At 47.0% G+C, this 205,767-nt stretch overlaps 1 protein-coding gene across 1 annotated transcript; it reads left to right on the top strand.

Moving 5' to 3' along the window:
* Window positions 1-36,856: 36,856 nt before the first annotated feature.
* On the top strand, window positions 36,857-161,203 carry MAMLD1 (mastermind like domain containing 1). Its single transcript, XM_039249893.1, has 6 exons — window positions 36,857-37,083; window positions 99,131-99,289; window positions 119,688-121,388; window positions 151,854-152,097; window positions 158,441-158,525; window positions 159,791-161,203. Exons 2-5 carry the CDS (start codon window positions 99,194-99,196, stop codon window positions 158,479-158,481), a joined length of 2,082 nt encoding a protein of 693 aa, XP_039105824.1. The 5' UTR covers window positions 36,857-37,083; window positions 99,131-99,193; the 3' UTR covers window positions 158,482-158,525; window positions 159,791-161,203.
* The last annotated feature ends 44,564 nt before the right edge of the window (window positions 161,204-205,767 follow it).

Here is a 205,767-nt window from a genome sequence, read left to right as displayed (position 1 = left end):
GGGCATGGAGGAGGACACTTGTGGGGATGAGCACTGGGTGTTATGTGGAAACTAATTTGACAATAAACTATTTGTAAAAAAAAGAAAGAAAGAAAGAAAGAAACCACCCATTGCATCCAGCTCTGTCTATTCCATCTCCCTGGTAAGAATGTCAGCCCCTGAAGGCAGAGACACAGCTGGCCATGTCCATTGCCGAACATGACCCTGAACATGTTTCCTGCCCAAGTGCAGAGACTGCACGAAGTTGGCCCTTGGTGACATTGTGCCAGTTGCATGTTATGGAGTGAACTTGTAGACAATACCATACCTGTCTCTTGATTCTCAAAATTAGCTTTCCCTCCTCTAGCAAGGGCAGCAACTATTTTACCTATTTATTTCTTTTTAACAAGTTCTTAGGATGGGGAAACTGAGGCCCAGAAAGGGACTGGACTCACCCAAAGCCACACAGGGATGGAGCTGGCATTCAACCTGGTTGTGTGGTATTCCAGATACACTTGGGCTTCTGGCAACTCTGACCCACTCCCTACGCCACCCTGACCCCCAGCCCCTCTCATGGCCATAGGACATTATTACTCTCTCTGGCCTACTCACACCCATCCTGCCGTGCCCACACTGGCATGGACACAAGTGGCAGGTGGCAGTGGCTTGGCATTTCTAAGGGGACCAAGCAAGGGCTGCTGCCTGCAGTTCACACACTCACACACATACACACTGGCATACACTCACATGCACATGCACATGCACACACATAAACACTGGTATACATTCATATGCACACGCACACACATACACACAGAGGCCAGATGCCTCTCCCGTGGGCCAGGCTCAAGGCTGCCTGCCCTCCCCTCACCTCAGAATTGCAGCCACTGCCTTCTCTGCCCCCACCATGTGCCCCTTTACCAGCCCTCCAGGAATGGTGGCAGTGGGGGTGGGGAAGCATAAACAGAGATAAAAGAATGGATTTTGATCCATCCCCTTTTGGAACGGCTGTCCCATCTAGGAGTCGTGGGACAGGATTTTCCATGCCTTTCTGAAAGGGCCACTCAGAGTCTAAGCCTGTGGAATGAATGGGACACTGAGGGTCTGTTCCAGATTTGGCTTCCGTTCATAGAGCGGAGCCTTTTGACTGGATGCCCAAGAGCAGAGAAGGCTGGGGTACTGTGGAAAGGGAGGTTAATGTGCATATGCTGTGTGCATGAATGTGTGGGCACGTGCATGTGTGTGGGGGCATGCCCTTGAGCATGCTTCTGGATGTGAACACACACCTGTGCGTAGACAAGTGAATGCTCCCCTGGGTGTGCATGTTCACATGCATGCATGCCCATCTTAGGTTGTGTGCACATGTGTATGTGTGTGCACCTGTGTGTGTACCTGTGTAAGCGTGTGTGTCTATGTGGGTGCCTCTGGTACTCAGCTCAGGCCACTCTAACAAAATATCATAGATTGGGTGGGCTTAACCAACAGACAGTTCTTTCTCACAGTTCTAGAGGCTGAAAGTAGAAGATCAAGGTGCTGTCTGATTTTGTTCCGGGTCTTCAGCTCTCTCCCTGCCTTGTACACAGATGCCTTCTCACTGTGTCCTTATATGGTGGAGAAAGGACACTCTGTTCCCTTTTCTTATTATAAGGGCACTAATCCTATAATGGAAGCTCCATCTTCATGACCTCATCTAAACCCGAGCACCTCCTAAAGGTCTCACCTCCTAACGCCATCATCCTTGGAGGTAGGGTTTCAACATAAGGATTTGGAGGGACACAAGCATTTTATCCATAACAGTGCCGTGCATGCAGTCCTGACTATGTGTGCATATGTGTGCATGCATGCATGTGTCTCTATGTGTGCACACATGTGTGCATGTGTGTGTGTGCCAGGAAGCTGCCACCCTTGTCCCCTCCAGATTTCCTGAGTACAACTGCCTTCTGCCTTCTCCACATAGGCATCTGGGACTCCACACTTGTCCAGCCCCAAGCATAGCCTTGTCATCACCCTTCTCATGTGGCTGTGAGGGTGGTAAAGGTCGACAAGGCCAAAGGCAGCCCAGAGCCCACTGGGAGTTTCCATGAGCTTTCAGCCTCCCCCGCCCATTATTCCCTTTGCTTCTTCCCCTGGTAAATCCTTTAAAGCCAGGTCCCATGCCCCCTCCCTGAGAAACCTTGCTTGTCTGGCAGCCTTCACCCCAGAAGGCTTAGTCACTCCCTTGCCTGAGTTCCCACAGTGCTTTGCACGCAGCCCTCTTACAGCACTTGCCAAGTGGTACTTTAGATATTTCTGTCTCCACAGCTACCGAGGCAGCACCTGGTGCCAGTTCACTTTGTCATCCTCAGCACCTATTTGTCGGGTGACTAAGAGAGTGCCTACCACTGTGCCATGGAGACCCTGGGGCCATGCCCAGGGAGACACAGTTCTCTGACCAGGCCCTCTCACTAGTACAAACCCCTGGTGAGACTGGACCATGGGAGGCAGGGCTGGTGAGGAAACACTGCTGTGGTGTCTCTCTCCATCAAAGCCAGCCTGCCCCACTAGCAGCACAGAGCATGCAGGTGATCCGTGTTGGGGTTGAGGGTGGGCACCCTCCATGTCTTCCCAAACAGCCTTTCTTCACCCTGGCCAGGAGGCCTGCAGCTCTGTAAGCATGAGAGTGACTATAGGTCCAGAGACCACGCTGCTCGTCCCAGGACTGAGGGGGACACCAAGGCCCATGGAGTCTCAGCAGGGCAGCGGCAGCGCTGGGCCTCAAATTCATGGTTAACCCACGCCTTGTGTGGCATAAGAAATGCCAGGGAGCTTAGGCTGCAGGCACTTCCTTTCCTGTCACACACGTGGGCAGCAAAAGGACAGGATGGCCAATTCTGAGGTTCCAGAAGGACTGTGACAGCTCCCAGCACTGCACCCCTCCAAGGAGAGGAGCTTGAGGAGCTGTGTTGGCCAGAACCCCTGACTTCCCTTAATGGAACCCTAGAGAAAGAGCTGAGTGCTACATTGCCTACCCATTACCAGCTGTGACCCCTGTGACCTTGCTGAGTCTGCAAATTGCCCATTTAAGCACACATAGGGACTTCCAAATCTCCACTGCTGGACAGGGAAAGAAGCCCAAATGGTGCCACCTGAACTTGTGGCACAGGGAGCCCAGCCCAGACAGAGCTTGACCAGAAACGGCTGGGTGGGGGAGGTGAGGGCGGGGGAAGGGGTCTTTGGAGGTTTTATTCCTTTTGCTTTGTGATGACTGGCTTTGAGCCCACACATTTCTTGAATACATAATAGGGAGTTGGGCGAGACCACAGGAATAAATGTTATTACCACACAATCACTGCAGTCCCAGACAGGGCCTTCTTTCACCAGGTCGGGTCAATTAGCAGAATAATGCCAGGCAGCTTTTCGTTTTAAAGGGTTTAATTAAAGTTTGGGTACAATGAACATGCAAGCCACCAATCTGTCTTTCAAGGCAAGTATTATCTGGAAACTGATTGTAACTTATGCTCATTTCTAGAAGTGTAATTCCTTGGAAGACATTGAAGGCATTCCCCCTCAGCCACCCCCATCATCTTCTCACCCACCCTGCCCTGCCCCTCCCACCATAATTAATCAGGGGTACTCAGTCTTGCTCAGGCTTCAGTGGGTTCGGGGTTCCTCTGGGGAAGGAGTGCCACCCTTGGAATATAATGTGCACTTGGGCTCATGCTGGGAGCCCACCCTGGCTTGTTCCTTCACTTGCAGAGCTGGAGGTCATTGAGCCAGGTTTCCTCACCCTGTGACACAGAGGTTACTAAGTGCTCCTTGAACCAGCCCCCATGGCTTGGGACAACAGGCTCAGCACTGTGTGTCAGGATAGCAAGGGACAGTCTCTTTATAGAAACAGCTTTCCCTTGCTGCAGGCCCCATAAGTCAAGACAGGCCCGGACAGGGTACAGCTCCCTGTTTAGCTGGCTGGGTGGCTTCTCTAGTCAGGTGATTGTTCAAGAAATGCCACCTAGATGTCTGGTACGGTGCTGGGCATTGGACGGAGTGAAGTCCAGACAGGGTCTCAGCTCCCAAGAAACAGCAGTTCAGTTTAGAGGCTCTGGGATCATTCAAGCCTGGGGTGGAATTCCAGCTCCTGGAGCCATCCCTGCTGGGCACCGTGTGGCTTTGGGTCACCATTTCCTCATCTGTATGATGGAGACAGCAAGAAACTGCTTCCCAGCGTTGTTGTACAGACTCTAGAGAATGATGGCTGGGATGAACCTGAGCTCATGCCTGAGAGCGCCCTACCAGCTTTTGTCTCTGTTGCCCCTTTCACAGCTGTAGCTCCAGGACCAGCAATGTCCACAGTGGGGAGGACGACTCTGCAGAATGGAGGGAGCACCCTGGCCCTGGATAGTACCAGAACTGGAGGGGTAGAGACAGACGGGCCCGAGGCTGGCATGGCCTCCCATCCGTGTGCATCAATCAGGCAGACAGGGCTGACCCAGGGTGGCACAGGGGGTGCCTCCCATGCCTGGAACCTGGAGCCCTGAGCCTGCCAGTCTCTGAGAGCCTGTGGGAGGGAAAGGCAGGGTCCGTCAGGTCAGCCAGGTCCTCAGCCCAAGCTGCCGACAGGTGGAGAGACCAGGCCCACAGGGGGCAGGCAAGTAGCCAAGGTGACAGGCAGGTCAGGGCCAGCCCGGGGTCTCTGTGTCCTTGGCCAGAGCTCTCTGCAGGCTCTCTCTGGGCTCCCACGGTCTACAGAGGCAGGACCTGGAAGTCCCATCCAAGATCACCAGGAGCAATGGGTCCGAGGCTGGGGCCACTGGGAGATTTCTTCCTTGGGGACTCGGCTGACCTGTTGTGGTGACCCCTCTCACTTGCTGAAGGTGGCGTCTGTCCAGCACACAGCCCCCGAGAACACGCAGTACGTCTCAGAAGCAGCCACCCTGGTCCCAAGTTGGCCCTGGTGCTGACTGATGGGGCTTTTCCAATGGGTGTCCAGGAAAACCATGGGTGCCCTCCTTCCTCCCCTCTTTCCGTGGCCCCTCCTTTGCTCCCTCACCTCACCACTCGTCCCCAGGTGGTCAGAGGGACGCAGGCACAGAGCCTCAGTTCCGGGTTCCCTTCACCTCTTACCTGAATGTCTGTCTGTCTCCCATAGCCCTTGAATAGTGGGCTGCTCCTCACAAGCGGGAAGGCACTGCCATTTGCTGGCCGGTGGCTTCCCCATCAAAGGACCGCCGGCCACTCCTTTGAGCCGCAGGCAGGTCCTGGCCTGGTGGAGGTGCACACAGGGCTGCTGGGGTAACCAGTGGCTCTAGAGGAAGAACCCTGCCCGCCAGCACAGAGATGTTCCATGTGCCCGGTGTGGCAGGAATGCACGGAGGAGACAGATGCAGGTTGCACTCTGGGGTCCCCCTCCCCACCGAGCCCTGACCTGGTCTTCTTCAGAGAGCCAACAGGGGCGGGTGCCACGGAGCAGAGGACTGGCTCTGGAGAGTGGGACCTCCATGGGGGCGGGGGGGGGTGAGCTGGGGATGGAGGCACGCAGGCAGGAAGAGGCTGGCCTGGCAAGCATCTGGGGCAGCATTGGGGCAGGCATCTGGGCCCCAGAGGACCCCACCCCCGGGGCAGTGCAGGGGCCTGAAGCCCCAGACTCGGGGCTCCAGGGCTGCAGAGGGGTTTGGCTGAACCAGAAACAACATGGAGGACTTAGTGGCCAAGGTGACAAAGGAGGTTGAGGGTGTGTGAGTGATCATCATCCTTGGGGCTCCCAGCCCGGGCTCCCGGGCCCTCTCCTCCCTTCAGCACCAGAGTTGAGGCTAAGGATATAGTTTTATAATTACTGCTCCTTCTTTCCTCCACTCCAAAAGAGAAAGGTGGCATCTGAGATCCTAAAGAATTCCTGAGATTCCTCCTCTTCCACATTTAGCCCTGGAATGGCCTGGACACCTCCCAATGGAGCTGCTTAGATTTTCTGTGTAATGACAATGGGCCCAGACCATCAGGTTTATTGCGGGAAGGTAGGCCTGTGCTGTGGAGAGTCTGGGAACTGCCTGTCAGCCCCACCCTGAGGAGGGAAGAAAGCTGATGGGTGTAGTCACAGGGACGTAGGCAGGGCTTCTGGCTCCTGGTGGACAGTGGACAGCAGTGCGAACTGCTGTGAAAATGGTATCTGTGCTGCTGCAAAGGGAACTGGTGTTTTAGTGTGAGGCGGCCGTCACAGAATTCCAGATTCTTCTGTGAAATTTCAGGAACATGGCTCAGCTAGTGCGAGCCGAGACCCCACTCTGCTGAAAGGCACAGCCAAGGACACTTTAATGAGGTCAGAGAGGCACAAGAACGCACTGGGGAGCCAGGTGGCCTTGGGCCTGTATCTTCTACTCTGTGCCTCTGGGTTTTCTCTTGTCAAGTGGGACTGCTGATTGGACTTCCCACACAGGGTGGGCATCAGGATGACCTGAGACGACTGGGCAAGTGTTGAGCATAGAGTTGGACAGTGGTATGATGCCAGCTCTTAGAAAGCCTTGACTGCCATTCCAAAATCCAAGGCAAACTTGCAGGAAGGGTGAAGCAAGAGAAGAGGTCATAGGCACCCAACCCTGGAGGATCCTGCAAGCAGTCCTCCAGAACAGAGCTGTCTACGTCTGGGCTGGAAGACCACACGCCACTCAGCCAGTCCTCTCTCCTGCCCCTTTCTGACAGTCTGATGTCCTCTGGATTCTCTTATGTTGATGACAGTCAGTACAGGTCTTCTTCCCTTTAAAACCCCCCAAAGCAGTATGGCATGGTAATGGAGTCCTATGATGTGGGGTCTGACCCCAGCCTGTCACTTACTAGCCAAGTGACATTGGACAAGTTACACTCCTATTCATTCTAAAGCTTCAGCCTCCATACCTGTCAAGTGCAGGCTTCTTGCACAGAAGAGGGGCCAAAGTTGGTTGGTTCCCTTTACATGCTAAACACAGCCACATCCACAGCATCCCTCACCAAAGCAGGTCACTCTCTCCCCAGCCCTACTCTGAAAGGGCCCCTTCAGGTCCCTGTAAATCTGTCCCACTCCCAGCTGTCAGGACCCCCAGGGCTGAGCCTGGTTCTGCTGGTGAGGACAGGATATCAAGGAAGGTTGATAAGGTGTCCTGGTTGCCTACGTCGTGGTCTTCCCTCCACCTTGCCAAGGGCCTTGGTTTTGGAAGCCAAGTGCAGGACAAGAGGAAGCCAGTGCAGGACCTTGTCATTGGCTATAAGGTCATTGGATGACAGTGAATGACAATCCAATGGGCAGGTGCTGGAGGTGGGTGGTGAAGAGAGGTAGAGAAAACCCTGGACTGTGAGGTAGGACATGTGCAATCAAATGCCCTCACCCTGCCTAGTTCTGAGCACCCATTCTTGGCCATGGTGCTCCTCGCCCCATTTCAGAGCTCCAGGGGACTCCCTATAGCCTTTGAAACAATTCTTTGTTCCTTGTCTATCTTCACTGCATGATGGCAAGCAATGGAGGGCAATGATGAGGTGGCCCTCAGTCACCACTCTGCCTCCAGGGCTGCCTTACAGCCAGCACCTGGTACATATGTAGTGGGCATAAACATCAACAGATAGGTTGATGCATGGAATGGACAGGAACATGTTTGGGTATCTGTAAAGAAGCCAAAGGAGGAACAAGGACTTAGGCTTCTAGGCTCTTCTTCCTGAGACAGCTCAGCAGAGGGTGCCTCTATGGAGTGCCTTGGCTGGGCCAGTTCTTTCTTCTAAACTCGTCAGGTTTGCCTTCCCTACAATCAACACTGAGACCCAAGGGTCAGCCACACAGAGGCCCAGAAGGAAAGAGGAGTCAGAGCCTGTAGCACACACATCTGTGGTTGCCTTCTGTAAGGATCTGAGGATCTAAGGCCAGCACACATTTGTACTGCTTCCTGGAATCTTGGCATTTTTCTTTCAGAGTAATGGGGGAATGTGTGTTAAATGTGAAGGGAGGTAGGGAAAGAATGCTGCTGGTCACCCCCTCCCCTGATGATCCGAGGGTGTAGTCCTGCTGTCCTTGTTCAGCTGTTGGAGCTGACCTGTGCTGGAGTCAGATGACAAACAGTGAGGGAGGGAGGAAGGGAGGGAGAGAGAAAAGTAGAGGGGAGGAAGGAAGGAAGGAGGGAGAGAAGAAGGAAGGGAGGCAGTAATCTCCTAAAGTTCCTGATTCCTCCCAAATTGTATGGGTCTCAACTGCTGTCCTTTGCCCCTAGAATGGCATCCTTTATTAGAGGTTTGTTGGGTTTTGTTTGCGTATTTGTTTTATGCATGTGTACAAACAAGTGCCTCATAACCATCAGCTGTCTATAGCCAGCTCCTGAAACCCAGCTCCAGAAAACAAGTCCTCAATAGAGTCATCTAGAAAGTGGCTTCAAACTCTGCTGTCCAAGACCAGTTTTAAGACAGAGAACACAATAAGGATCATTTTGGTCTTCCCCTCTCATCATACGGATGGAATTGCCAAGAACAGAGAGGGGGCAGGTCTCTCCCAAAGTCACCGTGTCAGGCCCAATCCAAGGGATGGTCCCCTCATCAGCCCCCAGCTCCATACTCATCTGAGACGTGAGGCCTGCAGTATAACCCTGTGGCCAGTATGGGAGGTGCCTCTGGACATCTCATGGAAGCATATCCATTTGTGAGAATGGCAGCCCATGGTGCTGGCTTGGGATACCAGGTGGGCATGCACTGGGACATGGGCTTACAGTGTCAGACTTTGGGACAGCTCCTGAGCAATGCACAGAGATATTGAGCTCCACAGCCTGACCAGACAGCAAGTCCACACTCCCCACCCCCGCAGGCCTGAGCACACATGCCCAGGAAACACAACCCAGAGACACTTCCAAACAAACACGCAGTCAAATAAAGCCCTGCAGGCCTGGCCCAGACAGGTGCCAAGTTCCTGCTGCCTTTGTGGGAACATCTCCTGTCAATGGAAAATCTTGGGGAGGGGGTACATCACAGCCCCCTCAGCCCAAGACTGTGGTTGGCCTTGAGCTCCAGTCCCCAAAGCCTGACCTGGAGCCAGGGGACCACTGGCCTGAGAAACTGACTTTTGGTGGGCAGGCTGCTCTGAGACATGGCCTGCTGTAGTGGGAAGAGCGCTGTCTGAAATTAGGCTACCTGTGTTCAGATCCTGCCTTTGTTGCTGGCCAGCTGCCTGCCCTAATCAGTCAAAGGGCCTTAAGAACAACAGTGTGGTTTACCAAGGAGGAAGAAATTCAGCCTCAAGACTGCAACATCAGCTCCTGCCTGTTTCCAGCCTGCTGGCCTGTCCTGCAAATTTTGGACTTGCCAGCCCCCACAACTGCATGAGCCAACCCCTTAATATATTCCTTATATATTTATATCCTACTGGCCCAGTTTCCCTGGTGAACCTTGCTCGATACAGTGAGTAACTGTAAAGTTCTTGGGATGGCATCTGGGACATAAGTAAGTGCTACACCAGGGATTGTAGGATAGACACGTGGCAGCTGGGGCTGAGGGCGGGGGTGGGTAGCAACAGTGCACACAGTGCCTGAGCACTCACATTTGTCCTGACCATCAGTCCACTCATCCCCAAGGAAGCTCATGTGCCCAGCAGACTTCTCCAGCTAGGTAGGGGGTGAACAGAACCCCCTGAAACTCATGAAATGATTTCCCACTCAAACCAGGTCAACAGAACTGTTATTCTGCCAGAGCTTCTATGAAGGGACTGCATCGTACTTTAAATCCAGCTGGAAAATACTCTATCTCTCTCCTGAAAATTCAAAGCCTCCATTACCTAATGAAGACTCTCATTAGTCCAACCACAAAGAGCACCATTTAATGTTGTTTAACCCGGGATCCCCCAAACTCTTTTGATCTCAGAATTCTTTTTTTCTTGGAACACCTTCTGTTCAAATCTGGTGAAATTCATGATCCACCTCCAATAGGTTACGATTTTCTAGATTTCCACAAGACCCATAAACCTGGTTGGTTCTCTATTAAGTATCATCCATGCATTGGTATGTTGGGGATGTTATGACTCACAGACTGCATTCTGGCTATATTCAAATATCTGTGGCCACAATACCAGGCATTTGACTGTCTGGATTGGAGGCTCTGCAGATGAGTTGTGCAGTAGGGTGTAAACCCACTGCAGGGTGTGTCCTACAAGAAAGGTCCATAGCCATGATCCTGGGCTATGAGAGGGTTGTAGATCTTTTTGAAGGACTGAGAAAAGTTATGGAACTTCTCTCCAGAAAAACACACAGAATCTCATACACATGAACACATAATATTCTGCGTCCAAATCCAAGGGTCTCATTGACGACCTGAAGCCCTCCCTGGTCTACCTGCAGGTGCCTAGACTTGGCTTGAGAACCCCTGGAATGGTCTTGGGGCTCCTGTACGGGGCTCAGCTCTGACAGTCTTTGACCCCCCCAAGGAAGTCTGGACTTCTTATTTGTCTATGTGCAAGATGGGGTGGAGGCAGGCAGGACACTCAGCCCCTGCCCTTCAGATCTGGCATTCTAACATGGGTCCTGTGATAGGTGCTTGTCATCTCCTGGCCCTGACTAAATTCAGAAAGCAACAAGAATTATAGGAGTGCATGGGACAAGAGGGCCAGTCTGGGGCTTCTGCTGAGGGGTTCGAGAATGGTTGGTATTAATCACAAAGATAGCTTCTTAGAGGTGGGGCTTTGAGCTGCGATTTGAAGAATGTGGGTTGTGGCTTGGGGGGATCTAAGACCAGTTGTTGCCTGCATGAGGGACAACTCAGGCAAAGGCTCGGGGATGAGAAGGGGGGTGCGTTGGAGAGAGTGGGGGTGGCAGTAAGAAGGAGAACAAAGCATGGATCAAGTGGAGGGTAAGCGTGAACTCAGAGCAATTTAGGCCAAAAATGGCAAACCCACCCTACATTCAGCGAACATCCCAAGGCCCTCCTCTGTGCGAAGTCCCATCTGCCTGGCTGGCAGGTAGGGCAGGAGGCGCTCCCTCTGTCAACTCAATCCCTCTGGAATTCCCCACAGCAGCTGTCCAGAGCCTCTCCACCAGCCTCCTCCAGCTCTGGCCCCACCCTGACTCTGCTAGCAGCAGGCTCAGCTCGGGCTTTGCAGAGAAGACCAAAGTCATCCTACTGGAAGCTTCCCACTGTCCTCTCCACCTCAAAATCACAACACATCTCCCTTCCTTCTCTTCCTTCTTTCTATTCAGTCTCGAAGGAAAAGAGTTGCTCTTTCCCCTGTGTATGGTTGACCCATTCTCCTGGTTCCTGGACCCAATCTTGTCCCATCTCCTCTGGGGCCTTACTTCTGGAAAGAGTGTTTGGCTCTGGCTCACCCAACGTCCTCTGCATCCCCGTAATCACCCCTGCTTCTAAGGCTGAAACAGCCAGCAATCTAATGCATCCTATCCTCCCCTCATTCTTACAAAAACACTTCTGCTCCAAAGTACTGGCTCACATACCTTTTCCCTGATGAACCTTCTACTCATGTTTCATATATCAGCTAAACCATCACAATTTAGGGATGCCCTCCTAAGCACCTCTCCCCAAATTACTTAGGGCTCCTATGATCTCCCACACTCCTGCTGGGCACAGCCCCTGTGTGAGACACATTATGCCAGATATGTAAATGTCCTGTAACCGGTCTGGAAACTCAGTGAGGACAGGCATATCCCTTCTCTCTTAGCCTGCACTCTCCAGAAAGTCAAACCTAAGATAAAGGCTTATGTGTGAATATTTTTCATGGGAAAGTGACCCCAGGGAGCAGAAGTGAGGGGCAGGGGGAACAGTGCAGGGAAGGAAAGAAAGAAAGTCAACACAATAATGTGTTTATCAAGTTGGCCACTGTGGAAGGCAACTGGCTGATTGAATTTATGGGACCATCTAAGAACCATATGAAATGCATCTTGAGATCATCCATGACAGAAGAAAAGGAAAGTAGTTACCTCATGGAGTGTTAATACCCCTGAATGCCAGAGTGCATATGTGTGGGTGCTGAGTGTGTTTCCAGAATCCCATCCCTGGGCATCAGAAAACCCTGAGGTAAGAGAGGAGAAACATCAATCATAGACACTGCAAGGAATTGGCAGGTTGCAGTGGCATGAAAGTGGCCAGAATCTCCACAGAACTTGTCACCACAACAGTGGCTGGATTAAATAATGGGCAAGGCTAGGAGAATCTGAAATGTCTTGTACAGTCCAATCCCTGTACCACTCAGATTTGTGCCCCCGATTATGCCCAACTACCCTATTACAATAGGTGGCCTCCATTCATGAGAAAATAAAATGCTCTCACTTCTTGAGACACATGAAGTCTGAGACCAATCCATCCCAAAGGTCCCTTCAAGGTGATGGTTGGCTGCAATATTTGCAAAGACTTGAGACAAGAGGATTAGTGAAAAAATGACAGTCTCTGGTGTCCCAGCTGATCTCTAGGCCATAATTGAATTCATCATCTCCCTCCTCCACCCTCTCTTCTAGAAATATTACTCCCTGGGTTAGCACTTTGGCTGGTCTGTGTTGCTTGTCTGGTGAGGTGACTCAGGTCTCTATCCCCAAAGACTCTAAGCTTTTAGCTATCTTGCTCTTATTGGGCCATGATTCCTGCAAATGCCTATTCAACTCTATTACTGGACATTGAAGCATCATGAAAATGGCCCCATTGAGTTCTCCAAGCTCTAAATATATTCCTCCCTACCACCATTGTATGGCAGCAAACCTAACCCCTCCATTCTTTTCCTGCTGGTTTGCTGGCATGAGAAACCCAAACCAACCAGATGGTCATTGCAGCTTCAAGTTCAATGGAATCCTTTCTGTGACCCTTGGTGGAAACATTCTGTCCCATTAAACCAGAACTTCTAATATGGCAGAGATTAAAGCTTCAGGGACAGGAAGCACAAATTCAACAAATGGGCCTCTGGGAATGATGGTGATAAGGACCACTCCTATATCTACCCCTTGGCTTCCAGATCTGTGGGTTCTAAACTACTAGGAACATATATCAGCCATTGGATCCATGTATACACTGCATCCTGAAGGATAGCGTGTCAACTCCATAGTGTGTTGTCCCCAAGCTGGCATCTTAGATAAGCCTTTAATAGGCTATTCTATTACACCTGCTACTACTGAGTGATTGGGTGCATGGTGATCCCATTGTTGTGCCTCTTTTGCAATGAACATGGCTTTCTAAGCATGTTCTTTCCAGATCCCTAGCCAATTAGTGTATTAATTTTGCTAGGGCTGCCATAACGAAGTGCCACAAATTGGGTGGTCTAAAGGACATAAATGTATTGCCTCTCAGTTCTGGAGGCTACAAATCCAAAATCAAGGAGTAAGCAGGGTTGGTTCTTTCTGAGGGCAGGGGGAGAGGCCTCTCCTTGGTTTGTAGACAGCCACCTATCCCTGTGTCTCCTCACATGTTCATCCGTGTGTGTGTGTGTGTGTGTGTGTGTGTTCTAATCTCTTCTTCTTATAAGGACATCAGTCATTTTAGATTAGAAGTCCATCCTACTTCAGTATAACCTTATTTTAACTAATTCCATCTACAATGACCCTATTTCCAAAGAAAGGACACAATCTGGGATGCCAAGGTTAGGACTGCAACATATGAATTTGAAAGGCAGACAAAATTCAACCCATCAACTAGCTAAGCCACCTGCCACTAACCACTGGTCCATCCTTTTATAGGCCAATTCTCCCACCACACCAAGCTGATGACCAGCTCTACCATTGCAACTCCACCCACTAGGAATGTTTTCCATTGACACTGTTCTTTATGCCATTTCTGAGGGGGGTGGGAAAGTAGCAACAGTCCACTTATTTTTCAGCTTTCACCAATACATTGTGCCAACCCATCTGAGAACCAGGCCTAAATTACTTTATCCTCTATCATTTGGTCATAGGGAAACTCCATAAAGCACAGGCATGGGCTGAGGGAAAGGTATGATCAGTGCAACTGATGTAGATGACATAAGAGCCTGGACCATCTATTTGTATAATTTAGTGGAAGCTATGAACCTTCTTGGATCCAAAGTCAAATTACTATTTTCATCATACAAAGGATGTAATTGCTTGACCTTATAAGATACTGGGTCTAATAATACCTAGCTCATGGTGGACAACTGCAGTCTTACACGGGGTTCCATGGGCAAGCGCTAAATCTCTACCAAATTCCAGTGGCATTCCAAGAGCTGTTTCATAAAAGGAGAACAAAAAAAAAGGGGGTGCTTTGGTGGCTCAGTGGGTTAACAACTTTGGCTCAGGTCATGATCTTAGGGCTCGTGGGTTCAAGCCCCACATCGGGCTCTGTGCTGCCAATTCAGAGCCTAATGTCTGCTTTAGATGCTGTGTAGTTCTCTCTGCCCCTCCCCTGCTCATGCTCTGTCTTTCTCTATCTCTCAAAAATGAATAAACAATAAAATTTTTAATAAAAATTTTAATAAAAAGAGAACAATTCTCTAATTCTCTGCCATAGAAAGCATGACCTTGCTCTAAAACCTTAGAAGTTCACACTGTGACTCTGCTCTTTAAGCTTGCCAAAGCCTACACACAGCATTCTCTTCTACCTCAGACATATCTTGCACCATTGGACCTGATGAGTCATTGGGCTCAAGAGGCAAAGTAGCATGCACTTCAGCCTGGGCACATTGCAAAGCCCTCTCTTGTTCTATAATCCACTCAAAACTGACAATGTCTGAATAACCCAATAAATATCTTGGAGGAAAATTCCCAGCTACATTCTAAGCTGCATCCAAAATCCAAAAATATTCACTAAGTTCTGTGTCCTTTTCTTAGTAGTAGTCAATTCAAGGGAAAACAATTTAATCTTTTTCTTTTCTTTTCTTTTCTTTTATCTTTTCCTTTCTTTTTTGTCTTTCTTTCTTCTTCTTTTTTTTTTTTTTTTTTTTGAGAGAGAGGACACACTCTTACATGTGCATGAGTGGAGGAGGAGCAGAAAGAGAGGTGCAGCAAAGGCAGTCATAAGAGGGAAGCATGTAACAATCCAGGCCTTCCTAAAGAAGGAAGAAAGGTCTCAAATACACAACCTAACCTTACACCTAAAAGAGCTGGGAAAGGAAACACAAATAAAGCCCAAAACCAGCAGAAGGGAAATAATGAAAATGAAAGCAGAAATCAATGATATATATTTTAAAAAACAACGGTAGAACAGATCAATGAAACCAGGAGTTGGTTCTTTGAAAGAATTAACAAAATTGATAAACTCCAAGCCAGACTGATCAAAAAGACAAAGGAAAGGACCCAAATAAATAAAATCACAAATGAAAGCAGAGAGATCACAACCAACACCACAGAAATACAAACAATAATAACAGAATATTGTGAGCAATTATATGCCAACAAATTGGGCAATCTGGAAGAAATGGACAAATTCCTAGAAACATATAAACTACCAAAACTGAAACAGGAAGAAATAGAAAATTTGAACAAACCCATAACCAGTAAAGAAATGGAATCAGTAATCAAAAATCTCCCTACAGGGGCACCTGGGTGGCTCAGTGGGTTAAGCATCCAACTTCGGCTTGGGTCATGATCTTATGATTCGCAGGTTCGAGCCCCACATCAGGTTCTATGCTGACAGCTCAGAGCCTGGAGCCAGCTTCAGATTCTGTGTCTCCCTCTCTCTCTGCCCCTCCCCTGCTTGCACTCTGTCTCTGTTTCTCAACAATATATACATGTTAAAAATTTTTTTTAAATCTCCCAACAAACAGGAGTCTAGGGCTAGATGGCTTTCCTGGGGAATTCTACCAAACATTTAAGGAAGAGTTAACACCTATTCTTTTGAAGCTGTTCCAAAAAAAAAAAAGAAAAAAAAAAAAAGAAACAGAAGGAAAACTTCCAAACTCATTCTATGAGGCCAGCATTACCTTGGTTCCAAAACCAGACAAAGACCCCACTAAAAAGGAGAACTATAGACCAATTTCCCTGATGAACACGGATGCAAAAGTTCTCAGGATACTAGCCAACTGGATCCAACAATACATTAAAAGAATTATTCACCACGATCAAGTGGGATTTATTCCTGGGATGCAGGGCTGGTTCAATATCTGCAAATCAATCAATGTGATATAGCACATTAATAAAAGAAAGGAAAAGAACCATGTGATGTTCTCAGTAGATTCAGAGAAAGCATTTGACAAAATACAGCATCTTTTCTTGATAAAAGCCCTCAAAAAAGTAGGAATAAAAGCATCATACACCAAGATCATAAATGCCATATATGAAAGATCCATCACTAATGTCATCCTCAATGGGGAAAAATCGAGAGCTTTGTCCCTAAGGTAAGGAACACTACAAGGATGTCCACTCTCACCACTGTTGTTCAACATGGTAGTGGAAGTCCTAGCCTCAGCAATCAGACAACAAAAGGAAATAAAAAGCATCCAAATTGGCGAGGAGGAAGTCAAACTTTCACTCTTCTCAGATGACATGATACTCTATGTGGAAAATACGAAAGTCTCCATAAAAAAACTGCTAGAACTGATACACGAAATCAGCAAAGTTACAGGATATAAAACCAACATACAGAAATCAGTTGCATTTCAATACACCAATAATGAAGCAGCAGAAAGAAAAATTAAGGAAGTGATCTCATTCACAATTGCACCAAAAACCATAAAATACCTGGGAATAGAACAGGGGCAAGATGGCGGAGAAGTAGGAAGCTCCGTACTTGCACTCGCGCCCATACATCACACGGAAAAGATCTGAAGCCATTGGAAACCTTACGAAACCTGAGAGATTGTGAGGAAAAGGACGCAGAATCCACTGAGAAAGCCTTCTAATGGCTACCTCAAGAAACAAGCCAGAGTTCACAAGGCGGAGAGTCCCAAATATCACTACGAAAATAAATATCACTTGGAAAATAAAATAACCAAGGTCCCAACAAGAGAGACCAAGAGATACCATTCAAAAAACACTCTCTGAAAGGGTAGGTCCTGGACAGTCAAAGAGTCTTCTGGCACAAAAACAGACACATAGACCAATGGAACAGAATTGAGAACTCAGAAGTGGACCCAAAAGTATACAGCCAACTAATCTTGACAAAGCAGGAAAGAATATCCAATGGAAAAAAGACAGCCTTTTTAACAGATGGTGTTGGGAGAACTGGACAGCAACATGCAGAAGAATGAAACTAGATCATTTTCTCACACCATGCACAAAATTAAACTCAAAATGGATAAAGGACCTGAACGTGAGACAGGAAACTATCAACACCCTAGAGCAGAAAGCAGGAAACAACCTCCTTGACCTCCACCGCAGCAACTTCTTACTTGACACATCCCCAAAAGCAAGGGAATCAAGAGCAAAAATAAACGATTGGGACCTCATCAAGATTAAAAGCTTCTGCACAGCAAAGGAAACAACTCACAAAACTAATAGGCAACCAACGGAATGGGAAAAGATAGTTGCAAATGACATATCAGATAAAGGGTTAATATCCAGAATGTATAAGGAACTCACCGAACTCCACACCTGAAAAACAAACAACCCAGTGAAGAAATGGGCAGAAGATATGAACAGACACTTCTCCAAAGGGGACATCCAGATGGCCAAAAGACACATGAAACGATGCTCTGCATCCCTCCTCCTCAGGGAAATACAAATCAAAACCACACTGAGATACCACCTCACGCCAGTCAGAGTGGCTCAAATGAGCAAATCAGAGAACTCTAGATGCTGGTGAGGATGTGGAGACACGGGCACCCTCCTACACTGTTGGTGGGAATGGAAACTGGTGCGGCCCCTCTGGAAAACAGTGTGGAGGTTCCTCAGGAAACTAACAGTAGAACTCTCCTAGGACCCAGCAATAGCACTGCTAGGAATTTACCCAAGGGATACAGAAATGCTGATGCATAGGAGCACATGGACCCCAATGTTCCTAGCAGCACTCTCCGCAATAGCTAAAACATGGAAAGAGCCTAAGTGTCCATCAACAGACGAATGGATCAAGAAGATGTGGTTTATCTATACCGTGGAATACTACATGGCAATGAGAAACAGTGAAATCTGGCCATGTGTAGCAACATGGATGGACCTTGAGGGTGTTATGCTGAGTGAAATAAGTCAGGCAGAGAAGATCAAATATCAAATGTTTGCACGTATAGGAGGATTAGGAGGAACTTAACTGAGGAACAAGGGGGAGAAGAAGGGGGGAAATGGTGGGGGAAAGGGAGAGAGGCAAACCATGAGAGACTCTTGAATGCTGAGAAACAAACTGAGGACTGATGGATGTGGGGGGAGGGGGGAGATGGGCATGGAGGAGGGCACTTGTGAGGATGAGCACTGGGTGTTATATGGAAACCAATTTGACAATAAACTATTTGTAAAAAATAAATTAATTAATTAATTAAATAAATAAAAAAGAAATAAATAAAACATTAAGAAAATTAAAAAAAATAAACAAACATTAAAAAAAATACCTGGGGGGGCGCCTGGGTGGCTTAGTCGGTTAAGCGTCTGACTTTCGCTTAGGTCATGATCTCGTGATTTGTGGGTTCGAGCCCCGCGTCGGGCTCTGTGCTGACTGCCAGCTCAGAGCCTGGAGCCTGTTTCAGTCTGTGACTCCCTCTCTCTCTGACCCTCCCCTGCTCACGCTGTCTCTCTCTCTCTCTCCTAGAAATAAATAAAAACATTAAAAAAAATATTTAAAAAAAAATAAAAAAAATAAAAAAAATACCTGGGAATAAGCCTAACCAAAGAAGTGAAAAACCTATGCACTGAAAACTATAGAAAGTTATGAAAGAAATTGAGGAAGACAAAAAAAAAATGGAAAAATATTCCATGCTCACAGATAGGAAGAACAAATATTGCTAAAATATCAATACTACCCAACACAATCTACATGTTCAATGCAATTCCTGTCAAAATAACACCAGCACTTTTTCACAGAGCTAGAATAAATAATCCTAAAATGTGTATGGCAACAGAAAAGACCACGAATAGCCAAAGTAATCCTGAAAGAGAAAACCGAAGCTGGAGCCAGACTTCAAGCTGCATTACAAACCTGTAATCATCAAGGCAGTATGGTACTGGCATAAAAACAGACACATAGATCAACGGAGGGAGAGAGAATCTTAAGCAGGCTCCATGCTGAGTGTGACACCCAATGCGGGGCTGGATCTCACCATTGCGAGATCGCGACCTGAGCCAAAATCAAGAGTCAGACACTTAACCAACTGAGCCACCTAGGCACCTTGGTTTATTCTTTTTATTAAAGGAGATGTTGTGGCATGTTTAGATCATTAAACCTCTAACAATTTCACTGTCATGGTAGCCTATGCATCTTTTTGGGGCCTATCTCCCACCCTCTTAACTGTATGTATCCTACAAAGACATCTGACACACTTGCCACTTGATGCTCACCAGCTCCAATTTGCCTGATGTTAGCAGTTTCATCAATATGACAGACCGCGTGGTATTCTATGAAATGCCAAGAAGTCCAAGGTCCCCACAGACCACATCAGGAGAGAGCTGAGAGAAGAGAATTCACCTAACCCTGGGGTGACATGCTGAATATGTACTGCTGGCCTGCTTGTATAAAGGCAAATTGCTTTTAATCCCACTTATTGATGAGGATTAAGATAATGCATTCTCCAGGCTGAGAGCCACACACTGAGTGCCAAAGGATGTTCTGGTCTGCTTCAGTAGAGATAGCACAAGCCGTGCTGCAACCACCTGGTTAAGTTTGCAGTAAGTGGTTGCCATCACCTGCCACAGTCCGTCAGGTTTTTGTTGAAAACTTACAGGTGAATCAAATAAAGATATGATGGGAAACATTACCCTTGTACCCTCTAAGCCTTTGAAAGTAGAACTGATTTTTGCAATTCCTCCTGGTGTTGCTTCTGATATACCATCTTGGCTGAGGGAACAGTTTCAGTGCTTTTTACTTGCTTCCTCCTATCAAAATAATTTTTAGTCCACAAATCAGGGTACCAATATGAGGGTTCTTCTAGCTGCTAAAAATATCTATCCCAATTATATACTTTTGATTCAGGCAAATGACCACAGGATGGGTCCACAGATCCATTAAACCATTGGGCCAGAATTCCATTTATCAGCTGACTTCATAAGTTCCCACTCTAACGAGAAAACCACTGTGGCATTTTGGGTTTCCCAATACTAGTGTAAGTTCAGGCCCTGTCTCCAACAGCTCTTGAAAAGTAGAAGTAGCTCCCGTTCCCTAGCATAATTACCTTCACAAATGTCCTTAGGTCTCTTTCGGGAGGATTGGAAGAATATTTGTCATATGATATTGCAGTGACACTATAGGGTTCTTCTACAAAGAAACCAATCTCCCGTTCAATCTGGGCTCTGGGTTTGGGAAGTGATGTAGATCTGGACACTGGGTAAGGAATTGAAGTTTTCATTGTGGTGGATAACATGTACTCTCTGTTCTTAAGGTTTAGATATTTTTTATTTTACTAATCAAGGGACACCCCAGCTATCTCTCCATCTACCAGTCCTAGGAACACAATGGTTTGTTGGTTATCACACAGACCCTGCAGGTATGGCACCCTGGTTGCTACTCTGACCTTGCTTCCCACTACAATAATGGCAAAGTGTGGCCACCTGTCTTTTTAGAATCTCATCATGTCTACTGATATCAGGGAACCCAGCTTCTTGGTGGCATCTCATCCTGTGAAACTCAGCCTAGAGAGGACAGCTACCTACCTAGCTTCTCAAATGTGCTAGTGCCCCTCTCCTCTGTTGCCTTAGTAAAGGAAATGTTCTTTGTTCCATGCAAGGAACACAGTCAAATGGTAGGTTTTCTGGTGTCACATAATAAATCTGTTCTAACACCTTTCTGAACATTATGCTTCCATCCTCAATACTATACTATATTCTCAAGACTATACCAAGTTATAGCAGCTCCATCTCATTTATTATAAGCTATTGTCATGTTCAAGTTTCAAGGAGCCATCCCAACAGAGTATTAGGATCCATTCCAAACGTTTTTGAACAGTGAATGCCTAGACACACGTGAGTGCCATTTTTTTAAATCAATTCTCCCCCATTTACTCCCTGGGTCCAACCTTAATACCGACAATAGTGACAACCATCGCTAGCACATATTAGCCAGTCTCTGCAGTTCTTTTGGCACGCAAGCTACTTTCTTTCAAAACAAGAACTGCACTTCCAAGCTTAGGCTATAATGATATCTGACCCTGACTTTCAGCCTCGAGGCAATAAAAGATAGTGGAGGTGAGTCTTGAAAAGGAAAAGCATCATTTTCAAAGCACCTGCATCAGGTGTGGTCATTGCAGGGTCTCCACACAGGGGTAGGCTACTCTCTCCTGGCAAAAGAAAAGAGACTGCCAGCATTAAGGGTTCTGGAGAATATGGGGTTCAGGTTTCTCAGGCTTATCCACCCAAATGTCTCTATCCCAGCTCTCAAGGCCCCACTATTTTCCCATCAAGACCTTGATATAGAAGCTACCAAGTCTATCTTTGATCTTCATGGCACTCTGTCCTTTCACTTCGATGTTGGGCCTGCTTTTCATCATGGTCTGCCCTGGTGCTAAAGGAGATGAGGACGCCTTTAAATGCTTCCATGGGGGCCCTCTAGCTTTCACAGGGTTTGTGCATTGATGATTGACTGACCCAAGCCTGTCATTTTCTTTATTGCAAGTTTCTCAAAAGTAACAAAAGCCAGACGCCCCCAAATCCTTATGATTCCTGCCATTCCCATGTGGTTTGAGTGCTACAACTACCATGCAACTACATGCTTCACAGCTGAGAATCTGAATAACTGTAATGCTGCTACATTTCAGGGGCTGTCACCACTTTTTCCACCAGAAGTGGGGTTGTTATTGCAATACTAGTACCAATTACCTGGTTTTCCAGAAATTAGAGCATAAGAGAAAGGCTTATATGCAAATATCTTCATTGAGAAATGTGATCCCAGAGAGCAGGAGTGAGAGCTGGAGGGTGCAGGGATGAAATATGGAAGAGGGAAGGAAGAGCCCAAACAAGGGTATGATACCCAATTATGCATTATAATGTGTAACTGGTTGCTTGAGTCGTGTAGCCCTCTGAGAAGCCAAATGAAATATGTCTCGGAACTAGGGACGGGGAGTAGAAGTTATCCTTCATCTCTTTTCCCCACTGGCCAAAGTTTACCTCCATGGGAACTTAAACCCCTTGCATGTGTGCATGCCACACAGGTTCCCTGGTATTCCATGCCCAGGATAGAGACATACAGTGTAAGCCTGAGGCAAAGTGCTGTCAATCTGTACCCACATGAAGTGTGTTGGATCGCATGCAGGAAGAACTAATTGCCTCAGAGGTAGGCGGAATAAGACACAGGTGAAGCTAGGCAGATTGGGTATGGTAGATAAGATGTGTTGGTAACCCTCCTTTTTTTCTTTTTCTAACAGATCTTGCTCCCATGACCAGTGTAGTGCTGGGGCAAAATGCTCAAGAGACACTTGGGAGAGAATTTTGAGTGCCTGCTCCTTCTTAGGCTGGAGACTGAAGCTGGGAGCCAACAGACAGGGTCAGAGAAGAAGCTGGGCCACCACCTGGCTTAGGATTCTTTCTAGTCCCAAGAACCTGGTGGTGGGAAGGACCATAATCACAGGCAACAGAGACTGTTGGTCCGGAGGCATCTACTTCTTTTCTGCCGGGGATGGAAGGCCACCATTTTCCAAACTGAGGGGCAATGGATCATTCCAAAGAAGTAGGAATGGAGGGGGGCAGAGTTGGGCTCTGGGAGGGGGGAGCAAGATCCAGTCAGGACCATGAAAAAAATCATAACAGCATCCACTTAAAGTCCTGTCTGCTCCCCTCTGTAGCTGGGGTTTTACAGGAAGTGACATGGAGGGTTCTTCAGAACATAGTGAGTGGAAGCTGAACAGCAGGAACCAGCTCCGGCCTCTCTGGGAGCCTTTGGTGGGGGATGAGCTCCTTGCATTTCTGGGTGCTCTTGGCGATGGATAAACTGCTTGCATCTGAGCCCATGGCCTCAAGCAAATGGATGAACATCCACAGGCCGGATGCCTTCGATTTGCACCATTCCACAGTCCCAGGAAACCACAACTGAAAATCAATAATCACTAATAAATCGCTAAGTAATGTTACACTGGTGAAATGGCCATTTCATTAGCAAGAACAAACCCTGAGTGGAGAGCAAGAGAAGCTGGCATGGAGTTTGGCAGGGGGCAGCTAGTTCTGGCCTCCATCAGAGGCAGAGAATGTTCTCTGCTTGCTGCTCATCCACCTAGAGAAACGTGGCCCTTCGTGGCTACAGCTTTTTAGGGCTATAGAAGTTTCTCAAGGCTTCTGCTCTGGTTCCCCCAGCCACACTGAGCCCATAGAGAGGCATGGTGGGGTGGTGCACTGCCACATTTGCTCTTCAGGAACAAGGAACCAGCGTGTGGCTGTGGCTTCACAGCCAGGGCCAGGACTCTGGAACAGACAATGACTCATCCTGGGAAGGAGGGTTACTGTGGGGGTAAGGCAGGATGGAGAGGAAGCTGACTTCTATATGGCCAACTGTAGGAAGCTTCTAGATAGCTGTTTGCAAGGGTCAGTGTGGCACTATGCCTAGCTTGCTTAGACTAAAGCTCTAAAGTGGGGCACCATGGCCCTCCTAGCCAGTCAGGCATCTGCCACCAGGTCCAGGGGATTTGATTACTAAAGCTGGTTGTTTTGCCGCTGATGCAACATGACACCAGCCTGCACGATCTGGCTCTGGGCATCACGTTGCCGGCACACAGCAATGAGATGGAAATTTGGCTGCTGCAAAAGGCACCGATTTTGCCTTATTCGCTGAATCTCCTTTCTCTGAACAGCAGGGACATTTCAGTCCCATGTAAAGCACACACTCTTCCTCCTGGCAAATTCCCAGTACCGTAATTCCCTATATAGTGCCACCTTGGAAGTGCCTTGGGAAACATCTCAGGGGCAAGAAGACTTCTACATCGTAGGTCCTGAGACTTTGAGGGAGTAATGAGGTACCCAGGGAGAATGTACTTGGGTAGCAAAGTGTCTTCCTAGCCTCGTTTGCCTCTGTGCTCAGGAGAAAGGGCTGGGGAGACAAACTGCCCAGTTCACAGGAAAGAGTGGCAAGCCGCTTCCTTGCCCTTTGGTTTCATGACTCAAATTGCACCAGATGCCATCCATACTCATTCCTCAAGGCAGCCCGGTTTCCCTGCTGGCAGACGTGATGTGCAGCCAGAAGGCAGGATGGTGGCAGTGTAGTGCAGCTCCAGCATGACCAGTGGCCACCTGCAGCCGGGACTGGTCTCTCGGTCACCAGGGCAGGTGAGATGAGGGGGGCTCCCTTGAAAATGCTGCGCATGTGAGGTCCAAGCCCATGTCTGAGTCACAAAGTAAAGCCCAGAAATGGGTCTCATGCTGGGCAGTTGCAAGGCTGAGCGAAGTCCCCAGGATCTTGCCTTCCAGGCCAGGTGTCTTATCATTTGAAGGAGCCACCCCCACAAGACACCCAGCATCACTCTTTAGGGGACTGCTCCTCCCACATTGATTTGTCCGTGTTGCCTGCTGGTGCACTAAAGTAATTTCCTATGAGGGAATTGTGGGGCTCGGCCCAGCTCTATTCACTAGCTATACAGAATAACAGCTAACATCTGAAAGATATTAACTCACTAAATCCTTCTCCTACCATGTGAGGTAGGTACCCCAATTAGCCCCATTTTACAGACGAAGAAACCAAGGCACAGAGAGCATAAGCAAGCTGCCCAAAGTCACACCGCTGGTAAGTGGCAGAGCCTGGATTGAAATCAGGCCAACCCCTGGTTGCTTGCTTTTATACTATGCTATGTAATCTCTCCCAGGGTTGGTGTGAGGATCCGATGAGTTTGTATGGGTCAGGTATTGGCACCTGCAGCTAAAGCCCTTTCATCTCCCACGTGGGGTACATCTGTTGTCTCTAATGAATGTGAGATGGGTTGTCCTTCCCCATCCTGAGTGTATAGCCAAAGTCCAGCGTTCTGCACAGAGTAGGTGTTCAGAAAAGGCTCTTTTGTACAGTCAATCATCCAGACACACAGGCATTTGTATTTGTACATTGCATACCAGCTCCGTGCCTGCCCCTGTGCTGGGAAGATATGATGAGCCGGAGCTGGTGCCTGAAATCAAGCAGTACCTAGTCTACTGGGGAGACAGGTGGATCCCCAGTTTACAGGCCAGGGCCGTGAAGATGGCACTAGAGTCAGCTCAGCCACCAGAGGTGCTTTTTGCAAAGGGACAGTTCCTTCTCCTGAGCCTCAGGGAGGAGGTTGGCCAACGAAGCTGCACACAAGAGCACTAAGGCTTCGGCTGAGGCCTGTGGTTACAGAGAAGTGCCCTGAGTGGGCTGAGGAAGGGGGGCTCTCTGCCACCTGCAGGGACAGCACGTGCACAGCATAGAGGTGTGAAAGAACAATGTGTTTTGGAACAACCCGTTGTTCACTGTGTCCATCACATGCGTTGTCTTCAAGGAGGCTGGGGGGCAAACTCAGAGGGCAGAGCATTGAGCCAGAGGATTATTCTCAAGCGTTCAAATCAAATGGAATTTTACTTTTGCTTGTTTCAGACTTTCTTGGGACCCATGATCCCTTTCTTCCTTATGATTTCTCCCTTTTGGAATGGGAATGTCTATCCTATGCCTGTCCCACTGTATAACTCAGGGTTCTCCAAAGAAACAGAGAAACAGTATATCAATATTAATATATTGATCAATAAACAGATATATTTATGTAGGGATTGACTCACAATAACAGAGGCCATGAAGTCCCATGGTCTGCTGTCTGCAAGGTAACCCAGAATAGGCAGTGGTGTAATTCAGTCTGAGTCCAAAGGCCTGAGACCCAGGGGGCTGCCGGTGTACCTTTGGGAGTCTGAAGTTCCAAGAATAAGGAGCTCCAGAGCCCAAGGGCAGGAAAAGATGGATAGCCCAGCTCAAGAGGAGACAAGGAACTCACCCTTCTTTCACCTTTTGGTTCCATCTGGGCCCCCAATAGATTGGATGGTCTTTGCCCACATTGGAGAGGGTGGTTCTCTTTACTCAATCTACTGACTCTTGCATGAACATGCTCACAGATACCCCCAGAAATGACTTTTTGCCAGCTATCTGGGCATTTCTTAACCCAGTCAAGTTGACAAATAAAACTGGCCATTACCCCCATTGTTACATTTTGTTTTTTTAATGCAATCTATTGTCAAATTGGCTTACATACCAGTGCTCATCCCAACATGTGCCCTCCTCAATGCACATCACCCATTTCCCCTTCCTCCCCATCCCCCATCCACCCTCAGTTTGTTCTCTGTATTGAAAAGTCTCTGGTGGTTTGCCTCCTTCCCTCTCTCTTTGTAACTATTTTTCCCCTTTCCTTCCCCCATTGTCTTCTGTTAAGTTTCTCAAGAACCACATATGAGTGAATACATGTGATATCAGTCCTTCTCTGACTGATTTATTTCACTCAGCAAAATACCTTCCAGTTCCATCCACATTGCTGTAAATGGCATGATTTCGTTCTTTCTCATTGCCAAGTAGTATTCCATTGTATATACAAACCACATCTTCTTGATCCATTCATCAGTTGATAGACATTTAGGCTCTTTCCATAATTTGGCTATTGTTGAAAGTGCCGCTATAAACATTGGGGTACATGTGCCCCTATGCATTAGCACTCCTGTATCCTTTGGGTAAATTCCTAATAATGCTATTGCTGGGTCATAGGGTAGTTCTATTGTCAATTTTTTGAGGAACCTCCACACTGTTTTCCAGAGTGGCTGCACCAGTTTGCATTTCCACCAACAATGCAAGAGGGTGCCCATTTCTCCACATCCTCACCCGCATCTGTAGTTTCCTGATTTGTTCATTTTAGCCACTCCAATTGGTGTGAGGTGGTATCTCAGCGTGGCTTTGATTTGTAGTTCCCTGGTGATGAGTGATGTTGAGCATCTTTTCATGTGTCTGTTGGCCATCGTTACATTTTAGAAAAAGACAACTTTTTACCTGGCTTTACAGCCTCACAAACAATTAGGAATTTTGGCTCTGGATGAATTCTATCCCAAGTCTCATCCATATCTGGCGTCGATGACATTAGGATGAGATTTTGGACTGAGAGCTGGTGCTGGAATGAGTCAAGACTTGGGGTGGCGTTGGAATGGGGTGTTGAATGTAGTTTACGTATGAGAAAGACACATGAACTTTAGGGGCCGGAGGGCAGACTATGATAGGTTAAATTGTCTGCTCCTCCCCACATTTGTATGTTGAAGTTCTAACCACCAACACCTCAGAATGGGACCTTATTTGGAACCAGGGTCATTGCAGATGTCATCAATTAACTTAAGGTGTGATGACCCTAGTGTTAGGTGGGACTCTAATCCAATTCCACTGGTGTCCTTATAAAACTTGGGGGTGGGGGAGGATTCGGACACAAAGATATGTCGTGAAAAAGGACAACGTGAGGAGACACCAGGAGAAGGTGGCCACTTACAAGGCAAGGATAGAGGTGTGGAAGAGACCTTTCCCTTACAGCTCAGAAGGAACCAATCTTACCAGTCCCTTGATCTCAGACTCTGGCCTCCAGAACTGGGAGACAGTACATTTCTGTTATTGAAGCCCTCCAGTCTATGGTCCTTTGTTATGGTAGCCTGAGCAGGCTAAGGGATTTTAGTATTTTGGAGCAAGGATTTTCTCTGAGGGTAATAGGGAGGCATGGAAATATTTTAAGCAGGGGAGGAATGAAATAAGCTCTGTATTCCAGACATTGACCCTAGCAGCCGTGAGGAGGATGCATTGGATAGGGCAAGACAGGAGGCAAGAAGACTAGTTAGGACACATTGTTGTACTCTATAGATGAAAGTGGATAGCTGTCAAGTATAATACTAGTAATGATAATAGTAATAATAATAATAATAATAATAATAATAATTACTAGCAGGTGCAGTAAGCATTTTTACAATTAACACTGGTTGATCACTTGTACTGTGCTAGGTGCTTTACATGGATTATTATATTCAATACTCACCATAACCCTCATCATAACGATGAGGTGGGCACTATTGTCATCCACATTTTGCAGACTAGAAAACTTGCCTTAGTGGTGGGGCCGGGATTTGAAACAGGTTGTCCAGCTGCAGCACCTGCATGCAATGGCATGTTGGTAAATGTTTAACAACCAGTCCTGATTTGTAGCATTTGCCCATTTCTGTGGTGTAGGTACTCCTGCCATGGCCAAGTCCAAGCTACCAATGAGTCATCAACAGGTTCACAACGTTTCTGAAAATGTACAATCCTTTCTCATGAGCTGCGCAATCGAGCCAACTAGCCAAATGCCAGGCACAGCACTTGTAAGCTCCGGAAGCACAGGTTGTTTCCCTCCTCCCCAGTGAGCTTTATCTTTTTTAAAAAAAAATGTTTTTAATGTTTTTTATTTATTTTTGGGAGACAGAGAGACAGCATGAATAGGGGAGGGTGAGAGAGAGAGGGAGACACAGAATCTGTCTCCAGGCTCTGAGCTGTCAGCACAGAATCCAACGCTGGGCTTGAACCCACGAACTATGAGATCATGACCTGTGCAGAAGTCAGACGCTTAACCAACTGAGCCCTGGGGCTTTATCTTAACAGGATTCTATGGAGGCTGTTGAGACCCAGACTGCCGAGGACACTCAAATCTTGGTTCTACCACTGAGTAACTGTGTGATCTCAGACAAGGTGCTGAGCCTCTCTGAGCCTGTTTGCTCAGCTCTGAAATTATTTTTTACAAGGCTTCATTGAGCCCATGATGTGAAGCATAGGGCCTGGGGCATAGTAGGTGTGTCCCAAGCTTTAGCTGCTTTTATTTTTAATATGATTGCGTTTTCCAAACCCAGAACAGCAGGGGCACATTGTCTGGTTTTTCTGCAAATGTCTGCCTAGATAGTATGCCTGCCCAAAGCTGGGCCCTGGCCAGTTCCCTGGCATTAGGGCATATTAACCTTCTGAATGGCTGTAGTGATGGTGCGGCAGCAGCATAACTGGTTGCTAGGACAGCCACAGGCCAGGGTTTTGTTGTACGTGTGCGTTTTTTTTTTTTTAATCACAAAATTGTAAATGGTCTGAAGGGTCCTAGAACAGTGGATGGAGCCTCTTCCCATGTGGGGCCCGAGTCGTGCCTGTGCTGTTGGAAAAAAATGTCATTGCATAAAGAGTAATAATTAGCAAGCCATCTGCATACTTTTTTCTATATAAAAGCTTTGACAATGTCTTTCAACTGTATGTATGGTGCAAGAGGAAAACTGGCAGCCATCTGGATTTACATTAATTCCCTAAATTATTTATCCATTTCTGTGTAAATAACCATTGCCCATCCTTATCTATGCTTTGATGGTATTGCCTATGGCATTCTGGAAGTGGCATTAGTGGTAAGCAGGGAGCTGGGGCAGGGGAATTGACTTGTAGCCACAGTTTTCTGGTTTCACGGTAAAATCGATGCAAGCCATTCTACAGCCTCTTAATTAACTGCTCGCTTGCTAATGAGGACCTTTTTTCTTAAAGGATCCTTATTTTTTTAAATCAGTGAAGTTGCTAGGAAATTACAATCAATATTTTACCAATTTCCCATTTGTTTCCATTGTGATTTTTTAAAATGTTCACCCCATTTTAAAAAATGTCCCCCCTAAATTAAAATTGTTTAAGAATACGGTGAAGAGAAAGAATTCGACCCATTTCCCAGTGGCTTTCCTCTACCCCACCAGGGCAAACTGCCTCATGTCCTCTGCAAGTGCCCCAATCTGGGCTCCTACATAGCATAGACTAACCTTTTTGCCAGGCATATCAACATGCTACCAGTTTGCCCAATATCATGTACTGTCTGGACCTGTGTTTGGGACCTGAGCTTTCATTCTATGTCTGTCATGTTTTTATTTTTTAATTTTTTAATGTTTTGTTTATTTATTTTTTTTGAGAGAGAGAGAGAGAGAGAGAGAGAGACAGCGTGAGCAGGGGAGGCTTAGAGAGAGAGGGAGATACAGAATCTGAAGCAGGCTCCAGGCTCTGAGCTAGCTGTCAGCACAGAGCCCGACCCAGGGCTCGAACCCACGAACTGTGAGATCATGACCTGAGCTGAAGTCGGATACTTAACCAACTGTGCCACCCAGGTGCCCCTACATCTGTCATCTTATGTTCAACACCTGTTTCCTGTCCTTGGGGGTTTGGGGACAATAATCATAATGGTAGCTTCTTCTCTGAGGACTAATGACCTAGGCATCCTGCCAGGGGTGGTCTCATGCTTAGAAGCTGCAATCCTGACTGGAACGCAGTGAAGCAGGTACTACTGTGACCCCCACTTTACTAAGGAGACAGCTGGAACTTGAGAGGTTATACAGCCAGGAGGCAGTGGAACCTGCATCTACATCTGAGCCTCCAGCCTCCTGGATCGGCTTGCACTTCCTCTGCATGGGGCAATTCCTACCATGGGCCGCCCCACGGGCATTTGTCTCTCCTGGTTCCTGTCAGTCGTAGTCTCCAGTCTGCTGTGGTCATCTGGGGTGACGAGTGTCAGCAGAGGAGTCAAAAAGCCCCAAGTGAATACTTCAGGAGCCTAGACCTCAGAGCCTTGACTGTGGGGTATGGCCTCTGCCCAGGTGGAGTGTGGCTACAGGGGGCTGGGAGCCAGGGGAGAGGCAGGGGGAGCAGGAGGAAGGGATGACTTCCAGGTGGGCCCTGCCAACAACCTCTATACATGCACAGCAGTGGTGGGGGACTTGCGGGGGGACATGCCAAATTCCACTGCTGAGCCCTGCCACACCCGTTATCCATCTTCTTCCCCCTAGATCTGGATTCTGTCATCCAGAGAAGGCACCCTGAATCCCCCTCAACCATGAGTTTATCAGATAGGCTTGGAGAGAACCCCAAAAGTCTCTGGGAAAACAGTGAAATGGGAGGAACCGAGAGCAAGCGTCCACAGAATCAGAGAGAGACAGGGCTGTCGACAGTCAAGGGATGGAGGGCACCCTTGCTGGACTGCGATGGGTCTCAAGCCAGGCTTCATGGAAGAGGAGACTTTTGAGATGAGCCCTGAAGGTCAGGTGGGATTTTGACAGAAGAGCTGGAATTCTAGGCATGGGAGATGCACTAGCAAAGGTGCAGAGGTGGGAAGAACCGGGAATTGTCTGGCATACAGTTAATAGTCCAGCCAGGCAGGAGGCCCAGGGACATGTGTGAAAGCACCAGGTGATGAATCTGGAAATGGAGGCTGGACCCCGCCAAATGGAGGGTATTGAATGCCAGGCTGAGGAGCTGGTATTTAGTGCCACCAGCAGTAGGGAGCCACACTATGCTTTGGAGCAGAGGAGTGATGAAGAACAGAGCAACCGGATATGTGTTTCTTATCTGCAGTCAGCATGCCTGTTTCCATATTCTCCAGGCTGCCCAGTTAAGCCCCCAGAATTTGTCACAAGAACTTGGGAAAACTCACATGATCACAGGAATAGGACAATGAATGACAGATGACCACTGATTGTTTTCATATCCCTTGAGCTCCAGGTTTGAGTCAGACCAAAGGCAGGGCTCACATCAGCCTTGGCATGATGTCTGTGGACTCCTACAGCCCAAGCTCAAGCCTTTGCTTGGTAGCCCTCTCAGCATCCAGGCCAGGAGAGTCCCCCAGGAGAAGAGGAGCCTCTTGAGAGCCCTGTGGCATTCCCTTCCTCTCATGGATTCACTGGCCAGGACTACACACGCTAAACGTAAGTGGCCACTTTGCAAGAAGCAGCCTAAGCTTTGAAGCCCAATTGTTTACTTCTCTGCAGCTCTCAAGCTGTGAGACCCTGGACATGTCCCTTCACCTCTCTGAGCCTCTCATTTTCTCATCTACAACGTAGAGATGATGATGGCTTACACCTCATTGTGTACGTGGGCTCATGCAGACAAGTCACATAGTAAGCCTAGGTAGATGTAGGGAGCTGTTAGCTCCAGGCCTGGTCTGCCTTTTGGGTGACAAAAGGGTGTCAGAGTCTATTCAGTGAGGAGAAAGCTCTCATCCAGCCTCTTCTCCCATTTCTCCACCAATCTGGGGATACCCAAGTTGACAACCATAAGGGAACCTCTGTTTCCAACAGTAACTGAAAAATTCACAACATATCTGGGCCACAGTGCCCCTTGGTCACATACATGACCTGAGTCTGGTTTCATGGCACCAACACAAAGCTCTTTGCTGACCTCCATCCTTTTTAACCTTTGCTTAGGGCATAAAACTCCTTAAAATGTATGACAGCTCTGGACCCCTTTCTTTTTTTTTTTTTCCAGTTTTATTTTACTTATTTATTTATTTTTAACAAATAGTTTATTGTCAAATTAGTTTCCACATAACACCCAGTGCTCATCCCCACAAGTGTCCTCCTCCATGCCCCTCCTCCCTCCCCCCCACATCCATCAGTCCTCAGTTTTTGTCCGCATTCAAGAGTCTCTCATGGTTTGCCTCTCTCCCTTTCCCCCACCATTTCCGCCCTTCTTCTCCCCCTTGTTCCTCCGTCAAGTTCCTCCTAATCCTCCTATACGTGCAAACATATGATATTTGTCCTTCTCTGCCTGACTTATTTCGCTCAGCATAACACCCTCAAGGTCCATCCATGTTGCTACACATGGCCAGATTTCATTGTTTCTCATTGCCATGTAGTATTCCATGGTATAGATAAACCACATCTTCTTGATCCATTCATCTGTTGATGGACACTTAGGCTCTTTCCATGTTTTAGCTATTGTGGAGAGTGCTGCTATGAACATTGGGGTACATGTGCTCCTATGCCTCAGCATTTCTGTATCCCTTGGGTAAATTCCTAGCAGTGCTATTGCTGGGTCATAAGGGAGTTCTATTGTTAGTTTCCTGAGGAACCTCCACACTGTTTTCCAGAGGGGCTGTACCAGTTTACATTCCCACCAACAGTGCAGGAGGGTGCCCGTTTCTCCACATCCTCGCCAGCATCTAGAGTTCTCTGATTTGCTCATTTTAGCCACTCTGACTGGCGTGAGGTGGTATCTCAGTGTGGTTTTGATTTGTATTTCCCTGATGAGGAGGGATGCTGAGCATCGTTTCATGTGTCTGTTGGCCATCTGGATGTCCTCTTTGGAGAAGTGTCTGTTCATATCTTCTGCCCATTTCTTCACTGGGTTGTTTGTTTTTCGGGTGTGGAGTTTGGTGAGTTCCTTATACATTCTGGATATCAACCCTTTATCTGATATGTCATTTGCCACTATCTTTTCCCATTCCGTTGGTTGCCTATTAGTTTTGTGGGTTGTTTCCTTTGCTGTGCAGAAGCTTTTAATCTTGATGAGGTCCCAATTGTTTATTTTTGCTCTTGATTCCCTTGCTTTTGGGGATGTGTCAAGTAAGAAGTTGCTGCGGTGGAGGTCAAGGAGGTTATTTCCTACTTTCTCCTCTAGGGTGTTGATAGTTTCCTGTCTCACGTTCAGGTCCTTTATCCATTTTGAGTTTATTTTTGTGCATGGTGTGAGAAAATGATCTAGTTTCATTCTTCTGCATGTTGCTGTCTGGACCCCTTTCCCAGTGTGTGTATACAGTTCCATGTCCCCCAGAGTTTCCTGAAAGGCTCCAAAAAAATAGAATCCTACAAACATTCATTCAGCAGGTACTCCCTGCCTGGCACTGGATCTGGGAAGACAGCATAGAGCAAAGCAGGCCCTGGCAGTAGCCAGCCCTCCTGGGTTCTAACCTATAGAGGTCAGCTGGTGGTAAGCGCTAGAGAGAAAACAAAGCAGGGAAGGCGAGAGGAAGTGCCACAGATGGGTGTGGGGCTTTGAAATGTTACATTGGAAGGCCAGGTGACATTTGTGTAGATATTAAAGGAAATGAGGGAGCCAGCCCCATAGATTTCTGGGAAAATGCATTCCAGTAGAGGGAACAGAGGGTGCAAAGGCCCTAAAGAGGGATGAGTCTGGTGTGTTGGGAAAGAGTTGGGAAGCCTGGAGCTCAGTAGCAGAGTGAGGGAGGGCAAGAAGGAAGATGATATCACCCAGACTGGGGGGGGGGGTATGTTGTACAGGCCCTTCTAGGCCACCAGGAGCACTTTGCTTTTACTGAGTGAATAGGGAGTCACTGCAGGTGCACAGAGATGAGGGACTGGATTGGGATTTGGGGAGAAGGCGATTGGGGGGAGGTAGGAAACAGAGCCACCTGTTAGGTGACTACTGGAGTAACCCAGGTAGGAGATGCTGGTGGCTGGGCCCAGATGGTGCTAGTGGAGAAGGAGAAAAGGCTGGGGTTGTGCATGCACTATGAAAATGGAAACGGAATTATTTGCTTCCCTGGAAGAGAGGTGTGAGCATAGGAGAAAAGTCAGGCAGGACCCGAGGGAATCAAGCTAGGGCAACTTGAATGATGGAGCTGTCATGAACTGAACTGACAGACCTCAGGAAGAGTGTTTTGAGGATGACCAGGAGCTCAGCTGGGTGCATGTGCAGTTTGAGCTATCTAGTGGCCATCCAGGTGGTGGTGCCAAGCCGGCAGTCGGCTGTCTGACACAGGTGCAGCTGTGATCTCACAGGCTCCGAGGACACTTGGGGGAGTGGGCATCACCCACCCCACTGAGGAACAAGTGACATGAAGGTGGAGTGGAGGTATCTTGGAGCAGAACCCCATCTTCCCCCTCCTTGATCAGTGCACTTTGAGGAGAGGGATCAAATTTTAAAAGCTTTCTGCAATTCTCTGTGATAGACTCAGTTATCACCTGATCTGCTGCGTTTAACCAGATTCTTTCAAGACACTCATGAGCTCTCTATCGCTCTAGGGGACATGGTAGCTCTAGGTTGACTCCTCCTTGCAGGAAGGGACAGGCCAGGGGCCAGGACTCCACGGCAGCCTTGTCTGGGGTGAAGGTAGGGATTGCCATCAGTTCGATCGCCAGAGAGCGATAACTTCTCCAGAGCAGCCCGGACTGGACCGAGCCAAGGTGGATTCCTATCCAACAGCCTGGCTGCGGGGCACCCTCGAGGTGCCTCGTGGGGCTACAGAGGAGTCTGACACCTGTGCCTAGAGGTAGGCAGGACTCCGCTCCTCAGCCTGGGAACTTTGTGAAATGCTCAGAGGCAAGCGTCCAGCTCCCCAGCTCCGTTGCGCCTACGTAGCCCACGAAGGGACTTTGGTTGGTTCTCACAGGGGGCCCAGCGCTTTCCGAGGCCCGAGGGCGTGGGCGCAGAGAGAAGGAGGGGCTGAGTGGGCGGCGGGCCCACCCCTTTATTCCTGGCCCGCAGCTCCGGCCGAGTGAGACCAGATGTGGTGGTGACAGGTCGCTACTCAGAGGTGCAGGCAGGATCTGTGATTGGGCTCTCGGGCTTCGCGGGAGCTGCTGCCGTGGGACCAGACGCGGCGTCCGTGGGCTGAGCTCAGCCTCCGCCGCCGCTACCACCCAGGAAGTCCAGGTTAGGAAACGCACCCCGGCCGGGGGCCTTGGAAAAGGGGCGCAAGCCAGTCCCCTGGGCATGGGGGGAGGGGAGCCGCTGGCTTCAGCGCCAGGGCAGAGGGCGGACAGAGCGCTCTGGCCCGCCGGGAGGTTCACGAGGAACCCATGTTCCTGCAGAAGCCGCAGGTGTCTGCCCTGGGATAACCCCGGGCGGAGAGGGGGCAGGTCCAGCTCAGCTCGGGAAGGGGCTTTGCCGGCCGGGACCAGTGGGGAGGGAGACGGGCTGGCGCTCCTGGGCTCCCGGTGGCCCAGGGTCTGCGAGGAGGCGGGGCGGTGGGGGTGGTGGGTGGCAGTGGAGGAGGGGAGGGGGAGAAGGCGGGGGACAGGAGAGGGGGAAGGCGGACGCTAGGCAAGGGGGTGTGTAGTTTAGTAGCCGCCACCTGAGAGCACTGGCCCCCACTGCCGTCACAGCAGGTCGGCTTGGCTGTCCTGGCGGGAGCCAGCTAGCAGACGCGTCGCCAGTGGGACAGGCGCTACCCACCCAAGCAGCCACCACTGAAGGTGAGCGCCCTCCCAGGGCGAGGGGGAAGGGGGGCTTGGCTGCCAGCTCTTGGGTCAGTCTGTGCTCTGCTCAAAATGGGGAAGGGGTGTGTGGGGTGGGGGTTGAACGGCCTACTTTATGGTGAGACTCCCGCTCCTGTGACTCTCCGGCGTCCGCCGGGGATCGGCTCTCCCCCCCCCCCCCCAGTGTCTCTCTAGACGTCGTTTTCTCTCGGTCAGCCCCTGCCTCTCTCGGTTTCCGTCTCTGTCTTGGTCCCTCTCGGTCTCTGTCAGCGTCGCGCGCTGTCTCGCCCTGCCGCGGGTGAGTGCCGGCTCTCCCGCTCTCCCTGCTCGCTCTCCGTCTGTCAGGGGCGCGCGCGGCTCACCGGCTCGCTTGGCCCAGACGCGGGAAGGCTACCTGCCGCTTGCCGGTTTCCCAAGTGCGCCGGGCTCTGCCTGCGGCCCTCCAGCGAGTTCCATCCGCTCGTGCCCAGGGGCCCGCGGCCACCCCGCTGTCGCTCTTCCCCATCAGCGCACTGTCTAGACGGGCCACCTGCCGCCGAGGGCACAGACCGCCTCCCGCTGAGAGCGGAGCCACAGAGGTACTTGCGACCGTGGCCCTTCCTTCCCTCCCGCACTCCCCAGCTGCCCTGGCTACAGTGGGCTGGAGAAACCAGGCGACCACAGCGAAGCTAGCCTTCAGCCGTTTTCCCTTTCAAAGAGTGGCAGGAGGGCCTGATAGGCCCCTTGGGCGGCCGCTCGCTTCCGCTGTCCATGGCCCCATCCTGCCTGGAAACTCTGCGTTTCGGGGCTCAGGGCTGGCGGGGTCGCGGGCGGGGCAGCGTGGCTTCCCCTTTAAGGCCGGAGCCGCTCGTCGCCGTGAGTGTGAGGGTGTGTGAGTGTGCGGCGTGCGTGTCTCCTCCTCCCCGAGTGACACAGCAGTGAGAAATGCCTATCAGTAACTTAAACCCCCGAAACTCCACCTTCCGGGCGCGCGGCGCGGAGCCGGGCGGTGGGAATGGAGCGAGCAGATTGAGGCCGCCACTGCAGCGCCGCCGGCATGAACTTGGCCGCAAGCTGAAGCAACCGGCGGCGGGCGGGCGCGGGGGCACCGGCCGCTAGCCTGGGGGTGATCTGCAACCCACCCGGGCCACTCAGCGGGAGCCCGAGGCCAGGCTGCCTGCGCCGGCGGCCGCCCGCCCCTGGGGCACTGCCCCCGCCGCCGCCGAGGGAGCTCCGCAGCACGGTAAGGCTGAGGACGGGAGCGGGAGGTCCGGCTGCTCTGGGGGCTCCAGGGTGCACTTGTGGCCCGCGCTTGTGGTTCCCGTCACGGAGATGCTGGAGGACCCCAAAGTTTGCTCCAAGCACACGGCCCACCTGGCGCTATGCGCGGCCGGCCCCCCTCTCGGACCCGCCGGGCCGGCCTGAGCGCAGCTCCCATCGCCCGGGACTTCGGCCTCTGCTTGCTCCCCAGCGCCCAACGGGGGTCTGGAACCGGGCGGGGGCCGGTAAGTACCGGGGAGGGAAAGCAGAGCAGCGCGAGCCATAGGGTCTTTCCTGGTCGTGCGGGGCTAAGTGGAGGCTCCCACTCCGTTCCGGCGCCCCTCGGGCCGCTGGCGGCCCGGAGGCCACCGGCGACGCTGCCATCGCATGCCAGTTCCCTGAGCCTTGGCCAGTCGACAGTGGGCGCTGGGCATAGGATTCCACCCCCGCCCCCCAACCCGGTTTGCCGCCACCGAGCGGGAGTGTGGAGTGTGCGTGCGCCGAGCCCGCTGCCTTGCGCTCCCTCCCCTGCCAAATCCTCCTCTGGAGAGCAGCCCCGAGCAGAGCTGGCGGCTCGAGTCAGCCCCGACTGGGCTCCTGCCCGGAGCTCCCGGCGCCCCCGCGCTCGGAGCTCTCAGGCCTCGGAGCGGCGGCGGAGCCCGGCGCCCGGCGCCGGCAAGGGCGGGCGGGAAGCCCCCCGGAGCGCCGCCAAATACTTTTCTGGGCCAGTTGGCTCGGCTCGGCTCCGTCCCGATGCAGTGTGTCCGAAGCCACTTGGAAAGCTGGCCGTACCGTCTGATTTTGATCCGTGATTAAATGCGGACTGAGCAGACACTAATAGGATTAGCCTGCCAGAAAACTGCCCTGAAGTCGTCGGAACCTAAGCAAACTGACGCACCTCGGGCGGGGGGTTTAGCTCCACCGCGCTCCTGCAGCTGGGCGGCTAAGCGGGGCACCCAGAGTGTGGGTGGGAGTGTGTGCGCGGGAGTGAGCACAGGATGGCTGGGGGACGCGGGGAGAAGGGACTCCGCTTGCTGGGGTGGCTTGTCGTCGTTGTTTAGCAGCAGAAGAAATCCCCCCCCCACCCCCGGGGTGCCGTCCCCACAGCGAATATGTTTGCGGGTAGCCGAACGAGGCCGGCTCCGGGACATTGTCTGTGAGGGCTAGTGAGCCTAGCGTACCAGAGGCAGCCGCGCTGGAACAAAGACGCAAAGTCTCCCCGAGCCCAAGCAATTTCGAAAGAGTTGGCTGGGAAGAGGGCCCAGGTCTCCCAGGGGAGACCCCCGCAGAAACCGTGCGGTCCCTAGCACCCGGGCCCCATGGCCCGAGTGATCTGTTCCTGGGCTGCGGCGAGCCGGCGGGCAGCATCGCAGCGGCGCAGCCCAACCCTTGGCAGGCGCGGGCCGCCGCCCGAGTGTGCCCACGGGCCGGGCGGGGTGGGCCGCGCACCCGTGGGGGCTTCCCGGCCGCCCGGCCGCATGGGGCTCCTGGAGGCAGTGCAGTTTCTCCCCCCACCCCATCTCTTCTTGTCTTTATAGATCCCCCCTCCCTCCTACCCCCGCCGCTGCAGCCGCCAACAATCCGCTTTATAAAAAGCCCCTTTGTTTCCCAGGAGGCTGGAGAGAGGGAAGGGGAAAAGGGACGCAGAGGCAGGGGGCGGGGGCGGCTGCCTCCCAGTGGCCTCCAGCCGCTCGGGACAGGAGAGCAAGTGTAGGCGGTGGGGGAGGGGTTTGTGTTTCGAAGACCCTCCCCAGGAACCCCAGAAGGCGTGGGGAGCCCCTGGCTCCTGGCACCCACCGCGCGCCCCGCCAGCTGGCTACGGACACCCGGGGCGAAGGCGGCACGAACCGCGGGGCTGGAGGCGCAGCGAGCAGCAGGACGCGGAGGCCAGAGGCCAAGCACGCTCTGCGGGAAGGGCAGATGCGGCTCGCCGCTGCGCTCGCGGGGCGCGGACATAGGGGGCGCCCTTTCCTCGGTTTCGCTTTGCAGCCCGCGCCCCTCACCTCCCGGCTGAGGGCGGCTGTCTTGCCCGCCCGTGGTGGAGACGACGGCTGTGACTGAGGCTTTCGCCACCCTGTGGCTACACTCTTCACTCCTTCCTGCGCCCTCCTGCCGGCCACGTCCCCCCCACTCACACCGGGGCTCAAATGCTCTGCGGACCCCCTTTGTTTGGAGGCAGGGAGGGAGTCGGAACCGCAGCCTCTGAGGTTCTTGACGCCTGGGTGGACAGTGGGGACGGGGTTGCACCTCCAGACCATGCGTCGGTCTGTCGCCTCTTCATGGAGCCAGCGCCGGACAGTTGGGGGTGTCCAGGACGCATGGGCGGCCGGCATTAGTTGGACTGAGAATTTAGCGGGCCCCTATCCCCTACACCTGCCCTTCCCCCCAAATTTGTGGGAACCCGGACTTTCATTGAGGAATGTTAAACATATTAGAAGTAACCTATCGCCAACCTGTCGGCTTGCCTCGCCTCCGGCCCCCTCTCCAAATCTGTCGGCTTCTCTCGTAAAGTTTGTTCTGTTCCGAAAAGGAATACTGACAATAAGAAAAAATTGACAAATAAGGAGAAGTGGGCGGGGTCCAAAGAGCGAAGTCAGATTCCTCCTGATCTCTTGCCGCCTCTGTCCCGCTTCCCATTTAATCTTGTTGCGGGCATATTATTTGTACCTTTTGCATATCTTTCCTCTAATCCACTCCATTCCCATCTCTGGAGGTTATTCGAAAGTGTTGGTCAAACATTTGTTCTCTGAGTTTTGGAATTGAAGGTGAAGCGTTAACTTCCTCCACCCCCTCCTCACACACACACACACACACACACACACACACACACACACACACACATCCCAACTGCATCTAAAACCACAAGAAAGTACTCAAAGGGTAAACCACGGGCTCTACCTTCTCCTCCCCCCTTTGTGCTTCCCTTCTGGAGCAAGATCATTGGAAAATAAAGCTGCTGATGTGCGAGATGGAACATATGGTGCCTCCATAAGAGAGTAGCTGAAATGGCCTTGAACCTGCCGGACAGACCAGCTGTTTGCTGCCAGCCAGAGCAACTAATCAGCTTCTTTGCCTTAAAGTAACATCCCTCTTTTCTCTTGATGACCAGTTTGCATATTAAATAGGATATTCTCCAGAGGAGATAGGAGATGGGTTTCTATATTGCTTTGTGCTTTGGTGGTTCTCCACACGCCTTACCCGCTACTCTGCGTGCTGCCTTGGCTTCTCTCCGCATGCGTGCCTACAGTGTGTTTCCTTTAACACTGATAAAAGAATGTTGCTCCAAGTGGAACTTGGGAAGAAGGAGGCAGGAGACTGGAGACCGGCTGAGATAGTCCCAAATGCCTGGGAGGAAATCTCTCCGTTTTGTTCGTATTGGCTTCAAAAAAATTACCAGTTCTCCCCCCACCCCACACACACATACACACATTAAAAATATCACAAAGATCTGCAGCTCTTCTTCATAAGATCTCCTTAGAAATCATCCCTTCCGGCTGCGACCATTTTCAGTTTTCCTTCAGTACAAAGTGTTTGAGAGAGGGAAGAACAGTTTGGCTTTAGAAGAAGAAAGGCTAGAGGAGATACAAGGAAATTCCATGTTAGGAAATCATTAGCAAAGGGTGACTTCGTCAGTTTTCCTGCCACTGACGCTGACAGTGACACAGATGTGTGGGTTGAAACAGGAACGTCATTGAATTTTTAAACTTAACCAGGAAATAGCCTGTTGCTGGGTTGGGGGTGGGGGCTATCCATTCACTGCATCTTAAGGTAGGAGATTTACTGTTGTCGATGTGTTGATCCTTTTCAATAAGGAAAGGATTTTTTTTTCCAAGCCTGGCCAGCATGTTTAATATCGGTTTTCCCCATTTTAAGCAGATCACCTAAAGGCTAAAAATGCACCTGTTAATAGATCATCCCTAGGAAACTCAACGGCTCTCCAGGCTTATAAAATGGGGAAAAACTGATATTAGATCAGTCGTTCTTCTGACAATAGTTGGACTACTCTCCTTCTTTAAAGAGGCTTCTTCTAAGCAGTAAACCTTTTATTTTTTTAACAGTCTGATTTCCTTCCTTCCCTCCTTCCTTCCCTCCTTCCTTCTTTCTTCTTTCTTTCTTTCTTTCTTTCTTTCTTTCTTTCTTTCTTTCTTTCTTTCTTTCTCTGCAGTGGTGCATTAGAGAGATAATTAACCTAGAATCTGGGAAACTTGTGTTCTAGAACACTCTCCCCACTAATTAAATGAGCTGAGTGATCTTGGACAAGTCCGTCCCCCTCCTTTCTCCTCCCTCCCCCTCCCCCCAACCTTCATGACCTAGGAGTCAGTCCCTTCCAGCTCAAACACACTGTGATTTGTAAATAAAATAGTCATTTTCTGGAAAAGCGAAACACCTTTGGGGAAAATGGCTACATGTAGAAAGAAATGAGATTGATATTTTGAGGGGCAGCAAGAAGAGGCAGAAGTAAAGAAAATGGCAGAAGGCCAATCAAAACAATATAAAATTGTGAAGTGCTCCCTCTCTCTGTGTCTTATGCCGGTGTGAACCTCTAACCCAGAAGGCTTCTTGTCCAGTAACCCTAATCTGGTGATCTCAGGGCCTATTGACAGCAGGCCTCCTAATCATTGGGTTGGTTTACAGATAACAGGATCCAAACTCTTTGAAATTAGACTGGCATGTTTCCAAAGGACTCATCTAATAGAGAGCAGATTTGCTGCTTTGCAGTTATTTAGCAAAGATTTCAAGGACAAAAAGGCCTTCCCTCCATACACATGTGCCCCGCTGGAGTTTGGGCTCTGAACTCACTGTTGAATCTTTTCTTTTCTTCCTAGTCCAGCTGGGCGTTTTTTAAAAATCACATTTCCAACTTTGAGGGACACAGCAGCCATGCAAGAATCTGCCACTGTCCTCCTTGATTTTAATATTGATTTTCTTTGAACGTGGGGGGTGGTGTGCGAACGTTATGAGGAAGGACCTTTTATCCTCTGAGCTCTTTGGCAATTATCTTGCTGCCATAAATGTTGATACACATATAATGGATGTAACTAGAAAATCTCCTTATCCAAGCAGAAAAGGCTGAGTGTTTGTTGGAGCAGACAGATGTGGCCGGGGAGGGAGATAGATGGCAGGGAGCAGCAGCCGGTTACTATGCACCAGCACAATAAACCGATTCCCATCACACCCCTCCCAGCTCCACCACCCAGGGTAACCTAGGCAGCATCAGTCAGCTGTGCGGCAGGAAAGAAGCCTCTCGAAACTCAGTTGGAAGCAGTCTGATTTTGCAGGCATTGAGTCCTGAAACATCTCCAGGTTGAGAGCAAGGAAGCTTCCTAAATCCGCATGACCCTGATGGGGTTGTATGGCAAGCCTTATTACTTATTGTCGTCGTCGCTGTTGTCGCCCTTGGGTTGCAACTGTAGCAAAGGAAGGACAGGCCCCATGGAGCCATTGGTCAGGATGTGAGGACCAGTAGCTTGTGTGAGACAGTATTTACCTTCAGAGATTGTGGACGCACAGCCCCAGTGGTGTCCTGCTCCCGAATGACCAGCCCCGGGTTTCTGAAGCCCCAGGAGCATTTTGTGCAAGAGGAGGGGGTGGAAGCAAAAGAGTTGGGTTTCCTCCCTACCCCGCAGCTGCTTTCTTTTTTCTCCCTGTTCACAGAGCCCCCCAGATTTCCTTTGGGCCTACCCAATATCTAGGGGTGAGTCCACCCCTAATATCTGACCTCTTTAGATTTTCCAAAGCAATCAGATTTGTCACAGCCCAGAAAGACCCCCCAGGGTGAGGCAAGTAGAGGGGTTTGGCTGACTATGGACTCCCCTGCAGTAAAAGCTCCTAAGGGGCACCGGAAAGAAAAAGCCCTTTGCAAAGTCTGTGAGAACTTTCCTCACCTAGAAGAATTCCTTGAGGCCTCCCAAAAGCGTCAGATTCAGACTCCCCTTTCCAGAAGGCAGGCTCTTCCCAACAGTCCAGACCTTGGAAAAGGAGGCCACCCATAGCAACTGAGTCCTGCCCTGGCTGCCTTCTGACCCTGGGGAGAGCCAGTGTCCCTTTCCACGCAGCCTGGGTCCCAGCCTGGAAGTCCCTTCATTTTCTCAGGGTGGGGGGCCCAGCTGCCTTCCCCTTCCAGTGTGCCCAGTAAATAACCATTAAGTGGGGCTCGGGTAGTGCTCTTTTCCGAATGCTGAGAGCTGTTCCACAAAGCCCAGAAGAGGATGGGGCTGAACACGGGATTCCATCATCATGCTAGGAGGGGGCCCAGCCAGCTGGCCATTGTGTTTCCCCCTTCCCTCCACCTGTGTGAGGACCTGGACACTGGGACATAGGGATGCATTTCTGCTGATTCTAGAAAAGGCCACTGGATGCCACAAGGCATGAGCTAGTCAATGGCATCTGCTTTCCTATTTTGCCCAGTATTTGATCCTGACCCCCACACCCCTAGCTTCTTTTGTGGCTCAGTGACACAGAGGGGAGGGGGACAAGATCCAGCTCTGCCTTCCTTTGTGTGGCCCCATGACTATAGTTCCTGTACATGGTTGGCATAGATGCTCCAAGTCACCTACAAACTCCCATGCTAAAATATAGAGAATTTTCTAGCTGCAAGAGAAAGCCTGTGACTTTACAGAAGAGGAAGGCGAAGCCCAGAGAGGGGCCCAACTTTCCTGAGGGGACACTTACTCTCGGTCAACCATATTTGAGTTGGGAAACCCCACTTTGCACCCATGCTGTGGGCACACAGTCTTCTCTTTTTGACAAAGAGCAAATGTGTTAAGATCGTGGTGTCTGTGGCTTCTTAGCATTGTCAGCAAGTCAGAGGGCACCTTGCAAGATCAGAGCTCCAAATCTAAACTAGCGAAGATGGGGGCGCTTGGGTGGCTCAGTCGGTTAAGCGTCTGACATCGGCTCAGGTCATGATCTCAGGGTTCGTGGGTTTGAGCCCTGCATCGGGCTCTGTTCTGACAGCTAGCTCAGAGCCTGGAGACTGCTTCAGATTCTGTATCTCCCTCTCTCTGACCCTCCCCTGCTCTCTCTGTCTCTCTTTCTCTCTCTCTCTCTCAAAAACAAAAACAAAAAAAATCAAAAAAAAACAAAACAAAAAACAAAAAAAAAAAACCCAGAAAAACAAAAACTAATGAAGATGGCACCTTGTAAGTTGAGGAGCAATCTGGGGCCCAGGCCTGGGGGCCTCAGAAAGGAGTGTGTCTCCACTTGTCTTGTGTTCAAGTCCTGATGCAGAGTCATGCAGAACCAGCCCCTTGGAGGGCTTGGCTGGTGGGCTCTGTTGGCAGTTTTGGGGAAGGTTTGAGTTTGGTTCTTAATGAAATCTCAGCGTTAGTATCTTTCTCTGGAAGTTCCAGCGCCGACCTCAGAATTTTGAGTGGGACAGTAGTTGTGGTGTGTTTGCCGGAGTCACATGAAAGACTGGCATGTGTTACACTAGGTCTGGGGAGGAGGGCACAGTGTTTCTAAGACGCTTGTCTGTCAAGGATTAATTTAACCTCTAATTACTACATTTTCTTCGCAGTTTGCAGTGCGAACGAATTCTAACAAAAGCTCAAAGAAGTATACCATTTCATTTCACCTCCACTCTTAAGTTAATTTAGGGGGTATGGAGTCAAATTCGACACACTTGGTGTTAGAATAATTTTGCTGCCATTTGAATCAAAGTGAACAATCTGTGGTACATGCACAATGCCTTGTGCAGTAGCACCGCCCGAGCCCTGTCTCCTGCTTCTCCAAGGCTTGGTGGTGAGTGCGCAGCCCACGGCACAGGTAAGGTCAAACTGGAGAGCACCCAAGGGTCTACTCTGGAGGGGGCAGCAATGAAATAGAAACCGCAGGGCTCCCCTGACAGGGAGTCTCCAAACGGGCTTCTCTCCCTCCTCCTCCCTGCATCCCTCCAGAGTGACAGCCCCTTGGTGGCCCTACAGACCTTTTCTGTCCCCTCTAGCCAAATAGAGCCAAATAGCAGCAGTGAGTGTGGGAGCCAGAGGCCACTCCCCTCTCTGGGGTGGCTGGGAAGTGTGGCTTCTCAGACCCTGGGGTGGAGCACGTTTTCTCCTATTTCCGAGTCCACGGCACTAGGCTGTGGGGCGGAACGCACACAGGTCAGCAGGCTGTACTGGAGAGCCAGACTTGTACTCTCACAGGTGCCCCTGTGCTTAAGGGCAGAGAAGCGTGGCCACTCTTCATTTCCTCTCAGGAAGGAGAGGCACCTTGCCTTCTAGAGTGCATGTCACCCCAGAAATTGGGAACTAGAAGCTGACATGGTCTCTCTCATCCTTACCACATCCTTTCTGGAAGGTGGTACCCAGATAGAAAGGACTAGGTCTGAAGCCCTTGTTCCCCACATGGCTGGAGACAGGCTCCCTCACCTTTTTAGTCATGCCTTTGGGTTGGCCCTTTGCAAAATCCTGAGCAAACCAAGTTGAGGTCCAGTCTCCCTACCATCTCCTTCCTGGGTCCTAGACCTGCCCCTCACAACTCCTCCCCTTTACCTGGAAAGACGCCACCCTTAGCCCTCTATGCCCTGGTGTCATTCCCTTCCTCTGGGGAATCTGGAACCTCCAGCTTGAATTATGGGATGCAAAGGTTGCCACGCTGTCTCTTTAGCATGGAGGTAGGACATTTTCGGGGTTTAGGGAGGCCCTTTTGGACACCCCCCCAAAGTGACACGATGCCCTGCATACAGCTGGTTCTATTCATAAGACTGGAGAATGGCCAGGACCACTCTCTGCTCAGGTTCTCCTGAGCTTGCCCCGGGGAGGCTGACTCCAGCTGGCCCCCTTAGCCCCCAGTCTTAACAAAAATAATACCCGTCTCTCTGGAGCAGGGATAGTTCCTTGCTTTTTGTGGATTACAGACTTCTTTGGGAATCTGATGAAAGTTGAGGGTCTTCTCCTTAGACCACCACACAAGAATATGCAATGTTGCATCTAATTTCAAGGGCTCATAGACCTTTCTGGAAGCCCATTCATGGTCCCCTCAGGGATTCTTTAAGACAGGTTAAGAACACCTCAATGTGGTGCCTTGGGTTGTGCAGATTGTATGGTCATTCCTGCTCACCTCATGGATGTAGAAACACTGTGATGTGGCAGGAAGAACAATGAGCTTTGCCTTGGGCACAGGTCATTGACCAACTACGGGGTTTTAAGCAAGTCCTTGAACCTACCTGAGCTGCAGTGTCCTCAGTTGACAGATGGGAATATGAGTATGCCAGTCCTACCCAGCATAATGGCCTCATGGGAGATTCAAAAGACCTGGTGTTCATGACATGGTCTTGTAGACATCAGGCTCAGGATACACTCTTGGGTTGTTGCTGGTCACTCTTCATTTTGACTTCTCATTTGGCCTGACAAATGCAACAAAAGAAAAGCAGGTCTCTTTTGACATGAAAAATACTTTTGTCTCTTCCTTTGATAATTGTGTAAGTTACACCCAGGCAAACTAGCATGAAAGCATCTCTGGCTTGGGAGGGACCTCCAAGGCCATGCAGTGTTTCTGGGATCTAGACAGTTCTAGAGGCCTTGCCTAGTTAGAGATCCTGCTCACCCAGTCCTCAGCAGCTCCAGAGAAGGGCCAAGGCATGTGTGTCTGGCCCAATGCCCTGGGGGAGGTTCCCCATCCGTCTGCCATGGAAGTCAGCAAATGGAATCTGAGAAGGCCAATGATTTGGTTTGCTTTTCTACATTTCCACTGTCATACCTGGCATTAGGAGGTCAAAGTGGGTCTTTGACTCCCCCCAAGCCAATGAAAATGTCTGGCCAGCTTGCTGTGAAAATGGGGTGGTGGACCTGCTCGAGTATCTGGCTAGGGCCCTGTCTTAAGGGATGGGAGCGTCATGTTCTCCGTGTTCTCTTTTGGGAGGAGAGAAGCCTCAGGAGGGGTCTGCAGGCACTGTGGTCGGAGAGGGCTCTGGTCCACTGGGCACAATTTAGAGGACATCCTCCATTGTCCACGTCCAACCCTGCAAATGTGGAAAGACTTCTCGTGGCAAGGCCAGGAAGGCTCATAAATCACAAGTAGGGAAACTGAGGCTCTGAGAGAGGCTGTGCAAGAGCACAGGTGAGCATGAAGGTGAGTTCTTGACCACTGTTGGGCCTGTGCTCTTCCAGGCCCTCTGGCTCTTTAGAGCAGGGACTTTTTACCTCTCTTAGAGACAAGCCTGTCATGGGATTAATCTGGCCTTAATGAATGCTCAGGTCCTGAGAGTCAGTTGAGACAGTAAAGAACGGGTTTGTGAAGCCATCTGAACCCTCAGAGGATGATCCGGGACTTGCCTAACCCATTGCTTTGCCTTGCCACACACTTGCAGATCTGGCTGTGCCCATTCCCCCCCCTCAAGGTAGAACAGTTTGGAAGGCAGTATGTTGCTAGGAGCTTGGGTTTTTTCTCTCCTTCATAAAGAGATGTGTGCTGTTTTGCTTTGAACTGGTTTGCACACAGATTGAGGTGTACCCCCATCCTTTGTTTCTTTTGTTAAAGAAAGCAAGATTTGCCAGGGAGCTCGTTAAGTAGGGATCATCTTTTTTTTTAATTCTTTTTATTTTTTATTATTTTTATTATTTTTATTTTTACAAATAGTTTATTGTCAAATTAGTTTCCACATAACACTCAGTGCTCATCCCCACAAGTGTCCTCCTCCATGCCCATCCCTCCTCCCCCCCACATCCATCAGTCCTCAGTTTTTGTCAGCATTCAAGAGTCTCTCATGGTTTGCCTCTCTAAGTAGGGATCATTTTGAAGATGAGTGTTCGGTACTGGGTCCTTATGCGAAGTGGCACCAACTCTGTCCTTTGCTGGAGTGTCTTAGCCTCAGCTTCAGTATTCATCTGGGGAGGGTGGAGTTGTGCCAGTCACCTGAAAGCAGATGCCCTCTAGGAATTGTAGGCACATGGAGTAATCAACTGAAAATTGGAAGTCATGGCAGTTGGCACTTGCCTTTTGGAAAGTTCACTATTTAGGACCAGCTTTGAGTCTGGAAAGGGCCCCTAATGCTATAGCAGGAAGAACATGTCAACCAACATGTGCTCCAGGTCCAATTCTGAGCCTCAGTTTCTCCATCTGTACAATGAAGGAACTGACTAGGGGAATCTGAAGGGCTCTTCTAGTCGCGATATTCCATGATTCTCTGAGTTGCAAATTAAACTCTAAGTTACCTAAAATATTTGAAAAGGATAAGTCCAATTCTTGAAAGTTTTTATTTTTATTTATGTTGAGAAAGAGAGAGAGCATGCACATGAGTGGGGGAGGGGCAGAAGGGGCGAGGGAGAGAGAATCTTAAGCGGGACTTGAACTCACTAACCAAACCATGAGATTATGACCTGTGCTGAAATCAGGAGTCGATGCTTAACTAACTGAGCCAGGTGCCCTGATACCAAAATTTATTCTTTTTTGACCAGAGACTTGACAATGTGAGGGCTTTGTGCTAGTTTGGTAGGTGAGGGCTGTGACTGTTATAAAGGCAAGAATAGTTCTGAAAGTCTGGGTAAAGACAAAAGGAATTGATATGTATTTATGCAAAACCAATGAATGGAAAAAGTGGAAGTTCCCTTAGAGACCCCTGGTTTTACACATGAGGATGCTGGGGCTGAGCTAGTCCAGGGCTCAGGCATTCCCACTCTCGGCCCACTGTGGAGCTGTTTGCTCCACCCCATTGTACAGAGACCCTTACAGAAGCACCATCCAAGCCTCCAGCTTGTGGGCAGCAGAAGGAAGATAGAGCTGATTTTGATTTCTAGCTGTCAAATAATAGCTTATCAAAAAGGAATTTTTGCCCCCCATCTTTGTCCCCAATAACTAAGAATTGTTCTCAAGTAAATATTTAATATTGTTGGTACCAATGCCTAATTTGAGATAAAACAGATTTTTTAAAAAAATAATGGGATGGGGGTAGGGATGTGGTCCTTGGGCACTTGTTATTTGGACTTACTTTAATTTAAACATATGGGCTGTTTAGGTTTAACTTCATCTTTGCTAGTTTTCATTATGAAAAAAACTTTCAAGCCACCCCACCCTTATTTTTGTAATGAGTAGCAGTTTTTTCTTGTCTAGAAGAAGCTTTAAGTTTCTTAACTGTTTGCACCCACAGTACTTGGCATATTTGCTTGTTGTTTGTTTTAAAAATTATTTTGGGTTCCAGGTGTATAGTGACCCATGATTTCCAAACTGGAGAGGAAAGCAACCCAATGTGCCCTACCTCCTGCGAGGGTCCACCGAACAAAGGGTCTGTGTTGACCATCTACAGCTCATGGGGCACTTGCTAAACCTACCCAGCCCATCCCCATACAGCCACCAATTCTGGGACTATTTTTTGTGGTTGTGGCCCACGCAACCAGCTCTTATCTGTGCCCTGTCACCCCTTACTCTGGCCTAAAACAGGACTGGTGTCTGGGAGGGAGACAGCCTAGGTGATAGGCTCAGCTCTGCTGCCTCACTGTGTGACCTTTGGCAAGTCCCCTCCCCTCTCTGGCCCCCATGGCCTCCATCACTCCAATGAAGGGGCTGGCCGAGAAGAGCAGACAGCTCTCTGAGATATTCCTCTTCTTGGGTTGGCTTATATTTAGAAGCTGTGATTTGACCCGTGGAATATATGACCTTTAAATCCTTTCTACAGGTAAAATTCAGTGATTGCCTGAATCACTCAAAGAGGTAGATAGACATGGAATCCAAGAAAACTGAAATGGACTAGCACTCTCCAATATATGTGCTTCTCTGCCCACATAGTTCCTGATAGCTGTCTGCCTTTTGGAAAAATGTATCTATCTCCTTCCCCTCACTCAGATTTGTTAGGAGCTTTGGCCCTGAAACCGAGGCAGGAAGGGAGGTGGGAAGGAGGGCAGTGCCCAAGACCCTTCTTTCTACTGTGGACCCTTAGAGGTAGTAGGTACCCTACTGGGCTGCTTCTCTCCAATTTGAACAGGTTAGAGGTCAGTATGAAACTGGAGCCCAAAGTAATTCAATACTGGAACTTGGGTGCTCATCAATTCGAGAACAGGTCAAAAGTCATTCTGAAAAATTGATTCAATGAAGATATTTTGTGTATCAACCATGTGCCAGGTATGGTGGATGGATGGATGGATGGGAGGAAGGAAGGAAGGAAGGAAGGAAGGAAGCAAGCAAGCAAGCAAGCAAGCAAGCAAGGAAGGAAGGATAGGGAGATACATGAGAGATAAGATGTAAAAGACTACTAAGTACCCAAGGTGAAAGAACATATGCAAATTAATGATTTGTCAGGGCAATGATGCAGGAGTGAACAAAGCAGACAAAAAAAAAAAAGCTCTCATGGAAGGTAGTCCAGTGGGGGAGACTGAAGGGAGACAAAATTAATAAGTAAAAAAATAATATGTCTGAGGTGATAGCTGACTTGCAGCAAAATAAATCAAGGAAGGGAGTTGGAGAGTGGCAGGGAAGGCTGCACTTTTAAATAGGGAGGGCAGCAAGGACCTTGCCAAGAAGGTGAAATTTGAACAGAAACTTGCAAAACCATGTATCAATTAGGCCAGTACTGTCCATTAGAAATGTGAAGCTAATAGCCACATTTAAAAAGTAAAAAAGCAGGTGAAAATAATTTGAATCACATATTTTATTTAAACCAATTTTTCTAAATTATTATTATTTTTTTTACAAATAGTTTATTAAGTTGGTTTCCATATAACACCCAGCGCTCATCCTCACAAGTGCCCTCCTTCATGCCATGCCCATCTAAATTATTATTTCAACATGTGATCAACTTAACAATTATTGAGATATTGTACTTTTTTTTTTTATCATGGGAACTCTTTACATTCTAGTGTGTAGTTTATACTCACAGCACAATCTCAGTGCACACTAGCCACATAAGTGCTCATCAGCCATATCTTAACTCTGTCTGTCCATCCATCCACCCACCCATTCATCCATTTGTCCATTCGTCCATCCATCCATCCTCCAAAATGACTCTACCTGAAAGGAGTTTTGATTCTCAGTTTTTCTTCCTCGTGGGGATTCCCTTTTCTGCATTAAGGAATTCAGGGAAGCAGCTGGTGTCTGCCACTCTGAGCAGAGCTTTGCGAACATTGGCAACAGGTCTTTTGTCCAAGAAAGGCTCCAGTTTTGACCTGAAATTTATCAAAACGACAGTAACCGTTCCCTGAATTCCTGCGTATACCTAGAGACTCCTGTCCTGTTACTTCTGAGAAACTCTGCCATCAACTGTGAGCATTTTCTAACGGTTGGTCCTTAGGCCTCTACTCTTTGCTCTCTACACCTTCATCTTCGGGGGTTAACTGGTGGCTTCTAAGCTTTTTAAAATTTAATACTTTACCTTGACATGAATTCAGATTCAAGAAAATTTGCACGAATAGTACAAATAATTTCTGAATACCTTTCACTCGATTCCCTAAATGTTGAAATTTTACATTTTGTTTTATCCACTCCCCTCTACACACACACGCACACACACACACACACACACACACACATGCATGCACGCACACACACTGTTTCTTTTTCTTAATTGTGTAAGAATAAATTGCAGACGTGATGCTCCCATTCCTAAGTAGTTGAATGTATATTTGCTAAAAACAGAGGCGTTCTCTTGTACAAGCACAGGATGTTGATCAAAATCAGGAAGCCAACATTGTTTCCAATCTAATCTAAAGACCTTATTCAGATTTTGCTGATTGTCCCAATAATATCTTTTATAACAAAAAAAAGGTTCAGGGTGATATGGTGTGTTTGGTCATTATGTCCCTTTAGTCTCCTTTATTCTAGAACAATTCTTCAATCTGTCTTTGTGTTTTGTAGCGTTGATATTTATGAAAATTATAGGCCAGTTATTTTGCAGAATGATCTTCCTTTTGGTTTGTCTGATGTTTCCTTGTGATTAAATTCAGGTTCTGCACTTTTAGCAGGGGTTGCCACAGGAGTGATACTGTGCTGTTCTCAGTGCATCATATCACGAGGTCTGTGATATCTAGATGTCTCGTTACTGGTGATGTTAACCTCGATCACTTGGTTAATGCACTGTCTGCCAGGTTTCTCCACTGCCGAGGTACTATTTTTCCTGTTGAAATGATCTTATGGGGATATATTGGAAGAAATGTTAATATCCTGTTAGTCTGAAAACTTTCACTCACCAGTTCAGCAACCACTGATGGTCCCCTTGCCTGAGGCAAGTTTATTATGCTGGTTGCCAAAGAATGAGTTTCTAATTTCATCATCCCTTCTATCTGTGTTGTTTGGCTTTATACTATGATAGAGAGTTTTCCTCTCCCCCACCCCCTGATTTCATTACTTATATATTTATATCAGATAAACTCATGGGTTATTTTTTTATTCATTAAATTATAATCCCTTATTATCATTATTTTGATGCTCAAACTGCCCCATTATTTGGCCAGTGGGAGCCCCTTTGTGCTAGCTCTTAAGTGTTTTTGACATGTCTCTAATTATCCTCTGAGCATGGCCTTAGTTTCTGACATAACAAGATGCTCCAGGCTCATCTTGTACATTTTCTGCCTCAGTCCTAAAAATCAGCCATTTTTCCAAGGAGCCCTGGTTCCTTTTAGTGGAGAATGATATTTAGAAACCAAGATCTGAGTACTAGATATATGCATATTTCTACAAGAGCATCATTCTTATTAGACTCTCTCAGCCTACAAAGGTAGGAAAAAAACTAATTAACCTACATCTATATTTCATTCTACCTTATTATTTTATTAATTTTTATTATTATGGTAATTTCTCTATATACCCACCTACCTATCTGTCTTCCATCTATCTACTCTCTCCCTCTCTCTCTTTCTCTATCATCTATGAGTTCACACTGATACATTTAAATTCTAATCTAACAGCAAAACCAATTCTCTTTCCCTGTCCATATTTGTAACTCCCTTTTATGACTGTGAGAAATCTCTCTGCTATTATCCATAAAGTATTTACTCATTTACTGAATCCTAAAATACACAGAAGGTAGTCTCAGAATTGCTAACCCATAACCCTGTGCGAATAAGCCCATTAACTAGAGTAAGATATTTGTTTAGAATTCTTTTTGTCTTTGGCTTGAGGTTATATCATCCAAAGACTGTGTTAAAAAATTACCTGGGCTAGTTTTCCATGCTCTTACCTCCAGTGTGGTCATTTGAGTATGGTTCAGTTGACTTGTTTCTGTTTAGATTCCTTTTGGGGTTTTTGTTTCTACGTATTTGTTAATTTTAATTCCTTTTTTTTTTTTTGAGCACGTGAAAAATAACAGAATTCTAAAAGTTAGAACTGTACAGAAAGTGACACCTCCCATTACGTCTATCCTTCTCACCTCGTTCCTTCGTTTTTGCACAAATGAGCATATACGTGTGTATTTTCCCACAGTCCTTTCTTTCCTAGATGAAGAACAGTGTCTTACAGATCCTTTGGGGGCGGGGCTTTGCTTTCTTACATGACAGTACATCCTAGCAATCACTTCTTATCATTTCACAGAGCTCTTTCTCATTCTTTTATTACAGCTCATAATACAGCATTGTGTGAATGTACCATACATTGATTATTCAACTGCCTTCCTATATATGAGCTTTGGTTTGTTTCCAGTATTTTCCAATTAAAACAACGCTGCAGTGAACAACCTGGTGCTTATGTATTTTCATTTTGCTGAAGATATATGTTCAAGGCAGATTCCTAGAAGTGACATTGGCATAGTAAACAGTAAACACCTATTTAGTTTTGTTAGGAATTGCCAAATTCCCCTCCTGAACGGTTTGCATTCCTATCAGTAATGAGTGAGAGTGGATGTTTTCCTAAAACCTTGCCAATAAAGTGTTTGCTATACTTTTTAATTTTTGTAGATCTGATAGGTGAGAAATGGTATCTCAGTAATTTTAATTAGCATTTTCCTAATTATGAGCAACTTGGAGCATCTTTTCATATGCTCTAGAGCCTTTTTGGGGTGTGTGTGTGTATGTGTGTGTGTGTGTGTGTGTGTGTGTGTATTATCTGTTTATGTCTTTCTCACTTTCTCTACTGAATTTTTGGGCTTTTATCCTCATTTTTAAGAGTTTTTGGGGCGCCTGGGTGGCTCAGTCAGTTGAGCATCCGACTTTGGCTTCAGGTCATGATCACACGGTTCATGGGTTCGGGCCCCACGTCGGGCTCTGTGCTGACAGCCAGCTCACAGCCTGGAGCCTGCTTCAGATTCTGTATCTCCCTCTCTCTCTGACCCTCCCCTGTTCATGCTCGCTCTCTCTCTCTCTCTCTCTCTCAGAAATAAATAAAACACTAAAATTTTTTTTTTAAAAAAGAGTTTTTATATTAAAGCTATTCATTTCCTAACCTGTGATATATGTTGTAATTTATCCCATTTTGTTTTCTGATGTTGTTTATTTTTCTTTACCATGAAATCCAACATGGGATTCACACTCACAACCCTGAGATCAAGAGTTGCATGCTTCACCGACTGAGCCAGCCAGGCACCCCACAAAAGTGGTTTTATGTTATCAAATATCAACCTTTTCTTTCATTGCATCTGGATTTGTGTCACACATAGAAAGCTTTTCCTCATACCCAGGTTAAAGAGGAATTTGCCTGATTTTCTTCCACTGTTTGTATGAGTTCAAGCTTTGCATTTAGATTCCTAATCCATTTGGACTTTTTTATTACAGATGCTATATGGTTTGTATCTCTGCCTATTTTCAAACGGCTATTTAGTTATCACAACCCCATTTTTACAAACATCTATCTTTGCCCCAGTCACTTGAAATGTTACCTTTATCACATATTCAGTATCCACATATACTTGAGTTTATTTCTAAATGTATGCTCTATTCTGCTCATCAATTTGTCTGTTTCTCTAATACCACACTCTTTTAATTATAGAAGACTTACGGTATGTTTTTTAAAAACTTTTTATTTTGAGATAATTGTAGATTCACATGCAGTTTTAGGAAATAATTCAACAGAGAGGTTTAATTCTTAAACCCTTCCCCAAGTTTCTCCCAGTGGTAACATCTTGCATAATTGTAGTTCAATATCACAACCAGGACATAGGCATTGATATAATCCATCCACCTTATTCAGACTTGACCAATTTTATTTGCACTTTTGTATGTGTGTGTGTATTTAATTGAAAGCAGTCTTATCAAATATGCAGATTAATGTGATCACTACTATAGTCAAGAGTAAGAGCAGTTCCATCACCTCCATGTTGCCCTTTTGCAACCAAACTCACTTCCTCCTCATCTGGCCCCACCCCAAGTCCCAAACTTGTGGCAACCACTTAATTTGTTCTCTACTGCTATAGCTTTTTCACTTCAAGAATGTAATATAAGTGGGGCTCCTGAGTGGCTCAGTTGGTTAACCAACTGATCCTTGATCTCAGCTCAGATCATGAGCTCATGGTTCGTGAGTTTGAACCCCGCATCCAGCTCTGTGCTGATGGCATGGAGCCTGTTTGGGAATCTTTCTCTCCTTCTCTCTGCCCCTTATCTGCTTGTGCTCTCTGTCTCTACCTCAAAATAAATAAACTTAAAAAAATGTAATATAAGTGTAATTAAACAATATATATCCTCTGAGTTGGGCTTTTTTCAGTCAGCATAATTTTGGTACTGGTGTAGTGCAGTGTATGAGAGGTCCTTTCTGATCGGTGTGTAGTGCTATCTCATTGTCAGAGTTTGTTTGTTTTTTATTGTTTGTTTTCTTCAGGAGTAGAGCAATGCCCTCAGGTCATTGTCATTTTAATTTGCATTTCCCTAATGTCTAATAATATTGAACATCTTTTCTTGAGCTTATTTGCCATCCGTATATTCTCCTCCCTGAAATGTCTCTTTATGATGTGGGCCTATCTTCTAATTGGATCATTTGTGGGATTTTTGTCTGGTTTGGTTTGGTTTTTACCATTGAGTTTCAAGGGTTCTTTATATATTTTACATACTTGCCCATTATCCAATATGTAATTTGAAAATATTTTCTCCCGGTCTATAGCTTGTCTTCTCATCCTCTTTTTTTTATTTTTATTTTTATTTTTTTACGAATAGTTTATTGTCAAATTGGTTTCCATATATCACCCAGTGCTCATCCCCACAAGTGCCCTCCTCCATGCCCATCTCCTCCCTCCCCCCCACATCCATCAGTCCTCAGTTTGTTTCTCAGCATTCAAGAGTCTCTCATGGTTTGCCTCTCTCCCTTTCCCCCACCATTTCCCCCCTTCTTCTCCCCCTTGTTCCTCCGTTAAGTTCCTCCTAATCCTCCTATACGTGCAAACATATGATATTTGTCCTTCTCTGCCTGACTTATTTCGCTCAGCATAACACCCTCATGGTCCATCCATGTTGCTACACATGGCCAGTTTTCTTTTTTTCTCATTGTCATGTCGTATTCCATGGTATAGATAAACCACATCTTCTTGATCCATTCGTCTGTTGATGGACACTTAGGCTCTTTCCATGTTTTAGCTATTGTTGAGAGTGCTGCTATGTCTTCTCATACTCTTAACATATTCTTTCACAGAAAGATTATTTTATGAACCATGCTTTTGTTACTGAGTTGAAGAAATCTTCATTAAGCCCTGAGTCCCAAAGATTTTCTCATGCATATTTTGAATTTTCTGGTTATGTACCTTACATTTATGACTGTGATCTACTTGAGTTAATTTTTATATAAGGTATGAGGTTTAGATAGAGGTTTATTTATTTATTTATTTTGCCCATAGATGTCCACTTGCTCAAACACATTTGTTGAAAAGGCTTTCTGTCCTCCATTGAATTACTTTTACACCTTTGTCAAGCATTAGCGAGGCATATTTGTGTCTGTCTATTACTGCTCCATTGATCTATGTGGTCATCCCTCAGCCAGTGCCACACAGTCCTGATTAATGTTGCTATATAATAAACTTTAATCTCAGGTATAGTGACCCTTCCCGTTGTATTCTGTTTTTTCCAAAATTGTTTTATCCTAAGACCTGAAGCTTCCATATAAATTTTAAAATAAGCTTATCTATGTCTGTAAAAAGCCTTGCTGGGATTTTGATAGAAATCGCATTAAGACCATAGATCAGTTTGAATTGAAATATTTACTATGTTGAGTCTTTTAATCAATAGACACAGTATGTCTCTTCATTTATTGAGATCTTTATTTCTTTCATAAGTATTTTGTAATTTTCTAGATGCAGACCCTATGCATATTTTCCTAGATTTTTATATCTGAATATGGAATTTCCTTTGGAGCAATTGTGCATGGTATTGTGTTTTAAAAACAGGGTTTTTTTGGGGGGTATAATTCATGTACCATAAAATTCACTTAAAGTGTTCAATTCAGGGGAGCCTCGGTGGCTCGGTTGGTTAAATGTCCGACTTTTGGTTTTGTCTCAGGTCATGATCTCGCAGTTTGTGAGTTTGGGCCCTGCGTCGGCTCTGTGCTGGCAGTGTGGAGCCTGCTTGAGATTCTCTCTCCATCTCTCTCTGCCCTTCTGCCACTCATGTGCGCTCTCTCTCTCTCTCTCTCAAAATAAATAAACTTAAAAAAATGAAGTGTTCAATTCAGTGGTTTTTTAGTATATTCACAGAGTTGTGCAACCATCACCCATATCTAATTTCAGAACATTTTAGTTATCCCAGAATGAAACCACGTAACATTATCATCCATTCCCCATCCCACTTTACCCTCAGCCTCTTGCAACTATTAATCTGCTTTCAGTCTCCATGGATTTGTCTATTTGGGACATTCCTATAAATGGAGGCATACAATAGGTAGCCTTTTGTGACTGACTTCTTTCCTTAGCCTAATATTTTCAAGTTTCATCCTTGTTTAAGCATGTGCTAGTACTTCATTCCTTTTTATTGGCAAATAACATTCAACTGTATGGACATACCACATTCTGTTGATTCATTCACCAGTTGGTACCACTTTCTTACTATTATGAATAATGCTGCTATGAACATTCACGTGCAAGTTTTTGTGTAGATGTAGCTTTCATTTCTCTTGGGTCTATACCTACGAGTGGAATTTCTGGGTCATATGGTAATTATGTGTTTAAGATTTTGAGGAACTGACAAAATGTTTTGCAAACTAATTTCACCATTTTACTATCTCACCATCAACATATAAGAGTTTCAATTTTTCCACATCCTCACCAACGTTTGTAATTTTGTCTTTTTTATTATAGCCACGGATGTTGAGCATCTTTTTGTGTGTTTACTGGTCATTTGTATATCTTCTTTGGTGAAATATTTCTTTGGATCCTTTACCTATTTTTAAGTTGGGTTATTTGTCTTCCTGTTTTTGAGTTGTATGTGTTCTTTACATATTCTGGATACTGAACTCTAACCAGATATATGAATTATAAATATTTTATTTGATTCTCTGGGTCATTTTTCCACTTTCCTGGTGGTATTATTTGTAGCACACAAGTTTCAATTTTGATGAAATCTAATCTATGTAGTTTCTTTTCAATCATATGCTTTGATGCCATATCCAAGAAACTCTTGTCTAATTCAAGGACACAAAGATTTACTGCCATGTTTTTCAGTGTTTATTTGTTTTTAAGACAGAGAGAGAACACGAGCATGATCAGGAGACTGTAGAGACAGAGGGAGACACAAAATCTGAAGTAGGCTCTGAGCTGTCAGCACAGAGCTCGATGTGGGGCTTGAACCTACAAACTGTGAGATCATGACCTAAGCCTAAGTAGGACGCCCACCTGACTGAGCCACCCAGGTGCCCCGATTTACTGCTATGTTTGATAAAAGTTTAGTGGTTTTAGTTCTTAAATTTAGATCTATCTTCCATTTTAAGTTAATTTTTGTGTATGCTACAAAAGGAGTTCAACATCATTCTTTTGGCTGTGAATATCCAGTGGCCACAGCATCATTTGTTGAAAAGACTATTGTTTTGTCTTGGTGCTCTTATCAAAAAGCAATGGAACATAAATGTAAGATTTATTTCTTGACCCTCACTTCTATGTCATTAACCTATACTTCTATCCTTTTGCCAATCTGTTATTGTGTTTTTAATTTTAGTTTCTACATGTTGTTAGTATATGAAAATGTGATTGATTTTGCGTGTTCATTCTGTATCCTGTGACATTGCTGAACTCACTTATTTGTGCTAGGAGCTATTTTGTAAAGTGTTTGGGATTTTCCATGTAGATGATCACGTCATCTGCAGATAGGGACAGATGTTGTTCCTCCTTTCTGATCTGTATGACTTTTATTTTATTTTCTTGCCTTATTACACCAGCTATAAGTGTTTTGTTGAATAGCAGTGGTGACAGCAGACATCCTTGCCTTGTTTCTAATCTTAGAGGAAAAACATTTAATCTTTAACCATTAAACATAAGGTTTATGTTTTATAGATGCCTTTGTCACATTGAAGAAATTATCTATTTCCTATGTTGTGAAGCTGTTTGCTTTTTAATGTTTATTTTTTATTTTGAGAGGGAGAGATAGATAGTCAGCGGGGGAGGGGCAGAGAGAGAGAGAGAGAGAGAATCCCAAGCAGGCTCTGTAGCTACCAGTGCAGAGCCTGACACGGGGGTTGAATTCATTAACCGTGAGATCATGACCTGAACCGAAACCAAGAATTGTATGCTTAGCCGACTTAGCCACCTAGGTGCTCCAAATGTGTGTTTTTTTTTTTATTTAATAAATGGGTATTGAATCTGTGAAATGCTTTTTCTGCATCAGTTGATATGATTATGTGGTTTCTCTTTTTTAGCCTGTCAATATTGTGGATAACATGGATTAATTTCTAAAAGGTGAACCAACCTTGCAATCCCAAAATAAACCCGACTTGATCATTAGATAGTATTCCTTTTATGTATTAATGGATTTTATTTGCTAATATCTGATTTTTTTTTTTGAATTTAAGTTCATGAAAGATATTGGTTTCTAGCTTTCATTTTTTTGTACTGTGTTTGTCTGGCTTTGGTATCAGAGTTGTCAAATGAATTGGGAAGTTTGACTGCATTTTTTGTTTTCTGAAAGAGATTGTGTAAAAGTGGTACTAAGTCTTCTTTAAACATCTGATAAAATTCCCCCGTGGAACCACCTAAGTCTGGAGATTTCTCTTTGGAGAGGTTTTAACTACAAACCCATCTCTTTAACAGTTATAGTTCTTCATATTGTAGAAATTGTGGTAGTTTGCTAACAATTTCTTAAGGAGTTTTGCATCTTTATTTATGATGGATTCTGGTTTCTAGTTTTTTTCTTCTACTGTTTTTGTCTGATTTTAATATCAGGGCTATACTAACTTTATAAAACAAGTTGGAAAGTGTTCTCTCCTTTTTATTTTCTGTAAGAGAATGTGTGAATTGATATTAAGTCTTATTTAATGTTTGGTAGAATTCTCCAATGAAACCATCTGGGTCTATTGTTTTTGGAGGGAAAGTTTTAAAATTATTAATTCGGTTTCCTTAGTAGCGATAGGGCTTTTCAAATAATCTATTTTGGTAGCTTGTGCTTTGCAAGGAAATGTTCCATTTCATTTGTCAAATTTGTGCATGTAAAGTTTTCATAATATTCCCTTATTAGCCTTTTGTTGTCTGCCAGGTCTGTAAGCTAGCACTCCCTGCTTCATTTCTGATATTCGTAATTTGTGTCTTCTCTATTTCTTTTCAGTCTTCTTAGAGGTCAATTTTACTGATCTTTTCAAAGAATTAGCTTTTGTCTCATTGATTTTTCTCTATTATTCTGTTTTCAATTTCATTGATTCTTTGTCTTTATTATTTCTTACTTTCTGCTGCCTTAGGTTTATTTTAAACTTCTTCTCCTAGGTTTTTGAGGTATAAACTTAGATTATTGATTTGTCTTAGATACTAATTTGATACCTTTCCATTTTTCTATGGAAAAGTATTGTATGTTTCCCTCTTGGCACGCTTTAACTGTGCCCCACACATTTTTAGAAGTTGTGTCCTCATTTTCATTCAGTTAAATGTATTTTTATTTCCTTTGAGACTTCCTCTTTGACCCATGGATTGTCTAAAAGTGTGTTGCTTAATTTTCAAGTATTCAGAAATTTTCCTGATTTGTTTCTGTTGACTTCTTGTCTGATTAAAGAACATACTCTGTGTGGTTTCAATGCTTTTAAATTTGTTGAGATGTGTTTTTGGACCCAGAATATGGTCTATCTTGGTATATGTTCTCTGGGCCCTTGAAATGAATGTGTAATCTATTGTTGTTGGGTGGAGTGTTCCATAAATGTCATTTAGATCCTGTTAGTCAACAAAGTACTGTTGAGTTCTTCATTTTTGTTGATTGTGACTCTTAATTACATGCGGTGTTGAAGTCCCCAAATATCATGTGGATTTGTCTATGTCTACTTACCTTTAGTTCTCTCAGTTTTTGCTTCATGTGTTTTGAGACTGTTGTTTAGTGTGTACACATTTAGGATCATTATGTCTTACTAGTGGATTGATTCTTTTATCACTGTGTAATGTCTGTCTCCCATAATTTGCTTTGCTCTCAAGTCTTTTTCTGATACAGCCACTACTGGTTTTTTTTGAAAAAATAACATTTGTATGATACGTCTTTTCATTCTTTTACTTTCAACCTACCTATGCTATTATATTTCGAATATCTTGTAGATAGAATATAGTTATGCTATTTTTTATAATCTACTCTGCCAATCCATTTCAATTGGTGTGTTTATACCATATAAATGTAAGGTAATTGTTGCTATGTTCTAACTTAAGTATACTATTTTACTGTTTTCTGCTTGCTTCCTCTGATTTTTGTTTCTCTTTCTCATTCCTTGCATTCATGTGGGTTACTTAGACATATTTTAGAATTACATCTTGATTTATACTCAGTGTTTTTGAGTATCGCATTGTATAATTTTTCTTAGTCATTAGTCTAGTAACCACCTAATGTTATTCTCATAACAATATACATAAGTAATTTATCACAGGCTACAGTCTACACTTTATCACTTTGAGTGAAGTGTGGAAATCCTATTTCCATTTAGATCCCTTTTCCATCCCCACTTTTTAAATATAATTGTCTTAACCATTTCTTCTGTATATATTGAGAATTAGGTGATATGGTGTTACAGTTTTTGCTTCATCCATCAAATATAAGATTTAAGAAACTCATGAGGAGAAGTGTTTATTATACTTAACACTGTTGTTGCCCATTCTGAATTTTTTCTTTCCTTTATAAAATTTCTTTTTCTGTATCGTTTCTTTTCTGCTTGGAAAACTTCCTTTAGCCATTCTTTAATGGTGGGGTTATTGGCAACAACATATCTTAGGTTTCCTTCATCCAAGAATGTCTCAATTTCCCCTTCACTCCTGAAGAATATTTTTTTTTGCCAGACATCTAATTTGAAGTTGACAGTTCTTTTCTTTCAGTACTTGTAAAATGTTATGCCACTTCCTTCTGCACCCCATGGTTCCTGAAAAGAAATCCCCTTTGTTTTGAATTGATATTTCCCTATGATTTTTTCTTTGTCTTTTAGTTTTTAGAAGTTTCATTATGAAGTGTCTTGGTGTGAATTTCTTTGGATTTTTCTTGTTTAAGATTATCTCAGATTCTTGAGTAGGTTTATGATTTTGCCAAATTTTGAAGATTTTTAGCTATTATTTCTTTGGCTAATGTTTCAATCTCACTCTCTCCTCTTCTTCTGGGTCCCTGAAAGTCTCCTTCTCCTTTTTCAGTTTATTTTCTCTCTGTTGTTCAGACTGGCCGAATTGCATTGATATGTCCCCAAGTTCACTAAATCTATCTTCTTTCATCTCCATCCTACTGATTAGCCCATTCAGTGAGTCATTTTATTTTTGTTACTATACTTTTCAGTTTTACAACTTCCATTTGTTCTTTTTATAACTTCTATTTCTTTGTTGAGATTTTCTATGTCATTAATTTGTTTCAGGAGTACTTGTAATGGCTTGTTGAGTTGACACTACCCCTGTGGGAAAATGGGGACATGCTTGAACCCCTGACACCTCTGGGCTGAGAAATCAGAGCATGGGCATCTGCTTACACAGGGCTGGGAGTGAGGTGAGGTGGAATATCAACTTCCTACTTTGCATGGCTGAAACCACAGGGCAAGGATGGCTTTTCTGTTGGTGTTGGCTGATTCAGGGTAGGGAATTTTAACAAAGTTTTCTGTGATTGAAGCTACCTTTCCTAAGTATTTTGACTAGTGAGAAAAGACATTATTATTATTATTATTATTATTATTACCTGTACTGTTGGCAGCTCATGTTGTAGGTTTCTGCAGTATCCTGTCCAGGATCTATGGGAGTCAATAAGGAAACCCATCAAACTCCCTGATGTGCTGTTCTTCAAGTCTCTAAGTCCCTAGGTTGACCACCTTCTCTTTCTTCTAGAGTTTTCCTATGCTTGTTATATTATGTCCAGGTTTTGTTTGTTTCTGCAGTTTGCTTTTTAAAAATGTCCTAATTATGGTAAAATACATATACTGTGAAATTTATCCTCATAATCATTTGTAAGTGTACATTCAGTATTGTTAAATATATTCATATTGTTGGGCAATATACAGGTTTTTTCGTTGTGAGGGAGGACCTGGGAGAAATGGGACTATTCCATCTTGGTTGAAAGCAAATGTCCTAAAATACGTTTTCCTGGCTATTATTGTATATTTATTTTTCCATATGAAATTTAGTGTCAACTTGTGTAGTAGCATTAAGAAGCTTGTTGGTACTTTTTATTAGGATTGCATCTCACATTTGTAAACTAAGTTAGAGAGAACTGATGTTTTTATGAGTTGAGTCATCCTATTCAAGAGCAAAGAGTATCTTTCCATTTGTTTCTTCCTAAGAATGTTATTTTCTTTGTTGTTTCTATAAATGGGATTTTCTTTCCTAATGTGTGAATCCCCTCCCCGGTTGTTTGGGTACATGAAGTAAACCAGTGACCTTCAAATCTGTCACATGAACTCCAGACCCAGTGAGACTGCTCACTGGCTGGCCCTTTCACACCTTCAGGTCAGTGTGTGCAAGGATCATTTGCTCCTCTTTCCCCCTCACTCCAAGGCGTTATTTCCAACTCATTCTTCTACAACCCCCTTGCCAGCTAATTTGTCATTCAGTCCTGATTCTCTGGCAGTTTAGAAGCCATTCATTTCCATGTTAGATGGAATCATAAAGTCATCTAGCATAACCACACTTCTGATCCCTAAATTCTCTATTCATTTTCTTCGTTATGTTGTTTTCCTGCTTGAACATACATTTTCAGGGGCAGGAAAGTTACTACCTTAATGGGCAGTCCATTTTATTCCTAGCCATTTCTCTCTCTCTCTCTCTCTCTCTTTCTCTCTCTCTCCTTTCATTCTATATATATATCAGAGCATTTTCTGAGCTGATCCTCACCTTCCTCTTCCACATGGCCTCCAACTATTCTGGCGGGAGATAGGGGCGGAGGCAGGAGAAAAGACAGAAGAGAAGGAGGAAAAGGAGTAGGAGGAACAAGAAATGAGATCACACTAGGTTTCCAAAGGCTCATATCAATATTAGTTGTAGATATTCCTTCTTCCCTACTCTATAAGTGCAGGTAAAGAGAACTGGCAGCATTAGTATGTTTTGTAGGAAGGCTGTCAGTGATCATTACACCAGGGCATTTTCAATGTGAATTCAGTAATGGATGTTCAGCAGCCATTCCCTACTCCCTTGAAGTAGTTGGGATGTAGTGACACACATGTTGCCATCAGGAAACTTCTGGGCTAGTGGAAGAGATAGGCCAACAAAGAAATATAACACCAGTGACCATAAATAGAAAGTAAACTATAGAATGCTGCCTCCTCCATTAATCTCCAAAGGACATTTCTGTTTTCTGAAAGTATTGGTTGCCTCCAGCCTTGCAGTATAATTATTTCTAGACAGTGCCTGTAGGGCAAGAACTGTCCTTGGTCCACCTCAGTATCTTCCACTCTGTCTTGTTTCCCTATCAGTCTCCTTAGTCAGAATTCATTCCACAGACATTTCTCAATCACTTGTTCTGTGCCAGCTACTGTACTAAGCACTGAGTATGAAATGCTGGTGTGTTGTGCTTTCTGCCTTGTAAGAACTTACAATCTGGTCAGGCTTTATCGCTCTCAAAACCTTCTGTTTTGGTGTTGAGCACCTTCTTATATGTGTCATAGGTCAACTTCTCCCACTGAGGCCCAAGCTTAATATGCAGCCCAGAATAAATGCTCAGAGGGGCAGATGAATGGATGACAGAAGGGTCCAAACCAAATTTTATTCAAGTTCAGGGAAAGGAGGGAGACGGATGGCTCAGAGGTCACATGCAGTGAAGTAGAGGTCGTGCGGGGCAGAAGCCACCACTCAAGCAGCTAGGCCTTTGTTTAGGCCCTGGGGTGGTCAGGTTGGGAACAGCAGGGGCTCCAGGGGGCTGAAGGCAGGACAGAAAGGGGAAGGCAAATGTGGGGGACTCCAAAGGCCATGCTTTGGAACTTTCCCTAGAAGGACTATGACACCACCCATATTTTTGAGCAGAGAAGATAGTCAGATCAGTGTGTTGGAAAGGTGGCTCTGAATGCAGTGTAGAGGACAAATTGGAAAGAAGAAGAGACCAGAGGCAGAGGAGGTCCCCTGAGAGGAGGCTGTGGCAGGAGTCCAGGGGAAAAATGATGAGGATAAGCCAGGGCAGTGGAAGGAGACAGGCCTGACAGACGGCTGAGAGGCAGAATCAACAGATGGCTATTACTCCAAAGACAGGTTGACTGATGCTTCACCCACACAGCGATGTAGGCTAGAATATGTGATAAAAATAAGTTATTAACGAGTATCGAAGGTGTTCAAGTTGGAGACTTGAATGGTGTGGTGGGTGGAGTCGTGTCCCCTAAAAAGATACGGTGAAGCCCTAGTCCCCACCATCTATGAATGCGACTGTTCTGGGAAATGGGGTCCTTGCAGAGGTATTCAAGTTCAGATGTGGTCATTGCAGTGGGCCCAATTCAATCTGGACACAGAGACACAAGAGAGGTCCCATGAAGAGAGACAGAGATGGAGCGATGGAGCCACAGACCAAGGAACACCAAGGCTTGCTGGCAACAGCAGGAGCTAGGGGAGCACCAGGAAACAGATTCTCCCTAGGAGCTTCCAGAAGGAACTGACCCTGCCCACACATAGATTTCAGACTTCTGGCTTCCAGAACCAGGAGAGAATACATTTCCATTGTGTTAATTTGTCATAGCCACTGTACAAAACTAACACAAGTGGTATGAAAGATAACTGAATGGGCTTTTGGGGACTATTAAAGGGGTTATGAGGGGAACATTCATGTCATAAAAGTCTGGCAGTGGCTGTTATGGCTTGAGAAGAGATTGTCTTATATTTTGGACCCAGCTTGCCTCACTGCTCTTTAAAGGGAGGCTCATTAGAAAAACAAATTCTGGGCGTTGCTCAGAAATTGTCACATGCTATTGTCAGAGAAATAAGATGGCGACCTACAAATTCATGCAGTAGAATATTGTTCGGCCATGAAAAGGAATGAAGTGCTGATCTATGTTACTACATAGATAATGGTTTATGGGTAAATCAACAGCATCCTGTGGTGGGAAAGGGTGAAACCCAAGTGGAAGGAAGCAAGGCCTGCTGCACTCACTCCATTGCTGCTAAAAGATCCCACAAATGGCTATGAGTTTAAAGAGTGATTTATTTCACTGGCAGCTTCTCCCTAGGCTGAGGTCTCCTGGAATCCTCCAGAAAATTCAAGTGAAAATATACTGGAGACTGTCATCTAAGAGCTAAGGAAGCACAGGCACCAGAACAAGGAGAAAGCATGTTTTTTTTTTTCTTTTTCTTTTTTTTTTTTTTTACAAATAGTTTATTGTCAAATTAGTTTCCACATAACACCCAGTGCTCATCCCCACAAGTGCCCTCCTCCATGCCCATCACCCCCCTTCCCCCCACATCCATCAGTCCTCAGTTTTTGTCAACATTCAAGAGTCTCTCATGGTTTGCCTCTCTCCCTTTCCCCCACCATTTCCGCCCTTCTTTTCCCCCTTGTTCCTCAGTTAAGTTCCTCCTAATCCTCCTATACGTGCAAACATATGGTATTTGTCCTAGGAGAAAGCATGTTGATGAATGGCCAAAAGTCGCCCATACTCTCTTATTCCAAAGCTCAGGGATGGCACACAAAGGTGGCAACTGAGCCGCCAATCGGACTGGTTCATTGTGTTGTCAAGGTGTAACTGACATGCAACAAACTGAATGTATGTAATCAGTTTGGACACATGTGTACAGTATCATACAGACCAGATAATGATATAGTCACCAACGTAGGTCCCTCCCTCTTGACCCTCTTCGTCATCTGTGGACAACTGCTCGTCTGCTTGCTATCAGTGTGGAGCAGTTTGCATTTTCTAGAGTTTTGCATAAATGGAATCACAGAATAGGGACTGTTTTTTTGTTCTGGCTTCTTTCATTCAGCATAATGACTAAGACACAATCATGTTGTGTGTATCCATTGTCCACGCCCTTTTATTGCTGACTAATAGTCTGTCGTATAGATTATGCCACATTGGTTCATCCATCCACCTGTTGGTAGACATTTGGGTTGTTTACAATTTTTGGTGACTAGTTAAATAAAACTGCTGTCAACAGAAGTTACAAGTATTTGTGTGGGCATAATCTTTCATCCTCCTAGGTAAATGTCCAGCAGTGGAATGCTTGGGTTATAAGATATATATTTAACTTTTGAAGAAACTCCCAAACAGTTTTTTCAAAGTAGTTGTACATTCCACACTAGTGTGATTTTTTTTAACTTTTATTTTAAAGTTTATTTATTTATTTTGACAGAGAGAGAAAGAGAGACAGAGTGTACAAGCACAAGCAAGTGGGGGGGGCACAGACTGAGAGGCAGAGACAGAGAATCCAAGTAGGCTCCATGGTGTCAGTGCAGAGCCCGATGCAGGGTTTGAACCCAGGAACTGCGAGATCATGACCTGAACCAAAATTAAGAGTGGTACGCTTAGCCAACTGAGCCACCCAGGTGTCCCTACGCTGCTGTGATTTTTAAAATTCGTGCCTTTCTGTGGGGTTGGCAGAGGTTTGTAGAGTTTTGACGTGTTCTGTAGCAAATCAGACATTGGGCTGTGTCCAGAAATAACCTTTGGTCTAGTTCTGGAGGCTCTATTATGAAACTAGATCAGAAGGAGAGGTACGTTGTGAAGGACAAACTGGATCTGGGGGACAGAGACACATTGGGGATAGAGGAAGTCAGCAAGAGTCAAACTGGCCGCTTTGAAGGAAGTCTCATAATGGCCAATGGCCAAAGGATGGGAGTGACAAAAACTAAACATGTGTTCGGAGCCTTTCTCCTGGCTGCCTACCAGAGAATTGGGCCCTCTCTGAGGAATGAATGAGCAGTTTTCCTGGGCACCCACTTCCAGGCTCTGGATCCCACCTATGCAGACACATTATTGCCTGCATCTCAGAGCCCATTGCAGTGGGCAGCGCACATTTGGCTTATAACTTGGGACAAGTCAGAAGGAGAGGACAGTTGTGATGTTACCTGTTTCCCACCTGTTGCTTACTTCCTGTTTTGTATAGTCTTTCTTTCTCCTGTTATCTTTTTAAAGGCCAACTGGCTAAAGGCAAGGTGGGGAGGGGGCTCGTGGTGAAGTCCTTGCTCCCTGTCATATAGCCAGAGAAGATGAAATTCAAGCATGCAGGTCAGGAAGGAAAGGCACGCTGCCCTCGGACCTCTACCACCTCACAGAGCCTGGGTAGAAATGAGCAAAAACAAGTGCTGTCCAAACAGAACTACTCCAAATCTCAAACTGCAGCTTTGCTTCCTTCGTCTGTTAGAATATGGGTGCCTCTGGGATCCTTTGGGTACCTTTGGGATCCCTTGATGCCCAAGTGTAGAGGCGATGGGTGTCATACCCCCTGGAAGACCCATCCTGTAAGTATTTTTCCATCAAGGTAGTAATACACTTATTCCAGAATTTCTCTGTGGTGGACATTGACTGGGTCTGGGGCCCCAGCAAGGGAGATGCAGGCAGAGTAGCTGAACCACACCAGAGTGATTCAACCCCGGGGGGGGGGGCGGGCCAGTGCCCCTTTCCTCTGAGCAGGGCTTCTAAGATAGCCTAGACGAGTGGCTGGGGTCTGACTCAGCCTCTTCCCCACCCATCCCTCAGTTGCTCCCTCCACTTCATTCTCATCTCTTAAAGCTGCTTCTCAGCCATTTCCCAGGAAGGACTGACTCATGATCCTAAGGTGTCTCACTAGGGAAAAATGTTGGAGTGCCTGTCGACGATTAGAAGCCACGGGCATTGCCTCTGTCCGAGTGGGCCCAGCCATCCTAAACAAACAAGCATGGCTGTTTCTGGAAACCAGACACAGAGCTCTCAGGAGAACCTCTCTAACTAGCAATCAAAAAGCTCATTATACCTGGAGATGGGGGTGAGGGAGGCTGTAGATTCTAGGATTCTTATGGCAGTTGTGAGGGGTGGTTTCTGAGCATTCTGGGACCAAGCTGGTCCTCAAACCTTCTGGAAGGGAAGAGGATCAGTACTGGGTGCTAGTGAAAGTACTGTCAAAAGGTGAGATTCTTAACCCTTTTTGTGCTATGGATGTCCTTGGCTTTCTGGTGAAACTTATGGACCTTTAAAAAAAAAATTCTTTTTTTTTTTTAATAGTTTATTGTCAAATTAGTTTCTACATTTTTTTAATAGTTTATAAAAAAAATTCTTAAATGCACAAACAAAACAATGGTATCACAATGGCTACCAGTTAGACAAATCGTTATCAAGATAACTATCATATATGCATATATCACAAATTTGTTTTGTTAATAAGATCTGGCAGCAGGTCTCATAATTACTGTAATTTCAAGGTAGTGCTATTTGGAGATTCCTGCTATGACCATAATGTGAAATAAAAATATCTGCGATTTCTCTTGGTGACAAAGTCACAGGTTCTGTAAATATTACTGTGGTGTGTTGTCAACATTCATAAGTGAAAAGAATGCTGCATTTCAGTTAGAGGTTAGTGAAAATAGAAATGTAATTTTTCCCCCACATTGAACATTACAGACTCTCTGAATTCTATCCATGAACCCCAGGTTAAGAGCCTCCTGCTAGGGCAATGCTGAAATCTAGTTTATTGATTGAGTGAAATTTTTTTCCCTTATTCTTCAGCTAAGTCAAACTGTTGACCTTACAACTTATTCTGATTCAGTACTTTGGCCAAAGCACAACCAGAGAACTTAGGTCCTGGTCATCACTCCCTTACTTGTGAGCTGTGTGATGTTGGGTGACTTGCTAAATCTCTCTGAATTTAGTTTTCTCTTCTGTGAAATGGGAATAACAAGTGTACCCACCTCCTTGTGTTGACATGAGGATTAAATGAGGTAATGCTTGTAAAGCATCCTGGCCTGGTGTCAGCCCTTAATAAAGACTAGCTCTAATAACTATCATTAGGGAGAGTTCCTAAACCAGAAGGCCACATATACGTGACCATTAAAGTAATCTGCATTCTTCTCTAGTGATTTATCTCTTTGCCATCTCTATGATCCCGGAATAGAAGACCTAGGATATGCGCAGATGGGGAGTTTGGGGGGGTGGGGACGGCAGTGTGCTAGAGCTGGTGCACACCTGCTCCCGAAAGCCCATTGTTACATTTGCAGGAATTTTGCTGGTGGCCAGAAATTGGCAGAAATTGGCCCCTGAGAGAGCTTTTTCCCCTGGAGAGCTGCATGTTAATTATTTACCAGCACAGCACTGTGAGAGGTGGGTGAGGGACGCCTCTCACCACACTGATGGTGGGACAACCTCTGGTGTATCTGGGGAAGGTGTGAAAGTCAGATGGATTTTGGAGGAGAAAACTAACTGTTCCTTGCAGTGTAAGTTAATTCCATTTTCAGTCTATTGATCCTTCTATCTACACAGTTTGGGATCAAGGAAAGAACTGGTTTCTCTTGATTAATGTTCTCAGTTCTTCATAATTACCTCCATTTCAGCAATTCTGCAAAAGGATCTGTTTTCAGATAAGGAAAAAAAAAGTCTCTGCTTTCTTTATCTACAGAGGATGATATTTTTTACTTAAAATCCAATATTTTTATGTACTGGTAACTTACTTCCATGTCAGCTTTTATCTGTAAGATTCCGGTGCCTCTTTCCCAGAGAGTGTTGCAAAGGCACACAGCCGAAAAGAGAGTTTACTGATTATGCAGCCCTGTTAGCATTACTTGAGTCCAAATGTTGGCTTAGATGGTGTTTTCAGAACCCGTAAATGGATGTTTATGTCTGCAAATGGAAGCGCTGAGTAGCTAGACTTGCAGGGCCAATGCGGGGGAGGCAGGCCTGGGGTGGTGGTTTGCTCAAACATTGGCATTTGGTTGCATGAGCTGTTTTCCAGTGCTTCTCTGCTAGCTTGCCACAGTCTATAAGCCAGTTGTATTTGCTGCTCTCCACCTGGTGTGTCTACTAACACATGATGGAGAATGCAAACATGGCGGAGGTGGCCTGCAAGAGAACCTAGAACCGTGGAGAAGTGGGGTGTGGCACGGAAGGATGGCCACAGCCTATTGTGTGGGGGTGCAGTGGGGTGCTCCGCCAGGGGAATTGTGTAGCTACACTCCCTATGGCCTTGTGGTGCTCTGCAGAGACTGTGTGGCCTGCTGACCATTGGTCTGATGCTCTCCCCACCCAGATGCAGTTTCTCTGTGATCGTAGTGGTTCTCATGAAATGTGGGTACAGTCAGTCAGTTGGGTGCCTCAGTGTGTTCCACTCCTTCCTTTGCCTGTAGTCAGCATTACTATGATGCACACAATAGTCGTCCATGTCTCTAGCTCCCCTCCCCTTAAAACCTCACTTAGTTGGATAATGCGTCTGGCTGGCTGCTTGGCAGTAGGTAGATGAGCCAGCCTCATCATGCAGACTGGATATTAATATTGTCATTACCCAAAGATGACAAGGAATTAGGGATGGGGACCATCGCTGCCAACATGGGCTCTGGCTTCTGGAAGCAAAAGTCATAAACTGACAACCTAAAACAATGCCAGCCACTTGGCTAGTCTGGGCTCATCCTTTTCTCTGGTATGCCATGGTTCACGCACTTCAGAGAAAGGAGCCGGCTGAGGAGCCTCTGCACGAACAATGTGGCTCTCAGAAGCAAACCAGACAGCACCTGCTATTCACGTGTGTTTACACCTGTGGCAATTTCAAATCGTTCCTGTCAAAATGTACCTGCTTCCCAAAATGTGTTTTTTAAATACAAGTTTCACATTTAGGCATGGGGGAGGGGAAATGAACATATTATAAAATAAGCCAGAGAAATTGGCTCCTATAATTGACATAGAAATGGTGTATGGATATTGCTGTCAGGAATTGAGCCTAAAGAGAAATAAAAGCAAAAATGAACTGTTGGGACCTCATCAAGATAAAAAGCTTTTGCACAGTGAAGGAAACAATCATCAAAACTGAAAGGCAACTGACAGAACGCGAGAAGATATTTGCAAATGACAGTCAGATAAAGGGCAAGAATCCAAAATCTATAAAGAACTTATCAAATTCAACACTCAAAAAACAAATAACCCAGTTAAGAAATGGGCAGAAGACATGAATAGACACTTTTCCAAAGGAGACATCCAGATAACTAACAGACACATGAAAAGATGCTCAACATCATTCATAATCAGGGAAATACAAATCAAAACCACAATGAGATACCATCTCACACCTGTCAGAATGGCTAAAATTGACAACTCAGGAAAAAAGAGGTGAGGATGGGGAGAAAGGGGATACTTCTGCTGGTGGGAATCCAAACTGGTGCAGCCACTCTGGAGTACAGTATGGAGGTTCCTCAAAAAGTTAAAAATAGAACTATTCTGTGACCCAGCAATTGCACTACTAGGTATTTATCCAAAGGATACAGGAGTGCTGATTTAAAGGGGCACATGCACCTCAATGGTTATAGCAGCATTATCAACAATAGCCAAATTATGGAAAGAACCGAAATGTCCATCAAGTGATGAATGGATAAAGAAGATGTGGTATATATATGCACAATGGAATTCTACTCAGCGATCAAAAAGTATGAAATCTTGCCATTTGCAACAATGTGGATGGAACTAGAGTATAGTGTGCTAAGCAAAATAAGTCAGACAGAGAAAGACAAATATCATAGATTTCATATGCGGAATTTAAGAAACACAACAGATGAACATAGGTAAAGGAAGGAAAAATGTTAAAAACAGGGAGGCAAACCATAAGAGACTCTTAAATACAGAGAACAAACTGAGGGTTGCTGGGGGGTGGCATTGGGGGAGATGGGCTAAATGGGTGATAGACATTGAGGAGGGCATTTGTTGGGATGAGCACTGGGTGTCGTACTAAGGGATGAATCACTGGGTTCTACTCCTGAAACCAATACTACATTGTATGTTAACTAACCTGAATTGAAAGAAAGAAGAAAGAAAGAAAGAAAGAAAGAAAGAAAGAAAGAAAGAAAGAGAAAAAGCAAAAAAGAGAGAGAAGGAAAGAAAGAAAGAGAGAGAGAAAAAGAGAAAAAGAGAGGGAAAGGAAGAAAGAGATTGAGCCTGACCTTGAACTAGATAGCAGTGAGCCCAAGCCTTAGAACTGGGTGTGTCCTTTCCCCTCTTGTTTTGCTAGTCCCGTGTGTGTGTGTGTGTGTGCGCGTGCATGCTTGCGTGCGTGCGTGCGTGCGTGTGTGTGTGTGTGTGTGTTTGTTTTCGGGCCCTGATGGAAAGGAACTTCCTGGAGGGCACAGACCGTAGTCCCACCTCACATTGTTTGTCATCCAGAGAGGACACTGAGGCCCAGAAAGGGGCAGGGACTGCCCGAAGCCCCACAGCAAGGGAGTAGCAAAGGCTCTAAAAACCCAGCCTCCAGACTCCTTGGCCAGCTCGTAGCTCTGTAGTGTCTGAAGCCTGTTTAGGTCTCTTGTTGTCTGTTGCCCAACTGTGTTTGCACCCAAGTTAGGAATTTTCAAATGTTGGGACCCTTTCCAGGGGGGATTCCTGCACCTGCTCTTTTACCATGTGCCAGGCTGTCTTCCAGGAACTGGGTATTTAGCATGTGGCTCATATTCTAGTGGGGGGAGACTGGACAGAAAAACAGTTGACGTTGCTTTGTGCACCACGACAACATTTCATTCCACCCAGCAGTTACTGCCACGGTGGCCAGGTTCCCCTCTGCCAGGACCTGGATGGGGGCCTAGAGGAAGACAGTACCACTAGATAGCATTTGACGGGGCTTACTACCTGTCAGCAACTGTTCTAAGTGCATTACAGGTATCATGCCTTTGATTCTTATCACAACCCAATGGGCAGAGGCAATTATTATCTCTTTTGTAGATAAGGAAACATGCACAGAGAGGTTGAGTGACTTCCCCAAGGTCACATAACTAACCAGAGGCAAAGCTAGGATGCAAACCCAAGCCATTGGGTCCCAGAGTCCGTGTTTTAACTGCTCAGCTACTATACTGCCCCTCAGAATGTGAAGTCCAGACGCCACCAAGTTCCAGGAAGGTCCAGCTTCGATCACTCCAGCTCCCTCCCCACAAAACATTTAGCAGCACTGCCCATCCCCCACCCCCATCTGGGTCCAAGCTAGGTTGGACAAAACAGCAGGTTTTTGCAGAGAACCATAGATTGTTGTCTTGCCGGGCCACCTGAGCACCAGCACTGCCTGTGATTTGGAGCAGTCTTGCCAGCTGCAAGGCCATTTCAGCCTTTATTGTGCGCAGTGCCCCTTGGATTTGGCCTCCAAACCAGCTGGAGAAGCTGTAGCTGAGGCCACTGTGATGAGCGGAGGAGACATGTACAAGTCGGACCACTGGCTGCCTAGAGGCTGTCTGTCAATGTGCTTGGGATGCTGTCACCACAACCCACACTGCCCTGTCCCAGGATTGCCCTACAAACCTGCCTAATGGGACCCTTTGCTGCCAGGGTGCCTTTCTCTGGCCCATTTCCTTCTTTCCTGGGTCCCAGAAAGCCAGCTGTTCGAGCTGTCAGAGCCCTGAGAGCAGAAACGGCACTTACTGGCCGGAGAAGCAGGCAGGCCGCCAGTGAACCGAATCCACTTTATTTAACTGGCCTCTGTGCTTTGCAAATCACATTGTTTGGGGTCACATTTAGGGAATCAAAATTTAGTGATTAAAACCATGTGGTCGACAACCATGTTACAAGCAAAGGATTTTAAAGTGCCCCACAAAATGCTCTAGAGCTAAAGTGGTGTTAGTGTGGCCATACAGATTTTCATTCAAGGGAACATATTCACTCGTTAGGAAGAAAAGAGTCCATGTGTCAGCAAATCAACAACACTGGGATTCTATTTGGTACTCTCAGCCACAGACAGTAACGTGGGGGTCCTGAGGCCCACGACCCAATGTCAGAACACATGAAAATAATCGTGAGGGTGAGAGGGAAAGATTTCCCTTCTCTCTGCAATTCCATTATCAAGTGGGGAACAACATGTGAAGCTGTCCCGAGTTCTTCTTGCATTGTATCCTCACCCAGCACCCCTCTGCTTCCAGAGTTCTGCCGCAGATGGAGGACCCACACACTGCTCTCGAGAGCCCACCTCTCCAGCACCATCCTCAGGTGCTTCCCTCAAGTGGACTCCCCTTCTCAGCAAGATCCTTGCCAGTCTGCAAATTTTTCTGTTCCTCTGGCCATTCCTTCCCTTGTCCAGGCATACATCTTGGCAACTCAAGCCCAACCCAGTGGACTCCACATGGACCGATGGACTTTGCCTCAAGCCCATATGGCATTGTGGCAACTTCCCTCACTAATTTGAGTTCACAGCCACTTTTCATCTCCCTTATCTCTCTCTCTCATAAATAGCCATGTGAGTTTGTTTTTAAATTAAACTGAACACTATCAGTTTTATTCCAGCCACAATACTCCTTTAGCTATCTGAGTTGTCACAAACTCAACTTTGGAATTTTCGATGTGTTTGCTGCTGGTCCCTGTATTTCCAGTTACTGTGGGTGATCAGATCACCTCTCCTACCTATTCAGGGATCTTGAGAAATCATCTTAGATGTCTTTTTATTCAGTGACCATGCAGTGGCCCCCACTTGGCTTCTCTTGCAGTGTTTCTCAGATCCCTTCCTTCTGCACAAGCATTGTGTGTTTCTTGTTTTGGAAATGCAGAGACTGACACTCAGTCATCACTGTGAGCCTGGGGGCCCAGGGCAATTCCTAACAAGCTTAGCCTGCATGTTTATGAGTTTGTTATGGAAGTGCACATCTCCCCTTCCCACGTTTCCCAGGAACGCTGCTTTCCAACAGAAGATGGAGTCAGGAACTTGGAGAAAGGCATGATACAGGGAAGACCAGCAGAAACCTTTTTCCACTAGCAAGAAACAATAGTTTAGAGCTAATCACACCAAGAGGAAGAGTCAAGAGCTCTTGGAGAGGCAGCAGCATCTGTTGGCAGCGGCCGAGATGCAGTGAAGTCCGAGGTGGAGAGCCAGAGGGGTGTGACCCAAAAGAGAGAAGGTGGCAAAGAAGCACTACAGCCTGGAGTCCCTGGATAGTGAAGAGACTTGTCATGCAGAGATCCACGGGCTGCTGGTGCTGCGCAGCTAGACCTGGAGACCGTCACAGATGAAGGGATTGTGAGAGGGGGCTGATGGGCCAGGCACCGAGGGGAGAGCACTTGCTAACAAGACCATGAACCTTCATCACAGAGCATTAAGGAATCACACACAACTGCAAAAAGGAACCGTAAACCACCAGATGGGCACATACTTCCAAACCGCCAGAAGAGAAGTTTCCCATGCTGGATATCTTATGTAGCTGTAGTCAGGGTGGTGTGGCTTCCTAGAGAAACTGGAGAACATGCTATTAGAGAACGTGAGTTGAATGCATGCTTAGAAAAGGAAACCGGTAAGGTTGGCTGCGTGGGTCAGTCAGTTAAGCGTTCAACTTCGGCTCAGGTCATGATCTCACAGATCTGTGGCTTCAAGCCGCATGTTGGGTTCTGTGCTGACAGCTCAGAGCCTGGAGCCTGCTTCGGGTTCTGTGTCTCCCTCTCTCTCTGCCCCTTCCCACTCATGCTCTGTCTCTCTCTCTCTTTCTCTCTCAAAAATAAATAAACATTTTAAAAAAAGAAACTAGTAAAAAGTGAGTCTAAAACAAAAGCAGGAGTAGGGGCCTGTCAGAGCCACCATGGGCTCATTAGGAGCAGTTTGTTGTGTTAGAATGGCGCCTGGGTGGCTCAGTTGGTTAAGCATCTGACTCTTGATTTCGGCTCAGGTCGTGATCTCACGGTTCATGAGAAGGGAGCCCCACGTAGGGCTCCTGGCTAGGTGTGCAGCCTGCGTGAGATTCTCTCTCTCTCCCTCTCTCTCCTTCTCTCTCTGCCCCTCTCTTCTGCTCGCTTGCTTGCTCGCTGTCTCTCAAAAAAATGTTTTAGAATAGCTACCTTTTTTGTTGGAGTTGCTCACTGGGTAGGTAGGTCAGAGAAAAGCAAGCAAGGGTTTTTAAACCTCAGCAAAGCATTTGGCAGTGTCAGTTGTGAAATCCTTGTTTACAGCCCAGTTATGTGATTGTGTAACCAATTAAAGGACTGAATCCCAAGGCCACGGGTAATGGATTAATGTCCTCCCTTAGGGAAGGAAATCTAGAGGCAAGTCCCAGGGCTCCCTCCTGGCCTGTTTCACTTGTTCCTCAATGGAACCCAAATTTGGTGTTTGCCCCTGACATAGTGCCAGAGGATGGTAAATTCTCTGTAGCATGAACTTGGGATCCAAAGAGATCTTGACAGGCTTGAGATTGTCATAGGAAATTTAACAGGGACAAATGGCAGGTCCTCCATTTGGGTTATGAACCTATCTGCCCAAGTGTAGGATGTGGGAACTGTTGCTTGAGAAAAAACTAGGAATGTTTTATTGACTGTGACCTCAGGGTAATTCAGCAGTCAGCTGGGGCTGCCAGCTGTGTCACCATGATCTTAGGCTGCAGTGCCCGCAATGGCTGGTGGGTGTGACGTCAAAGGTGCTGCTGTGTCTGCCCCTGGAACTTGGTACTTGGTTCACATCAAGTGGTATAGACAAGCACAGGTAGTCAGCAGGATGGTGAGAGACGGGGTGGTGAGCCTCTTTAGCTCAGAATTATGTGCATGCAAGCAGCAACTTCCTGTGCTGGGACTTGAACCCAGGGCTCCTAATTCCAACTTCAGGGCTTTTTCATAAACACCTATGCAAGATGCTGCACTGAATACCAAGCCTTGGCTTCATTTCATTCTGATTCTTCTGAGCATATTGACAAATGCTTTGAGAGTTGGAAAACATTTTAATGGAAGGCAAAGACCGTATCAGCCTTTGTAGATGTGCATGCTACTCCCTCTAACTTCTGATACCCAAGAGAAAGCAGAGATACTCTCTCATGAAAAGCAATTTCTTAAATGAATATGAAATGAATTCCAGAAACCTTCTTAACCATTCTAGAAGGGAAATATTATTTAAAAAAATACCTTTTGAATGCACCAAAGTTATATAGGTAGCAAAACTTTACTGTACCTTAAATTCACTGCAGTAAACAATGAAAGGTTTGTCTCATACCTTCTGTATTTCTCCCATCCTTTTTATTTATTTATTTATTTTGTATAAGTAAAAAGAAGAAGGATGAACCAGTATGACATAGGCAGCTTGATTAGATAAATATATGGATGACTGATTGGGTGAATGAACTGCAAAGTCCTGGCACAGAAGTGTGTGTTTGGAATGTTTCTGAATTCCTAACCAACCTTGTGCACAGTTGATGGGTGGTAATAGATGACACTCTATTGAAGAGCCTAAAGCTCTGTGGCTCTGTAATGTGCCATAGTAATATACCGTTCAAGCTCTGGCTGTTTGAACCCTTAAACCCCAGAAATATACATTTACATTTGATTCAAAAATGGAGTTAAATATTTCTCCTTGAAGGAATTAGAGCAAGATGGACTAGTGAAGCTGTGGGGATGGTACTGATTTGGATTGCGAAGAGATCAGTCCAGAAGAAATAAATGGAGTGGATGGAGTCAGGCTCAGGAGGACTAGACTTGCATCCTTCCTAGCTGGCTCAGGATGCCTCCTCAGCCTATCTGAGTCAGCTGGGGCCCCTGAGCAGGATAGAATCAGCCTGAAGTAGGACTTTGGTCATTTTCCTGAAACTTCCTCCTCATGGTGAGCTAGCACACTGCACATGTGGCCTCCACAGTTTTAAGCCCCAGCGAATGGTATGGGTTGGTTGGTTGGTTTTCTGTCTCAGACAAGACAGTTTTGATCAAGAAAAGATGTCTTATTCACTCCATATTAGCAGAGTGAGTTTATGGGATGTGTCAAGTGATTTGCATCTAAGACCCACTTGGGACACAGCAGTTTCTCCTTAGCTCATGACAGATCACAACAGTGCAGTTTCATGTTTGATAAGTAGGCAAACTCGGCATAGGACTGGCAATAGAAATCGACTCGTATAATTTAAGCTGCGTAAATTCACTCTTGCCATCAGGCAGAGTAGCCTCCAAAAGTATTCGTGACAGTTTTCCCTTGCAGCCAGTTACTGCCTGCTGATCACGTTTGTTTGTATTTTGTTGATTGTGTCCTCAAAGGGAAGTGTCTGAGAACCATTTCCGAAATGCACAGCAATTTTCCCACTTTCTTTGGAAACCAGAGCCATTGTTGCCAACTCATGATAAATATCTTGAAAATTAGATTGTTTCCTCCAAAGCTGGTGGTAGCAGCCTTGACTGTTTTCTTTCATTTGTGAAATAATATCTAAAATATTTGCAAAGAAGCATTTCCAAGAATGGGGAGAATTTATTTCATCACAATAAGTCCTGAAAGCATATTTTCCTCCCATCAAATGAAATTTCACATGAAGTCTGTAAGTGCAACACTAGGGTTTTTCCCTATTATTCTAAATCCATCTGCAGAGTGGAATGTGTTAAGGAAAACAACTGAAACATGAACTCTTCACAAATCTTTTCTTTCCTAATAACAGTAATCTTTATTTTGGAAGAAATGGCTGTTCTGTTTCTTCTTTTAACTCACTGCTCCTAAAGACCATTTGTTAAGTATGCTTCCCTCCCTGCTACTACTCACCTTTTTGGGTAGTTTTCTGAGGAGGAGGTGTAGTTGAAGACAGAAGGCTAGGCTAGGAGTGCAGGCCTACAGGGACACCTCTTGCCAGGCCCAATGACAACTGGCCACATTCTTCTCTTAGCTCTGGCCTCGTTTCCTCCCACTTTGTTTTTTGAGCATTTTGGGCTATGAGGCTGATGAAGAACTCTTGAGCATTGTGCTAATTAGTGACCCAGGGCTCTGATCCCCAGATTGCCTGTTTACAACCCAGGGGGCAGGGAGTGGGGTATTCCACGGGTCTTTGGTTTAATGCAGAAAGAGAGGGTCCCAAACTCCACCCAGCCCCACTGGGAATCTGGAGCCCATCTAGAGTGTCTCTAGTAGCTCTGGCTAGGAAGTCAGAATAGGTAGATGGCTGTAGAGGAACGCTGATGTAGAGATGGTGCCATCTGGCAAGCCTCATAGGGTCCTCCAGGCCAAAGTTGCTAAGATGTTGAGAGCAGGTGAAATGCAGAGAGGTGAAGAGGCTCACCCATCAGCCTTGGCATGGACAGGGTGAAACCTCAGTGTGGCCAGCAAGGTCACACTTTGAAGAGAGGTAGGGTCATGGACAGCTTGGGAGGCTGCCTCAGGGTTTTATTAGGCTTCCTCTGCCTGGTACCTTTCAGAATGTGAACCCGAGGGAACATTAGCTCATGTGCCTGTCCTCAGTCCAGCTGTGTTGCCATGGTGCCCTGATTTGGGATTCACTGTCACCTCTCCCTGCCTGTCCTTCCTATGATCCTGAACAAGTCTCTGCCTTGGTTTCCATATCTGTACCTGTAATCTCTAGTTTTCCCTCCCAATATTAACATTCTAGGATCCTAACCAAGCTTTACTATAAAGGAGGAAGGCACAAAAAGGGACTATTTCTTCAGCACAGTGGCTTGCTCCATTTCCTACATGGTAGAAAGGGGCTACCCACCCCCCAAAGCCCTCAACCCTCTGTCCCATGGACTTTGCAGTTAAGGTTCTCCTCTGACTTTCACATACATGTGAGGGGGAGAAGAGCCAAGGAGATCAGTCCCATTTTGCAGATGAGGAGCCTGAGACTCACAGAGGTCAAGTGATTTGTGAAAGATGAAAGTGGAGCCCAGATCCCCTGACTCCCATGTTCTGCCCACGATTTCTCCTCGGCCACCAGCTAACAGCATGTTGCACACCTTTATGTGCCTGGTTTGGCTATAGTTACAGTTGGCCACTGACACCTGAGCCCAAGTGGCAGATGTTTACAAGCTGTTTCTACATTCTGAGGCTATTGCCTGCTGAAGTTACTGCAAAGCCAAACCACGTCCAACGCTTTCCCCCTCCCTAGCCCAGTATCGCCAGTTTTGCTTGTATGAGAAGTCCAGAGACAGTACTGCTTTTCGTCAGTTCAAGGGGGAATGGACTTTGCTTGAGTGTATGCCTTCCCCTAGCTAAGTGGCAGGAAGGGCTGGAAAGGAGGAGGGTAGCTTCAATGCTCTTTCCTCTGCTCAACACCACTGGGAACAGCCAGAAGGTAGATGAGCCAGGTGCCCACCAGTATTGATAGGATGTTCCCAGCTTAGAGAGGGAGTGCTTTCTCCAGGGCCCCTAGTGCTGTGATATATTCAGGGGGAGAGTTGGGGGGAAATCTGTGTGTCTGTGTCTTTGTATCTATGTATGTGTGTGCATGTGTGTATCTATGTGCATGTCTGCATTGTCTATGTCTGTGTGTGTCTGTGCATGTGTGTGTCTGCCTCTGTGTGCGTGTCTATGTGTATCTCTGTTGCCGTATGCATGTGTGTGACTGTGTGCATTTGTGTCTATATATGTGTTTCTGAATGCACATGTGACTGCATCTGGGTATGTGTGCATGTGTGGCTACATTTGTGTGTGTCTATGTGTTTCTGTGTGCATGTATGACTATGTGCATCTGTGTTTCTGTGTGTGTGTGTTCATGTAACAACATGTGAGCAGGATGGTCTGGCTATGCAGAGGACACCACAGCAGTTTCCTGACACCTTCTAACACAACCTCAAATTTAGTGATCAGCTGTGGAGAAGCTTATGGAAACTCAGCCTATAGGCATGCAACACATGGAAAAGACAACATGTAGTGGGCCCAGCCTTCATTTGGACTATCGTGTTAAATCTCAGGGCTCTTTCAGTTCTCAAAGTATATGATGTCTGTAACAGAAAAAAGATGATGCTGAACAAGTCCAATAAAAAAATGACGTCTTGACAAAACTTGGCCTCACATCACCTCGCAGGCCAGTCTTGCTGCAGTCATTCATGACAAGATTAGCATTGTCATCACCGCTGTAAGACTGTCTCAGTCTGCCCTAATTTCTTGGTGTCCCTATGTTCCAGAAAACTCTGTTCTCTGTTTGCCATAAGGGGTGACCATCATGCACTGCTCAGTTTTAAAGTCAAATCCACTTCAGTGCAGGGCCAACTGGACAGACAGTACTCTCAGCTGACTTAGTGGTCTGTTACAAGTATTGGCTCCTCGAAGCAAGACTCTGCCATCCAAGCCCATGGTGTGGTACTACAGGACATTGATACTTGCCAGGAAGCCCCGGCCCCAAGCAGATCTGTCACTGAGTGGCACATGACACCCAGATGGAGTCACTTGGGGGAGGGAGGACATTTTTGACATCAGTGGCATGATAACTCAAAGGCAAAAGGAGGCAGAGTGGGGAGTTCCTGGAGAGCAGCAGTGGCAGTGTCAAAGTATAATTAGCCAGAGCTTGAGATATCATTTCCATATCAACTTGGTAAGTTTTCTACTAATTATGTGGATCACTAGGGAAAGGTCATCAGCAACAGGTAAAAAGGCCCATTGACATCCCATTTCACAATGAGCCAGTTTTACTAAGAGTAGAGGGTAGGTGAATGGATACAGAAGAGTTTTGTTTATATATACAATGGAATATTACTCAGCCATAAAAAATGAAATCTTGCCATTTGCAATGACATGGATGGAGCTAGAATATATTATGCTAAGCAAAATAAGTCAACAACAAATACCATATGATTTCATTCATGTGGAATTTAAGAAACAAAACAAATGAGCAAAGGAAAAGAGAGGAGAGAGAGAGAGAAAGAAACCAAGAAATAGACTCTCAACTATAGAGAACACACTGATGGTTACCAGAGGAGAGAGGGTGGGGGAATGGGTGAAATAGGTGATGGGGATTAAGGAGTGCACTTGTGTTGATGAGCACAGGGTGATGCATGTGTTGAATTGCTATATCATACACCTGAAACTAATATAACACCGTATGTTAACTAACTGGAATTAAAATAAAAACTTAAAAAAAGAGTAGAAGATATGAACTTTCTTTTTTCCAAAAACTTACAAGATGTTCATTCATCCTTTCTCTAAAAGGAGCATCTCTCTAAAATCTCAAGTTAGATTAAGGAGTGACAACAATTTGGGCTTTTTGAAACAGCTCAATGAGTATACAATTCACATATCATTCAATTCACTCTTTGAAAATACAGAATGAATGAGTTTTAGGGTATCTACAGACATGTGCAAACTATCATTACAATTCATTCTAGAACATTTTTATGGCCTCAAAAGAAACCCTGTCTCTATCATGCCACATTCTCCCCTCTCCCCACAGCCCTAGCCAGCTACAGATCTAGTTTCTTTCTCTACATGTCTATTCTGGACATTTCACATAAACGGAATCAGACAATCTATAGTCTCTTGTACCTGGCATCTTTCACTTAGCATCTTGATTTCAAGGTATCTCCATGTTGTAGTACGTATACCACTTCATTTTTTTTTTTTAAGTTTATTTTTGAGAGACAGCATGTGAGTGGGGGAGGGGCAGAGGGAGAAGACACAGAATCGGAAGCAGGCTCCAGGCTCTGAGCTGTCAGGCCAGAGCCTGATGCAGGGCTCAAACTCACAAATTGTGACATCATAACCCTAGACGAAGTTGGATGCTTAACCAACTGAGCCATCCAGGTGCCCCGCGCTTCATTCCTTTTTATGGTTGAATAACATCCCGTTGTATCGATAGGTCACATTTTGCTTCTCCATTCATCAGTTGATAGACATTTGTGTGATTTAAACCTCTTGGCTGTTATGAATAGTGCTACTATGAACATTCATGTGCAAGTTTTGTAATAGACATGTTTTCAGGTCTCTTGGGTATACACTCGAGCAGAATTGCTGAATCATGTAGCTACTCTATGTGTAACGTGCTCAGGAACTGCCACACTGTTTTCCAGAGTGGCTGTGCCATTTTACATTCCCGCCAGCAATATTAGAGGGTTCCAAATTTTCAACATCACTTTGGACTTTTTAAAGCCAACTTTTAAAAAGTAAGAGTGGTATTGGTGTTTTGGAATATTGATATATTTATTAGCACAAAGCTATATAATTCTACACCTTACAGTTCTACACACTGTCAAAGCAGCCCTTTCAAAAGCACAAAAATTTTGAGGAATATTTCATGTGTTCCTACAGACACATGGGCTCCAACACACCAAATCATCAGCGCTCTAGGCTGAGGGACTGCTTTAGAACGTTCTAGTCCAGCCTTCCACCCAAGCCTGAATCTACAGATCCACCCAACAGGTAGTTCCTGACCTCCTACTGTGTGCTGTCAACTGTGTGAAGCTGCAGCCACGTGGAAGCCATGCTTCCTTCCCTCAGAGAGCTTACGAACCAGAGGGGAGACAAATGTTAGACAACTACTTTCTGCCATGGCTGATGGAGACACAAAGGGAGCTCTTCCTATGTGCCTTGTAGGAATGTTGGAGAGAGCCAGTGAAACGTTCTGTGTGAATTGCCAAGTAGACTCCTGGCTCGTGGTGGGCACCCAGTGGTAGCTGTTATAGTTCTGTATAGAACTTTGCATTTTACACACGAGGAAACTGAGTCCTTAAGGTTAAGCAGCTTTCCCAGAGCCCCATAACTCATGACTGACAAGCTGGCCTTCCTGCTTCAGGGCCTGTCCTTGGGCTCCAAAGCCCTGCCTATACTGACATCTAGAAGCCTGGCCTCTTTAACACTTGAGCTGCCTGTCTCCAGCCTGTGTTCTACCTGCTCCTCCAAGGTCTGAATCCTGCTGGACCAGGGAATCCTACTTGACTCATGTCCAGCTTAACACTAAGATTGTTAGTGGCAGATAGTAATTATGAACAGTTAGCCAGTACCTTTAGTGATTTCACTTCTGTGATTAGCACCCACAGTGGCCATGATTGATGGGAGTGAGCTGCTGGGTCTATTCCTCATGCAATGTTCTCTATCAGCCCCATACTTCTTCCCACCATCCAGCCTGGAAGTCTGCATGCAGCCAGCCATCAAGCCAAGGGAATTTTCATTGGAGGACCCTCTTTCCCTTTGTTTCCTTGTGTCTTCTCCATTCCCACATGGCCCCTGCACCACATTTTGTCTAGAAAATTTTGTAAACTGTTTCCCATGAGCAAAGCCCTGCATCAGGTGCTCTGGTTCCGAGCTGCCTGGGATAGGTAGGATGACCCCTGGCTTCAGGTTAATGGGGTGAACAGATAAATAATATTCCAGAACTGGGTGTTCTCTAAGTGCCCAGAGCTGAAGACTGCCCTGGGCTCTTAACGCTCCAGCTCTTAGTCATCCTAATGAGAGATTATATTTCACCACAAAAGAATAAGTAAGCCCAGAAGCTCAGAGCAACCAGTGAGTGTACTCTGCTGTGGACACAGGCCACTCCTCGCTGGTATCCACCTTCCCATAGAAACAGTTTTGTCGCTGGTGGATGAATTTGATGGGGCTGCCATAACAAAATTCCACAGACCTGGAGGCTTAGACAACAGTCATCTATTTTCTCACAGTTCTGGAAGGTAGAAGTTTGAGATCAAGGTGTCAGTAGGGCCATACATACTCCCTCTGAAGGGGCCACAGAAGGATCTGGTACTTCTTGGCTTGTGGCAGCATCACCCCCGTCATCACATGGCCTTTTTCCTGTGTATGTGCCTCTGTATCCAAATGTCCCCTTTTCATAAGGATACCAGCCATACCAAATTAGGGTCCCACCCTTCTCCAGTATGACTTCATCTTAACTACTTATATCTGCGATGACCCTATTTGCAAATAAAGTCATATTCTGAAGTACTGGGGATAAGGATGATGGCAACATATGATGGGGAAGGAGACACAATTCCAACTAATGTATAGCAGTACTTCACATGTTCAAAAACAGATTTGAATTATTTAGCCATCCATATTGCAGATGTGTTCATCTGCAAGCCCATTTGAAACCTGGAGGTCTTTGGGCTTTTTTCTTTGCTTTAGGGGCTAAATTTCACCTTTTTTTAAAAAAAATATTTTATTTATTTCTAGGAGAGAGAGAGAGAGACAGCGTGAGCAGGGGAGGGTCAGAGAGAGAGGGAGTCACAGACTGAAACAGGCTCCAGGCTCTGAGCTGGCAGTCAGCACAGAGCCCGACGCGGGGCTCGAACCCACGAACCGCGAGATCATGACCTAAGCGAAAGTCGGACGCTTAACCGACTAAGCCACCCAGGCGCCCCCTAAATTTCACCTTTGAAAGATGAGGGCTCTCCTATTGAATGTCTTCTGTCCTGAAGAAAAATCTGCCCAATGACCTGGAGCCTTGAGGTAGGACATCATGGCCTCAGAGGTTGCCTGGGGAATGGCTGAGCAGTGCCTGTCTCCTCACCCTCACCCCATCCAGGGGGCACAGAGGAAGAAATGTTTGAGATGAGGGATACATTCAGGTCTGTCTGTGTGGCTGAGAAGTAGGCCTCATGGTGCAGCATGCCGTTTGGCTCTTCTTGTCTGGAGCCAAAGGCTGTTCCTGACCAAGCTCGTAGGGGCTAGGGAGCAAGGGCGTGAGGACTGCTTTATGCTTTTTTAAAACTTTTTAAATGGTTATTTATTTTGGAGAGAGAGAGACAGAGACAGAGACAGAGACAGCAAGTGGGGGAGGGGCGGAGAGAGGGAGACACAGAATCTGAAACAGGCTCCAGGCTCTGAGCTGTCAGCAGAGAGGCTGACACAGGGCTCAAACTCATGAACCATGAGATCATGACCTGAGCCAAAGTCAGAAGCTTAATAACTGACCCCCAAGCTCCCCAGAACAGCTTTGTGTTTTTAAAGAAGATTCCGGGGCGCCTGGGTGGCTTAGTTGGTTAAGCGTCCGACTTTCACTTAGGTCATGATCTCGCGGTCCGTGGGTTCGAGCCCCGCATCAGGCTCTGTGCTGACTGCCAGCTCAGAGCCTGGAGCCTGTTTCAGTCTGTGACTCCCTCTCTCTCTGACCCTCCCCTGCTCACGCTGTCTCTCTCTCTCCTAAAAAATAAATAAAAATATTAAAAAAAAAATAAAAAATAAAGAAGATTCCAGGCTTTCAGGGTTGCTCCAACAATATTCTCATGCTCCCCTTCCTTACATGCCAAGTGCCTTTATTTTGGCTCCTCATTTCCTTCCTCTGTCACGCCTGGAATCAGGTGACAGAAAGGTAGAGCTGGCCCCAGCTGGCACTTGGAGGGGACACCAGGGATTTGGCAGAGTCCGAAGACCTGGGAAGCAAGAGCTCGGGCACTAGAGGCATGGCTAATGCAGGGTGGGGTGAGCCAATGATAGCCCCAGAGGCACTAGTGTGCCTTCAGAGCTCAGAGTGATGTCTTCTGGATGCGGGTGGCCAGGAGTTCCGAGGTATGCACTTGGAGCCTGGGAGGGGGGGGAAGAGAGACTGCCCACAGGCCTTTGTTCTGAAGCTGAGGTCTGAGATCACCCCTTGCCCCACCCTAACCCCACGTGCACAGGCCACAAAGTCACAAAGCAACACATATCCCTGGAGCAGCCATTTCTTTGAGGATGGAGAGCATTTTCTTTCTGTATGAAATGGCAAGTTGAGTGTGCATGGATTTGTGAGACTGAAATCCAAGCTGTGCGTGGCAGATGGCTTTGGGGTTAGTGTACAGCCCCGGGTTGTGCTTGGCTGAGAAAAATTGCTGGGGGTTGTTTTCTTTTAATGTGAGGGGCATAGGCTTCCCAGACAGGTGCTCATGGGGATTGCCAGGAGAGGAGGAACCCAGGCAGGTCTCAGGGGTGAGAAGGGGGCAGACCCCTGCTGTGGACAGAAAGGCCTGCCCAAGGGCTGTTTCCGAGGTCCAGGTTCATCTAGAGGGAAAGAGGAAATGAGACCATGACCCGAGGCTGGTGTGCTGGGGGTGGGAGACTCCTTATGACTTGGACCAAACAAAGTCAATTTCCAGGTGGGACATCCTGCCTGTGCTCCCTCTATTGGCCATGATCCCCAGCCCTGGGTCCAGCCAGTACCCAAGTGCGCTGGGCCAGTAGGCTGCTACTGCAGACCAGAGAATCAGGCCTTTGTTCAGGAAGCTCTGGCCATTACCCCCACTTGTCCCCTTTACATTGGCTGCTGGGAACCACAAAGGGGCAGGACAAGAAATCAGTGGAGTGAAGTCTTTAAAAGCAAAAGCGGCATTTTTTTTTTTTTTTTTTTTTGCTTTTTTTCTTTCAAGCTGAATGGGTAGCTTGTTTGATGTCGATATGTTTTGTGTTGCCAGCCCTGAAATAAGATCTGGGCCTCCGTCCCCCACACAGGCTCCAGATGCCGGACCAGAGAGTTAGTGATGGCCTCTGTAGTAAATGGGGTCTCTTTTTTCCAGTTTTCTTTGGGTGCATTGTACATTATATGCCATTTTGTCCCCAGATCCTAGTATTTGAGTGAGGTCACGGCCAAGGTCTTGGGCTTGGCCCCTGAAGCACTCAAGAAAGATTTGGGTGGGAATTGTTTTTTAAAGAATAAAAAGGTCTATACAAACTTCTGCACATTGTCCCAGCAATAAGAAGAATCAGCATCCCCCTGGATCTGAACACTGAAATCTGTTTGGAATAGCAGTTCGCTTATTTTGAAGTAATTACAGATGCAGGGGAATTTGCAAACATGGTAGAGAGCCCTTCAGGGTTGTATAATATGAAAACCAGAAAATCATATTACTGCAGGTTTTTTCTTTTTTATTAGAGTTTTATTTATTTTGCGAGAGAGAGAGAGATGGAGAGAGAGAGAGACAGAGCATGCATGAGTGGGGGAGGGGTAGACAGAATCCCAAGCAGGCTCCACACTGTCAGCACAGAGCCCAACACAGGGCTTGATCTCATAAACTGTGAGATCATGACCTGTGAGATTAAGAGTCAGATGCTTAACCAAGTGAGCCACCCAGGTGCCCCACTACAGTTTTTTTTTTTTTTCTAATGAGTCTTGCTACAGCTCTCTCATGTGGACGGAATTTTTTATTTCTTTGGGATAAGTGCCCTGGTTTGCAATTGCTGGGTCCTATGATACTTGCATGTTTAGTTTTAGAAGAAACTACCAAACTGTCTTGCAGAGTGTCTATGCCATTTCACATTCCCACCAGATTGCATGGGCAAACCCATTTCTCCATATCTTCACCCACCTGGTTTTGCTGTCATGACTGGTTTTGATTTTAGCAATCCTTTAATGGTTAATGATATTTAGCATCTTTGGATGTCCTTATCTGCCACCTATAGAAACTCGACAATAGAATGTCTTTTCAATGTTTTTTTACCATTTTCCACTTGGATAGTAGTTTGTCTTCCTACTATTGAGTTTTGAGTTTCCTTACATATTCTAGATACTAGTCCTTTATCAGATATGAGGTTGCACATATTTTCTCCCAGCCTGTAATTTTTTTTTCATCATATTCACAGATTCTTTCATAGAGAAAAAGATTTTATTTTTGATAAGGTCTGATTTGTTGATATTTCTTTTTATGGGGCATGCTTTTGGGATCACATCTGAGAAAGAACATCTTGCCTGGCTCTTCGTCCTGAAGCTGTTCTACTTTTTGTCGTGAAACTTGTATAGTTTGACATCTTACACTTAATTCCATGGTCCATTTTGAGTTAATTTTTGTGTAAGGGGTAAGGTTGAGGTTGACGTTCATTTTTTGCCTACAGATGTTCCTTTGCTCCAGAACCGTGTGTTAAAAATGCTATTATTCCTGCACTGGATTGCTATTGCACTTCTGCCAAAAATCAGTTGGGCATATTAGTGAAGGCCTTTTTTTAGGTTCTCTGTTCTGTTTCACTTATCTGTGTGTCTGTCCCTCTGCCAATACCACACAATCTTGATTAATACAGCCATATAATAAGTCTAACAACCAGGTGAATTGTTTCTTGACTCTTGACACTTGACTCTTCTTCTTCAAAATCGTTTCAGCTCTTCTACTTTCCTTGCCTTTCCAATTAATTTTGGAAAATTGTTCCCATTTGTTTTAGAATAATCTTGACTATACCTACAAAGAAATCTTGCTGGGATTTTGATAGGAATTGGTTAAAGCTATATATGAATTTGAGAAAAACTGACATCTTTACTAGGCTGAGTCTTCCAGTCTATGAACACAGAATATCCCTCCATTCATTTAGCTCTTCTCTGATTCCTTTCATCAGTGTTGTGCAGTTTTTAGCATACAAGTCCTGTACATTGTTTGGTTTTCACTTAGGGAGTTTTTGGGCAATAGTAAATGGTATTGTATTTTTAATCCAGTGTCCATTTATGCATTGATGGTACATATAAGTGTAACTGATTTTTATTTGTTGATCTTGTATCCTGAGACCTTCTTGAACTCACTTCTTGGTTCTAGGAGTCTCTTTGTAAATTTCTTAAGGTTTTTCATGTAGATAATTATGTCAACTGCAAATAGAGGTAGTTTTACTTCTTCTTTTCTAATATGTATGCCTTTCATTTCATTTTCTTACCTTAATGGATTAGCTAGAACTTCTCAGTAGTATGCTTTTTTATTTTTTATTTTATTTTTTAGTATTTTTTAATTGAGATATATTTGGCAGACAACACTGTATAAGTTTAAGGCATACAATATATTGATTTGATACATCCAATGAAGAGAATAGACATCCTTGCCTTGTTAACAATCTTACAGGGAAGGCATTTAAAAAAAAGAAAAAGTCCGTATTTATTTTTGAGAGAGAGAGAAAGCACAAATCAAGGAAGGGCAGAGAGAGAGGGAGATGGAGAATCCCAAGCAGGCTCTGTGTTGACAGTACAGAGGGTGAGGGGCTCAAACCCACGAGCCATGAGATCGTGACCTGAGCCAAAATTGGACTCTTAACTGACTGAGCCCCTTATAGGGAAGGCATTTATTCTTTAATCATTAAGTGTGATGTTAGCTGTAGGTTCATTGTAGACATTCTTTATCAAGTAGAGGAAGTTCCCATCTAGTCCTGGTTTTTGGAGTTGGTTTTTTTTTTTTTTTTTTATCATGAATGGATGTTAAATTTTGTGAAGTGATTTTTCTTCATCAAATGATATGATTGTATGATTTTAATTGAAGTTTTTTGTTTTGAGATAATTGTAAATAAACATGTAGTTGTAATAAGTAATGCAAATAGGTTCCATGTACCCTTTAGCCAGCTTCCCCTAATGATAACATCTTGCAAAAGTATAGTGTACTATCACAACTAGGGTGCTCACACTGGTACAGTCAAGGAACAGAACATTTCCATCACCACATGTATCCCTCATGTTACCCAATTTGTGGATACATTTATGTCCTTCCCACACTCATTCTTTCCTTATTCCTTGGCAACCACTATTCAGTCCATTTCTACAGTTTTGACATTTTGAGATTGTTACATAAATGGAATCACATGGTATGTAAATTGGGGGGATTGGCTTTTTTCACTCAGCAGAATTTGCTGCAGATTCATCCAGGTCATTATACAGATCAACAGTCATGTCTTTGTATTGCTGAGTAGTACTCCATTGTATATATGCACCAGTTTGTTTAACCATTCACCCATTAAAGGACTTCTGGGTTGTTTCCCGTGTTTTGGCTATTATGAATAAAGCTACTATAAACATTCCTTTGCAAATTTTTGTATGAACACAATTCTTCATTCCTCTGGGGTAAATACCCAGGAGTTCAACTGCTGGGTCCTATAATAGTTGCATGTTTAGTTTTTAAAGAAACTGCTAACCAGTTTGACAGTGACTGTTTTTTGTTTTTGTTTTTTTTTATTTCTGAGAGAGAGAGAGAGGCAGTGTGAGCAGGAGAGGGTCAGAGAGAGGGAGATACAGAATCTGAAGCAGGCCCCAGGCTCCAAGCTAGCTGTCAGCACAGAGCCCAACGTGGGGCCTGATCCCACAAACCGTGAGATCATGACCTGAGCTGAAGTCGGACACTTAACCTACTGAGCCACTCAGGCGCCCCTGGCAGTGACTGTTTTTGCAGAGTGACTTTTTCATTCCCACCAGCAATGCGTGCGTGATCCGGTTCCTCTCATTGTTACCAGTACTTAGTGTGGTCACTATTTTTTTAAGGTGAAATTTGCATAACAATTTAGTGTCATTTAATATATTCGCAATGTACTAAAGCATCACCTCTATCTAGTTCCTAAACAGTTACATCACCTTGAAATAAAACCCCATATTCATAAAGCAGTCATTCTCCATTCTCCCTTCCCTGCAGCTCCTGACAAACACCAATCTGATTTCTGTCTGCATGGATTTACCTATTCTGGACATTTCATATAATTTCATACATTATGTGACTTTTTGTGATTGGCTTCTTTCACTTAGTGTAATGTTATAAAAGTTCATCCATGCAGTAGCGTGTGTCAGTACTTCATGCCTTTGTATGGCAGAGTAATAGTCCATGGTATGGTTATACCAAAACTTGTTTATCTGTTTATACATTGATGGACATTTGGGTTATTTCCACCTTTTGATTATCATGAACGATGCGCTTATGAACATTTGTGTAAAAGTATTTGAATACCTATTTTTTATTCTTTTGGGTATATACCTAGGAGAAGGATTGTGGGGTCAGATGGTAATTCTATGTTTTACGTTTTAAGGAACTGCCCAATTGTTTTCCACGGCACTTCTAACATTTAAATTCCCATCAGGAATGTACGAGGGTTCTGATTTCTCCACATTCTTGCCAACCCTTGTCATTTTCCTTTTTTAATTATGCCATCTTAATGGGTGGGATGTGGTATGTCATGGTTTTGATTTGCATTTCTCTAACACCTATGGTATTGAGCATCTTTACATGTGCTTGTTGGCCATATCTTTTTTGGAGAAATGTCTATTCAAGTCTTTTGCCCATTTTTTAGATTGTATTATTTGTTTTTTCATTGTTGGATTGTAAGAGGTCTTTATACATTCTGAATACTAGATCCTTATCAGATATATGGGTATAATTGCTTTCTATCATTCTGTGGGCTATCTTTTTTACTTTCTTGATAATGTTCTCTGATGCATAGAAGTTGTTAATTTTGATTGAGTCCAACTTATCTATTTTTTTCCTTTTGTTGCTCATACTCTTGGTGTGATGTCTAAGAACTATTGCCAAATCCAATGTTATAAAGATTTCCCCTTATGCTTTCTTCTATGTTTTATAGTTTGAGTTCCTCTGTTTAGGTTGATCCATTGAGTTGATTTTTTTATGTAGTGGGAGGGAGGGGTCCAACTTCATCCTTTTGTACATGACACATTTGCACATTTTGCTAAAGAGACTATTCTTTCCCTCATTGAGTGGTATTGACATCCTTTTTGAAAATCAATTGGCCACAGTTTTATGGCTTTATTTCTGGATTCTCAAGGTGATTCCATTGACTCATATGTCTGTCTTTATGCCAGTAGGACACTGTTTTGATTACAGTAGTTTTGTAGTAAGTTTTAAAACTGGAAAGTATGAATCCTCCAGTTTTGTTCTTTCTCAACATTGTTTTAAGGGGATCATATGAGTTTTATTATTTTGCTTGTTAAAATGGTAGATAACATGGATTGACTTTTGAATATTGAACCAGTTTTGCATCCCTAGAATAAACCCAACTTGATCATAGTGTATAATTCTTCTCATAAACTGCTAGAACTTTCTTAAGGATTTCTGTGTTGATATGCATGAGAGATATTAGTCCATAGTCTCCTTTGTACAGTCTTCATCCTTACCGTCAGGGTAAGAGTTTTGGGAATTGTTGTCTCTTCTTCTAGCTTCTGAAGAGATTATGTAGAATTGGTGCTAATTCTTTAAACAACTGGTATAATTCTAGTGAAATTGCCAAAGTCTGGAATTGTCTTTTCTGGAATTTTTTAAAATTAGGAATTAATTCCTGTAATAATTATATTGGGTAAATTTTGGTAGTTTGTGGTTTTTTAATAATTGACCCACTTCATCTAATTTCCAAATCCATGTGGGCAGGATACTTGTAGCATTTCCTTATTATTCTTTACATGTCTACAGGACCAGTAGCAATATTACTTTTTTCATTCCAATATTGGTAATTTGTGTCTTCCCTCGTTTTTCTTTGTCAGTTGTTCTAGATGCTTGTCAGTTTTATTGTTTTGTCTAAGAACCACCTTTTTACCATTGGGTTTCATTGTTTTTCTGTCTTCAATATAATTTTAATATCAATACATGTCCTTTATATTCCCTTCCTTCTGTTGGTTTTAGGTTTATTTTGCTCTTCTTTTTCTTAGTTCCTTAGCTGGAAGCTTAAGTTTTTGTGTTTAGACTTATCCCCATTTCTATTATAAGCATTTAGTGCTATAAATTTCCCTCTCAGCACAGCTTTACCTGTGTCCCACAAATTTTGATATATTGTATTTTCATTTTCATTCAGTTCAATGTATTTTAAAAATTTCTCTTGAGACCTTCTCTTTGACTCATATATTTTTTTATGTGTGTTGTTTAGTTTCCAAGTGTTTGGAGATTTTCCTATTGTCTTTCTGTTGTTGTTTCTTAATTTTATCCCATTGTAGTCAGAGAAAACACTATGAATTACCTGAATTCTTTTAAATGTTTGTGGGTTGTTTTATAGTCCAGAATATGTCTTTGTTGGGTGCTTGAAAAGAATGTAAATTCTACTGTTTTTGCAGGAGTGTTCTATAAATGTCAATTAGATCCTGTTAGATGATGATGTTGTTGAGTTCTTTGTATCTTATTGATTTTTCTATCTAGTTCTATCAGTTGTTGAGAGAGGAAGTTGAAGTCTCCACTATCAATGTGAATTTTTTAATTTCTCCTTTCAATTCCTTTAATTTTTGCTTCATGTGTCACACAGCTCTATTGGTTGGTGCATACACAGTTAGGAGGACTATGTCTTCTTGGTGGATTGACCCCTTTATCATTATGTAATGCCCCTCTCTGTCTCTGGTAATTTTCTTTGTTCTGAAGTTCACTTTACTAATTCTAGAGCCACTCCATTACTATTTTTTATTAACACTTGCAAGATATATATTTTTTCATCTTTTTACTTTCTACCTGTTCATATCATTAAATTTGAGATGAGCATCTCACAGACAGCATATAGTTGGGTCATGTTTTTTTGTTTATTTGTTTGTTTTTAATCCACTCTGCCAATGTCTGTCTTTTAATTGGTGGATTTAGGTTATTTTGACTTTAATGAACGTACTACTATTTAGTGCTTAATTATACCAATTTATTTTCTTTGTTCTGTTTTTGTTTCTTTTTAAAATTTTTTAAATTTAAATCCAAGTTAGTTAACATATAATGTAATAAGGATTTCAGGAGTAGAAGTTAGTGATTCATCACTTATGTATAACACCCAGTGCTCATCCCAATAAGTGCGCTCCCTAATGCACATCACCCATTTAGCCCGTCCCCCCACCCAACTCCCCTCCAGCAACCCTCAGTTTGTTCTCTGTATTAAAGAGTCTCTTATGGTTTGCCTCCCTCTCTCTTTTTAACTTATTTTCCCTCCCTTCCCCTGTATTCATCTATTTTGTTTCTTAAATTCCACATATGAGTGAAATCATATGATATTTATCTTTCTCTGACTGACTTATTTCGCTTAGCATAATACATTCTAGTTCCATCCACATTGCTGCAAATGGCAAGATTTCATTCTTTTTGATTGTCGAGTAATATTCCATTGTATGTGTGTGTGTGTGTGTGTGTGTATGTGTGTACACACTGCATCTTCTTTATCCATGTGTAAGTTGATGGACTTTTGGGCTCTATTCCATGATTTGGCTATTGTTGATGGTGCTGGTATAAACATTGGGGGTGCATGTGCCCCTTTGAGTCAGCATTTGTGTATCCTTTGGATAATACCTAGTAGTACAATTTCTGGGTCATAGGGTAGTTCCAGTTTTAAGTTTTTGAGGAACCTCCATGCTATTCTCCAGAGTGGCTGCACCAGTTTGCATTCCCACCAACAGAGCAAAAGTTTTCCCTTTTTCTCCCCATCCTCATCTGTTGTTTCCTGAGTCGTTAATTTTAGCCACTCTGACAGGTGTAAGGTGGTCTCACTGTGGTTTTGATTTGTATTTCCTTGATGATGAGTGATGTTGAGCATCTTTTCATGTGTCAGCCATCTGGATGTCTTCTTTGGGAACGTGTCTGTTCATGTCTTTTGCCCATTTCTTCACTAGGTTATTTGTTTTCTTGGGGTGTTGAGTTTGATAAGCTCTTTATAGATTTTGGATACTAGGCCTTTATCCAATATGTCATTTGCAAATACCTTCTCCCATTCTGTCAGTTGCCTTTTAGTTTTGTTGACTGTTTCCTTTGCTGTGCAGAAGCTTTTTATCTTGATGAGGTCCCAATAGTTCATTTTTGCTTTTGTTTCCCTTGTCTCCAGAGACATGTCTAGTAAGAAGTTGCTGTGGCTCAGGTCAAAGAGGTTGCTGTCTGTTTTCTGCTCTAGGATTTTGATGGCTTCCTGTCTTATATTTAGGTCTTTCATCCATTTTGAGTTTATTTTTGTGTATAGTGTACGAAAGTGGTCCAGGTTCATTCTTCTGCATGCCACTGTCCAGTTTTTCCAACACCATTTGCTGTACAGACTGTCTTTCCATTGGATATTCCATTGGACATTCTTTCCTGCTTTGTCAAAGATTGGTTGGCCATATATTTGTGGGTCCATTTCTGGGTTCTTTATTCTGTTCCATTGATCTATGTGTCTGTTTTTGTGCCAGTACCATACTGTCTTGATGATTACAGCTTTTTAATACAGCTTGAAGTCTGTAATTGTGATACTTCCAGCTTTGGTTTTCTTTTTCAGGATTGCCTTGGCTATTTAGGGTCTTTTCTGGTTCCATACAAGTTTTAGGATTGTTTGTTTCTAGCTCTGTGAAGAATGCTGGTTTTACTTTGTTAGGGATTGCATTGAGTGTATAGATTGCTTTGGGTAGTATTGACATTTTACCAATATTTGTTCTTCTGATCCATGAGCATGGAATGTTCTTCTATTTCTTTGTGCCTTCTTCAATTTCTTTCATAAGCTTCCTATAGTTTTCAGCTTGCAGATCTTTTACCTCTATGGTTTAGGTTTATTCCTAGGTATTTTATGGGTTTGGGTTCAATTGTGAATGGGATCAAGTCTTTGGTTTCCTTTTCTGCTGCTTCACTATTGGTGTATAGAAATGTTTTTGTTTCAACAACCCAGTGAAGAAATGGGCAGAAGATATGAACAGACACTTCTCCAAAGAGGACATCCAGATGGCCAACAGACACATGAAACGATGCTCAGCATCCCTCCTCATCAGGGAAATACAAATCAAAACCACACTGAGATACCACCTCACGCCAGTCAGAGTGGCTAAAATGAGCAAATCAGAGAACTCTAGATGCTGGCGAGGATGTGGAGAAACGGGCTCCCTCCTACACTGTTGGTGGGAATGTCAACGGGTACAGCCCCTCTGGAAAACAGTGTGGAGGTTCCTCAGGAAACTAACAATAGAACTCCCCTAGGACCCAGCAATAGCACTGCTAGGAATTTACCCAAGGGATACAGGAGTGCTGATGCATAGGGGCACATGGACCCCAATTTTCATAGCAGCACTCTCAACCATAGCTAAAACATGGAAAGAGCCTAAGTGTCCATCAACAGATGATACAAGTTTTCTGCCTTGGTGGGCTTCCCTTGTCCTAGTCTTTTAGCTAAAGAGAGTAAAGTTTTGTTGGGAACTTTTTGTCTGTGTCCATTGGCATTTTGGGGTTGCCAGCTTCTTCAGGTCCGTGTCTGAGATCTATGAGCCAAAAGGAAACCCAGAAAACTCACCACCACATCATTCCTCAGGTCCCAAGGTCCCTTCTTCTTTCCACTTTCCAGGATCTTTTACGTTTGTTTTATATAAATATCCAGAGATTTTAGTATACTCAGTGGGAAAATGGGAAGAGTACGTTTCCATTTCTCCAGAGGCAGAAGTCTAGACATTGACATTTTAGTGCCTGATTCTGTACTGCCAAGAGGATTTCTGAGAAAAAGAAATGAATGAATGCCTTAGCAGAACAATTATTTCATGTGTACATCATGAGAAACAAAAAGAAATGAAATAAAATAAAATGCAAAAAAAAAAAAAAGCTTTACTTGACTCATCACAGGTGTGCTTATCTGTCATGGAGGGCATACCTTGGGGTAGACATGATAACAGCCTGCTTGGCTAGTCTTTTCATAAACCAGTACAGCAGAGGTTCGTGAGCCCTTTCCAACACCCACTGCTTTGTTCCACTGACTATCAGGTTATAAACTGTTAGCTCACTTGGCTGGGTGCTAATGGGTTCAGAGTTGGGAGCTGCCCCTTCATTGGGCCATATGCTTACTCTACTAGAGCAGAAGTGTCCATAAGCTGTCACCTGATCCAACTACCATGGTTTTAGTATACGAAAATTGTGATAGAAAACAGAAGAGTTTTTCCCTCGATTTCACTATTTATCACACACAAAACATAGCCAGACCTAGGACTCACATTCCCTGCCTTTAAGCCTAGTGTTATTTTAGTTACACAGGCTGCTTCTCCACCCATCCTTCAGCTCTCCAGTAAATTTTGTTCTGCCCCATAGCCAGAGACTGCCATCTCATTCCAGCCAACTGCTCAAAGAAGTGCCCCTCATCCCTGGGGATGGGAGGGGCTCAATGAGGGTGGTGGGGTGGGGAGAGACATGAAAGGGAATGTGGCTGACTCCACCCAAATCTGTCTTCAGAGTGAAAGTCTGTGATTCACGGGGTCAATTGTCTCATCTTCATATCTGAAAGACAGTGTACTTTTTGTCTCCCTAAGCCCTGTGTCTAGGTCGTTTGGGAAGCGCCTTGGAGAGTCAAGAATAAAATTGCAGGTCAAACAATGGATGACTGGAAAAGTCGGCTTGTAATCAAGAGCATGGTTCCCCATTTCGCCATGGTGGGAAATCGTCAGGAGCCCAGAAAGCTCCAGGAATCGGTCAGACAATGGGCTATTGGGGGGAGGGGGGTATTGAATGCTTCTAATCTTAAACTTGAATATAAGATGTGTTATTGAAATTCTCTGTGCAAATTTGTTGGCAGGGAACCAACCCAAAATGTAAGGGACTAGAATCTGACCTAGAAAAGATGTAGGAGATGAGCTGACCTTACCCCTTATGAATTTCTGGAAGAGCGAGAAATACAGTCCAAGTCTCCATCTGGATTCCCAGTCTAGTGATCTCTACACTGCACCCCTTCAGCTAGAAAGAAAGGAAGAGTGAGAAGGAAGAAAAGCCTTCTTTTTCTCTTAATAGAAACCAGAGAATGTGGGACTAATAGGCACTAGATATATTTCATTAGCTTCCTAGTACCACCAAGAACAGGAAGCCGGTGAGTAGGGAACAGAAAGAGATTCCCATTCAACTCTCTAGGTCTGGTGTCCTTTAAAAAACCCATTTGACAAATTCCTACTTTCCCCCCTTGGGATCTAGACATCATCCATGTATCTGAAACTTAGGGTTAGGGCTTCCAGTGGTAGGTCTAGGAGCCAGGATGATAGAGGGTACCATGAGAGCCACTGGTTAGTTGAATTTGGCATCAAAAGCCTGCAATATCACCCGTCTACCAAGATTAGCTCCTTTAGTAGAAGTTGCAGCAAACACAATGGCTGTTATCTCAGCATATTGGGTCCACAGAGGAGTGGCTTACTTAATCTCTGAAATTAATAGAGCAGAGAGGAAATGGCTCTTATAGAGCCATGGGTCTGCTTCCTTCCTGTTCAGAGAACTGGGAGCTCGGGGCTCTGAGGTAACGTCATTTCACATAACTAGAAGGCCTGGCCTCTCCAATTCCAAGGGCAATCCATTTTCAGTAAGTTAGCTTTCTATTTAGTCTAGGATTCTGAGATGTGCACAGGTGTTGGGGGAGATTGTCAAAATCTTGTTTCTCTGTTTTTCTTCATTGTCTATACTGACAGTATACTGAGAATGTGATATCCTCAGTTGAGTATGTAGACATTAACAGACTTTGATTGCCGGAGTTCCAGCTCACAGAGATGGCAGTCAGATGGGATGGCAGTCATGGAGCAATCACTTGGCTAGCCGCTTGTCCCCCAAGTTGCCAGCCCTTCAGTCAGTCATCTCATAGCAGGCAATCTCTAACATCTGTCTTAATTACCCCTTATATTTCTTGCTTCTCTTTTATGGTCAACAACTGAATCAGTGAAGGAAAATCTCATGGTAATACATCCAGAGTCCAGATTCATTTGGGTGTGACTTTCAATTTCTCCTTGGTACACTTGTTTTTGTTCCTAGGATCTGTGTGTGGGTTGTATCTACAAGGGTCCTCTTCTCCTTCTCCTCATGAGCCCCACCAAAACCTTTTAAAAAATATGACTAGTAAATAACTGCTTTGGTTTTCATGAGTATAGACTCAATGCCAAAAGGGGTTTCCTTAGACTAGGCCCTTGGAACAGCTAACCATGCCCTCACTTGGGGAAAGTTGCCATTGCTCATGCCATGTCTGAGCTTGGCATCTCTTTGCAGATGGCCTTTTAGAGCCCTTTGTAAGCCTTGCCAAAAATTCACATTTATTGCTTTAGAGTCACACCTTGGACTTGATCAAAATCAGTCCTTCTCCTTCTTCTGTGGCACACCTTGTTCTCTGTCCTTGGCTCTGACTGAGCGACCTGACTGTTTCCAAAATTCCAAGCTGTCCTAAAAGACCAAGGATTTGCCCCAGTTGAGGGGATTCAAAAAACATGCCTCAGGCTCCAAAAGCAACTCTCTCAGATGAGTCCTCTTTGCAGCCAAAAGCACATGTTTCTTCTTGGAAGATGCATGTGGCCTCTGAAGGGGATGACGTTGAAAAAGCCCACTCCCTTGGCTGGGTCTGATCGGTAGGCATAGAGTCTGGTCCAGCCAGGTGCTGCTGCTACTATCAGCCAGCAGCCAGGGCAGTCCTTGGCTTGAGCATAGCTGAATTTTCATGATTGTTAAATCCCTGCAGTCTCAGGAAGATACGGGCTCTAACAGAGAGCTCTGCTGCACATGCTGAAGTTCTCAGCAGCCTGGGTGTTTGTGGCCTGAGGGACAGAGACAGAGAGATGAAATGCAGAATGGCCTGTAGGTTCGCCATGAAACCTGCTGTCTAGGCAAGTTATTGCAGGGCTCAGAATGTGAGCAGCAGGGAGAAGTCCTTTGTGGGGGCTGAGCTTGCGCTCCCGGGTGTGGCCTGAGCTGTATCTCTACTGTTTCCATTGCTTGCTAACATCCAGGGATGACACCCCAGCCCCAGCCCCAGGAAACTGTGTGCGCCACTCTCCCTCATCCTGCAAGCATCTTTTCCCCATGGAGACCTGATTGAGACACTCAGTTTACCTGGTTGTTTTGTGCTTTATCACAAAACTAACAACAACAAAAATGTTTCAAGTAAAGATCTTTTAATAAAAGTTTGTCAGCTTCAAAGGAGAATTCTCTTAAATTAGTCCCAGGCTTTCCAGGAATGTGAATAATCTAGAACCCCCTTGCAGGAAAATGTACATCCAATGTGATGATTATTCTTGGCCTAAGACCAGAGCTTGGGACACCTGGAGTCTAGTCTTGCTTTTGCTCCTAAATAGCTCTGGGACTTTGTCCATCTTTTGCCCTCCCTGAGGCCAAAAGTCAAATGAGCCAGGAGTAAGGATAGCCACATTTAATTGAGCACTGACTAGGTGCCAGGTACTTGTGGAATATTATCTCCTGTAATCCTTAGGTTAACCCTGGGTTGAAGAGGCTATCTCCAGGAAACTGAGGCTCAAAGAGGTTAAGCAACTTGACCGAAGTCATAGAACACGTTGAAAATCACAAAGCGCTGAGCACCTATCAGGCAGCAGTAGTCATCATTAGAGATCTCAGCGTCACAATTACCTTTTCAGTATTTGCTCATTCATTCAGCAGCATGATTGCTTAATGAGTCTTGTGATCTGGAGAAAAGCAGAGTTTTACCTTTTGAACATTTGGGCATCCACCCAAGGTTAATAAGGCATCCAGTCTCTGCCATCAGTGTATATGGAGTTTTAACAGGAGGCAGAACGTTTGGTCCTTCCCTTTGAAGTTAAAATCTCCATTCCTCCCCCAGATTGGTGGGTTGACTGATTCCTAGTGTGAGAATCTCTAAAACATTAGCACTGCAGATGGGAGTGCTTTGGAGTCTGCATGGAAGTAGAACTTGGTGTACATGTCTCATGTCAACTCTGTTTCAGTCTACACCCACCACAGGTACAAATGGCCCAGCTCTGAGCAGCCACCTAGTCTTTTCAGCTCCAGACAAGAGAGGGGTGTTAAGGGCACACAGTTGGAGAAGGAAAGAGAGACTGTGCTCTTTGCTCATCTTCTGTGTTTTGTCATTTAATGATACTAAATGGCTCGCTATAGGTGACAGTGAGTTGTCGTGCCTAGCATTACTTTTGAATTTTCTAACCATTCTCCCTCTTAAATGGATGAGGACACTAAGACCTTGAGAAACCCAGTGACTTACAGAGAGATGTCCATCAAGAAGGCGGGGAGCAATATCGAGAGTCCTCATGGGGGTGACCCCAAGTGCAGCCTCCTTTCCACCCACAGACTGACCAAAACCCACCCATCACCCCTTCTTCTCTAAATGCCACCTCTAAATGCCAGTGGGGCTGAGCAAGGGGGAGAGAGGAGCCCCAAGTGTAACAAGGAATGTATAGATTTGTATGGCTACAAAAACACTGGCCCCATTTTATCTGCCTCTCTTCTTTAGACTGTGACCTTAGAAATACCCAGTAGGAGGAGGCTAGTCACCTCCTGCTGTGGCATGTGATCAGGTTCAGGATTTGTATCCATCATCCTTGGAGGCACATGCTTTTCCTTCCAAAAAGAGTACAGGACTCTGTAAGGAGACTTCAAACTAGTGGTTTGGGAGACCTTGAGCATGTCCTTTTCCTCTTGAGCTTGGGGGGGCTGTCTCTGGTCTCCCTCCACATTTCCAGGGTCTGTCCTGTGTGCCCAGCCCAGTGCTACACCTCAGGCTCCAGCTGTCCCCAGTCAAGGAGTGGACTGTTCCAGGATTTCTGCACTGGGTACAAATCGGTACTCCTCTGTAGTTCTACTTATCCTATCCTGAAACTGGGAGGAGAGGAGAGAAAAATGGAGTGGGTCTATTTTGTGACCTACTTTGGGTACATTGGCTCATCTGCTCCTGTGACTCAGGGATTAGTATACCCACTTCTCTGATGAAGAGGCTGAGGCTCAGAGAAGATGGCAACTTTACAACATTACAGTCAGTAGGTTGGAAATTCAGATCTCAAATCCAGGTGCCCTGACTCCAAAGGTCCTCCTCCTTTGCTGCTTCCCATTCTCAGATTAGGAACCCAGAGAGAATCTCCTGTAGGCTGGCCACGACTCTGGAGACTCAGGCCAGAACAGTGGACCAGAGTCCTGGGTTGCCTGGAGATTTCCTTCCAGTGGCAGAGATAGCCCATAAACAGAAATAGAGTGGATGCATCTTTATTTCACTCTGGTGGTTCCCTAGAACCTTCTGACCAGCATTGTCTCCAGCCCAGCCTGTATGCAGTGAGCCGGACTAATTAAAAACCCTACAGGGAGATAGGGACAGCCAGCCAGGACCTGGTCTAAGTTGTCTAAACAGCCTTTTTGGAATCTTGGAGGGGAAGCCCAGTGTTCCCTGCTTCATGCAGGCTGTGGCCATGCTTCAGGTACAGGTCTGGCCCCAGGAGATGGAGCTATGCATATGGCCCCCACTTCCAGGAACCAGGTGGTCCAGGGACCAGCTCATCAGGTAGGTCACTGTCCCTGACACTTAGTGATATCTTGCGTGAGTGTCTGGGCTTTAGTCCACACCAGTACCATAGGGTTAATAATCTACCCTCTGCCCACATGAGGGTTTCTGGGATGGTGATGACCAAGATGTGGATATAAACGCAGTCTAAACACCAGGTATTACTGCTGTTTGCACTTTTTTCTAATGATCAGAGATTGGCATTGACTCAGAAGGCAGTGGGGAGTGTGTCCTTGGAGCTCAGGTAGAAACACACGGGAGCCCTGAGGACACCTCAGTCTCATCAGCAGCCTCTCTGACTGAGAAGGGCTGGATTTGCGCTGTAGCTCTGAGCATTCTGGGTCAAGGCCTGCAGTGAATATGCGCCTTTCTATTTTGGGGATCCTCCCCACGGAGCACGCAGCTGCTCGCTCCCTTTTCCCCTCCTCCTCCTCCTGCAGGAAGGGCCCTTTCCTGCTTCAGACATTCAGCCAGGGCGGCCACCAGGCAGAGGCCTTGCATTCACACCCATCTCTTCCACCAGGGCTCAGTGCTTCTCGCCTGCAGGATACTGCTGGGCTCCGCATCTGGGTCCTGCCTGGGTAGCCCAGTTCAGCAAACCGGTGACCTGAAAATCACAGTCTGTTTGAAAGAGAGGATGCTGGGAGGCGAGTTCCATTTGGCAGCTGGCAGCTGGGAGCTCGGTGCTGCCTTGTCTGCACTCCTGCCTGGCCCCCGCCCCTGGCTGCCTTGACATTAGGCCCAAGGTGACAGGTTTCTGGAGGTTGAGCTTCCCGGGAAGGAGAGTGGACTCTGTTGAACTCCAGATCGGAGTGGTAGAAGGGCCTAGCTGAGCTGAAGATCAGGCATCACCCCCCACAGGGTACATGTAAACTGGGGGCATGCCCTGGAGATGAGGACCTGGGGCTCCCAAACCCTGGGCTGTCCTGTGTCAACGAAGACCTCCTGCTTTTGCTGAAAATTCCCAGCTAGGAACTCAATATAACTCCGCTCGCAGACAGATATTTGGGTCACGAGCTGCCCCTGGGGTGCCGAATTCCAGACCTCATGGGGGAGCGAGGGAAGCATGTGCTTCTGAGGTTTGGGGTTCAGGTTTTGATTTCTGCAGTCGACAGAATAATTTGTTAACACCCTCCCTTCTCCCCTTTGCCTTTCCTTACCCTCTCCTTCCTTCCTGCCTTTTCTTTCTCCTCCTCATCTCCTGCCTCCCTTCTCACCAGATCTCCAGCCCCCACAATACCTAAGTTAGAAAGGCAACCATGAGCCACAGGCACTGGACTTGACCACTGGGGGCCCAGGGCCAAAGGCCAGGTGTGGCTACCACTGCCACTGCCTCTCACCCTCCTGCCACCCTGCCCCTCCACACAAATGTGCCTTTGTGTGTCTCCTCCAGTGCTGTGGGGTTCGGTCACCCTCTTGATTCCCCATCCCAAGCTGCTTTTGCAATTCACTTGCTCCCCAACTGGCACAGGCACCCCTGTGACGCCGAGGTCTCCTGTCCCACCCAAGGCTCAGGCCTGGGCATGTAGTAAATGCTCAGTAAGCAGTGGCTGCTGCTCCTCTTACCATAAAGTCCCTTAGAAATCAGTCAAGCCACCCTCTGTGTTGAACATAAGAGGCCAAGGGCACACAAAGGAGAAGGAACATGTCCAAGGTCACTGGGCCAGTTAGTGAATTTAATCACAGTTTCTGAAAAGCAGTTGTCTCTTGGCCTTGTGCTCAGAAACAAAAAGAGCAAGATAATTTGCAGGAAACCTTTTGCTCCAATGGTTCATTCAAACCTGCAGATGCCAGCTGAGCCCCGTCACAAGGCTGGGTGCTCTGGGGGTACAGAGATGAAGAGGAACCAGTCCTTGCTCTCCGAGAGCTGCAGGCCTAACACAGCAGTCTGGAGGTGGGCCAAAGCACTGGGCTGGGAGTGAAAGGGGTAGAAGGTGAAGCTGTATTATCATAGAGACCTTTGAAGGCCTGAAGGAAGAGAATGTGCTTTAATATGATAGACAAGATGTGAATGGTTCAAGGGTATAGCAAAGCTCGAAGAGGAAGGCAGATGGGCATCCTGGAGGAGGTGGTGTTCTCTCCTTTCACTGTCATCAGTGAAGGTGAAACATGGCATCCGAGATTGCTGCCTACATTGCCCAGTTCGGGCCTGGTTCAGAAATGGTCACCTAACTTGGGCAAGAGTAGAAACCATGAAGCTTTTCAGCTCTGGAAATGTCATCTGATGCTTTTGTGAACAGTAAACCTCCTTGGGCCCCTGTAGTGTAAGGAGGGCAATTTAGAAATAACTTATTTCCCTTGGGGAAGATGCTCAGCTCAGGCTCTAGGTCAAGGGTTGGCAAACTCCAGCCCATGGGCTAAATTCAGCTGGGAGCCTGTTTTTGTAAAGTTTTATTAGCACACAGCCATGTCCGGCTGTTAACATATTGTCTACTACGGAATGGCAACAAGACACCACAGGGCCTGCAAAGTCTGAGATGTTTACTGTTTGGGCCTTTACAGAAAAAGTTGGCCACCCTCTGACCTAGGTCACTGGGCTATGGTTCGTCTTTTTAAAGCCATAGTTTCTCCTAATAGGTGGGTACTCCGCTGTACCGCTTGCGGGAGGAATCACAGGTGTTCTGCTTCCTCTCCCGTGCCACAGCCAGCTTGGTTCCCGGCTCTGGAGCCTTTCTCTCCTCCAGAGCCCTTGCCTCTGTGACTGTCCTCTATTCTTCACGCAACTTGCAATTCTCGCTGTCCCGTCAGTGTCCAGAGAGGCCTTCCACAAACAAGCTGAGCTGATCATTCCCACTGCTGACAACTTGCAGCCTCCCGCCTTCCCACCGCCTTCTACGGCGCCCTGGGCCAGCTCACAGCTGCTTCCCCGGCTCACTCTGCACCAAGCCTGCTGGCTACCTGCCTGCCCCGGGAACATGCCAGGAGCTTCCCCCCAGGGGCTTCTTGCTTCTGCCCTCCTGCCTAGAGGCCTGCATTTAGATGTCCACTTGACTGTCTCCTTTTCAGAGGAGCCACCTAGCCTTTGTCACGTAGCCATTTCTTCAGTCCTATGACAAGCACTGCTCACACTCTGTGCTCGTTTACTGTCTGTGCCACTAGAATTCCAGCTCCTTCTGAGGCTGCCCCACTGCTTCTCTCCCTGGTGTGTGCTTCCCCGGGACCCCCTAGACAGCCTTGCTTTGCACAATTAGTGGACAGAAGCCCAGTGCCACTCCCTCTAGCTGCCTCTTTTTCTAGAATGAGCCTCTGGTGCTAAAGCTGTCTAGTGATAGGACTGCCTATGGGACACTGTCAGGAAAGCTGAACGTTTTCTTGCCTCTTTTTGTCCTTTAAGTCAAGCCTTTGGGGTTTAGAACAATGAACTTGGCCAATATAAAATATCTCCAGGAAGCCAGCCCCCAAACACCAACACCCAACATCTGCTTTCTGAATATATGGCTTCAAAGAGCTTAGTGTACAGTGGCTAACTGCTGTCCATCCTATTTATTTTAGCCACATGACAGCTAAGGAACTGAGAAATGCCTTGCCCTTTCCTGTAGTTAAATCTGACATAAAATTACTTTATTGGCAGCATTTTAACAAACAAAAATCTCCTGTGCTTTCACCAGTAATTCAGCTTCAGTTTTATGGATGAGAAAAAAATAATTATAAATGACTCCAAAGAGACAGTTTTGAGGGTTTTCCTAGTTCAGAGAGTCTTCTTCCCCTGGCCCAGCCCAACGGAGCTTCTGACAGAGCGGTGGGGCAAGAAGGAGGTATCCTTAAGGACACCCCCAAATCAGCAGCACTGTCACCACCACCTCCTCCTCCTCTACTGCCACTACCATCTCCGCCACCATCGCTTCCATCATGGCCACCACCACTGCCACCACCACCACCATCACTTCCCCCCTTATATCTCTACTACCTCCACCACGTCACCAACATGAACACCAACACGAACACCAACACCACCTCTTCACCACCTCCACCGTCACTACCGCCACCTCTGTCACTACCACCCCTACTACTGCCCCCAATACCACCAAGTCACTGCTGCCTCCATCGTCACCACTTCCTCTACCACTAACCACCACCAGCACTGTCATCTATATCACAGCACTCCCACCCTTGCACACACATGCGTGCATTCACACACATACAGACACATACGCACTGAGACGGGAAAGGTTTTAGATTATATGACATATCCCATGATACAATCACACATACTTTCCATAGACAGTGAAAGAAATGACTATTTTGAATTGTCATTATTTTCAATATGTAACCCACTCCTGTTGCTCTGTGCTTTTTGGAACATCAGCATGTGTTTGTGAGCAAAATTAAATTAGGATTCATTACCTATATCTCCAAGTGCACACCTTAAAAAACCTGTAAGTTTGGATGAGAGATCTTTTACTTCATAAAAGGATTGACTAAGGATTTCCTTTCAATGGCAGATTCTTTTTTTCCCAATGGCAAAGTCTTCTTGCATTTTATTATGATTCGGTTTAGAAAAATTAGCCTTGCATACAGCTGTTCAGAAGCACGGCCAATGAGTAAATGCAGATCTGCCTTGAATGACAAATGCTGCTGAGTAAACCATGTTAAAGGCTATTTTAGGACCACCAAGAATGTGTTTGCATTTTCAAGAGTGGAAACAGAAAGAATATTTATTTGACATGTGCACCGTGCCACGCACAATGCTCACTTTACATTTCTAAACTCATGGGATCTTATAAAAACGTGTGAAGCGGGCCCTACTACCCCCATTTTGGTTGCACAGCATTGTGAACGAGTGAAATGCCGCTGAATTGTACACTTAAAAGAGGCTCATTTCATGCTCTGTGGATTTAACCTCCATTTTAAAAAAAGAAGGCCTAAATTATTTCACAACATATAGTATAACCTAAATTGTATATCATTTTTATTTATCAATCATGCCTTACTCGATAAAGCTGGGGATAAAAGAGGACCTAACCATGGGGAGGGTCTCTGGACTGACCTCACGCTTCTTGTCCCCTATCCCCTCCTAGCCTCTGTGTCTGTGATATCAGAGCTCAAACAGCCTGATTCTAAAATCTAATGGCTGGGGTTGGTACATCTGTAGACAGTTAGTAGTTTTAGAGTCAGAAGTTGGCACTCAGCTGCTAAAATGTGCTTATTCACCAAGCATGTGACCTTCAGAATGTACGAGACTAACCAGGTGGCTCTGGATTCTTCTCCCACCTACACAGCTGCTGGGTTTCTCATGGAAGGGAATCCCTACTGTGTTCGAAAGCCTGTTGCCATTTTACTTAGCCCATTGTTGGGACACAGGCAGAAGTGAAGTCACATTGTGCCTAAGCTTCAAGACTCACCCTTCAAACCTTCTAAGGCCTGGTACCTAATTTTGTTCTTTTTTTTTTTTTTAGATTTTTTTTCTAAGTAATCTCTACATCCAATGTGGGGTCAAACTCACAACCCTGAGACCAAGAGTCGCACTCTTTACTGACTGAGCCACCAAGCGCCCCTAATTTTTTTCTTGTAATGTTATATTATCTTTCATAAAGAGAGCCCCCCAAAATGTATGAGCTCTAATGCCCACAATGTACAAATCTATGCCTGTGAACAGAGGAGAAGGCCCTGAGTAATAAGCAACCACTCAAGTTGGTGTCCTGGCAATGAGGAGGAGCACCTCCCACAAAATCAGGACTGTCCCCATGGCCCTGACTCAGCCATGGCAATCCAATGGGGCCTTGCTATGATGAGAGATATTACTGCTGTGCTCACCTGCACACAAGCAGAGGCCTCTAGGGTTATCTGGATGGAGAGCCATGAATATCCAATGTGGTATGTGATTTCCATACAGCACAAACTGCCTCAGCTCCAAATGACCCAGGACTTGTTTCCAGCTTTTAGATTATCAATGACTAGTTGTTATCCCCAGCTTAGCTCTGCCATAAGTCGTGTCCCTGAAGTGCACCAACAGGCCATCAGGACCCAGACCAGGGGCTTCTCCACTGACCCTACTCCTAATCCCATAAGTATCAGGAAGAAGCCAACCACCACTTGATGGAACCCATATCTGGAGTCCTGGCCAATATGGAGACACTTGTGAAAGGAAGGCCTGGGGAGCCAAGAGCCAGACAGCAAAGGGAGAGGAGATAAGAGCTTCCCATACAATGCGTGGTCATCAGCTAAATTGGGGGCCTCACCGAGGACTTCATAGTATGGATGCAAGGCCTACCAAATGGGTCTAGAGCTACAAGTATGGCTGTGTCCCACCTTCCTGGGTGGCTCTGAACCGTAGGCCACCTGTGTATGTGCTCTTGTTAGAGATGTGGAGAGCTGGGGACAGGGTCAGCCACAGCCCAAGGCAACAGAGTAATATTAACAACAGGACAACTAGACTCAACAGTCTGCCAGCATAAGAGGTGTCAAGATCCTTCTGGCTCACAGGGTGTCTTGGAATTACTACTTGAGGGTGTTTTCCACTGGTGTCAGCCTCTAGATGAAGGGTAGTTTGGCTTCTATGAAAACTGCCTAGCCTTCTGGTGGGGGCTTTCTTTCCTCATCTCTGAATCCTTCCACCTCTCTGGAGCATTCTAGAAAAAGAGTGTTTTCTTAGGAGCTGCCTCCATGGATTCAACAGAGATTTCCTTTGGCTATGAGGTAGACCAAGAGGTGACATAGAGCTCAGGAAATGACAGCTCTGTGACCATGATTTCACACTGTCCATACCTAAGAGTCCATGGGTGGGCCAGGCTGGACCAAAGCTGCAGGGCTGAGGGGTACTGGGACCCAGTTATAGAGGCACTACCTGGCAGGGAGGCCTCACTCCTGCCTGGGAGCTTTGCATTCAAAATATAAGAGCTCACAACCTCTGGAAAACTGGAAGCACCGTGGTGCCTTTGGCATCATGTTCTCTGTGAGCTCAGTCACCCTCCCTTCAGCCTTGTTCATTTTCTATGTGCTGAACTCCAACTGGAGATATCCAAACTTGCAGTTGGCCCACTCCTCCAGTGACTGGTGAAGCAGTTAAGGGCAGGCAGGTGGGGGACATAGGCCTAGATGACTGACATAGAACATTGCCGAGTTGTCCTTCTGGATTGATCTCCAGGAATGAGCTTTATTTTTATTTTATTTTTTTTTAATATTTTTATTTTTTTATTTCTAGGATAGAGAGAGACAGCGTGAACAGGGGAGGGTCAGAGAGAGAGGGAGTCACAGACTGAAACAGGCTCCAGGCTCTGAGCTGGCAGTCAGCACAGAGCCCGACGCGGGGCTCGAACCCACGAACCGCGAGATCATGACCTAAGCGAAAGTCGGACGCTTAACCGACTAAGCCACCCAGGTGCCCCTCCAGGAATGAGCTTTAAGTGCTCGCTTCGGCAGCACATATACTAAAAAAAAAAACAGGAATGAGCTTTAAAACAGCATCACTGAGTTTCACGTGGCCCTCGAGGTGGTTGGGGAGCTGGTAGGTGAGTTGGTAGGATTCTAACAGAATGTGTAAGCACAGCTCATTTGATCAAAACTGTAGGCCACCTTTCTTGATTCAACTAGAGCAGACCTACTATTTTTAGGACTACAGTGCTAGTCCACACACAGACATGCGCGTGCACGCGCACGCGCGCGCGCACACACACACATACATGTTCAAGTAATTCCTATTAAAAGGACATAGAGATATTTGTGGAGGACCACAATTTGACCCCCACTGGGTCATGGAATGTTGTGCGTTTTTATTTTTTTATTTATTTATTTTTTTAATTTTTTTTTTAATTTATTATTTCTAGGAGAGAGAGAGAGAGACAGCGTGAGCAGGGGAGGGTCAGAGAGAGAGGGAGTCACAGACTGAAACAGGCTCCAGGCTCTGAGCTGGCAGTCAGCACAGAGCCCGATGCGGGGCTCGAACCCACGAACGTGAGATCATGACCTAAGCCAAAGTCGGACGCTTAACCGACTAAGCCACCCAGGCGCCCCTGTTGTGCGTTTTTAAAGAGTATCTGCAATTGGCAACAATGTGCACTTCCTGGGCATGGCAAGGGTGTTTGTGGGCCATTGGGCTGTCCTTTGCCTACTGTTGCCCTAGGGAGAGAGGCCCTCTTGGGTGAAAGAGAAGAGAATTCATCATTTCCCTACAGGAGCAGTACAGGAAGAAATTCACAGCTTTAGTTTACCAAAGCTGGGAGTCATTCACTTGACAGCTGGGGAAAGTGAAGCCCAGAGTGGGACAGGGACCTAGGAGAGGCCATACTGCAGGATCTTTAGAAGCACAGCCCAGAGAGACGTGAAGAAGTTCAGCTTAAATGACCTCTGAAGGCCCCTCTGCCCTCTTGAAATATAGAAATGCAGGTCTGCCAAGAGGCGCTGGCAGCCTCCAACATCGGGTGTGTGGCCTCTAGCATTGGCTCTGCCCCCCTGTTTTCCCCTTCTTTGTGTGATTCTGGGCTCATCAGTGTTATTCCAGTGAAACACAGATGAAGCTTGTTAACCTGGGTCCGACACAGACAGGATTGTCTGGACTCAGGCGGGGTCTTTGCCTTTGACCCGTGGCCTCTATTCCAGCCCCGCACAGCATCCGCTTCCTTTGTAGGCCAGCCTCACCAAATTCATCCAACCGTTTGAGACTGACTCCATCTTTCTCTCCTCCTTAGAGTGATCATCCTCATCCCACTAGTGAGGCTACATGGGAATGTGTTCAGAGGAAACCAGGTCAGGGTTTCTTCCTGTGAAGAAAGGCCAACCCGAGAGTCAGAGAAGCTTGCCCATGGGCACGTCTCTTCCTGGCTCCAGGCATCACCAGTCCTAACATGAGTGAGAGACTCCAGCCTATCTCCAAGGGCCTAAAAGGTCTGGCAAGCTAGGAGTACAAGGATAGTTCTCCAGAAACCCACATTCAGTGACAGAATATTTCAATTCTCAGTGGGGGGAGGGGGACAATATGAATTATGAGCTCATTAAATCTATGTGTGTCTATAGGTTTGGGGCCATTCTTAAGATTTGCTAACTCTTCTTCCAACTAGTGTGTCTACACTACAGAAAGGGAAAATGCAGTTCTAGAAAATTACCCTCCTAGGTCTGCTCATTTCTACATTTGCTGGGGCTGCTGCTTACATGGCTCTGGTTGATGCTTGCCAAAGCCACAAGTCTCCAGTTTGGGGTAGCAGAGTGCCACAGGCAGTGTGACAGAGTCCACACTGGTGGGGAGTGGCATGCCACAGGAGGCAGCACTGCTGGCTGTCAAGACTAGGCTGCTCACGTCCCTCTGTTCCCTCCAATCCTCTTTCCAGTCCTAGTGGGCATGTCCTTATTTCTCAGAGGGCAAGCTGAGGCCGAGGCTGGAGGGCAGTGGGGCAGCATGGGGACCCAGAGCTGGAGAAAAAGATCAGTAACAATTCCTGCTCCCGATGTGCATGCTTCAGTGATGCTGTGAGGCGCACAGTACAGGCCGAGCGCCCATTTTACAAAAGAAGATATTGAGGCTCAAAGAGGGGTAGTGACCGGCCCACAGTCACACAACAAGTGGAGGAGCTAGGACTTCAGTGCAGGTCTTTTGGTGTCTCCTTCAGGGCTCTGTCCTGCACCCCTGCTTGCCGCTGCCTGCATCAGGTGGTAAGGCTGCACTTTCTGCTGGATCAGGGCAAGCCAGGGGCACCAATAAATCCCCTATTTGTAGGTTCAGACTCTCGCTCCAAACCACTTATTAGCAGAGGTTCTTGCTTGACACCAACTGATTCCTCTTAAAGTCAATCAGCATTCAGAGTTCTCTGCCGTTCCCAGCTACCCTAGGGTTGTCCAAAGCATCATGTCTTGCAATTCTGGAAATGCTGAGAGTCCCTTTTGATCTACAAAAATGTCAGTTTCAACGTGTGAGGAGGTTTTTCTGAAGAACAAACTCCATGCAAATGGAGTATATGCCCAAATATAGGCCTTTATACTGTACACATGGACACTCATCTGATCCCCTGTATATATCCAGGCATATTCTTTCCTTTCGTCCCTCCCTTCCATCCTCTCTCTGTTCCTGCAACCCCAATCCCGACGCATCGTTGTCTTATCTATTCTGAGGCTGCATATACCATGCCCCACGATGTCTTTATTCCTTCCTTCTGAGCAAGCATACTAGGGACCATCCGTGTCTCTGAGGGCTGGAAATCCAATCTAGTGGGCCAACACCAAGCACTCAGAAACTCATGGAATGTGGAACAGTACTGAAAAAAGATGATAGAGTACAGATGTACTTGAGAGAGAGATTGAGAGAACCAGCAAGCAGATTGGCCTAAGCTGACCCGGAGGAGGCACCAATGGGGGGGAAAGGGAGGAGACTAACAGGCCACAGGCGATTTCCACCTTTTTGACAATTTTTCCCGTGCCTTATGTGCTCGGGGATCTCTGGAGGAAAATGAGGCTCCCTGAACTGATCTCTCCTAGACACCTTTGGCCTCCTATGAACTTACCCAGCAGGAACCATGCATATTTCTGCAGGCCTTCTCTTAGTGTCCATGTTAAACCTCTAGCTAGAGTTTCCAAAATTAAGTGTTCATAAGAGCCTGCCAGATTTCTTTGGGAAGAATAATATATTTATGTATTTTACATGCATACATATTTCTAATGTATACACACATATATAATATTTCTTTATATATTATTCTTATTATATACATATATAATATTCTTTATTTTTTTACGTATGTATATATTCTTATATATATTCTTATTATATATATGTATATACATATATATAATATTCTTTATTCTTCTTATGCCCATTTTATGAACCAGGACTATACTCTTAGAATCTAGACCTTTCCCAAGAAAACCTTGCCCTTTTGTCCTTCTGGACTAAAAATGTAGAAAGGGAAGAATTGCCATGTCATTGTTCAGACAGAACCAGAAATAATATTGCCCTCAGAGCTGAACTTGGCCCCTATCAGAAGGATTGCCTTTCTTTTCTCATTATTCAGGGGGTGGGGAAACCATCACATGCTTTTAAATGCAGTTCAGTGAATTTTCATAAGGTTGTGGGGACCCATCGATGGCTCTGTCTGCTTGCCTATAAAATGGGACTCTGCAGGCATTCAGGAATGGAGATGGTCATTCTTTTCTAAAAGACACCAGGGAACCTATCTCACTTCCCCTCCATGCCCCGCCTCCTGCCACCAAAGGCCCTGTGAGGGCTCAGGCTGGGAGTGGGGATACCTGGGGTCTGGTGTTGTCATCATCCACTAATTAGCTGTGTCCACCACAAGAAAATCATATCTCATTCTGTTTTCTGTAAAAAGTGAAGGTTGAGATGTGCTCTCTAGAAACCCTGCCACCGTCCACTGATTTACCTTTTGTCTGATTTACTTATTTAAAAAAAAAAAACAACAACCTCACAGTGAGTGGGCAGGATCATGTACAATACATGGCCTGAGGAAAGAGGGGTTGATGGTAGTTGGGACCAATAGTTTGCTGTTACAGAGTCCAGAGACTGGAAAATGGCACATGTGCAAAGCTGGAAGTTTTGTTTAGAAGGTTCTCGAAGCTTAGGGAGGGACTTGCAACCAATAACATGACATTGAGAGGGAAGTCATTCCAGAGTAGCAGCTTCTGTTGCACTTGCTTTAAGGGTGCCCTTGGGATTCAGTCAGCACCAGTCAGCCCAGTCAGTCAGACTTCAGCCCAGCACCCACCAGCCCAAGGGACCCAGCAAAGGAGCCCATGTGGTGCTGGGGATGGAGGAAAGCCCAGCTGACCGCTTGAAATTGAGATGAGTAACAAATCCTGAGGGTGCATAAGAGGAAGCGTGCAGGCAAGCGGGTATCTAGGCACAGAATTCACTGGATAGCAGATTTCCAAGCCTCAACGATGCCTGAGGAAGGCAGATGCTGATGTCAAGAGGCTGAACACCTCTGTGTGAACACAGCCACCTTGCCTTGGCCTTGTGCACGCTTGGCTGGGGTTCTGGCCATTCAGCCAGGGTGCCTCAGGCTGGCTGTTGAAAGCCTTCAGCATAAAACCTGAAACACAAAGCCAAGGCCTCTAACAAAGTGAAGTGTCCCTTACGTCCATTGAAAAAGGGAAGCGCCAAAGAGGATTCTACCTGCCATGCTGAAACAGTGGCCTCAGCCAGCACTCCCTCCCTCCCCCCCGGCCACAACTGCATTCCCAGGGACAGCAAGGCCAACGAGGCCCCTGGTTAAGCATCCTCCCAAAGCATTCAGTGAGGCACAGGAAGGGCGGCACCCATTCCAGCAAATTGGATTCACCAGTAGTGAGCTAGCCCTCAACACCCTGGAGAGGCATCCTGGGGTCCACTTTGTTGTTGAGGAGACAACTGAGTTCCAGAATTGGAACTGAGTGGGGAGCATTGGCTTGGGGGCCTAGAAAGTTGCATGCACGTACCCTCTCATTTAGGAGAGTTAGAGACCGGTTTCCCTTGTCAGTGGTTCCTAATATTAGCTGTTGCATCCCGTGGCCATGCCTGGTCTTCCTCACGTCCTGCTACCTTGGTTCCAGACTAACAATTAAAGAAACGGTCTGGGTCTGCTGCAACTCGTAGCACCTGCCCTCCCTTCCTTCCCCTGCCTGGTGCCACGTACGCTTCCCTGCCATTACACCTGTAGTGCGGTCCAGGACACCCCTAACAGCACGCTGGGCCCAACCATTGCCGACTCAGACCCCTGCAGGAGATCTGCTGTGAAACCAGCACTCAGTTATCCATTTCTATTTTCAGTATATGGGAATTCTTTGAACTCCTTGGGAGAATGTAGACGAAACTGAATTTTCGTTTGGGACTCAGTGACTTGTTTGTGGCCTGCTCCGTGACTGATTGAATGAACGTCTGGGAAAGCATGGGGCAGAGCTGCCTGCATGCCGGGTCCGTTGGATTCATTTGTCCATTGATTCATTCAGCTGCTATTTCCTGAGCACCTGCCGATACAGAGTCCAGTTTCCCTGAAAGGATGGGGGGTGCAGATGAGCAGATAGGCCTAGTTTTGTGCCCGCTCTCCCCTGCCCAGGCCATTTTTGCCTGCCGTGTGGCCCTCAGCCCCTGATGGACATGATGGCCGAGTGGCCCCTCAAAGTGCCCCTGTCCAGGGTGCAGAGAAAAGGCCAAGAAGGAGGCAAGGACTATCGCTTCAGGTGGTGGAGCCACTTCTGTGGAAGTGACACAGTGTCCTGCCACCAGGGCAGATTAAGACAATGGGGTTTGAAGCTGCCCAGTGGTCATGGAGGGGCCCTGCATCAGCCTGCACCCTGTTGCCCTCCAGCTGAGCGGCTCTGGGCAAGTCCTTCCCCTTCCCTGGGGGTCAGGGCCCCTGCCTCTTACTAGGACAGGGTTAGACTTCCAGGGCCCTTCCGTGGCTGCCCTGGGTAACGCCGGCCACCAGTCAGTGAGGATTTACTAGGTGCTACGGAATCTGCTTCATTTTACTTAATAGGCAGAGCAGCGTCGTGAGATGAGAACTAAAATAAGGCTTATTTTACAAATGAAGAAACCAGGGTTCCGAGAGGTTAAGCAGCAAGGCCAAGACCGGGTCGTGTCTGCCTCAGAACGAGGGCCTTTTGCCGCACTGCTCTGGGCCAGTGGTTCCCAACTTGGCTGGGCATTTAGAATCGGCCCAGGAGCTTTGAGAAAATTCAGATACCTGGGCCCTGCTCTGGATGAGACTGAAGCAGTTCATCTGTGGTGGGAAGCCCTGGGAATCTGGATGTTTCTCAATGAGGCTGAGGAGCACCAAAACCTGACACATGCAGCCTTCTTTTGATGTTCACTCTATCATGACAGTTGTGGCCAGTGTGGTGCTACCACATGCGTTGACCCTCCCCTCTCCCACTGCCAGTGAGCCAAATATGAAAGGACATCAAAGGATCAGCGACAAATGTCCCAGGAAGAGCTCTAAAGCTAAACAGGGTTGTTGTTTTTTTTTTTTTTTACATGAAAAAGTGTGTCAAGAGAAATACAGCTGAGCCTTAAAACACAGATTTGAACTGCACGGGTCCACTTCTATGTTTTTTTGATAAATACAGTCCAGTGCCATAAATGCGTTTCCTCGCCCTTATGATTTTCTTAATCACTTTTTCCTTTCTTTAGCCTACTTTGTCATAAGAATATAGTACATAATACATATAACATACAAAATATGTATTAATCATCTGTATATTATTGTAAGGCTTCCAGTCAACAGTAAGCTATTAGTAGTTAAGTTCTGAGGGGCATTAAAAGTTATAGTTGGATCTTTGACCACGGAGCATTCTTCAAGGGTCACTTGTATATGTGTTCTACTGTTGGCATGTAGGTAATTTCCAAGCCCCTCTCTTCCCACACATGCCTCCACTCCACCAGACTTGCTTTCCCTCTGCTTGCAGGCTGCGGTCATCAACATGACAGCCACAGATGACTGTATGAAGCCTTGAACGAGTAGGAAATACTGCCTCACTAAGTGCTTTGTTCCCAAAGGCTATGCTGTTAGAAATGGTGAGCAGCTCCCCCAAGGTGCAGATCGCAGATCAGGGCCTTTTCCTGTAGTTCCATATCTCCCCAAGCTGAGGATGCATCTGCAGAGAGGAATTTCTTATTTAGACAGCTTTATATTTTGAGGGGGGATGGTTGTAAGTCATTCTCATTAAAAACAAACAAGCAATAGAAAACTGTAGAGAATAGAAAGGGACTTGCCAGTCTCCCCAAAAGATGACTACTACAAATGGTTGTGTATATGGTCTTCCACATTATTTTTGTACGCACAAAGCAGTGTGTTGTCTCGTGTGTGTGCATGTGTGTAAAAATTCCTTAGTGACTGTTCTGCAACTTGTGTTTTCCCCTAAACAGTACATCTCAGACAGTTGCCCCAAAGCGCACACCCAATCTTCTTCATTCCTCTAAACACCCAGTTGTCGTCCATCTTATCACCACAGCCCGGTGCATTTAAGCAAGACAGGGAGGCAACCTAAAAGTTCCATGTCTATGTTGTGCTTTCCTTTTTAAAAATGGGGATATCTGCATCGAAAGTCATTGACTTCTTATCTACTATAAATCTGAATTTTCTTAATTTTTCCATTGGCTTATAAATTCTTACTATTAAAACACAGTTGCAATGCGTTTGTCAGCAAAATAAAATTTCTAAGTGTTGCCTGTTACATTTTAAAAAAAAAAAGGAGATATCTGTACACAGGTGGGAATTGAGAGCATCTGAAGTACTTCCAGTTTGCCCTCCAGTGCCTGTCTGGGGCGGCTCAGTTCGGTTAGTGACTTCCGCATAGTTTCAGTGAGCTCTCCCTCACGTGGACACAGAAGATCCTTTGTGGGGCTTTCTGTGGTGTTTAGTACACAGACAGCATGATGCCTAATTTGAAGTGTAACAAGACAGTTTAAATGAAACACAGCAACAAAGAAGCAAGCATTATAGTCCCCAAAATAGGCTGTATTCTATAGTTTTGACAAGCGTAAGTCTTGAAAGTAAGAGATGTTTTATCTTGCAAGTTTCCTGTTCATTAGCTTTAATGTGCCAAGGCTTTATAAAAATTCCTCCCTCCCTTCCTCTCTCCCTCCCTCTCTCTTCTTTCTGTCTCTTCTCTTCTCTTCTCTCTCTCTCTCTCTCTGTCTCTCTCTCTCTCTCTCTCTTTCTCTGCCACAGGGAACCACTAAAAGGAGACAGGAAGGAGATAGCTTCCAGTTTCCAGGCATGGGTGACGGAGGTTACCCTAATAAAATCAAGAGGCCTTGCCTTGAAGATGTTACCCTCTCTATGGGCCCAGGTGCCCATCACAGCACACCCTGTGCAGAGCTGCAGGTGCCTCCGTTGACAATGAACCCTAGCCCTGCCACCGTGGGAGTACCTGGCCATTCATTACCCCTCGAAACTAATCCCATGAATGGCAGCATAATGGGCTCACCATTTGCCGTGCCACCGGCTGCAGAAATGGGACTGAAAGGGCCCAGTGGTCCCTACTACGACAAGGCCAACAGCGTACCGGCTGTGGACCAGGAACTTCAAGATCTCCTGGAGGAGCTAACAAAAATTCAAGAACCTTCTCCGAATGAGCTAGATCTTGAGAAGATACTGGGGAGCAAACCAGAAGAACCACTGGGGTTAGAGCACCCACAGGCAACCCTAGGTACCAGCGCCAAGCCTCCAGTTCAGATGCCACACTTGGAGAGCCTCAGTTCTGGCAAGGAGTTTCCTTCTAGCTGCGGCCAGCTCCCAGGCGCGCCACTGCAAGTCCCGCCCTCCCCAGCTGGGCTCAGCTATGTGATTCCCACCAGCGGGAAGCAGGTGGCCTCGCCGGGCTCCTCAGCAGCACAGGCCAAGAGCCAGGTCCAGGGGATGCTCCCTGTCGCTTTGCCCCCACTCCCAGTGCCTCAGTGGCATCACGCCCACCAGCTGAAGGTGCTGGCAGCCAGCAAGCAGGGCTCCTCTACGAGGCAGCCGGGGCCCAACACCAGTTGGTCTGGCCTGCCTCCTCCAGGCCTCTCCTCGTCTTACCGCCCGGTGCCGTCGCCACACCCGCCGCCGCCGCCATTCAGCCCTCAGAGCCTCATGGTGTCCTGCATGGCGTCCAGCAACTTGCCGGGGAGCGCTTTCCAAGGCTCCCCCAATGCCTTACTGGCCAGCATGGCGTCCAGCAGCAGTGCCACGCTGGGGCCCCCCATGCTCTACACTCCTGAGAAGCTCCCTAGCCCGGCTCTCAATCAGCAGCCGCAGTTCAGCCCGCAGAGTTCCATCCTTGCCAACCTGGTGTCCTCTAGTGTCAAGAGTCCTCAGGGACACTTGATGTCTGCTCTGCCCGCCAACAACCCGGGGCCATCCCCGCCCTACCGCCCTGAGAAGCTCTCGAGCCCAGGCTTGCCACAGCAGTCCTTCACTCCGCAGTGCTCCCTGATCCGGAGCCTCACCCCCTCCAGCAACCCGCTAAGTCAGCAGCAGCCACCTCCGCAGCAGCAGGGAAACACCATCTTCAAGCCCATGGCCACCAACTCACCCAAAACCCTGAGCATGATCATGCAGCAGGGGCTGGCCAGCCCCAGCCCGGGGGCCCCAGAGCCGTTTACTTTTGGCAACACCAAGCCCCTGTCACATTTTGTTTCTGAGCCGGGCCCCCAGAAGATGCCCTCCATGCCTGCCACCACGAGGCAGCCGTCCCTGCTTCACTACCTGCAGCAGCCAACGCCAGCTCCGGCATCTTCTGCCACTGCCTCCTCCACCGCCACTGCCACCTTGCAGCTGCAGCAGCAGCCTGACCACTCCTCTCTCCTCCTGCAGCAGATGATGCAGCAGCCACCCCCACGCTTTCAGCGGCCAGTGGCCCCGGACTCCATGCCTTCTCTGCCCAGACAGGTAAGACTGTCTCACATCCGGTTGCGTTCCTTGGTTTTGGACATAAGAACTGTGTCTTGTGCTATTGATACTTGGCTTTGGAGGCAAATCTGGCCGTAGTCCTCTCTGAGACTGGACTTGACTCTGGAAAAGTCTGTTAAAGCCAACTAGTTCTGCGTGGTCAAAGTGCAGTGTTCATGAGGCCGAGGTTATGGTTTTAGTTCCTGTGCAAGTCGCTTAACTTCCCCGGGAGGAAAGCTGCACCCAGAAGGTGCTGTTAGGGGGAAGGAACCAGGAGAGATGAGTCAGAATCGCCTAGAACTGCTTTCCCCTGCACCGGGCCATGTAGTATGTTCCCTCACACAGGACTAGTGAAGGCTTCGTAGGATGCAAGGAAGTTGCACCAAGGCATTTAAATCCTGTCCTTGCTGGCCTATGGCTGCATGCTGAGTCTTCCAGAAATGCCCCAGCAAACTTCTGCTGAGCAGCTCCAGTGTGCCCTTCACCACTGCGCTGGCTGGACACTGAGGCAGGTCCTAAATGAAAAGGACAGATATGTATAAAGTAGTTATTTTTACCATCTCCATTCTACAAAGAAACTGAGGCTCGGAGAACTGAAATGACTTGCCCGGAGTCACATAGCCAGGGGCAGAGTAGGAACTGGGAACCAGTTAGGAAATCTTAGTCCAGAGCCCGTGCTCTTCTTAGAGTCACTATGACTTCTCCCCCTCCCTCACCTGCAAGACGATCAATCACTGAGCGCAGCTGATGCCTCCCCGGGGCGTGTAGATCACAGTTTCCCCTCGCCATTGCTCTGACCCCGGGTTATCTATTGCTGTGTAACAAATGACTCCAAGACATCTGCTTGAGACAACATGGGTATATTGCCTCCCAGTTTCTATGGGCCCGGAGTCTTGGCATCACCTAGCCGGGTCTTCTGGCCTTGAGTCGTTCATAGGGTCATAATCATCTCAAGCTCAACCAGGAAGGTTCTTGCTTCCAATCTTACTCCTGAGGCTCTTGGCTGGAAACAGTTCTTTGCAGGTGATTAGCCTGAGCCCTCATTCCTCATGAACTGTTGGTTAGAGGCCTCTCTTAGTTCCTTGCCTGTGGGCCTCTTCATAGACCATCTCACAACATGGCAGCTGGCGTCATCTGAGTAAGCAAGACAGAATGTGCCAGCAAGAGAGGCAGAGGGACTGCCAGCAAGTCGGAGGTTATGGTCTTTAGAACGTAGTCTTGAAAGTGATGTCCCATCACTTCTGCTATATTCTGTTCATTGGACACAAGCATGGGAAAGTGGGAATACCAGGAGGCAGGGGTCACTGGGTACTGTGTCAGATATCGGCCTACCCAGAGCACTTTCTGTCCTGGTCCCTCCTTTCCATTGCTTTCAGCCCTGCCCAAGTTCAAGTCCTCTTGATTCTTTGTCTGGACTCCGAGTTGACTCTTAAATTGGTTTACCCCAATAAACCATCCATCACTCAAAACATTACCTTCAAAAGACCTGACATAACAGAGACTTAATCATGTTTTACATGTTTCCAGGGGGCTATAACCTGGCTCCATCCATCTCCTTAGACTCCATGCTTATCGGGCCCTATCTGGCTCTTTGCTTCTATCATTTGAAGTGCTTGCAGTTCCTGGCCCACTCTGCCTTTTTGGCTTTTTGGCTTTACTCCTACCATTGCCTTCCCACCTTCCTTCTCCTGTCCCACTCGCACAGCTCCTAAGGCTCAGGAACCTTCCCCCTCCAGGAGGCTTCTCCGGGACCATCCTTGGTACTTCCATCTCCCACTCTGCCCCCTTCGTCTCTAGAGCAGCCAAGGAAGAGAGCTTGGCAGGAGACCTGGCCTAAGGGAAGCACCTATCAGGGCTGACCTCTTTTCTAAGGGCCCTGGATGAGTGTGACTGGGCCAGTCCCTGGAGGATCGAAACCGAGACTTTTCCATCCATGCCCCATGAGGCACAAGCAAGCAGAGCGCTCCACACCAGGGACCTGGTCCTCTGATGTAGGGATGCACCAAGCAGAGCACCCGTGGGCATGGCCAGGGAGAACTGCAGGCCTTCGCGTGCAGTTCAGGAGCACCTGGGTTTGAGTCTGTGGCAGGCCTCCTGCCATCTGTGTTCATGGAATCTCCCCATTGCAGGCAAAGTCCTCGGCCTGGAGACCCATCAGCAGCTAACATTGTGAGCCATTTGGGGTTTTTTTTTCCTTCAGTGGGGTACATTTGTAGCCTGACTGTGTGGCCTCAGAACCAGATCAGCTGGCTCAGAGGGAGAATTCTTAATGACCTGAGTCGTGAAAATCGCACCAAACTTATCTAGGTGAGCTGGAGAAACTGCTCAGGAGAAAGACTAGCAGCCAAGCTCCCTGAGGCTAGGAAGGGCTCAGGTGACCGCCACCAGCAGAGGGGAGAGCCTGGGCTCCCTGAACGGGAGGCTGTTGCTGCCAAGAGCTACCTTGGCTGCCAGCGCTGGCCAGTGCCCACGGGCCAGGCGTGCAACTCAGTACTTCACCTGCCTTCTTCTCGTTTTAGTTCTCAGAGGTAGAGGCCGTCATCATTCCCTTTAAAGCCAAAAAGACTGAGGCACAAAGAAGTGACTAGAATTGCCCACAGTCACACAGAAGTTAGGAGTCTGGCTACAGAGCCCATACTTGTAACCCCATGCATGGGGCACTATCTCCGGAGCCTTCTGCTCCTGCTGCAACCTCCAAACTGTTGCCTCTCCTATAAAATGGGCAATAGGTTATGATATGTTGGTTGAGAATCAAACGCATTAATACCTGTAAAGCATTTTGAACAGGGCCTGGCAGCACAAAGTACCTGCCAAGGAAGGTTTGCTATCGCTATGACCAACTTCTGGCCTTGAGCCTCCAGATCCATTTGGTGGGGGCTGGGATGTGGCTCTCAAAACCAATGCCATTGTCAGGACAGAATGTGAGCAATGCTCTCTTAGACCCCCTGCCTACCACAAGATTGACAGCCTACAGCCTCGCCGTTCTCCCTGTTCCAGACCTTGCCCAGTTGGGACAACTCCAGTCCTGGTGGAAAAGGGAAAAGGTGGGGTGGGGCGCCTGAGAGGCTCAGTCGGTTAAGCGTCAGACTCCTGGTTTCAGCTTAGGTCATGATCTCAAGGTTCATGAGTTCTAGCCCAGCATCAAGCTTTGTGCTGACCTCTCTCTCTGCCCCTCCCCTACTTGTGCTCATGCTTTCTCTCTCTCTCTCTCTCTCCTCTCTCTTTCTCTCTCTTTCTCTCTCTCTCTCTCTCTCTCTCTCTCTCTCACACACACACACACACACACACACACACACAGATGAATAAACTTAAAAAAAAAAACAAACGGGCACCTGAGTGGCTTAGTTGGTTGAGCATCTGACTTTGGCTCAGGTCATGATTTCACAGTTCGTGATTTCGAGTCCCACATCAGGCTCGTGCTGACAGCTCAGAGCCCCAGAACCTGCTTCAGATTCTGTGTCTCCCTCTCTCTCTGCTCCAACCCCACTTGTGCTCTGTCTCTCAAAATGTAAATAAACATTTAACAAAATTTTTTAATTAAAGAAAACAGAATACACTTTCTAATTAAAAAAAGAAAAAGGAAAGGTCATCCTTGCCTGGTGGGTGGGGATCTCCTTCTCACTACCCCTCGCCCAGCTCCCTGTCTGTCCATGGCACTCTTCTAGCCAAAACACAGATTGGACATCTAGGTTGGGCACATCAATAGCTCACCATGCCTTCTCATGGCCTTTCTCCATTTTCTCTGAGGCTTGAGAACTCAGCCCTGCTCACTCTTCCGGGAGAAAGAAAAGAGGAAGCACACGCTTCTTCCTTCCAGCAGGGCCAGCTTGTCGAATTTCACTGATGGCCAGACTGAGCCTCAGAAAATACTCTTCACCTACTACGTGGTGACATACTCTACCTCGTTGCACTTCCAGATGTGAATGCGGCCCAAAAGCACTGGGCCTTCATTTTACTCGAGATTTCGGTTTCTGAAAAGTGTACTTTCTAAATGAAAAGTGAGAAAGTAACTGTTGAGTAAGCAGAAAAGCCAAGTCCAGTCATCTACAGGAGCTCATTTTTATTTGTAAACTCATATTTCTCACCTCTGAGAATTTCACTTGACCAGTTGGGTAAACGTTCCAATTTCAGTGGACCATTTGTTTGCACCGAAGGTAAAAGGCAAATGCCATCTGGCTCCAGGGTGGCAGTTTAGCATGGCAGTTGAATCAAGGGCACTGGGGTTCAGGTACAGGCATCAATACTGACTGAGCTCTGTGTGGGGAGCAACGTCACTTAGCCCTAATGAGCCTTAGCTGCATGTGAGTGAAGGAATAGTTCCCATCTCTTGGGACATTGGAAGACAAAGGAGGCACTAAATTGAAATTGCCGAGAGCCCTGCCTGGTACACAGTACGTGCTGTGCTGGGATCCACCACCTCTGAGGACAGATGCATTTCCTAATTCAGAATATTTGGGACTTTAGAAAGGTATTGTGATGCATTACCTTGTGATCACACAAGCCTCCAGTAGAACCTGGGGCAGCATTTCATTATTTCTGCAGAGAAATATGAATATTTAATTAAGTCCACATCGATTTTTGTCCCCCAAATGAGTTTTTTGGTGCCCAACTTACCAAAATAAAATAGGCTTTCAGAGCTTTTGGAGTTTGGAATGACAGCTGAGGGATGTGGGCTTGGAATTACTAAGGGAGGGACTTTTTGGAGTTGGGACACCCAGCCCTGCTGTGTCGGCTTTCAATGACCCCAGATCTCCTCACTGTATTCCCCACCCTACTGCCAAGGCTGGGTGACGTCTCTCTGCTTTTAATCAAGATGAATTTTGTTTTCACAATTTAGGGCTCCTTCTCCCTGCAGACTTATTGGAGATACATGCAAAAATCAGAATTAGGACTTCAATTTTACCAGCAGCCACGGGCAAACGGAAGTTCCATTTGCTCAGAGATGAATCCAGGCCCATTGAGGAGACGGGGGCAGAGGAGGCAGCCCAGCTCGAGGGCCCTCGGTGCACATGGGTTGTGGAGCTGGGAGCACAGCATCCCGGGGAGGAGGGATGTGGATGGCAGCCAGTTGGAATAAGAACAAAAAGGCCTGAAATCTGATCCTTGAGGCAGGCTGAGGCACAGGGGAAGGGGGCAGCTGTGGAGAAACAGACCAAAGAGGCACATGATATTGTTTGGACAGATTTTGAGAAGGGCAGCAGGGGAGTCCAGCCTGACTGGAGGGAGGCAACACGAGGCCCTTCCCGGGTTTGCTACACTTTCTACCTTTAGCGATAAGCCTCCCATCTGCTTCCCTGAGGCAGCGATGAATGCTCAGCCATTGCGGAGACAGTGGGCGAATTGAGAGAACTCGCCATCTTCCCTCCTCAAGGGGCCGGGCCTGGGATGGGGATGGGGGCAGCTTGGTCTGAAGTGGGGCCCTGGAGAAGCCCTCCGGCTGCCTTCAGCCATGGGTCCCTTTTGGACCGAGCTTGAGACCAGGTTCAAGAGAGCCCAGGCTTTGGAACACTTGGGTCCAAATCTCGGCTCTGCTACTTTTTAGTTTGGCAAGCTATTATTTTCCCTCTCCGGGCCTCAGTCTCCCCATCTGTAAAATGGAGATACTAGTATACCTATCTAATGGGGTCGCTGGGAGGATTAAATGAAGTGAAGTAAGAGTGCTTGGCATAGGGCCTGGCTCACAAAAATGTTCCGTCCATGTTAGCTGCCACTATTTCCAGAAAGTTCCTGAAACTTAGAACACCAGTAACACAGTGAAATGGGTTAGACTGCCTCAGTGTCCAGGTTCCTCTCCAGCTTTTTGCGGGGGGTAGGGGAGAATGATCAGGGAGGACATTTGCCAGGGGGCTGAAGAGAGGCCAAATGGTAGACAACACTGGTGGGTGACCCCAGAAAGGAGCAGAGCAGCTGAGTCAGGCCATAGCTTTCTGAGCACTCCTGGCCAGGGAGAAGGGAGGGACGTTGGCTGCTCATCCCTCCAAGCACAGACAGCAGAACTTCTATGAGCTGGAGGGGACTGGGTGAGGGATGGGCTAAATGGGTGATGGCCATTGAAGAGGGCACTTGTTGCGGTGAGCCCTGGGTGTTACGTGGACGTGATGAATCACTGGGTTCTGCTCCTGAAACCAATACTACACTGTACGTTAACTAACTTGAATTTAAATAAATAGATTTCTAAAAAAAGAAATGCTAGCAGCCATGTGGGGGGTGCAGTGAATGTTGAGTAACAAATGGACTGACCTCAGGACTGCTGATGAGAGGCAAAGAGAGCAAACGGCACGGAGAGCAGGAGAGCAGAGAACCAGGGAGAGCGAGGGACAGGAATGCTACTTCCGCTTAGTCACTGGCATTGGGGGATGGGTGTCTCTCGTCAGCCTTGTGTTTTTGGAGCCTTGCTAAGGGCCCCAGATGGATGATGGCAGCGCTCAAAGCAACCATGCTGAACCTTCAGGGATGCGTCCCCCACCCTCCACCCCCTCCACTCCACCACTCACTCTCCCTCCCAAAGCCTCCCACAAGAACCTTTGCAAAAACTAAGATTCCTTTAGGTTTGAATTTCCAGGGCTGTACTCACCTGCTCAGTAGAGCAGAACCTTTAATTACTGCTGTCTCAGTTAGCACTGCAAATTAAAATCTTTGCATTTGCACCGTGACCTCTCATGGAAAACAAAAATGATAAAAGCAGGCTAGACCAAGAGAATTGTCTATTCTTGTCAAAGTTACATCGGCTCCGTTTTCCAGTAGAAAAAGATTGAGGAGATGTACCATGTAATGAATAGAATTCAACAATTCTATACATTAACTCCGTGCTCATCACAATAAGTGTCCTCCTGAGACTAATACAACCCTGTATGTTAATTATATTTGAATTTAAAAAACTTTAAAATTAAAAAAAATAATTTAAAAACAAGAGAGGGTCAGGAGAGATGGTGACATGAGCCAGCCTGCTTCTAGTCTCAAACTGTTCATTAGCCTTTAAAAGCAGGTGGCAGTTCTCTTGCTGGCATACTTGACCCCTCTGGAATCAGATGCACCACATGTTGCCAGGGAGGGCCTGCGACCTTGGGCTCGTGAGTCACTTCACTATCCTCCCTTCATTATTCTCCTGTGTTGAGGGTAAGGGTTGGGGGAAAACAGCACTGCTCCCCTATTACGAGACAAGTTTCTCTGCATTTGTCTTTTACTCATTCTGGCACGAAGCATCACAGCTTTGATTTCAAAGTTCAGTCCTGCTGAAATGCGAGAGCGGAGGCCTCCAGGGAAGCTCTAAGCACTCTGGGGAGGACAGGGCAGGCGAGTCAGGCTCCCAGTGCACTAGAGCCCAGGGCCGGCTCTGCACACATCTTCTCTGCCAGATGGGGCAGCATTTTCCTGAATAAGCATCTTCATTTTGTATGTGAGTGTGATTGTACATACAAGCTTATTTTTTCTTTCTTCCTAAATTGGGCCGCAAAATGCTATTTCGTTTGGGGAAAACTTTTTTTAGCTGCTTTGGGAGGAAATATAATTAGACACAGTGTAACATACATTTTTGAAAATGCAGGGGCCGATTCCTCCATCTTGACCAAGTTTTGTTTTAACCACTCTGAATTGTCAGGAAACGAAACTCCAAAGGGTGTTGAATTTGGGAAATGCAGTCTCAGAACTTGGTATTAATATTAGCAAGGATCAGGTTTTTCTTTCTGTTTCTTTTCTGGTTTCCGAGTATCATTACTGACCCTCCACCTCAAAGCGACGTCCCTTTTTCAAAAAGTGGAAATTCAAAATGTGCTGCTTGTCAAGTGCTAACCTTTTAAACATCAACCTTTTTTTTCTGTCGGAAGTTGAAGAAGGAGGTGGTATGTTGCAGTGAGGCAGGGGTACGTTTTGCCCCTGGAGTAACAACCCATCACTCAGTGAGGTCCACACCCAAACTGATGGCCATGTCCAAAGCCCCCCAGCACCGAAGCCTCAATAAGAAATCAATAGATATAATTTTGTAGTTGCTTAGCGATTGACTCACGAAGGCCGAGAAGGCCACTGTTTTTAAGAAACCTCCTGTGTCATGTTTGTTTGGGCTTTTTCTTTGTTCATTCTTTTTGCCTTCACATACTTGAGGAAAAACCTTGAACTCTGTTGAAGTCAGGGTACTCAAAATGAGGCGTTTAAAACAAGGTGGAGAAAAACTTGCCTATTTGTCACTGTAAAGCAAAGGAAGGTTTGCAAAGAATAGAAGCGGACATAGATTTGTATGCTGTGCTCCTTTTAATGGACTCCACGTGAAAAATTAGCAAGACGTAACAACTGTCTATGGAGGATGGAAAGTAACAGGGGGCCTGTGTCCTTCAGCTGTGGCCCTGATGTCTACAGCCTGTGATTCACTGCATTCCTCTCCCTCCCTCCTGCTTCCTTCCCCCGCCCCCCCCCCCCACAGCCACCATTAAGGGCCCACATAACACAGATTTAGGAAACCTCTCCTGAGTCCATTTGTACTTTTAGCCTCTTCTGTCCCTTGGGGGTTGACAAATCCCAAGATCTGTGTGCCCTGGTCTGGCTTTTCTGGTGAACTTGAAGGGGGCAGCAGACGGTAGAACACTGTTTATGGTTAAAGCAAAACCCCTCCCCTCCCCCCAAAGAAAAAGTTTCTGCTTTTTCCTGTGGGATTGAAAAAGTTTGGGGTTTTATTTGGTCTCGTTAATTTTGCCCATGGTGACAAACGATGGTTTGTCTGTTTTATTGCGTTTGGTTGTTGGTTAGATGAGGGCTTATCATGTGAGTTCTTCCCACTGAAATGAGCAAGGTTGTTGCGAGCTGGAACTAGGTACACAGGAAAAAGGGAAGTAGGCACTTTAGGAAATGATCATATAGTGTTGGCCTAAATGTGGCCCTGAAGGCCTGACAGATGCGTGACCCTATTTCAGCAGAAAGTATTTCAAGTCTTGCTTTGCCCTGGGGGACTTTGGATGTGACGCTACCGCCACAGGCTCCACCTGGCCTCTCCCCCTATAGCATGCTGCCTTGTTTGGCCAGCCTCCATTTTTGAGCAGTAGGGACCTAAACTCTTTTTTGCAGGTTCATGGCCAGGTGGCATGAGAAGAGAATTTGCCAAACCAGCCGACTCCCTAGGCCAGTAGATGAAGGTAGACTCCTCACTTGGCAGTGTTGAGTAATGATCATTTCTTTCCGTGTGACAAAGCTTTGAAAAGTGTGGGAGGCCCCCAACCACCCCTGAGTGGGAATAAATGGGAATAATTCCATGACCCTTTCCCTCTATCAGGCAACACTTTCAAAAGCAAGCAGTGGAAAATGTAAACAGACAAAATGTTGACACCTATTAGGGTGGCTATTATTAAAAAAAAAAAAACAACAAAACTCAGAAAACAAGCATTGGCAAGGATGGAAGAAATTGGAAACCATGTGTACTATCAGTAGAAATGTAAAGTGGTGCAGCCACTGTGGAAAATGTGATGGCAGTTCCTAAAAAATTAAACATAGAATCACCATTTGACCCAACAATTCACTCCTAGGTATATACCCCAAAGAACTGAAAGTGCGGTCTTGAACAGATATCTATTCACCAGAGTGCATAGCAGCACTATTTATAGGAGCCAAAAGGTGGAAATAACACAAATGCCCATCAACTGGGGAATGGAAAAACAAATCCATCTGTCCATATTATGGATTATTATCCAGTCTTAAAAAGGAAGAAAATTCTGACACACGCTACCAAGTGAACGAGCCTTGAAGCCATTATTCTGAGTGAAAGAAGCCAGACACCAAAGGACAAATGCTATATGGTACCACTTCTAGGAGGCACTCCGAGTAGGCAGATTTTTAGAGATGGAAAGCAGATTGGTGCATGCCTTGGGGAGAGAAAAGGGGAAGTTAGTGTTTAATGGGGACAGAGTTCCAGCTTGAGATGATGAACACGTTCTGGAGATGGAGGGTGGTGATGGCTGCACAGTAGTAGGAACACACATAATGACACAGAACTATGCACTTAAAATGGCTCAAATGGCCAATTTTTCCACAACAAAAAAGAAAACCTTACATTTTATTTAACATTTATTCATTTTTGAGAGAGAGAGAGAGACAAAGAGAGAGCACAACCAGGGGAGGGGCAGAGAGAGAGGGAGACACAGAATCCGAAGCAGGCCAGGCTCCTAGCTGTCAGCACAGAGCCCAACTCAGGGCTCGAACTCGTAAACCATGAGATCATGACCTGAGCTGAAGTCTGACGTTTAACCTACTGAGCCACCAAGGCACCCTAAAAACCTTAAGTTTTAAAACACTTGCTAATCCTCTCCTGACCAAAAGCAATAGTTTGTTTGCAAATAGTATTAGCAGGCAACACAAAGGTGGCGGCAAGGTGCACTGCCCATTTCTCCCATAGGGAGTAGCAGTATTGGGCAACCAGCTGGGTTTGCTGGATGTCCTAGCAAGATGCATGCAAGTTAAACACGTGGGATAGATTTCTCAGGCACAGCCAGCACTGAGAAATAGCTTTCCTAGTAAATTGAATACAATTTCTGTCCTTCTCTGGGCATTTTGGAGACAGGACAACACGCAGGTGGGGGAACAGAAAATCATATGTAGACAGGAAGGGACATTATCTCTGCTTCTAAATGGGATAAGAAACCCGACTTGCTTCATTGGTTCTCTGGTGCAGCTACAGGTCTGGAAACACTATGATAATGCATAGTTTGCTGATTAATACAAGAGCTAACACAATGATGCTAGGGACTCGCTGTCTGTGACCGGCTTTCTAGGCAGACTATCCCTCTGGGGCAAGTGCTAGGCCCTGGGGTAGAGTTCTAGAAAAAGTTAAGTATCTCAACCACATGAGAACCAGCTCATAAGGCCTGACGCTGGCACACAACGTAGGGAATGAGAGCCTCTGATCAATGCCAACTGACATTTGAAAAGTCGACACACCTGGTTACTGTGTCCCCACTCACATCCCGGTTCCCAAGACGGTTGATTTCGGCATTTCAGGGCTTGGTGGTGTCCACTTTTTAGTCAGAGTCACTTGTTTTTTTTTTTTTTTTTTCCTATTTATTTATTTATTTTTTTAATTTCTTTTTTTTTTTTTACAAATAGTTTATTGTCAAATTAGTTTCCACATAACACTCAGTGCTCATCCCCATAGTGCCCTCCTCCATGCCCATCCCCCCCTCCCCCCCACACCCATCAGTCCTCAGTTTTTGTCAGCATTCAAGAGTCTCTCATGGTTTGCTTCTCTCCCTTTCCCCCACCATTTCCCCCCTTCTTCTCCCCCTTGGTCCTCCGTCAAGTTCCTCCTAATCCTCCTATACGTGCAAACATATGATATTTGTCCTTCTCTGCCTGACTTATTTCGCTCAGCATAACACCCTCAAGGTCCATCCATGTTGCTACACATGGCCAGATTTCGTTGTTTCTCATTGCCATGTAGTATTCCATGGTATAGATAAACCACATCTTCTTGATCCATTCGTCCGATGATGGACACTTAGGCTCTTAGCTATTGTTGAGAGTGCTGCTATGAACATTGGGGTACATGTGCTCCTATGCATCAGCATTTCTGTATCCCTTGGGTAAATTCCTAGCAGTGCTATTGCTGGGTCATAGGGGAGTTCTATTGTTAGTTTCCTGAGGAACCTCCACACTGTTTTCCAGAGGGGCTGCACCAGTTTACATTCCCAACAGTGTAGGAGGGTGCCCGTTTCTCCACATCCTCGCCAGCATCTAGAGTTCTAGTCAGAGTCACTTGTGTCTTATCTGTGCTGCCACTTGATGAAAAAAGGAAGAAGTCTTCTCTTGCTCTATCAAAGTGAGCTAGAGGACCCTTTGTGGGAATGAATGGGAGCTGGCAGGAAGGAATGAAGTGATAAATGACCGCATCTGCTGGCATTGCAGAATTAAGCTCCTGAGACGATATTTGAGTGTTTCTGAATGGTTGTTGGTAGAAAGTCCCAGACTTCAAGGCCTAGTAGGCCAATGAACTGAGGCTCTCGTGTTGAGCCACCACCCCCTGCTTGTGATGAATTCTTCTGGTCCAGCTGGGGCCCCTGACATCCTGCAGCATTGGGCAACCAGTGTCTGGCATTCCCCAAGTGTGAGATCTGAGGGCACCAGGTTTCTTCAACCTCTGACAGACCACAGTTTAGTACCTCCGGTGGTAATTTGCACTGGCTGTTCTGTGCTGGTGGTGGTGCTGGCGGTGGTGGTAGTTTCCTGTATTTTAGAAGGCCAAAACAGGACCTCTGGCTGCCATTTCACAGAGCACAGTGACAGCAGCACATAAGAACCACACCCCCCCAAATTGGCTTAGAAATTCAAGCCACTCTTTCCATTGCTTCTTTCCCAGTTAAGATTCATTCATGCCACTCTGGGGTGACACCAATATTCCTAACATACACTAATACATTTCAGCGAGTCCTGAGAGAGCAGTGGGTAGTCTTCACTGGCACACACATAGTTATAATTCTGCTGTTTCTCTTTGACGAGCATGGTGTCCAGTGAGCACATTTCGAAGGCTGTTCCACATATGTTCTTCTCTCTCCAGGCTTAAAGTGTAACTTAAAAGAACACCTGGTTGTATTTGAATAAGCTCCCACCATTGGTTTAAAAATTAAAAAGGAAAAACACTAAGATCGTTTTTTTTCTTTACTAGCTCACGAGCACAGATTTTTACACCCTTTGTGGAAATGGTATTATGAGAGTTTTGTTCTTATTTGTGTGTTTTTGTCATTTTGACAGCTATAGTTTTTGTTTCTTGTATTTGATTTATTAACTTTTCATTTGGAAGTGTCTTCTTTAGCAGACTAATTACATTACAAGGAGATTCGTTCTCACTGCCCTCTAGAAAGGTCTCCTGACTTCAGGGTCTTTGAGAGAATTGAAAACAACTGTGATGTTCTCACGAAGTCTTCTCTTCCCCTACCCCTGCCCCCCGCCCAGTTCTTCACCCCTGTCTTCACGGTTTACCTCTGAACTGAGCACAAGGCATTGGAGTAAGGTCGTCTGGGTAGGTGAGGCTCTATTCCACTGACCAAAACACTCCAGCTGCATCAGCCCTGTGCAGAGGACACAAAGAGGTTCCCGCTGTGTTCCTGCCCCCTAAATCTCACCTGCAGTGGTGGTAACCACATATCCTGTCTGCCCTGCCTGAGCTCATTGTCCAGGCAAACTCTAATCTACATACCTCCCCGTCGCAGAAGAGGTTCATGAAGGCAAAGCGTTTCTCTGTAAACCTGCACTTGACTTGTGTCTATTTCCCATTCTCCTGGTAAATAAAGTTTGTGATAGAATACCAGACTAGAAGTAGAGAAAGAGAATGAACCCTCATGATTATCTCTAGAGCCATCAGCATCCTACTTGACAACACCTCTTATGGGCTTTTAATTTTTTTGTTTACAGTTATTACCTCTGAAATCTCTACTTTCTGGTATGTTCTTGGATTTAAAAATTCAGGAGCTCAATGCCAATAATTGCTTTTAGGAGCTAGCAGTGCCTATTTTCTATAGATGAATTCCAGTTTGGATCCTCAATTATTTCCTTCACAGAAACCCACAAAGTACATATTCAAGTTTGCATAGGAATTGAATATGAGCTAGAAATCCTTAATGTCGTTAAGCTACGCAATTGCCTCTAAAATGTGTATGCACTCGACTAATGCAAAATAGAACATTTAAGAGCTTGACTACTGCACTTGAGATCTGAATGAGGAGCCCAAGCTTGCCATAGTTGATCTGCATTAGATGTGTTTGCTGGAGGAGGTGGTGCAGGTGGTTCGCGTGTGTTTGACTTCTCTGTAAACTTAGTCTGGGGATAAAGGAGCATGACTCGAGGCTGAACATGGCCCAACAAGCTCTGCGCTTTTCATCATTAGAAATGGAATGTTCTCCAACGTGAGACTGGAGGTATAATGTAGATTTGGTGAGCTTGGAGGTCTGGGGGCCCAGGCTAGATTCCTTATCAGTTAGGGTGTACTGGGTCTCAAATAACAGGAAAACCAGCTGATACTAGTGAAGCTAATAAAAGGAATGGACTGAATCCTGTAGGTGGAAGTCCAGCAGTTGAGCACTTCAGGGGTGGTTTGAATCCACATCTCAACAATCACAGAAGATGTTGTTTCTTTCCAGCTGTCTGCTCCTAGTCCTTCATCCTAAAGCTGGCTCCCCCTTGTGGGCACCCATAGCTGCCAGTAGCTCCAGGGGTTACAAACTTCCTTTTCCCTCGTCCAGAGAAGTGGGAGGGTTGCTTCTAGAAGCTCTGCCAGATAAACAAGGAGGTTTCTTTCCCTGAATCCCCTGGGAATTCGGGGCATTGTGGCCTGCACTGATTGCATGCCTACTGTGCTGCTTCGTGTGAGCTGAGCTAAGTGCCCCACCTCTAGAACCCCGAGTGGAGCCCGGTTTCCCCAAAGCATATAGGCAGCATGGGGCAGGCAAGGCTGCCTGAGCGGAAATTGGGGAAAGTGCCAAGAGAAGGAAAACTAGATGTTGGCCAAGTGACCAACTATATTGTTATAATTGACGTCTTTAGCAATCCACGTCTATCTGCTTCTTCCTTCCCAAGCATACACCTTCCAGAATCCTCCCCCCAACAGAAAGCCTACTTACTCCCTCCCTAAAAGTATTTGGTTCCAATCTAGAAACTGCAGGTGATGCACCATCCTCATGTTCCAGGACCCCTGGCTGCTGCTCACTGTGGCAGAAAAAGGGCAGGAGACCAGAACACCTTGGGGCTTTAAGAAGGTTAAGAAGGTTCTGGAATTTAATAAGTTAGGAACAGAAATGTGAAGATTGCTCCTCCATCCCCCCAGCCCCATCCATATAGCACAGCGCTCTTTGGGGTGACTGTGCAACTCCTGCAAGTAGCCCTTTATCCAAGGAGAACCCATATCCTTAGGCCTCATTTTTTAAGCACTTCCCCAAATATCCATACCTTAGGATATTAGTTATGGTATTAGTCAGGTCTTCGAAGGGGAGAGGCACTGGGTGCAGCTACGATAGATAAAATTGATTTGAGAACATTCTCAACTTCCTGCCCAGGGCCTCTCACCTGTCCAGCATCATTCTTCACACCACAGCTTAAAGCTCAGCTTTGCTGTGAAGCCTGCACTAACCAACCTCTACCCAGACTAGGTTGGGTCCTCCTGTTCTCTAGCGCTCTGCGGTGCTCCCATGCAGCACTTAACCTGTGCTACAAATCCTCATCTAAGTGCTTCTCCATAATACAAATGTGCCAGCTGTAAAAAGGCAAGAAGCACATCTGCCTTGTCTACCAACGCTGTCACAGCCCAAGGCCTCGATCCATGGTAGGTGCTCAGTAAACATGTGTTGTGCGAATGTTATAAAAGGCAGACTGAACAGACTTGAGCTACGGTATTTTATTACAGTGGAGAACTATCGCACAATCTATACTATGCATTCTACAGTGTATGATGACAGGTGTTCCAAAGGGACACAACAGTCAAGCCCTCAGAAGAAATAAACACACTAATGGAAAACTCTAGTGTCCCTGGCAACTGCAGCCAACTCTTTTGTAGCCCCTTCCCCCTCTCTCTGGCAGCTTGGTGCCTCAGGGGCCCTGGGTAACTCCCTACCTACCAGGCACCCCGGGGCTCCTCACCGTAGGTAGCAGCCCCTTGAACACGCAGCTCCCTCTTGTCCCACTCGCATACAGTTTAGAGACAGGCGGTTGGAGGAAAGCATTAGAGGCCCCTCAGCTCACAGGATACCCCAGCCAGCAGGGCCCAGAGAGCTGATCTGGGTGAACTCTGCACTTACACACTGGGGCAGTGGAAGTCCCACAAGGCCATGAAATGACTGGCCCTGAGTAATAGCTGGAGTCCCTGACTTCTGGCATAGACTCTGAGCTCACAAATTGTGCATCTTGGGGCACCTGAGTGGGTCAGGTGGTTAAGCGTCTGACTCTTGGTTTCAACTCAGGTCATGATCTCACAGTTCGTGACATCGATTCCTGCATTGGGCTCTGTGCTGACAGTGCAGAGCCTGCTTGGGATTCTCTCCCTCTCTCTCTCTGCCCCCCCCAATAAATAAATAAACTTTAATAAACAAGTAGGTGAATAAATAAATTATGCATCTTGAAGCAGGCAGGTGGCTTCAAATCTGAGAATGGAATATGAACTTCATACATTCTTGACAGTTTATCACCATTGCTGTAATTGACCCTCTGCTATTAAATAGAAATTCATGGGGCACCTGGGTGGCTTAGTCAGTTAAGGATCTGGCTTCGGCTCAGGTCAGGACCTCATATTCATGAGTTCAAGCCCCACATCAGGCTCTGTGCTGACAGCTCAGAGCCTGGAATCTGCTTTGGATTTTTGGATTCTGTGTCTCCCTCTCTCTCTGCCCCTCCACCGCTCATGTTCTCTCTCTCTCTCTCTCTCTCTCTCTCTCAAAAATAAATAAACATTTAAAAAATTAATAAAATAAAAATAAATAGAATTTTGTAATTCAATTAAACCAAACCCTTAAAATAATTTATTTGGAGAAGGCCAATTATTTATTCAACTCCACAAACTACAAGTATATCCTGCAGATGTTGACTTTGAAGACTGTGCCTAAGTTTAGTGTAACTGCTGGACCCATTCTCTTTGGATATTCACACATCAAAAAGGATGTCTATTCACCCAGCCTTAGTGGTAGATTATGCATATGTCTGCCTTTCTAGTTCCCAAAGCTAACCCTTATTCCTGAAAAACAGTCCTATAATCCACCCTTTTACTGGGTTGCAAACCTTTGATGAGGGAGAGAGAGCAGTATAGTAGATGCCACAACTTTCTCTGCAGGGCAGTCATACTGTGTTTACTGACAGCTGCTGGACTTGCGCAGGGTTTCCCCATGACTTACATTGCCAAGTTCATGCAAGTACCCTTCCAGGGTAAGGAAGGAAGATAACAGAAAAAGATATCTAGCACAGGAAATTACAGAAACTCCAATAAAACGCAGACAGAAATGAAGTCTCTGAGCTGTGCGCCAAGTGCTTAAGGGAGGAGGCAGGAGAGTGCCTCTAATGTAGCTCACCGCTCACCGTGGTACTTCACGGACAGTGTGGGGAGTGGCTGGGAGTGAGAATAAAAAGCTTTCCTCTATATTTTTGGAAATCAAGAAGAACTAACTAGCCAAGTGCTCCTCTGTGTCTGTTCAGTTCTGCTGAAAAGCAGACACCTGTATGGGGTTAGATATATAAGAAATGTATGAGGGTAGGGAAAGCCTATGATGGCTAAAGGCAAAGGGAGCAAGAGAAGGTGAGGAGAGCCTCAGCCCACAGTGCAAGTGGCCCTCAATGATCAGGAGACAGAGGGGGATTGGGTAAGAACAATCTGAGACTGTAGGGGCATCTGAGTGATCAGTCAGTTAAGCATCTGACTTCAGCTCAGGTCATGATCTCACAGTTTGTGAGTTTGAGCCCCACATGGGGCTCTTTGCTGTCAGCATGGAGCCTGCTTCAGATCCTCTGTCTCTCTCTCTTCCTCAAAAATAAATAAACATAAAAAAAGAACAATGTTAGACTGCAGTGCAGCTCCAAGAAACGTTCAGCAGGACCAGTGGAGAGTCCTCGAGCCAAAGTTGCTTTTTGGAAGAGTCCTGTACCTCACAGGAGTGGGCCTGCATTAGTATACCTGCCATGTTCAGTCAATGGCTGGGAGAGGGGCTGGGGCCAGATATGGTGACAGAGCCAAAGGGATGACTTCTGGAGGTCAGCAGTCAATTATGCCTCCCATGGCAGGAGATCTGTGCCACCATTAGCACAGCCACCGCATCCATCCTTCAGTAGCTATGACTAGGAGGGCTCTTCCCCGAGTCCCTGGTGGACAGATAGCTACAGGAATCGATGCATGGGGTAGAATGAGACTTACTACTTTGGAGAATAAGGCCAAGGCTGGTTTGGTTGGTCTGTAGGTGGACTGTACTTCTTCATTGCTTGTTTATTCAGTGTTTGGATTCTTGGATTTCTCCCATCCCCTTGTTTGTTCAATTCACCCTTTGACCCCAGGTCTAGGAAAATACAACCATATGCATTTGGAAGAAGTCTAAAATGAATTAGCTGGCTGGCTTTAGTTTTTATCCTAAGCATCTAAAGATTCCTAGGCCTTGAAAGTGGGGCAGACTGAAGAAACTAAAGTTATTTGGGAAATAAGCAAATGAATATTCAGCCTCTTGATTACACAAGGAAGAGTCTAAGTTTTGTCTGTCTAGTGCCTAAGAATCACTATTTCTTAGTTGTCTTAGTACTATAAAACCAGAGAACATGAATATTGAAAGAACCCTTGGAGATTGTCTAGTTCAACAACATCATTTTACAGACGAGGACACAGCCAGACCCTAAAGGGAAAAAGTAGACCAATATCCTTTAGAAACAAACATGCAAAAATCCTCAACAAAACCCTAGGAAAACAAATCCAGTAACTTGTGAAAAGGATTAGACACCATTGCCAACTGGGATCTATCCCAGGAATGCAAGGCTGGTTTAACCTATGAAAATCATTCATTATAATGAACCATAGTAACAAAACAAGGAAAAAAAAAAACCAGGAACAAAAAGATAATCTCAATAGACACTAAAGGAAAGAGACTCTCTCAAGCTCATAAAGTTAATAGCAAAGCCCAGGCTAAACTCCGGTCACCTAATTTCCAGGTTAGAGCTCTTCATAGTAGTGGGAGTGGCAACAGAAGGTGGAACCAGCCCTTCCACATCCATGCACTTCCTTGAGCCCATATTGAGGAATCTCCCCTTGTCCTTCTATCCTGTTCTCACAAAGCCCCTAGCAGTGGGCACTTTCCGCATGAAAAAGTAGGTGTAGAGAGGCCACCCAGCTGGTGGCCACCCCAAGCACAAGGAGGAACTAAACCTAGATCCCAGATATCCTGTCTCCCCCTCTGGCACTTTTCCCTCACCCTTCACTGCTCCCCTCATTGATTGGTGCCACTGGATTAACCTGGTTCTATTAGTTTTCACACTACCTACTGCCAAGCCAAATAGATGGGCTTTTTGCTGTGAGCATGTACGAGTGTCCTCCAGATTCTCTGGGGGAAGAGCCCCTCTCCTGTGCCAGCGTGTGACAACACACAGAGCCGAAGCTGTTGACTTACCTTGCTGTAATCTGAGCTAAGTGGCCATTTGTATTGCTAATGACTAGAACATCTGTGCTAAGACTGGAGTCCTGTAAAGAAGCACTGGGGAAGCCAGAGGCCAGAAGGCTGGAAAGTGGAGGCCAGTGGGGATGAGAGAGGGATGAGGTTGTTCTTTGTTCCCAGAGAAGCTGAGGGCCAGGGTGGCCTGGCTTTTGGCAGAGCCTAGCCCAATGAGAGCTCTTGCCACTGACTCCTGGCTCTCCCTGCTGGGACAAGAAAAAGAAAGCAAACATTTCAGAGAGTTAGGAAAAGAGACCCAGCAGAGCCAGGATGCAGTGAAGTGGCTGTTTGTTTGTTTGTTTGTTTGTTTTGTGGGTTTTTTGGCCTCATACTTGGACATCTCGGATGGAGCTCTACTGAGGTCCCAGTTGGCCAAATTGTATCTGGATGTATTCCCCTTGGCCTCCAAAAGTTTCTTCTCTTCAAAAATGCATTTGGAGAGCCCACTTCAGAGCCAGGGACTTAGCCTGCAGGCCATTTCCAGGACTCAGGCCTGCGAGCTATGGTAGGGGTGTGCTGGCTGTCGGCAATGTACAAAGCAGGGCTTTCCCAGTACTACTCCACCTGTTTAACTCAGAAATGTGGGGTGCCCTTTTTTCTTCTCGCTGAGAATCACAGAGAAGTTGAAAGAGATCGACTCTGTATGGGACACCCTCTTCTCTTCTTGATTCCATCTGCTTTGCATATAGATATGTTCTCATTAGGCCATGCATCAACACTGCATACTCTTCCCACCCTTTTCTTCTTTCCTGACATTTAGACCAGGGAAGTGGCTTCCTTTGGGATAAAGGGGTTTCAAGAAGGCACCATGGACTGGGAATCACGAGTGCTGAGTTCTAGTCTCCTCTGACTTGGGGAAAGGCCTTCCCTACCATGAGCCCCAGAGTCCCCATTCACCAGGTAGGGAGTTGGTAGAAAGCAATATTTCTCAGAAGTTGGCGTTGCAGGGTACCACTCCCAGGGGCTGAGTCCCTGCAAAAACAGAAACAGGTGCTCTGTATAGATCTCTCTGTCCTTAACTTGCTCAGCAGTCTTTTGTACTGATTTTTTTTTATTGTGGTAAAATATACATGACGTAGAAATGGTAATTTTTTAGTGTACAGCTCAGTGGTATTGAGTACATTCACACTGTTGTGCAGTCATCACCACCATCCATCTCCAGAACTCATTTTACTTTGCAAGACTGAAACTCTGTCCCCATTAAACAATACTCTTCATGACACACTCTGCACAGCCCTTGGCAACCACTGTACTTACCTGGCAGGAGGGATACCATGATCATCAGGGCTGTTTTCCCAGAACAAGGCTTGTCCATTGCTTGGCAATCTTGAGCAAACCATGGACTTCTCCATCTACAGAGAATGTTGACTTAAGTAGGTGATCTCTCATTTCCCCTCAAGTTACAAAAGTGCTAGGGTTGTAGAGTGTGGTGTTAGCCTCAGGGAGGCAGAATGGGTCAGAAGAAGACAGAAGATGAGGCTTTCAGTAAAAAGAAAGTAGAGAATGATACCCCACTCCCATAAAGGTTGGGAAAAAGGAGACCAGACAGGTAGGCCTGAGAAAGTGGTGTAGCAGGAAAGCATGGGTTCGTTTGCAATTCGTCTGCACATCCTTGTGGACAAAATCTGTGGAAGGAACCCTGAGCCCTGGAACTATTCACATTCCTGCCAGGGCTTAGGGAGCTGACACCAGGCCAACCTTAAATCTTATGAAGAGTGTGCTGTGCTAGGTCCTTCCAGTCTTGACCTCACCCTAAACCCGTCTGACTAGAGCATCTCCAGAGAGATGGGATTGGCAACAGAAAAGAAAATAAGGCCAAAATCTAAAGAGACTTTTTCTTAACCTGTAAACAATGATTATTTTTTATGAACTTGGGTTGTTCCTTTGACATAGCACCATATTTTCTGTATACATGATTCCTGGGCTTTTCTAATCCTGGTTTTCTTGAATCCATATGATACATACAGAAGAGTGTATTAAGCATATAATAATAAGACTAACACTCATGTACCCACCAACCAGCTTGAGAAATGGAACATTCAAAATATCTTAGGGGCACCTGGGTAGCTCAGTCTGTTAAGCATCTGACTTCAGCTTAGGTCATGATCTCATGGTTCACGGGTTCAAGTCCCATGTCAGTCTCTGTGCTGACAGCTCAGAGCCTGGAGCCTGCTTCAGATTCTGTGTCTCCCTCTCTCGCTGCCCCTCCCCCACTCATTCTCTGCCTCTCTCTCTCTCTCTCTCTCAAAAATGAATAAACATTTAAAAAATTTAATATCTTCAAACCTTTTATATACCCCTCCCACTTCCCAGAGATAATGACTTTCTTGACTTCCAAGAGCCAATTCTAGGAATGCACCTGAAACCCCTCGATGAGGTTTGAGGTCTTCCTAGGTAGATCAGGCAGTCACCAACCTCTCTCTCTCAATCTCTCTCTCTCACATCACCAGTCTCTTTAGGTAGTTATTGTCTGCATAGATTTCCAATGATGGCTCCTCCCATCTATTTTGTGTTGATCCTCATTTGTTTCAATTTTAGATGGGGACCTTGCCATTTTCCAATATATTTTATGATCTCTTTTTTTATTTTTTTAATGTTTTATTTATTTCTGAGAGAGAGAGAGAGAGAGAGAGAGAGAGCAGGGGAGGGTCAGAGACAGGGAGACACAGAATCTGAAGCAGGCTCCAGGCTCTGAGCTGTCAGCACAGAGCCCGACGCGGGGCTCGAACCCACGAACCGTGAGATCATGACCTGAGCCAAAGTCGGACGCTTAACTGACTGAGCCACCCAGGCGCCCCTATGATCTCTTGAGTACAAGAGTAATATGTGTTCTTTGTAGTAAACTTCTAAAGTGCAGGGAAGTATAGAGAAAACACAAAATCCATGCGATAATAAAATATACAAATATATAATGTATAATAAGCCAGGAATAGCCACTGTTAACATGTTGGAATACAACATTTCATTTTTTTCTATGCAGAAATTTATATGTCACATTACTGGCACCAAGCTTTGTGTATAGCTTTTACTTTTATTGTGAAATATAACATAGGTGCAGAAAAGTGTGCAAGGCCCACATATACAATTTAAAGAAGTACAAAGTGAAAACCTGTGTTGCCACTGGTTAGGTTGAGAAATAGAATGTTGCCATCCCCCGAGTAGACCCCCATGTGCCTCTTGTGATCCCAGCCTCTCCTCCCCACAGAGGCAACCACTCCCTTGATTCTGATGTAATCATTCTCTTGCTTTTCTATAGAGTTCCTTGCTTATTAATGAACTCTTAAGCAAGCAGTCACTTCATTTTGGAGAACTGAGTGTTGAGGACAAGGTAGGTATGTAAGCAGCAAAGAACCATAGTGCTGCTATTAGCTGAAGACCTCCGAAAGAAGAGAAGCTGGGTAGTCCTGGTCACTGTGTGCCCCTAGCTCCCCTTTTAAGGAAGTTGGTGGCCAAAGGCACGATGGACCAGGGCATGGATAGAGCCCACCATCATCAGGACGCCTGGCAGAGTTATGGGCATGGTACTGGACACACACAGAAAATATGGCAGGAGGGATCGGGCTGCCCTGTTTCTCCTTTTGAGCTCACCACAGCCTGCTGCCAGTTTCTCCAGCATCTAGGCATAGGTGAACACAGGACACCTCTGTGGGCTGAAGTTCAGTGTCCTCAGCTGATCCAGGCAGCAGGATCAGGAAGGCAGAGCAGGAATTCAGAAGCAAAAGGTCAAGCCAGATCTCTGCCATGGTCAAGGAGAGGCAGAAACCCACAGACACAGAGTGAGGGAGGGGATCCAGGTCTACCCCATTACATTGGCCACCTCTGTCCACTTCACCTCCCTTCCAGAGAAAACATGGGGCTCCTATTCCTAATCCTGATGAAGATTCGGCCATCCAGACCAAGCTGCTTTTCCACCTTTCCCTCTGACATCTTGTGATTCAGCTTCCTTGGGCTGTGTAGTCTGTTAACTTTGGTCTAGCCATTCACTGGCTTGGGAAAGTATGGGGCTGCTGTCTTCTCTCCTGTTCTCCTAATCCTAGTGAGATTGTGCCTTTGGAAAACAAAACAAAACCCTTACCACGCTTTTCATGGGGCTTTGGGAGGGAGTAAAGTTAGAAGCTTGCATTAAATCTGCTGTCTAAATCCGGAAGTCTCCAAAGGAAATCCTGCCGCTCCCTTCCTCGGTTGCCCGAATGTGATGGTTAGTTGGATGGCTCCTTTGGCGCCCTGGGGCCTGTTAGCAGTGCTCACTACACCCAGCAGGGAGACACTGGTGGGGAAAGAATGTGGGCACGCATAAGCATAAGGACTAGGCTTTGGACACTGCGTTTTCAGTATTTGTAATTAAGAGCCTGGAGTTTGGAGTAAATCAGACCCAGGTTGGGCTTCCAGGTCTGCCACTTACTTACTGTATGACTTGGAACAAGTTACTTTGTTTCTCTGAACCTTATTTTCCTCCCTATAAAATGAAGGTGGTAACGGTACCCATCTTTCAGGGTTGCCATGGGGATTAAATGGGATAAAAGCTCTACAGCATTTTATTCAGTGCCTGACATGCTGTACAAGTTCAGTACATCATAGGTGTTTACCATCACCATCATTGTCATGAGACAGTAGGAATCTTCCAGAAGCTGTCAGAGCAACTAGTGCCACAGGCCTCTCCTGGCTGCTGAGGCTAAAGATTCCAGAGAGCGTTGATGGCCTCCCTTTTACCCAGCCCTTGATGTCCCCCACAGCAGGGCTCTATACCTCATCTTGCTCCTGGGATGATTCTCGGTGGCCCACCTAGCCTGACCAGCCAGTTTTCCTATCTGACAAGAGGTGCAGCACTGGCCACACTACAAAAAGTGCCCCACAGAAAATAGCTAGCCTAAATATCAGAAGACTACTGCAGACCTGCTCTGAGTCTCTTGCTATGGGGGATACTGAGGAGTATGCCAGTCTCTAGCCCAGGAAGTTTATAGGCCACCTGCCTACTCATTGGAATTCATGCTGAAGAAAAGATACTTATTCCTTCATTTCTTAATTGATGTATACATTATTGATTTTGCCTTTTTTGTGTGTTCTTGGAGTTTTTTCTTCTCTCAGCAAAGTAGCAATTTACCAGTTGAACTTAATCCTGTGATTAAATTTCAAGTCTGAGAACTTGATTGACTAAATGAACTTGATTTTGGATCCCATCAATTTTAGTCAGCCCTAGACATTTAAACTTTGAAAAATTAAAATTAAATATATACATTTATAAAGGAAAGAAAATCCAGCAAAGCTCAAACTATTCCAGCTCTTGCATACAGAATACCCTGCTCCAAGGACACTCCAACAAAATGCAAATGTATCAGAAAGCTCCACGCAGTGGGTGGGATTGGTGCTACCCTAGAGTTCTTGGCAGAATCTCTTTAGTGAGCCCTAGCTCCCTCCCACCCCCGTACTACATGTATTATAACAGGAATGCTCCAACTTGGACTTCTCCTAATTTTGGGATACAGTTGTTGCAAAAAAACACATGGGCCAGCAGCCATTTCACGGATGTGGAACCCTCACAGCCTTCCAGAATGTTCTTGTTGCTGGTCTGCTTGTTATAATAGCAAAGATTTCAGCTGGGCAATTTGATCAAGCAAAACTCAGGGTGGGCTTTGAAGTCAGAAATATCTGGGTTCTAGTCTAGGCTCTGGCACTTACTAACAAAGGACCTTGGGTAAGTTACTCACCCTCTTTGTACCTCAGTTTCCTCCATATTTATAGGGCTCATCATAGTACCTTCCTCATAGGATTGTCCTGAAAATTAATTGAAAGACCCCCAGAAAGGATTACCAAGAGATGGGAGAGGTGATGGCCCTGTTGAACTGTGTTGGCCAAGCCACGCTTAGAGTAGCATGTCTAATTCCAGGCTAATCCCTGTACAGTTCTTAGGACACCACATGGAGCATCATAACAGTGCTCAATATATGGCAGAGGTGTTATTGTTAATGCAGACTACTGCTCATGAGTCTTCAGAGAGTGCATGCAGCAGGCAGGCACTGCATATGTTAATTCAAGGGATCTTCATAACTCCTACCACTCTATGATGTACTATGACCTTTCTTTTCAGATGAGGAAGTTGAGGCACAGAAGAGTTAGCAACTTCCTCACAATGACATAGCTAAGAAGTGGCAAGTCCATAACACCAGCCCAGATCTCTGTCTCCAGAGCCTACATGCACTCTTAGCCACTATGCCAAAAAGCTGTGCTTTCCAGTATTGTAGGCTTCAGCCATATGTGGCTATTTATTTTATTTTATTTTATTTTTTAAATATATTCTTTTTTTTTAATGTTTTATTTATTTCTAGGAGAGAGAGAGAGAGAGACAGCGTGAGCAGGGGAGGGTCAGAGAGAGAGGGAGTCACAGACCGAAACAGGCTCCAGGCTCTGAGGTGGCAGTCAGCATAGAGCCCGACGCGGGGCTCGAACCCACGAACCGCGAGATCATGACCTAAGCGAAAGTCGGACGCTTAACCGACTAAGCCACCCAGGCGCCCCGTGTGGCTATTTAAATAAATTTAAATCAATTAAAAGTAAATAAAATTAAGAATTCAGTTTTCCATTTGCAGTAGCCACATTTCAAGTGCTCACTTGCCACGTGAGGCCAGTGGCCACTATATTGGACAGCGAAGGTAGAGAGCCTTCTTTCCTTTCTGGGAAAATGATTCAACATCCTCTCATAAAGTTCTCTTGGACAATGCTGCTTATACAGCTTCTGGCATTTTATTCCTTATAAAATCCCAGACTTGAGTTGTATAGCTGTCTTGTATTATTATTAACAGACACGTGGTTGTGATATATTGAACTCCCATTTGCACTTGGCCAAGTAGGAAAATGGGAAGCAGAAAGCCAAGAAGTCTAACTTACATTTTTCCTGTTTTCCCAATGCATTACTTCAAATTTACAAAATTGTCCCCTGTCACTTCTGTTTGACACATAGGGACATTCACCAATATGCCCAAAGATTCAGCTTCTTTCACAGCTCTACCTTGACCTCTTTGGGCTATCTGGATAACATTTAGTACCCTCATTCATCTCACCAGTGACTCGAACAACTAGAGCTGGCTTCTGAAGTCGGCCCAGCTCTTGAAGGACCCTGGGCTGAGAGTCTCTGGCATTTGTGTCATGTCTCCAGGTCCTTCTCTTGGGCTTTCTCTGCTCATCTCTGTTACATGGTTAGTAAAGGACATAGAAAAGAAAGAAAGGAGTTCAAGATTCATTGCCTGAACTCCTGGATGATGGGGTCAAGAAATCTGCAAGCTCCCAGAAGTTGGTGGAATTATAGGCCACAGCTATAACCTTGTGAATACACATACACGTCCTTCTGAATCTCCATGGTGGAGAAGACCAGACCAATATCTAATCTAGCCAATGATTTATATAGTTAGAGCAGCCATCCACTTCTTGCAAAACAGCTGAATGTCTACGGAGGTTAGTCATAACCTTTGCTTCATGCCCCAGAGCCCGTTTGAGCTACAATGGTGTCACAGAATAGCCAACAAGGTGGAGTTACTCCAGTGTAAATGAAAGGACACCTTACTGTTCCTCTTCATGTGCAGAAGGAGCCTCTGTACTTCCAAACCCAGGAGTTGCTTGGGTTTTAGCCACGCTGTAAATCAGATCCGGGTCTGTACCATACCTTGCCAATGTGTGCCCTGGGTAAACGTATCTCTACTTCCTTGTCTTGTAAACTAGCCACAGTCTCAAATGCATGTATGCATAGTTCAGTGCCCAGTACACAGTGTGTGCCCAGTAAATATGTTAGCTGATGTTATTTTTATGGTGTGGTTATGATTCCTCTCTGTTCTATTGGTGGGTTTTATTAACACAACAGTGTTGAAAAGGGATGAGTAGACGTGCTTCAATGAGGGTCAAGGCTCTGTTTATCATTAATGTTCATCCGAAAAAGAGGCCAGCACGGTTCTCACCAGATCACCATCTCCCAAGGGCCCAGGACATCATGCCAAGTTCATAGCAGAGTAAGGTCGACAGAGTGCCTGGGTGGCTCAGTCAGTTAAGCATAACAGAGTAAGGTCAGTTGGATTTTGAGTAGTTACCAAGCCCTTGGCAAAGGCACAGGCACTGCCTGGGCACCAGAGGGATTTGGAGATAATTAAGACCTGGCCCAGCAAGGATGTTAAGTCAGCCCCAGGTGTTCAGTCACAGGAACTTGGTTAAGGAGAGGCAGAATTCCCAGGGTAGAGTGGCTGGATCTTGAAGGACATGCAGGATTCCCAGAGTCAAAACTTGGGGAAAGGGCATTCCAGGCTGGGTGAATCAAGGGGCACAAGCTCAGAGGGCTGGACACACATGGCAGCCTGTCTGGAGAGATCTGATGAGCTCAAAGGAGATTTTGCCATGACTGGAGAGTAGAGTACATGACACTATGGAACATGAAACCTGGCTGCCAAGATGACAGGAGGCCAAGGTTATGGACAGCCATAAGAGCAGACTTTAGCAGGGTGTGCTTGCATCTCTAAGAAGCTGCAAACCATTGGAGGGTTTTTTAGGGGGAGGGACCTTTGGCCAACCTCAATCCAGCAGGCTCTCTCACAACCACGGAAAGCTCAAGATCCAGGGAACTGAATGGATGTGAGTTCTGTGAAATTGGGCACTGCTCTCAGACACTATCCACCCTATGGTCTAATTCTCTGGTATCTGGAGTTACGTGGAACCTGCCAGTCTAAGAGCTAGTGACCGTGCCCACCGATTGTTCATTGACTAGCTTTTCTCAGATTTTCAGTGATTCCAAAGAAAGAGATGGATTTACCTTACATTTGAAAACCTTAAGGAATTGAAATGTCCGTAACAACCATTTCTTTGAAAGTTGGGCCTCACACTTACAGGGTATGTGATAAGCAGGGTTTCCTTCTAAACCAAATAAAATAGAAGAGACACATGAGCATTGGTTATAAAGCTAGTTAGTCAGAGTCAAGATTGAATCTCATGTATTTTGGTTATTTTGTTTTTCAATTGGGGATTGCATTGGTCTGCCAAGTGCCTGCTCCCATTCTGCTCCACTTGAATGAGTGGCTCCAGGCCCACTCCCAATTGCTGCTGAAATAGAACTGTCCACACTGTTGGGGCATCTTCTGCCGCTGGTAACTTCTATGTGCCATCTGCAGTTTTTTCTGCCTGATGAACTACTGAGGCACTGCAAGCGTATGTTAACGCTGATGGGGGGTCCTGTTTCTTGACCCATCACTAATATCCTACAAGTCACATGAAGCTACCAGGGATTCCTAAGCAAAAGCTTAAAATGCTTGAGTTCCCTACAAATAAGCCCTATTCATTGCTTTTCAGTTGTGTCGTCATGGAGTGGGCAAGTAATCAGAAGTCTAGTGATATTTGCATTTGGGCGTTGTGAAAACACCAGTATGGCCATAAAATGGTGTATAAAATTATCAAAGAGCTAGGTGTGCATGCACTAAGAATTGTCAGTTGTAGAAAGCAACCTGTCTGCTCGTGTCCCGGATGACCTTGCTTCAAGGACAAACTGAAGCTTAAAGAACTGGAGCTGCAGATGGCCAGGGAGCTGAGCTCTGTACTAGTGAACTGGCCCAAGAGGAGGGGCACTGGGCCCTGCGCAGTTAGTACACCATCAGAATGATGAAGAGCTTTTCTTTCCCAAGTGCACAGACTTTACTTGCTAAGGATATTTTGCGTTGTTTGTTTTTTTTTTTTTTTGCGGGGGAGGGGGAGTGGTTTGTATCTGTCTGGGGGACAGGTGTACTCTCTGAAACTCTCCAGATAGTTAGAATGTCTTCCCAATCCCATCCTGAAGTCTTTATAATTTGTCTTTAAGAATTTTTATGGAGCACCCTTGTAAAACTTTGCCTGAACTTTTCTAAATGCTGCATTTGAATAGTTTGTACATTTCAAAAACACATTTTTGCATTTGGTAAGTTAATGACTGAACACGCACACACCACAGCAAACTATGTGTGGACTTGAGAACCAGGCAAACCTGAGTTTGCATCCTGCTCTGCTGCTAACTAGCTGTGTGACTTTGGGCAACTTAGTTAATCTTTCTGGGCCTCAACCTCTTCACCTGCAAAATAAGGACAATAGTAGTTCCTGCCTCACAGACAGCTGTTTAAAGGACCTAGTGAGACTGAATATTGAAAGCACTTGGGTCAGTGCCTGGTGCATAGCAAATGCTCAATAAATTCAGTGGTGGCAATTTTTAGTGTTATGTCAAACGATGCAGCCAAATATCTACTGGCCTGTCGTCCATTGCACAGATCCATGCACAGTAGGTGCTTAGTAAGTGCTTATTGCAATGAATCGAATTGATTCCAACTGTTTAGCTTAGTTTGGGGGGGATAAAGATTTCCCTTTCTACCGGGGTGATAGAAGACACAGGTGGTGCTTTGCAGCCCAGGTGTTACAGCATGAGAGTGAAGAGGCTGTGTCATGTAGAAAGAAGTGCTTGTGGAGTTAGGCTTCCCCCTGGTCCTTTCAGACAACACTGTTGCCAAGCATTTGGTGTGTTCATCAGGATGTCAGGGCTTTTTCAGCAGCTCATTTGAGTCTTGAAATGTTCTCTGACATGGTTATCAAGTTTGAGGTTTTTAAATTGCCGTTAGCTGAAAGAATTGGGTCATATGTTCAATTCTGGTTAAATCCCTATCATCTAAAACATGACAGAAAGGAAAGGTTCCCCCCTCACACACACACACACAAGTCCCAAAACCTTGGGGCCCTGGTAAGGTGAAGTACAGTGAGGACTGCAGTTCAGAACTTGGCTGTTGTGGGATTTACACTTGACTGTTTGGTTTTGCACTCACCGTTTGGTTTTGCAGATTCCTCAGCATTTCTACACACACAAACCTACAAACCAGTTTAGAACTGTGTGCTCTGTTAGGTGGGTGGGGGGCGGTAAGGAGATGGGAGGGATTGGGATTGGTCAAGGTCATTGCCGATGAACCAGCTATGTGACCTAGCTTTCCTCCCATTTCCAACAAGACAATGACTGACCAAGGCAGAGGATCCTTAACTGAGATCCATGGATGGGTATTAAGTGTCCAGAAAACCCCTGAAATTATATGTAAAATGTTGGTGGGCTGGGAAAGGGGAAACACCACTAGGAGTGCTTTTTCTGTGGAGAAAGACCATAGCTTTTAATGGATTCTCAAAGGAGTTTGTGACCCATGACAATCAAGAGCGCAAAGCTGTTTCATTTTGTTGCCCCAGACCAGTTGGTGTGTATAAGCACCACACTCATAGGACCCAGCTAGGCAGGCGGTCATGGCAGTGACAAGATCAGTCAGGACCATTTTGTAGCCAAACAGCTGATGGATTGTTCAATCGGTTGTTGTAGACTCATGTAGACAAAGCCTGCAAGCTTGGGGAAGCCAGGCCCCCCCAGGTCAGCCTCGGGCGACAGCCCCCATCCTGCCAGGCCCTGGGGAGTGAGTCCTTCCTGCCCGGCAGCTCCTTTGCTCATGAGCTGGCCCGAGTCACCTCCTCGTACAGCACCTCAGAGGCAGCGCCCTGGGGCGGCTGGGATCCGAAGGCCTGGAGGCAGGTGCCTGCTCCACTACTGCCTAGCTGCGACGCTGTAGGTAAGTCACTTCCCCTGAGCCTCGCTTTCTCATCTGTCAACTGGGGCGCAGTCCCCTGCTCAGCCTGCCCGCCTGCCTCACAGGGTTGTTGGGAGGAACACAGGAGGTGACAGCCCATAAAGCTCTTGTACACCTATGAGGGATTTCTAGTGCTTTCTCTACTGTGTCCCAGCCCATCTTTGGCAAAGAGACCACCCAAGCAAGCAGAGTGCTCCAGGCGCGTGAGCCTCACCTCCAGGGCAATGAGTGGGGGCTGCCCCGGTTGCAGTTGCAATCCCTCCCTGTGGTACGCCTTCCAGCACCCTGGGTCCTTCCTTGCCTGTCTGTCCCTGTGGCCAGACTGTGAGCCCAAGGGGGACAGGGGCTCTGCTTCTGCACCTCTGGATACTCCCTCTTACCTGCCTGCTCTGTACCTAGCGGGTGCTCAGGAACTGCCTCTTTTGCCAGCAATCCGATGTGGACTCTGCACCCCACTATGTTCTCTGACCCCACTCAAGACTCATGCGCCCTAGAAGTGGGAAGTTAGGTCACCCCACTGCCAGGAGAAGAGCAGACAGAAGGAAGCTAAGCCAAGCCTGTCCACAATGGCTGTGAGTTTGGATCATCCCCTGGAGTCTAGAAGGAACGGCTTGACTTGCCCTGAAGAGTCACATTAGCAGTGGTAGGAGCAAGATGGTGGACACCAGCCAGAGCGGGCCTTTGTAGAGAATATCATTTGGGTCATGGAAATGTTGTTCCAGCTCATGAAATATCAGTGTGCACGGGACGTCTGCCCTATCTGCAGGAAAAAAATGGCAAAATAAGCATCTGCTAAGTGATAGTGATCAGAAGATGGTCCTCAAGCTGAAAGGGCTCTGTGATTCTGTCCTTTAATGGAAATTCTGCCTTGGAAAGTACGGCCTTGTTGTCCTTATCCCGCCAACCCCAGCCGGGAAGAACAAGCGGTGCCTTTTGCTCAAGGTCTATTGATTCCTGTATCTTTTCCCCTTTTCTGTGTGTGCTCTCAGAATCTCCATGCTCTTCAGCTCTTTGGTCTTCTGCTGAAACCTGAGAATTCATGTCCAGCATGAAGCTGCCAGAAAGACAGAATTGGCAAAAATGGATGGGGATACGGTCCACTCAGGATGTTACTGTTCCACCCTAGTCTTCCCTGCCTTTCTCTTTCCTCAGAAGTCAAACACTGAGAGGGCTCCCAGCTAGCTTGCCTCAAATTCCTATCCCCTACATTGTCTTGTCTCTTCCCAAGGCAACACCTTCCACCCAGCAGGGGAGGACCTGGCAGATGCTTGGCCCCCAAATCTTTCCTAAGAAGCTCTGGAAGTTGGACCCTCCTGGGGGGGCTTTGAGGGACAGTGCCTTGCCAGCTCAGCCCATGACTCAGGAAGGCCAGACTCAGTGTGAGACGGAGGATGCAGGCACCACAGGGGAAGAAGAAAGGCAAGCTGCAAAGACATTTGTTTCCTCTGCCCCAGGAACGTTCCCAGAATTGAGGCCAAGCCCTTCCGGGACGAGGCAGCCCTGAAACCACCAAGACAGAGGAGGAGTCAGAATAGAGTTCATGCAGTTGGAGATCAAGTGCAAAGACAGAAAGCCAGAAAGTGAAAAAAACTGCACTACAGCTCTCTGCTGTTGGCTTTTGACCACACTGATTTTGTGAAGCCCCCAGTGACAGCCTCAGATGGATTCAGACCCAAGAGCAACAGTGTCTCCACTGGTGGAGGTCTCTTGCTTCCGCACCAAGGCCCTGGAGGGGCACAGAAAGATCCTAGCAGACCACTGCTGCCCCAGGCTTAACCTATCTTAGAGAATGGTGTGGCAGGTTCTGACTTACCCTCAAGGTCCCATGCCCTGACCCAAGGCTTCTGCCATGCCCGCCCATTCTCGATCCCTTCATTCTGTCATGATCTTCTTTAGAAGATGTGTCACCATCTGAAGTGATCTTCTTTTATTGATTTACTTGTATCTAGTCAGTTTCCCCCTCCATTATAAGTTCCGGAAGAATGAGAAGCCCAGCGCTATCCCACAAGAAATGTTTGTCCACTGATTGACAGAGGGACTGACCGAGCTGCTAAGTAAACCTTGTCTTCCCATCTGGCCCTTGAGCACGTGAACTCTGGGAGCTCCAGAGCCACTGAGGCCCACATTTCGCTGGGTGCACTCTGGGCCAGGAAGGGCATCGACCAAAGGCAACTGAAAAGAATGGGTGTTCGGCAACTCCCGTTCCCCAGAACTTGGCCTCAGCAGTCCACAGAGAGGAGAAGTGACCTGATGGCACAGTCATCATTCCCATCATTCTGGAGGCCTTCTGGAGAAACTGAGCCACAAGTTCTGAGAGTTAGGAGGGACCAGGAAACTATGAACCTCATTTGTCATTCACTGTGGGAAGCCCCTATGGTTTCCAAAGGACACTGTGGAGGATTGCAGCTGAAAAGAATCAACACCCTCTCAAACAGGGCTCCTGATAGAAGTATCTGACTGCCTTCATCCATAGACCATGGGGAGCCAGAGCCCATGGGTGTCAGGGGACCTCACCCCCATGGGTGCAAGGGTCCCAAGAATTCCAATCTTGACTTTATAGTCTCCAGGCAGAATGCTGTCTTCCTGTCATTTCAAAGGAAAAGTCAGAAAGGTGGGTGAGTTGTTTCCAAATCTGGCTTCCAGAAACTACAAAAGAAGGTGCTTTTCCTAGTGGAGTAATAAACAAACAAACCTACACAGTAGAATTCATTAACCTTTGAACCTTTAAGGTAGTTGAGTGCCTTCTGCTGCCTGCCAGGCTGGCTCCCTGTGGAGACACTCAGGGGGCGGTCTGCTTGGAAACTAGGCCTAATTACCTAAACGTGGAAAAAGATCTTCCCCTCTCCCTCTCCTCCCCTCCCTTCCTGCTCTCCTTCTCCCTCTCCCCCACTCCTTCTCACCCTCAATGTGCTCTACAAAACAAGGCTTTGGGCCATTCCCTGCCATCCCGCAGGAGCTATTCCTTTGGAATCCCCTTCTGAGTCAGAATGCTTTCCTCCTGTGGGTTCCTGGTGGGGAGTAACTTCAGTCTGAATCTGGCTAAAACCCAGATACCCTTTGTAGGCTTCTGTGCTTGAGTCCTGCTGGCCATTTGCCCTTCTTCCTCTCCCCCATCCCCCATCCAGTTTAGAGTCCCTCTGTCTGATTGAGGGGTTGAATCTGTCAACCACTCTCCCTGCAGTGGTGAGGAAGCATCCAGGTGATTGCACTGGGCCTTATAGGACACATTCACATGCGGTGGCTGAAGGGTGAAGCTGACACAGTGTCTGGCCTGGCCTGCTGGTGGGGACAGTGGTGGGACGCCGGGCAGCCCTTTGCCTCTCTCTCTCCTGCCTAGCACACACAGATGCAGCACTAGCCATTCCACTAGCCCCCAGAGATGGGTGAGGACCTTATAACTTCCTGGGTATCAGCATGAAGCTTCTAGAAAGGCAGCCCCAGTAATTCCACGGTTGCCATCCTGCCTGAGACTTGTCTTTGAATGTGGTACTTTGGCCAAGGGGGCCTGGGGGGAGGGATGGCAGGGAAGACCTGAGGCCCAAGTTCTCTTGGAGACTTCCTGCTGGGCCCAGCCAGCATGACCACTGTGGGGGAAGCACAGCTAGGCTCGCACAGCACTCACCTGACACTGTTCTGTCAGTGTCACCTGGCACAATAGGACGGAGCGCCATGACAACTGCAGCACTAGAAAAATGAGTCATTTGATGACCTCCTCCATAACCATGCTTATGAAAAGCCACAGGTTGCCTGGGCCATCATTCACAAGTGTCTGTCACTAAGCAGCAACTTTCAGCCATCACTTCCTCCTGGTCACTGAAAACATTTGTCATTTCCTGTTTTCTCCATTTTCCAACGATTCCAATTGTCAGTGTCAAAAGGCAACAACTGTTTTCTTGGGGCTTATCTTTGGAGCACATTGATTCAGAACAAAGGATGGGGGCCTCCGTCTGCAAAACAAAGGAAGCAGCCTCCCGGGGAGGCCTCCTCTGCCAGGGCCAAGAGGACCAGGCCCGGAGCAGAGGGCTGCCTTGCCTCTGGAGGCCCCAGCCCACCGAAGAGACTCCTGCTTGATGGTGGTGTCGCAGGATGCCAGAGGCCCAGCCCCACAGGCCTGGTGTCGCCATGCTATGTGAACTTGGGACTTTCCGTAGCCATGTCGCTGACCAGATTTTCCCTTAAACTCGGGAAGGTCCGGATTTTGTGCTTCCTTGGATGAACACTGGGCAGCATCCCGTGGTCCCTATAATGCTGGACTATTCAAGAAGCGCTCTCTTTCATCTGGCCAACACCACCCAGTTCCTCCATCCATTGACCCTTGCCCCAGCCCCAGCCTTCTCTTTTATTTCCCATGGGTGTCTTTCCTCTCTACCTCCTTCCCTTTGGACTCATCTGCCCTTCCCTGGCTTTTTCTTTGGTTGTGTTCTGTAGCCTCCACCTGCCCCCTGCCCCCAGCCCCAACCCCCACCCCTTGTACAACTGCATTCTTTGAGGAAACTAATGGGTCAGACGGTGGAGATGGATTTAGGGTGGGTGTTGACCCAGCCAGCCACAGGAACCAGACCCCAGAAGCAGCTGGTCCCCAGAAGCAGTGGGCTGGAGAGGCTGGAGAGGCCAGAACATCGGGTCTGGCATTGAGAGACACGGCACTTCCTAGCCATATCATGTTGGGCATAGCATTTAACCTCTCTGGGCCTCGTATGTCACATTAGTAAGTGAGGGGCTGTAGATCTTCTGCCCAGATCTTGGCCAGCTGGTATAAGGATGGAAGGGAAGAGCAGAAGTGAAAGTGCTGGCCCAGGGTGAAAGGGCTGCCTTCAGAAAGCCTGCCTGCCCCCAGTGTGGCGGGCAGAGCCTAGCTTCAATGCCCCACTTCCTGCCTCGGGCAGCCACGTGACCCCCGAGCTGCTCTGTGGCCAGATCCCTAACTGGAATGACGTAGCGATGCCGACCTCAAAGATGACGTGAAAGAATGGGTGTGGGCAGCTCAGTACACTGAACACATGTGGGCTGGCCCCAGGCACCTCATGCTCTAGCAGGAAGAGGGCAGCTCCCTGGGCTGCCCCAGGAGCGGCCCCCCAATGCCCACATCCAGCTGCCCCAGTGGAGGAGAACAAGAGCCCAGACAGGAAGTAGGCTAACTGCGGGATGGTGAAATCGCCTCTGGTGTAGTCTGCCCGGTGCCTTGTGTCTGTCCTCTGCCTTAGGCAGGAACCAAAGCCGGGGACTGCTGCCGGGCCTGGGAGCCCAGCACTCTCCCGAGCGCCAGCCCCACTGGGTGCAGAAAAGCAGGCCATGCCGGGCAGCCCATGTTATAGGCCAAGTCCTCTGGCATCTGGAGCCGGGGGGTATCGCTAAAATGTGGACTAAGGGGTGGGAGCTGCCTTGGGTGTCAGCACACTGTGGAGCAGGCTTCCTGAGAAGGGGAGAGAAAGGGCAGTGGGCGAGACCTGGGTGCCACCTGGCACCAAATGGCTGAGGGTCTCTTCCCCCGGGCCACCAGCCACCCCCTGAGAGAGCGACAGGAAGCTTGTCCCAACTGCCCACGCTACAGCCAGGCAGGAGAATGAAGGGAAGTTGGCAGTGAGTGGCTACTCTGGGTGGCAGACAGTGCATTTATCTGACCGTGTGATCATCCTGCCGTTCGTGCCAGAACCACCCAGAAGGAGCCTGAGCCCTTTATCCGTGACAGTCCTGAAGAAACGGGGTACCCACCACCACATAGCCCAGAGTCTGCTCTGCCCCAGCCACGGCATCCCTGGCTCACTTAGCCATTCCTTGTCTGCGTGATTCCGGGACTGAACCCTACCCCTATCGCTTAGTGTCCTCAGAATGCAGCCAGTTCATCTAGATCTCCTTGAGGCTGGCATGCCCAGACTCTTGTCAGCACTGTAGACATGGTCTGGCCAAGGCAGAGGAGTGTAGGACTGTCACCTCCCTCCTTCTACATACTCTGCTTCTATTAATGCAGCCTAATGTTACATTTGCTCTTTTGGTGACCACATCTCACTGCTGGCCCATCCTGAGCAGAAGGTCATCCAAAATGCCTGAATCTTCTCTCTGTGTGCTGTTGCTGTTAAGCTCTGTCTCTCCCACCCCCATCCTATGCTGTCACAGTTGATTTTTTAACCCAGGTGCAGAATCCTACTTTTGTTTATACCTGTGGAAGTTTGCTCGGGAGGGTGGGGCATGCATGCAAGTGTGTGTTGATGTGTTCACTCATGCTTTCTGCTACACCAAAGCCAAGTCCCGGGCCCCCATGCAGCAATCCCAAGGCCAAATTTCTTGGTAGCCACTATCTAACACATCTTTTTCATCTTCTGTTTAGCAAGAGAAGCAGAGATCAGGTCTTATGGCAATGACCCCTGAACAGCGGAGTGCATATATTGCCCAACAGATGAGTCAATTTCAAGGTAAGCAGTTAAGGTCATTGTTCCCAAAGAGGCAGGCCAGGGGGTGGAGGGGGGGGGGAGGGTCGGGGCAACAATTCCCCAATTCACTCCGGAGTAAGCTGTTACTGTCAGTGTTTCTGAAAGCACTGAGGGAGAGAGGAGAAGTCTGCAACTCAGTTTAAATAGCGCCCAGCGTGGATCCCACATTGAAAGCTTCAGTAGGATCCCAACTGAAAGCCAGGTTTTAACGACTCTAAAACCACTGCTTATTCTAAGGTATTAATTAAACTGAGTCAGGCCCCTTAAAGCACTTATACTCAAAAGGAGGAAGGCACATTCCCAGGATTCTTATCCTGTTCCCCCCCCCCCCCGCCACCACCCCAGCCACCGCTGGAGTGACCTTCCATTCTAATCATTCCTGAGCCATCCCTCAGGTGTGGCCAGTGGGACAGGGGTTGAAGACTCTCTTCCTCAAAGGCTCTCTGGCAGGGGTTCCCAGGGCCTCCACAGACAGCAGGGGTCCCTACCCTACCACGGCAGCTGCGAATGTCCTCAACATTTACTGGCCGCACATACAGCAGTTAACAAAAAAGCCAGGCATGGTCCCCACTTTGCGGAACTTCCACACTAGCTGGGGAGATGTGTGTGAAGCAGTTCTTAGCAGTCAGTGGAGTGACATGGGGCTGGGCCAAGAATGTTCTCACCTGGTGCTGGGGGAAGGCCGTTCGCCCCCTAACAGGTAGTCAGAATCTTGGTTTCAGCCCAGCACCACCTCCATTCTCTGCAAAAACCCCTCTTCCTTTGGGCCTGACACCAGCGCTGAATGTCCCCCCTGCCCAAGCTGGAGGGGCCTGCCAGGGATACTTCAGCTGCAGTGACATGACAGAGAAGTTCCAGGAAGGCCAGTAGCAAGGGGTGGACAACTGTCAAAGCGTGTGCAGTGCCAGGCGTGCATACAGAGTGCTGAGTATAAAAACAGACCGAGATCCTGGCGTCGCGGGGCTTACAATCTACCTGAAAAGACAGACCAATAAGCTGACGTTTTCAGCCCAATGGGATCTTCTCTTGGTGTGTCCGTGAAGAGGGCTGGGGGCACAGGCCCGGGGAGTCTCCCCAGAAGAACTGCAGGGCAGGCTGAGGGTGGAGGAAGACGGGGAGTTGAGAAGAGTTGAGGAGCCCAGGGCAGAGAGCAAGAGATCAGTGCTGGGCCAGTAGCTCCCCGCCAGCAGCTGCAGCCCAAGCTGAAGGTGACTGTGGAACTGACCTCCACTTCTCCCTTCCTGTAGCCGTCCAAGAACAAGTCACCTCCAAGTGTAGCCAGACCGAGGCAAGCCCCCCATCCAGCCAGCCTATGATGCCACCCAGAGCTGGGCTCCTTCAGAACACTCTGAGTCCAGGAATGATCCCATCTGCCAGGCACCAGAGCCATGAGGGCCTGGGCGTGATCTCACAGACTCTGGGCAAGCAGCAAGGAATTTTCAACTCCAGTCCCCCGTTTCCCATACCCTCGCGCTCGGGCCAGAACCCCATTAGCAGCCTCGGCTCTGTCTGTCGTCGTCTGCAGATTCCCAAGACCCTCCCCTCAGGAGTGCCCCTGCCTGGGTTCTGTCCCAGGCCCCTGGGCAGCCAGCCCCTAAGTCCCCACCAGCTCCGACAGCCCTGTGTGCCAAGAATGCCCGCAGTGTTCAACAATGCTGCATGGGCGGCGGCGGCAGCTGTGACCGCAGTGGTCTCGAGGGAACCATCCCTGAGCCGTGTAGATAATAGCATCCAGCATTTTGATAGCAACTCCATCTTCGCCAAGGCGCCCGCAAGAGTCCCCACAGTAGCCCTGACATTTCCACTGCATCAGGCACTTGCGCCCCCAAATCAGGTGGCCCCAGGAGGCAGGCCTGGCCATAAGGTGAGTGCGGCTCTGGTTGACCCTAGCTTCAGCCTGCTGGGCAACCAGAGCCTCAGGCAGAGCCCGGTGCGGAGTCCCGTGCCCACACTCAATGCCGCCAAGTCCCTCCAGCAGGGAATGGCCAGCTTTGGTCCCATGAGTCCCATACAGGGCATCGAGCCACCAAGCTATGTGGCCGCGGCCGCTGCCGCTGCCACCGCCTCTGCCGTTGCTGCCAGCCAGTCCCCAGGTCCGTTCACCAGAATGGGCACCCCCCCTGAGCTGGCACCCTATGACTTTCTGCCCCAGCCCCAGCCCTCGCCCTCACTAAATGGTCTGATGTCACCCCCTGACGGCAGTGAGGCGGATTTCATTGAAGCTCTGTTGAAAGGCCCCAGTGCAAGCCCAGTGGAAGGCTGGGTATGCGACCTGAGGCTCATTGATGACATTTTGGAAGAGCACGCCGCTGCCCACGATGCTGCCGCCCAGAGCGCTGGGGGGCTTTAAGTGCCCACAGAAAGCCCATGCTGACACCACTTCAGGCAGTGGCGTGGATCCATATCAAGGACAGTGGCGTGGATCCATAGCAAATTTGCAACCGGCCCCACAGCCACACAGTTGTTTCCTCATCACGATTTGAGTGGCATCAGCCTGTGCTCATCCCTCTCTCTACCTGTGACAAAATGGAAAGCTGGTGATTTTTCAAGCTACCTGTACATATTTGAAAATTTTGTAAATGGTTTTCCTAAACGTTAATGACAGAAGTATTTATACTTCATTTTGTGACTTTGTAAATAAAGTGACGGCTTTTGTTTCAGTAGAGTTGTGTTTATTATGCATTGTTTGTGTTTATTATACATTGTTGCAAATATGCAGGCTGTGTTCTTCGCCCCAGCCTCTACCTTGTTAAGCTGGTTGTTAAGTCCCAGCGCTACCTTAGAAGCCAGGTGGTTGTCGCTTATGGTTTTGATGTAATGATAGGTGTGGATGTGACCAAGAGGCATTGTACAAACTGACAAATGCCAAGTAGAAACCCCTTGGCCATTTATTGCCATTTTCACTAAAAATTCTATTGTCTTGTGTGATTCTTAAACTCTTTCGCAAACCTGTCGGGTCTCCGCTGGCTCTTTCCTGATGCGCATATTACAGCAGAAGCTTTACAAGTGCCCCGCAGAGGAATTTGCCAGGAGGCTAAGAGTTCTGCAGATTTGGGAGGGGTGAAAAGAGAACCTGTGATGTGAACACTGGCCGCGCTGTCCACCTTGAGGGTCTAGAGTGTCCTCCCTTTATCATTCAGACAGAGAAACCTCCAGGTTCACACTTCTCCAGTGGCACCTTGCAGGGTGGAGGTGAGATGAACCTGGTTTAAAGCCCTTCAGTATTTGTTTTCACGTAAGGTCTGTGGTGGGGGGTGGGGGTGGGGAGTCTGTAAACATTAATAGTTGATTTGGGGTTTGTCTTTGATGGTTTTTATCTGCGATTATTGTCATGTATATTTAAGTGTGTGTTATGGAAAATCCACACCTGTCCTGTAAACTTTTTCTCAGTGTCCAGACTCTGTGTAATCACATTTTAATTGCCACCTCCTCTATTTCGCCTTTACATTTGAAATCTGGCGTCTGTTTTAAGCCAGTGCGTTTTTTTCTTTGTTCTGTAATAAACAGCCAGGAGAAAAGTGCCTCTATGTTTTCATTTTTCAAGGGAGCATTGAGTAGTTACAAAGCCTGCTGGGGTCTCTGGTTCTTCCAGAGGCCACTCGTGCGTTGTGGACCGCGCAGACCCTGCCCGGAGGGGCGACGGGTAAGAAGTTTGTGCAGCATGCTCTGCCATCAATCTGCATCACAGCACGGAAGCACGTCATTTTTCTCCTCCAGCCCTTCATTTTACAGAGAGGGAAACCAAGGCCACTCAACCAAGTGCACTGGGGTCAGGGAGCAGGGGGAGACTCGCATCGCCAGTGTAGGCACTCTGCACCACCAATCTCACTCCTGAGAGGGTAACAGACCCAGTTAAAGATCTGTATTCTTCCCATTTAAGGGACACCCATGTAGGGCGGCGAGGCGGGGGGGGGGGCCGGCGGGGGGGGGCGGTCGCTGAGGCAGTCTTCTGCACGGGAGAGAAGTCCCGTCACTTCACAAAGACAACCCGGAGAAGGAGGGACTTCCCGCCTCTCCTCCACCACCTCCCCCAAAGCCTAGGCTAAAGGCTAAAGGTTTCCCCTGAGTGTGGAGCGGTAGCAGCTCAGCGCGTCCGGGGGCGGGGGCGACCAGGCGCAGAGCTAGGCTTCGCAGCAGGGACCGCAGTGGAAGGGAAGTTACCGCCGCAGTTTGCCCCGCGGTCCCACCCCCGTCGAGCTCCACCCCTTCCGGAGCTCCGCCCCCTGGAGTCCCGGCGCGGCCCTTGCGGTCTGCACCTGCTGCCCCAGCCCGCCCCCCTCCGGTCCCCTTCTCTCCCTCCCCGCCGGCATTTGTGGCACGCGGCTTGGCTGCTGGTTGTTTCCGATTTAAAACTGCACAGAAGCAACAGGGACTCCTGTCACTCCACGCCCGGGCCATCCCCTCACAGCAAAAAAGTGGCTTCCACAGAGCTTAATAGGAATTTGGCTTACAGTCGGTCGTGCCTGATTCAGAAGAGGACCTTACTAGGATGGCTGGGACCAGTGCCTATCCCAGGAGGTGGCAGGGGGCGCACAGGAAACCACGCCCCCGCAAAGGCAGCAAGGAGGCTCGCTGAGACGCCCCTGACGTGCGCTCTAAGAGCAGAGCTGAAGCACGGGTTGTGATCCTTTGCAGTAGAAACTGAATACACCACATCTACCTTCCTAGCTGGCTGGGAGACCTTATATCCTCATCCTGGAGGCACAGAATGTTCCAGCACCACGGCACACTCCGGGGGCTGAGGAAGGCTATAACACTGAGGCAGGCTTGTCCTGTCCAATAGAGCCTGAAGTACTCCAGGAGGACGCCCCCACCCACCCTTCTTGATGGCTGTGACTGAGAGTGAAGACCGGCGGGGGTGGAAGCTGAGCTCCCCAGCCTGCCGGTCAGACGGGTGCTGGAAACAGCTAAATTAAGCAAAAGCCCTGCTCTTGGTCCACTGGCTCACAGAGGCCCCTCCTGCTTCTTGCTCAGCTTTCCTTGTAGGTCTGGGTAATGGAGCTGTCCTGACACTCCCTGTCACACTCTTTGTCGCTGCTCCCTCTGCCCCTCGCAGGCAGTACATCCCCAGGAACTGTCCTCACTGGGGCTCCATGTGTTACCCCAAATGCCCCAGGATGAGGCTCCAGGCAGCCAGCCCCCAGCTTCACGTCAGGCCCACACCAGGGCAGTCGGGCCCAGCTCTCCTGTGGGCCCAGGAGCATCGGGAGTTGGATCAGGTGCCCTTCCTGATTCTGTGTTCGACCCACCTGCCCAGTGAGTGCTGCTCACAGTCAGCCAGTTGGGGAGCTGAATCCCCATAGATCCCCCAGTCCAGCCCTCCCAGTCAGGCCTCCTCAGCCTCCCAGAGCTTCTGGGGGCCACAGCTGTCCTCACTCTGCTGGCCCTCCAAGCCCCCAAACAAAAGCTGAGCTTGGCCCACTGGGTTGGTTCCATTTCCAGTCTTAGAGGGCTCCCTTCCCACTCTAGCCAGACATGACCTCAAGGCTGAGCCAGCGTGGGCAACAGTAGTGACAGTTCCCTGAGTGATTCCTGCCACCTGACCCCAGCATGGTCTCCCTGCCCCCAACAGCACTTTCCTTCCGATCTCGGGCCCCTCCCCATTCTCCCAGCATGCCTGTCCCAGGCCTCTCCTTGGAGATGCCAGCTCCCACCAGCGCTTAGCTCTCCTCTCTTCAGTGCATTCAGCCTCTCCTCTGCTGGATTTTTCCCCCAGACTTCCAACCTACCCATGTTCAAAAGACCCTAAATATCACAGTCCACCCAGCTGCCACTCTAGCTCCCTGCCACAGTGCCACTCACGCTTCAACCCAGAGCCACCTAGCTCTAGTCCCCACTCTTTCCCCCAAGTACACCACTCAGCGTATGCCTTCTTCCTGGCCTTAATTCCAATGCAAGCTTTTCAGTCCTCTGTGCATTTGCGCCTTCAGCAGCACTACAGTCTCCTTCCTTCCAGAAAAACACTGCCCCTTGGCTCCTGGGAGCCACAGTCCCCTGTATTCCTCATCCCCTCTGGCCTACAGGCTGGCCCTGTCCTGCTCTGAGGTGTGTTCTGACCTGCCCCTCTATTAAGGAGATGCTGCTCCTTCCCCCTCTGCCTCCCTTCTCCTGGGCAGACAAATAGGCTTCTGAGCCTGCGTCCCAGCATCCCAGCATCTTAGCATCTTGACAGCCCAGTCAAGAAGAGTGTGGTGCATCTGGGCCAAGCCCTAAGTTTCAATCCCCAAGGGAATGCTACTGGACTGGGTGGCACATTGAGCTGAAACCCTCTAGGCCCCTTGAAGAAAGAGTGAAAGAGATTCGAGGCCTCTGGATGACTCCCAAGAAGACAGTTCTCCCTCATCCTGCTTCAGGAAGCAGCCTTAGTCCAAGTCCCTCATACGCCCCTGGCCTGAGCAAGTCATTCCTTGAGGGGGAGTGCGAGACCAAAGGCATCTGCTGCCCATGGTTCCTGAGGAGCTTACAGGCGGCGACCTAAAGGCCTTCCCACAGCAGTGCAGAAAGCACCACAGTCACTACCTCCACAGCCTCTCATATCACTCCCCTCCCAACTCTGAGGCCAACCCCAGGAGAATTGCTGCAAGTCCCCAGGTAGCTTTGTGACATCCCAGGGCCTCCCTCCGTCACTAGAGCAGGCTCAGGCCACTGGAGGCCCCAGGGCCAAGGTCCCTAGATAAGGTATTATCACCCACTTGCCATTTAGCCCAGGAAGTCAGGGGATCTGCCAGTGGACATGGGGTTCTGAAGAAGCATGGACTGTTGGCTTCTCTACTCTGTAGCCATTCAGTGATTCAACAGGCATGCTGGTACCATGCACAGGGAGGTGGGCAGACATGATCCCCTGCCTCAATGGAGTCAACTGGGTATGTTAGGAAGAATATCCATCAGGGTTAGAGCAGAGAACAGAAACAGTGGGGAGTTATATGTGTGTGGGGTGCGTGTGTGTGTGTGTGTGTGTGTGTGTGTGAGAGAGAGAGAGAGAGAAATAGAGAGAGAGGGAGAGAGAGAGAGAGAGAGAGAGAGAGAGAGTCAGCGTTGTCCAAAGAAAGAAACAGAATAGGATGGAGACTATATCTATATCTATACATATATGTATAGATATGTATATCTATGTATTTCTAGACTGTGTGTGTATATATATGTATATACATACATACATACATATATATGGGGGGAGGGTTTATTATGAGGAATCAGGTCACACGACTCCGGAGGCTGAGAAGTCCCAGTCTGCCATCTGCAAGCTGGAGACTCAGCACACCCACAGCTGGAGTTCAGTCTGAACCTGAGGCCTAAGAACCAGGAAGCCACTTGTGTAAATCCCAGTGGAAAGTCAGGAGAAGTTGAGATGAGATGTCCCAGCTTAAAGAGTGGGGCAAGGGAAAAGAGGTGCTAATTCCACCTCCCTCTGTCTTTTGTTCTATTCAGCTCCTCACTGGATTGGAAGAGGCCCACCCACGTTAGGGAGGGCCATCTGCTTACTGAGTCCACTGTTTCAAATTTTGATCTCATCCAGAAACACCCTCACAGACATACCCAGAAACAAGATTTAATATGGGCACCCCATGGCCCAATCAAGGTGAAACATAAAATTAAACATTATCAACGTATTTGACCCTTGAACAACATTAGTTTGAGCTACGTGGGTCCACTTATATGCAGATTTTTTCAATAAATATAGTAACAATACTGTAAATCTATTTTCTCTTGCTTATGATTTTCTTAATAACATTTTCTTTTCTATAGCTTACTTTATGGTAAGAAAACAGTATATAATACATATAACATAAAAAATATGTGTTAACTGACTATTGATGTTATCAGCAAGGCTTCTAGTCAACAGTAAGCTATTAGTAGTTAAGTTTTGAGGGAATCAAAAGCTATACAGGGAATTTTCAACTGCATAGGGGGTTGCCCCCCCAACCCCTGTGTTTTTCATGGCTCAACTGTATATAATTAACTCTTTCTTTCTTTCCCAATGTGGCCCTTGACACACGACAAGACAGATGAGCCAGCAGAAAGGAAATAGAAGCATATGTGGGAACTGAGACAGCAAGGAAGGTGGCATTTCACATCACTGAAGTAAACTCATGGTATTGGAGAAATTGACTAGCCATTTGAACAATAAATCTGAATCCTTTACCTCATTGCTGACCTCAAGATAAATTCAGATGATTCACATATAGGTGGATTAGGAGGAACTTAACGGAGGATCATGAGGGAGAAGAAGAGGAAAAATAGTTGGGGAGGGAGGGAGGCAAACCATGAAAGACTCTTGACTGCTGAGAGCAAACTGAGGGCTGATGGGGCTGGGGGAGAGGGGAAGGGGGGTAATGGGCATGGGGGAGGGCACTTGTTGGGATGAGCACTGGGTGTTATATAGAAACCAACTTGACAATAAACTATTTTTAAAAAATGTATACATCAGAAAAAAATTCAGATGATTCAAAGATTATAATAGCAAAAATAACCCGTAAAAGCACTATAAGAAAACAAGGATGGCTATTTCTATAATATAGGGTAGATCAAACTTCTCCAGTCATGACATGAAACCCAGAATCCATAAAGGAAAAGACATCAAAACTTGCATACAGGAAAACACACCGTGAAAGTCAAAATATAAATGACAAATTAGAAACAAATTTTGAAACACACAGTAGACAAAGGCTGATGTACCTAATACTTACAAATAAAAGTAGTAGATTGTCTACAAGGACAAATACCAGAATTTCATAGAATTTTATTCACAATAACTACAACCTGTCAGCAGCCTGGGCATCTACCAATAGGAGAGTGGATAAACAAATCGGTCTGTTCAGTCTGTTGGTGCAACACAGTACTCTTCATCTGCACCAAGTGAGAATCCTCAGCAATGAAAAGGATTGAACTGATAACAAGCTACAATGTGGATAAATTTCAGGTGAATTTCAGGTGCATTATGCTGAGACAAAGAAGCCAGATGCGAAAGCATATACACTATATGATTCCATCTATATAGAGTGCTACAATGGGCAAAGGTGATCCATGGGGAACAAAAAAAAAAAATCAGAACTAGGGGATCCTCAGGGCAGGTAAGGGCCTTGGCTGGAAAGGGGCACAAGGGGCTTTCTGGGATAATGGTAAATTCTCTATCTTGATAGGGGCGTGGGTTACATAGGTGTATGCATTGCCAAAACTCAGAGAATGATTCCTTTGAGAACTAGAAATATCACTGTGAGTAAATATTACCTAAAATAGAAAAATCTTAAACAGGGGCACGTGAGTGTCTCAGTCAGTTAAGCTGCCAACTTCAGCTCAGGTCATGATCTCGCGGTCCGTGAGTTCAAGCCCCGCATCGGGCTCGGTGATGACAGATCAGACAGAGTCTGGAGCCTGCTTCAGACTCTGTCTCCATGTCTCTCTGCCCCTCCCCCCTCTCAAAAATAAACATTAAAAATTTTTAAAAAAGAAAAATCTTAATGAATATTAAACTCTAGTTGATGATTTGCTGGAGTGCATAAGGGTGGCATGTACTCATGTCTGGACCTCACTTGGGAACACATAAAATAAAAATGAATGGTGGATGGGTAAAGGGATGGGTAGAGATAGATATGATAAAGCAAATAGAGTAACATGTTAATTATAGAATGTAGGAGGTGGTCAATGAAGATTCAATGTACATTTCTTCAAACTTTTCTGATTACTTGAAAATTTGGGGGAAAATAATCTTTTCAAGTACAGAGATACTTTTTAAGTACAAATATAGCGATTTGAAGTGGAAGAAAAAGGCCAAAGAGACCAAGTTTATATTTGGAAGGAGGAAGGGGAAAAGTGCCTGATTTTCCTACAGCCTCTTTTCCAGAAGCCAGTATAGCTTAACACGAAACCACAGGAAGCTCATAGCCACTCACTACATGAAACAACTAGACAGATCGGTCTTATCTCCCCCTATTCCAACAACATTTTACAGCAACTGCTCGCTCAAACCATAGCTCTCATGTTTTACTCACCTCAATTGTCTCTATATTCTCATATGTTTGAAATGGATCTTTGCAAAATTCTCCATTTTTATGTTTTGTAGTTAAATTATTTACCTTAATAAGCATTGACTATTTTGTGGGTTCTACATAAAAACTAAAAATAAAGCAAAGGACACCCAAATTGCCAGTGGACACACAGGCTCTCTCTCTCTCCCTCACCAGAGAGTTTGATCTTGGGCTGTGAATCAGAACCACCTGGAGCTTTCGAATAAATACATCCGCGCGTGAGCCCTACGCTCTGAGAATATCATTTAGAGGGGCTAGAGGAAAACCCAGGAATCTGTATTTAAAGCTACAGGGTTAAAGATAACTGGCTAGGCCTTCAACGTGGTGAGAATTTGTTACAGAGAACTTGCACAAACAATCAAAGATGTGTGTACAGAATTGCTGATTGCAGCATTGTTTGACCTAGCCAAAATCAGAAATAACCTAAGTGTCAAAAGTAGGGACTAGGTAAAGCCATTCAGCTATGTAGCTGTGAAAAAGCATGTGGGCTTCCTATTTATTGGAAGTCTGGGTTCCACTGCCCAAACCAGCCTGGAACTCCTTTCCAGGCCAACTTATACCAACTTGAGAGCCTTGAGCATCACTTTCCTGTTCATACACAATGGGTCCAAAATGAGCTTCGAGCTGTGATTAGACCTCGAGGGAGTCACCACAGAAGTTCAATCTAGCCTTAGATCCTGAGTTTTCCTAGATGCCTTCAAAAGAAAATTCTTGAGAAGATACAGCAGGTTCTCATCATTCCTCCTCAGAAATGCCAATAGAGGGCTCCAGTAACTTGACCTCAGTCCTGGTACCAACTACCCATCCCCCCTCCCCCCCACCAGACTGGCTGCCCTAAGCACAGGACAGTAAGGAAGAGATCCAACAAAAGAGGCCATGAGAGCAGACACATTGCTTTGGATATTGAAAAACCAGTGAGACAGAGAGCTCTTGCTTAGCACTTAACCTTCACTCAGCATTTATTTTATCGGAGTTGATTGAAATTTGAATTTGAATTTCATGAATCGTTCTTCAAGTCTCCCAGTAAAGAAAGCATCCTCTTATCTGCCCTCATGAATGCCAGTTAAGGGCCTCAGTAACCTGACCATCAGTCCTGCTACCACCTACTTGAAGAGCTGTTCCAGCAGCCAGACAAAGAAGAAAAGATCTAATCAAAAAGTCAACAGAAATGGGACTTGGTGTTTCTCCATGAGACAGCAACTCCAAAGCATCTGAGATTCACTTTTAATGGCTTGTCTTGCATGTGAGATGGAGATCCAATTGGATACAGGTGTGAATGGCCATGTTGCCTTGCGAAGAGGCTTTCTGGGAGTTGAAAACAAGGTGGCAACAAGACACAGAATTATACCTGCATAAAAAGGATTATGAATATTAACATATTTGGCCATTCCTTTGGCACATCACATATACATGTGTGTCTTCAGATTCTGAGGTTGATGACAAGATGCAACCCTAGTAGTAAGAGTATGAAGCAAAAGGTTGTTGGGGCAAGAAGATGTGGAAGTACACACTGGTGATTGTACATTGTGTTGTTTAGGTAAAACACGATTGCAATAAGGTAAATATTTTTCTGCTCCATACCAGATGTCTCGATTTTCAGTACCAAATAAATGTGTTTAAAAGAAACTACCATTAAAATTCTGTTTTGTTTTTAAAAAGTGTGTGGTAGACCCCCCCCCCCATACCTGGTACCCAGGGCAGTACCAGTCTCTCCCCTGAACCTCTCCCTGCTCTGCTCGCCCCTCACCTTGAACTGGCTCCTTAATTTGCTTTTCTTTTTTTAAGTAAGCTCTACACCCAGTGCGGGGCTCAATCTCATGACCCCGAGACCAAGAGTCACATGATCCACTGACTGAGACATCCAGGTGCTTTTCAAATGATAGGAAGGAAAGTGGACTTCACAGCAATACTGCCTGTCCTCTACGCTCCCCTGAAGGAGCCAGGCCAGGATCCCTGCTTGAAATTGGGGATAGGAGGACTGTAAAGAGAAAACACACACACACACACACACACACACACACACACACACAGAATGATCTTTTCATGAGAGTTCTTGCCACCTGCAGTAACCTGGTCCACCCAACAGGAAGAAGGTACCCAAAGATGTTACCCGAGATTGTCCCTGGGTGGACCAAGGGGAGAATTCTGCTTTTTGTTTCTGTGGTTTCTGATATGGGGGAGCTCTGCCTCCAGCAGGTTTAATTTATCCCCAGGTCACCTAGCCCACACTTGAAAGGGGTTCAGCCTGAGACGGGACTGGGGCTGCTGATTCAGGTGCAAGGCTTTCCAAATCTCGGGTTACAGAAGGCTCTTACTCTGGCCCCATCTTCCCAGCTTTGTCTCCAGCCCCCGGGCCATCTCCATGGGCACAGGCCAGCTCCATTTCTTTTCTTCTAAAGTGGATTTTCCTCCTTTTCTTTCCAACCCCCTACCACTGGGTGGCCATAGGTGGAGGCTTCTCCATTAGAAGATTTGGAGCCTCCTCATGGCCACTGAAGCATTCGCTGGTTCTCTGTAAACTGAATTCTTCTGGTCATTTTTAAAGATGCAGGGGGTATGGGACACAGAGCCTTCATGGAAATGCAGCATCCTCATCCTGTTCTCTGCATCGCTTTGCCTTCAGATCTGAAAAATCAATCTCCTTGCACTTAATAGCAGTCAGCAAGAAATGAGGAAATGTATGGGCCTTTCAAGCTGCCTAGACCTGGCCTCCTTCTCGGTGGCCATGGCTGCAAAACCCCTCTGGGAGCAAAGGGAACAGGCTTGGCACACTGACCGTCCTGGCCTGCAAGCAGCAGTGGGAGGACTTGGCAAGAGTGGACACCGGCCAAAGTCAAAGGCCTGGCTGCCCGAGAGCCTCATGAGACTTGGACATGGTCTGTGAGCCAAGGGGCAGCAAAGGGCAGGTGTCCACACTGGAACTCTGGTGCCAGAGCCCCTGGGCTCAAATCACGGCTCGACCACTTGTTAGTTATAGGGCCTTGGGCAGCTCAGAAAACCACTTAGCCTCTCAGTGCCTCAGTTTCTTCATCTGCCACATGAATATAGTAATATATCTATACCCCATAGGGCTGTTGTGCAGAGTAGAAGAATCAATACATTTCTCAAAGATTAAACAGAGTTACCACATGACACTCCTGGGCAATAGCCAAGAGACCTGAAAACAAACGTCCACATAAAAACTTGGACACAGATGTTCATAGCAACATTATTCACAATGGCCAAAAAATGGAAATAACCCAGATGTCTATTGACAGTTGAACACGTAAACAAGATGCAGTCTCTCCATACAATGGAATATTAGTAAGCCATAAAAAAGGAATTAGATCTTGATCCGTGCCACAATTTGGACAGACCTTGAATACATTGCGACATGAAAGAGGCTGAATACCAAAGTCATATTTTTTATTTTTATTTTTAAAATATTTTTAATGGTTTTTTTTTGAGAGAGAGGGAGAGCCTGAGCAGGGGAAGGGCAGAGAGAGGAGACACAGATTCCAAAGCAGGCTCTAGGCTCTGAGCTGTCAGCACAGAGCCCGACATGGGGCACAAACTTACAAACTGTGATATCATGACCTGAGCCGAAGTCAGACACTTAATCAACTGAGCCACCCAGGTGCCCCCCAAAGGTCATATTTTATAGGATTTTATTCATTTGGAAGTCCAGAAGGGGCAAATCCATAGAGACAGAAGGTATATTAGTGGTTGCCAGGGGCTGGTATGCACAGAGGATGATAGCTAAGGGATACAGGGTTTCTCATGCCGGTGAGGAAAATGCCCTGAAACTCGCTATGGTGGTGGTTACGTGTATCTGTGAGTAGACCATTGAATTGTACACTCTAAGTGGGTAAAATGTATATGAATTAGATCTCCACAAAGCTGTTTTTTGAAACACCAAAAATGTTATTCACCAAAATAAAAGAAGAGAAACTGTCCTTTCCTATTGGATTACATAGAAAGATGCAGCATCAGTGCTGGTGAAACCTGGAGAACAGCGCTCAGTACCCCAGCTGTCCACCTCTCCAGTATCCTCACTGTCTCCCAGGAAGGGTTGCAAATGCAACCCAAGCTCCTGACTCCCCACCCCTGAGCACGGCCTGGCACTGGCTGGGATGTGAGGATCAAGAGAGGAGAAGACAGTGGTGGGTCCAGGGTTGGGAAAACCTTCTTTACACTTCCCGGAATCAAAACCAAGTTTACTGCGCACAGATCAACCTCCTTCCCTCTTGCTTCTTTGTCAAGTCTTCCAGGAGCATGGGAGCATGACCTACGGCTGGACTGAGTCCCTAAGGGAGCTGGGGACTGCTGCTCGTCCCTCTTTCTCGGATGGCCATTACCAGCTGGTGACATTAGCTGGGCCCTTTGTGGTGTGATATAGTCTCTTGGGTGAGAAGTAAATTAGGAACTGAGTTGTTCTCCCCACCTCTAGTAGCTGCTAATATTAAACCTGCCTCCTATGGCAACAAGCCCATTCCTTCCGGGCTCACCAAGGACTGGGCATGGCTACAAACACCCCCTGGCTATGTCCTTGTCACCTCCTGTGCCTCCCATCTCCTCAGCTCTGGCCTTCATGGTGTCTTTCCAATAGTCTGTGCCCACCATGCCCGGAGACAAGCCCCACCACCCACCCTTGTTCACGTTCTTTTCAAATGGGAGCTTGCTGGTTTCATTAGTTGCTTCTTTTTATTCTCCGGTAAGATGACTTGTGGCTGTAAAGACAAAATGTCCTTCCTTGGGCAAAACGTTGCACTAAAAATTTATTAATGTGTTTTTCTCATTCACATTTCCTGTGGGCGATATTCTACCCACAATATTCTGATCACAGGAAGAACATAACAAGGAATATAACAAGAAAGATAAAGTCAGTTTTTGATATCTAAAATAGGATTTTTGTGTCCACGACTAGACAATAGTCTTGAAAGCCAGGCTTTATCTATAGAAAAAAAATGTTTCTTCTAAATTCCTTTAGTTCCTGTGATGGTCAGTTTCCCATGTCACCTTGGCTAGGCTGTAGTCCCCAGTTATTTAATCAAACACTAATTTGGGTGTTGCTGTGAAGGGAATTCGTAGCTGTAGTTAATATCTGTAATCAGTTGACTTTAAGTAAAGGAGATTATCCTCCATAAGCTGGGTGGGCTTCACCCAAACAGCTGAAAGGCCTTAAGAACAAAGACTAAGGTTTCCCTGCAGAAGTCAGATGCTCAACCGGCTGAGCCACCCAGGTGCCCCTAAACCCAGTAGGATATAGAAAGTGTGTGTCTGTGTCTGTGTCTGTTTCTCTGGTATAACCCTGACTAATAGAGCTCCCATTATCACCATATCAAGGTGAGCCCATATTATTCTGTGCTAGGGGTAGCAGAAAGTCAGGCTGTGATGAAAAAAAGGTGGAAAGTGCTCTTCCCACCCACTCACCTTAGGCCAAAGGGATGGTGGGGAAAGGAAAACAAAGAGGTAGGCACATGGGTCCCTTCTCTCTTCTTGGGACTAGCATCCCAGGAAGGCTTTATGCACACTAGGAGCACATTGGAAGGTGGTTCAGGGAACATGAAAGCTGATCCCAACTCATGCCATCCTAGAGCCTAGGAGGAGCCCACGGTAGTAAAGGTGCAAAGACCTAGAGGTAGTGAGGACGGAGGGGGTGATACCTGGACGTGCCTGAGATGCCATCTTGGAAAGCAGCACGGGGAAGGGGTGTATTTACCTCCAGGCCTGACAAGACCAGTACCATCAATTAGCAAGGGTAAGGCTTGCTTCCTCCCTTGGAGTGGAGGCTCATGAGCAAAAATAGAGCTGTTACACCACCTGCTAAAGTCACCTTTTTTTTTTTTGTACATATGAATCATTTCGTAGGGGTAAACTTACAATCCCACGTAAGCACTTGGCATATCCCAGACACTGAGCTCAGAGCCTTAAGGGCATGTGGTCTTTGCTTCTCTTACTAACACTCAAGAGGTGGTACTATCATATCCTATTACATAGGAAGAAGCTAGTACTCAGAGATGTGGAGTGACTTGCCTAAGTCCATGTAGCTGATAAAGGTGAAGTCAGAGGACACTCCTGTCCCCCTACTTTTACCCACTAGGCACCGCAGCTGTGGGATAGCCAAAGATACCATCCGGATGCCCTCTTCCACCCACGTACATGCATGTAGAGCCACTACCTGCCCTTTCCTACTGAGGATGTTCATCTTTGGGTGTTGTTCTAAAGGCAGGAGACTTACAGCCGGAATGGTGAACACGACCTCATCATTTAGCAGTAAAACAGCTGCAGAATGAAAATGTGGCACCTAAGCTGGGACCAGGGAAGTCATTCTCCCTTTCCACAATCCACTGCCCAACCTCTGGTGGATGAGCAACCCCCAAGGGAGTGCAACCTCTGTGCAAGGATGCGCTTGGTACCTCGATGGGGAATGGGGACTAGTGCCAACAGATTCACTTCCTGGTAAGGGCCCCCTGCATGGCTTGCAGACAGCCATCACCTTGCTGGGTCTGCATATGATGGAGAGAGCTCTGGTGTCTCTTCCTCTCCTTATAAGAGCACCAGCCCTGTAAGATTAGGGTCCCACCCTGAAGACCTCATTTAACCTTTATCCCCTCTCAGAGGCTCTGTCTCCATATATAGTCACACTGGGGGTTATGGCTTCAGCATATGAATTTAGGGAAACACAAACATTCAGTTCATAACAGCCCTTCTGTGATATCTACCTACCATTGGGATAGTCCCAGATTGTCAGCATTCCTGTTGGAGCCTGCCCAGGCAGAACACAAAGCATGGTGTGGGGTCAAGGGTGGGCGGGGTTGGCAAGTTCCAGATGGCCGACTTGATCCATTCTGTTAAATGCCTTTGCTCAAGGACATTGTTGGACAGAAACAAAGCCTATCTGTATGACCAGTGTTGATGATTCTTTGACTCCTGTTTTAACCCTAGCGGGCAAATCTGACAGTGACCCACATGCACCCTCACGATCAGAGCGCAGTATAGGGAACATGCTCATAAATCAGTCAAACAGAATTATCATCAGCAAAATGGCCTCCTACAAACTCAAAAGGCGAGCAGCACTGGAACATCAAAAAGACTCCAAGCAGTTTCCAAAAATGCTCATCAAGGAAGCAAATCTTCAATTCAACCATGAAGTCAACTGGATCCCCCTGTGATTCTTTTGGTTCCATGAATGCCTTAAAGATATGGTGCCCATATTCTCCAATCCACCAAAAAGACTCACGTGCTAGAACGAAATGATGATGAGGACAGGGTCCTGGGACACTTGATGTTGTGTTTCTGATTTGATTTTATGGCCAAAATTGTTTTTTTTTTTAATCTTTTATTTATTTCTAGGAGAGAGAGAGAGAGACAGCTTGAGCAGGGGAGGGTCAGAGAGAGAGGGAGTCACAGACTGAAACAGGCTCCAGGCTCTGAGCTGGCAGTCAGCACAGAACCCGACGCGGGGCTTGAACCCACGAACCGCGAGATCATGACCTAAGCGAAAGTCGGACGCTTAACCGACTAAGCCACCCAGGCGCCCTGGCCAAAATTGTTTTAATGGAAGATTTCAGGCATGCCTGGGTGGCTCAGTCAGTTCAATGTCTTGCTCTTAATTTCATCTCAGGTCATGATCCCTGCATTGTGAGATCAAGCCCCGTTTTGGGCTCCACACTGAGTGCGGAGCCTGCTTAGGATTCTCTCTCCTTCTGCTTCTCTCTCTCTCATAAATAAATAAATAAATAAATGTAAGATTTCACTGAAAAATTCTGAGATTTTTTTCTTTGGCCCAGAATACCTTTGCCTCTAAAGTTCCTTTTAACAACAACCATAGTGCTTGCTATGTTTTCTCTGTGAACGTCTGGCACCATGCCAAGCATTTTTTAATGGGTGCCTAGTGGCGTGGAACTAGAAGTCCTTGCCCCTCTGCCAGTCTCTTCAAGACCTTCAGAGTTGTTTGGAGTTCTCTGACCATCGGAGAGTCCCGGGCCTGGCTCTTCTTAGTTCTGGGAACACAAGGGAAGAATCCCTTAGAGCCTGACAAAGCTTGCCTCTCTTCAAAACTCTTGATGCACAGAGTTGAGCTAGGCTGGGCTAGGCTCCAGGCCCCAAGAGAGGGGCTCATAGGTTCCAAGGACAAGCTGCCCAAGGGGTGGGGAGAGGAGAGAGGCAGAGCCTGGGAACCTGACAGGGGCAGCCCATGGAGCATTCCATAGTCTCTCAAACCCAGACCGGAATAACCAGAAATGAGCAAGTGGCAAACTGTTTGGACCCCCAAATCACATTTTCCCAAACAATATCCTAACACTGAAAGCATTTTGGCTTTTTCTCAATATTTTTCATTTTCTCTGATGAATAGAGGCCATGCCACAGAGGAGGAAGACTGGAGGTTCTGGGTTTAAACCACAGCTCCATCACTTTTTGGCTGTGTGATCCTGATCAACTTAAGTGACTCAGTCAAGGTTCCCCAGCTAGGAAGGGCCAATCCAAGAAGCAAACATTCAAAGTCAGCGCCCTCACTCATGATACCATTTGTCAAGCAGTGATGCCTAGACACGGTATTATCTAAGTCTGCTTAAATATAATAGTAGCAATACATACCATGTGGGCACCCAACAATGCCCAGTATCTTAATACATTCTCCTCCTCTCTTCCCTAAACAAATATCACACATTTTTCCTCCCTCCAATCGGAAAGCAGAAACAATACCATACCTACCAAGGACTCACATCTGTACCTACTCATCCTGCCTTCCCTGATGTCACCACAGAAGATATGTCCTTGTGCCCTTCCACATGCATCCTACATTCCAGTTACCTCATCTTCACAAAGGTCTTGTTCATACACTCATCCCCTTTTAACAACCTTGCATTGATTTCTCCCTTCTCTAGATCATTCTTGAGATATCCCCCCCCACCCGAACTCCTTATCTCCCTCTAGCTATCTGCCTCATTTCTCCACTTCCCTTCACGGCAAAAATTCTTGAAAGAGTTATCTACACAGACTAACACCATTTTCCATTCACACTGCCTCCCCAGTTCCCTCCAGTGCGGTTTCCGCCCTCATCCTGCCACTGCAAAAGTTCCCATGAAAGTCATCAATGACCTACAGCTAGTCCTCATCTTCCTTGATCTGTCGACAGCAGTTGACCCTTTGCTGGCTCCTCACTAACTCAATCTATAAACAGTGGAATTCACCAGGACTCAGGCCTCAGACTTTTCTTTCCTATCTATCTTCATTCCCCTGCTAGAGAGCATCATCCAGTCTCATAACTATCAAAACATATCACCTCTACATTCTCAAAATTCAGCAACCAAAAAACCAAGCAACCCTATTCAAAAATCAGCAAAGCACGTAGACATTTCCCCAAAGGTATTCAAATGGCCAATAAACACATGAAAAAGTGCTCAACAGAACTGATCACTGTGGAAATACAAACTACAGTGAAATACCACCTCATACCCATTAGGGTGGCTACTATTTAAAAAAAAACACAAAATAACAAGTGTTGGCCAGGACGTGAAGAAATCTGAACCTTTTGTGCTGTTGATGAGAACATAAAATGGTACAGCTTCTGTGGAAAACAGTTTGGAAGCTTCTCAAAAAATTAAAAATAGAGGGGCACCTGGATGGCTCATTCGGTTAAGCATCTGATTCTTGATTTGGGTTCAGGTCATGATCTCACAGTTCATGGGCTTGAACCCCGTGTCGGGCTCTGCACTGACAGTGTGCAGCCTGCTTGGGATTTTCTGTTGTCTGTCTGTCTGCCTCCCTGTCTCTCAAAATAAAAAATAAGCTTAAAAATTAAAAACAGAATTACCATATGATCCAGCAATTCTACTTCTGTATATGTACCCAAAAGAAATGAAAGCAAGGTTTGAAAGAGCTATTTGCATACATATGTTCAAAGCTATATTATACACATTAGCTAAAATGTAAAAGTAACCCAAGTGTCCATCTACGAATGAATAGACAAGTAAAATGTGGTGTATCCATACAAAGTAATACTATCCAGCCTTAAAAAGGAAGGAAATTATGACACATGCTACGATACAGGTGAACCTTGAGGACTTTACATTAAGTGAAACGGGTCAGTCATAGAAACATAAATATTGCATGATTCCACTTACGTGAGGTACTTAGAGTAGTTAAAACCATAGATCCATAAGATAGAATGGTGTTGCTAAGGGCTGAAGGGAGGGCAGAATGGGGAGTTACTGTTTAATGGAGATAGAGTTTCAGTTTTACAAGATGAAAAAGAGTTCTGGAGATGGATGTTAGTGACAGTTGCAAAACACTATAAATGTTTTTAATACCACTGGACTGTACACTTAAAACTGGTTAAGATGGGGGCGCCTGGGTGGCTTAGTTGGTTAAGCGTCGACTTTCACTTAGGTCATGATCTCGCGGTTCGTGGGTTTGAGCCCCGCGTCGGGCTCTGTGCTGACTGCCAGCTCAGAGCCTGGAGCCTGTTTCAGAGTCTGTGACTCCCTCTCTCTCTGACCCTCCCCTACTCATGCTGTCTCTCTCCTAGAAATAAATAAAACATTAAAAAAAAAAATTAAAAAAAAAAACTGGTTAAGATGGTCAAGGCACCTGGGTGGTTCAGTCGATTGAGCATCTGACTTTGGCTCAGATCATGATCTCACAGTTTGTGAGTTCAAGCCCCACATCAGGCTCTCTGCTCTCAGTGCAGAGCCTGCTTTGGATCCTTTGTCCTCTACTCTTTCTGCCCCTCCCTGCTCACTCTCTCTCTCTCAAAAATAAATAAACATTAAATTTTTGTTAAAAAATAAAAAGATACTGTTTTTAAAAAGGTGGTTAAGATGGTCAATTTTTTATTGCTTATGTTTTACCACAATAAAACATTTTGGGGAAAAAAACCCATATCATGTCTACACTGGCAATTCCCTAAATCTAGGCATCCTTGTCAATATCCCATTCTGAATTTCATACCCAAATATCTGGCTGCCAGGTCAACCTTGCCTGCATGTCAAATAGGTCCTTCAAAGCTACCTGACCAAACACATTGCCAATTGGCTGCTCCAGAACCTTCTGCCCCAGTCTTCCTCACCTTAATACATGATGACACTGTTGTTCTTCCCATTACTCAAGGAGCGGATCCAGGCGGTCCTTGAGGATGGCCAGGTAGTGTGGGGTGCTCACTGGAGATCTGCAGCTAGCAATCTCTTCCCTTGCCCTCAGCCCCTACCATCCATTCATCATCAAATTCTATCAGTTGGACCTTCAAAACCTCTCCAGCTCCTTGACTACCACCCTGGTCCAAACCACCATCACCTCAAGCCAGACTCTTGTAGTAGCACCTGTAGTAGTTTCCTAGGGCTGGTGTAAGAAAGTGCCATGAACTCAGTGAGTTAAAAAACAAAAATTTCCTCTCTCATGGTTTAGAGGTTGGAAATTCAAAATCAAGGTGTCTGCAGGGCCACACTCCCTCTGAAGCCTTTAGGGGAGAATCTTTGCTTCTTCCTGCTTCTGGTGGCTCCAGGTATCCTTTGGCTGGTGGTTGCATCACTCCGATCTCTGCTCCCCCCATCTCCACCTTCACATGCCTTCTCAGCTTCCCTTTACTTGTAAAGTCACCTGTCATTGGATTTAGGCCCACTGGGTAATCCAAGATGGTCTTCATTTTAAGGCCTTGGCTTAGTTACATCCGCAAAGATTCTTTTCCCAAATAAGGTCACATTTACAGGGTCCGAGTGGACACATTGTGGCGGGGAGGGGTAGGGAGCACCACTTAACCCCCTAGAACATCCACATTAGTCTCCCTGCTTCTCCTTCCCACTCCCAGCCCCTTCTCCACACCAATAAGTGTGACCCTTTTTCAGCTTACAAAGCCCCACAGGCCCAGCCCTGCTCAGTTCTCTCACTCCATCTACCACCCTGCCTCATGTTCAGCACGCTGCAGCCATGCTGGCTTCCTTTCTCTCCCTCAGCACACCAAACTCCTCTCCACACGGGATCTGGCATCTGCTGGTCTCTCTGCCTGCAGTACTCCTCTAGAGCCTCCCATGGCTAGATCAAGGCCATTCCCAACTACCCAAGCTACTGATTCTCTACTACACCACAGCACATTCTCCATTTGGGGCTCCTATTTTTTCCCCACCTTATTGTTGTCTCCCTTCTAGCACATAAATTCCATGAGGGTGGAGGCTTGTGTGCGTCTTGTTCACTGATGTTTCCCTGGCACGTAGAACAGTGCCTGGCACATGTTAGGTACATGATAAATATTTGAAGGCATGAATAAATGCATAGCAGTAAAGATTGCAAGACCTTCATTCTGAGGAAGCACAAGATTGATTTGTCCAGGGTTTTCTCACTTTTGAAGAAAGCAGGACACTCAAGGGGTGATTCAGAAGATTTGGGACTGCTTCAAGTGTAGACAAGTCACAGCAGTGGCCTCTCCTTCTGATCTCTGAGGGGCTCGCTTCATCCCCCCACGGTGGTGACTTATGAAATCACATCTGCCTGCATCTCCCCCTTGCCCTGTGAACTTGGGCAGGTTCCTTTATGTCTCTGGACATCAGTTTCCCTACCTACAGATGAAGAAGCTGAATAAAATCCTCAAATTCTTTATTTTCTTTAAATTTTTTAATGCTTATTTATTTATTTTAAAATTTTTAATGTTTATTTTTATTTTTCAGAGAGAGAGATTGATGAGTAAGAGCAGGGGAGGGACAGAGAGAGAGAGAGGGAGACAGAATCTGAAGCAAGCTCCAGACTCTGAGCTCTCAGCACAGAGCCCAACACAGGGCTCGAACCCAAACACTGTGAGATCATGACCTGAGCTGAGGTTAGACACTTAACCGACTGAACCACCCAGGAGCCCCTAATGTTTATTTACTTTTGAGAGAGAGAGAGAGAGAGCGAGCGAGCAGTGGAGGGTCAGAGAGAGAGGGAGACACAAAATCTGAAGCAGGCGCCAGGCTGTCAGCCGAGAGTCCAACCCAGGGCTCGAACCCAAAAACCGTGAGATCATGACCTAAGCCAAAGTCAGATGCTTAACCTACTGAGCTTCCTCAAATTTTTTCTAAGCCAATGTTCAGTTCATCGGAGTGAGTGTTTTCTGGGGCTCTGAAGCCAGACCACCTGGGTTTGAATCTAGCCACTGACACTTCCTAACTACTTAACTTTTCTGAGCCCTAGGCTACTTATCAAGAAAATGGGCATAATAAGACCTGCCTTGGAGGGTGGCCTTACGAAGTAGTTGGCCCAGCGCCTGACAAACGGCCACTGCTCCATGAATGCTAGCTATTAGCATGTTAGTATCACAAACTCTTGATTGTCCTTAAAATGCATCAACTGCCAACGGTATCACTAAGAACGCTGACAAACTTAAACCTGAAGCTGCCATGCAGGAGGGGCAGCCTCCCTTCGTAAATCCTTTGAAAAGGACATGATCAGAACTGATTTCCTTTCCCACAGTGGCAGGACCTGGGGAGTGGCGGCCCACCATGCACAGAAGCTCCTGAGGTTCAGGGTAATGTGGCTGCTAGGACAGGACTATTTTCTCAGCATCTGGGTACCTGGCTGGATTCTGCATTCCCAGGGAGGTGGTTTCTTGATACAGAATTGATTATTCTAATCAAGGCACTTCAGTGTTCACACTGTGAAATAGAAACAGGCTTGAGCAGTGTGAAAGTGTGGCTGAAAGGCATTAAATTGGAGCGTGCTTTCCTGAGATGAGTCTAAAATAAATGTATGGCCAGCAAGCAGAAATGGAAATCCTAGAAACCTCAGGCTCTGACAGACAGCCTGCAGCAAATGAGGAGGTGCATTTCCAGGAAAGGGCTCTACATGGTCCCCCAAGCAATTGCTCTTCAAGATGCAGTCTGGAAGCCTCTAACAAACCCAGAAGCCTGGGACTTAATAACATCTCTCCCACTCTAGAGGATGGTGGAAATGGGCGGGACAATAAAGCCTTGGGCACCACTCGGAGCCACTGCAGACACTCTGGGGCTCTGGGTAGTAGACCAAGGGAAATCCTTCTTGCATGGAAACTCCCAAGCCTCCCCTCTGAAAGACAAGCTGGAATACCAATATTGGGAGTCTAGAACAAATTGAGGAGCTTAAATCAACCCTGGACTTGGCCGGGATGGTGTGGTAGGGAGGAGAGGGGTATGATGGGAAGCTTACAGGCATCAGGAGACCAAGGCATTGTGAATCATGTGAATCATTAGTAGGTGGCCCTGAGCAAAGATATCCTGGCAGGTCAGTACCAAGGGTGATCACTCAAATCCCTCTCCCCATTTCCTCCAGCAGATGCCAAGTGAGATACTGCATCTCATTTTCTTCAGTTGTTAGGGAGACTCCGTGGCAAAATTTGAGAAGCACCAGCATGTTGAGATAAAAGGTGGCCTTTGGCATCAGATGAACTTGAATTTCCATTTCTCTTCTGTTATGGGTTGAATTCTGTCCCTCCCCCCCAAATTTGTATGTTGAAGTCCTAACCCCTAATTCCTCAAACCTGACCTTACTTGGAAAAGGGGTCATTGTAAATGGAATTAGGTGAGCTAGGCTGAGGTCATCCTGGAGTGGGGCCGGCCCCTGATCCAGTATGACTGGGTCCTTATAAGAAGGGGATATTCAGACATGGACAGGCACACAGGGAGAAAACAGCAATGTGAAAATGAAGACAGAGACTGGGGGATGCTTCCCTAAACCAAGGGACAAGAAAGATTGCCAGGAAAACACCAGATATAAGGGGGAAAGCCCTGAAAAGATTCTTCTGCACAGCCCTCAGAGGTAACCAACTTTACTGACCCCTTGATTTCAGATTTCTAGTCTCCAGAACTACAAGGCAGCCCATTCCTGCTGTGTACAGTTCGTGGTATTTTGTTAGCTCCTTCCATAGCTCAGCTTCACCAATGAGAGGAGCACTGGGACCTTGAGCAGGTCATGCTAATACTTGGGGACCAGGAAAGCCGGCACTGTTCAGACCCCTGTGGGGCCCAGGAACTGATGACCTTCCCATACAGAGACCCAGGAGTGGACATGGCCAAGTGAGCAGAATGAGCTGTCAGTCTGCGTCACTCTACTTGTTGGGGTCAAGGGGAGGCCAGATCAGGGAAGGCTGACCCAGAAGCTGAGGTGGCCATGGAGAGGAGGAGGAGGGCACTTCTCCTCCAAGCTTAGGAGCAGCGAATCAGCATTCAGTGTGCAAGCTAGAGCCTTCCTGGGCCCTCAAGCCCCTGTCTCCTCTCTTTCCCAAAGCCCCAGAGACCCCTGTCTTCTCCTGTAGCTGGCAAGAAGGTGGCAGAAATCATGGGGCCAACTTGTTCAGCCCAGTGTGTGACAGAGCAGACCTAGCATAGGCTCAGGAATGGCCATGCCCCCACCCACCAATGAGAGCAGCAAGCACATCCAATCTATCTCTGTCTCAGCAGTCAGCAGGTTCATGGCCCCAGGCAGGGATCTGAGCAGAATGTTTTCCCACTTTAGTCTCTAGCCCTCATGCCAGTCTCCAAGGCAGCCTTCATCATCCCCAAGTATTAGAATCACTGGCTCAAGGTCCCAGCAAATCTTATCAACAGGGAGGTCAAGCTATGGAGGGAACATGCTGGGTTTCTTGAGTTTTTCCACTGGGTCTCCCTAACTGAAGGGAATGAGAGGCAGCCCCCACAGGTGGTCTAGGGACACACACCAAAGTTGCCCTTTTGATACCTTATGTTATAGGCATCAAAAGTCCCTAGGAAGGTTGCTTTCAAGGGCATACTGCATCCATATTTGTTCAAATATGGATGTATTATTGATACAATAATATTGTTAAATAAAGTAAATAGTTAAAGTAACTATTTCTCCCTTCCCCCTTTGAGAGTAAAATTGACCCTCCACGAAGAGATGATGGGCTGTAGGGATCCCAGCTGGAAAGGCCTGGTGTTCACAGGTTGCCATTCAATACTAACAAGTGCCCACAGTTACGGCTCCCCCCCCCCCCCCCCCCCCCCCCCCCCCCCCCCCCAGGACTCCAGCCCAGAGTCAAAGCCACCCCCCCCATAGCCCACCAACCCCCCCCCCCCCACACATCCCGTATGCGTCCCCCCCCCCCCCCCCAGCCCTCCTGGCCTTGTTCACTCCCCCTCCCAGAGCTGGTACTTATTCCTCCAGCCAGCCCCATTCTGGCCTGGCAGGCCCTGTGCATGCCCTCTGCCTTGTGATGACTCAAGGCCTTGCATACTGCAGCCAGCAGCAGCCCAGCCTGCCTACATGTTCCTAGTGCCTGGCAACAAGCTCCGCCTGTTGAACTTGAGATGCCAGGGTTGAGCCTAAAGGATCAGAGGCATTTGGTGGGACTTATATGGCTCATTTCTCCTGCCCTTGAAGATATTCTTGATAGAAGATTGTTTACTCATTCATCCTCTGGAGCATTCACTGTATGTCAGCTACTTGGCCAAGAGCTGGGGTGTAAGTGACAACAGGAAGTGGTCACAAGGTCATGGGGAGAAAAGATGTGATAGTACAAGATGGTAAGCATCTTGGTTAAGATAAGCTCAGGGGGCAGTGAGCACAAGGGAGGAGGCCCAGCCTGGCCTGGCAGGGGCATAGGGGGAGGTATCACTCCTGGAGGAAGTAAAGCCTATGATGAAAGCATGAAAGACCCTTCCAGGAGTTTGGGGAAGGAAGACCATTCCAGGTGAAGCCAACAGCTTGCACCCCTGACAGGGTGCTGATGTCATGACAATCAGAGAACCCACTGCCCTTTTCAGCTAAGGATCATCAAGTACCTCCATGAGTGTTCTGATACTCCCAAGGCTGACAGGCCCGGCATGCTGGGATTAGCATCTGTGAGCATATCAACCCAGCTCGTGCACCCATCCAGCTGCCCAGCTTGTCACACAGGGCCTCTTTGGCCCCCCAGATCTATAGGAAGAAGAGAGGGTGTGGCTCTCCCTCTGGAGGGGCATGCCACCTAACTCCCCATACCCATCCATGCCCATAGCAGAGGCAGGTGGTTGTTAAGGGCTGCATGTTTGTGTCTACCAAAATTGGTACGTTGAAGCACCCCGTCCAATGCAGACGGCATGAGAAGGCAGAGGCTTTTGGGAGATGATTAGGATTAGATGAGGACATGAGGGTGCAACCTCCTGAGTGGGATTAGTTCCCTTGTAAGAATCACAGGCAAGCTGATTCCCCTCTCTGCCTTCCTCTGTAAAGATATAGTCTCCGGGATGGAAGGAGGTCCTCCCCAGAACTTGACCACACTGAGATCCCGATCTCAGACTTCCAGCCTCCAGAAGTTTAAGAAATAAGTTTCTGTTGTTTATAAGCCCTCCGGCCTATGGCACTTTGTTACAGCACCTGCAATGCACTGAAACAGTAGCAAATCACAGAGTGCCCAGAAAGTCACCTGAGGCTGCAGGACATATATATGTGGGATTTTTGCAAATCAAATGCTCTCTCCCCTTCAGACATTGTGACTGTCATTCCAAGGGATTTTTGGTTCACAGTGGATGGAGAGCTTCTTCAGCTGCCTGAATTGAGCCCCAAAGGGTTTACCCAGAGTGGCCCCAAGAGGGCCTCCCGGACTTAGGACTGTCCAGCACTCGTGTCCGCTCCATGACCACATTGCTGACGGCACCAGCCTGGCAAAGCAGGGGAGGCAGGTGTCTGGCACCATTTGCCCTCTCCCAGCAGCATCAAGAGGCGCCCTTGCAGAAAGCATGGGGGCCTGGCGCTGAGTCCCAGTCCTTAGCTACACAGGAGCCTGGGGACCTGGGAATGTATCTGTCCCATGACATGTGGGCAGAGTCGATTCCCTAATCCGGCTCTCCTCACACTGAATGATCACAACTACTCTGTGAGGGCAGTCTTCAGTGCCCAGCTTGGTGCCTGGCACATAATAGGTACCCAACAGATGTTTGTCACATTAATAAATGGATTGGTGAATGCATGGACAGGGAGGCAATTTGAGCAATAAAGAACAGGTTGGGAGATGGTAGGAAGAGCTACAGAAAAAGCAGGCTTGCGTTCTGCTGCGGTCCTCAGATGTAAAGAGGAGTCCCTGGGCAGAGCACGGGGCAATCACTGGTTGCCAGGCTGGTGCTAAGCACCTCACATGCACGGGCTCGTTCACCTGTCAGCAAATCGTGCAATGCTCAAAAGAATCCTTTGAGGTGAGGACTGTCCCTGCTCTCCCCTTCCTCACCACCGACAAGATGCTTGAGGCCCAGAGAGGCAACTTGCTTGAGACACCAAGCTACTGAGTGGCAGAGCTGAGATTTAACCCAGGCTGAGTCTTCAGTCCACTGAGCACGAGCTGAGGAGCTGAGGAGGCACGGCTCCTGTCCCCAACACCCACTCAGAGCAATTCCCTTATGATCCATCTTTCAACAGGGACCTGACCGAGGGCTCCCTTGAGAGAGGCAGCTACTGCATTCGCACTGCACCCTGACATTGGCCTCAGCTAAGGTTCTTTTCTTCCAGCGACCCTTCAAGCAGCACCCCAATCCCGGTGCTCTCTGGGGATCCGGGTGATGATTCCTGCACCACCGCACAGTTGGGGGGGATCCAGCACCTGGCGCAGCCCCTGGTGTGGGGCCTGGCACTGAGAAACTCTGGGAACAGGCACAGTTAGTTGAATATTATTAATAACCAGACAGAATGCACCAGTGTGTGTCAAATCCAGAGGGTGAGGCAAGGACAGGCAGTAGAAAGAGGGGTGAAGTCAGTGGCCAGGAAAGGCCAGGGTCGGGGAGGGAGGATGGGCCAGAACTGGTGTTGGCCCAGCGACTTAAAGGAGCTACACCAGCTAGGGCTCTGATCAGCCAGAGTTCCCCACAGCTGCAGCTCAGGGCCTCCAGATGGGAGGAGAGCGCTCACAAGTGGAGCCGCATCCTGCCTTGACTCTGGCTTTACACACTGGAACCTGCCTGGGGCAGTGGCCTTCCCTCTGCTCCACTCCAGGCTTCGTGTATCCCTCACTCATGCTACTCAGCCACTGCACCCATCACTCAGCCTCTCTGTCTTTCATTCAACAAATAATGCAAAGCAGCTCTCCTAGGACAGCCTCTGGGGGTCACAGAGCGCAGAGAAGGCCCTCTGCACCCCTGTCCTCTCAGAGCTGACAGTAAAAACACATCAGTGACCACACAGTGGCAGCAGTGCCGTGACAAAGGAGGCACAGAGGCTGCAGTAGCCCTGAGAAGGGACTGCCTGACTCTGCGTGGGAGTGCTGGGCAGGGACCCAGTGCAGCCTGGTGACACAGGCAGTTTTGCGGTTCAGGGTGACAAGCGACAACCTAGGTTTAAGCCAAAAAGCACACAGCCATTCCTTCCGGGACAGTCACTGATTCAGGGGCGAGCCAGTGAACTAAGTGGGCCCATCAAGACCTTTACTGGTTCTCTCACCCAGTAGATGCAAACAAGGAATCCCAGAAGCCAGAACTGCCATTGGCAGCCATATTAGGGACACAGGTGGAACCGGCCTTTGGATGAGTGCTGTGGGTGACAGTCAAGAGAGGCAGAAAGAAATCCAAGTGCTTGACGATATCATGAGGCCTGTCCCATCTTTGGACTTCCTGCTATGAGTTAATAACTTTTTTCTTGTTTAAAAGTTTAAGACTGGGCATAAGGACATTGCAAAATGAGGTAACAGAGGAAGGCGGGGAAGCTGTGGTCGGGAAGGCTCCACGGGGCTGAGCTGTTAGGGTGACAGGGCCTGGGGGCAAGTTTAAGATGCTGAAAAGCAAAAGCCAGAAGGCCAACTTGACAATAAACTATCTGTAAAAAAAAATAAAAATAAAAAATAAAAAACAAAAACAAAACAAAATTAAAAAAAAAAAAAAAAAAAAAAGAAGGCCTCTTTCCAGCCCACGAAGAGCAGCTCAGGGCGGACCTGGAGCATACCTATTCTGCTTTCAGTGACCTGGTCTGTTGTCCTGGGGTCCAGGTGACATTTCTGTGTGACTGGCAGCCTCTCCCAGAAGCCTCAGGTCTGCCTGGACCCTCCTAACTCTAGCACCCACTCACTGAAGCACCCCCCCCTCCCCCCCCCGGCCCCGTGCCTCCACTCCAGATGTGTAAGCTCCGGGTGGAACACCATCAGGCTTGAGTCTGGGGAAGTGGTGGAAGGGAAGAGCGGAGAAGAGTGTCGGCAAGTGGTGGGGCAAGAGACTAGAGCCGTGATGAACCCGGGAGCTACAGATGTTCTGAAATGCAGGCTAGGGAGCTTGCCCTTGATCCGGAAGGCAATGGGGAGGCCTAGGAGAGTGTTAAGCTGGCCGGTTCAGAGGTGCACTTTACTAAGATCTCTCTGGCATCAGGAGCTATGATTGAGGGCTATGTTAATCAATGTATAAATTAGTCCCCATGTGCTTCCAAATCGGATTCGAAGCAGTGTTCCAGATTTAGAGCAGACCTGGGCTGGGAGGGCCTGAGCCAGCAGTGAGCCGTGGGAGATCCCAGCTGGGGCCTGATCTGAGGATTCGGCTAGACTCCGGCTTCTAACGAAGGTGACCTTTTGAAGTCTGCAGTAGCCTGAATACCCTGGGACCTTCCCTGGGAAGGGGGGAGGCGGGGGGAAGGGGGGCTCCCAAAATCTGATTGCTCTTTCTGAGGTTTTCCACAGGCTTCCAGCACCTCAGGAAGCATTAGAGAGAAGCTCAACAGCACCACTCATCTGAATACTTGCCTGTGAGTCAACACCATGCTCTGGACAATTCCACATGCTGTGGGCCTAGAGCAGAGATTGTTGTCTAAGTGACAATGTTCACCTCCCAGCACAAGCTGCCTTTTGCTATTGTCCACTGCCAAATTGAGCACTTCTACCCCTTGTGTGCCAGCCCCAGAAATCCCTGGGGGGTTACCCAGATATGAAAAGCCACAGGACTCCCTAATCTCATATATTCTGGACACTGGCCCACAAGGGGTGGAAACAACAGATATTGTGTTACCTCTCTCAAGATTGAAACACCAAGGGCACAGGGCCCTTGTGTGAATCAAGTCGCACCAGTGCCAGAGCCCAGGGAACCCTGGCAAGAAGCTGCCTACCATTTTCTTGCTTTTGCCTGAAACTGAACCCAGATGAGGACCTATGGTCCTGAGGCTTAAGGGACCCCAGGCAGAGAAGGCTGCCTTTTGTTTTTAAAAGAGGAAAAATTTGCATAACATAAAACTAACCTCTTGAAAGGATGGAGTCAGTAGCTTTGAGTACATTCACAGTGCTGTACTAACATCTCTGCCTATTTCCAAACCACTTCCATACCTCCAAAAGGAGACCCTAGGCCCATCAAGCCATTAGTTCCCATCTCACCACCACCCCCAGCCCCTGGCAGCTGGTCTTCTACTTTCTGTCTCTGTGGATTTGCCTATTCTTAATATTTCATACACATGGAATTGTACAAAACATGGACTTCTGTGTCGCACTTCTTTCACTTAGCATAATGCTTTCAAGTTCATCAGCGATGTAGAATCCATTATCACTTCATTCTTTTTTTTATGTAACTACAATTGACGTATAATATTAGTTTCAGTGTACAATATAATCATCTGATGCTCATTCTGTTTTATAGTTGAGTAATACCCGCATTGGATGACAATACCACATTTCATGCATTCATCCATTGACGGACCTTTGGGTTGTTTCCACCTTTTGGCTATTGTGAACGATAGTGCTATGAACACTCGTGTACAAGTTTTTCTTCAAACATCTGCTTTTAATTCTTTCGGGCATATACCTGGGAGTGGAATTGCTGGGTCACGTGGCAACTCTGTGTGCTTTTGGAGAAACCAAAACCAAACTTTTGGAGAAACCACCAGAGGGTTTTGCAAGGACTGCCTTTGGAAAAGCCCACTGAACACCTGTGCCTGTTGCTGTGTCCAGAGAGCAGAGCCTCGGCATCTGTGAGCTGTGTTGGGCCAAGCACCCTGGAATTGGCAGCCTGTAGGCTCTGCTGTGCCCCATCCGAGAGCATGGGAGTGTCAGGTCAGGCAGGCTAGAAGAAGCCCTAGCACTACCAGCTCCTTCTAAGCCATGTCCTTCCCCCACCAGATGGTGTGAGGAGCCCCCATCCCTGTGGTTGCAACTGGACAGTTACCAGGAGCTACATCTGAAGATGTTCAGTCCATTAACCCAGAGCCTGGTCTCCAAACCCCAAAGGGGCAGCATGAAATGGGGAAGCCAGGCTGGAAGGAACTTCCCAGGGGGCTGCTGCGGGAGCAATTACGAAGGGGGACTGCAGCAAAGCTGTTGGTTTGTGAGCCAGTGCTCTTGGGGGGTGCCCTGGCCTTGCTTGTTCACCTTCCTTGAAATTCCCACCTGAAGCAGGTATCCTTGTCATGAGCTGAGCCTCGGTTTTGTTACTCCAGATCCTATGGGGGCAGGACTGCTGCTCTGAGCCCCAACCCGCGTAGGCAGAGTCTTTCCCCTTGCATGGTCCTGAGAGACTCTTACCCTGGGGACCAGGCCACATCCCAGGGCTATTGGGTCAGGACACCAAATACATAGCCACTGTGGGCCTTTTCTGTGCCAGGCCCTTGGCTATGAGCCAAGGATTCAGTGAGGACAAATTCGTTCACGTTGTTGACTTGACCTGCACTTATTGAGAACCTACCATGTGCCAAGGGTAGGTGACTGATATGGCAGAGAACAGACCAGCCATAACCCACTGCCCTCCTGGAGACCACATTCGGGAAGGAAGGACAAGAAGTAAAAAACAAATGCCACAATGAGATACCACTTCATACCCACTAGGATGGCTATCATCAAAATGACAAATCATAGCAATTGTTGGAAAGGATGTGAAAAACTTGGGACCCTTGTGCGTTGTTGGTGGCAATGTGAAAGGGTGCAGCCACTGTAGAAAACAGCCTGGCAGTTTCTCAGAAAGGTCAACATCATCTGATCCAGCAATTGCACTCCAAGGTATATAACCAAGAGAAATGAAAACATATGTTCACACAAAAACTTGAACCGGAGTGTTTACTGCAGCACTATTCATAGTAGCCCAATAGTGAAAATGACCCAGACGTCTATCAACTGATGAATGAATCAAATGCAGTCTCTCCATACAACGGAATATCATTCAGCCATAGAAAAGAACGAACTACTGACTCATGCTATAGCGCTGACGAATCTTGAAAACACGATGCCGAGTGAAAGAAGCCAGACACCAGAGGCCACATATTGTATGATTCCATTTATATGTAATGCCGAGAATAGGCAAATTAATAGAGACAGAAAGCTGATTAGTGGGTGGTAATGGGTATGGGGTTTCCTTTTGGGTGGATGAAATATTTTGAGACTAGATAGAGATGATGGTTGCACAGCACTGTGAATATCCTAAATACCACTTAATCGTACACTTTAAAATGATTGTTTTATGTTATGTGAATTTCATCTCAATGAAAAACAAATACACTACCTGATTTCTGCAGTGATTAGTGTTATGTAGACAGTGAGAGAAAATAACCCAGTGGGGAGGTTGGCCAGGGAGGTCAATAAAGGCCTCTGTGAGGAAGTGACATTTAAGCTGAGACTTGAAAGTAATAAGCCTGTCACACAAGAGCTGGGAGAAGACCTCTCCAGGGTGATAAGATGAAAAGGACGTGGACTCCACCTTCACAGCCCAGTGGGGGAGACATTGGCCGAAAGAGTGATAGGCACCGGGTATCATGGGACTCACAGGAGGACACTGACCCTCTGGGTGAGCAGCCGGAAACAGGGGAGGACTCCTGAAGGGACGACTCTTGAGCTGAGCCTTGAATAATGGGCAAGAGTTAGCCATGGAAAGAAGAAGGTGGAAGCTATGAACGCCTAAACTATGATGCCACCCCCCTTGGAAAGAGCATCACCTCCAGGTCCTCAATCCTGGTCCCAGCCAGCTCCAGTCCTGCCACTGCTGAGTTACTGATAGGCAGGTTCTTGGTGGCATCCACGAGGAGCCTTGGCCACTTGCTGGGTTGCTGCAGGTCTGGGCAGGGACAGCAGAGTAAGTCATCTCAGACTTGCCTTTTCCTCTGTTCTCATGAGGTCTGCGGGAGAGTCGGGTCAGGTGCAGAACCCAGGCCTGTGTTTCATAACTGACAAGTATGTCACAGGTATTTCTGGCATGAAGTTAATCCCAATGCCCCATTTCTACTCAGGCCTGGAGACCAAGGGCCCCATGCAGCAGCCTTTGGCCTGCACAGAAAGTGCTGTGAGCTCTTGACCTTCAGTGCATCTATACAGCCACCATGCCAATGCTACGGGAAATAGGCAGTCCACAAGATGCTAGCCAAGTTTTGCAATATAAATTTTGGTCCATCTTTTGTTCTGAGTCAAGGAACAATATCCTCAGAAGTTGCTTTGCTTGCAAGAAGCACATGCATGAAAATGGTGAGTGAATTCATCTTTTTGGTGATCTCCATCAAGAGTGAAATCACTGTGGGACACCTGGCTGGCTCAGTCAGTAGAGTACGCAACTCTTGATCTTGGGTTCATGAGTTAGAGCCCCATGTTGGGAGCTGAGTTTATAATATATAATATAATATAATATAATATAATATAATATAATATAATATAATATAATAAATATAATAAATATAATATAATAATACAATATAATATAATATTTTTTGAAAAAGAGAATCACTAGGAGAAATCTCAGGGGTCACCTCGTCGATCCTCCCTTATTTAATGAATAGTGAAACAGGCCTGGAGCAGGGATTGAGCAAGCTGGTGGGTCACAGAGGGTCACAGAGGTCACAGAGAAGGACTATAGGGATGAGTTTAAGCACTGGATTCAGAGAAAACAGAGTGAACCACAGCCTCACCACTCACCTGCTGTATGACCCCACATAGATCTTCTCTGTCTGGGCCTCAGTTTACCCATATGTAAAATGGGAATAACATGGCCTCTCAGAGTTGTGAGGATTAAAGGTTGTGTAATGTAAAGGGCCCAAGGCTTCAGAGGTGCTTGGGAAATTGAACAACTTTTTTTTATATCTGTTCCTTAGTGTGCGGCTCAGGCCACTCAATTAAGTGGCCTTTGTACTTGGAGCATCAGAAAAGCCCCGCAGAACGGGGCCTCTGGAGAGGCAAATGGCCACGGCACATCCCATCCCGGGCGTACGCCAAAAGGGCCACAGGGTAGTGGGCACCAACCACTGGAAGGAGCGTTGCAGAGACAAATGAAAGGGCCACTTGTCTAACAGTCAATATCCCTTTCAGAATCTAGGCATGTTCCGGGTCAACATCAATAGAGCAAGGCAGAGAGCTGAAATTCACCGTTCTGTTTTCCTTTGAGTGACATGGAATGCTCTTTTTCTATGCAAAGAAAAACAGAACAACCCTTGCCATTGTTCTGACATCAATTCAAAGTGCCTTCGGTGGGAGCCATCCCCGCCCACTCCGCCCCCCGAGGCTGAGTCCCTTCCAATCCCCAGCGGCTGGAAAAGCTCCAGCTAGGTTTGCCAGGGAGAATGCAGGGAGTCCAGCTGCATAGGATTTTCAGATAAACAACAAATAATTTCATAGTGTAAGTATGTCCTAAAGTTTGCATGGAACATACTTCTACTACTACAAAACTATCCATTGTTTATCCTACATTTCAATTTAACTGGGCATCCTGTATTTTTATTTGCTAAAACTGGAAACCCTAGCGCCAGCCAAACCAGGCAGGAGTTTAGACCGGCGCCTGGCCACAAATCTAGGTCACTAGGCAAATTGCAGCGGGGGATAAAGCCTGCCTGAGCTCCAGCCCCGGCTGCCCAGACCTCCAGAAGCAGCCATCTTGTGGTTGGCACTGAAAGAGGGCGACAGCCAAACATGCTGGTTTCCTGTCTCTGCCGGGCCACGGGGGCAGCTTGAAGGGAGTTCGGCTCCCAGGAAGCAGTTCTCTACACCCAGTTCAAAACACGGTTGGTCTCAGTGGTGGGTACTTTTTGAATCACTCTGCCAGACTGGTCAGCCTCCCGGTCCCAGGCCCCGGCAGCAGCCTGCAAACCCAGCCCTGCCCAATTTGGGACCCAGTCCTGGTCAGGCGAGGCAGCGTGACATCAGATTTTCCTGGAGTGCCTACTCATGCCAGGCAATCTGGGAGGCTTCAGAGTTAGATAGAGTGGGTCGCAAAGAGGATAGAGCCCCGACCTTCCAGGAGACTGAAGACTGCTATTTGCTGAGGACCACTTCCACGCTAGACCCTTCAGATGAGACTCTGCATTCAGCCTCAGAGTAATCCGAGTGCTGTTCCGGGTCATCCCATTTTACAGACGAACACAAAGAGGCCCAAAGACAAGCTGGGAAGTAGAGGTACCAGGATCTCCACCCAGCTTTCTCAGACTGCAGGATACAGGACTGTGCCCGGAGTGTGGAACCACAGCACAATGTTTGGGTGACCTCCTGGCAAGGGAGGGGCCCGGGGCCCCTCATGGAAGGAGGCAGGAGGCTGCCTCAGTGAGGAGGCCCCTGATGCTGGCCTTGAGGAACTGGCGGACCTTGAGGGTGTGGTGGTCCACGGAGGACGCATCCAAGGCCCCCTCCCAAAGTGGACAGTGCTGTGGCCCTGCAGGAGGACAGTGATGCCAGGAGGAGTGGACACTGAGGTTTGTTTCCTCACATCGCTGAGACGTAGGATATCCTCCCCAGGTGGGCGCTGCACTTATTTGGTTCGAGCTCACCTCTCCTGGGCAGGAAAGAACAACAGCTTCCTCTTCCATGGCCCTGTTTTAAAATACACACTGCCCTGGAGAATGGCCACAACGCCTCCGATGGAGATGCCCACAGTGGGGAGGCATCCCCCAAGGGGCTGTTCCTCAGCCTCAGCAGTCATTGCCAGGCTCCCGTCCTTCATTTGTTTCTTCAGCAACAAACACTTCCGGAGCACCTAGTAGGTGTGAGGTGTTAGGTGCGGGGTGACAGACCCAGGTCTCACTGCATTGACAAGGGCATCTCGTTTGGGCTCCCTCACTAACTGTCCTCTGGGGTGCGGGTATCTTTCCCACCACCCTTTCAGAGCCCGGCTAGGTGAGGCACATGAGACAGGTCCACGACAGCTGTCCCCTGGCACAGCTGAGGGTGGGCGTCAGCACTCCCCCTGCAGGGAGACAGGTGGGGCCTTGGCCGGTGGCGTCTTGAGGGTAACAGGTGTCCACCTCAGAGTCCCCCAGGCAGGCCTGCATCTGAGGGACCGCCTCCCGCTCCAGCCGCCCCGAGAGTGTCCCATTCCCTCCAGCCTTGGCTCAAGGGGGAGTCCGCGCTGGGGTTCCTGGCAGTCGCTACCCTGCCGGACCCACCCACGCAGCGGCCCTCCCGGGCTGGGCCTCGTGCCAGGCAGGCCGGCCCAGGCGCTTGGCCGCGGCCCCCACGCCCTTTTCCCCGCCCTTGAGGGCTGGCAGCCATCCCCCAGGCTCCAGCTCCTCGGCATGGAGCCTGGTCGCCACTCCGGGCCCTTGACCTCGGCCCTCGCTGCCCCATTATTGGCCGGGCAGGTCACGTGCCCAGCCGCCTGCCCAGCGGGGCGACTACAGGCCAGAGCCCCACCCCCTCCCGTGGTCGGGCTGCAGGCTCTGCCGCAAAGCCGTCCCTTGTGCCTTTGCCCACTCACAGGGTGCAGATGGGGACTGGAGATGGGGAAGGTTCCCCAGCGCCTGGCCTTTCCAGCGGCGCCCGGCCCGGCTGGCTCCCGGGGCCTCTGCCACTCGTGCTTCCCTCCTGAGTGGGCCTCCTTTCCCCCAGCCCTGCAGACTCCTCTGCCTCTTAGCCCTGAGAGGCAGTCAGTGCCACCCCAGCTCACTCCTCCCGTGGGTTCCGGCCAGCGTCTGGGAAATGTTCGTGGAAGTGGGGCTCATTCACCAGGAACACAACTGCTGATTCGTGCAGCGCGGGTTTACTGAGCACCCGCTGGGTGTTGGGCGCCATGCCAGGCCCTGAAGACAGAGTAGGGAGTGAAACAGGTAAGCTCTTGCCCTTAGGGACCAACCATTCTAGTAGATAAAGCCAGACACACCGGGCCTTTCCTGTCACAAGTGGAGGAATAAGAGCGAGAATAACCAGCCCTCAAGAAGCTCCAAGCCCAGTGGAGAATAAGATGTGCAAACCCATGATTATACTGGAAGCCAGCGAGTGCTGTGCCTGAGCTGTGACTCTGCGGGCACAGAGGACAGTGTGAATGGGCCTCCTTTCTGCAGAGAACTAGAGCAGAGCCATTTACTGAGAAGAGTGGAAAGCTCATGCTTGCTCACGCGCACCCTTGTCATTTCATTCCCAGAGCATGGCTTGCAGCCCTGTGCTACTGGGACAGGTAGTGTGGATCAGTGGGCCGCCGGCCGGAGCGGGGGATGGCACATTCACTAGGACATTCACAACTGAATTATGCATAAGCAGGGGCGCCTGGGTGGCTCAGGCAGTTGAGCATCGGACTCTTGATTTAGGCTCAGGTCATGATCCCAGAGTCCTGGGATCAAGCCTTGCATTGATTCTCTCTCTCTCTGTCTCTCTCTCTCTCTTTGTGTGTGTGTGTGTGTCTCTCTCTGTCCCTCCCTTCCTGTACTCCTCTCCCCTGTTTGGGCTCTATCTCTAAAAACTATATATATGTGAGTATATATATATAATAAATATATAATAAAATGAGAATTTTGTTATATATATACACACATATATAACAAAATTCTCATTTTTGGTATAAGTATATTCTAACTATTGCAAGGGATATACTTATGCTAAAAATAATCATTGTGTACATGAAGTTCACACATCGCAGAGTACTAACCACTATACGATCACGGCGTGTACATGAAGTTCAAATGTAACTACGTGACCTGTATTTTTATTTTCTAAATCGGGAACTTTGGGGAATGAGGTATGGCAATGACCCAAAAGGACCTTGTGTGGGAATGGGGGCATTGATTAGAGTCCCCAGTCTGGTGCTCCCCTCAGATGAAAATGTCTCCCCAGGGTCTTGGAGCCCTGGAGCAAGTGTTGATTGGTGTCCAGCCTGTTGTTTGCTCAACCCTGCATGATAAAGGAGGGACAGCCACCAACTGGGTAGGAAGGAATTGAGGAAGTCCACCCAAGGAATAAGCGCAAGGGCTAGATGCTTCCAGGATGATTTCTAAAAGGGGCGCCAGACCCCCCACATCAGGCACAATGTCGTGAGGACTCCAAGTGTGGAATTCGTCATTTTCCCTACACGGGAAGACACTGACTGTCGGTCTGCTCTCCCCTGGGGGTGAACAACGAAAAAGGGATGGAGCCAAGAATGGTAGTACCAGAGGGGGCAGGCTCTGGGTCCAGTAGGGGAGGGGAGGGTAAACTGGTTCCATCCAGGCAAAAACTCAGGGCTCCAGGCATGCAGGTGTGGCCCCAGGAACTGCATAGCATCAGAGGAGGCTGTCCCTCTTAACACTCTAAGTCTCTGCCCTTGGGGCATACTCTTGGTTTCCATGCCTCTTCCTGTCCCTTCTCTCCAAGGCTACTTTCAGAAAACCTGGCAGGCTTTTCCTATAAGCTCTCTCATTGCCAGTTGTGGTGCAAACTGAGATTCCACGTCTAAAAGACAGTTGCCAGTGCTTTTTCCATATCAGGGCTCCTTGACTGAGGCTTTACCTCTGACATCTGATAAAGCGGAACTATGACCATCATATACCCAAGCTGGGCAGTCATTTAAACCCGGAGAATCGCTGAAAATAGAGAAATGGGGTTCCCTGATGTTCTCTGGCCATGGGTTATACGAGGCCCAACACACAAAGTGTACACAGTCCCCACAGTTGGGGCCTAGAATTAAAATGCTAACCGCTGTAAACAGGAAGAAATTTACAAACTAGCAGAGATTTTGTTTGCTTTTTTTGCAAGCTCGAGGCACTTGAGGGAAATTCTTGTGAAGGTCCAGATCTCTCCTGAAGCGGGCACACCCCCAAGGATGGCTGAGGCCATCAATGCCTTCTCTTTAGGTTCCATAAATTCACTATAGAAGTTGGAGGCCTTGGGAAGCAGCCCATCAGTCTTAGAGGTGAACATTAAAAACAAATGAGGCACCTAGTGAACGTGGGCCTGAGGAGACGTGGCAGCTGCTGAAGCTTGCCCTCTATCTACACAGCGCATCTGGAAATGAGAGTTGCAGTGGGGAAAAGGCAGACACATTGGCTCTGGGGTTGGTCATCCTTGGGTCCAATTGCTGTGTGCTCCTCAAGAGCCATCTGATATCAGGATGGTCCCCCAAACCTTTCTGAATTTCTGTTTCCTCATCTGTAAGACGGGCATAGTAATCATCCTAACCTCTCAGGGCAGTGGTGAAATTTTAATAAGATAATAAATGGGAAGATATGTTCAGGGCTCAGGGAATGGACACTCTTGTCAAAAGCACAGCAAATGAATGGCCCTCAGACAGGAAGCAGTGGGAGTCGGCATTTTGTTCACACGGTTACACCTCCTCACTCCCCACATGTCACCCAGGCCGATTTCCCAAAAGGGGTTTCCTGACAGTGGCTCCCACACATAGAGCTGCCCGGACCTACCTGGCATGGGCTTGATCGTGCCCCACGTCCCACTGGCCTGTTGGCCACCGTGAGGTTGAGGATGCAGAGATGATGGTGTAGTGAGGGAAGAGTGGAGAGGTCTATGTTCATCCACCAAGGTCATGCTGGCCAGCCCGGGGGTAGCGGGGGGTTGGGTTCGGGTACACGGAAGTGCCAGAGATGCTGCTGAAATCACTGTGTGAGAGATGTTTTTGCCTCAAGAAAGGAGGGGAGGGGAGCAGAAACCCTCCAGACTTGCCCCCCGACTCTTGTAGACACTTCTCCCAGTGTCATTCGAGAGTGGAGCGACCCCCAGCACTCATGGCCAGGCTTTGCTAAGAAGCTAAGAAGGATGAGGAAGCAAGAAAGCAGCTGGTGCCTGTTTGTCATGATGGGTGTGGAAACTGCGGTAGCCTGTCCCTCCTCTGTTGAAAGAAGGCTAAATAAAGTGTCTGGGAAGCCTTGAGAGAAAGCCTTTCTAGAACTGCTGGAACAATTTACTACAGACTTGGTGGCTCAAAAGAACAAAAACTTCATGTCTCAGTTCTAGAGGCTGGAAGTTCAAACTCAAGGTGATGGCAGAGTCATGCTGGCTCTGAAGGTTCCAGAGGAGGATCCGCCCCTGGCTCTTCCAGCTTCTGGTGGCCTCAGGCATTCCTTGGTTTGTGGCCCCATCGCTCCAATCTCTGCCTCTAAATCCAGGATGATTCCATCTCAAGATCCTTAACTAACTACACCTGCAAAAACTCCATTTTGAAATAAGGTTACATTCTCAGGTTCTGGGTGGACATGAATTTGGGGGAGATGTTATTCAACCCACCACACACTCCTAACTGAATCCTATGGCAGTATAGACATTTCAGAAATGATCTTTACTACATATTATTTAGGAGGATATCATTGATTGAGAAAAATGTGCTTCAGGAGCACCTGGGCAGCTCAGTCCATTGACTGTCTGACTTTGGCTCAGGTCGTGATCTCACAGTTCATGGGTTTGAGCCCCACATTGGGCTCTCTGCTGTCAGCACAGAGCCCACTTCGGGTCCTTTGTCCCTCCTCTCTCTCTGCCCCTTCCCTCATCTCAAAAATAAATAAACATTAAAAAAAAAAAAAAAAGAAATATGTGCTTCCAAGTAGCTTCCGTTGTCATCAAATGCCCCTCTGACGGGATAACCACAGAAACACACCCTGCTCGCTGCTGAATACCAGTCCCCAGAAAAGTACCAGGTATATAGTACATGCTCAATAAATATTTGTTGGCTGAATGAATATAATGAAATTCATTTAATGGCCAAATGGACTAGCCCTTTGGCTGAGAGAATCTGGTTGTGGGCACAAAGTCTCAAGTTTTCTCAACTTCTTACAAAAAGAGTGTGAGGCATTTTTGACACAAATCTCACAAGTATAAAAATACTGTAAGCTAAGCCTCTCTGGTCTGTCTTGCTCAACCTCCGGACAGTCCCCAGGGTACTTCCTGGGGCACCAAGAACCTGTGGAAATCCCTGTTGTAGGTCAGGAATCCAAGGCAAATGAAATGTTTGAGTGCCGGTGATACATCACACAGAGCACCAAGGCATTGACAACTACCCCTAAAGTTCACTCCGGGAAATTCAACCGCATTTTATTCCACCCCACAAGCATTTACCAAGAGTCAGCATACACTGTGTATTCTAATAGAGAGTGCAATTGTTGTCTTGCAAGCCAGGTGGTGAAAATGGTTTGAGAGTGAGGAAATACCCTTTCTATTAAAGCGACCCCATTGTTTTCAGGATGCATAATTTGTTTTCTTTGATTTCCAAAAGGGAAGTGCAATACTCAAAAAAGGTATTTTTGTAACTGTGAGGAGGGAAAATAAAAGCCAAAAAAGCATTGTCCGTGTCTAATTGGAGTAAATTGAAGGGCTTGGCTGCCAGGATTACTGTTTTGAAAGAGATCATGCTGCGTGCCAGCTTCCCAACTGGTAGTAAAGCCCTATGACCTTCGGAATAGTGTAGACCCTTTAACGTGGCATTCTTTTGCAGCTGTCACCATCCTCTGCCTCACTGTTAAGGGTTGAATTGTGTCCTCCCAAAAGATACTGAAGTCCTAACCCCCAGTACCTGTGAATGTGACCTTCTGTGGAAATAGGGTCTTTTCAGATGATCACGTGAAGATGAGGTCATTAGGGTGGGCCCTAATCCAGTAGGACTGGTGTCCTCATGAAAGAGGGGACATTTGAACACAGAGACAGAGGCACATGGGGAGGACGCCAAGAAGACCAGAGTGATGCTGCCGCAAGCAGCTACCAAAAGCTGGCAGAGACGCTCAGAACAGATTGTTCCCTAGGACCCTGTGCGGGAGGACGGCCCTACCCACAGCCTAATCTCAGACCTCTGGTCTCCGGAACTGGGAGACATACACTTTGCTTGCTTAAGCAATTCAGCGTGTTGCATGTTGAAAGGGCAGCCCTAGGAAAGGAATGCACTCACCTTCTGTCCTGATCCCTCCCTCCGCCTCCAATCCCACACTCCCACTGCTCCGTTCCCTAAATCCTCTCTGCACACTCGCCATCTCGTGCGCCTCGGCCAGGAGGAATCACACATCCAGGTTTACCGGGGATGGTCCCGGTGTGTGCTTGTTGCACAAGCATAATAACAAATCGTGCCCCCTTTCAAAGGCATCCTGGTTTGGATCGTGTATTCTGTGGTCACCCTAGCGTTCTGTCCCAACTCCAGCTTCAAACGATCCTCCTCTCCTTTGCTACCCCACTGCTCAAAGCCCATCCCAAACATCACTGCTTCGGTGAAACACACCCCACCTCAACCAAGATTTCATCAGTTGGTCCCCTGGGTCCCCAGAGAAGTTTATACATTTCTAGACCACAATACTTGTTACTATATCATGTCAGCCCCAACATGACCTTCTCGGGGATGCCTCTGTGATATCCTGACTGACCCAGTGCCCTGGTCACTGGTGTCAGTGTCCTGGACTCTCCTCCCTTCATGGCTTGTAGTCTGAGTTGTAAAGCTACTTGGAGGAGTTCATATCCACTACAGTAATCTATTACTTGCTCCTATCCTGTGGCAGTGAAGACTGTGTCTGTGTCTTGGCACACAATCTGAATGAAAAAGCATCTAGGTATTTCTTTAAGTGCTTGTCCTCCTTTGTAAAGCTGTCGATTTTTGCCTGCCTTGACTGTACCCTAATCTTCTCGGTGTCACCTTTAGCACCTAATACGGTGTTTAGAACATCAGAGATGCTCAATGCCTATTTATTGAAAGAGTGCTTAATTTAATTTAAGAACGTAGCTCAGTGGCTATACAATACTATGTGTACAAAAAAGGATACTGTATTTGCTTCCCTCCTTGAAGGATATTGGGGTCTTTCTGGACAACAAACACAATTGAGACAAAGAGAAATTATATAGTTACAGTAATCTCCTGTCCAACAATAGCTGCAATGTGAGGGAAGATGTGGGAAATGGCCCATTTCAACCTCTGATCCAGATGATTTCAGGTGAGAGCTGTAGACATGCATGACTAATAACTCTACATGTATATTCAGTCGTTGAGAATTTACAAAAGGTTTTGATTTATATGGGCTACACCAAATCTCACAACACCTTTGTGAACTAGCCAGGAACTGCACTGGCAGCGCAGAACCTGCTTGGTATTCTCTCTCTCCCTCTCTTTCTGCCCCTCCCCTGCTCGCTCTCTGTCTCTTTCTCTCTCAAAAAGTAAATAAGTTAAAAAACGTATTTAATTACCTCAAAGTGGACCACAGATCTCCATGCAAGAGCTAAAACCATAAAACTCTTAGAAGAAAACAGTGGTAAATCTTTGTAGCCTTGGATTTGATAACAATTTCTTCGATATGGCACAAAAAGCACAAAAAACAAAAGAAAAAAATAGGTAAAATATTCTTCACTAAAATGAAAAACATGTGTCTTTCAACAGAAACCATCCAGAAAGTAAAAATACAATTCACAGAATGGGAAAAAAATGTTTGCAAATCATCTATCTATAGTGGACTTGAATCTGAAATATATTAAGGATTCTTACAATTCAATAATAGAAAATTTTTTAAAATTGGTAAAATGTCTGAATGGACATTTCACCAAAGATAATATGCAAATGCCCAGGGAGCTAGTGAAAATATGGGCACCACCGTTAGTCATCAGGAAATGCAAATCAAAACCATCAAAATGAGGCACCATTTCACACCCACTAGGATGGTTAGAATAAAGAAGACAGCAACAACTGTTGGTGATGGTGTGGAATCATTGGCAGCCTGATATACCTTGCTGGTGGAAATGTAAAATGGTGCAGCCACTTTGGGAAACGGTCTGGCACTTCTTCCAAATGCCAAACAAAGCGTTACCATATGCTACAGTAATTCTACTGGTGGATAGCCAAGAAAAATGAAAATGCAGGTCCATCAAAAACTTGTACATGAGTGTTCAGAGAAGCATTATTCATTTGTAAGAGCGTGAAAACAACCCAAATGTCCATCAATGGATGCAATAGGTAAACAAAATGTGGTAGGTATATGTACACACAATGAAGTACTGATTCATGTTACAACATGGATGAACCTTGAAAACATTATTCTAGGAGCACCTGGAGTGTTGGTTGAGTGTCGAATTTTGGCTCAGGTCATGGTCTCGTGGTTTGTGGGTTTGAGCCCCACAATGGGCTCTCTGCTCTCAGTGCAGAGCCTGCTGGGGATCCTCTGTCCTCCACCCCATCTCTCTCTCTGCCTCTTTCCTGCTCACACTCTTTTCTCTCAAATAAATAAATACATAAACATTAAAAAAAAAAAAAAAAACCATGATGCTAGGTAGAAGAAGCCAGACACAAAATACCACATATTGTAAGATTTCACTTAGATGGAATGTCCAGAATAGGCAAATCTGTAGAGAGAAAGTTGGTAGTTGCCCTGGGATAAAGAATGGGGAATTCTTTATTCCCCAGAAATGGGGAATGACTAGTCGCTCATGGGTATGGGATTTCTTTGGGGAATGATGAAATGTCCCGGACTTACTTTTTTAAGTTTATTTATTTATTTTGAGAGAGAGAATCCCAAGCAGGCTCCGCACCATCAGCACAGAGCCCAATGTGGGGCTCTAACTCAGGAACCATGAAATCATCACCTGAGCAGAAGTCGGATGTTTAACTGACGGAACCACCCAGGTGCCCTGGTCCCAGGTTTAGATTGTGGTGGTTATACAGCTCTGTGAATGTGCTAAAGACCGTTGACTTGTACACTTTACATGGGCGAATTTTGTTTTATCTCAATAAAGCTGTTAAAAGAGAGAGTGAACTCATGTAATGTTCTATGTTGAGGGGCAGGGGCGAGGGGAATGAGAGGGGGAGTTTAGCCTGAGCAGGTTTCCACATGCAACACTGAGACCGGAGCCTTCCTGAAGCTCTATTAGCAATCTGAGAAGTGGCCAACCCTCTCATTCCCAGGCACTTGGGCCTTGTTCCCATGAGCCCCATGGCTGAGGAAGGGCAGGTGAGTGGTCTGCAGCTCTCATAGAAGCACTGCCGCTGGAAGGAACATTACTCATTTTACTCCCTTGGGGCCCGATGGAGGCAGGGGTTAGGAGGTGGAGAAGTGGCTGAGGCTCCATCCCGCTCACAAATAGCTACCTCTGGAGGCCTTCACAGGAAGACTCATAGATTAATGGGCTCTTTGGGTGGGTACACACGCCTTCCACTGGTTGATGACCTTTTTGAAGTGATCCCTGGAGGCTCTAAGTGGAAAGGGGACTACCTTCCTCAGACTATCCTTGGGGCATATTTGGAAAGAACTCCCCCCCAGCTCTCCACCTCTAATGGGTGCGATCCTTAGGATGCAGTTTCTAGGGCAATTCCATGGCATCTGCCCCCCTGCACACCCCAGCCTTTTCCCTGATGTCTTCTTCTGAGCGGATAGGAAGGGTTTAGGGAAGCATTCTGGGAAAGGACCCTCTCCAACAACTCCCATGAGTATTTGCCAGTGACACAGAAGAGGTAGTCATGTTTATCTTGGAAAGGACTCCGGTTCTTGCTTGCCTCATTTTTCTAGCTGCCTGGGACTTGGGCTCTTCCTTGCTTCTGACTCCCTGAAGGAGGCTTTGTTTCTTTTTCTTTTTCTTTTTCTTTTTAACGTTTATTTATTTTTGAAAGGCAGAGCGTGAGCGGGGGAGGGGCAGAGAGAGAGGGAGACACAGAATCCGAAGCAGGTTCCAGGCTCTGAGCTGTCAGCACAGAGCCCGACTTGGGGTTCGAACCCCAACCGCGAGATCATGACCTGAACCAAAGTCAGACACTTAACCAACTGAGCCACCCAGGTGCCCCAAAAGTGGGACCAAGACCTTCTGTCCTAGGTGGATGTTGACCTTTCAGGGTACAATCACATCTGAAATGAACTGCGGAGTCTAGGTTTTTGGTCCCCTTAGTTCAGACTATTGTGGAGGTTTAATTCATCTTTTTTAAACAATTGTAATAAAATATGCATAACTAAATTTACCATCTTAACTAGTTTTAAGTGTATAGTTCACTAGTGTTAAGTACATTCACATTGTTGTGTGACCAATCTCCAGAAGTCTTTTCATTTTGAGAAACTGAAAATCTGTCCCCATTAAACAAGTTCCCATCCCTTTCCCTCTAGCCCCTGGCACCCACCATTCTTCTGTCTCCATGTATTTGACTAGTCTAGGTGCCTCATATAATATAAGTGGAATTACTCAATGCTTGCTCTCTTGTGTCTGGTTTCCTTAGCCGAGCATGATGTGGTAGCATGTGTCA

Source organism: Hyaena hyaena, unplaced genomic scaffold (genome assembly GCF_003009895.1).
Source record: "Hyaena hyaena isolate Hyena2069 unplaced genomic scaffold, ASM300989v1 scaffold_348, whole genome shotgun sequence".
Classification (NCBI taxonomy): domain Eukaryota; kingdom Metazoa; phylum Chordata; class Mammalia; order Carnivora; family Hyaenidae; genus Hyaena; species Hyaena hyaena.
The sequence above is the reverse complement of the archived record's forward strand: the minus strand, read 5'-3'. Positions and strand labels throughout refer to the sequence as shown.

Bases quoted from the DNA above. Each gene is read 5' to 3' on its own strand.
- MAMLD1 (XM_039249893.1), top strand. From the start codon at position 99,194: ATGGATGACTGGAAAAGTCGGCTTGTAATCAAGAGCATGGTTCCCCAT. The intron at 99,290-119,687 runs GTCAGACAATGG...TCTCTGCCACAG, and splicing joins CCAGAAAGCTCCAGGAATCG to GGAACCACTAAAAGGAGACA. The intron at 121,389-151,853 runs GTAAGACTGTCT...CGGTTGTTGTAG, and splicing joins TGCCTTCTCTGCCCAGACAG to ACTCATGTAGACAAAGCCTG.